Raw genomic sequence first — 243,390 nt, 5'->3', positions numbered from 1 at the left:
GTACTCAGTTATGTGTAGTTTATGCTCTTTGAATGAGAATGATACCCAAGCTTTGAATGATTTTTTATAAGGATTTTTTAAAATTCCCATCACATGCCCAAAAAAATTTTCTGTGGAAATTTACAATTTAGATACTAGGTTTAAAGAATTTGGGATTGTGTCAGCCTGTTCTTTGGCCTTCTGGGGTCAGAGGTTAAGTTGTAACTTGTGTTTGGAGAGCTCGCTGTGGAGGATCTAGACCTGTAAAAAACTGCATTACCATTGACATGGCATTTCTATTCCATTGAGACCTATTTCTAGAGACCAAATTTTAAATATTAAAATTCACAAATCTAAAGAAAATATAATTATTTCATTTATAGCATTTCCACATATACATCAAGCAGAAAATGCCTCATTCTAGGTACATACAGTTTGTCCTTCACTAATGCTTTTTCTATTTTATCAAATCCTTTTGGAAATTGATTTAGATTTACATTAAATTTTGATAAAGCAGTCCCAAACTGGAAATGATGGTAAAAATTTCCATAAAATAGAGCAATATGAATTTATAAAATTGTTCTTAACATTTTATAAATCTGGGTACACTCTATATATGAATTCATACTTGCATGTTTTATCTTTTCTCTTTTTTAGTATGCAATAAGGTAGTTTTAAAATGTTTTCATTTTAATCAAATAATTTAACTAACCCTTTTAAAAGGTAGTCATGAAGATTTAGCTGATCTATGGAAGTAAATCTCTTAGCAGCGTGCTTGATGCGTAGTAAACCTTCTACCAATCACAGCCATTATTACAGTTCAATTTATACAGCAGATGTGCTCTTTAAAAGGAATACATAACATTATTTTTTGTGAGTCAATTAATATTTTAAATAATATATTTGCATTTTGCTTAAATTGTATGACAAATTGTTTTCTTGAGCAGAATCAAATTCTGGTATTTTTCTATGCCAGGATGTATTAAGGAGTGACACACATACTTAAGAAAGGGACCAAGACAATGGGGTTAAGAAGATCAACAGCCCACAAAAGAGATCCTTGTCTTGCACGTCCTAGCATAAAATGAGAAGCAATTGACAAAGTCAAGTTCCCAGAAAGACTGGAATATTCGACCACAGGGAAAAGTGAAAGATATGAAGGAGCCTTTTTATCATCAGGGAAACCCCACAGCACACTTTTGTATTCAAAATGACACTAATAAATGTGATCATTATCTGGGAAGACAGGAATAATGGAAAAGATTAATAATTCAGTCACCCCGCTTTGCATCCATCTTGCTAATTGTCACTTGGGTTCCAGCTATAGCCATGCTTGCTGCCTTCTCCAGCTCTGCTTCTTTGTTGCTGTTCTCTGAGCCAACCCATGGTGGATGCCGGGTCATGGTGCTGATGGCATCTCGACCCTCTTGCCTCATTAGGGATATTCTAAAGAATGTGCATTATAAATTATAACTACATACATTCCTGGCAAATGTGTGCATCTAGCTCCTTCACAGCTAACCACATAGGCACCTTTCTGTATGAGCAAGACTTGTGTGCTAAACAATCAGTTGAGTTAATATGACCACTTCTTTTAAACAGCAAGTTAAAATGACTTAATATGACTATTTCTTTTAAAATGAAGTATCTGTTGTGCCCCTATTAAATTTCCTGTTTCAATCGATGGCATGTTCCTTAGTACTCCAGGCGATGAGGAAATGCGTTAACATTTGGTCAAAATATGACAGAAGTTCATGAACCGTGTTTGTTTTATGATTGTAATAAATCAAAGACCGGCAAGTAAGCATCAGAGTTTCATCAATGATGAATGCAAACACTTGAAGGAGGGGTTTCTGCCCTGTGCTGGCGCCTCTGAAGAGATGATGTTCTTCCCACGTCACTGTGGAAGAATTTGTTTGGATGTTTTGTTGGAATGCTCACAAACTGACTACCAGTCTTAGAACAATGCTGCTGCTTGTGTACAAAATGGTTGTAAACAGGCTACCCAAGGAAACACTGATTTATATTGACTGCAGTTCTCTCTATAAATATTTAATCTTTATTAGCAAGTATTAAGGAAAGCATGATTTTGAACCTTTGATGTGGAGTTTTCTGGAGCTTTTAAAATGATCCAGTGATAAAAGTCAATTCTCTTCAGTCTCATTTTGTTCAGACATTTAGTAACCTACTTCTTATGGACCAAAACCACACCGGCATGCACACATTTTTTTAAAAAAATCAACAATGGACATGAAAATGGTAAAGAAGATGTAGTCATTGCCCAAAAACAAATCTTAAATTGCAAGTCAAATGCATGATGCTCCAATCTATACCTGTGTATTAGTTATCTGCCTCCACTGCTCCCTAATAAATGTGTTTTCAAGAGGCTTTGGCTCCTGAGGACGAATCAGTATAGCAGCACCCCAGCTTTTATTGGATGCTTGTGTGATGTACTTTCCCAACAGTAAAGATGCATTTAAATGCTGGATAGTATCTTCTGCATATTTACATTTTAATTACTTATTCAGTAGTTATTTATTGAGTGCCTACTATGCGCCAAGCACTCTGCTAGATACTAGAGATACAATAGACTTTTCTCAAGGAAATTTAAACAGGGAGACACACTAATAACCAACCAATTCTAACTCAGAGAAGGCTGGGGCAAGCCACCTAGACTGATCCTGAGGGCATCAGAGAAAGGTGGTATACAGAAGGTGCTCAGAAATAATTCTTATTATCTCAGGACAAATGGATCTCCCTATTTAAAGTGTGGAGAGCCAAGGGAAGAACTTTCTGGGCACAACAGTCAGTGAGGGCAAAGGCTCGGAGGCCAGAAAGCCCACAGCCCGTCTCAATGTTATCAAATGGTTCGGTCTGGCACAGAACAAGACAATGAGACCTGAATTGAAGGAACAGAATCGCAGAGGAGGAGGCATGGATGAATCCAAGCTATAAGGATGTAGCCAAGGTAGAAAAGCAGGGCTGAGTGAGGGAGCAAGAACATGAAAGTTCTGGTGACATTGTTTGAGCCTTGCTTTCAGCCACAACGGCACCAGCCCTACAACTGGACTTCACAATTATACACATCAATATGCTTAAGGCATCTGCAGGAGAGAGAGTCCTAGCGAATACCAAAGTCAAGGGCCATGGCTGGGATGTTTAAATATACATACCTGGAGCTCCAAGGAGAAATCTTCCATGCACTGTTATCTGCGTGATTTTAAACATGGGATCATCATTCAAGTGACATGAGAAAAGGGTGAGAGAAAACCATGGGAATCACCAAAATTTGGTCAATTAGTCGCTCAGCAAATACTTATTGCACACTTACTCTGACAAACACTACGTTAGTAACAAAAATGGCAATAATAATTATTACAAGTCCCTTCCCTTTTAGAACTGATAATATATTGAAGGAAAAGAATAACCAAAAAAGTAAAGTGTATTATCATATTAAGTAATAGTAATATGTCCTAAAGAGAAAGAGAGGAAGAATGGGTAGGGTGGCTGACAGTATTTTTTAATTTTATTTTCTAATTAAAGTTTATGTTCAATATTATTTCATGTTAGTTGCAGGTCTACAGCATAGCGGTTAGACAACCTTATAATTTACAAAGTGATCTCCCAATAATTGAAGCGCCCACCTAGCCCCATGCGTAGTCATTATAATAGGATTCCCTACGCCATACTTTACATCCCCTTGACTATTTTGTAACTACCAATCTGTAAGTCTTAATCCCTTCGGCTTTTTTTCACCCAGCTCCCCAACCCCCCTCCCCTCTGGCAACTGTCAGTTTGTTCTCTGTATCTATAAGTCTGTTTCTGTTTTCTTTGTTTATTCTGTTCTTTAGATACCACATATCAGTGAAATCATACGGTATATGTCTTGCTCTGTCATATTTCACTTAGCATAGTACCCTCTAGGTTCATCTGTGTTGGCTAACAGGCATGCTTTGAGTAAAGGTTGGGAGAAAGGGAGAAAGCAAACCGTGCAGATCTCTGATAAAGGGCATTCTGGGTGGGGACCGGCGGGTGCTGGAGGCTGGGAGCGGGAGCACAGCAGAGGTGCTTGGTAACGCAGCAGGGGTCAGTGAGCCAGGCTGAATAAACCAGAGAGAGAGAGACCAGGGCACCAAAAGCCTCATGGACCACTGTGGAGACTGTGACTTTTAATCTGAATGAGATGAGAAATCCAAATAATGATGTTACATGATCTGACTTAGACTTGAAATGAACTGCTATGGCTGCTGTATTGAGAATAACACACCCACCCGGGCACAGGAATGCCCGGGGAGGCAGGTTCAGAAGCGAGTATAACAGTCCAGGCGAGAGCAGACGGTGGCTGGGCCACGGCAGTAGCGGTGATGATGGTTAAAAAGAAAAGTGTGTATTCTAGAGACAGCATGAAGAAAGAAAAAGCAGAAAATCTAATGTATTGAGTGTCATATGTAAGAGAAAGAAACAAGTTGAGGATAGAAAGAAGCAAGTTGAGGATGTCCTCAGGGTTTCCACCTGAGCTACTGGAAGGCTGAGAGAAACCCCCAGAGAAAACTGAATTGGAGTATCTAAAAAAAACAAACAAAAAACAAAAAACAAAAACCATGCCACAGAACACAGCTTTGAGGAAGAGGGCATGGTGAACACTTCTAAATGCTGCATGAAAACGAAGGCAATAAGATACAGGCAAAAATTGCCCATTTGATTTAACAGCAATAGAAAAAGTAGGTCTTTGATGATTTAATGAAAAAAAAAAGCCCTTTTTTATTGGTGTTTTGTGGGGGGGTTTTTGCCCAACTCAAAGATCCTGAACTTATTAGACTAAAAATAAGATAGATCAGTAGATTGAATAGAGAGAATAAATCTATTTGAAGTTCAACCAAATTCGACCAATCTACTCTATGGACACAGCGCACCAGAGGAGAGAGAGAGGAGTCAAAGGCACAGAACATGTTCTCCGGGCACTTAGGGACCGCAGGATCCACAAGTGAACATGGCTAAGGCATCCACAGCCCTGCCCTCTGGGCCCCATTCTCTAAGCATCATAAGAGGAGGGTTGAGCAGGAAGAGCATTACTATTATCGGTACCACTTACCTTTACTCAGGAAAGACTTCTGTTTCTTCTAGAAACAGTGAACTATTCACATCCAACCCTCACCTTATTATCTGTGAAGTGTGTTCAGCCTAAAAGCTCAGAAGACTTGTGTCCACACCAGACCACCTAAGTTCTTTGCCCAGGACGGACATGTGCCAACTCAATTCACAAATACTTATGGCTGGAAGAGAAGGTGTCCTCTGATAGAAAACTGGTATTTTGTAAGGATTTTCTTCCCAGCAAGGGGGAAACCGCCTTGCATTTTCAGTTGGGTAATATCCTTGTGTATCAACCTCAGATCCTTCATGATTTCCCTGCAGCAAATATGCACTTGACCTTATGGTCGTGCTGTCCTCACAAAGTGCAAGGGCAACGCTTCAATTAGCCATTGATGCCCTTACCACAAAGGAGAAGGTGCCAAGGCTCTGAGGAAAGAAAAAAAAACAAAACAAAACAAGGAGGTGACGAAAGGAAGAAAGAAAGAGACACCACATAAACTTGGATTTGATATAATGGAAAATAATACTGCTGGAGGAGATAGAAGATGTCGCATTTAAAGGCCCTTTATCACAGTGGTACATTAATCATAAGATCAAAATCTTATCTATTTGAAAATTCTCTATCATTTCTTTCAACAAAACAGCTCTAATTTTCTTTTCCACTCCGAGTTGTAAATTACTGGAATAAATTCAGCTGTTTGGATCACAATGATCACTTGAAGCCAAGGTCAAATATTTGGTCCTTGACTAGCCTTATAAGCTTTACACACAGAATACATCCCTAAAGCCATGAGCATTGTTCAACCCCATGCAATTATTGACCATAATTGGGGCTAGAAGAGAGTGTATTCTCATTTCTGCAAAATGGCTCTCTAAATTGAAAAATTTCTCAAGGCTCTTGTCCTAATAATATTGCATCATCCTCATTTGCAGATCTAACCTCAAGAATCTCTTGGAACCATTTCCTGTCTGAGATCTTTGCATTGGTGCCCCAGAGACACCAGGCCCACTGAATTCCCCTTCAGGTAGCCCAGTTCAGATGAAGGAAAGACGTGAACAAGATGAATAAACCATAGAGTGCGCCACTTCTACAAACTGTGTTAATTAAAGATTACAGAGAACCTGATTTTAGGATTTCAAAGGTTACAGGACAGAGTCAGTGTGCTCGACTGGAAAGAAAATGGACCCTTTGCAAAACAACCACCATTTTGTTTCATTTTGTTTCATGTTGTTTTGTTTCGTTTTGCTGTAAGAAAGAGATCTTTGGTAGGTAGAGGCTGCTTTTTGCTTTCCTTCCATTGGGCTTCCATTGAGATGTGCGATCTAACATTTAGGCAGCTCTCAAGAACAGGATGTATTACAGGATCTTTAAGGAGAGCACAGGGCCACGGCTGGCAATTCTCTGTGACACACTTTCCAGAAGGTTAAGATCTGGAAAGAGTAAGGAGCATTTCACATCCACATACATTGCTGGTCGCCTTCTTCACATAAGCCTGATCGGATCCAACCTTGCAAGCCCAGACAGGAGGCAGGATTGCAGATGGTATGAAGGGGAGGGATGTACAGCAGGCAGGATGAGTGACCAAGTCGAAAGTTGAAGGCCCAAAGAGTGAGGGACTATAAAGAGAGAACAGGAGGACAAGGCAGAAGCACAGAATCAAAAGGAAAATAAATTGAATTTCCCCCTGCCTCTCTGCTAGTTTTCAGCTTTGCAAAATACAGTAACAGCCTCCAGGGTGACACAGAGAGAAAAGGGAAAAGAGGCAAAGTTCACGCCTGGGAGAGTGAGCAGGCAGGAACAGGGGCAGAGAGAAAGTGTTCCTGTGCACACAAGGAAGGAAGGAAGGAAGTGAGGCAATGCAGCAAAGAATGCAGATAGCCCGAGCGATTCCACAGAGACTGGACTGTGCCAAAGGGCCTATGCACGGGGAGTGACTGGTGGGAAAGCTCCTGGAACGAGCCGCAGCCAGATGGCCTCCAATCAGAGGGGAAACAGAGACGCTGTTCTGGAAGGAGCAAGGCGCCTATGTAGGCCCGTGCCAAGGATGGGTGTACAGCCTTGATTGCATCTTAAGAGAGCACTCCAAAGGATATAAATGAAGATAAGACCTAGTCAGGGGAAGTTCAAGGACTGAAATTTACATCCTCTCTAACTGGCACAGATTTCTAAATTTTTTGTTCCTTCTCTTCCTGTTTGAACTTGAGAGGAAGAGAATGGAAATGAAAACCAAGGTCTCTCAATTCTATCCCCAACTCTTCAGTTAATTCATTGTGGGATTTTATCTTTCACAATCCATTTATTCATCCTCAGAATGAGCATGTTGGATCACCCACTCATGTTTTTAGCAGTAAAACATCCTTACTCACACCATCCCCCAATCCACAAAGAACCTTGCTTAGATTGCAGACTCTGGGGGGTCAAGGTCATGTCTGTCTTGATCACTATCACGTCACCACATTTGCACGTCATAGGGGATGCTCAATGGATGTGTGTTAAAAGAACTGGAGCAGACCACAGTTCATGAGACAAGTAAAAGCCAAGCTGTCCTGGCTGAAGCCATAGGTCACCTACTACATCTACTGCCCTCCTCACCCTGGGGTCCCTGTGGGAACTCCAGGACTGCAGGAAATCCAGTGGGAACATCATTGGACTAGAGGTAGAAGCTTCTCTACAAGTCATAATTCAGTGGTCTCTCTGCAGCACACAGTTGAGTAGGTGGAGTGGAAATTAATCTGGTTTGGCCCAGATTCACCTGACTGAAGGATCGCTCTCCCCATTTCACCCTCTACTTCAAAGTCTTGGTCTTTCAACCCACTTGCTAGTACATTTTTCCCTCCCTTTGCAGAAGATGAAAGCATTTTTCCAGACAGGCCTGCTGTGAGTGACTTCATGGAAATGAATATCTTGCATCCCTAATGTGCCTCTCACATGGGCAACTCCTTCTATTTATTTATTTTTAAGAATAGGGCTGGGAGGTTGACGTTTCCATTAGCCGCTGAGGGATATTTTTTTAAAATAAAAACTCTGCTCCTCGGTGAGACATGCCTCACATTCCGGTCTCCCCACTTCAGGCAGTTATGTGCTACTAAATATGCAGTGGAAATGACACATGTCTGGAAACCCAGAAGCAACACCGTCTCAAAACTGCTTGCTCGGTGGTATACAATGAAGGTGTTGTAAGTGGTTAATTGAGGAAGGCGGACTCCACGATTCTCAAAAGCAAACTCTGTGGCACCTTATGCATCTGGCATTTGTCGCTCTAATGTATTCAAAGGGGACTTATATTTGAGGGCTGTTCACACCTATAACAGGACGAAGGCACAGAATCATCAGATCTTCCACAGGAACCCAGAAATATAGTATCTTGAGTTCTGAAATAAGGCCAATAATTCTATCTACAAGGGAGGAAAATATAAACATACCTTATGCTTCATCTCAGACATTAACAAGCCTTGTGGGTGCACGACTGATTCTATATGGCCTGGCATGCTTCATTCTATTCTGAAGGACAGAGGAAATCAATTTAACCCCAAGTATTTTTCTCTCAGTTTATGTCAACAAAGATGTCCCTATAGGATATTCTGTTGACCTACGTGAAGCCTAGTTAATAGGATAGAGATTGTGAAATGGAAATTAAAAATGGAATCGGATTGCTAAGGATTATGCTAATTGAATACACACTGGATTAAATATAAATTAAGTATCAGAACAGGAAGACATTTGTCGTATTCGAAGAAAGTGTGGAAAGCCTTTGGGCACAGGTTCACCATGCAGTCTCAACACACCAAAAGTTTAATCCTAAGCAAAATATGAGGCTCATTGAATATGAGGGAAAAACTGGCAATTACTTGTTCACAAACTCAAAGAATTTGTTAGACAACAATTAGTTTGCATTATTTAGGTGGTCTATAAGTAAATGAATTAGAGATATGAGACAGTTCTCCTTGAAATATATGTTTTTATTTCATGAGGGGAAAGGTGTTCAGTTTTGATTGATCCTTGAAAGGTTTGGGGGTAAAAAGGTCTCTGGTATATGATAAATTTAAAAATCACATAATTCTGTTCCAAAAAAGAATTGAGGTAAATTTAGAGATTTATGTGGCCGTACTTAGGGCCACAAATGGAAGAAGAGCAAGGGGTAACCCAGAAACCTGGATACTTAAAAATAATACCTGATTGTGAGTCCGGAGCAACCTGCAGGGGGTACGGAAAGAAAGCAAGTGGGTTGATGCCCTGTGGAGAGTTCAGCGTCCTCTGCATATCTGGGCCAGAAACCACCTTATGTGTTGTTCTCTGGCTTCTCTTGTGTTCCTGCCTTTTCTCAGAGGCTGAAATCTATCCTTATATTATCCAAAATCTGGAAAGAGAGATCCCAGGAAAAAGAGGAGGTGATAAAAGCATAAATGTGAGCAAAACCACAGCTGGGCATGCGTGCACAAACACAAACACACACACACACTCCCCTCTCCATCCTAACAACTCCAGGCATTGCTAACAAAGAAACCACTGTGAAAATTTTTTTTTTTCAAATTTCAGATAACTTCTCAGAGTATGGAAAGAGTTAAGACTGTGTACCTTTGTACCTGGTTTCCTTTAGCCAAGTAAAGCAAATGCCACACAGCATACAGTTTTGTTCTGGATGATTCAAGCTATCATTTTGGTTCCAAATATAAAATGATCCAAGTGAAATCCAATTTTGCAATCACCAAACCCAGAAATATTTGAACATGCTTGGCAGGGTCAGATTGTGTTGGTCCTTCAATGCTATTGGAAAATAAAGTTGTAGGATTCTTTTGCATGGTAGTAGGATGTTCTTGTTTTTTGCCTGTGGTTTTGTGGGGCAAATACATGAAAATAATTTAGCTCATAAACTTAAGTTTTAATCATAGTAAACAATTTACAATAATTTATTCTTTGTGCCTCTTCTTCCCTTTGTGTGATAGAAAAAACAATGACTTGAAAATCAGGACTAGGTTCGATTTCTAGTCCTATCACCAGTTTTAGAACATGGACCCATTTCTTTGCTGAGCTTTTCATGCTGTTAACCCATAAAATAGCGATAATTGTGCATAGTTTTCATGATTACCTTGATGTTTAACAGAAACATTAAATGCAAATGCTTAGCATCCATTTATTAAGTCCCCATAATGTGCTGCTTCTGGGGCTACAGTGCAGAGCCAGACATAAAGCAAAGACTCTGCCCTCAGGGAGCAAATATTCAAGCAGAAGGAAGATAACAAACTACAAAGAAATTCCAAGTGAAACACTTACAGGTTAGTTCCATGGGCTCCCATTTGTAGATCTCAACAGAATTAGGATTTTGCAGTTATTTGTGTGATTATATGATTAATGTGAAGGTAGAGACCAACTATCATAGGCCAATAGCACACACAGGGTAAGCCAAGGTGCATAAGGACAGAATAAATGCGTGCGTGCATTGTGATACGGAAACAAACAGAAGGCTATGAATGAGAAAACAGTGACACAGGGCAGTGAATCTTTACATGGGGTGGCCTAGAAAGTTCTCTCTAGGATGCTTAACTGATGAGAAGAAACCAGTCATGTGGATGAAAGGAGCCAGGAGAGGAGAATTCTAGGCAGGAAGCATCCAGGGCAAAGGCCCTGAGACAGGAAAGAGCATGGAATGCACGAGGAATGGGCGGGCCCTGTGTGGCTGCTGCGGGGTGAGGGGCTCGATCACGCAGGGCCTGCGGACTACGCTCGGTTTGAGCTCTATCCTAAATATATTTAAGTTCCATTTCTCTCTTCCATGCCTCCCCTTGTTTTAGAGTTTTGTTTTCGTATCAGGATTAACACACATTTAAAAGTTAGGCAACAATGCTAACCAGCAGATGATGAACCGTGGCTTACGAGAAGCAGATATCCATGTTCAGAAGTGGAGGGGATGTGAGCTAATGCACCCAGGAAAGGTTAACCTATATTGGGGCTTATCTTTCACTTCAGGCTTACCCTTGAAATTTTTATGTTATCAGGCACTTGGCTCCCCACTTTACAGAGCACCCAGAGATCTGGCTGCCCTGGGGCAAGTGCTCTCCCTCATACTTTGTTGCCGACCCATTGGAGGATATTCAGGTAATTTTCTCAAGCCAGACTTTGCAATGCTCTAACACATGGCTTTTTCTCCAGTTTTACTGGTTGATTTCCAGCAAATCATTTAAGCTTCGCTGCTCGGCTTCTTGTGTCTTTGAATTCACCTTCCCTGCAGATATTGTCCTCAGCTTCTGCACTAACTCCATCGGCTGGTTATGTGCTGATCATTTCTGCCTGGTAAGCAACTCAATTTAAGCCACTGCTCAACACTTCCCTCCTTTGGGGCAGGAAACTGGAAAATCCTGCTGATTTTTCAGAAGTTCAGTGTTTGACATCTATTGCATCCTGTGACTCTTTGGCTGAGTTTGGATGTATTTCTTAGGTTTTAAGATATTCTCTGTTCTTTCCTCTTCTCCTTGTGTTGACCTTTGGAGATCTGTCTTAACACGTAACCTGGCATTCCGATCGCTACCCGGCCCAATGTGCAGGACCTAATTCCATGACTTCCGTATAGAAGGCTGCTGGTAAAGGCAATTAATGAGGACTTGGGGGCAGTGCCTGTTGTTGGCCCTTTGAGCTCTGCCTTGAGCTAGAAGCTTGGGTCTACCCTTCCCTATGCTGCCAGGGGGGACATTTGGTTCTGGTGGAGGAAGTGTGCCAAAACGTCCCTATATACTTTGTCTGGAATTTTCTTTGAAGTATGCAAAATAATATGTAACACTTTTTATAGATATGCTACTTCTTTAAAATGATACCCGAAATATGTATTAAATGACATTGAAAATACTTGTGTCATAATATATAATAAAAATGAAAAAGAATGTGGCATTGTATATGCAGCATGAGCCCAACCATGTAGAAGAATTACATAAAAAAAGAAAACAAACTGTTGATGATATTTCTATCTGGGCAAAAGATTATGGATTTTTTAAATTATTATTTTCTTTATAGTTTTATGCATTTAATAATTTTAAGACATATATTACTGACACAATCATAAAAATTACACTGTTTATAAAAGAAAAGAGCCCTGGTTGGTGTGCTTAGTGGATGAACCCTGGCCTGTGAGCCAAAAGGTTGCCAGTTCAATTCCCAGTCAGGGCACAGGCCTGGGTTGCAGGCCATGTCCCCAGGAGGGGATGAATGAGAGGCACCCACACATTGATGTTTCTCTCCCTCTCTTTCTCCTTCCCTTCCCTTCTGTCTAAAAATAAGTACATTTTTTTAAAAATTTTTTTTAAGAAATCACACAGAACACACAGAATGAGTGTTATCCTCCTAATTATCTGTGATCTTCAAACTGGGCATACTAGAATTAACTAGGGAAAAAAATAAATAAATGCAGGGGTTGGAAGAATATTTCCATATGTGATGGGTATGTTTTTGGCCTTGACTGTGATGATGGTTTCATGGGTATATCCTTACCTTCACACTCATCAAGTTGTATAAAATAAGTATGTACAGATTTTTGTATGTCAATCATACCTCAATAAAGTAAGAATTTTTTAAAGAATTAATGAGATAAATTGTTAACACTCCCAATTCCCAAGCTGAACTGTGTGTCAATTAAATCAGAAATGAAAACCCAGGCATCAATATTTTTAAGCTCCCAGGTGATTTCAGTACCCATCCAAGGGTAAACTGAACCAGTACATTAGCTGGGTAGGCTAGAGCAGCGATTTGCCTCCCTGGTTGCAATTAGATCTCCTAGGTAGCTTTAATAAGTGTGATCCCTAAACTCAGGTATCGATTTGAGCTGGTTGGTAGCAGGGCACTGGCTAGTACAGTTTAAATCTCCTGAAATGGTTCTGATGTACAGAGAAGATTGCACCCCGCTGTTGTAGGGAAACTGACATGCACTGAGTGTTCACTCTGACCAGGCCCCTGTGTTGAGTGTTGTGTGTGCCCTTAATTCTCAGAACAAGGACACAATTATTCTTAACCTTACAGAAGAGAAAACTGGGATTCAGGGACATGAAATAAATTGCTCAAGGCAACCCAGATTGTTTGAACTCAGGTTGTCTTATCTTATGGAGTCAGGCAAAGAAAGAATTCTCTCTAGTTCTGGGAGGATGCTTTCTACATACCTGAATGGAGAATCTGGTACACAGACTATTAAAATGCTGATGCAGTAGCTCTTCTTAAGTCTTCAGTTAGCAATTATCCCATTAATGTCGAACCCCGTCACTTGCAAACACATCTGTAATATTCTGGGCGTTTCTGTTTATTCATTCCATAACAACCTGAATAGCATTAGTTTAGCTTCATGTATGTTCCGGTACATATTATAATGCTTTAGAACGTAAACTTCTAACTTGTTAAAAGTTACCCTAGTGTCTCAATGCTTAATTTTATAACACTGTCCATCTTCTCTCCTGAAATCATGTCATGGTTCATACTTTTATTTTATTTTCTATCATTCTGGTAATAAATAGTTAAGTATATTTTGAGAATTCTTTAAAGAATTTTGAAAAACTCCTTACGTGTTTGAAGGCACTGTTGGATGTCACAAAACCGGTTTTAGGATAGCTGTTCCAGACAAATTTCAACATCGCTGGATTTGCTGAGATTTCCTCTCTGATGCCTTACTTAGAATGAGTTGTGTTTTGCTGAACCTGCTGAAAATAAACTTTACGTCTTCCGATAGTCAAGATCCTCAGTGACCTCAGGCAGAACTGCAGGTGCACGTCCCAGCAGAACTGGGCCCTTTTCACTTATAATCTCAGTCCCAGGTCTTTGAAGCAAAACTCATTTGCCCAGATTTGTATAGCATTACCTGAGCGTAACATTACCCAATAGAGCCAAACTGATGGGTTAAAGATACAAAATAAGCCATTTCAAGGCCAGGAATTCCGGATCAGCTTATAGAGAAGGATTTGTGAGACAGCAGAGAGGACAGAGAACAAATACTGTGTAGAAAGATCACTTGTAACTGCTTTGGCTCTTACACGGTGAAATTGGCATTATCTTACAAATAATTTTGCAAACAAAGGAAAAATAGCGTCCCAAAACTTGCAAGGTAACATAGACTTAATTTGAATAACTTTGTCAGTGAGTATATACAAGAAAGAGAAAAGACACGGTGTTGAAAAGAATGACCATCTTGGGTGCTTAGGTTCAGATAAAAGGGAAATTTTTTCTCCTCACAGCCTTTTAATTATTTCCCTTCTCTGTTAGCATTTTAATTTGGGTCCATCCTTAGGAAGAATTTTATGTTGTGATGTTGTGTCTTGTGATTGGGTTATCTGGTTAAGAATTATAATGAATAAAGTGAAAAAAATATTTGCATGTATATTTTTTAAAGGAAAAAAGAACTCGTCACATTCTTTTTATTAACTGTAGACCAGAAGAAAAAGTAAAAAGCAAATGCATAATAGTCCATGCAGCTAAACAAGCACATAAGAAAAAAAATACTACCAGAGAAATTGAGCCCTTTTGGACTAAATGAAAATAAAATGCCATCCCCATTCTTACACCAAGACGGTACCTATTTCTTGTAATCTTGCTAATCTGATTAGAGCTTTAATCAAGTTTCTCATTACTTTATCAGTAGTATTTTATTATTTATAAAATTCATATTAATATTTATGTAAGTAAATGTTTAATACTTATATTAATTTCAATATATTTATTTAATATTTAAAGTTATTATTTACAGATGAAAACATATTTGTATGTGTATTTTGCACATGTGGAAAAGGGACTTGTATTGATATCATTGGTTTCAGTTAATTAGTAAGTTAAAATCTTCTGACTTAGAGATGTTAGTTCCATGAAAATTTAAGGTAGCAGAATGTTTGTTATAAAGCCAACTGTTATAACCCAATTAGCCCTTAAAGATTTATCTAGGGATTTTTAGAAAGTTCTTATCTCTTTTAAGATAATATCTAACTTATGAAAATATTATACAGGTATTTATATAAAATGTGTACCCTAAATGGAATTCATATTATTTGTTATCAAGTGGCCCTCTTCTAATTTCCCCCAAACATTTTTACATCTTCAGGAAATTGCAAAATTTCTAATATGTTATTAATTCAGGATATTCATAAAGCATTGAAAAAAATGGGTGTTTTTTGTCCATTTCAATTTTCATAAGAGTTCAAAGCATCTAATCCAAAACTACCTTCACTATTTTAATTCTCAAGATGAAAAGAATTGAAATTTGATTCACAAAAGGAGAATCAACCTGTCTTTTTGTAACTTTATTCAGAATTTCACAATCCTTGCTAAACTATCAGGGAAGAGCCAAAAGCAATAAAACAGCAGAAACCCAGTAAGAATGTGCCAGAGTTCACAGAACAATTGCCCCAGGCTTAACTTCAATGACCTTTAATCTGTCTGGGGCATCAGTGATTTTTCCATAAAGCACCTCAAAACGTGACCATGGTCAGGCCTCACAAAGTTCTTTCAAAAGTCAGAGTCCTAACAGTGAAAGTCAGACAACTTTTGGGGCGGATTAGCTGGGTTAAATTTGTCCCATAAGAAATGTAACAGTTTTCTCCAGCATGATATACTTGAAACATGTAGGGGTCAGGCAATGAATTAGGATGTAATCTCTGACTCAGCGAAAGATTTTTCTGAGGCTTCTCTGATTTACGTTTATGAAGTGTTTTGCCCCAGAAGACTTTCTAGAACTCTAAAACTAGCATCTTAAAAGTGAAATGTCGTCTCAGAGTGGAAAGATCACTGATCAGAAAGTCAGGAGACTCAAATTTCCATTACTTACGGACCATATTATAGCTGCACAACTTCAGAAATGACGTTTGCAAATCATTTATTAAGGCCCCATACTATTCAGTAAGACTGGTGAATATAAATAGAGCCTGGTTGCTGATTTCAAGAAGCTCATCATTTAATGGAAATGGTAAAGTAACATAAATGCTGTGATATAATTCAACAAGTGATATTCAAGCACTTGGGGAGATTCTAAATAGAGGGAGAGAAAAGAATAATCAATTCTGTTTGGACAGGCAAAAACATCTGGAAAGGTTTCGGTCACAGCCTTGAAAGATAATTACCAAGTGATCTGGTATGAAAATGGACACTGCAGAAGAAGGAAGAACATTTCAGATAAAATGTAAACTGAGGCAAATTGTAAAAGGCTTTGAATAACTTGCTAAGGAATTTGGACACCTTGGGCCCTTTGGGACTAAATTTTCTCATCTTTAAACAAGGGAATGGAATTGGACCAGATGACTTCTGATTTCAGGACCAGGTCTAAAAGTCTAAAAAAGGTGACGTTGAAAGTTCAAGAAGAAATTCCTTATTTAAAATTTGGCCAGATTATATCAATTCCAGTAAAGATAATGACAAGTCAGTGACTATTACTTTAAATTCTGGAAAAATAACCTCCCTTGCTTTATCGTAACAGCAGTTGAGGTCTGTCCGGAAAAAGTCCAGCCATTCTTAATATAACAAAAAATGGCTTGCATGACATTGATGTAACCTGGCAGACAAGGAGAGTGCACTAGAATGTGGATGCATGAACAATGGTAACTTCACTTTACTTGTCAGTGGGGCAGTAGACACCATTGAGTCAACATTCAAATGACTGAGTAGAACAATGAATCTGTATCAAATTTTGCATTAAGCTTGAACATTCCTCCATGGAAACTGTTTGGATGATTCAGAAGGCCACAGCTGTGGGCAACTGGTGACTGGCAGCTTCATCTTGACAACACACCGTTCATGCATCAGGTCTCATACAGAGTTTTTGGCAAAACATCACAACACCTAGGTGACTCAGCCCCATTACTGCCCAGATTTAGCACCCTTTCACTTCTGGCTTTTTCCAAAAACTAAAATCACCTTTGAAAGAAAAGAGATTTCAGAGCATCAATGAGATTCAGGAAAACATGATGGGGCAGTTGATGGCGATTGGGAGACCTGTGTGATGTCCCAAGGTGCCTGCTTTGAAGGGGACTGAGGGGTCATGGTCCTGTGTACAACGTTTCTTTTATCTTGTCTCCATTTTTCATATTGCATGACTGTATACCTTCTGGATAGACCATATATATATATATATATAATATATATATAAAAATATACATGTCTTTATATATATGTACATATATATAAAGGTATTACATATGTATATATACATATATATGTATATATGTATGTTTAATGACTCATTACTGCTTTTTGTTATACATGTCAAAAGAATACTTACTAGAGCTTCAAGATGAATTAGTTAAAATTCTATGCTAGAATGATGATGCTACAAACTGACCTGAGTCCCTCAAAATCTATATATTGAAGTCTTCACCCCTAATATAACTACATTTAGCAAAAGGAAGTCACTAAAGTTAAGTGAAGTCACAAATGTGGCCCCTGATCCCATAGCATTAGTATATCTACAAGAAGAGACACCAGAGAGCTCACTCTCGTTCTCCCCTTATATACTCAAATAAAAGACCTTGGGGATATTCAGCAAAAATGCAGCCATCTACACACCAGGAAGAGTCCTTACCAGGAGTCAAATATGAAGGACCTTGATCTTGGTCTTCCAGCTTCCAGAGTAGTGAGAAATTTATGTTGTTTAGGTTTAAACCACCTAGTTTTAACAAGACTGGCAGCCCAAACTGACTAATACAAACATCAAATAAATGGTTATTTGTTGTGGGACAGATTTCTTTTTAAGTTTTGGTTCAGATATCAAAATCTATTTTAAAAGTGTGATTTTAATATTTAAAACACTTGAATTGTTTGTTCTTTAGGGTAATTATTGAGCTCTGGAAAAAAATAGTTTTAACTGATTATGCAGCAATGTGATGATTGTAAATACAACCCTCTCAACAATATTTTTAACTGAGATGTAACTGACATAAAACATTGTATGAGTTTCAGATGCACAACATAATGATGCAATATTTATATGTAAATGATGTCTCATTTCATTTGAAATGATAAAATTCACTGATCTACAATTTCTCCTTTTCTACATGTCTGAACTTTATCAGTGACCTAAATATTAGTGGCATTCAAAACAATGAATTGAGCTGATAAATTTGACACATAAATGAATTTCAAACCAAACAAGTCAATTTCAATTTTTTTTTAGTTCTAAGATGATATATTTATATGCATACCTATACTAAACACTCTGGTAATTATTTTAACATTCATTCACATGCTACTTTTCAGCAGCTATTGGACCCTGGTAAGAATGATAGGCCCATTCCCTGCTCACAGCCAAGCCCATAAGACAACGAAACTAGCAGTGATAGACAATAGCATTTTCGCGGCTATAACAGAAGTATGGGTTACTGCTGTGAAAGCATATAGCAAAGCATCTGACTAGTTAGCAGGGCCAGGAATGTCCTCCCAGGTTGGCATGGAATAGGTACCAGTAGCTATGTTATATAAAGGGATGGTAGGCAATAAGAATCAGCCATGCAAAGAGATAGGGAATCAGTTTTCAGGCAGAGTAAACATCATATCCGAAGGCCTGAAGTAAAAGAGCATGGCCAGTTACAGAAGTAAAAAGAAAGTGAATGTGGCTGGAGGGCAGAATCCCAAGGGACTGACAAGTGGAGAAGCTGTGTCCATGGACAAACTCATCAGCCTATTTCACGCTCCACCGTCACTGAGTGAATTGAGAACTGTGCCACTGATGTACGTAGGATAGACCTTTAGAGTCTAAAGGTCTAAAGGAGCTTTAGAAAAGTAATCCTTTGCAGTTTTAAATAAATGAGCGGTAAAAGGTCCTAAAACCTTTTAAAGGTACCATATGAGTTCAAACATTTTCTAACCCAGGAAAAATGCCACATGTGAGAAAAAAAAATTCTTTAGATAGTCTGAAACCCCTGACCAAAATGTCTACCTGTACTTCTCTGCCTGGGAGTTCCTCTTTCAAGAACTGGTCAGAGAAGACTTTGTCTTGGCTTAACTTCTGTAATCTGTCTCGGGTGCAGCCTCAAAGAGTTGTACCACTTCTAGTCACCATTCAGAGCAAAGCGGTCTACGTTTATAAGAACATGGCAGAGTAATATTATCTGGGGTATAAAATTTGTATATCTTTTAAAAAACACAAAAGGACTTCATTTTTATTGAACTCATTAGAGTAGCATTGGTTAATAAGATTACATAGGTTTCAAGTGTACATTTCTAGAATACATCATCTGTATATTGTATTATGTGTTCACCACCCAAAATCAAGTCAACCTCTCACCATTTATTCTCCCTTTACTCTCTTCTTCCTCCGCCACCAGTTTCCCTCTGTTTGTATCACCACGCCGTTGTCTGTGTTTCTGAGGGGTGTTTTTGCTTAATCCCCTTGACCTTTTTAAGCCCCGCAACCCCTCTCCCCTCGGACAACTGTCAGTCTGTTCTCTGTATCTACGAGTCTGTTTCTATTTTGTTGGCTTGTTTATTCAATTCCACATATAAGTGAGATTATATGACATTTTTCTTTGTCTGACAGGCTTATTTCACTTAGCAGAACACTCTCCAGGTCCCTTCATGCTATAGCAAAATGTAAGAGTTCCTTCTTTTTTAGGGCCAAGTAGTATCCCTCTGTGTAAATGTACCATAACTTTTTTATCCACCCATCTGCTGATGGATACATGGGCTGCTTCCAAATTTTCACTATTGTAAATAATACTGCAATGAACATAAGGGTGCATATACTCATTCAAGTTAGTGTTTTGGGTTTCTTCAGATTTATTCCCAGAATTGGAATCACCGGGTCATAAGGCAGTTCCATTTTTAATTTTTAGAGGTAACTCCATACTGTTTTCCAAGGTGGCTGCACCAGTCTGCATTCCTACCAACAGTGCACAGAGTTCCCCTTTCTCCACATCCTTAACAACACTTGTTTGTTGATTTATTGATGATAGCCATTCTGACAGGTGCGAGGTGATATCTCACTGTGGTTTTCTTTAGCATTTCTCTGATGATTAGTGATGTTGAGCATCTTTTCATATGTCTATTGGCCATCTGTATATCCTCTTTGGAGAAGTGCCTATTCAGGTCTTATGCCCATTGTTTAAATGGATTGTTTGGTGTTTTCTTTTTGTTGTTGTTTTGTTTTTGGTGTTGTATCAGTTCTTTATAAATTTAACCTCTTATTACATGTATCAGCAAATATGTTCTCCCATTCTGTGGGTTATCTTTTCATTTTGTTGATGGTTTTCTTTGCTATGCAAAAACCTTTTAGTTTTATGTAGTCCCAATTATTTATTCTTTCTTTTGCTTTCCTTGCGCAAGGAGATATGGCAGAAAAAATATTGCTCCAAGAAATGTCCAAGATTTGACTACCTATTTTTTCTTCTAAGATTTTTATGATTTCAAGTCTTACATTTAAGTCTTTCCTGCATTTTCAGTTTGTTCTTGTGTATGATGTAAGATGGTGGTCTACTTTCATTTTTTTGCACAGTATCTGCCCAACTTTCCCAATACCATTTATTGAATACACTGCCTTTATCAAATGGTATGTTCTTTCTTCCTTTGCAAATATTAATTGACCATATAGGCATGGGTTTATTTCTGGGCTCCCTGTGCTGTTCCATTGATCTTTATGTCTGGTTTTTATGCCAGTACCATGCTATTTTGATTACTATGGCCATGTAATATAGTTTGATATCAGGTAGCGTGAGTCAAGGACTTAATTTTTAATAAAATGGATTTATTACGGGACTTTGCTGTTATTTTGCTAAGATAGTTTTCTTAAGTAGAATTCTACACATTTCAGCTTTTGTTTATTGTCTCTACAGAATGAGGCATTTATTGGGATGATTTAGAAAACTCATATTACTGGTAGGTGTGCAATCAGTGTTGTAAATGTTCTGACCACAGATTAAATTAGTTAATCACAATTATCACATTGCCTAATGATTCTTTTTCTCCAAAAGACAATATGTCATATTAATGAGATAATCATGAATGGGTAAAGCAATTATTTTTACACCATAAAAGTAAATTTGCTTAGGAAGCTTGCCAGACAGAAAGATCCCCCTTTACTTCCTTTTCCATCTGATGATTTCCTAGGTGTGTGTTCATAAATATGAGCCTATATATCCATGGCTGATGAGTATCTCACAAGTGCACACATGTACACACAAACATATACACTGTTCAGCAGCCAACATGGATGAGAGAAACTTGCCCTTTAATTAAAAACTGATTTTAACTAATTGCCTTAGCCAACTGCCCCAAAAAGCTAAATTTTAAAAAGAAATCCATGTTTAGCAAGATAGAAACTTTATTTTAAATGAGGATCCATGCATATTTCTATGCAGTGTCTTGTTGAAAGTCTCTCAAAAGACTACATATATATCTTTCAAATTTAGTCCTTATTAAAACAATTATTTTGATGTTGTGCAATTGAAATAATGAAAGTCAAACTCTAGATGCGAAATATCCCAATGAACTCCCATCTCTACATATCTCTAAGTGAATCATGTTTTGAATTGAAGAATAAAGAGGGAATTTCCAGATATTTTTACTTAACAAAAAAATTTTCAGCTTTAACTCTGTCTGGTCAATGTGTTAGGTATCAAAATTATCTTTACTATTTCATATTAATCACTTAACTTTGGAAAAGAGAAAGACCAATGTGTTTATCCACATGGGAATGAACATTCTACTTTTTAAACAAGGATAAAAGAATTCATCTAATATTACAAAGCATTGTTTAATGTTTAGCCAATGGTAAATATTTATTTGACCTTGTTCTTCTCTGCCTGGTGTCTTACACCACACAAAACAATGTCTCTTAATAGAAATGTTAAAAATTGAAAATCATCATATCTGTTCCTTACTGTGAATGTCTATGATTATAAAATCCTGGAGACCTTACAAATCTTTTCATCTCAAGCACAAAAGTCTACAGATGAGGAAACTGAAGCGCAGGAGAGAAGATGAGCTGTCCAGCAGAGTGCTTCCCTGTGTAATTTGGGTCAGAAGCCAGAGCGTAGCAGCATTTGGAGGCAGACGGTCTGGCTCCAGGAGCCACCTTCAGCCGCAGGGCTCCCTTGTTTTTTCCTAGTTGTGTTTAGTGTTTTACAATTTTTCATCATAAAGTTGTCTCTACGCTGTTTTCTTTTATCTTTTTATAAGCATATGGAGCCATTCGACACATAATGAGAAACACATTCTATGTGTAAAATACAACAAAATTAATTACTAATAAAGATTTATTGATCTCTTAATGATCTGCAAAGCACTATATAGATGTTTTTGAGAGCTTGAGAACTGGCAGTAATGATACTACAGTTTTTATTTTATTCTTTATACTCCCTAGCATTTTAAAATTTTTCAACAAGCAACGACTGGTATATATGAATTAAACATGTATTGAATGAATGGACATATGTTATTATATGCATGAGAAAATTTAATTAACATAAGCAATGCCAAATCAAATCACTACAATATAAACTACTGAAACTGGTTTATTTTGGAATTTCTTTTGAGAAATACGTTAGAACATAGTCATCCAGATAATTATTGTTCTTCTAAGTCAGGGGTCAGCAAACGTTTTTTAATAGAGGATCAAAAGTAAATATTTTAGGTTTTCTAGGCTATTCAGTCTCTGTCACAACTACTCCACAAAAGCCACATGGACTGCTATTTTATACGAGCTGTATAAAAGCTAGAGAACATGAATTTCACCTAAAGACATAAGTAGGCAACCCATTTCTTTGTGATTGATTATATAGGAAAAATTAACATTACAAAAACATTTTAGTATCATCAGTGGTGAGGTATGTGGACTTGGGACTAAATCCCAACTCTACTTCCTAGTCTGTGACATCAGGTTCTCAAATTCTTTGTATGTCAGTTCTTCATCTATAAAATGGTTATAATGATAATACTGTCCTCATAAGTTAATTGTGGATATATAAATGAATTAATAGATATAAAGCACTTAAACCGTACATGGTATATAATAAATACCACACACATGTTTACTAAATAAATAGCCTCATTGTTTAAAAACTCTTGGGACTCTTTTAGAAAAACTTCCAAAGCAATTTTCAAATCATGGAAGATAACATCATTACATTATAGCCAACTGCGTTATTTATAAACAGTGTCCCTGAATTTACTTCTCTCAAAAAACTAACACAAAAGCAAACATTTATATCACAAGATAGTAACAAAAAATATTTAAGTGGTGACGCTGGTGTAAAGAAACCCAGGACATAATACTTGATAATAAACGACTCTGTTACTGGTTTATGTATTTACTATGTGATACTTTTCATCAGTATTTTAAAGTGCACTCTACTTAAAAAAAAAAATTTGCTGTAAAACAGTATGTTGGGTTAGGCTGACAGCAGCCTCGTGTGCCCCATGCGTCTCATGCATCTCTTGATTGCATCACTTTCTCTAGTGCATGATTTCATCTTATGCTGCTTTGTACAGTAATAAGCTATACAGACTTGTAGCATAGGAGCAATGGGCTATACCATGAGGCTATGTCTATAGTAGGTTTGTGTAAGTGAAATCTATTGATGTTTGCACAAAGATGAAATCACCTAATAATGCATTTCGAGAGCATATTCCATTGTTAAACAGCACGTGGCTGTAACTTAATTATTAAAATCTACAAACTTCCAAGTTTAGTATTTTAACATGGATGATTCTTATTTAAATATAACATGATGTTTTTATTTATAATTACACTTCACATTTTCATATAAGGAGCTTAAAATCTTGTAATATACACACATGAAAAGTTCAACTAAGCACAATAAATGATAAAGGACACACTTGTAATAAAGTAATGGGTGTTATGGAAGAAGGCTAAATGAATTCCAGGTGAAGCAATTATAACATCTGTCATCAGAGTATATTTGGGTTGGCCAAAAAGTCTGTTTAGTTTTTTCCATTAAAATAAAAGACACATTTTTCATTTTCACCAATAATTTTATTGATTCTGATATTTTGACTATGTTGGCTATCTACCGTGTGGTATAACATTGATTGTTCTCAGTTAATGTCTCCATTTTACCGCTGTCAAGTGGTCTATCTGATTATGGAGCGTCATCCAGTAAGAAATCTCCAGTACAAAAATCACAAACCACTTTTGACACATTCAATCAAGCACAGCATTCTCTCCATTCATTGCACATGTCTTTTTTTGAGTTTCAGTTGCGTTTCTCCTTTCTTGAAATAATAAAGCATAACATGCTGAAAATGTTGCATATTTTCTTCGAGATTAAAATGGCTACACAAAAATTTACCAATTTTAATAAGTTTTTTTAATGCATGCTGATATGACAGCTATCACAATACAATCTAACAAAATTGTTCCAAATGAAATTAAAGACAACTAAGCGCTTCCATTGTAAGGAAAAAACAAACGAACTTGTTGGCCAACTCAGTAACAAATCCAGCCTCTGACCACAGAGGGGAGTATATGATCAGGCTTGGATCACCATAATACCTTCAGAATTTTTAATACCAGTTAAATAAGACTCCTTATTTTGGTTTCTGGTTACAAACTAAAAAATGTAATTCTTAATATGCTTACAGCCATGTTGCCTACCTCAAGAAGAAGCTAGTCTCAGAAAGTAAAGTCAGCAAACCAAAGAAAAGTGAAGAGAAGGTTCTGATAGAGTTAGACTGAATTATCCTGAGGCCACATCCACCCCCAAACACAGGATCTAAAATGCTACTTATCTTCTTGTGTCTCCCCATATCTCTTGTTATTGGATACCTGTTCCTTTCCTCTTATCAGATTCGTATTGACTAATCGAATCATTTCTCTAGAGAACTAGTTCAGATTTCCCCTAGCTTACTCACCTCACCTAACCAGTCTACATCAAATCCACATGATTTTGCCTCTGTTTTCTTTTGTAATATTTACTTTATTATTTGTAAAACAAAAAAATAACAAACCCCTGTTTCATCTATCCCCTTCCCTGATTACTGCTCTCCGAAGGAATCGTTTTCAGGGTTTTTGTTTTGCTGCTTCTATTGATATTTGCTTCTATATTTCTAAAAAGAAGCATGCTTACCTGGTATTTCTTGATTTTTCCCTTTTAGTTCTTTAACTATAAAAGATTTAGCTCTCCTACACCATACACATATGCACACAACATAATATAATATTATCCCTTACATAAAACAACTTTTTTCCCTTAGTTACCACTTTTGAAAGAGACACGGTTTATTTTCTATATTCCTCTCACTTGTTCATTTCCAAACTCTCTGTCAAAGCTGTAGAAGTTCTTTCAACATATTGATATTATTGATCTGGTAATCTCTCAAATTTGTTTTGCCTATTTTTTTCTTGACGTTTCTCATGGCGATTCCTATTTTTCTGCTTTTCTCTGGATAACCTGCCATCTATCCCTCTTCCCTGAAGCTGTCACCCTGCCACCATCAGCCAGGGGACTCTCTTTGGCCACCCTGTGTTGGATCCCCTATTTCCTAGAGTTTATTACATTCCCCATTTTTGGTTTACTTCCTTGCAATGATGTAGGAGATTCCACAATGTTTCCCTAAGAAGACATTGAAATTAATTCCCATGTTCCAAAGTGCTTTAAATCTGCCCTGACATTTGATTGATGATTTATTTAGGTGTAGAGTTCTAGGTTGAAATAATCTTTTTCTTAAAATTTCTAAGCATACGTGATTGCCTTCCAGTTTGCAGTTTTGCTTTTGATAAGTTCGATGTTGCCTTCTTCCCAATCCTGTATCTAATCTGTTTTCATCTTCTAGATAAAAAACAGATTCTTCTATTTATCTCTAGTGTAATAAGAATTTACAATGATGCTCCTTAGTGTTATTCTATTTCTTCTTTAAAAATTGTTTTCTATGAACTTGTTTATTTATATCTTTAGTCTTTTATTTCTGACGATATTCTCTTAATTTTAAAAATAATTTCTTCCTCTTGGCTTTCTGTATTCTATCTTTCCCAATGTCCTGCTATTTAGATATCAGAACTCTTGGGCTTATTCTCTGTTTTTTTAAACTTTTGTCTTCCATTATCTATGTCTTTGTCATTTTTATCTTCTTCCTGATAATGTTTTGCTAACTTATTTTCCAAAACTTTTGAATTTTTAAATTTGTTCCCAAAATACATGAGACCATTCATGTTCTCTGCCTACTCCTATGGCATCCTGTTCTTAGTGTGGTGTTCTTTTTTATCACTCACTTCTCCATTGATTCTAATTATTTTTACTCATTTCCTACCATACACAGTGTTTCTCCCAGCGTAAGTCTCAAAGGAGCAGTGCGGATCCTGGACATCCCTACAGCTCGATAAGAATAGTCCTTTGTCAGATGCAACATGATGCACCCTAAACCTTCAGACGGACTCAGGTGCTAATGAAACCACCCCAGGGAATAGGAGTAATTCACCCACAATTTGGCATAGTTATAGAGCACAATTTAACTTTACAGGAAGTATATCACCATCAGATTTTAAGCTTCTCCAAGGCAAGGGACATACGTTTTACTTTTTTGTGAACCTTTGGTGGATGAATTAATTATGGAATTTATGGCTTGGGCCCGATTATAACTGAATTTGTGACAACTTTGAAACATGCGAACTTTATAAAGACAATAAAACAATGAGGCACCACAGCATATTAACATTTCAAGGAATCAGATAGTCAAAAACCTTGGTTTTATAGAAGAGGAAATTGAGAGCAGAAATTCACCTCTATTGGGCTTATGAGAGAAAAGCAACCAAAAAAAGTAGCAACAAAGAGTAAGCAAGACCATATGTAGGAGAAAAGTAAACGTGAAAAAAATTAAAGATAAAATCTAACCTAAAGAATGTCTGGATTGCTCTTCACCTTGCTCCTGCTCATCACTGTGGTCTCCCTTCTGAAGTCACCGCCCTGGAGACGTTCCCCAGAGAGGTCCCTGTCTGAGCCCCGAAGACCACATCCTACCCCCCTCTCACCCTGGACTCCAACTCTGCTTTCTTTTCTTTCATAACACTTGTGGCTCCCTGATTTTACATTTTATTCATTGCTTTCCATCTGCCCCCTCTAGAATATGAGTCCAAAGAGAACAGCAGACACTTTGTTATGTTTTATTCACTGCTCTATTCCTGCTACTAAGCCATAGTAGTCATTCAATCAAGGTTTATTAAATGAATGGAAAAGAAAGGAGAAATAAATGTGAACCATCGAGCCACAAATGAAACACATTATAAACTATGCACTTGTTAGAGACTTTCTATACCAATAATTCTTAATCTGGAGAGAATCACATTCTATTTGTGTTTTTACAGAAGCTAGAAATTGTTTTCTTAAGAAATAAATGCAGACATGCACAAATAAATTTGGTGTGCAATTTGGGGGTTCAGAAACTAGAGGCCCCAGGTTAAGAAATCCTGATTTATGTAGTTTTGGACTGACTTTTGGAGAAACAAATTTCTAAACTTAAGTCAGAAATAATCTCTGATTCTTACATTTTTCCCGGAGATGTGAGCCCTCTCTCTCCTTATTGCAAAACAGTGAAATAATGACAGCACATTTCTACCCTGCATCATTCCAGAAACCAAGTGTGATTTATAAATATCAATGCAAACATCAACACAATATGTAGAATACTAAACTGTCACCTGTTGCCTGATGTGGTGATTTCTAACAATGTACCCTCTAAAAGGAGAAAATGACAAAATGAAACTAGAAAATTGAAAAGGTAATACTTCATTTATTGAGCAGTTCTTTGCCCGGGACTCACAAAGTGCTTCACAGGCACCACCTCGTTCTTATAAATACCTAGTAAGTTGTCATGAGAGACAAGAGAAGTCATGCGCTATGCCTTATCCTGTCTGACTTAGAGGCCAATTACAGTGTTATTTGAGCAAGCTCATCCCTCTGCGTGACCATTTTAACTCTGAAAGTTGTTCTTATATGTATCTCATTGTCTTTTAACCTCACAGAAACTCTCTGATAAAATTCCTATTTGGCAAGCAAGATAATGGTTCAGTTAATTTAATATCAATCATTGCACACATATTTATGGAGCTCCTACTCTTAAAGAACTCTATCTCTGTCTTATTTTAAATATATGCACTGATGTATATGAAGTGCTTCTGGTTTGTTTTTTTTTTAAAAATTCCCGATCAGTCAATGTATTAGGTTTAATTGCTGGATTAACTCACTAATGTTATGTGGGGGGAGGGGAATGAGGAAACAAAGTATACATAAGTAAAATTATAGATGTTAATAACAATTTCCAATGCTGTGGAATTCTTTGATTTCCATAAGCAAATGATAAAGGCTATCTATTGTTACTCCACTGTTCCCCCAGCTGAGTAGGCTGATGCACACAAGTTGCTAGAGAAACTGGTAGCTACCTTCTGTGGTCTGGGCGTGAAGCCAGGGCCCACCCTCCTTGCACAGCTAAGCTGTATGAGCATGTGAAACAAATTTTACAAGCCTGAATTTCTCAGGGTCAGGAATCAGGGTTTATTCATTTTTGTGTCTTCACAAAAAGGTGGCATTGGTAAAGAATAAATGCTCACCAAATGTTGATTTTCTCAATCGGTATCCAAACTTGATATTCATACATTCTATAGTTGGTATAACAATTGGATATTTGAAGGACAGTTTCTCTAGTTTAGGACAGTAATTGCCATGTGTTTTTGCTTCCTAACAAAACCCACAAGCCCGTTCCCATGTGCCAGTCCTTACCTCCAGCATCTGAGTTCCGCTGAGATGGCAGCCACAAACTCAACAATTATTTCCAGTTACACTGAAGTCATTAATTTTTTTAGACCACGACATTGTTACCCTTGTTTCCTTTAACCGTATATTGCAAACATATATTATCTCACTTCAACTTCCAACAAGCCTCTGATTGGATGAGGATATTATCCTGGTTCCCATGAATTGGATTCTGAGGGACAGATAGGCCAAGTGACTTGTCTAAGGTCAAAAGCAAATTGGGGCAAAACTGTAACCAGTTAGGTTTCTTTGAATTGCAGCAAACCATCTGCAAAGGCAACATTATGGCAATCTCAAGGACAACTGCCAATTTAACTAAGATATTAAGTTTTAGCTGTACTATTAGTCTAGTAACACTGAAGGATATTACTCAACGTACGGTAAAGGGTCAGTAATATCCATTGTATGAAAGAATAAATGAGGGCAACCTAATTGGTTAAAATTGAATTGACAGTTAAAATTATGGAAAATAATTCTTTTCATGTAGTTTATAACAATAGCAGTGGAAAAAATGGGACTTACTGACACTAAGGAACTCTTGTTTAATTCAATAGTATAGTGACTACAATATTGAGTTTTTCTTTGTTGCTCCAATCTACTTTTCTCAAACATCAAAATTTTACCAAAATTTATGGGAAAGGTGCTTTGTACATACAATTATATATATATATATATATATATATGGTAACATATACATTTTCTTGGAAATTCAATTTTCTTTATTTTGTCTTACCCTTCTAAATTCTCTGATATACACACAGAAAAGCTGAACAATGTGGCAAGACATCAGAAACCGCCCCCTTATTTTTTTTCATCTATTTACAATCCATGATGCTAACATGATTATTAAATCAAATCAAGGCATCAAAAATAATTTAAAAATACAAATTTCCTAAAATATGTTATTACCCTGGATCATGACCTTTGAAAATATTGGAACAATTATTTTACATAACTGTGAGTGAATTCATCCTTAATTACAAATGAGGTAATTTATTACTCAAAAATAAGACAAATAAAGATTAATCTAATTTTAAAACAATCTTAATTGAATCAGAAGCATCTTTACTTGAACTCAAAACCGTATCTAATGAGTGTTATGGAAATAATATCCACAGACTGTACTTTTTATATAGACCTTCTTTTATGTGTTACATAATCAATTTTTTGTATAGCAAAAATATAAAGAAATTAAATATCTTTGTACTATCCTGGAATTCAGTTCTACAGTGAAGGTGTTATCAAGCAAGTATGTGGACAAATCTTCATTATATTTATATTTTTTTCTTCTAAGAAATGTTAGAGTTTCCCTCTGCTTTTGGCCAGAAACAATGGAATTTTTTTTACTATGTTTATATTTTATATTTTGTCCCCTTTGTCTGATTATTTAAGTAAATTATTTACTTCTATTCAGTGATTCATATACCTAAAGTTATATTAGAAAAGAAGACAAATTTGATACCAGTCTAAATGTTTTGATTTTGTCTTCTGGAGGTAATAATAATATCACGTAACAACTATACCTGTTTATATTTGGGTGGGACACTGCATAGTGTTTTCAACTTTTTATTAATCATCACAACAAACCTGCAAGCACTATTATTCTTATTTTATAGATAAAGAAAATGAAATAGAAGCCATGAGCATGTAGCTAGTCAGTGACAGAGCTAGTATCCAGGCTCCTGGCAAGTCCAGTTCTTTTTGACGACACAGCAGATCCCCACAACAGAACACATAGCTTAGCTGTGTGGGCCAGTACAACTGCTTAATTTTGACTGATTTGTCTCCATAACGTTTCAGTAGCTATAAACTTAACTACAAAGCACAAGCTAATCTCGTACATTGACAAAAATAGATTTCTCTTTTTGAGGGTAAGAAACTTCCCCTAGAATTGTTACTTTTTCAAGCCTAGAACATTAAAATAATTTAGCAAAGATCATTAATATGTATTGCTACACTATCAATTCTACCATTGAAATTCAACCTCCAGTCCGAATAATAAACCATATGATCTTCATTTTAGGAATAGGCATCTGTTAGAAAAATAAACTTCATTAAAGATCCTGCTTCTCTCGATTCTAGCAAATAACGAAATATGCTTCATCCATTTAGATGAATGGTCTCTGGGTCCTACTGAATGTAAAGTGAATACAAAAGTTGAATTTTAAGGGGGTGGAAGGGGTCAAATATATGGCGATGGAAAGTGGTTTGACTTTGGGTGGTGGGCACACAGTGCAATCTATAGATCTTGTATCAAAGAAGTATATACTTGAAACATATATGATCCTAACTGATAGCACCCCACTAAGTTTAATAAAATAAATAAATAAATGAAACACATGATGACAAGAAATGTTGAATTTTAGAAGGAAAATAATTCACTCAGTTGTACTATCAAAGATCCTGAATATCATACTTTTTTTCTTCTTCAGCTAAAATTCAAATTAAATTTTACCTTCATTAATGAAAATGTAAATTATTTCAAAATTTTCAGGACATCTGTTTATGCAAAACCTATTCTTTTGTCAAAAAATAAGGTTGTTTTGAAATTAATAGTCATAATTATACATCCTTTAGCGTAAGTCCAATAAATATTCATTGGTTAATTTTGCCATTAGGCTATGGCAGACTTGATGTAAATAAATGAACTGGTGCTAAGTTCAATAAAACAGCAGATCCAGACTTGGCCTGAACATTTTGTTCATCACTACTGTTTCCCACAAGGCAGAACATATGATACATGTTGTCCTATAGTTCTTGAGGCCAGTGTATGCAGAACGGGTTTCCACCAGTTTGACCAAGGAATGATTTACCATGAAAATGGGATGTTCACTTCAAATACACTTTGGTCCAGATTTCGACAGCCCTCCCTTAATTGCCAAAAACATCAGAAAGTTACATGGCTTCATAGCAAACATGAAGTCATCCAGAAAAGATTTTCTTGGGTGCTCACACTGTTTTCTCTGGGAATAACAGAACTCCGTAGAGAAAAACATTGGACCTGCATGTCCTTGGATTCTGTATCCTCTGTATATGATTTCCATTTTTTTAAAAAAGTCCTACATTTGAACTCCAATTAACTTTAGACAGATTCTACATCCATTTACCTAATTTTCTCCAATCGTGCTAGCTGTTATTTGTCATTCTGAACCATTTAGGATCTCACATTTAGTCTGGGCCCCCGTGCATTTTATGTGTTCTAAATCAAGCCATGCTTTCAATGGCAGAGAAAAGATATGAGGACAGTCGTGCGCAAATTGGAGAGCCATTTCCCACTATGATTTTACATTCCCCTTTTGAGCAATTTAAGTCTTACGAATTTTTTATTCTTCCTTTTATAATATAGGCAAAGAAAGGATATTTTGCAAGAATTCTTATGCATTTGATAATAAAACACACATCAAAGAAAAAATTAAATCTATATGAAGTAGTAATAAGGGCTATACAAAAAATAGTGTATAACCTTTTTAAAAAATTAAATTAAATTACTGAGTTATTTTACTTAAGTAGCTTCTCTAGAATCCTGATGCTATGGAAATTCCATAGAAGTGATTTAATCCATTGTTCTGCCTTCAGGAGTATAAAAAGATACCTCAGTTTTGTCAACTTCTGTACAAGAAGTTCCAGAATTACAGAATCACTCTTATACATCCATTTCAGTAGAGATTAAGTATAATTCAGAAAACATCACATTTAAATATATTGTTCTAAATATACTATCTTAATTCTCTAAAATACCAATTAACCTGGGTTAATTGATGGTTTAATCAAGTAACCCATAATTTACTTCTCAGAGAAAAGGCAAACCCAAGAAGATCAGCCTGAGTATGTGTTTACCCTTTCAAGCAGCTTGTAGGATATGCTGTGTGTACTCTGCTCACTCTCTGGTCCTCACATGCACTCCTTGAAACCAGAGGGTGGGGTCTAAAGTTCCGATACTTGGAAACAGAAGGAATCAAAGTCTTTAAAGAAAGATTGCATTGTGGTCATTATGCTGTATTTGCTATGGCAGGAAAATTGGATGCAGAGATAAATAGAACAAGTTAATGTTTCTCTCTCTCTCTCCCTCTCTCTCTTTCTCCCCCCCTTTCCTGTCTCTCTCTAAAATCAATTAAAAATCATTTTTAAAAATGCACAAGTATTGAGTTAAATACCTGATAATCGATATTTTAAAAATATGTATGTGCATAGTCTGCTAAGGCTCCATCCCAGCCACGTTTTTAGTATCAAATGAGTCTGTCAGCCAAAGGCAAAAATCAGTCTTGATTTTTAAGCCTGGGCAGTAAATGCAGATTTCACATTCCTATGTGTATATCAGTCAATGGGCATGATCCACACCATGAGAGATACCACACTGGCATTGGGAGAACAAAAAGAAAGCAGATAAATTCATCGCTCTTGTCCTTAGAAATCTTAGAGTTTAATGGAAGAAATAAGAGGTCCTATTTCCTAATCAGACCACAGAGGAGAAGTCAGGAAAATGCCCACGGCCAGGAGCCCCAAAATTCAGTAGAATTTCTTTCCCATAGGTCTCTTGAGCTTTAGTTTTGATGGGAAGAACTAGATGTGAATAGAACTGACCGTACCTAGGTTGATGTGATGACAGATTGAACCAGTCTGGGAACGACTAGGATTCCATTTATCCCGCAGGCTGGAGCCAAGCACAGGAATGTGTTTTTCTAGGACACAACGTCAGGCCTGAGAAGCCCTTCTAGCTAACTAGAAAGATCTGTACCAATACTACCATTTTTTTTCATTCAACGTAGTTTATATTAGTTTCAGGTGTACAGTACCGTTGTTAGACATCGTATAATTTACAAAGCGATCCCCTTGGTAAGCCTAGTACCCACGTGGCACCATACATAGTTACTACACTATTATTTACTCTATTCCCTATGTTGTACTTTATATCCCTGTGAAAAAGGTGAAGGGATTAAGAAGTACAAGCTGATAGTTATCAATATTATCATTTTTTATATATATGTCTTGACATGAAAAATTTGGGAAGCTCTGTGAGACCAGTAGAGAGTCACAACACCAGGAAGTAATACTTGTTTTGAGGAAAGTCTGGGGAGGGCGGGGCAGGGAGAAGGTGCTTACTTGTGTGTCTCCCCATTTAGACTGTAATGAGCCACTCCTAGGCAGGAAACTGATTCTTCATCTTCTCCACAGGGCTGTGTTGTCTCTCACATAGTAGCTATTTAAAACTGAACTGGATGAATCAATGTCTGGATCAATGATTCAGTGAATAAGTGTCTGGTTCCTCCCACTCACTCTTGAACTCAGTGCCACCCAGCTTCCCAGCCCCACCAGGCTTCCACCGATGCTACCCTTGCTGGTGTCTTCAGGGACTTCCCTGATTTCCATGTCGCTGGACGAACCGATTGCATTTTCAGTCTCATCTTACTTGATGTCAGCATTACGTCCATCTCCAGACTGTGCCTCCTATTTAGAAAGTCTTTCCTTTCAGCTTCTGTGCCATCACACATTTCTGGGTTTTCTTTCCTCTCTGGCTCTGATCGGTTCCCTCCTTCTCTCCTTGGCCCCTAAATCAGGCGTGCAATCAAAGGCCACCTCTCACATGATGGGGACTCATCTCACCAGCTCTAGGCCCCACCGAATTTATATTTCAGCCCTGACCTCTCTTCTGACCTCTACATTCTTGTAACCAATGGTTAAAAATCTCTGAGTTGTCTCTACTGAACTTGTGCGACACCAGGTTCAGCTCTGTGACCACCCATCCACTGCCTGCACAGTCTCCTCCACCTCCAGTGCCTCCAGCACCCCATCGATTCAGCTTCCTGCGACAGGAGCTGAGTGTCTGGCGTGGCAGCTGCCTCTCCCACACTCCCACCATCGGTCCCTCACCAAAGGTCTGCTGACGATTCTCCCTCCAGGATGTGAGCTAGGTCCAGCCGCTTTTCGCCATCTTCATCGCTAGCGCGGCAGCCTAAGCCGTGGTCATTTTTATTTCCGGAGCTGCTATCTCTCACCTGTGAAAACCACCTCCGGTCCTTTTCCCCCTCGTATGTTCTGCTCAGAACAACAGGCATAACGATCTTCAAAAACTGAAAATCAGATCATAGGACTCATCTACTTTAAAGACATGGATAGATTCTCAGCCCTTAACATAAACTACAAAGTGTTAAATAACCTGGTCACTACCAAATTCTGTGGCATCATCTTATGCCATCCTTTTCCATCACTCCCTAGACTCCAGCCACAGGGTCTGTTTTCAGAACTGAAATCAAACCAGTGTGCTCACCTAGCCCAGCAGTTCTCAGAACGTGGTCCCCAGAGCAGCAGCGGCAGCATCGCCTGGGAACTTAAAGAAAATACAAATTATCTAGCCCCGCCCTAGACCTACTGATGTACCGAATCCAAAAACTCCAGGAATAGGACCCAGTAGTTGATTCTGATGCACACTTGTTTGAGAACCACCGATCTAGCTAATCAGAGAAAGGAATCCCTAAAAGTCCCAGTTTTACCGAATCTGTTGCTTAGACATAGCTAATTTGTCAGGTTCTTTGGGTGGATTTAATGAAAAATATTAGAAGCCAGTGTTGCTTGTCCAGCTTAATGAGTTGGCTCCTGAGGGGGTAGGGAAAGCAGTAGGTGGCTTTGGAGTTATGAGTGGCAAGGTATGTACATAATTATGGGAACTTTTTTGTGAGCCTTTGGATGTTCTACTATACTCCATCTCAACTTGAGAGGTCAGCTGATGCTCAAAGAACTATCGCCTAAGAGTAAGCAAGCCTTCTGTGAATAAAAAGCTGGACCCTCTTACTGTCAAACATCACTTCTCAGATTCTTGAATCATTTGTGAAATATTCATATGTATGTCTTTTTCTCTCTCTCAAATTTCAAGTTCACTGAAAATGGGAGTTACACTTCATAATTTTTAATATCCTCCGCATCACCTTGCAATACCAAGTTTTGAGTATAGATTGGATGAGTGGTTGATAGAGCCATTTTTTTCTTTAATTCGGAATAAATATAAACCACTACATGCTTAAAATGTATTGCAAGAAGACAATGTTTTCTTCCCAGAGAATATTTAGTCCCACCCTTCATCTGTGAGGGCACCTAAAGTTCTTTTTCCATGCATTCTTAAATCTTTCTAGCATTTTCCAAAGAGTTCCAGCAGCTGGTTGTCTTCATGTGAAAGGCTGTTATTTACTGAGAATTGCTCCCTGACAACTCACTTCATTTATGTCTCTACCTTATGATCAGGCCTCAGAAACCACCCACTGGCCAGCCTCCCTTCATGAAGCTGAGCAACATTTTTTGGCCTCCTGACGTTTCTCTGTGTATGTACAAAATCATTGTCCCAGGACATGTTTAAGTGTTTGAGAAGGGTTATAGAAGTATTGTGCAATGTAGTATGACTGTTGGAAGCAAGAGAAAGATTTTTCTCTACATCACGTTATCCCTTCTTGCCATACGAGAAACCATTCAACAGTCTCCCCAAGGGACTGGCTCTGGCCTGAAAGCCAAAAGCTCATTAGCCTCACGCCTACTTCCTTTCGGGACTTCCAAGACTCTGAGCAGGCTGTAAAAGCGGAGATGCAGGGCTGAGCAGCTTCTGAGATTTCTTTTTTCTTGCTGGTTTTTCCCAGTTGTTTTATAAAAGAATTGCTGTAAATCACAGGATCCTAAAAAAAATTAAAAATTTCTCTGTCATGATCCTCACTTCCAGTGAGTGCCTTTGTTGTGTCTCTTTTCTACATGGTTCATTCACATCCCTGTGGAATTTCAAGAAACTCAAAACATTTTTTAACATTTAGCACTCATGCAAATCAATCACTTTGAATATCTCATGGTAAATAATCTTTATATAGCATCACCAAAGTACTGTCAAAAGACTACTTGATATCCTAATAGTTGCCTTGTATACATAGTGTATAAAACACACAAACATAACATCTTTGGGCTTCATCAAGGAAAATACCACTGTAATTGCATTTGGATTTGGTTGGATTAAATTGCAAATTTGAAAGTTTCATAAAGACTTCACAATGGCTTGATGTGTGGTAGGATTCTACTCTGAATATATATATATATATATTCCATTTTCATTTAAGAAGTTAAAAAGTACATGGTTTGAATTTGGTTTGGAGGGTAAGGGCTTATTCAGGTTAACACAAAAAGGAAAAAGAAAACTACTCTTTTGTTAAAAGTGAGAGCTTATTTTAAAGTCACTTTTAATGAAGTGCCCTGGAGACATTTGTACTCCATGTTCCCCAATAATGTGAGCTACTAAAAGTCTTTAGTTTACTGTCTATGGTACCTCTAGAGAGTCCCCTTGGTAGCATGTTTGAAATAGAGAAACAAAAACAAAAATTTTTAAAACATGGCTAGATCTCTCTCTGATGTAGGGCAGGAAAAAAATCCAGGCCAATCTGTGACTTTGTATTCCCTGTTCTCCAGTAACAGACTTGTCCCTCCCCTGCTCTGAGGCACCTCTCCTTAAGCCACAAAACTGGCTGCTCTGAGATACACTAGCTGTCTCACATAATTCATATGCCAGCTTGCTGGATTAATTTACACTAATACCACACTAGGCTGTCTTTCTGTATTTTCAAAGTCTCTAAAATATGTTTATAATCAGAAAAATATTTATTTTCAAAAGAAGTAATACCACCAGCTAGTGAAAGCCTTATTTTATGCTTCATAGGATTACTGTGGGGATTAAATAAGATACTATATATAAATATTGAATAATAATAGGGTATTCATTTTGCTGTGTTACCTATCTCTGTATATATGTCAATATAGTATGAAGACCATATGCCCTGTACATTCACATATTTTGTTGAGAAGTCTAAGTTTCTTAAGGGTAGAAATAAAGTTTTATTACATGTATATCATTTCTATTTGAACTTAAAATGTACAAGGGAGCTCAATAAGTATAAATTAGTAAGTGATGACCATCAATCCAAGCAGGATGCTTAACTGCAAGAGTGATGAAAGAGAATAATAAAGAACAGAGGCCAGCTTCCATCAGGTTTTCCACAAAAGAAAAAGCTATTTAACTGTAGCAGGGGAAATTTGTATTCTTTATAGTAAATTAATGTCTTCGAACATGAAGTAGTCTTTTAAAGGAGCTCTAAAAATCCTAGTTTCTTAGAAAATAAGATGAGTTTTAATTTAGGTAGAGTTTTACAGATATGTAAAAGAATAGCATTGAGTTCCTCATTTAAATAGATAAGTAAATGTATTCATGATTTGTTGCTGCATAACAAAGAGCCCCCACATTTAACAACATAAAATAACAACAAACATTTGTAATCTTTATGGGTCAGAAGTTCAGGAGCCGCTCAGTTTTGTGGTTCTAACTTAGCATCGTTCATGAAGCTGCTGTCAAGATTTCTGAAGGCAAGGAAGGCTAGGACTGGAGGACCTGTTTCAAACACAGCTCATCCACATGGCTGCTGTCATGTGAGGTGACTTGAGTGTCCTCATGACATAGGAGCTGTGCAAGCTGTCCAAAGAGAGCGCAAGGAGGAAGCTGCAATGCCTTTTAACGTAACGTCAGAACCCACACACCCTCACTTCTGCCGTACTCCATTAAGCAGGAGAGTCAGGCTCTACCTTTTAAAGAGAGGAGTGTAAAAGAATTTGTGGGCATATATTAAAGCCATTACGCTAAGTTCCACGGGCAATGCCACCTCAATGCAGTGAAGAAATAACATGTCCTAGACCTCACACGGTTCCTGTTTGGCTAAGTATTTTTCTGACAGACATTTCCAAGAGAAACGCAGACATTGCAGCACAAATGAAGAATTATTTAAAATTTAGAACTGTAAAAAGAAGCTAAATTTTATAACTAAGAAAACAGTGGCCTAAAGTGTTTAACCTTTTGAAGGCTATAGGACTAAATCTGAGGTCTCTAGAAACCTAGTTTACATCCTTTGGTGTTTAAATTACATGTTAGGCCATCAGAGCCATAGGAAATCCAAGGTAAAAATATAACTTCAAGTCAATAGTTTGTGTCCAACAAAGTACATTTTACAAGGCATACAAGTAGATAAACATAGTAAAGTACTTGCAACTTAAGTAGAACCAAGAGATTCCAGTACATACATATATATGTATATGTATATGTGTATGTATATGTATATATACTGTATATATACACATATATACATATGTATGTGTATATATACAGTATAACTATACAGTAACAATATATTGTAACTGTATAGTTATAGTTATAATGTATAGAATTGTTACAAAATAACAATTACTTATTTTATCAATTGACATAATGGTTGTCTTTCAAAGCCAAAATAGCATGGGTATTCAACAGCAGTGGCTACTAGTTAAAATAGCTGGTAGATAAATATCATCTTAAATATTTTGATTAATTATGTAATGAAAGCAATTTTGATTTTCTATTTGAAATTTTGCTCATTATAAAGGAAAATTACTATTACTCTTAAAGAAAAAACCCCAATGTAAATAATGCATTTGAATAAAAATATTTTTCCGGCCTACTTCAATAAATCTTTTAGTACTTACTCAATGTTTGCAGAGTGAAGAATATGTCAGGAAGTACCATTTGTAAATGATATTTTTACCCCAAATACTAAAAAAAAAAAAAAGAGTTGGAAGAATTTAAAGAAAATGTAGCACATTTACTGAATTCCTGTAAAAGACATTTAAAAATAGGACACCTTTTCCTGTGCCATGTGGATGTATTGTGAATCATTATCAGGAGAGCCTGCAAATAACAGCCAATTTTAAAGTGTTTCTTTCTTAATAAATAAGATAGATAGATAGATAGATAGACAGATGATAGATATTTCAGAAAATTCTCCAGTTTTGCTGAGAATTGGATGAATTGTTCTCCTGACTCAGGGTTCATATAGTGGTAACTTCTTATTTAAAAAAAAAAAAGGCAGTTGCTAATTGGAAAAAGAAGAGTCTCATTACAAAGAACACATTCTTTTTGTTACTATAACTGAACTGCTTAGATATCTCACTTTGGAATCACTTTCTAATCTCTAGTTCCTTTATTGACTATTTCTCTGTTTAACATATAGATTAATAAGCATGAATGGTTTAAAATATATTATTCTCTCCAAGTACTACATTTTCCATTTTAAGTAATTGGAATGATACCAATTTTATGGGCTCGGGATCCTGCTATATTTTAATCCTGAAAAGGGGAAAACACAAAATTGTTCTCATATTTTGTTTCAAGTCATGCTACCAAACATTTCCTTTTGTTAATTACAGAAAATAAATCCTTGGATGAAGTTTCACACAAAACCCAGGTTAAAGTTACCCCCAGAGGAGCCTAAATTCTCTCTTGACCACAGATTTTCGCTTTCCCTTTCCCTTCTCAGTCCTCTTTCCACTCTTCTTAAAGGTCCCGGTTCAAACTCCTTCCCCGTCTTCTATTCTCTTCCCCTGACTGGCCCCTCCAAGTGTCTTCAATTCGGGTCCCGCCACCACTGTGTCCCCCCACCACATCACACCCCCACAGATGTGAGCATTAGTTCTTTAGTGATAACTGGTCAGTGGGGCTGAACATGACCATTTCATCCCTGTCTTCTTCCCTAGAACTCTAATTCATCGCCTTCCCTTCCCATCTCTTATATTCTACTCCACCTTTAATTAATATTTGTTGAAAAAGTATTTTTAAAACATGTAGTTGATGATAAAGTCAATTTTCTCTCACTTCTCAAGGTATATGTAAATTTTAGTTAACCATGCTATCTCTATAGTCTTTATTTTTATTACTAATGTGCAAAAATATTTAACAAGTTTTATATAGAAAATTAATAATAAAGCAATTCAATCTGGACACTAATGGCTTCATACTTGCTAGTTAATTATCTTTTCCCCTATGTTTATAAACAAAAATGTGGCTAATTGCTAATATTATTACTTAATTTTCCTTACATTCAGTGATTGTAATGTTCTCACCATTAACCTATGTTCAAAATGTGTCAGTGCCATCAATTTTATCTCACGGAGGCTCAGAATTCACTAACCCACTTTGAAATGCAATTTTCTGGGACTAAGATATAAGTACTACATCAGTAATTCGCTGATGTATCTTCACTGGCTCTTTGGCTTGTTGCAATCTGTGCCCTAAATAACCCCCAAACAGAGAGAAGAGGCAGGAAGAGAAACAGAATTTCCATGCTCATTCATAGGAGAAAGAAAGAAATAGGAACAGAGGTGTACCACTCAGGGCTCCAATAAGAAATAGAAGGAAAACTTGAAAAAGGATTATGTGGGGAAGGAATACTTACAAAGAGTCTATGCAAAGGAGGTATGGGGTAGGAGAAACACAAGGACTAGTGCAGAAATGCGGGGACAGGGAAGAAGCGGGGCTTAGTTGCAGCTGGGCTGTGATCACTCCAAGGCCGCAAAGAGGAAGAAGCAGCTAAGAAAACAGCGAGGGGAAGAGGCTGCCAAATCAGCTGCATTGGGAAGAATAATGACCTTGGATGGAAGGACACAACCAAATCAAGGACACATCTCCAGATAAGATCTGGGGGACTAAACACTCCTTCCTCCTTTAAACAAGCCCTCTCTCCCCCGATTTCCAAAGTGGCAGTGGGTTTCCCCCACACCACCAAGCGATTCTCCAGACCCCTGCTTTCTGTCCTATAATTCAACCTAATTCTGACACTATCTACTTGGCGATATCATCAGATCCCGCAAGATATGAGGGTCAGTCCTACAAGACTGCCCTCTGCCACCCACTTCCGATGCCAATAGTCTGGGGTGTCACTGGTGCTTCCGACTGACAATCTATAAGTCACAGATTTCAGTGACCATCGCCCCGCTTTGGATTTGATTAATTTGCTCACAGAACTCAGAGACACGGTTTACTTACTAGATTACCAGTTTATTTTAAAAGGGTGTAATTCAGGATCAGCCAGGTAAAGAGACGCATAGGGCAAGGTTTGGGGAAAGGAAATGGAGCGCCCAAGCCTTTTCCAAGTAGCATTCGCACCCAGTCTCCATGTGTCTACTGACAATAAGCTCTCTGAACCCCTTCCTTCTAAGTTTTTTCAGAGGCTTCATCACATAAGCATGATTGATGAAATCATTAGCCCTTGGCAACCTGCTCCACCTCCAGCCCCTCCTCCTCCACAGAGTCGAGGTGGGGGTGAGGGGCAGGGTGGGGCTGCAAGTTCCAGTCCTCTAACCACGTGGTTGGTTCCACTGGTAACCAGCCCCCATCCTTACGTGGTTTTCAAAGGTCACTCATTAACATAACAAAAGGCACCTTTATCACTGTCATCACTTAGGAAATTCCAAGCATTTTAGGAGCTCTGTGCCAGGAAGGAGACCAAATCTATTTTTCTTACTATAAATCACAATCTCACACCCTTATATCCTCTACTGAAGCTCCCCATAGGCCCAACCAACTGGAAGCCAGGGGCATGGGATGCTATGGAAGGAACATAGTATACAAAGTGTTTCTATATAAAATATCATCCAAACTGGGACACTTCTGAGAGTTAAAAGAGTTGTTAAAATAAACTGTGATTACTGGAAAAAAAAAAAAAAAAAGCGCAACCCACAAATCACTCATACTCATAGATTTTTACATCGTGCGGTAAGTTATGAACCCCTGTAGTAGAAATGCCCCTCCTACTCTGTACTCTATGGCAAAACTGCTTCTCCTCTGCTTGCCTCACATACTTCACGTACACCTAACCCACATTGCCCTCATACCCTGCCAGCCTCCGTGTGTGCCGCAGGCTGCAGCCCCTGAACAAACCTGGCTGGCACCCCAAGGGACCAGTAGCGCGGCAGTGTCAGATGCTTTTTGTCACCAACAGAAACCAGAAAAGCCTAGCTGTCCCTAGCCACTTGTGTCTGAGTGTACGTTGTTAAACCAGGGAGCAACCTGCCTGCAGATCTTAAAAGGGAGGTGTTTTTCAGATCACATCTGGAAAGAGTTGGGGAAAGAGTCTGTTTACCACTCGCCGTCTTTCACACGTAACCATATATTAAAGTGAGAACTGTTCTCTGCACATGAATGTCACACACTGCTAGACAAGACTGTAGGAGCCAGAAAGACAACCCACCCTGACTTATAGTAATACAACTATTTATAATTTTATGTCATCAAAAAATGAACATTCCGAAACTAAGCAGATTCTTACCATATAATCTAGCAATTGCGCTCTTTGCTATTTACCCAAAGGAGTTGAAAACTTATGTCCACACAAAAACCTGCACACAGATGTTTGTAGAAGCCTATTCATAATTAATTGTCAAAACCTGGAAGCAACTAAGATGTCCTTCTGTAGGTGAATAGGCAAACTGGTAATTCAGACAACAGAATGTTACACAGTGCTAAGAAGAAATGAGCGATCAAGCTAAGAAAACACATGGAGGAATCTTAAGTGCATATTATAAGTAAAAAAAACAAAACAACAACAGCAATCTGAAAAGACTACATGCTGTTTGGTTCCAATTAGATGACATTCTGAAAAAGGCAAAACTATGGACAGTAAAAAGATCAGTGGTCCTCAAGGGTAAGAGGGAGAGAGGGATGAGCAGTCAGAGCCCAAAAGATTTTTAAAGCAAAAAAATCACTTCTGTACGATACTGTAATTGTGGGTACATGTCATTATGCATTTGTCCAAATCCATAGACTATACAACGCCCAGGGTGAGCCCAAATGTAAACTATGGGCTTTGTGTGATAATGATGTTTCAATGTAGGTTCAGGGGTTGTAATGAATTCGCTATTCTGGAGGTGGGGGGAGCTATTGGTAATGGGGAAGCGGAAGCATGTGTGAGGGCAGGGGTTATAAGGGAAGTCTGTACCTTCTGCTCCACTTTGTTGTGAACCTGTAACTGCCCTAAAAAATTACGGATAGAAATCTAAGTTTATACTTAAATATAACTGGTAGTGATTAACCTGGTCAAGTTAATATGAACGAAATGCTTTATTACTCAGCCTTCTAAGAGACTAAGTGAAAATACACGAAACAAATACATTCATAACGCAAGTGATTTTGTTTACGCCATTCTATGTTAAGACATTAACAAATATTTTGCCTCTATACTTTTATCCAAATCTATTAACCAACACTATAATACACATATATAATAATAGTCCATGTGCCTGGATAAAAGTATAAATATATTCATAAAAAAGAAAAATAATAATAAATTTAAAAATAATAAAAATATACAGTAAATAGAATAATTTCTGACTTACGTATGAAGTTCATTTTAGTCCAGAAACATTATATAGAATAAATCTCATTAGGTGTCCTGGTTCAATGTGACTGGTGTCCCCAGTCATCCTGTACCATTCAGAGATCACCCACAGGTCCCACAAGTGCTGAAGATAAATGTTGTACATCTTCTGGTTCAAGGTTCACTTCCATGTGTGCGCTCAGGCCCCGATGCCCCAGGAGGCACAGATCCGGGAGCATAGAACTTTTTTGTAAGGCCCCAAGATGAATAACGTCTGTTATCTATACCTACTGGGGCAAACAATAGACCCATGTAGTCACAGTTGGTGACAAGCTTCAAATTAAAGATGAAGGCTGAGAATGGTAGCCTCCAAACTGAGCTTTATGAGACTTAAGGGAAATAGCTGACATAAAAGAAGAAATATTTTTTTCAAAATAACACAAAATAATTACAAACAGTTTAGAATAAATAAAGGAGAAAGGAGCGTGAGGAACCAAGTTAATCTGACAGAATGAGAAAGAGACAGAGGCAGATAGCCTATGCTTCTTTGCATTATTTCTGTATAAATCTGTAGTCACTTTCTTTTGTCATATTGACAACTCTACCAATAGAATGTACACTTTGGGAGTTCTGGGACAAGGACTGTGACAATCCCCTTTCACGCAGTATTTCATTTAATCCTCAAATAGCCCTGAGATGTAGGTATTTTCTTCTAGCCCCTCTTTTGTTTTTTGTTGTTTTTTTACAGATGAGGAAACTAAGCTCAGAGAGTTCCAGAAACTTGCCGAAAGTCACAGAGCTAATTAGTGGCAACAAGAAATCTAGCACTTTTTCATGTCTACCATTTTCTATTTTAATCTTCAGTCTTGAAGTCACAATTAGATTGCTTATTTTTACAGCGTATCTTCTATTTTTTTCCTTAAGTGCCACCAGAGTACTTTGTTAAAGGCCACACATGTAGTAGTTACTTAACATGTGTCTGGTAACTGGTTAACTAGAACTAGGCACCAGAGGATGAGGAACTCAGAGAACAGCATGGAACTAACTAACATCTGAGCATTCCAGGAGGACGGAGGAGCAGCATGAAAACGTTGTAAGGAAAACAGTGGTCAAGTAATAAACTGTAACAGGGGCAGTTGCCTTTGGAATGTCCAACAGATACAGTGAGAAGGAGGATTTCCCACCAGCCAAAAATTATGACTCAGGGTAGAAAAATGAGGACGTGGACAAAATGAAAAAACACATTACAAGAGTCGCTAGGAAGAATAAAAGGACATAAAATTTAATACTGAAGGGCAGATGAATTGCTGGTTCACATTGCCCAATAAGAAAAATAAACAGTCATTTTAAGTCAGTTGCTCATGGCATAAGTCACCTATTTTGAATATCATTTTTACTTAAAATAAGTCTACATGTCTATGGTTCTCCCTAATTGTGAACCATCGTAAACCAGGCTTCTAAAAAAAGACCAAAGCTATCTTAAATAATCAGTCAGTATTTCTAAATGGCTGCCATAGGCAGATCACCCTACCAAATATAAAGGAGTACTTTTGAAGAACTCATAAATTGAAGTATCTACTGATAAAATATCTAAGAAGGAAGAAATAATCCATTTTTTCTAGTGAAACTTACAAACATATGCAGGTACTTTTGCAACTATTCTTTTTCCAGAATTACTAAGGTTGAAGATAAAATCAGATGTTTTAAAATACATAGCTTACATACTTATAAAAAAGAGCAACTTACAGGAAAAGGCACAGATAAAGTAGGATTATTAACATTTCAGAATGATGTAAAGCTATGTGAAGGGTAAAATGATTATACCAAAATGTAGGTTATTATGGTTACTCTAATTGAACATTTTACTTAGCACTAACTTTCATTATAACAAAGTTGGGAAGGGAAACATGATTGGTTAAATTTTAAAAGGAATTTATAACCTGAAAATTTATCCCAAGCACAATGAATTCTGTTATATTATCTTCAACAGTGGATTGATTGGGGATATAGAGGCATTACAATACAGAATTTTAATAACTGCTGAGAAAGCATTTTCCTATTTTTCTAGCTTTCTAAAAAAAATTAATTTGGAATAATACTAGGTTTTTTTCTTACACCATATTTCTTTTTTTTATTTCTTATTACAATTGTCTCAATCTTTCCCCCTTTGGCCTCCTCGACCCATCCCACCCCGCCCCCCTCTCCCACAGTCAATTCCCACTCTGTTGTCCATGTCCATGGGTCATTCATACATGTTCTTGTTTAGTCCCTTCTCCTTCTTTCCACAATTGTCCTCCTTCCCCATCCTCTCTTGTCACTTTTGGTCTGCTCCATGCTTCCATGCCTGCGGGGTTTTTTGTTCGTTAGTTTATTTTGTTGAATAGATTCCACTTATAGGTGAGATCATATAGTATTTGTCTTTCACCGACTGGCTTATTTCACTTAACATAATATTCTCCAGTATCTTACACCATATTTCCAAATAAAAATGCTTTCAACCAAAGTTTTGTGAGGGGTGAGACAGCCTTAAATTCAATATTTAGCTATCTGAAGTGCGCTTGGAATGAGATACTCTGTAGAATGCAATAAATTCCAGTGTTTGAAAAAAACACATTTTTTTAAAGGTCGGAAGCCCAAATTCCATTTTTCTCTAGTAGAAGACCGTCCCACTTCGGCTCACAGGTCGCTGCAGATGGGCCCGTGATCACCACCAAACATCCCTTAAGAGTCAGCTTGGTCTTTGTTTAATCACTTGCAAAACTATCTTGAGCTGAGACCCCAAATTTCTATTCCATTGAATATAGATCAAAGTATGTTTTAGTCTGCAAACCTGTAAAGACAGTTGTCACAGACAACAGTCTTGGAGAAAAAAAAAGTTCCTTAATATGGCTGATGACTTTAATCAAATAAGACATGTCACATTCCTTTTGGAAGTAAGAAGGATACACAATATGAACTACATTTCTCAGGTAATTAAGCATGTACTTACTTCCCTTTGGTTGCATGTATGTGTAATTTTAAGACAGTCCTCTGTAACTGAATTTCCATTATCTTCCATTGTATGATTGAGAAACTAAGTTAAACTGGAATCATGAACTAAGAGAACTAAAGTTGATGACCTTTGACTTTATCAGTCTTATGAATAAATGATCTAACAGACAATCTTCTAAGACCCAGACTCTAGACTAATCTCCATTTGACCAAGTAAAGCTGTATACCACTGGGCAAGACACTTAATCTCTCTGGGCCTCAACATCCCCTTAGGGAAAATGGCAGGTAGAATTAGATGAGTTTCTCAAAGTACGGTTGAATAGATGACTGGCATACATCATCTGATGTAGAGATAAACAACAATTTTGTTGTTACTTTAATGTGTATCATAAATAATATAACCACAAATTCAAACTGATAAATTTTTATCAGTTTTTTTATCAGTTTTTTTAAAATTTTTATTATTTGAAACAAGTGAAAAAAAAGAAATGCATTTATTTTTTTATCCTTTTTAAATTTTTCCAATGATTTTTTTTATTTACAGTTTACATTTAATATTATTTTGTATTAGCTTCAGGTGTACAGCATAGTGGTTAGACAATCATATACTTTAGTTCCCCCTAATATTTCTAGCACCTACCTAATATCATACATGGTTGTTATAATATTATTGACTATATTTCCTATGTTGTACTTTACATTCCTGTGACTGTTCTGTAACAACCAATCCATACTTCTTAATCACTTCACCTGTTTCACTCAGTGCCCTGACCCCCTCTGAAATGTACTTAACTTTAATATTTAAAATATTATTAAATAGTTTATAGGCAATTCATGTACATAGTGAAAAATGTATTTGAAGTAATATAGTTTGGGAAACAGGGCTCAATGATGCTAAACTCTCTCCACCAAGAACAACCTATATTTTCAGTGAAAGAATGATAACTCTCAAAGCTAGAGAAGTACTTTGTAAACCAAAATGGATGATATCAGATTGTCAGTCAGACACAGCTTTTCAAAGAATTTCTTTGTTCAAATGAAAGCAAGCAAAAATCATTGACTGGCTATTAATGTCAATGATTTCAAAAGAGTCTTTAAATAAAACAATAGCAACAAACCCGTTTTCTGACGCACCTTTTTTAATGTTGCCTTCCTGTCTTCCCCTCAAAAGATGAATCCCCGAACTCTCCTTGGTGCCCGTGGCACCCACAACGGGCTCTTGCACCCTCATCTGAGGCAGAAGCCATTCCATCACCGAGGAGGGTTCTCCTGAAATTTCTAAGGACATAATTACCCTTTTCTAAATTTCTCTATAAGATATTTTTGTGGGAACAAAAGTGAATGTTTTTAAGGGAGAAGAATACATTATTTTGTCGCTGACTCTTAACAATTTTTAAAGACAAATGGAGGAAATCTCTATGGAACAAAAGATAATATTCCATAAACTTCTGTATGAACATCTCTAATATTTTAAAAACATGCAAAACAAGCACTCCCTATAAAGAAAGAAAACACAAAATTAATGGTAGCATGTTGTTTTTGAATGCAGGACAGAAATGAATCCCTCCATGGAACTTCGCAGGCTATCAGAGCTGCCCATTGTGTGAAGGGGTTGGCTTTCAAAGGGCCTTCTTAATGGTAGTATGTGTGGTCCTCAATCCAAAAAACTAGTAGGAAAGAAATTTATATAAGTGAGGAACACAGCGTATTAGTAAAAATAACATATTAAAGAGGAAAAACATTCTCAATTTTCACCTAAAATGGTCAAGAAGAAATTGGAGCAATTAGAATATTTCAGTTGTCACTATATTTAAAAAGATTCAGATATGACATCTATTGCTTATGCTATTGTTTATGTCAGCAGCTTCTATGCAGTTAGTGTGAGTTGCTAAAAGGTGTTCAGCTGAGGTCCCCATCAGTGCAGAAAGCCATCTGAGCACAGACCGAAGGAATCAACATGTGTCTACAGCATTTCCGCAAGGCACGTCAAGATCAGCATTTCCCCAACCATTTTTTACGTCCAAAAATACAAACAGACTCACACAGGCTAAGCTCCCACACACAGCTTTTAAAGACCTCATTAAGAGAAAGCAAATTGCTTCCTCCCCTCTTACTAAAAAGCTTTCTCTTTAAAGGCTTTTTAAAAATTCAGTTGTAAAACACCTTAACAGATCAACTTAAATGAAAATCTTTACATGTGGAGAACTATTGACAGGTCAGTATAGCCATACAAAAGGTTGTACTTCTGTCATTTCACTACCATGAAGAAGAATAACAGAAGACTATGAATTATTTTTTTCTCTCATTTGGAAGTTATTAGTAGACTTCCCTTTGTTCCATTGAGAAATGAGAGAAGAAAATATGAAGTTACAGCAAACCCATATGGCCAGCAGGAAAATCCTATTTAATTGCTTTATTGCCAGAAATGTTAAATCACTTCCTGAGGATACAGTTCAAATGAAACATATGGCAGCTATTAACAAAAGCCCCTAATGAATTCAAAAATATGCTTTTTATGGGAGCTCTCTCATAAGCAGCAGTCATACATGCACATACCAGTATGCATTTGGTATTTTAATTCGACAAATGTTTGATGAACACTTACTCCACACCAGACTCTGCAGCCAGCTCGCATGAAATGTTCGTTTCCAAGCAACAGACATGACACTGATGGAACCTCAGGACATAGGCCCCAAAACCAGCCGCGCCTCTTCTCAGAAGTCAAAGGCAAAAAGCTTGTGACCAACACCTCCTTCCTGAAGGTTCAAGGCCCAGGAAAACCACTTCATTTCCACCTGGGTAGTCCTAATTCTCTACTATATTTCTACTCCTTTAATGTCACACCGCTGATGATGTTAAATCTTGTCAGTTAGCATCCACTGTATGGAACTCTTCATCTTTTCACACAGCTTCTTCAATTGGAGAGGAATTCCACAAAGAAATAAACTTTACTAAAGTTTATTGTATGTAGAACAATGTGAGACATGTAATAAGAATCAACAAATAGCTTTAATTAATTGAAAACAGTATTTTTTTTTAAATTTAATGTCTTCTGCCCCTGGAAAATTTCACAAATCTAATCAATTATTTACAAACCATATTTTAAAGAGACAGTTCTCCCTCAGATTCAAAGATAAATCAGCCGAGGGATATCCAGCTCTTATTACTATGTGGTTTTACTTTAAAAGACAAGCTATCAGACCCTGGTTACATTAACTTTGAGTTTCTTTGCTCCACGTCGTAAATATGGCCATTACAGTTATTTACTGGCAGTGAGCTTTGGTAGCTTAAAGAATCATGCAGGACATGGTAAGATTTAAAGTAACTGGCATTGGCTCCATGAAGTATTGGTGTTAGCTGCACAGAGCCTAAAATATTTTTGCCTCGGTGCACCTGATTAGCATTTTTATTAAATATTTACTTATACATGCTCCATTGCATACTTTGTCATCAAATAGAATAAAATATGGAAGGCTTGTCACTGGTCAACTTGTGATTTGGAGCCAGACATTCAATTTGCCTAAAATGCCTTAGCTGTAAGAAAGAGCTCACTTAGATTTTCTAAATCTCTAGTACAGTTATGTCTGCACAGATATTTTGTGATCTAAGTCAACATGTTATCATGGGACCTCTTCAAACCTTTCTCCTCTGTAGTATTTTGAAATTAGTGTTAGTGACCTCAGAGCTCAGCATGTCAATGGCTGCGTCCTATCTTCCAAAACTGATTGTGACCTCACAAAAGTTGCTCTAATTTCCAGGACTTTTTGGGATTGTTCTAAGGATTGAGTGAGGTTATTCAGGTAAAAGTGTGAAACTGTACCTTGTACACACTAAGAACCTGGTAGTAAGTGTCAGCTGTTCGTATACTGAGGCGTTGTCTCATTAAGCATCCTTTAATTACCTATCACCAACCTTTACAATCTTGTCAATGAAAAGGTTTCTGTTTTGTTTTGAGTTTATTTGCTTTTCACAAATGGGAAAAGTTAATCTAAAAGCTGTGATCTCTAGTCAGCCAGGGAAATCCTGGAGTTGGGCTTAAAATACAACATAGTATGGATTTAATTCCAGGGTTAAATCCTTTCCTATTGGACACTCAAAAACTAAACAAATATCACCAAAACTGTAGGGTAACTTACCTGTAAAAGGAGAAAAACAGCTTTCCTGGAGTATAGAATCAGAGTTCTTCTAGATTCTTCTTCTAGAAGGGCAGGAAAAAACCAGATGAGCACAAATAAACTAAAGAATACCTAAAGCCTCCTCAGCCCCCATGATGCCCTGCTCTCTTGGTGTGATGCTCCACACTGCCATTTAACCACCTGATTGTCTCTTCATGACTGTGTCTCTGTCAGGGTGCAGGGTTGATGGAAATACCCAGAGAACAGGACATGAACAACTAAATGTAGACTGAGGTTAAGTCAAAATATAATTCCCCTGTTGATCAAGCTTGCCAAAACACCCCCCTAATTTTTTAGATAGAAAGACTTTTCCCTTATTTGAAAAATTACATCCGTTTCCAAACCCTGTAAATTCCAAAGGTGAGGTTCTCCACAGTAGTAAATATCTCACAAAGATACAGTGTCTTCCTGTTTGATATTTCTGGAAATGAAGGTTGATGCTATTTCCTGAGGCTGATCTAGAACAGACGTGCGCGGAGCCTCTCTCCTCTCTCCCTCAACAAAATTAATTACCATTTGAGCCTACTTTTCTTACCACAACTGTAACGACTTTGTTCCTTGAAAAAGGGGAGAAATACCACACGTGGACGCTGGTGTGATCGGTGTGGCCGCGCTGCAGAAGGTGTCAAATCCCAGTGGATCAAATAGGTTTATGAACGGTTTCCAGTACAAGCTGCTGTTCTCATGCAAACTCTTTTTGTACATCAATAACTGAGGTGAATGGGAAACAGAAGTTCACCTTCCTAAAATTTTTTAGAGTCTTCACAAAGAGTAGAACTGGACATTTGTACTTTAAAGTCTTTTGTACACATCTCATTCTAAACTCTATTTTTTAAGTAATGATAGTGATGAATAATAGTTGCTGGGAATTGAGCTTCTAAACCTCTCATGTCAGAGTGATTTAGAACCATTGGCCCAAAGCCCATGGTAACCCACAATAAGAGTGACTACCTCTCCCTGAGGGCCTTGTATGCTTTCTGGAAGCTACTTTAGTTTGTCCTGTCGGCAGCCCTGTGAAGTAGGAGTGATTTCCCTGTTTATAAAGGAAGATTCTGAGCCCTAAGAGACAGGACAGAGATTTGAAATGCCAGAGATGAAGCAATTTACATTTTCTGCTGCCCAAAACAGAACAAAACAAAAGAACTCCAAAAATTCTACCCAAATCTAAAGGGTGTTTTTGTCTCATTTATTGCCAGTATCTTTTAAAGGTGATATGAGTGTGTCTTCACAGAAGAAGATAATTATATGATGATTTAGAATTATCATAGCTGGATCCAGTGACTTTGTGTCAGTTCCACAATTCTCATTTTTCTTTTCAGCTTTATTAAGGTATAATTGACAAATAAAATTGTAAGATAGTTAAATTGTACTTTGTGGTGATTTGATATATGTGTGTATATACATATACATATATGTATATACATGTATATATATACATGTATATACATATCTGTATATATATATACACACACTGTGAAAATATTCTTCGCATCTAATTAATTAACATACTCATTACCTCAGACATTTACCCTTTTTGGGATGAGAATATTTAAGTTTCACTCTCTTAGCAAATATCAATTATATATTATAATATTATGACCTATAGTCACCAGGTTTTACTTTATACCCTCAGACCTTATTCACCATATGGCTAGAAGTCTGTGCCCTTTTACCAGCCTCTCCCTATTTCTCACTCATTGCCCCCTCCCCCCACCGCGTCCCCAGTAACCACTTTTGTACTCTCTGATTCACTGAGCATAATGTCCTCAGGGTCCGTGTTATTGCAAGTGGCAGGATTTCTGTCTTCTTCATACCTAAATAATACTCCATTATATATGTCACATCCACCTCTGCACTCTCATGTTCGTTGCAACATTATTCACAATAGCCAAGATACGGATGTGAGATATATTTATCTCCCTTTTCTTTTTATTGCATTTGACTATATACCCAGAAGTAGAATTGCTGAATCATAGAGTAGTTTTGTGTTTTTATTAAATTTTAAAATTCTTAACTTTTAAAATGTTTTTATTGCTGACATATTACCGATGTCCCCTATTTTCCACCCCACTTTGCCCACCTCCAAACAACCCCCACCCTCCATACTGTTTTCCATAGTGACAGCACCAATTTACATTCACCCCAACAGTGCACAAGGGTTCCCTTTTCTCCACACCTTCACCAACATGTATTATTTCTTGTATTCCTGGTGATATCCACTTACCAGGCTTTCTGACAGGTATGAGGGGATCTCTCACGGTGGTTTTGATTGGTAGTTCCCTGATAATTAATGATGTTGAGCACCTTTTCATGTACCCATTGTCCATTTAAATGTCTTCTTTGGAAAAAAATTCTATTCAGATCCTTTGCCTTCTCATTTTCCTATTGCCAGGTTCTATTTAATTCTGCTTCATTTTATTCCTAATAATGTTATTCGGTATTTCTTTCTAATAATACCACAATTTTATGACCTTTTTTTTTTTCTTTTTCAGGCTATTCCAGGTATTTCAGAGAAGGAAAATGCTGGTAAGTGGATATTTGGTTGTGTTTTCCCACCTATTTTAAAGTTTCATCTTCAAGTAGACATTTTATTAAATATTAAAATGTTATAAATCTCATCAATCTTTGGACAAATATTGTTGAGTTACTGAAAAATAAATTGTATTGCTCAAAATGTAAGAAAAAAATGGGGTTTTCTAATATAGCATTTCATCCTGTTAGAATAAGATGTGTGCTTTTTGCAGCCTTACTACAAGTTGTAATGACAACCACATAGTTTTTCTTGAAGAAAAGAATAAGATGTTGTTGAGTATACTGAGAATGGTCTTGGGAATCGGCAGTTAATAATTATCATGATTTATTTTTTAACATTAAGTGGCTTATATAGTAGTCATAGAAAATGATGTACTTATTTAAAGCTGATGCTATACCATCAAAAATATAATTGTAAAGCAATATGAATAATTGTATAGGAAAAATTATAATATTTTTCTATGCTCTGTGCTATCATTATAACAATTTAATGGTATTATGGAAAAGTGGATTAGGACTGATGAGAAACATAGAATATGAAAAATAAGAGTTGATTTGGTGGGATTATGCTTTAAAAAAAAATCTGTTGATCTTCCTCAATATTATCTTATGTTTCCTGTGTAATAACAACAGTTTCTAAAAACACAGATTAAAGGTATGCTCCCAGTCTTGAAGCACATTTCTTAGTACTTAGTCATTTGAGATTTTTAAGAGCTCTAATGAAAGTATACAGTATCATCTAAAAGAGGATGTAATGACTTCAATTGACTTTATAGTGAAACATTGATGTTTGTCTGATATGATTTTTATACAGTGGATGTTTTCTTTCTAGAACAGTTATTTTTGCTGCTAGTAAGTTTTCACGCAGAAGTTTTTATGGTTTGTGTCCTTCCATGGCTTAAGTTTTCTCTCATGTTAGGCTGCTTCTGATTTCTTCACTCAAATATGTTGAAAGGTAACCCTTCAGAATAGAAGGAAAATATTGAATTGGTGTCATGTGTCAGTCAGTTCCAGAAGAAAACTGTTCAATTTAGCAATGCAGTGGCATTACATGGAATAATAGCAAATATTAAACAAATTAAAAGTACAGCTCCAAAACGCTAATATATATCTTAAATAGATTGTGTTAGCTATCTAGTTAGGACGTGAAATAAATGGTTAAGTGATCATTTGCATCACAAAGGAAAAGGAATTTAGCCAAAGCCTTGCTCTATCTTTGGTTGTGACATTCTCTGTAATTCCCACGATTAGCTGCAATTTAAACCAAATATATAACAGGGTAAAGTTGTCATCTTGTTCCAGAATATCAGTGACTTCTTTCATGCCCCAAGGAGGAAATTAGGATGTAAATTCTTGCCTGGTGGGGAAGGGGGAAAAGGGCTGGAAATGCCATTGCTTGGGGGGATGAGGAGCCAAAAAGTTATCTTCGCCTGTGCCAATAAATGATCTTAGATTGATTGGGGGAAGCACTTCATTTTATCATGCTTCTCAAGTATTTTAAAGACGTACTTATTACAACAGGGAACTAATTAAACAGAGAGTATAAATATAATCCAACTACCATTTTTTATCATACTCCTGAAGTTTTCCTCCTCAAGAACAACAATAAAAAATTAATGGTCATTTCTTTATTTAAGGTCCCTTCGGGTCATTTCTATACTGCTGGGCACAAATGCAAAGTGTTAATCAGTGCCATTCACAGAGTTTCCACAAGATGATTTGTGAAACACAGACCCACCAATTGATACACACTGTATGACCTACCCAGGTCCCAGGCTCCTGGGCACCTCATCTCAGCTGTGCGACCCAGGATGGAACGATATAGAACCTGGCTTCTATATCTTAAAACATTAGAATGGTTGGAGTTCTCTCCAAAAAGGATTTTTATTTAGATTTCTTAAGAATGTGCTGATTTGTTTAGGAGGAAATATAATTTTGTTTGATAATAGAAACACAAGAAAGAACTGATTTTTTTTTTAAAATCAGTGAATTTATGTCAAAATAAAGGGTTATTTTTTAATTTTTAATTAATAATGGTAACAGATTTGACAACTCTAGAAAGAATATGATTTATTCCAAAAAGTTTAAGGGACCACAGCAGTCTAAGCAATCTAATGCTTATATTCCTGAACTTGATTATGCCCTATTTAAAATATTTAAAACATTTGAGTGTTTTACATACACATGCAAATCTCTGTAGTCCTATTTTTATGAATCTCTATTTTTAAGCTCTGCTAGATAGACAAATGACAATGAAGGCAGAGGACCCACTCAATCTTCTGGAGGTTAATTGAGCTCTTAAATAGGATTAAGCTTCCTACGCACCCCTAAGGCCTGCCATTTTTTTTTCTCTCTTGCTAAATGAATGTAGCCTATTGTTCCTTATTAAGACAGCCTATTTTTAATCTGTGTGACCTCTCATCCAAGCCAACTGGAACCAACTCCACCAGGCTTTGTGAAGCTCTAAACAAAATCACTTTGGTTACATTCCACTAATAATTCTTGAACTGCAGTTGTATAGATTGTCCCTGTATGTCCTCTAAGTGGACATCTATTCCGACCTATGTTGTTATGTAAATGAAGCTTAGAGGAATCAGGTTTGCTGCTTGTCTCCACTTTGTGATGACCAAAAATTTTTTTAAAAACACCTCCTAGGGGAAACAATTTTGAAACAGCCTCACATTGGTTCCTTCATTCCGCAAATACTTATTGAACACCTACTAGGCATCATGTTCGATTCCATGGAGGAGGCCATTATGAAGAAGGCTTGGCCCTTGCCCTGAGGGAACTCACACTCTAATTAAGAATATTCTGTGAGGCCCGTATTCTCCTTTTCTTCTTCTCAAGGAGAATTCCTTGACCCAGCTTCCTCAGAAAGCTCCCCAGGAAAAGAATCAAATAAAAAAGTAGTGTTTTCAGGAAACTCTATCAGAATGTGCATTCTCAGGATCTGAAATAGGATACAATTAATTTGTTCTTTATTAAATCAAGAATTAATCGCACAAGTATCAATATGTTCAACATGTAATGTTTTCAGATAACTGCTGTCCTACCACCGGAGTCAGTATGCCCCTGAACAGTGGGCCCAACGTCACTGCTGCGTTCTCCAGCACATCTGATTGTTATCTGTGTGGCCTTGAGCAAGTTACTTAACCTCCTCATTTTCTCCTTTCTGGAGTATAAATAAAGAAACTGTCATGCTGTTGTTGTAAAGCAACAAGTCTTGGCACAAAGTAGGTCCTATGAATTTCAGGAGAGTTGTTGTGCTTATAACCATCATGGGTACAAGCCGAAGAGAAGCTTGCTGTGTCATGGGGGCCCATGATGCTCCACAGGCTCTTAAACGCTTCCTCAGGCCACAGTTAACAGCTAAGCAGCTGTCCCCGTGAAAGAAAGAGATCCCTTTCTCCACAGGCTTCTGAGTGAATTAATCAATCCAGATGGAGGTAGACACAGTAGAGACAGAATTGGTCATATTTACACTCTTTTTAGAGATCTCTGTCTCTATTAGACTACAAAGTGTCTTGTGAACAGATCATCTTTGATTTTCACCAAGATTAGTTCCTGAGAAATGTATACCCTGTGTCCTATTTTCCTAGAATTCCCTGAATCCCAGATCCTGAAGGTAAAAGGAATCCCTTGCCTCCTGCACACAACCCCGTCCACGCCACCTTCTCACCATCCCTTGTCCATTCCCCCGGCTCCACTTTCTACCAGACTTTCGCAAGAGCGCCCAGACAGGTTCCCCTGCCATACCCTGTCATTACATCAGTCCACTCTACTCTGTAACCAGAGTTATCTCTGAAATCATGAGCTGATAATATAAATTCCTGCCTTCTTACAGGGTAAGGTCAAACTTGCCTGCTTGACGTCTGTAACCCAGATGCAGTATCATGGATTGTACTGGATACGTCCATTTGGCCACTCAGACCCACCCCCTCCCACACCCTCTCTCCCCTAGCTCTGTGCCCTGGAGGCTGATGTCGGCAAAATCAAGGGGCTGCCCTCCTTTCTGTCTTTTCTGTCTTCCTCATTCCAGCACTGAGGAGCCCCAGCAGGAGACTGAAGATGCGGGCCAACGGGGCCTCCTGAGGCGTCACTGCGGGCTTCTCTTAGGTGGCCCTTTCCACACGGGTTTCTGGGTTCTGACAGCCACTCTCTCTTCTTGCCCTTGTTGTTCCCCATGCCTTTATAAATTGGTCTATGACTCAACTTCCTTCGATATACCCAGTGTGGCATCTGCTCTCCGTGAGAATTCTCACTGGCATGCCTACAAATATTTTCTCTGCTTTATACCTCTTTGTGTATGTTTGTTAGTTTCTCTGTTATTGTCCAGCCACCACATGCAGCCACAGAACCTCTCTTAACTCTATATTTTTCTACTTCTGCCCTGCTCACACAACTGCCTTTTTAAAAATATAGATGATAGGTAGATGTAGAGGGAGAAGGAAAGGGGAAGACGGCTTACTAGGATGTTTCTCTTCATCCTAAATGAATTTAGTTTCATGTCATTCAGTCACATGGGGGACAAAAATATCTATCCTTATGATTTAGATGTGTCCTGTATTGCACAAAAGTATGTAACTTAGAAAATTAGCATTGCATTTTAGTCACTGAAATGTGACTCTGGGCATATTTCAAAAGTAATAATATGGAGTAATATGAAATCCCTCATTCTAAAATTAAACCACATGGAAAATAGACCATTATCATTAACCAAAAATGACCAGTATTTTTGTCCTCTTCATCTTGAAAATTCTACTTGTTTTATTAGCTCCAACAATACCACCACCTTAATAAATTAGTTACCAGACAGTTTAATCATTGATTATTCTGCATTCCTAGAAAACTTTATGTTTTCTATTTTAGTCCTATTATCTTGCTTCACTGTGTGTCCTCTTCTCTGGGCCACGAGCTTTTCTGTCAGGATTATGGCCTTTGTGTGCCCTGAAATTAAAACAGCTATTAGCTAATAGTAGGTGTTCTGAAAATGCATGGTAACGAATATATTGTAATCGCAGAGATGCTTTGGCTTCAATCTTAATGATTTAGAGTTAATAGGTTCTAAAACTTGAACTCCCCCCACATTCTCCATTATTCCTGCTACTTCCACACCTGCCAACTGTCTCAACCAGATAATTAATTAATTGTGTTCTTTGGAGTTCTATCCTATACAAACATGTAAAGAGTACCACTGAGAAAGATGCCTTTAGTAACTGACTGGTTGCATTGCTTGGTCATTTTTTTTTAAAGAATGTTTGTTCTCCTGCCTCAAGGTTACTTGGTTGGCAAAAAAATGTTAAAAATCCAGACAGTGAATGTTTATAGCCTGAAACACTTGTAAAGGATAGCTTTCAGAAGTGGATAACAAATTCGTAGACTCTCCAAACTTTGTGTTGTGTTGTGGTCTGGTAAAGCACAATGTAAAAATCAAACACTTCTTTGTGACAAAGGTGTAAGGTGAAAAAACAGAGTTTTCATAATTCCATTCCAAATGCCTTGTAAATATACCAAATCACAAAGCCCAGACATGGTACCTTTTGTTATTCATTTCTTTGGTCACTGAAAAGGGAAATGCAGATGACAAAAAGAAAACCTAAAATGCAAAGATATTCCCCTTCTTCTAGTCTGATTATCATTGTTTCAGTTCAGAAGATTACATGTGCAACCTATTCCACTCTAAGCCATGTTCCAGTATCAGCAGATCCAAAAGGATTTGATGAAAAAACAAAAATAGGACTGCTGTGTTTTGGAGGTCTCCTTCGAAAGACTGTTGTTTTTTCTAATACCTCCATTTTAGTACAAATTAGATCAGCTTTGGTACTGTCTCAGCCACTAGACTGTAAGCACCTGAAAGACAGGGTTTTGTTTCATTCAACTCCGGACACCCAATGCCCAACATTATTGTAGTGGCTTTATGTTTGGTAAATAAATGAATCAATGAGATCTCTTAAAAATCAGAAAATGCTTCGCTCTGTACACATGGTACCACCAAAGCCCATGTAGAATTTTACCACTCTATTCTAGGTGAAGCGCTTTCTGTAACTGCCAAGACCCCCAGCTGTTTTACAGCATTCGGCAGGATCTGAAAATTGTCTTTATCTGCCCAGGCTGGGCTTTGGCCCGCATTCCAAATTCTTTATTCCCTTTCACTCTCAGAAAATGGATTTCATTATTTTTATACTAATGGCTTATAAATACCCACTTGCTTCACTTTTCTTAGTATATGGTCTCCGCTTGCCTGCTTTTTTATAAGGAAGGAATTTAGGGTATGCCTGCACACAACCTCTCATTTTTTCTGAAACCTAATGTAAACTAATCCATGAAAAGTTGGCTGTGGTTGACTGGGCTGTTGAGAGGAAACATATTAGCTTTCAGGTATCAAGGAATTTATGAAAAATATAAGTAAGCTATTCTTAAACGGCAAAAATCTTGAATTCGTAGGATATTTTTCAATATGGATAATTTTCTAAATATTTTTCTTACTGTTCTTATTGGTATTTTGTTTATTACCAAGTATGTAAACTAAGTCTACTATATCACCAGAACCAATCAAACATATTTCCTTTTCTTCCCAATTAAATTTCAAGCAACATGGATACATGGTAATTTCACTCTTAACAAGTTTCAATTTGAATGTTAACTCCTACACTAGGAGAGATTCGCCAGGCTCTCCATAGCCGATGGTGGCTGTATGGTTTTATGGCATTTAACGATTCCTACGATATATTTCTGTTCATGAATCATCTTCCACATCAGGCTCTGAGTTCCTTAAAGGCATAAAGCTCTCACTTCATCTTCATCATCCACACCCAGTGTAGTATCTTGCCCAGGGCAGATGCTGAAGAAATAGTTTTGAATCAACCCATTTATTTGACATGAAATAGCTCGTGCAGGCTCCTAGTTAATCTGCAGTCTTACACTGACTGTAACTTCTCACAAGATTTGACAAACTACAAATTTCTTCCTCCAAAAAGTCACAGGCACATTTTGTTCCCCCACCTTATCCTTTGAAAGAATCTCTGTCAGGAGTATGAAGAGGTGACTATGAACTACCAGTACCGGCTAAGGAGGCAGTTTTGCATTTCAGTATTTTAATTGATGCTGACCTTTTATTGATAGAAAAATTAATTTGTTATTTTCGATTTTCCCTGAAGAAAGAGAATTTGTGAAAAGGCCCTGTCTATCAATTGTATTTACAAGGCAATAAAAGAATATAGATTTAGTTTGAAAATCATATCTGATCATTTTTTAGATGCATTAAAATATTTATCTTTATAGAGTTCCCAGTGCAGCCTGCAGTTTGGTTACTTTTATTAATAACATGAATATAAATTTACCAACAAGATCCTAGTACACTGATTGTAATTTCTTAGAAGAGGTGCATTTATTTTGGACAGGTACATACAACAAGGTATTACTTTGACTTGTCTACGTATGAGATGACCTAATCAGACCCTCCATTGGTTTGAAGGATTTTCATTTGTTTCCCTAAAGACAAGAGTCTGAGACCAGTATCTCTTCCAGATTGATCCATAAATATTTTTATTGCAGAATTAAGGTATGATTTTGAGATAGAGTGTATCAAAATGGAAAATCCAAAACAGTTATAAACAACCATGAGAAATTAACGAATGCCCAGGAAAAGGCTGGTGCCGCTCTTGTTGTACAAACTAGTCTGGCTATTGCAGAAAAGCGCATCCTGGATTTAAGAAGCCATTCTGTCCTGACTACTGTAATCAGGTAGGAAAGATCTCATAGAGTTTCACAAGTGATGTTCAAGCAAACTCAAAAAGCCCTCGCTTGCCCACCATAATGGGGTTTTGGTTTTTTAAATTTTCTTGCCATTGCATTTTCCCAGAAAACACACTCCACTAATTCCAAAATACTAATATTATAAACTTCTTATTAATATAAATGTTAAATCAATTCTCTGGATTTAAGGAAATAGATAAAGGGAGATAACACTACAGTTTACCACTTCTTGAATTTACCTTTCTTTTTAAGTCTGTGGTCTTCTTAGATATTTTTAGGCAAATGTTTTCCCTGCTGTGCTCTGATTTCCTGGAAGGCAGACATTCTCTCTCCACCCATGTAATGCCAGCTCCTTAGGGAGTTTTTTTGACGTAATGTTTGTCAAATGAATGTTTGAACGAATAATAGCATGCATTTATTCTGCACCTGCACTTTTCCAAGTGCTTGGTAGATATGAACTCATCTGTCCCTCCAGCAACCCTATAAGGTAGGAGTTACCGTTTTCTACATTCTAGAGATGAGGAACCTGAGAGAGAAGTTTCCTAAAATACCCAGAGTCACCCTGAGGCCAAGGCAAGGTTCTACATAAGCAGCTCAGTCTAGAATGCATGTTTTAACCAGCTATGCTGTGTGCAGTGGTTAAATGCCAAGACTCCTCAGGCGGACGAACCTTTCTGTAACTGATCTCACCCTGCCTTTCCAACCTCACCTCCCATCCTCCTCTAACATGTACTTTCCTCTGCAGTCACGGTGGCAACCTCACTCCTCTCCTGAAGTTGCTTCTGCGTAACTTGACCTTTGTTCCTTCGATTTCCCTTCCAGAAATTACCTCCGTCATCCCCCGAGGTCTCATTTGGGTCTCACCTTCACTGTGAAGCCTTCTAGGACCTTCTGCTCATATGAGTTTCATACTTTTTGGAATGATACATCTACAACACATAGACTGTACTGGTCATTTTCACACTTGATTGTATGTGGATTGTCATCGTCCCTTGAGCGTTTCGTTCGTCTCAGCCTTGAGTCCCGCTAGTCTTTTAAGCATCTTTTTAAAAGTCGCTTAGCACAGTGCTGTGCACCTAAAAAGGTTTACTTAATTAGTTCTTTATTTTTTTAAAGAAGTTTTATATTTACAGAAAAACTGAGTGGAAAGTACAGGTCAAACTCTATGACATTTGTTTATAGGCAAAATTATGGGCATCATAGGAAGATCAGGGGTTGCCCGGAGTTGGGGGAAGGGAATCATGAATCAATGGAGCACAGAGGATTCTTTGGTCAGAGAAACTCCTGTGTGATACTGTAATAATACAGCATGTAGCCCTTTCAGGTTGGTTTTTTTCACTTAGAAATATGTATTTAAGGTTCTTCCATGTCTTTTAATGACTCAATAGCTCCTTTCTTTTCAGCAATGAATAATATTCAAATGTATGGAAATACCACAATTAAGGGAACTGATTTCACATATTTTAATGTAAAAACTTTGAAAAAATTAATCATAATATATACCTTTATCTTTTCTTTTTTAGCCATTGGTTTTGATTACTTCATTTCTCCCCTTTGGAATTTCTTCAAGCTTCCAAAAGAAAAATACTACTACCAACTATATTATCAATAGCTATTTTTAATTGTGTACCTACCATGCAGTCTCTGAGAAGAGAGCTAGGTGCTTCCTCTACATTATCTTTAATATTCACTAAGCTACTCAGAATGTGAATCTCTCTTGCTCCAAAACTGATGCTTCTTCTACCTCTTCATGCCTAACACCACCATTTCTCCCACCTCCAAGTGTCCTAATAAAAATATGATCGAAAATATAAAACTCTACATAGACATGGACAACAGAGTGGTGATTGCAGGGGTCAGAGGGAGAGGAGTATAAGGGGGCTAAATGGTAATGGAAAAATAATATAAAAACATTAAAAAATATATAAAACTGGAATAATGCATATAATATACATTCTACATTTTTCTGTCCATATGCCTTTGTTCCTGAACTTTGCTGTCCCCAAATACTCTGGTTATTTTTTTCCTCCAAATCACACTCTTTCTTCAAGGATTCACCTGAATGCCACTTTTTGTATAAAACCTGCTGAAATTGCTCTACTTCCCCTTGAATCAGATAGGTTTCATTGTTCAACTTATCTTCTTCCCTGAAAGAAGCAGGGAAGTGTCCTGTGACCCCTTATCCTGAAGTATGGTCAGAGCCAATTAGACTGACTTGACTCAAGGCTAGAGAATATACTGGCTGACCAGTTCTCTCTCTCTCTCTCTCTCTCTCTCTCTCTCTCTCTCTCTCTCTCTCTCTCTCTCTCCCCCCCTCCCCACCCCGCTCATTTAAATTATGAGTCAGACAGATTTAGTCAACCCGCAGCAGGTACATCAACTGAAGGTTCACATAGACTGAGGTGAAGGAATAGTAGAAACCACTCTGCAAAGAGGAGCGGGATGTGAAGTAGTTGGGTCAAGACAGAGGCGTTAGAGATGATGCCAAGTGGAGTCAGAGAGGTGGAGGAAGTGCGTGCTCCCATCCCAGGTGACTCCCTAGGGTGTCAGCTCCAGCTCCTAGGAGGCCTCCATCCTGCACATGCAGAATACCTCTGCACCTCACAGCTCAGGCTTTTAGTGGGCCCTAATATGGGTGAGTTCCTTGCACTCAGATGATTAGGCTATTTCTCTGAATTCCTATGCAATGTACAATTAGAATCAACAACTGTTTATTCCTTGATTTTACCCGATGTCCTTAGTCATTCTCTGTTTCTGTCCTGTGCCTCAAAATTTATCATAAGCAATCACAATGATGAAACATGACATACCTTCGTCTCCTATTTGGTTTGTTTGACTCCATAAGACCTGGCAAGAACTAAGTATATAGTGAGTGTTCAATGAAATTATCAGTTTTTACAGTTATACTGCCTTTTTAGGCTACAGAAGTGCATTGCTATTTCATAATCACCTCAGCCCATAGAACACTGTCCCACCATTTTCAGCCACGCTCATCCACATGACTACTGTTATCTCTAGTATTTATGAGATCCATGGCTTTTCTTTTTCTCCCTGACCAAATAAATTATCTCCTTTGTAAAATCACTTAAATTTGTCCTGAACCTGCCATTCTACTTATTCCACTAAATACAATTAGTAAGATATTAAATAATAATAGCTAACATCATAAAATCAAATGGGAAGAATATAAACAAACAAGCCGAGGTGAGACAGCAGATGCATTTAAAAAAAAAACAAAAACCATCTTAAAGAGAAAAAAATTAGAATTCTAGTAGAGTTACCTGTATTCTATGACTTAGTATTTTTCAGTTTTAAAAACATCACATATGAAGGGCGTGGGGGCATTTTCATGATGTTTTTCCTCTAAGATCTCTAATGGATGCATTCCGGCTGCAAGGATGAAGACAGTAGGTTTCATCTACGAAAAACAAAGGCCAACTGAGCCAAATGGGGATGCAGGCTTTTTGTATTTCAAGACTTCAATATAGCAGGAAACCAGATGATTTATTATATCACAAAAACATTGATCATTTTTGTAATATTTTTGAGCACCACATTCGGGGGCCTTTAGGAAAAAAACAAGTCCCATAGGTCTACCGTGTGGCCCTGGCTCAGAGATGGGATTCATTATTCTGCAGCTCATCTGGAGCCATTTCCCAGATGGTCCCTGACACCAGGACATAAACAGAGAAGTGACCCCCTCCTCCTCACATGCAGGGAGCACCTTGGCCTTTCTGTGACGGGGACACGGGGACTGTGACAAAGAGACGTGAGAAATGTCTTTCCAAATGGAGACATTCCAGCACACATACAAACATCTTCAGGCGTTCCAAGGGCACTCCCATCTAGAACGTAAGCCAGCTTTTAAAGAATAACTTCAAATCACAGATATCAAGATCTTTTCCTAAAGGAAACAAAATATAACATTTCAGCAAAGTAAGTTGAGTTAGATTACAGATAAAAGTTAGAAGGAAACCATAGTTGCATTTTGTTTTTTCCTGGTAGAACCCAAGTGAGCCAAGTTAACAGCACTGATGCGTAGAAAGAATTCCACATCTGGAAAATCTTTGCTCCATCTGTGGTAGGTTTTCAGCCTCTTGCTCTTTCCCTACCATTTCCCATGACTTCAGCTTACCTCCCTTTTGTTTTCTTTAGTGAAAATTTTTAACCCTTAGGCGTTTCGGGTTTTGGTTGTTTTATTTTGTTTTGCTTCTACAAGGAAGAAGAGTGAGGGACTACTTCACAATGTTTTTGAGATTCTCTAGCTTTACTTATATTTCTTTAAGTGTCTACATAAATGATATAAACAATAAAAATCTAAATATCTGATCAATTCTATAGAATTATATTTTTAAAATAGAGGTAAAACCTAATAATTTTAATTTTTATTATAATAGTTTCATATTGGTCTTAATCTTCCAATATGAAAGTTTGTTTCAAATAATGGAACTTAACATCATATAACACATAGAAATAAAGTTATGTATGTGTATCAGAGTACTCATTGGTATCATTATTAATATAATTAAGAATAATATTTACTATATAGTTTCACATATTTGTCATTAGCCAACCCAATCATTATCCAGTCAACTAAAAACAACAGCATTTTAAAGCAGGGAAAATAATTACACATGCAGATATAAAGGGAGAGAAAAAGAATAGAAATTAGACAATGAGAACTTGAATGTCCCACCACTCACACTCAATAAGAAGATGTTTATTTGGACCAGGTTCTTGTTGCATATACAAATTTCTCTACAGTCCTATACCTCGTTTCTTCATATCCCAGGACTAAACTTCATGCTAGAAGAGCCCAGCAAGTATTTTCAATCATGCCTAGAACAAGAACCCGGATCTCTGTGAGGTGGCGGTATTTGGGGGCCCGGGAGTAAGCATTGCCCAGTGGTGACTTTGGAGAGTTGGACGGCAGAAGGGTGGAATGCCTTAGGGAAAAGGTATTTTTAATTAGCAATTCTGTAAGTCTAAAAACAGCCCAAGTGACAGTGAAAAATTACTATCATGTATTTCTGCAAACAGACATAAATGTTAGTCATTCTGTAGTAAGGCTACATACAGTCTTTAGCTACCCCTCAGTGGAAAGTATCATCCATCCTCCAAGTTAATCTAAGTCCAGCCACATGTCAGCTTGTCCAGTTCTCTTCTTTTACCTCTTTTTCTCCCACTTCTTCTTTCCTCCACTAGAAAGTTGAGGGTCAGTGATAAAAAGGAAAGGAACTGGGAACACATGATACTGATATGTGCTCCTTTTTCTGCCTCTCCTGTGTAGTTGTCTCAGAATTTGCTTGTTCTAGGCCTCAAGAAAGCTTCTCGCCTGCTGAGCAAGACACGTGTAAGAGCTAAGTGACTCTAAGATACAGGAGACGCTAGACACGTAGCTGAGAGAGGTCATTGGAGCTGAGTGGTCCAGTAAGGATCTGGGGGAAAAGAAAGACTTGAGAAGCCGGAAAGGAAGATCTGAGACAATTCTAGGCAACAGAAATGATGTCGGCAAAGCTCAGACAGTGGGGAAGCCCAAGGCCCAGCGATGCAGCCATACAACGCGGCCGGTGGGAGCGCAGGGTTTGTGTTTGCAGGGAGAGAAGAGTGGAAACATGGGGCGGGTCCAGACTCCAACAGGCCTTGGAGAGTGATTATAATTTTTACTAAGAATAGTAAATCTTATTAAGTTAATCAACAGTTATTATCCCAGCTGCAAAGATCTAGACATCTTTGGTTTTAACTTTTTATTTAGTAGTAAACGAAACAGAGACAGAAACAGGTTTATATTTTAAAAATGCACTACAATACGGGAAACCCATCAGGTCACTATTATCACTACTGATAAGCGTTTTTAATATGTATACATCATAGGAGATTTAGTGACAAGGTTAGAAAAAATAAAAAGATTTTCAGTTATGCTTTTGCTTTTGGTGAGACATTTTTAAAAACTTAATTCTGCTTTATTATAATTCAATGATTGGCCATAATAATAAATACCAAGTGACACCACTAAGATAGAAAAGAGATAACATGAATTTAGAGAACTAAAGACAGACAAGAGCTGCCTCTAAACATTTCCAATTTTCTGGAAATTGGATCTCCTAAGAAATGCTAACCATTTCTTAAAAGCTAGCTACATAAAAAAGGTTACCTTAGAATCAACATATTTCATGATTATGACCAAATTTATAGTTATATTTCCTGCAATTATCCGTCCTTTTATTTGTTTGTAATGTTTCAGTTTTCAATGTTCTTGTGTCAGCAATGATTCTCAGTCTTGTGCGAGATGTGAGCCACTCATTCTGCATGCAATCTCAAAGACAAAAATAGTCCCATTTTCTTTAAAGGTTTTTTTTTTTCCAATTTCCAACTAGAGATATTAACAATACTATGGTGATCTATCACACAACTAATTCATATTAAGAAATATAAGAAGGCCAACAATTATTTAATTCAGAGGCTGATTAAAAACTTCACACAACAGTGTTTTACCTTTCTCTCCATTTAAATACAAGAAAACTAAAATACCAGTCACTGAAATACTAGAGTGATCATCTCTTCTGCATATTTTATAAAACTATTTAGAGAAGGGTTCCCTAAACTATTTATGGTGTCCAATTTTTCAGTCTTTCTTGGACACATATCATTTTGAAATATAATGAAAACAGATTACTAGAAAAATAAAACTGGGGGGGGGGGGACACACAAAACACGTAAAAATGGAAGCCAAAGTGTTTTATCATTAAATTCAAGAGACATAAAATCACCCTATCAAACTATATTCTCTAAGAATAGTCTAAATGCTTCCTCTTTATTTCTGTGCTCAGCTCTGACCATCCAGCTAGATCCTGGCCAGCCATTGACCACACGTGGAATTGTCTCAAAGACCAAGGAACACAAGTGAAATAGTGAGTGTGAGGGGACACTCAAGCCAGAGCCCCCAAGTCCCCAATTCAAGAGTAGAGAAGCAGTGTGAGCGCCAGCTTTCTTTGACGCCATGTTTCTTAAATCCATGATTAAGGCTGTTCCCACATTTTTTAAAAATAGATTTTGTCCAGAAGCACTTGCTAAAAATCTTCACTGTCCTTCACCCTCTACCTTTTTTGCCTCAAGCAGGAATATGCTGACCTGCCCTACAAATGTCCTCTTTTGTGTGAAGTTTGCAGACTGTCACCCCCGCTCCCCGCTCTCCCCTTCAAGTTTAATTTATGCAAATGAATTCTGAGGTTCCAGCTCTCATAATTTATTTTTTGTCAAGGCTTTTATTTTTAACTTTCTTCTCCTGACTTGTCTTTACCTTTTTATATGCTACTCAGAAGAGTAAGTGGTTGGGGTTTTGTTTTCCTGCTTGTTTAAAATATTTGAGAAGAGATTTTTGGCTTACATTTTATCAGGAAGAGGCTGTGAAAATTGTATGTTCTTCCGGTGCTCATGTTAGTAAAATGCTTAGTTGCTTAAATAAGCATTTCAAAGTTTCCATTAGGTGTGTTGAAAACAAATAATATATCCTCTCAAATAGCATATCATAATATATGAATACAATCTAATTATAACCTCTCGTTGTTGAGTTAAATCATTTTTAGTGTTTTAGTTAATAACATGCCAATACTAATAACATTACATGAATGGATACTAATTATTCTACATAGAATGAGTCTATCGCAGTACCATCCAAATATATTTTATTATTGATAATATCTGAAGTGCCCTCTTATAAAATTCTCTCATATAATTTGACCCAATAGCACAGCACTGGGCATGTCATTTCAGCACACACATACTCTAAACCAACGGTCATTCTCTAAGCAGCAATTTCCTCCCCACCTTTCTGTGAAGATGTACATCTGATTTTCAAAGATTCAGAGTTCTGATGATTTGCTTTTCTCAGAGAATTTTCAGTGATACTAAAATTTGAACACTGAGCTTTATTTATAGATTTTATCACTTCCATATCTTCTGTGAAATGCTTATCCATAAAAATCCATTTATCTTTTTTCAATTAGGTTTTAATGTATGTGTGTAAGGTATAGGGAAAAGATTAAATTTCACTTTTTTTTCCGTATGGTTATCTAGCATCATTTGTTGAAAAAGATCATCTTACCCAATTGACTTACCTTGGCATCTTATTAGAAATCCACTGAGCAGGTACTATGGACTTATTTCTGGAATCTTTATTTTGTTCCATTGGTCTATGTGTCTAGCCTTAAATCAGTATCACCCTGTCTCAATTTCTGTGCATGTATAGAAAGTCTTGAAATCAGACTTAGTATAAATCGTCCAACGTTGCTTTTCTTTTTCAAAATCTTTTTGGTTAATTTAGGTTTTTTGTATTTCTATATAAATTTTTAAAACAACTTATCGGTTTTCAAAAAAAAAAAAGTCCTGATTGAATTTCAACTGATTTAATGTCACATCTATAGATTAGTTTAGAAAGAATTGACATCCTGACAATATTAAGTCTTCAGCCCCATAAGCAGGGTATATCTATTTATTTAGGTTTTTAATTTCCCTTGGCAATGTTTTATGGCACTCAATGTACAAGTTTTGTACACATATTGTTAACTCTAAGTATTTCATATTTTTTGATCATGTTGTAATTGGTACTTCCTTATTCTAATTATTAATTATTCATTGCAGTATATAGAAATACAATTGGTTTTTGTACATTGACTTTGAAACCCGTGACCATGTTAAACTCCCTTTTCATTTCCATTTAACCTGACTAGAGGTTAATCAATTTTATTGACTTTCCCATATAACCAGTTTCATGATTTCTGTTCTTATCTTTATTATTTCCTTCCTTCTGCTGGCAGATCCAGAGTAGTCATTATTCTGGGATAAATTTAGCCCTGATACTGAGGCATGACTCCCCTGGGGATTCCACCCAACGCCGATGTTGCGTGAAGTCTCTTCACACTGGCTGGTGGGAACAGGAACTAACCCCAGCCCTGTGGGAGCTCCAGGAAGGGATCTGCCTGCTGACCTCCAAACTTCTTTCCCCAGCTGGGGAGGCTTACTTCTCACACCTGTGCAGATCAGTATTCAGTCCAAAGCTTGGGATCCCCTCAGCAGACCCACAGAGCTCACTTTCTGTACCGTTCCCTCTTCTTTGGCACCTCGCCTGCAAATTCTAGCTGCCTTAGTCTCCATTATCTCTGATCTCTGTCACCTAAAGACTTCCAGGTTATGTTTGGTTTTCCTCTCTCTACTCTGAAGCCCATAACCTACCCCAAAGCAGTAAGATTTTTATATACCTTTTTTTTAGAGATCACAGTTCTGCATTATTTATTGTGCAAGTCCTACAATACCTTGTTCTGTATGTGTGTATCAAGAGGATCCCTTCATGGACAAAAGCTAAGTCAACCTGTAAAATAGCTTTTTACAAAAACATTTAAGCCTATGAGTACTGGTAATCTTTTGATTGCCATGTGATATTTATTAAAAATATGGTTGAGCCCTGGCTGGAGTGGCTCAGTGGATTTAGTGCCAGCCTGTGAATGAACCGAAGGGTCGACTGTTCAATTCCCACCCAGGGCACATGCCTGGGTTGCAGGCCAGTCCCTGGTTGGGGACGTGTGGATGGCAACCACACATTGATATTTCTCCCTTTCTTTCTCCCTCCCTTCCCCTCTCTAAAAATAAATAAATAAAATCTTTAAAATATATATGGGTGAAAGGGTATAATCAATAGGTTATATTAACATAGAAAAATAGTTGGGCTCCCATTTGGACTGACTTTTAAACTATCCCTGAATGTATATGCTTCAGTATACCACTCAACCATTATCCAAAATTGCTTTTGATTTTATTATTAGTGTAGCATGATATTTGAGATTATTGATAATTGTTATAATCCAAAGGATAATCACAGCTGGCATTCTTTATGGAGATTTATGGCAGTAAGTTTACATGAAGGTAAAAATCAAATATTTGAATTTTTTGTTTGTTTCTCAGAAGGAAGCCTTTACAATTCAGAATCAGCCAGTGGTGGGTTTTGAGAAGGGTAATCGCAATATCAGGATATATAAATTAGCTATATGAATTGAAATAAACACAATTTAAAAGCAATTCAAATAGTCATGCTCTAAATCTGAGCAGAGAAATTACATTACTCTAATTCTACATCATAATGCTGGACTCCTTTATTTAATAATATGTTGGAATTTTACCCTGTGAAGAATAAAGGATATGAAAATAAGAAGATAAAAAGAGGACAGAAAGAGAAAAGAAAATGAAGAATAAGAGGAAAGAAATTATTATTCCTCCTAAAGTTATAACTGGATCTAAAATTTATTTTACCATCAGGGATCCTATTCTTTGTTAAGGCAATATAAGGCATAGATGTAATATTTCTTTAGCATTGGTATTGACAAGTTAGCCTAGTTGATTTTCCTATAGCAATTAAAAATATTTTAACCTTCCCTCATGACATAAAAAAAATCTGAAGTCATTACCTAGAAAGTTTTGGAGGCACTATTTCTTCTTTCCATTCTCTAGTATCTTTTATTTCCTGTCTTTCTGCCAGAAATTCCAGTATAGAAAACTAGAGTTAACTAAGAAAATGGAAAAGAAATAATTGAGAAAGGAGTAACCAAAACAAATGAACAGTTACAAAAATATGTTAAAAGCAACTTGAAAATAGCTTGAGAAAAGCATAAAAAAACCCAATTGTATTTGTTAACAGATAAACTTCTGTTGAGATGTGTCCTTTAGAAGCAGATGAAGACTACCCAGGAGGGTTATTTACCCTTTCTGTTCACTCCTGTAGGAGAGGTGAGGCCCAGGCCCAGGGGATTCTGATACCCAGCACGGCCACCTACCACTCGGGACCAGAATCATCACCAATCCAGTCGCCTCCCTCTTTAGCAAGCTGCTCTAACAGAGTACTATAAACTGGGTGGCTTGTAAACAACAGAAATTTATTTCTCACATTCCAGAGACTGGGAAACCCAAGGTCAAGTCACTGGCAGCAGATTCAGTGTCTGGTGAAGCCCCGCTTCCTGGTGCAAACATGGCTGTCTTCTTCCTGTGTCCGCACTTGGCAGAAAGGGCAGATTAGCTCCCTGGGGTCTCTTTAATAAAGGGATTAATCCCATTCATAAGAGCTCCACCCTCATGCCCTAATCACCTCCCAAAGGCCCCGCCTTCTAATACCATCACATTGGGGATTAGGTTTCCACCAACAAATTTGGGAGGAACACATTCAGCCTGTAGGAGCTTGCTTTCTCACAGGTGATTTTTCTCATCCTTGATGGAGAATTTTGTTTCAGAAAACATAGATAGTAGTGAGATTCAGCAGTGGAAAAGGGAATAAGGTATTGCTGCATCAGTCAGGAGGAAAAGGCAGTCCTTCCTTCTCTCGTTTCTAATATTTACTTCTTATTCTGTTATACCTTCTCCTGTAATGCATTTATTCAACAGGACAAGGGAGATGGGAGTTAACGGGGAAAGAAGGGGAAAGGTCAAGTCAAGGACTATGTATATAGTGACCCATGGGCAAAGACAACAAGGGAGGGAGGATTGAAAATGGAAAGTGGGGGGTAGGTAGGGCAGGGGAGAGTAATGGGGGAAAATGGGGACAACTGTAAACTGTAATATGGGGACAAATTGAACAACAATAAAAAAATTAGAAAAAATATATTCCTCCATATTGATCTTATTCTGAAAGTGTGATTTCTGTATATATTCGTAGTTGTAGAGAAAGTCTCTGAACTTCTTTGATCACTAACTCCTGTCAGTAAAACTCCCTGAGCTTAAAACGTCAACAAATACATTTCTAATTACTTATAACATATCCATAGATCATTGTACTTGTGGGCTTTGTTCACTAGACAAAAGTATAAATATTTAAAGAACTATATGGAAAGATATAGATATAGCTTCTAAGGATTTCTTTTTGCTTTCTAAAGGAAATCTTGTCTGCACCCAGGTCAGAGATGAAAGGTTTAAAGAAAATCATCATCATCGTGGCTTAGTGGTGTATCAGGCACCAATAGATACCTCACAAATAGTATAAACAACCTTGACCTAAGCCTTTTGGTTAAGAACATTTAACAGAGTTTATCATAAAGGAGATTCTCAACCAAATTCAATGTAAGCTTTAGGGTCCAAATATAGAAACAGATAAAAAAGTAAAATTACTACTTGTACCAGAGCAACACGCTAAAGATGGTCATATTAAATAAACATTTCAAAATCAAAACAATCATCTGCAACACATTAGTAACACCTACAGGCCAGGTGTTATTAATTGGAGTACACAGAAGACACACACCCCTCAGAGCTACAGAGGCTTCATACTATGAATTCTCTTTGTCATGGCCTTTTGGATGCTGACACAATGGAGAATTCTGTTTTTGTGGACTTCCCGCCTTGTAGGCGGACTTATGCCAGTGCCGAACTGTCATCCACTGAGCCCAATGTCCTGTTGCAGAGCTGGATTGCTCGTAGGGCTTAGCCAAATAGAGTTTTAATAATTTCCTTTCCATGCTCAAGAACCAGATCCAAGCATGGCAGTGACTCAATAAGCTCTCCATTTCCCATCATTGTTCACATTATTTTGATAGAAACTCTCAGTCCTTTGGGTAGTCCTAAATGTTCTAATTACTCCAAAGAAGGCTTCCGTGAGTTGACTCAGCAAGTGAAAGTGGCCCGAAGACCACTGTTAGGCTCCACAGGCGTGGGAAAGAAGGTGTCCCTAACATTAGATCAAAGCAAATGGGGTGTAGCAACACTATGACATTAAAATTTTTGTTTTCAGTAAGAAGACAAGATCTATAAGTTATGCAAAACTAGATAAAATTTATAATGTACTGCCAAATGTTTTTCTTAGATGGAAAATATTAGGGACATACTAAAGCCAGAATCTCTAGCTGACTAGACAAGAATCTCTGCTCTCCAGGGATCTGGAAGAGTTTGCTAAGCTCTCCCAGGTCAGAGAGCAGCCCTACCAATGGCTAAAACTAGCTCTTTATCACAAAAAATAAGGAAGTGAGAAGCTGTCAAAGCATTATGTGGCTATTCTCATTTTGTCTCATAATTCCCAGTGGAATCTTGAGAGAAACCAGCAAACTTCTCATATTCCCACTTCCCCCATTTGCCAAGCTGAGGCAACACTAATTATCACATACTGCCCTCGCCTCTTACTGTTTGAAAAGACTTGGATTATGTAAAGTTTGTAGAAATACAACTTAAGGAATTATTCTACAAACAGTGGGTTCTAAAAAGCAATTTTTCTGTGTAGACTGTTTCTAATGGCCAGCAAATACAGAAACCAAGCAAAGAAAAAAAGGATCCTTTAAAATCGGCTGTGTATTAAAGTGGTTTTTACACCATCCTCATGATAAATGCCTGAGATTTACCCATAAGGAGTTGAAATATCCTCACAATGAGATTTGGACTTAATGAGTTTTCAAAAATGAGAGGCCAAATTGCCAGCCCCATTTAAGACTCTGACAGAATCAACAAGGAGAGCCCTTTTTCCTAGATAACATTTATCTGTGCTCCTGCTTTCCCATAGTCTGCCAGCAAAAGTTACATTTATGTTGGTACATTTCCTTTAAAGAAAACATAAAACCTGCTACATAAGTTAGGCCTATGGATCAGCCTAGCAATGAAACCTATTTTAGAATAAGTATGTGTTTCCAATACCTGTTGAAATGAGTTACAAAGAACAAGGAGTGTTATCCTGGAAAAGAAGGAGGGTCATTCTGGAACACTTCGGAGACCAGACCTTGGTGCCTTATCATTAAAATGTACGTGTTTTCTACACCTTGGGGTTTCTTGGCTCATTGCTCTTTGATTTCCATCACTGGGACCACTCAAAACCCATAGGTGACCTGGGCTTCTTCCACATCCTTGGTCCAACTGATGATTTTATTTGACTAAGATTAAGGAGTTTTGGTCCATAGCTTAGTATGAACTGAGCCTAAATAACACTAATAATGGATCATTATCATCAATATTAATGTGTGACCAAAGAAACTGATTGAAGACTTAATGTGCTCAGGATTCAGACAGCTCTGGGTGTGAACCCTGGATCTGCCATTTACCATGTAACCTTTCTCAAGTTTTAACTCTCTAAATTTCAGCTTCCTAATTGCTGAAGAAGAGATTTAACACCTACACTTGTGTGTGTGTGTGTGTGTGTGTGTGTGTGTGTAAACAGTGCTAATAGAGTTTGAGGTATGTCATAGGGACTCAGTAAATGTTATTTTCCCTTTATTGTTCCCCCTTCCTTTCCGTGTTTAGATATAGCAAAGCTTCATGCCATTATAGTCAGACCTTCTTCATGACTCTTACAGTCAGCTATTGATATTCATGCTAGGAGTGATTGTATGTCCGTGACTTTGCCATGGATCTAGATTAGAAATGTAGGTGAGGTTAGTGACTAGAAACAGAAATCCAGGCTATGTTTTTTTTTTCCTTCCTATGTGTGCCCGTCAACACTTTGTACATGTTTCTATCATGGAACTTATTACATTATTTTGAAATTCTTTGTGGTCAATGTGGTTTCTCCTCCTCAAAGACAGAGTTGATGACTTCTTTATCCTCAGCTTCCCCGTGCCTAGCACTGTGTGTGGTTCAGTACCTGTGCTATGGGTACTTTCCATTGTTCCTCTGCAAAGGGGCCCACATCCACCTGTTCCGTTCCCCCGGACCAGGAAATAAGTCAACCTGCTTCCAGGTGCTCAGATTTCTTTAAAGGAGAAGAACACATGTACACATGTTGTTTAAAACCCAGTGTTAGATGATCGCTTTTTTTTTTTAATGGAAGATTTTCCCTTGGGATTGTCTCTCACAGGCACTGAGGTCTACATACCTCAGCAGCTAGTGCTCTCTGCTTCCTGGCCCATGCCCAGCCCAGCAGTAAGGCAAAGGGGTGAAGTATCTACTAGGAATGTCAGTCTCCGTTAGAAATACTCATGAACTTTAACAATTTGGAAATAACACAATTTAGGACTCATGGTTTCCTAATAAGCAGTAGTACCAGTATGACTTGTAACTTGTGAGCACCTTCTTACTCTTTTAATTATCGTTCTTTGTGTCATTAAGTTGTCAAAGTTGATGGGAAAGAGGATGCATGCTGTAGAAATCTGGAAACTCCGGAGATCAATGTGAGTCGAAAATAGTTTCTCATATATAATTAATTATGAAAATGATTAGAATTTCTTTGGCACCTGGCAACTTACCAAGTGCTTTTACAGCATTATTTAATTTCACAAAGGTTATGAACTGGCCCTCAGATATTTCATGCCAAAACTTGAAAGTTACAAGATGCGATTTAAGGGACAGTGGAAAAGGAGGTTAAAAATGCATTAAAAGACAGATAATCAGCCAAACTCATTGGCAGAGAAAGAGATTTATTTGGCATTTTAGAAACTCGACATGTCTTGCAAAAGAAGCAGTTGGCCCATATTTTGATTTCACAGGGTTGGCACTTCATTGTTTGGGGGAGAATTTTGATGTGCAATTATAATGATGACGTTTGCTTACTTGGAACTGAAAGATTCACAAAACCAAGAGACATCTGAACCTTATTTAGAGGCAAAACCAAGAATTATTTGATTAAACCACTGAATGTAAGTAGAAGCATAGTCAGAGGAGAAATATGAGGAGCTGATTAATAAATAGTTCGTTTCAAACTCGGGTACCCATTTCCTAGAGAGAATCCAGACTGGTCAGCAGGATGCTCAGGACAGCCTTTGCTTCCTCCCCACACCCACAACTAAAGGCTGAACTTTCTGTCTCTTAAACATCCTACTCTAAAACCATGAGTTAATAAAACACAAATGAGGTGATCAAGTGCGACGGTGAATGCGAATTAACCCTGAAAATTGAAGAGCACCCTACCTGCCACCCCTCCTCAATCTCCCTCACTTTTTTGTCTCCCGCTCTGCCTTTCATTCAAAGTGCAAGGTTACGGTGGGTTGCCAGGAGAGAAGAAATGTTATTTAATAGACGAACAGCCAAGCAGGGACCTAGTCAAGTGATTGGATTACACAGGAAGCTAGAATCATCTCGATAGCCACGAAGGCAGCTTGAGAGCTGCGCGAGTGTGTCGTTGGCTCATTTGTAAGCCTTTCCAGATGTGGCAGGCGCGCAAGCTTGCGCTTGGCGGCTGTCCAGGAGGCCGCCTGCAGTCGGCGCACTCCGGGCCGCAGTGCGAGCCGCAATGCCGGGCTCCTGACGGCACAGGGCTCGCTGGCGGCTCGGCCCGGATCCTGTCCCAGTCTGTGTCCCCAGGCCCGGCGCGCACGCAGCCCCGCCGCCTGGCAGAGCCGCAGCCGGCAGCCGCGGCAGGACGTCTGTAACAGGAGGAGCCGAGCAGAATGGTCGCGGCGCCAAGGCTGCTCTGAAGTCCTTTGCGAGGATGGGGGACTCCGAGGCCCACGTGATGGCGCGGCCCCAGCGAGCCCCTCTTCGGAGGTCCTTTAGTGACCACATCCGAGACTCCACGGCCAGAGCCCTGGACGTTATTTGGAAAAACACCAGAGACAGAAGGCTGGCAGGTGAGGAGAGAAGAGGACGAGGGGGGATGGGAGCTATTAAAGGGAAAACAATTAAATGCACAGACACAGTTATTAACTCGGATAATTTATGATCTCATCAGCTGGGTAAAGTTCATCACTGTCATGGCATTGATTTCAATCTCCCTTCCTCTGATATTTAAAACGCTTCTGGAGTGTTTTGGTTTGGGGGTTCCCCCTCCCCCTCTGATGCCTCTGTCTGATTATTTTTAGATAAGGTTTTATGAGAGTATTTTTCTTTTTTTGGTTTTTTTTTTTTTAACCTTGAAAAGAAAAGCAAGGTCGTTTTGCATATCAGGAAATCAGTGGTGATGACTAGCCACAGGCCGAAGCTCAAAGCAATGTGCGGCTGGGGAGGGGCAGCTGCGGAGGTGGCCTGTCCCAGGTGACCTGGCATGTGTGCAGCAGAGGGGCCTGGAAGGGCTGTGTCAGTAGAGTAATCTGCGCTGCCCAGTCAAAGCGCTGGTATTTCCTCTGGCAGCCTGGAGCTGAGCTGAGTTCCAAGAGGGTGTCAGGTATGCGAGAGGCAGGCATTGGAAATATAATAAAACATAACCACAGTGGGGCAGTTTAAAGGTTCTGGGGCTCATGTGACAGCAACCAAATGGCAGGCTGTGTTTGAAGGGGCTCACTAAGGAAACGGGAGCTTCTGCCTGGTTCTGGTATTTAGGAATATTCCTAAATTGGTACCAAATAGCATCTCAGGCAAACACACAAAAAACTCTTAATCCCAAAAAGGTCTCCCAGTAGCGCTGAATGGCTCTTTCTTGTTTGCTTTCTAAATCTGTAAGCCGATGTCCTCTACATGGATGGGTCAAAGATTATGTTTTCCTAGCCCTTTTGGTTAATCCAGTTGTTTTCTATATACTGAAGTTCTGCATTGTTAAAAATATTGGAAGTGGCCTTCAAGTGTCAATCCAGATTTCTGTGCTGTGTGTTCTTGATAAAAGGTCATTTGACTTTCACACAATTGTCCTGACATGACTTGAAATGGGGAAATGTAAGGTCTGTGATTGTGATAAAGCAGATTACAAAGATAACATACTTGTTATCTACCACGGTAGGCCGTAAATTTTTCCTAAATGCTCATAAAAGTCTTTTGGCTAAGTTAAACAATATTGCCCAGGACTGGGAGAGACTATGGCAAGCAGTATTGTTTTACCATAGGTAAGGGAGATAGAGCAAAATATTTTCAATTGAACCATATGGGTAGGACTTTACAGTAAAATGCGATACCTTAAAGAAAGACAATTTTCCAATAAGGTGGGTTTTTTTAAGGCGTGCTATCCACTGCTAACAATTTGTGACCGGCTAGAGGAAGTTTAAGAAGTAAGGTATGGGAGTATAAAATCCACAACTATCATTGTTTGACCCTTAAAAAAATAAGGTGATTGCTTTATTGTTGTCTTGCTTGACAAATTCACTGTCACAAATGGAAAGATTCCACTAATAATGTCTCGTGAAAATAACCCAAAAGTGTCAAGGAGGGCACCCCCTACCTCCCCCCTTTCTCTCTGGCTGTCATCACACGGTTGTCTCTCTCTATGTATTTTATATATATGTGTGTGTATGTGCTTTTTTCAGTTTCGTCCATAGGTTTATCTGACCAAAGTGCTTGGCCCTGGGACAAAGTCTTAACTTTCCCTGTTAGGATCTTTGTCAGTCAATCTCTCTCTCATACACGCGCGCGCGCACACACACACACACACACACACACACTCTACATAACTTAAGAGCTCCTAGTTCTGCCTCAAATGTTGTCGTGTCCAAAACCCCTCATTTACCCCTCCTCACCTTAAACTTCCTTATGTAAAAAATAGGAATTTTGTCTGTGATGTTTCAGGACTCACAGCCTTATATAAACAAGACACAGAATTGCTCCTAGAAAAAGCCTTCATGTCGTAGGAGTGACAGAACACTGTTTTAATTGCACGCGCCCTTCTATGTAGTGTAATTGCCTTTCCCCGCCCAACCACACGACCCACAGGGGTTTCTCTTACTCTTGTTCTCTCTGCAGCCATCAGTGCTGACCCCACAGGGACACGGTCTTCTTTCCTGAGAGTGGAGGGTGGCACTGAGTTTTCCGGGAACTGGAACTCTGAAGTTAACAGTGGGTGACAGATGGGGTTGGCAGCCCTTCTCTGTCTTAGCTTCCTCTGTGTCCTCCCCTCTCATCAACGGCTGCCGCCTCCCCTTGAGTAGAAGGACATCTTGGTGTCAGGGTGCATTCATTCCTCAAAACCTCTTGCCCCCTAATCCTTTCCTATAGGGTCATGTAGGGGGTTTGTAGCCTTTTTCTGTTCATCGATCTCTTTAGCATTCTGGTGGAGCCTATGGATCACTTCTCAGGATAATATTTGTAATGGAGAAATAAAATACATAAAAATTATAAAGGAAACCAATAATAATGAAATATAGTTATCAAGGTATCCAAAACACAGAGTTGTGATTTAGTGATATAACATGAGTGAGTTATATAATAGGGCACCGTGTTTAAAATATAAGGAAGCTAGTAAAAATTATTTTTTAAAGACCCCAGCATGCAGATTCTTATTGCTTAGCTAGAGTAGGAGCGCTAAACTGTATCTGAGTCTTTGGCTTATCTCCTCATCACCAACCATTGTAGACAGGGAATCCTGGGGACCAATATCCACACCCAGGTCATCAACGTGCAAAACTTCAACTCTCTACTCTCTGGTTTGGTAGCTGACTGGGGCCAGCGATATCCCATGAACGTCCCTGATCCAGGTCTGGCTTGATGACTATCATAACTGTGCAGTAGGCATGTGTGTAATATTTTGTGATTTCTGCAACAACTTTCAGTGAATGGAAAAGTCTGGTTCGTTTGGGTAACAGAGTCACAGGGACAGCTAATACCATGGCATGGGGGGAGGGAGAAGCTGCTTGTCAACATTCATCCCTGGAAGAAATGCGATTTCAGTTAGAATTTAGTAAATGGAGAAATGAAACTTTTCCTCATCCAAGTTCATGGACACCCTGAATTCTGTCCACAGGCCCTAGATTAAGAGTCTCTGCTTCCTACTCCCTGTGACTTCCTAACGCTTGTAATCAAAAAATCTGAGACTGAGCTACTGGGCTGTCATATGTAAGATGGCTAGAATTCCTTGGTGTATGTTTGACAAAGCTCCACCAATGACTTTGGACTGACGCCCCAGCAAGACTGCCTCCAAGGAAAAATAAAAGAAACTAAAATTCAGACTAGAAAGAGATAGACAGACTGAAAGTAAGGCAAACCCAGACTATACGTGTACAGTAACTCATCAATGCGGAAAGTAGAATGAATAAATAAACCAAAAAAGAAAATAAACCTTAGTCTTTATTTAACATCTAATAAGGTAAGGAAAATTTATACAGTGTAAAACATCCTGATTTTTAAAAAAACTATTCAATCAATTCTTTTTATTACGGGAACATGATATATAAGGGAAAAATGGAAATGCCTCAGCCTGTTCTGAGATATGTGGCATGACTTCTGTAGCTAAACATTTAAGAGAAGGAAGAAAAACTGAATTGCCTGTAAAGAAGGCAGAAAAATTTAGACAAATCTCAATCTCAATATACCTACAATAAATTCTTCAATTATCTGCATCAGGTAGGATCCCCCTGGGATATTTTGTTCAGCAGCGTCTGTCTTTTGTGAAGTAAATTTTCACATTTCAGCTGACCAGGTCTCCAATTCACTAGCAAAAGGAAAATTTGACATGCTGTGTGATATGTTGGCTTTCGGTTCCGTGGGGCATCAAGAATTCTGGCCCACTTCCCATGGCAGGCAACCACAAACACCGACTCCTGTGAACTGTTTCCTGCTCATTGGTTCACAGGGCAAAGCAAGTAAGGGCATATGTAATGCCTTTTAATCAAGAGTGATGCAGGCCTCAAAATATGCAGGCTCCTCCAGTAAACAAAGACTTCCCTAGACATGTGCAACACTATATAACCTTTTAAAAGGTCTGAGAGACAACCACTAATGATGCTTCTTGAGACACTCACATCTCTGGAGGTAGACATGAGCATGTATCTATTGAATTAGATACCACTATTTCCAATAAAAGAGGAGCGTGTTGATGTTGAGGCCAACTTGGATGAGGAAACAGTGGCTAAGAAAGCTGGCTCTGACATCAGACGGCCCGGGTTTGAATCCTGGCTCTTGCACTGCATACCCCTGGGCAAGTCAGTCTATTCCTCCCTAATATAAAGAGGATGGTAATGGTACACTGTCATGAAATTGTCCTAACGATTAAGTGAGCAACAATGTGGAGTATATGGGAGAGTCAGTGACCTATAATAAGCATTTCATCAGTTTGGATTTTAGAGCCCCTCTTCCCTTTTCCTTATGCCCTGCTTCCCTGGAAGCTTCACCCGGTTAGCGTGACACTACTAAAATTTTTTGGCAAAACTAGTTCAACCAGTCCAAAAAATAGAAAATAAAGGTTAAAATTGTAATGGTACATAGAATTTATTTCAGTGTATCTGGAGAAAAACAAAGAAGCTTCTAATGGAGGTGATCTTTATGCAGACCTTGAACTCCAGAATGAAATGACTTGGAGAATAACTGGTTTTGCACATTAATGAAGGAGTCAGTCCCTGTGTATGAGTTTGTCAGGCTAGATCTACAATATCTGAAAGTCTTCCCAAGCGAGTTGGAACCTGCTTTGAAAATTGCTCTATAGATGGAGCCAAACATGGAAAAGAGCAGCAGCACCAGCAAGCCGGGTTTCAAGCACGTGGCCCAGCTCTGGTATGGGAAAAATATGTCAGATGTCAAGGTTGCACTTGAAAGGGATATTTTTCATGGCTCTCTTTCTGGAGCAAGACTTCTATAACTTTCTTCATTTGAAATATTCTGTATAAGCAGTTTGCATATTTTGCCAAAGGTTATTATACGCAAATAATGAGATGTGTCCAAAATCAAAGGTGTGGTAGGAGGGGTATGTTAATTAGTCACAGGTCTGCTAAAGGATCTGAAGCCAAAACTGGATTTAAAAGAACATTCCTGGAAGTTCTCTATTCTAGAGGAATTATTAAGGCATAGATTCAAGGTAAACTTGTCTTGGTCTGTGTTTTCCAATTTCTCATTCTAGTCCCTTTTAATAATAATTTGTCATTCTTTTCTTTTCCCCATTGAGGTATAATTGACATATAAAATTATATTAGTTTCAGGTATTCAACATAATGATGTGATACTTGTATATATTGCAAAATGATCACCACAATAAATGTAGTTAACATCTGTCACCACACATGGTTACAAAATTATTTTTCTTGTAATGAGAACTTTTAAGATTTACTCTCTTAGCAACTTTCAAACACACAAGACAACATTATTAACCATAGTCACCGTACTGTACACTATATCCCCATGACTTTTTATTTTATAACTGGAAGTTTGTAGCTCCTTTCACCCCCATTTGACACAACCCCCACCACCAATCTGTTCTCTGTAACGATGAGCTTGGTTATGTTTGGTTTTGCTTTGTTTTTTAGATTCCACATATAAGAGAGATCACAATGATACTTGTTTTTCTTGGTCTGACTTATTTCACTTAGCATAATGACATGGAGATCCATCCATGTTGCTGCAAATGAGATTTCATTGTTTATTTATGGCTGAATAATATTCCATGGTATATATATACCTCGTTTTCTCTATCCATTCATTGTCTATGGACATTTAGGTTGTTTCCATATATTGGCTATTGTAAAGAATGCTGTAGTGAACATGGGGGTACATATATCTTTTGAATCTGTGGTTTTGTTTTCTTTGGATAAATGCCCAGAAGTGGAATTGCTGGATCATCTAGTAGTTCTAGTGTTAATTTTGTGAGGAACCTGCATACTATTCACAGTGGCTGTACCAATTTACATTCCTACCAACAGTGCACCTGGGTTCCCTTTTCTCCACATCCTCACCAACACTCATTATTGCTGTCTTTTTGATAATAGTCACTCTAACAGATGTAAGGTGATATCTGATTGTAGTTTTGATGATTTGCATTTACCTGATAATTAGTGATGGTGAACATCTTTTCATGTACCTGTTGGCCATCTGTATGTCTTCTATAATCTGTCATTCTTGGAGAAAGAGGATGTACCAGCTGGAGGGCATGTGCTCACGTTGTCTAAGTGTGTGTGATGATGAGCTTGCACTGACCCTTCTGTGCACTTCCCCCATTGCTTGTGAATAAATGCTGATATTTTAAAGCATTTGCTTGGAACTATTGCTAAAGACATAACAAAAGTTAACCGAAGAACAAACTTACCTATGCCCTAATAACCAAATGCATGGCTGTAGTGCTACTGTTGGTCTTCTCAGGCTCAGCCAAAGCCTAGGCATGTAACGTAAACTACAAAAAATGTTTTGTAACATGAACTAAATCTGACACCTAACCATAGGTGGCTATTGTCATCTGGATATATTCTTATGACAAATAATGTAATAAAAACAATTAAGTTGTTATTTGAGGGCCTACTAATAGCCACAAACTATGCTGAGAGCTCTAAAAACATTTTCTGTTAATCATCAAAATAATACTTAGAGGTATATCCTACTATTTTTATTCTTCTTTAAGATAGGGTCTTTTCTGTACCCTACCTTAATACCTTAATACCTTAAAAAACTATTAGTGAGTGTCCATGAACAAAACTCAGAAACATCCACATCTGTCGATCATCATTAGTTAATCTCAGAAGTATGTTTGGAAAATGTCTTGTATGCAAAGCACTGTGCTAGGCATTGAATGACAGATAAGACGGACACATTTCTTGCCCACCAGCCATAAATATGACACCTGAATTCTACCTTTAAACTCAAGAGGGGGCCAGCATGGGTTAAGTGAACTCTGTTTTATTAAGGATGAGTGACACAGTCTCCTGGACGCTGAGGGGTGTGTGGAACTCATCACTGGTTTGTCCTTTAAACCAGTGATCCTCAGGGGGATGGGAGAAGACTCACTGATAAGGGGCAGTATCAGAAAGTGTAGATGTAGCTTTTAAAGTATATTCAATCAGTACATTGTCTTCATAGTGCAAATCGTATCTTACAAAATGCTGAAGAGAGAGAATGAAAGCATGGGAGGGTGGGGGGGATGGGACATGAATGTAAAGGTCGAGAAACACCAGTTTAAACTACAGTGCAGATCCCGGGAGGCCAAGTCCCATCATGTGCAGTGTAACCTGTGAGCATGAATAAAGAAATCCGAGTGTCAGAATGCCCCCAGAACCGAGGGAGGTCCTCCCTGCAAAGAAAAGTTCAGCAAATTTGTGCATCTTCCCTAAGGAGCTGGCCCTTCTCTTCCTGGGACAAACACTCATTACTTTCCAAGTGCCATGAAGTCACACCTTTAATCCCCTTTTTAAGATGAAATGCTGACCTTTTACAGTTGAAGCGTATGAAGGTCTAAAATATGTTACTATCTAAAATAAGATGTGTTTGACTGATTCAAAAATTAGAATGAATGAAAATTGGAAGTTGTACTTTATCTCAATTTATAAACAAGACTGTTCTCAGACTTTAGCACACATGAGCTGTAGAACTGAAGTAGATTGTCCCAAGTCTATTTTGTTTCCACAGCATATTTTTGTGGAACCAAACTGGAAGTCAGTTATTTTATGTTCCAAGTCATTGATTTGATTCTTGGCTTCATCTACTCCACTGTTGATTCCCTGTACATTTTTCTTGATTTCACTTAGTATAACTTTCATTTCTGCCTGGGTCTTCTTCATGCTGGTCAATTACCCAATGAGTTCCTCGAGCATCCTAATAACCTATGTTTTGAATTCTGTATCTGAGAGATTGCTTATCTCCATTGTGTTTAGCTCTTTTTCTGGAGTTTTGTTCTGTTCTTTTTGGGAGCCATATTTCTTTGTCTCTTCATTTGGCAGCCTCCCTGTGTCTCTTTCTGTGCATTGGGTAAAACTGCTTTGACTCCCGCTCCTAGTAGTGTCCCCAATGTAGAAAAGGGCGCCGGTAAGTTGGATGGGACGGAGGCTTAGGTAACTGCCAGGGCAGGGCAACCTGTGTGAATCAGGTTGATGGAGTCTCTGATATGGTGTCTCCTCTCTGTGGCTTTGTGTGGGGGAGGGCTCAGAAGAGACCACGTCCACTGACTGACCTCTGGGGTTTTCTCCAGGAGGAGGCTGTCCCCCAGCACTCACCCTGGTGCGAGACGCTACAATTTCTCCCTATATACCACTAATGCCCCTCTAGCTGCTGTCCCGGTTCTAGAGCCCAGAGGGAGTGAGTCTGTGTAAGTCCCAAGTCTGTTTCAGACCCTTTAAGAGGAGATGTCTGAGAATCCCACAGTTTCTTCCTCCACCCAAAACCCCATTGGTTTTTACAGACAGAAGTTATGGGGGCTTATCTTCCTGACACAGGACTCCTGGGCTGGGTGGTCTAGTGTGAGGCTGGGATCCCTTGCTCCTGAGGTATCCCTCTCAATTATTATCTATCACACGTAGCTGTGGGCCCAGCCCATCCGTGTTTCCATGTCTCCTACTCATTTAGATGAATGTGACTTCTTTAATCCCTTGGTTGTTGGACTTACAGACAGCTCAATTTTCTGATAATTCTGGGTGATAATTATCTTGTATTTTAGTTACAATTTTTGCTATGGTTGTGCGAGGAGACAAGCCGTGTTTACCTATGCCTCCATCTTGACCAGAGGTCCTAAAGGATATTTTGAATGTTCACATATAGCTAGTTAACTATGACTTCTTACTGTTACCATGTAGAAAGGCTGAAGGATAAAAGACAGCAAGAAAGCTTTTGAGGTCAAACACTTTATCTTCAAATAAGGGACTTAGAACAGAGAAAGTATAGGACCTGGCTCACACTGTACAGCCAAGAAGGCAGACAAAACATCCACTGAAACAAAGTGTTTTGATACTAGGTGGGCATAGTCTTTTATTAAATACAAATTTGCTAATATTGACTGTACATTGACTATGTTAAAGACATGATGCTAGGTGGTAAAAGACAGAGATAAATTAAAAACTCTCTCTGGACTTCAGTAGTCTAGAGTCCATTTGGAAGGAAAAAGTAACTTACAGAGAAAATAAGACTTTAAGATGTGATTTGACAGGTACTGTAAGGTACTTCATGAGCCAATCAATATTTGTCCCCTCCTCCCTCACTTCTTCCTTCTTTTTTCCTTCCCCTCCTCCCTCCTTCTCTGCCCCACCCCCTACTCTCTGCAGCATGAATGTACCACTGGTCCAAGTGTATTGTAACAAAAAGACATCCACACTATTTCATCATCACTATCTTTTCTGTACTTTATCAGAGTCATGCTCATTTGTCCCCTAATACACCTTATTTATAAGTGAAAGTTTCCTTGATACAACTAACTTTCGAAGTTGTAATTTTCCCTTTTTCACTATTGATCATGGAAATGAAAACATTTGAGTCATAGCGAAGAGCCTCTATGCCACTATGAGAATGTGACAGTAATGGGGGGTATGTATATGTGTGCGCGCACGCGTGTGTGTGTTTATAGTTAAGTATAGGTACTATTTTGGACTAAAATTTTTTCACAGTACCATTAATATGTTCAGCCAGGTAATTCATTGGACATTCCCCAGCATTAGAAGTTCTCACACTAAGAACTAGACTGACTTAGCTGGTTGTTCCTTCCACTGAATAAAAATAAAAAATATATAGTACTCCTCTGTGATTTTAGTTCAGTATGCCCAGGGAACTAGTAAGGTCTGTGCTTTTTGAGACAGTCATCGACCCACACCTTGCATTCAATATAACTCAAATGCATTCCAGATGGAAAGTTCCATAAGAGCCCAAGAGTGGCCCAAGAAGTGTTGAGTGAGACGAAGTCCATTTCTAAGATTTGGCAAGATACTGACCCTGACCCAATATTAGACCGTAACAGTATCTTATTGTTGAATTCAGTGTTGTGACCGAGGGGTGTCATTTTGATCTTTTATAGTAGTAATCTCCAATCAGTAAAAATTATTTAATCGAAGAACTGAAACACTCTTAATAAAAACAAATTAATGAGTTCTAGACAATGAAAACCACCAAGACATGGCAAAAAAACATGGCGTATTATTGCTTGGTGAAATCTTGCTTGGTGATCTCTGAACCTCTGACACCACACATCACTTCCTCTCCTTCCTTTCTCTTTCTCTTTAGGGGATTTATTATTAGCATGCACATACCAATCAATTTCACAGACACACACACATGCCTCAGGAAGCAAGGACCCTCGCTTCATAAAAATGGAGGATTCCTGATTTACCGGATGCTGATGTAAAAGTCACCATGTAGCATCTGGTTGTTGAAAACTTGCGGTGGAGGTGGGGATACAGTACATTTAATGATGTCTAGACTTTGTTTTATCTTGCAGATTTTTTGTCACATATTTAGCTTTTTGCAGACAACTCTCAAATCCTGACTCAGCTCTTCAGTGTGGTTCAGTTTATCATGATCCATCATCTCTAAGCTGGTTTTGAATAGCAGGATGTTGTAGGTCCAGATTGAAGTGTGACCTCTGAATGTTTTCCACTCACGGTTGATTACTATATCCTAGAGGTCTAGACAGTGTTATTGGTTTCTCACCAACATAAACATCTGGCAAAAAAAAAAAAGAAAGAAAAAGAAATAAAGAAAAAAAAACTAAACTAGATGAGTAAGAACATTTCTAATCTACCTTGATAATATGCTATATTTAAAATAAAACTTTTTAAAATGAAGCCCTCTCAGGTTGAAAGGAAGCCATCGAATATATTGTTTTTTTCAGCTCTGATAAGACGGTCTTTGGACTATAACTTTTCACTGATGAAAACAAGTTTGAACATGTCATTGCAGGCTGCAATAGAAACATCTCTCCCTTGTACTAGTACAAGAAGCTAGAATTTCATTTCGTGAATTCCAGCCAAATGAAATTAGCACACACGTGTTGACTCATGTGTAGCTCCTGGATGGACAAATGAAATGACAAACCAATGGGGGCGAGGAAGAGAGGAGATGGGACAGACCCCCAGCACTGTGAGGACAAGTATAATCAGGCCTTCTCACGTTTTATTTCTCACAGGTTGATTTTCTTATCCTAAGAGTTACTAATTACATTAGAGCTATAAGGGAGCTTATTTAAGAACCATAACCCAGCAGCGTAGAGTACTGTGCCTCTGAGTCACAGGGAGAAACTGGGGCCTTTTCTGTATGCTGGGGCCACAGGCCACATCCAGCCCAACCCCTACAAAACATGTGCCACCAATGCCAGGTTGGAGAATATAGAAGGATGACAAGACAACCCAAAGCGTGTGCCGAATTCATGTCTTTTGTATGCAGATGGCGCATATAGCAATACGGTGAGAATAACACTGGACATTTTACACATAAATGTACATAAGTTTATGAAATGTACATTTAGTAATTAATTTCAATTTGTGTATAAAAATTTGTACATAAAATTAAGCTTCTTTTTCTTTTTCTTTTTTTTCTGTTTTTTGCTAAGGTAAAAAGGGAAGATAAAGATTCCCATCAGTCCTTCAGTAATCATTTGTATAAATCGATGACTTAGAATCCACGGCTGTGCTTCCAGCCAAAGCTCATTGGCACAGCACAATCATTGCACAACTGGAGATAAACATGAAGAGTAAACTCCAGAAAAATTATTTCAAAGCAGTGCCTAAAAATCTATTCTAAACGCCTTTTGCACCATTTAAGAAATAATAACAGTCTGTGACCTGCCCCTCAGTGCATACCCCAAGGATTAGCCGGTACATCAGAGCCAAGTGTTAATAGGCTGGGAAAAGAAAAAAAATAAACATTGAACTTTTAAAGAAAAGAAAGAAAAGGCATTAACAGGGGCTGAGGGTGAACCATGCCTGCTGACGCTGCCCTCTGGGGAACAAGGACAAGGGTGTCAAAACTGCGCACCCACCTTCCCGGCCACGCCACACGCATTCCAAGCTCCCATTCTTCTGAGGCCACTTTGTAGAAAATGTTTTTATTTCGGTGACCCTGACCATCGCTCCCACTTTGCTGCATGAAGTATTCCCCGAGCCAACCTCCGTGGCCTCTCTTCCTCATTAACCCCCGTGCCGCCCCACGCATGCCCTGTCTCTCCAACTTCCTCTGCGACTGTGCTTTTCTTCACCCATTTTGCACCTAAAGTTAGCACCTGATTTTAATGAGCTCATAATGCATAATTTGTCCTGTGCGTGCATGCTTTCTCTTCCTTGTTCCAGAATTTTCTCCCTACTCGGACCTAAAATATTTTAACTGGTTAATAAAACACCATTACTTGAGTTATCCACGTGTCTTTACATAAAAGTGCAGGTTTCTGAATCACTATAACTTAGGTAATGTCTCTGCTTTTAAATGGAGTCCAGGAAAATGACATCTGACAACTTTTATTAAGGTAGAAAAAAAAGCTGACCCGTACCTCCTACCAATTGAGTTCTAAGGGTCAAAAGCCAACTGCTTTTAATAACTTTCGAGGAGCAGGTAATCCTCGCTCACTTTGAAGCCTGAAGCACGTACTAATTGCTTTTGTAAAATGAAGGTGATGTTGCTGTAGCTAATGGGCCATTTAGTCGGACCTGGGACATTCGATCCCAGTGTCTCGTGTGGCCAAAGTCCATGTTTTCATAATATACTCATTGGTTTTGGTTGGACACAGTTCGGGTAACATTTTAAATTGGTGTCTTTGCTTCCCAAAAATCTTTTCTCCAAAAATATTTTTAGAGATGTTATCAATTAACAGCAAGATTTTAGATTTCATTAATATTTTAGACATGCAAGAAGCCTATGTTTCAACCACTAACTTAAGTAATAAAGCATTAAAATTACTGTTTTAAAATTTAAAATTATAGCGTGCCCCTCCTGGATCATATCCCCTCCCTCCTTCTCCTCCCCAACTCACTTGAGATTCTTCGATCCTGAACTTGGCATTTAATCATTTCCCATTTTGTACTCTTACTACATATTTAAGTAAGCTACAGCAATAATAATTATTGTTTTACATATTTAAAAGCTTTAAGTGGTACCACACTGCAAATATCCTTCTGCAACTCACTTTGCTCAGAATTATATTTTTGAGATTTATTCATGTTGAAACATAAATATCACTTATTCTTACTGCTATTATATAAATATGCCATAATTTATTATTCATTCTCCTGTTGAGAGGCATTTAGGTTGTTTCCAACTATGTGTTATTACTACAAGCACTTGCTGTTAGAAATGCTATTGGCTCTACCTCCGTGCACATATGTGTGGCAATTTCTGTATGGTAGAATAGTTCCTCTAAAGATAGAATCTCATAGTCTAAGATATGTACATCTTCTACAGCTAAATTGTTCAACATGTATTATACACAAGTCAATGGTATGAAAAAATGCCCATTAGTAAAGAGAAATTTTCAAATGCTATAAAAGTCATAGGATATTTACTTTAAAAAACATAGAAATATAAATGACATAGATATTAACAAAGTCAAATTTATATATGTATATAGATTTGTATAAATATATACATATATATTTATATAAATGTAAATATATAAATTTGTATAGTATATCCCATATACAAATTTATCATGAAGAGTTTTTAAATTAGTAATAGCATTAACCAAAGACTAAATGAGTAAGGTTTGGATTAAAAGTTATGTATAACACTTCTCTCATTTTAGCATGTTTTATTAATATAGGTTAACCTAAATAAAATTAAGATCTAGTTAAAGGTGATAATAAACATCAAGTTGATTTATGCCTAACTTTGGCCTATGTTCAGCTCTGAAAGCAGCTGGGGTAGGTGGTGAGAATAGAAAATGGAAAGATAGTATCTGAAAATTACAGGAAGTGAAAAGAATGTGACTCAGAGATAACACCCGCGCAACAACCTATGTTAAGAGATGCGTATAAGAACATCTAATAGAGCACCTCTTCCCCACCGAAAAATACAAAACCCTTGAAAGCTTCCAAGAAGGCCAAAGATTCCCTGAAACCAAGTGTGAAAGCATGGGGCAGGACCAACTATTTGAGTATCACTGAAAAGCAGCTCTCCCTTAAACAGTGAGTAATTATCTTCAAGCAAGGGAAATATTAATGTGAAAAATAAACATAAATTGTATTTTTAATTTACTGTATTATATGAGGAAGTAGTAACACTTCATGTTTAAAATGTTTCTTGTAAGCAAAATATCACATTTTCAAATGATATGCATGTTTATAAAAAGCAGCATCCTTACTCCGCCTTTTCTCAGAGATGCGCTAGCTAAGGACGGTTATTCAGTTTTGAAGTTCAGACCGAGTGTGGACATCCTGGCCTCTGGGCTTGTATTCATCCATCTCCCTAGCAATCTTGCTTCCTAGCCTGTTGGTAAGCTGGGAGCCATGCACTGCTTTGTGTTGCGAAGAGCACAGATGTCATGTTAAGAATGTGGGCATAGCCTTGGCTGTTGGTTGGAGTGTTGTCCCATGCACCAAAAGTTTGCAGGTTCAATTCCTGCTCAGGGCACTTACCTAGGTTGCATGTTTGATCCCCGGTCAGAGTGTGTACCAGAGGCAACTGATTGATCTCTCTCTCTCCCCACTCTCCCTCTCTCATCAATAAACATATCCTCAGGATTTTAAAAAATGGAGGCATAATCATCTCCTTATAATTGCCTGGAAATATTGGTGAATTTATAATTTCCTTAGTTAAATGATCTCTTTTCATGTCACTAAGTTGACCACAAGTCATTTCTTTATAACATAAAGTCTAGAAGGACATAAGCCATACTTTGTGAAACATGTGGTGATTTTCTTCAAAATCACTGGATTATCTATTTCTTCTTGATTTTAATGCTTTTTATCATTTCTCATGGAATACGTGCCCCTCGAGCCATCCTTTAAATGTTTCCTCTTTTCTTTGAAATATGATCCCCTATCACTTTTTTGAAGTCTCCTAATTTCAGTTAGAATGTCTCTCCCATAACCATCATTACTGTTCTTAATGTACTCATTCCATCACAATCTCCGTCAAAATTATGGGATGAAGCATGCATGACAGAATTGACATTTAGAACTAACATTTTCTCCCACAACAACAGTAGCACCCATCTCTTAAAAGAGGGGTCGTAGAAGGAATTCTAGCAAGGGCTTTTTAAGCCTTTTTTTTTGTAAGACTGAGAAAGGACATGAGATTGAAGTCTTTCTTCAATTTCCTCATATCCCCTTCTTGCCGGACACTCAGTGCTAGCCTTTCCTTAGAGCTTTCCTTGCATTATTTACTGCTTACATAACCCTATGAAGTAGATCCTGTTATTCTTGTTTTACAAATGAAAGATGTCCAGAGAGGTTTATTAACGTGCCAACGATCACCAAATATATCCAAAATTGAGTTCCAGCACTTGCCCACCAAACTTGGCTTTTTCATCTCAGGTCACGGCAGTCGTCTTTAACTCCTCTCTCCTTTCATACTTTTCATTCCTTCCATCAGCCGATTATATCAGCTCTACCTGCAAAAATCATCTTGAGTCCAACCACTTGGCACCGCCCTCACTGCTACCGCCCTGGGCCAAGCCGCCACCACCTTGTCACCCTGAACCTGGGTTCCCACAGCGGGCCTCCCTACTTCCACCCGTGTCCCCCACCCCCTGTAATTTTTTCCAAATTTGGCAACCAGAGTGATATTTTTAAATATAACTCATGTCCTGTCACTCCTCAGCTCAAAATGCTTCAATAAATAAAATCCCTTCTATGGCCAAGAAGTCCTTAGCTGACCTGGGGCCTGCCCACCCCCCCGCTTCCCCTTCTTGTGCTCTTCCCCCAGGTTACTCTTTGCCGTGCACTCTGGCCTCTCTGCTGTTCCGGGGAAATGACTGTTCCCTCATCCTGAAAAACTCCTTTTTGCCTGATATATATATTTCCTATATATATATTTGTTTATTGTCTCTGTATCCCTCTAGTATCTAAGTTCACCTTTGAAGCCAAAACCAAAATGTATGTGCGCTTATCCTTAGTGCAGACACACATATATGAGTACTGTATTTTATATTATACGAGTACATTTTGTATAAGACCAACTAAAAGAAAAAAATAAGTAACAGGAAGTTGAGGCAAATGTCTACCTCACATTCTCTCTGAGTCAAACTTTCAGAAGCTATTTGAGTTAGTACCCCCTCTTTTGTCCATCACATGCATTGTTTTTCATAAATTATTTCTATTTTGATAATTTTAAAAGCTCTAACTACCAGATATATAAATGATATGATAGTTATCCCAGTATCAGTTGTCTTTTTTAATCTGTCTACCTATCATCCATCCTATCCTCACCTTTAAACTCTAATCCTATATCTCCAGCTGTTTACTTCACATGCCCAGGAAATATTGGAGGTGTTGCCACATCAGATTAAAATCAAAAAGTCCAAAGTTAACTTCTCTGTCTGTCTGGCTCTTCCTCTCTAGTTCCATATACACCACAACAAGACAGGCTGTCATTATTCTCACCTAGATTAACTCACGGTCTTCTAAGAGTGTCCCTAGGACTCTAGCACCTGCCACTTCAATCCATCGTGTATGCCATTGCCATCTTCATTTTGTCACTGGTTTTGCTCAAAAACCTTTAATTTCTCATGCAATTTCTGGACACATAAAATCAAAACACCTCTGCCTGTTGGTGAAGATCCTGTTACCTAGTGATACCCTCTGTAGTCACGCTGTCTTCTCACCTTCCATGAAAGCAGTGTGTTTGTTTCCTCTCTAGTTTGCTCCTGTTCTTCAACAAACGTAGCCTCATTCCTTAACCCAAATCATTGCCCTTGATCCAAAAGCAATTCTCTTGTTTTTGTAACACTTAGAACAATGTCAGCCTTCATGATGTCCATTTTATCTAGTCTTATAGCACCTACTGATTTTTAAAATGTCTGTAATTAATTATACACTTCTTGCTACATATTTCATCTCTCTATTACTATTTCATATGTTAGTCTCCACCAATTAGATAGGAATCTACTTGAAAAAACATCTCTTGTATATAGCGCTGGTATGCACCCACATTGCATGCCAGTACTTTTTTTTTCAGGCAGCATACTGTCTCTTTCTCTCTCTCTCTGTCTCTGTCTCTGTCTCTGTCTCTCTCTCTCTCTCTCTCTCTCGTGCGCACGCACACGCGCGCACACACACACACACACACACACAACATTCCCATCGCTTACTCAGAATACACGAGTTTACATGTCAGTTCAAGTAGGGCAGATGAGAAAGAAATAAAGGAAATATAATGCATTTGAAGAAGTGAAATTTTCTAACATTGTAGTATCTATATTTTTTTAAGATTTTATTTATTTATTTTCAGAGAGAGGAGAAAGGAGGGGGAAAAGGAGAGAAACATCAGTTGGTTGCCTGTCTGTGCCCAAATGGGGACCCAGCCCACAACCCAGGCTTGTGCCCTGATGGGGGACTGAACCGGCAACCTTTTGGTTCGCAGGATGGTGCTCAATCCACTGAGCCACACCCAGCAGGGCTCTATATTTTTTTAAAGAATAAAAATAAAACACTTATTCCCCACAACCACAGTCATAGGCAGATTTATAATGAAGTTAATGAAACTTCAGGGTCCCCTACTTGCCCAAACCCCTCTAAGCTCCTAAGGAAACCTTATCACTGTGTTCACATGTTTTTGTAAAATTTGTAAAATTAAGATATTCTAACTGTGTTTGATTCACATCTTTATGGTCCATTATGATTCACAGCACGAAATTTGTGGATATAAATTCTCGTGTTGGATGGAATTGGAGTGGCCAAGACCTTTTGTATTTATAATTTTTCATGCCAGGTACTACTGGAGTGATTGAGTGGCCATTTTGTAATTAAATTTTAATCTTTTTGTTTTCTCATTGTTTCTTTGGCTGCAAAATGGAGTTGAGTATTCTAAAACCCAGCTCTAAACTGTCTCCTGCCCTTGTGAGAAACGGAAGGACCCTGGACAAATAGGAAATTAAATATCAGAAGAGATAGAAATGAATTTTCATTGAGGATCTAATACACTTCCAGTTTACATGTCATCGATCTCTTTGAGCGCTGTAACCATCATTTAAGGCAGAGATCATTTTCCCCACTGACAAATGAAAAAACTCAGCCTGAAGATGTTAAGTCACTTGGCAAAAGTTACAAAATTTGTAAGACTTTAAATTTGGATGCGACCTCAATTCTCCTGAATCAAAGTCCAAGATTTTCCTACAACCTTAAAGGACTGAAGCAAAAATCAGGAGGTAGATTATAAATTAAGGGGGACAAATACAGGTAACCATTTTCAGAAACTAAGAAAAATCCCTTCCCATCTACATACTTTCCTATAGCATATTTTTGTAAACATAAAGTATTGTTATTTCTTCCTGGTACGTCTCTGTATTCTCTTGACCTGTTACTTCAAGGCATTCAGAGTAATGTTTTCTTTGTGAAGTCAAGGATTTATACTTTGTTCCTAAAGAAAAATGTGAAGGAGGAGGAGTTGAAAGATCTGAAGAGTTTGGAGGCTATTTATCTTTAGGTACTGGAATGCTGTGTTTCCATCACCCTTGCACTTGGGATTTGCTGGGTGATTCAAGTTGAGATACTAGCCACTCTCAAGAGGTATAAGTGAATTGAAACTTGCTGTCTTTAAGTAATTGCTTAATTGTAGCTCCCTGGCATTTAATAGCCTTAGACAAATCTGTTGCTATGCTTGTGTATATTTTATTTCAAGTTAACTTTTGATTACTTCCCTCCTGTATTTTCTTAGACACTTTGGTAGCTAGGAAACAGCCCTGTTATTGCTTTGGTGAAATGCGTACAGAGCTTGCTACTCACTGAACACATTATAAGAGAGAGAGATTGCTATTAAGTTCCCATGCATTCAAGGAAGGACAGCTGGTTAGGATTAGGAGAACATTCTGCCTTCAGCATGCAGCTTTCCCACAGCTTCTAGTCTTTTTTTTTTTCTTTCTGTAGCTGACATAAACAAAGTCGGCGTCATATCCTGTACACAGTTAACATTTTTGATATAATCAGGATTGTCCACTAAATAATTTTTTAATGCCGCATACAGCAAACATTTATTATTATGAAATCCATATTTTAACTAAAGCATGCATTCCTGTGATGACTAAAATATATAATGTAGATTATATCACACAAGATCATTCTCGCCATAGCTTTGGTGCTATTCACTGGCTCGACAGGCATGTGAGAATTTTTGCTTTTCCTTTTTTTTTTTCCAAGCGAAGTTCATGTGGCCCTGGGAACTGATGACAAGATTAGGTAGAAAATTCTCCCTAGAGAACTTGCTTTGGTGACAGAAATCATGACCCCCATGGACAACCATTTTGTGGCACCCCAATTGCAGTGCTTCAGTTTAAGGTGGAATGTGGTCCCTGATCCTATCTCCCAATACAAACAAAGCAGCCCAGACTGCAAATAACAGAGTCAGAGACTGCAGAATGTATATAAAGAATATTCTTCATGTGTACACTAAACAGTATATCACTGGGAGTCACTGTTTATTCCAAGTCACCTCTGGCCATCTCTAGGAGCCTACCCTTGCCTCTTAAAGAGTTAAACTATTTTTAAAATCTGTGACCAGAAAATCCATTGTTCTTGCAATAATGTAGGCTAAATAAGACTTGTTTGAGTTCTTAGGAATTTCAAAAGCTTGAGTTACATAATAATAACTACATGTGATCACTTATAATAAACCTCCTTTAGGTCTATTTATTTTCATCCATTCCGTCAAAAACTATGAGTGGAGAGGCCTGATTTGTACTCCCTACTCGAGGACTAAGCCAGCTCTGTGAAGCTTTGAGCAAGTCCATAACCCATGTAATCATGTTCTTCATCTGTGGAGATGAGTTCCAGTTGTGCTATCTCTAAATGTCCTTCAAACCCAAATATGCTATGCACCTAAATATCTGTTCATGCTGTGCTGTGTTGTAGTGAAAAGGTCTAGGACACGGACTCTACTCTCAAGACATGCACGCTAAACAACAAAAAGATATTTATCCATTTAATAAATATTATTCGAGTGTTCCTATAGGCTAGGTACTGGGACATGCACTGCAAAGATGACTAAGTGGCATCAATGCTCAGTGCTGTGGGCAAGACAAGGAAGCTGAGCCTGGAGTTGTCTGAAAAGTGGTCATGGGTTAATAAATTATGGGTTAAAAAATCCAGCAAAAGGAAGCAAGCTGCAAGGAGAGTGGGGAATATTGTGAATCTTGGCGAAGGGTGCAGAGAAGTGAAAACAATGGCCAGGCCAGTTCAGGAAACAAGGAGAAAACTCTCTTGGCTAAAGTGGAGGCTGTGGTTTCAACCCCCAAGACTGGTCATTTACTCTGTTCCCTTTCATTCATTCATATATTCAAAAACTGTTTGCTGAGTACTTCCCAAGTCACTGTGTGCTGGGATACAACCCTGGACAAGACTCATCTCTGCCTCTGGAGTGTAATTAATAATGTCACTTACTGAGCCATTATATAGCACTACTGCTGTATGCTTTTAATACACTTATCATTCATTTTGACAAAAATACATTTGTATAGTAGACAAAATGTATAGTAGGCAGAACTGACAGTAATATTTTATCCTCATCCCAGTGGATGTAACTCTTCCAAGATCTTACTGGAAGTGAGGGAGTCAGGGTTTGGAGAGATCATCTGTCTCCAGGGTCTGTGCCCTTAACCAGCACTATTCTGCCTTCTAAGTGTTTGTTAAGTGAGCTCTAAATATTTTGTTTAACGCTAAGTGATTTTTAGGCATATCACAGCCCCATCATATGAAATAGCAAGAAGTATACATATTATGTTCAGGACTTTCATCTACAAGCAAATCAGAAATCTGTATCTGTCTTCCTACTCTTAGATATCTTTTTTTTTTTTAACTGTAATTTAGTCTTTCTTCAGCCAACAGTATTTGACATTTGGGGGTTCAGGTAGGTTAGGATATAGCTACTGAAATTTAGTTTCCTTTTGTTTTAATCTTCATCCCCAAAATAAGCCCATATAGCATAGCCTTATTAACTAGTCAACCGTGAGAGCCATACAAGACATTAATCACACATTCATTCAATATTGTGATCACAACTGGAAAGACATGTAAAATATGGTTTTCTTTTCCAGCTGAATTCTAGTAAGTCTTCTCTTGTTCTCCACTTGCCTACAAAATACGGAGGGATAAACATTAAGCATAGAAATCTGGATGCTCCTCCCAGTAGGCCTGCCCTTGAGTGGGTAAGAAGAATGTCCTGACATATGTCTATTAGGGCTCAGGACGAGTTGCTTCTCATTCTTACATTCACAATTTCCCTTCTTCTTATTCTTTTCAAGTGTTTTTTTATTTTCTATTTATTCTTTAGTGGGGGATGGAGGGAATGGGATTTCCAAATAAGTGACCATGACATTCCAAGGATATGAATACACCTAGAAAGCTGGTGCATTGTGTAATCCCAGCGCTGGTCTCCTAAATATTTGGTAGACTACTTATCTTCCTAAGCTGTTATGTTTTCAAGGATTTTTGCAAAAAGGATTTTGCAAATTAAAGGAACGACCACATTCACCCAAACTTTAGATGGTTACTACAGTTAACATCTGGGCCGCGTCCTGACGGCAGGGCTGCAGTGATGAAGTCCAGATGTTATGACTTAGCCATGTTTTTGTTACTCCTAAGCATTCACTGCCTTTGTTGTTGTTGTGTTTTCAGACTCTAACTTCATAATAGATGATGGTGTTAGAGAAGGGGGAGATGAACTTAGCGTGTGGCATGGACTCGGAGTTGCTGATCCTCCTCTTTCCAAGGCCACGTTGAGGCCATCACAGGGTGCACAGGCCATGGGAAGGACATTTCAGTTCAGTTGCTATTTTCATTTAAAACAGGCTGTGTGATTTACTCAGTCTCTTGGAGTTTAATATCACATAGGAAGGAAACTGGAAAAGTAATAAAATCAATAATAAATATTACAAAATTTTTGCGCTTGTGTTTTTAATGTGATTTCAGTTTTGCACATATTGCACATATAAAAGCACCCCACGGACACAAAACTATCTATTGTTCTGGAAGAGGAAGACCCCACTCACACAAGGAGCAGGTTCATGTCACAATGAGCTTCCGGGGACCATCTGGAAAAGGTGTTAGTACTCCGACATCCATGCCAAAGAGTTAGGAAAATCCTCGATAGCCATTTCTTCCTTCAAACCCCATTTGAAATCTATAGCCATTAATTTTTCTAAAATGTCTCTGTGGTTTTTCATATTTATAATGGGTTTCACCTCTTCTGTCAATGAATTCCATATGCCACATACTTTATTAACATGGTGTTAATAGCTCAGGTTTCTTTAACCTGAAACTATTCTTACAAATTTCTAGGAGTCACCTCAAGTTCTGTTCTGTTCCTGCAAGTTTTGGGAAATAGGTCAGTAATATGATGGTTTCCCACTTCTCTCACTCCTTCAGATGGCTTCATGTGAACTTTTTGTGGTGCCATTATAACATATTTTAAGCTGTGCATGGCAGTGTCACAGTGAACACACGTGGTCTCTGCAGGGCGGGATTACCTTTCTGGTTTCAGCTCTTGATCAAGCTTACTATTTTTTGTAAATACATCCTGATTCTCAATGGAAGTGGGGCCACAGGTCAAGATACCCTTCTCACCCCCTTTCTTCTGCTATTACTGGTTGGTCAGAAACCCTAACAGGATGATGGTAATAGGACAGTTCTTTGAAGTGTCACATGAGACATTTGCTCAGTTTTCTACATGATGAACCTTCAAACATTAGAAAGCAAGCAAGAAAGATATCCTCTTACCTCCACCTTATATCTCCTTACTTATTTCAGCATGTTCTTACTGGGAAGGGTTTCCAGATCCTTAACAGTCTCTTCTAGATGTGTTATAGTTGGTTAACAGCCTCTTTAGTAATAAATAAGATACTCAGCATCTGCCTGAGCAAGGTAGGATGTAGTAAGACTCCTTTTTTTCTTATTCTGGGCCATGTGACATGTAATGTAATGTACAATTGCAACCTATTTATTTTTTGTCTATTTATCCCCTACACCACATTGATGGTTCATATTAAACTTACAATCACTTATAAACAACAGATCTTTTTGATATGAACTAGAATCCTCAGGCCTTTTCTCTTGTGCAGCAAAGGTTTATTGGGTTGTTTTTTAAGACAAAACATAGGGTTGGCATATATCCCAGTTAAATCTTATCTTCATTTTACATCCACCTTCCTCACCCACCATTCCAACCTATTGAGATAATTCTGAATCTTTATCTCTCCATATAATATTAGTTCTTTATTTCAGCTTTGTGACACCCATAGATTTGGAACTTTTAATCATGGATTTTTTATTTAATTTGATCAACATGTTACTTAGGACAAGATCAATGACAAAACAGAGATCTCACTCCAGGTCCATATTCATTCAATTATCAATCCTCTTAAAAGTCAGTTGCTCAGCCAAAATATGACTCTATCCAACTGTTCCAGCACCCATTCAGTATAAAAGAACATTACAGAAACTTTGTAAAATGCTTTCCTGAGAGCAGAAGGCATGCCATTTCCCTGATCTACTAGTCTATTAACTTTATAAAATGGAATTGTGTATTAAGAATTGCTTTTTTTATTTATTCTTGCATGTTTCAATACTTTTAACCCAACTATGTTGTAGCTGATAATTATTATGTGCCTTTATTTGTAGAGTGCTCTACACATTAAAAAAAACTTCAGCATAAGTCACTCTCATGGAATCCTTTCAAACAGATTGAGGAAACATATGTGATTATCTCCATTTTATAGATGAAGACGCTTAAGCTCAGAGCAATGGCTAAAATCCAGATCCTCTTATTTTAGGCACAACTTTCTTTCCATGACACCACAGCTGACAGGAATCAATTGCATTTTATTTACATGGTTAGGAGCTCAATGAATGTTTTAAAAGGATGAATAAATGTGGGCAAGACCAACATTTAAAGACTATAGTACCAGTTACATCAATAAGAACTAAACCTATAAATAAATAAATAAATAAATAAATAAATAGGGGATTTTTTAGAGGCTATAGATGTGATATTAACAATGTTTGGCACTGTGTTTCTCAAATCCTGGCTTACAGACTCATGCCAATCCAGGATGAAATCTCTGATGACCTGCAGCAAAATGAGAAAATAAGAGCAATTGTTATGGACTGAATCATACCCCGCCTCCTAGTTCGTATGTTGAAGCCCTAACATCCGGTGTGACCGAGATAGGGTATAGAAGGAGATAGGTAAGGTTAAATAGTCTTAAGGTTCAAGTCCTAATCCAGTGGGACTGGTGCTGTTATAAGAAGAACAAGAGACACCAGAAGAGTGCATGCCTAGAGGAAAAGCCAGGAAAGGACACAGCTATAAGGTGGCTATATGCAATCCAGAAAGGGTCCTTAACAGACACCAACCCTACCAACACCTTGATCTTAGACTTCCAGCTTCCAGAATTGTGAGAAAGTGAATTTCTGTTGTTTAACCACTGTGGTGTTCTGTTATGGCAGCCTGAGCACACTAACATAGCAATGGCACTGACATTTTTATAGTATTAAATGTATTCAGTTTAAAGCCCTATCCTTTAATTCTGCCCTTCTTACTCTCCTATTGGTATTAAAATATCCTCACATTTAAGAAATTATGGTAATAATGGAAGTTAACTTGGGGTGGAGTGGATTGTGCGTTTACTTAAGATAATAAAAATTAGCAACCCAATCGTATGCCCTTATAGTTTGGAATTTTACAGGTCTACAACCTCCATAAGGGTGGAAATCATTGGAGGATAATGTGAGTGAATTAATGGTGTTCTGTTGGCCAGCTGACTTCCACCAAGAGAACTCTGTGAACTACAAAGAACTATCTAAGATCTTTGCAGAAGCTTAGTGAAGCAGATGGGAACAATATTGCTCTGGCAAGGAACAACAATATGTTGAGTCAAAAATGATCAAATTATATTAAAGCAATAATATGAATGAAACAGAGTCGTGTGGTAGAACTTTGTATGAGAACATTTATTCAACATTCATTGATCCTCTCCCGTGTGCCAGGAATTGTCTCAGGCAACGATGATGCAGTGAACACAGCACATTCTTTGCATGGAAGGATCTCATTGGCTAATACTCAAGTAGAGTGAAGGGAGTGTGTGGTAGAAGTGGGCACAATGTCCCTAAACAATTCCAGGGAGAGGCCCGAGGCCAGCTTGGAGGGCCCCAGCAGGCAAAGACATTTCAGGGGGAAAGGATGACATGTAGAAAGGCAAGAATTGGCCAAGCGTGTAACAGAAGTGATGACATCAGTGAAGGCTTGTCATTGGGAGACATTTTCTGGGAAAAGAAAAAAGGATGATAAACGGAGATCATTTTGTAAAGGGAGAATAGGTTCAGGGTTATGTTTTGGTTTTCTGTTCACTATTTTGTTGTTTTGGTTTGGGTTGTTTGTTTTTTAATCGGGATGAGAGGGACTTTAAGCTGAGAGGGAAGTTGCCAGTCAAAGAGGAGGGAGTGGGGGAAGGAGGAAGAGGGGGGGAAATGGAAAGGAAAGGAAATAAATAGAAGTTGAAATTCTGGGAAAGGGATAAGAAAATTGTTGAAGCGATAATTCAGAAGACAGAGTGTAAGGCACAAGTAAAGTGGAGTCTTGGCTAGGGGGGCGGACACTCCCACCCTGAGACTGGGGTAGAAATTGTTGTAGCAATAAATAACTTGGCAAGGAGTGTCTCGGGAGCTGAGATAGATCACAGCCGATAATCTCCACTTTCTTAATGCAGTTCAGAGAGCGTAGTCTTCTAAATGGACAGAGCTTGAGATGTGTGGGGAAGGTTTAGAGGAATCGCCGAGGAACAGAGAGAGAGAAGTCCAAGAATGTGTAAAAGAGCCCCACCAAGGGTAGGGAGCCTGAATTGTAACGGCTACTGTCTCCAAAGCTGTGGGATTTTCTCCGACGGTAATTCGCCGTTGCAGGGAAGAAAAAGGAAGGGTGAATTGCAGCCTGGGTTCAGTGTGGAGGTTTTCCTGGTTGAAGACAATGAGAAGCCAGGATTCTATGGAGGGTGCGTGCCAGGGATGAATGAGGGCCTCAACCACTGCCAGCTGTGGAGCAGGGCATGGGACGAGAGGCCGAGGTCAGAAGGAGGTATCCGAGTTGAGTGCTTCTGAATGAAGCACTGTAGGGAATAAAATGAACCAGACTGTGGCCCACAGACGGTCTTGGAATTGAAGGTTACAGTGTATATGGGCTGTGCTGGCGAGGCTGTCAGAGTGGGAGTGAAGGGGAAGTATTTGAGCCACTAGAGTCTTCAGTGAAGAAGGAGGAGCAATATGAGATTAGATTTGTACAGATGGACGGCCTCAACTTCCAAAGAGATGGGAGAATAAGGATTGGGAAACAGCAGCTCAAAGAGTGAATGTCTCTCCCTGCAGCTTAGGTAACAGGGTATGGAAGCTAGAGAAGAGGTGGGCTAAGGGGTGAGCCAGGCCTCCAGTGGGACCAGGAGTGCAGAGACTGCTGCACCGAATTGTTCAGAGAGTATGTGAACAATTAAGTGAGGACGCCAGAGGACAAGCGACTGGGAGGAGGGCGAAGAAAAGTGCCAGGCAACACATTGTAAGAGGTGCTTCAGTTACCTACTGAGCCTCTGCTCTGTGCAAATATGACCAATAACCAAGACAACCCAGGTCCCTGCTTTCGTGCAGCTTCAGTGTCAAGTGGTTCACCTTTCACTTCATAACTAACTAAAGATCATAGCGAGCAGAGGCACGGTCTCGAGTGACTGCAAAACTGGAGCTAAACGTTTACATGTTATTTACTAGATTTGCCATAAACACTATTCCACTAAAATGAGTTGCAAACCACAAAATGATTTTAGCTTTAAGTAGTTCCAGGTAGTAATGTGGGGCTACTTACAATATTAATAAAATATTGCATGGTTTGGTTTGAAAAATTGTTAGCCTTAAGTCCATGATAATTAGTCTTGAAGGTAAAGCACATCTATTTTTTGCACTTGTTTGAGCATTCTAATAATATCTTCAATTTCAGGCATTTGCATGGCATTGGGGCTGCGAATGAGAAGCGGTATTATGTGGCTATTAAGAACATAGGTCTTGGACACAGGCTGATGGGGTTTGAATCTCATTATTCCACTTACCATGTGGGTAACTATAGACAAGTTACTTAACCTCTTTTTGCCTTAGTGTCCTCATCTGTAAAATGAGTGTGATAACACATCTGCCACAGAAGGTGGTTGTGGGGATGAAATGGGTCGCTATACGCAATGCACTTAGAGAGCTTCCTGGCACATTCTAAGTGCTACGTTACTATAATTGCATATAGCATGTCATTCTTTGAAAGGTATTGTATCGTCTGTAGTCGATCCTGCTGGACAACATATTGGCAGTACTAGCTTTGCGATTATGATCCTGACCTACTAACAACTGTGCCAAATTGCACAAGCAGATAGCAATGTCTGGCAGTGCCTGAAGTTTTGACTGCTAATGGAACAACTGGAACTGACTTTTCCTTGGCACCCAACCAAATAATGAATCCCTGCTATCATTTCAGCAATATTTTTGCCTCTTGTCTTCCTATTGTCAGCGTTCATGCATTAAGTACTCATACGAAGCAGCCGACCTCCTTCTGGGCAATAGGTAAACCTCCTTGCAACGTGGTTAAGGACACGGGACAGCTGGATGGTATGCTTGTTAAAAGAGGAGCCCGTGTCTGCCTGTATTTAAGAGAGACACTCAGTCTGGGTTTAGAGTTGTGCAATCAAGGGTCACTTCTAGGTGGGGCTCTCTACTGACAACATAACAGGTATGAACAGTATTTATGAGCTACATGATGGGGTGCATCGGCCTTATGTACGGCTCTATTTACTCAACAAATATTATAAATATGTCTCAGGCACAGTGCTGAACCTCGGACATACTATCTCCAGATATTTAAGTAGGACCTCAGAAAAATGTGATAAAGAAATGAGTGAGACAGTGGAATGCAAGTGAGTGTTCAGTGATGGAATGTGGTCGTGTAAAAAATCATTTGATGTGCTATACTTAGGTAGTATCTTTATTACACACACTGTCGGAGACTGGATGGATGTGACTGCCGTCTGTGTACTCTTCAGTCAACAAGATTTCTGATCGCTCTCTATTTTCAAATGTTTTCTGAGTATCAAATTCTTCTATCTCAAGTGAGACACACAACAGAAAGTTGCCATATGACTGAATTTGTCCAATAAAAGGAAGAACACTGTAGACATTGAAACATTAATAACTTCACTCTACACTAGAGGTGTTCCTATTACTGTCTTAATTCCTAATTTTCTCTGGGTCATATTATTTCTTTCTAAAAAGTTACCTATAATCCTACAGAGAAAGAAAGTCTACGAAATTTAAAAGACATGCTTTCAGACTTTTGGAAACAGAGTTACTTTTTTCTCCAAAGGAAAACTATTCCAGAAATAAAAACATATCTTTAACCTCAATTCCTTCCTTTAATTTGCCATCTTTGTAAATGGCCTCTAAAAATCTCATTTCTAGGCAAAAGTGTTACCGGGCTCCTTAAGCCACCTGACTGCCTTTCCCACTGAGTGTGCTTTGTCAGGACCAACACCCCTGGTCCAAGTTTTAAACAGGTCCACAGCCCGTTTCCAGTGTCATTTAAAGAATTTTAGGATGTTTTACATCCATCTCATTAACTTCTGATGCTGAGGGTTGGGCAGTATCTTAACTTTGATTTACTTGAATTAAAAAAAAAAATCTTTGAGACCATGATTTGGACACAAGTAGCTCATTGAGGATGTGATGCCAGGAAACACAGTGCAAGAAGGACGGGGAGCGGTCAGTAAGTGAGGAGAGCCAGCAACGGCCTAATGAGCAGGTCAGCGCTGTGAGTATGTGTTCTGGTCGCCATTGCTGCCAGACTACCACCAAGCTCAGTGATATAAATCAGCTGTGTATGATGCTCACGGAGTGTGTGCTCAGGAGGGAAGTGGCACAGGGGATCTGGGGGCCTCATCTGGCAAGTTTCAAAGGCTGGGTGACTCTGCAGCTGGGCCCTGGAGTTACCTAGAGGCCTCTTCATTCATGTCATTCATGTCGTCAGCTGGCACCTCAGTTGAGGTTCAGCAGGGCCTCTGCACATGGCCTCTTCCTATGGCCTGGGCTTCTTCCCAGCACAGTGACCTCTAAGCAGTCAGACGTCTTCCTGGGTCTCCCAAAATGAACGTCCTGGGGAGCAAAGAGAAGCAGCGTCACCTCTCCTGCCCTAACGTTAGAAGTCACACAGCCGCCTTCTGTTGGTTACAAGCAAGTGATGATCCTGCCCTAATTCAGGCGGAGAGAAAAAGACAGCTCAGCTCTCAAGGGAGGGACATCAAAAGAATCTCCATCATTCTTTAAAAAAGCAAACAAAACGTGTGTCTCGGTGTAGAGCAATGTCTTCCTTCTTGACTGGAATCATCAAAGGTGTGGGAGGGGTTATGAATGAACAGATAATCACAAGGCACCATAACATACAGGTGATAAGAAACAGGTATGTACAGGTGGAAGAGGGTCCCAGAGGAGAGGCACATAGCTTGGTCATAAAGTCAGAGAAGGCGGATTAGAATCCATCAGACAAAGAAAGGTAGGGAGGAGATTTCAAGTAGAAGGAATAAAGGCATCGCTTGGCCTCCTGCAGTTTGATAAAGTGGACCGGAGAGTGGCAGATGAAAGTGGAAACGGAAGATCATGAGGAGTCTTGAATGTTATACTAACAGGCAAGGACCTTATTTTTAGGCAATGGAGAGTCTTTAAGAGCCATCGTAAGCATACAGAGGAAAGATGAGAGCCGGAATGAAGCAAGTATGGCTGAGCTAAAAGGTAGCAAATGGACTTGAGGAAAATTTTACAAGTAAAATAATTAATACCCAGGGATTAATTGGGAATAGGGAGTGTGGGGGAAAACAAAGAAGTCTAGGTTTACGACCAGTTCTTACCCCGGATACTTGGAAGGTTGGTGGTTTCGTGGAGAGGAGGAATTCTGGAAGAGAAACAGTTTAGGGTGGAAATGGTATGAGGTGTCTGTGGCCATCCAGGTGTCTGTGGCCAGTGGACAGTTTCGTGTCAGAATCTGAATGTGGGAGAGAAGGTAGGGCAGGCGATACCAATTTGGGAGTCATCAGCAAACAGAAAAACAATGTGAAAGTCCAAGAAAAATACATGGAGAAAAGAGCAGCTTTTTTTGGCCCCAAGAATGTGGCTGTTGCAGATAACTTGAAGTAATTTATGCCTTATCATCTCAATTTTCTTGATGATGATGAAGACAAAGTTATCTGTTGAGAGAAAGTAGAACCCAAGTACTGAGAATAATTTTTAAGACACTGAACAAAGAGAAACACCATTCTGATACAGATCCTAGCTCAGGGGAGGGAAAAGTTTCCTCTGTTAGTACCCTGCAAGTCTTTGTGGTTGTTCCTGATGTTAGCATGCCTTCTACTTGTACAGTGAAATTCGAACCTTGAGTCCCGTTCACTAAATAGGCAAAGGCATTGCTGGAAACCTTTTAGGGTCGTACTCTTTATTGCCTCCAGCACCTTCACAGTAGATTTCAGTTTCTTGTGATGCACAGACATATTGAATCATCACTAAGCAGGGAAATCATTAGCCCTCTTCAAATTTAAGCCTTGACAAATAGAAACACCTACAGTGAAATGGAAGGGGATTCACCTTCTTTTCTCTCAGTGTTTAGCATTCATTATTCCAAAATGTCTCAGCTATCTGTACTTGTATGTCAGTAAGGGTTTCCAACTGATGATAAATACCAGGCTTCATCTGTAAACCTTTATTACTATACTTGAGCCTGAACCACAAGGAATTCAGAGTGTTGCTGCCCTAGGAAGGATGCCTTTGCAAGAGGAATTGGCAGAAGCAGAGAATGTGTTCAAAGACCACGAAGACAAGATGAACCAGCCTTTCTTTCCTATGAGCACATGCTTGCTTTACTCAATAGATATTAACAGTATAATTACTGTCATGTTGGGCTCCACAGTTGTTGGGGTTTTTTTTAAATATGTAAAAGACTCCTCATTAAAGGGGTCGAAAACCACTGATCTAGGTAAAATCCTAATCCATGGATAATCCCCCATCTTCCTACAATGACTTCAATTGCCTTCCCCAAAACAGCCCCCATCAGAGCCCCCGAGGGTGAACCAAATGGGCAGATCTGAGCTTTATCCCTCTTAATGAAGCATGGTAAATGACCAAAAGGCAGGCTGCTAAAAGAGAAATGAAAGGAACCCAGGGTCTGGATACTCCAAACTGGCTAATTGGCCCCTGAAAGATAGTGAAGGGTGTGCTAATACCTCTTACTTCCTACCAGCACAGCAGGGTTTTCATGGAAGAATAGCTCACCAACTGGAGGGTCAGGGCAAAAGGGAGATCCTCAGCCAGCACCCTTTGTCCCTGAAAGAGCCGAAAGCTTCTCTTTACAGGGAGTGTTACATTGCCATTTGCGGGCCGGGGGTGGGGGGAAGCTTGCCTGAAGTTTTCTCTGCTACATGCATAAAGACTCTTACCCAAATTAATTTTTGAGATACCTTCCTTTTACGGTCAAACCGGATTTAGAATATACAAACATACAACAGGGTATAATGAATCTGCAAACCAGAAACCTAGGAAAAAGAAACCAGAGGGGGAAAACCATGTGCCCCAATCAGGTGGCAAATTCTAGCACCGGGAAACTTCTGCCTCCTGCTTGTCCCCACTGAAGTTGTTTACGGTGGATATTTGCATATTAATTCCTTCCTAAGTCGCCTTTTCTTAACTCTTAATTGAAAGCATTTCTCACCTCTTTAGATAATTTTTACGCAGCTGCATTTGTTTCAGGTGACAAGTTCAAAGTGTGCATCCAGGGTGAACACAGACCCACAGTTAGACCACCCATAGGCCCCGTATGGGAGCGCAGTCTCTCTCAGCCAGACCCTGAGTCCACGCGAGAAGAACTTCAACGTAGAAAAGCTTCCTGCTTTTCTGCACGTCTCCCCAGCCGCCTCCCTCTCTCTCTCATAGATTTATTGGCCTTTTTGCCCAACCCTGTCTTTGGCCTTTCTTGCCCTCTCTTTGTCAGCCTTCTCCATCAGCTTAGAAGAGCCAAAACTAGCCAAAACTATTCATAACTGAATACTTTGCATGCTGAACCACACCCACCTGCTGACAGGGTGACCGCGAGAAACAGCATAACCTATGCTGGTGCCCTGCGTCTCCAGAAAAGTTTCAGAGTTTACACTTCTAGGGGTTTTGCTCATTTGAAGGTATTTTCAAATTAAATGCTATTCAAAATTTCAAATTTGAAGTTGGTCATGAATAACTTGGTTACTCCAAGGTGCTAAAAAATATATATATATATAGTGACAGGTGATTCTTGTTATCTTTTTCCTCCACCAAAATTAAAAACATCTGAAGGAAGACTAGATAAACTAGCCCATGTGATCATCACATGACTCAAACGTAGGTCATTTTTGTGTTCCTTTGAACTACCAGCCCTTTCTGTGCCCTTGAATCCGGTTAAGCCCTTTCCTTCTTCTGAAGCGTCTGTGGCTTAGAGAACGCTATTATGGGAAAAGCAAGTCCTGTCTGGTGAGCTGTAGGGAGACATGCCCGGGTCTCCGGAGACGTCTTCTTGAAGTGAAACTTCCAAACTAGGCTGAAGTTTATTCCTTCGGAAGTTTCCATAAAGAGCTAAGAAGAGAAGTCCCCTAATCTTGTTCCCATGGGTCTACCGTTCATTTGAAGATTAAGATTATTTATGTTTTGAGTGCCCCGCGGCCACTCGGCTGGCTCTCCAGCGGGCAGAGAGCTGGAGGGATGCACTCGTGTTCATCACTGGCACCAGAACAAGCATCGCAGCAATGCGAGCTCCTTGGCTCACCTCCCGAACTCTGCTTTCTCTCTGACTGACTTCAAGCCACTTTGTAAATTGTCCTGTTGTTTGAGGAGTACATTTCTCTCTGGGTTAGAGTTCTGCCACAGTCAATATTTTAACACTCTTCTCCTGGCATGCTTCCCATTTCTGCTACTTCCCCCTCGATGGTTTCCCCTTTGAAGTTGGAGAGCATCGCACAGGACTGAGATTACATATCAGGATCCTTCCCCTCCTGAGGTCTGTGCCCGTGTGCGTGTGTGCATGTGTGTGTGTGTGTGTGTGTGTGTGTCTGAGCTGGTTGTTTCACTGGGTACGTGGAGTGTGGTGTAATGTTGGCCGGGATCCTGGATTCAGTCCCTGAACAGTACACACTGAGGAAGGCTACTCTGCAGCCACAGATCCAACCCATTGCCCTGAGGAATCATTTGGCAATTATGTGCTTATGATCAGTTAGAGAGGACAGAATGACAGACTCTACCTGCCTCCCCCTGTATAACCCAACCTCAACACCCTGCTCCAGTCAGCTTGGACCCTTCACTGTTCCACACACATGTAGCAGCCCTATCTTTGGGCTTTTGTCTATCCCAGTCCTGGAATATTCACCCCAGTCTTCTCCAGTGATATAACATTATGCAATAGAACACGAAATGCTTAATCTAGGAAGCCTTCCCAGCTGTTTGCATATACAGTTTCATGTTCATAGTAAACACTAGATATAACATTTTGCTCAGAGCTTTGTGCAGACGAGAGATAAGAAACCTATTACCCTAGCTGGGCACACTCAAAAGCCTCTCGCCAGATCGCCTTTGTATATAAAACAGGAAAGAGAAAAGCCAAGTGGTGGTGTATCAGAACCAACCCTCCAAACCACACCATACTGCTTGATTTTGTTTCCACTTCCCAACCAGACTGTGCTCTGAAGGCAGGGGCCTGTGTTCACTTCACTTGCACGCTCCCACACCACCCAGCAGGGTGCAGTGCGCACAGTAGGGTCAGCAAATGCTCCCTCTGCTTCAGGTTGTTAAGTACACACCCTCCTGGAACTGCACCTCAAAGAGCATGTACGTCACGGGCAAGGAATGACTTTTATAAGATTCCAGGAAATTAGTTGGACTGCAGTTGCCAGCTGTTGTAACCCAGGCTGCAGGTAGTCAGGATCTGCCCTGCTCAAGGGCGCCTGGCCCGGAGGAGGCCTGGGCGCTGAAGTCGGCCATCCTCGGAGCTCCAGACCCTGGACGGGAGCTGCGCCGCCTGAGAGAGGGAGGCCTTTTCCTAATTTGTTAAGAGGTACTGATAACTCACTAAGCCACATGCCTATGGGGCATTGTCTTCTGGGAGGGCGCCTTTTTCTAATTAAATTTCCTTTAAAAAGATAAAATTCATCTGTCTACAATATAAATACGTATGATAACATTTGCATATTTATATACATGCACAAGAACACAAGGTACTTGAGCTGGGGTCAAAAAGTGAGATTAAATGCACACCTAAAGGTTTATGAGCATAGAGCTACCTGATATTTATTAACTTCACCCAAAGAATATTAGAATAATGCTTTTACTCATTCATTCATTTATTCTTTCAATATATGTATTAGGTTTGTACTATTTTAAAATAATCAGTTATAACCCAGAAAGAGAGGTGTGACTTTGTATACTCTACTCTGAGGATCCTACAAATATTTCTCCAGTGTGGTCAGAAAGGCCAAAGACATGGGAGTGTGAGCAACAGGAAGAGTCATCCTCTCCTTGCACAATAGACGTGCGCACACCCCTGGACTATCGCACCTGGTATTGTCCCCTGCGCTGCTGGCCCTTAGGAGAATAAGCAAAACAACTGAAGGCCTTTAAGGACTTATGTATGAGAATAATTTTTATAAAATCATAAAAGACTAGTGTTGGAAGGGTCCTTGGCACCATCTGAGCCAGCAGCCTCTTCATGTCACAGAGAGAAATTGAGACCTGAAAGGTTTAATAATCTGTATCTCATGTCTGATTTTAGAAAGCTCAACTTATTTTTAGGAACAAACGTATCTCCTCTTTCCAACTGATTCCTAAAAGCCAAGAAGATCTAGCTATCGCTTGGTTTCCCAGCACCTAACAGATCATCCGGTCAGGGTAGTAAATCCTTTTAGATAAAGGTGACCTTGTAGTGTTGATCTCAAGTTGTATTTATTTCAATAAACTCTTAATAAAATGTGGTAATTATTGCCCTGCACAATATTTATTTGAAATATGTCTAATGTATCCCTTTGGATCCATCTCCAAAGCCAATGCAGTAAGATTTACCTGTGTCCAAGTTGTTATTGGAATATTGTCAGAGTTTAATAATTTATTTTTAAAGAATCCAAGAATCTATGGTGTCATACACTCAAATCAACTACGATTTTTCTTTTGTTCATTATAGACATTTTTGTAGGTCATTTCCTATAGCTATAGGTGAAGCAACTGTATGACTAGGTTGATAGATTAATTGGTAGGCTAGGGATTTTAAATTTTAATTCTGTTTTTAATATCAGTTTATGAAGAGGAGCAAACAGAAGCTTTTAATCACATCTTCCATTAGTAAGTTACACTAATGCCACTCACTGATGTCAGAAAATCAACGCAAACTAAGATTATTAAAAATAATTAAACTAAAAAATATAATCCTTTAAATTTACAGAAAATCAAGAATCTGTTGAAAAGTAGAATGAGACTTTAAAGGATTATCTTCAAAGAAAGATTTACATACCTTGATCCTGCAACAGTTTACGCTGCCAAAGCACCACAGTGTATTCTGCCTTCGGCACTCTTTTAGTCCTTAAGTAAATTAACAATATCTTGAATTTACATGGTTTTAAATGTTTTGTGTTCACAAGATGTATTTTAGATTTACCATAAATAAATTATTCAGAATTTCAAAACTGGATCCCATTTTAACTTCAGAAAATGGATAACATCTTAATTACAGCTTTTTAAAAATTTCACTTTGCCTTTTACTGTTTCTTCCTGCTTCCTACTCTTAGTGTTTTGTGTAATAGGTACCAAAGGCTCTAGTCTTCAAACAATCCTTCTGAAACTGTCAGCTATTTATAGTCCCTTCCTCTCAGTTTAGCTTTAACGGATACTTTTAAAGCTGTTAGAAATTAAAGGTCTCTAAAGCTGAATGTATATGTGGCAATTTGTCCAAATTAACTTATTATGGTGGCCGGGTGGGTAGTGATGAGCCATCTGGTTCCATTTTTTAGGAATATCCTTCAGGAGAGTGATTTCCATGAGAAGACTTAATTATCTTTCATCTTAAAAAAAAGAAAAAAGAGCTCTAGGTATCCTATGGATTAATTATTGCTAAATGTTAATTTAAGGAGGGATCTCTCCTTCAACAACTCATCTATTTCTAGATACAGGAAAATTGACACAAATTAGCTCCAAAATAGCTATTTTTATACACAGATTTAGAATATGAAACTGAAGAAATTTATCATTCTGCAGAGATGAAAAACGATAAAAACTAGAGATATTAGATATACAAATTTCCTTTTGGCCTTAAGACTTGAGAATACAATACATTCTCTCCATATCTTCCTTATGTATCTCAAATGAAAAGAAGTGCCACTTTAGACCAAGCCTTTTGCTGTTAACTCATTTTGTAAATTGAACTAAGACCACTGTTTTCCTTGGCCCATGATAGGGCACTTCATAGTCAAAAAGATGTTAGATACTTTATTTCCATCTGTAAAACTTAAAGTATACCTATTCCTTTTACTGCCTCCTTTTCAGACTTTCACTTCTAAAAGAATGTACTTACAAAAATGGAAGCACACTTAAACTTACTTTAATTATTAAATGACTAGATAAGACCCTACAACAATAAAAAATACCCAGAAGATAACAGCTATTATACAAAAGTTCACAGTTAATAAAATGCATTTTACACCTTTATTCAGCTTAGTTATATGCTCTAAACAAGTAGATTTTTCTTTAGGGAAACATCTGGCTGACATCATGCAGCAAACATTAAAAGAACACAAAATACTCCATTTTTTAAAGGGCTCTTTTATTGCAGTAAATTTGCCAAATCTTACCTTTTAAAATATAAAGACCAGGGCAGTTGGCACTTTGAGTGCAGCATGGACAATAACTATGTATTATTTCCATAGTACACGTGACTCAGGCACTTCCGGGCAGCCACCCTCAGCAGCAGGAGCCTGAGGGCGATGTCTCTACACCACAGCGGGGCAAGGAGCAGGGCACCCCACTCACTTTGCTCTCGCAGTGGCCCATCCCAGGTAGTCTTGCCTCAGTGTCTCATGAGCTCCTGGCCTCCACCCAGAGCCTTACAATTTATTTGCCCTCCATCTTATGGATTCAGACCAACTTTCAGAAGCTCCAACATGTGTAAAGCCATCTTGCTATAGGGCAAAGAGCATGGGCTTTGGAGTAAGAGGTGGGTTCAAATTTTGTCTCAGTAGTTAATAAGTGAATGGCCTGGGCAAAATATTTAACTTTTCTGAATCTCAGTTTTGTTTTTCACCTCGAAATAAGGCACAGTATTATCTGAGTTATAGACTGATAATAACATTTGAATGAGACAACTTAGGTAAACTGACTACAGTGGCAGGAACACAACCAGCACTCTGGAAATGAGCTCTTCCTTCTCTCTCCTTTTCTGGAAGAAGGAGAATAAGAACAAGGCCTAACAAACAAAGGTCAAGGTACAAGACCCAGAATTCAGTCTTGACTATTCATACCATTACTAAGGGTTTCAAAATATTTTCTGGTTTCTCTTCTTTTAAAATTACATTATTTACAAATGCATCGTTTTGGTTTTTGTTTTTAAAATCGAATTTCTCTTTTCCTCACTAGGATCCCATGCTAAAACGACCCAACAAAATTCAACTTTTCAGCATTTGTGTGCCTTTTATGATTTAGTGTGGCTTCAAAATTTAATCCTTACACTCTCCAGTGTTCATTTGACAAATGTAACTTATATGCACCATTGTTTTATTTTAAGTGGAACTTATGACAGATGTTTAGAAAAGGAACGAGCAAAGGTATTCTACCACTTAACAGATGGTCTCCTGGCTACACTCCTTTGCTCTAAGATGGTAGTGCTAAGAAAGAGCTCACTTCATTTTTAATATTGTCTTCATATTCCCATATATACAGAATTTTTCTTCATGAGTGTGTTGTCTTAAATTAAGTAAATGGCCAAAATATAAGTTCTCATTAAGGCTAATTTGGTGATGCTAATTAGAATTAGACTAGGATGCTTATGTAAACAAGAAATAAGCTTGAGTTACCCAGCTACTTACTGTATGTTGTATTGGAACCTGCATTTAGCTTCTACTAATGGGTCAGGGACCAGTATCTAGATTAGAGTTAATTGCATGTTCTTATCAGTTTTTTTTTTTAATACAAATAAGTTGTATGAAAAATAACTTCAGCATTATCCAAGGTTGGAAACTGACTTGAATATACCCCATTGTTTTTAAAATGAGAAGGACAGACAAAAGCAAAAAAGAAAACATTTGCTTGTTGTAGCTTGTGAGTGGTTGAGACTTCCAGGGTATTCGGTGTTATTATGTTAGCCTGAGAGACAATAAACCAATAGAATTCATCTCCCTGCAACCAGATCCTCAGTACAAGACTCTCACTCTAAGGATTTATGGCATATGAAGGTTGTATTTATTTAATACCAAACAGCTGAATGAAAATGAACAATTCAGGTGTATCCAAATATCCAAACATTGCATTGACAAAATATCCAGTTGACAGATTAAATTATTCCACTTTCATTCGTGTGTTTAAATATTTTATTGAAACTGAAGCAATGTGATAGAAGATGAGGTACATATTAATTGCGAGACTGTAGGAATTTGAAATTTCTATGGAGTACATTTTTATCCTGTGCAAATTGCCTTTTATGAATATAGTCCACGTTTTGAATAAAGTATTTTGAATAAAATAACACTTAGGCTTTATAAGATATTATTCCTTGAGAAAAAATTTAACTGTTAGGAAAAAAGAAAACATGCTAAAAATGTGCTGAAATTTTTCTCAGATAAAAACATGAGTGTCTGAAATGAGGATAACAATGACTAAGGACTGTAAATAAATATAAACCAGAGTTGTAAAAATATCTACTTAACAGTGGTCAAAAGTGTGAATAAATACTATATTTTTAATACTTCATTTTGCTTAGTATGTCAGTGTTCTCTTCCAAAAATAGTGTTGCTACTTCAGGGAAAACAAGCAGAACCAACAAATAGAAAATTTGTATTTCATATACATTAAAAATAAATTTCCCCCTAACACAGGAGACAACATATGAAAATAAACAGCTATTTCTAAGGACGCCATTTAATACAATATGACATTTTTGCAGTTGCCAAGGCAACATTAATGTCACTTAAAATAAATGTGGGTAACGGCGGGGAGGCACCTTCAGCCACAGCCCTCTTCACACTCTCAGACTTCGGTTGAATCATCAGGTGGGAATGGCCAAGTATTCGGGGTGACTCCATTCTGACTCTGCATGTGTGATGATGGACTATGGAGGAAGAGAATCCTAAACTGTCCCCACACATCCTCCCCACGCCCGCTCCAGCATTCCTTGGCCCAGGACTATTTCCCCACTCTCTCATGATTTTTATCTGCCACTGACCCCATCCTGCAGCAGAAACCAATGGCCAAGGGAAATGGGCCACCTCTTTGTTTAGGAGAACAGCTGCCACCCCACTGACCAAAGAACTAGGAAGCCAAGAAGGGTCCTTATGACGACAGTCTTAGAGCGGAAAAAAGGTAAACACAGGGGACGAAGTTGGGCGTGTCAGATGTGCAGGGATCCTTGGGTTTTTGGTGTTTTCTGGGGACACCAGCAGCTCGCTACAGCAGCCTAGAAAAAAAACCCCACAAAGATCCCCTTTGTAAAGAAAATTGAACCAAGCATATCTACGTAGGAAAAATTACGATTTAAAGTTGATATTTTGTAGAAAGCTTTCAAGGTGAAGATCAAAAAATGCCATTTGCAAACAATTAAAGGACAAGGCATTTTAAACTATTTCAGCCTAGTGATTTGCTCAGTAATGTAGGTTGAGTCACCTTGGACGAGTTATATCTCAGTCTCCTCATCTGTTAATAAGAGAGCTGGACAAGATACTGCTGTCCTATTGCTCTGCTGCAGCCATCTTTGACTTTTTGTACGAGATTATGAAGAGTCATGATTTGATGAAAGAGAAAGAAATTTTCAACTCTTTGCTTATCTGTGTTTTCTGTAAGTAACACATATTCCTTTTGTAAATTAGAAAGTAGTACCTGATCCGCATCCTTTTAAAAAAAACATATAGAAACAGAAACCCTAGAGATCATCTCATTAAACCAAGAGAGTTACAGAATAGTTAGTATTAGAAGTTTAAGTAATTTGCCAAAAATATATAGCAGTCAATGGTGACTCTAGGATCCTGATCAAATTCCTTGGACTCCAAGGCTAGTGGTCTTCGGTAATACATGCGTGTTTGTGATACAGTGGCCCACCATTCCCTTCTCCACGCAGCACAGGCAAAGTGGCAAATGCCTAAAACCCTTTGGCGTGGTATTTCTTTAAAAAGTAAACCTAAAAATGCTGTCTCTCTGTGGAGCGAGGCCACCGTTACATGGCTTCACATAGGCAGCCTATTTTCCCTCAGCTTCCCAAGCGTCAAAACCTAAAGGAGGAGCGACATTAGCTCTCCTAGACGCATTGCAACCTAATCTGGCTTTATGAATTACCAGTGTCATGAGACACTCAGACAGTGATTTCTAACATTTGTTTGTTTTTTTATAACTAGAAAAGCAAATTATTAGATGAGTCTGATGAGAACTTCCAAGGTATTCTCGGCTCTGAGCCGTCCTCCTGTTTCACACCAGCAGAGACCAAATACAGCGTTTTTTAAGATATCCTGTAATCACTGTTCACTGGCTGAGAGTGCAAGAAATGGTTTATTGGCCAGTATTAGTCAAACATCAAAGTCCTTTCTTAGAAAGCAGTGCCGTTTCCCGCCTGTTTGGTGTGCATGGGATCAGTGAACCTAATAAAGCAGGGAAGGCTCATTAGGAAGAGCAACAGAGTTCCCGGTGTCGTTTATGAGTGAGCAGCCACCACAGAGGAGATCAAAGCCTCCGGCCGTGGTGTGTGTGTACATCTGTTTTCTTTTTATCCAACATGTTATTTGGTTAGTTGTTTGACAACATCAAAGCTTTTGGCCATTAGGTTCTTTGATCCACTTGGGGCCAAATTCATTTTGCTAATCCATCTGGCCTAAGATGTCAATGTTCCCCATAACTGAAGGTCACCAATTTGAGTGAAACGAACACTTTCAGAATTTATCATTAGATTTTTAAGGGCCAGGTTCTCTTCATTAATCTGGTGATAGAGAGATTCTAAGCGTTTTTGTGAAGTTATCCACTTTCACTGAGGAAATCTCATGTAAAATTCAGAATCCAAGAAAAAGAATTAACTTTCACTCCTTCTCTCTCTCCCTGTCTCTCTCCCCACCCCACAAAGCTTTGTTGAGACATAATTCACATATTATTTAATTCACCCATTTAAAGTATGTAATTCAGTAATGTTTAATATGTTCACAGAGTTGCACAATTTTAGAATATTTCATCACCCCCAAAAGAAACTCCGAACCTATTAGCGATCATTTCCCATGTGTCCCCCCGCCACCCCGTGCCACTCCTAGTCAACCACTAGTCACTAATCTACTTTCTGTTTCTATGAATTTGCCTATTCTGAACATTTTATATAAATAGAATTATACAATATGTGGTCCTTTATGACTGACTCCTTTCACTTAGTGTAATGTTTTCAAATGTCATGTCCTAACATGTGGTAGTGCTTTATTTGTTTTATTGCCAAATAATATTCCATTGCCTATATCTTCTACATTTTATTTACTTATCAAATGGTGGACATTTGGGTTGTTTCCACCTGTGGCTGCTATGAATAATGCTGCTATGAACATTCATATACAAGTTGTAGTGTGTCCATATATTGTCATTTCTCTTGGGTGTGTATATACGCCTGGCAGTGGAATTGCTGAGTCATAGGGTAACTCTGTGTTTAATCTTTTGAGGGACTGCCAGGCCATTTTCCAAAGCAGTTGCACCATTTTACATTATCACCAGCATAAGAGTTCCAATGCTTCCACATCCTCGCCAGCACTCGTTACTGCCTGCCCTTTTCATTTGCAGTTCCCATCCTATATGCATGGCTAATGATGGTGAGCATCCTTTTATGCTTATTGGCCATGTGTATGTCCTCCCTGAAGAAATGTCTATCCAGGTCTTTTGTCCATTTTTTAATTGGGTTATTTCTTTTTATTATTAAGTTACAAGTCCTTCCTGAGTTCTTGATACAAATCCTTTATCAAATACATAATTTGCAGATTTTTTGCACTTTTTAATTTAATGTAAATCTTCTCAGATAATTGTGTATTTACTGTTTATATGAAGAGAAAACTCAGTTAAAAGAAATAGTGAGTCACAATAGAAGAAATAAAACATTTAGAATCCTCTCTTGCCAAATACGTAAACTAAAAGAAAAAAACTAATAACAACATTAGACCAAGAACTTAGTAAGTCAAGTTACTAATAATCATTCTTCATGCTAAAATACAGATTTAGAGTTTATAAAGTCTCTACCCTGTATACATGATCTCTTATAATCTTCCAAAGAGCTCTGTGAAATACTACAATGATCACAAGTACTAATGAAAAATTGGGAGGAAAGAGAACAAGCTGGAGACATTTCGTGCGGCGCTTTGTCACACTTACCACTAAGTTCAGCCCAAACAGCAGCTACATAAATGCCAAAATATTCGAAACAATGTTCATTCAATGAAATACAAAAGCCATAAAACCAGTTGTGTAAAACAATTTCTTTTTTATAATTTATACATTTGTATGTGAGGCCTAAAAGTGAGATGAGAAGCAACACAATTGCCTGTGTCATGATAAATTAGCCTTAGTTAGGATTACGTGGTGTGGAATATTCAAAAAACGCCATTTAACTTCTATCCTGTCCTACAACACATACGTGTGTCCCCCTGAGCATGTGCATCGATGTTGGGGAACTCAGTACCACCAAAGAAGCTGTATCTGCAGTTTTTTCCAAACAGTGATATATATATACTCAAGAGACTAGAACACACTGCTCTGCCATTACTTTTATTATGTGATACTGGGCAAATCTCAAACGTCTCCAAGCCTCAACTCCATCATCTAAGAAATCCTCTAAGATTTCTATTCCCAGCTTTTCAGGCCTATAGATTTCTGCCAGATTATCTTTGAGATGATATGGATTTGGGCTTAAATAAAGGGGAAGAAGTGCATCAGAGAAGATGTGGCCTCCTGGTTTCTAAATAGGAGAGAAGGAGCAATAGTAATATGGTGGTCCAGGTCTTGTTGACTAATTACCATATGAGACTATATGTATTGTAGAACTAGGATGAGTTCTTCTTACTGATGTGATCACTGAAGTAGGCAGGGAATTCAGATGAAGCTCGGTAGCCAGTCCCATCCCTATCCCTCATTACTCTGCACAGAGTACTGATGAACTGTTTCTCATTGGTGTCCAGTTTTTTGCTACAGTTGTTCGTGGAGATTACCATCTCCCCATATTAGTACATGAGTACACAAAACTTGGATTTGAACCACTTGAAGAAAGCTCAGAATCAGTTAAGTCAATACCCAGTACAATCTACTGAAATAGAATAGAATCTTCCCTCCAATTGAAGTTCAAGCATTTTCCAAGATTACCAAAGCTACAAAGAGTCGGGGGAATTCAAAGTTATATGTGTGACAAAATCTGAGTAACCTCCATCTCCATGTAGAGAAAAGTGTTTTCTCAAACAAAACAGGTCGCATGGTTTGACAATAGAGAATATTATATAGACAGATCATCCTGGAAAACCTAGGATCTATGGTTGCCATGTACTTGTGACTTCCAAGAGATGCCATTAGCATCTCCCCCAGAGGACAGACTGGTGGCCTGGAAAGAAAAGTCCACATTTCCAGAATTTAAGCTTGACCATGCAATCTAACCATGGGGTCAGCTGTAAGAAAGAGCAACTGCTCTCTAAGTCCATTTTAGCCAGCCTATCGGCATTTATTAGTATTAAAGTGAATGCTAGGGCAGATCACTATAAATTATAAAGTGCTTTATAAGTGTCTATACTATTCACTGTCATGTAAGTAGCACTGATTTCTCTGTCTCTACTAGACTATGAAAAAAGCATATGTGAAAATACCTCGATTTCCCTAGAGAAAACTCAAATACAAACCAAAAACAATGTTAACCAAGAGGGTTACTTGATGAGGTTAATCAATTTTTGAAAAAAAATAATTATCCAACTCTGGGGATAAAAAAAAAGAACGTCCGTTTTTTGTTGTTTTTGCCAAAAATGGACTCTTGGGCATTGGACACCTCCCCTTCAGGTGCTGCTCATTGAATTTAGATTCTTAGCTTCCTCCTGAGCAGAGGTGAGGTCAGAAATTCCTTTGTCAGGAGGAAGAGAGTGAATGAGATGTTTGTCCTCTCCGGTGGGAGGTGCCAGCCTGGCTGTTCACATTCCTTCCTGAACTCTTGACTTGCCCTGTTTGGGAAGTCTTCAAGTGCACACGTGAGGACGACTTGGGCCGGAGTGCCTGAGGACGAAACCTTGGAGAGGCCCTGGGCTCCTTCAGCAATCAGGGGGACCTTGCTCCCAGCCAAGAGCCACTTTGGTGCAGAGATATGATCTTCTAAAAGGCAGAACTTCCACCTTTACCTAAGAACACCAGCTTTCTATTTAAAGTCACACGGTGGTCTAGAAGAAACAGACATTTCCGCCCTGTGCACCAGACTTCAGTTAGCTGAGGCTAAGTGGCTGGGCTCTCCAGGGATTCTTCAAAGCGACCTTTCATTTCCTGAGATAGATAGGAAAACTTATTGAAAACCTGGCAAAGGAAAAAATGATGGGGTCCCCACTTCAGGAGCCCGTCTTCCTCAATTACCTAGAAAATTCTTAAGGAAGTTTCCAATGTTCAGTTTTTTGGTTTTGTATTTGGTGATTAGTTTACTTAATGTGTAATACTAGTGTGGGATGGGTTACTTGACCTTTGGCCCTGGGAGGAGCACCTACCCCTGAGATAGTGGAGAAGGGAGAAAATCTGTAAGCATTTGGCTCCTGTAGATACTGCCATATCTCACCCTTGCTGAGCATGCTGTTCTGTGATAATATTGGGGAGCAAGGAAATATTGTTTAGGAGGAAGTAGCTCCTTAAGGAAGGAAGTGGGCGGTACAAGAAAAACAAATCAGAACCTTCTCAGAATAGAATTCTCCTTTGACGACCACTTAAAGCTCCCCACCCCATGTCCAAGTCCCGCCGGACATGAATACACATGTCAAAACCGGTCTAAGCCTGCCGTGCCCATAAACAATCACAAATACTCCTGAAATTAACGTCACTGGTGTTTGTAGCTCTCAGATACCACTTAGGCTCTCAAGCCCTTAATATACGGATGAGTCTACACCATTTGTTCTCACTTTGCAAAGAATTTCACATTCTTCCCAACAGCAGCCAAGAGGCAAAAAGAAATAATGAGATTTAGTGGTCATTATTTCATGGATAAGCTCTTCTGACTAACAGGAGCAAAAATCTGTTCATAGACTATGAGATCCTCAAGAAAATAGATTCCATATGTATATGTCTCAAAAACCAGTGGGTAGTCACTTTTCACAGAAGACGCAGTACATTTATAAAAACTTTCTGGTTGCTTTATAGAGCAAACAAACTTAATTTATTTTATCCCCCTTGAAGAATTTCTGCTGTCTCAGATCTAAGTAACTTCTTTCTTTTGTGTTTAAAATTAATTTCTTCTTCTTATTATTATTTGTTTAAACAATATTTTTTTCTCACAGTTCTGGAAGCTAGGAAGTCCAATATCAAGGTGCTGGCAGATTCAGTGTCTGCTAGAAGCCTGTTTCTCCTCTTTTCTTTCTGAGCTGTCATCGGAATCACCTTCAACACCAATGTTCTTTTGGTGGGCTTTTTCTAGCACACATCTCAAAACTTGCCAGGCTCTACTGGTCGCTTCATTCCTCTGCTCACAGACCTCCATAAGTTTCTCCATTGCTTTTGAAATATAGTTCAAACACTTGTGCATGACACTCAGCATCTCGATGGCCTTACCTGACCACTCCTTTTCTAAGCTTTCTCTTATTTCTGGTGCTCTGTATTCCATTCACCCTGGCATGCACCTGTATCATAAGCCTGCGTCATTTTTTCCTAGTTTTTCCATGGTTGTGGGGCACAGAGATCGGTGAATTGCTCACTAGTTCTTAAAGACTTCTGCTTAGAAATGGTCTGTTAGTCAAAGCAAGCCATGAGGACACATCTATCTTGAAGGAGGTAGTGAAGGACACACGACATAGGGCCAGTGAAACGAGACTTAGAGCCCTGAGGACCACCGTATTCTAAAGTCATGAGATATTAAATGGAAACAGTGGATGTGAAATACTAACTTCTTATAATCAAAAGATCCCAAGTGTTTTATCAAAAAAAAAAAAAAAAAGAAGAAGCTGTTTTGTGTCCAATATTTTATATGCCGTAAGAGCCGATAGTCATTCCAAAAATTATATAAGCTGATCATGGTGATTCAGGGTAAAATAAGTGCAAAAAGAAACAGCTCCTTAAACATACTCTCAGTACATTTTCTTTTTTATTAGAGTAGGTTTCAGACATTCTTCACATTTTTAGGAAATCTTTTGATTTGTTTCTGTTTTACTGTGTAATTTAAAACTCTCCACCTTTCACTGAAATGTATTAACCACTGAAAAATTAAAAGCAATATAAAGTAGGAACAGTTGAAGCCAGTTTTAAAGACTTTAAGTCTAAAATAAATTTTTCAAATTACAATGCTCTACTTTCATATATATGTATTCCTAGCAGACTAATAAAGCGGAGTACTCGTTGTTTATTAGAAATTGACATTCCAATGGTGTTAGCCAACCAAGTAATTCTTTTTAAAGTTTCCTGCGCAAAAATGGGTACAAAGAAATGTTTCTATACCAATTAATGTTGATAGTTTGGTTTGGAACATAAGTTCAAGTTAGTTTTATGTGCACTTTTTAATATTTGATGAAAATCATTGGTGGTCAATTTTCTTCTAAATTTTTAATTCTTGTTACATTGCAGAAAAATGGCAAGGGAATGATCAAAACAGACATCACACACGTGCACGCGCATGCACGCACACACACCCACATGTTTTTACAGAGGTAAACAGATTATTGTGTTAAATGAGCATTTACCGTTTTTCAAAGAAAGTACCGCTGGCTTATGTGCAGAGATGCTGCACAAAGTATGTGGCAGCAATTGAGGGCCTGGGAGACAGAGCCAGGCCTGGTCTGACGGGCCAGAAGAAGGAATTTTATTGAGTTCCTACTAGGTGTGCTGCTCTGTAATATGTGATTTATATACAGTATTTCATATTATCCTTTGACAAACCTATAATGTTACCCTTCCCATTTTGCAAATGAAGAAATTGAGGCACGAATATTTAAGAAGATGGCAGAGGTCACACAATTAGTCATTGACAGAACTAGGATCTCGGCCATGTTCCTTTGATTCCAAATCCTAAGCGCCTCTCGCTATAACAGAGAAAGAAGGTTCACAGAATGTTCTAGAACTTAAAACAGAATGGCGAGGAAGGATGGCGTCACAGGAAAATACGCAGAAGCTAGAGGGAAATGAGTGAGAAGGAAGAATTCTGGAATGACCAGGCAGTGCTCAGATTTCAGAAACAGTTTATAAATCCTAGCAAGTAGAATTTGGGAACTTCTGATGACAGAGCAATCTGGTTGCTAGGACTAAAGGGCACATTAAAAAATAATATGTTACTTGCCTTTTAAAGATGTGCTTAACCTACATAAAACTTCATCAGTGTACTCAACAAAATACCAATATGGACTGTAATTTTTCTCTCTCAAAATACTTAATATAGTAGCTCAAGATCCAATGTAGGATAACTTAAACTAACTACCTTTTTAGCTTCACTTTTTCTACCATGGTCTAAAAGAATTGAAAATGTAGGACTTTCTCTATCCCTTGCCTTATTTATGGTTGAAAATATGTATTTTAATATAATAAAAATATATGTTTTAATAAAACATAAGAGATTTAATAAAAATGTTTTTGAGGATGACCCTAAATTTCTGGATTTACTCTGTCTGTGATAGATTCTCTTGCACAGTACCACAAATGCCAAAAATTTCCAAATAAATATTAATTGATGATAATAAAAAATCCTTAGATTTCACAGTTTCAGTCCTCTTTGCTGTCTCTTAGCAGACAGCCAAATTTAACATTCGCTGGGCAGTGCTTTCCTTGACATCAAGAAAGGGAAGACCTTTGGAAGTAATTTCTCCAGTGAGCAAAATGGGTCCCCAAGTGAGGATTCCCAATCTAGATGTCTCTGCTTGGGTGTGCTGCCAGCAGCCAGCACCACCCCACCTTCTCCCCTCCCCCCCCCCCCCCCCCCCCCCGTGCAGTGGTCTCTAACATCCCCCATGAAGATACTGAGGTGGCGACCCAACAGCTTTTGTTCAGTTTGTAGGGAAAACTGGTGAAAGGTGACGACCTTAGTTTAGGGCAGAGAAAACCCAATGAGTTTAAAGTGGCTAGGAAATGAAGACTGAAAGGATAGTCCCCTCACAGGAGTACCTCCCAGTGCCCCTTGGCCCAAGTCTGCGCCTTAAGTTTAAAATGCAATCACCTAACACCTTCTCATGTAGGGTTGCCTTTCGTCACTCATCCCCCGGCCTGTCTTGCTGACATTCTCGGCTGTGACCATGGGCCTGCTGGGCCAGTCATACCTCTCGAGTCTATCGATCTCCAAGTGAACAGTTAACAATCCCTATTTCAAAAGCTGGATATTTCAGGGTGCACTTTACTGCACTAGTAAATCAAAGACAAATTTAGCTGCTAATGCAATGATGCATGGATTCACGTTGGATATAGAAAAAATAAATATTCTCTGTGTGTCCCCGCCTCTCTCCTCCACAGGAACACAGTATTTGTAAAACAAGTGTTATAAACATTGATGAACTGTGAGTGATCCCAAGGAACATACGCCTTTTTTCTCAAGGGCAGTAAGACAATAATATCTGATTACAAAATCGAAAGAATATACTATCCTATTTTATGTGTCCACTTATCGATAGTTATACTTAACAATTTGGGAAGCACTTCTTGCTTGGATCAAAGTTGTACAATATAAAGAGACTTTCCTTAGCATTTCCACGTGAACCCCACTTGTCCCACAAGCTGTTCTGCTCAGACTTCCATCTTTATCTGGACCAGCTTTATCCTTCTGTCTTCTTGGTGCTCAGAAGCCCACCTTGTTCAAAATAACCCTCATTGATGCCTGCCTCCTAAAACCACTGCATTTTTTGTGTGTGCGAAAAAAATACACAAAACATAAAATTCACCATTTTAAAATGTACAATTCAGGAACATTTAATATAGTCACAGTGTTGTGCAACTATCATTATTACCTAGTTTCAAAGCATTTTATTTTTTTCAAAACATTTTAATCGCCCCAAAAGGAGACTCCAGGCCCAATAAGCAGCCACTCCCCATTTCACTAGCTCCCCAGCAGCTACAAACCACGGAATGTCCTGTCTCTGTGGATTTGCCTATTCTGGCTATTTCATATAAATGGATTCTGCAGTATGCAGCCCTTTGTGTCTGGCTTCTTCATTTAGGATAATAATTTCAAGTTTCACCCATGCGGGAGCATATATCAGTATTTCATTCCTTGTTATGGATGAATAATATTCCACTGTATGTTTATACTACATTTTATTTACCCATCTTTCTACTGGTGAACATTTGGATTATTTATACTTTTTAGCTATTATGAAAATATATTTATTGTGACACATATTTAACTCTTTAGCTGTTGTTCAGCTGCTATGAACGTTCTTATACAAGTTTCTGCCTGAACACTCATTTCAATTCTAGGAGTAGAATTGCTGGGTCATATGTATTACCCAAAAATACAATGAGTAATTGTATTTTTGACTTAATAAGGAACTGCCAAACTGTTTTTCACAGAGGCTGCACGATTTTACATTTCTGTCAGCAATGTATGAGGGTTCCAATTTTTCCACATTTTAGCCAACAGTTGTTACTTTCGGTTTTTTAAATTATAGATACCCTAGTGGGTGTAAAGGGGCATCTCATTGTGGTTCTGAGTTATACCTCCCTGACGGCCAGTGACCTGGAGCATCTTTTCACATACTCGTTGCCATGTGTTTGTCTTTGGAGAAATGTCTATTGATTTGCAAATATTTTGTTCCATTCTGTGGGTTGTCTTTCTACTCTCTCAATAATGCACAGAGCTTTAATTTTGATTGAGTCCAATTTATCTAGACTCTCTTTTTTATTTACTGATTTTTAGAGAGAGAGAGAGAGAACATTGATTTCCTATTCCACTTACTTATGCATTCATTGGTTGATTGTTATAGGTGCGCTAATGGGGGATTGAATCCAGGACCTTGGCATATTGGAATGACACTCTAACTAACTGGGCTACCCAGTCAGCACCTCCGATTTTTTTTCTTTTCTTTTCTTTTCTTTTCTTTTCTTTTCTTTCTTTTTTTTTCCCAAGCAAAAGTTTATCTGGAAAGTCACAGAGGTAGAAGTGAGCCATGGAAGGAGTGAGCCAGCTGGGCTGCGTCGGCTCAGGAAAAAAGCTACAGAAGCAAAAGAAGGACCATTGGAGCTCAAGGAAAGAAAGCAAGGAAATATGCTCTGGGGGAAGGGAAGAAGGGAAGGTTCTTGAATGCTCCAGAGAGACAACACTGGGGGGTAAAGGGGGTGGGGAAAGGCACAAGTGTGCTTGAGAGAAAGAACTGGACTGGGTGCTCCATCCTAAGGGCTTTTAAAGGTGGAGATGTTAGGGGAGGTCCCAGAGGAGGACTCGATAGAATATTCATCAGCTTCCTAAGTGTAGCCTTTCAGGTTTGTGGTCTCCACTGATTGGTCAGTGCCAGGACAGGGGTCATTAGTAACTGCAGCTCATCTTGATAGCCATGGTATCACTTCTGGTTTTGCTGCTTTTCTGGGCCTGGAGCTGAAACACAACTGAAGCCTGGATGTTATCTCTAGACCTTAATGCTTAAGGGAGTGGTCATGCCAAGTCTTGTATGGGGTTATTCTCCAGCCTCCTTTATTCCTCCTTAGAGGGAACCTACTGCAGGGCTGGTGACATGCCAGGGAAGAAAAGATCAAGGGAGAAGATCACATGACCAGTGTGATATGCTAGGGGCAGAGAGGTCACCTGAGGAAAAGTTCTCACCCTACAATTAGCCGTTGCTAGGCACCCAGAGCTTCCACCCTAGTGACCTTCATACCTGGCTCATCATTCCTACTGTGCTCATGTCTAACTGCCTAACATAGTCCCCCTTCAATGATTGTTGGCTCTGAATTTTTGAAGGGAAAGAGGTGTGGGGTCTCTTCTGCAGCTGTTTCTTGTGAATGGGGGCAAAGTTTTCCTTCAGAGCCAAGGGATCCTTGCTCTTTGTCAGAGGGGCAATGAGGCCAGGGCCTGGAAGGAGGTTGCGATGGTTCCTAGAATTGGTAAAGGGCGATATTCGCAGTGTAAGGGTGGGGCTTGTTACCCAGCCCTTGTTTCATTGGTATTATGTCTAAGAAGCCATTGCCAAATCCAAGATCATGGACATTTACACCTATGTCTTCAAAGGTTTTTATAGTTTAGCTCTTAAATGTAGGTCTGTGATCCCCTTTAGTTCATTTTTACATAAAGCATGAGATAAGGGTCTAATTTTGTTCTTTTGCATGTGGACACCCTGTTGTCCAGGCATTATTTGTTGAAGAGATTGTTCCTTCATTCAATATTGAAAGCTTCCAACTGAAAGCATTTTACTTAATAATTATACATTGCTCTTTTTAAAAGTTGTTCATACATGTATGTTTCCTTTCTACAAGTAGACAGAACCCCATTCAAGGAAGGAGATTTACTTTTTTTGTGCTTCTTATGTTTTATGTAAGAGCTAAAATGGTTTCCAAAATGAGAAAAAGGAACCAAAGCAAACGCAAGCTTTTGACCCAGGAAAATCAGTATAACTTATTTAAAAGATAATTTGTAGTGTTTTTAAATACAAAAGTAATAAGAATATGTCTGCCCTCAAGATGCCCACAGCCTAATGGGGGAAACTAGCATATCTGGTAGCCACAGACACACATGGTTACTGAGCATTTGAAATGCAGCTAATTCTAATTGAGATTTGTTGTAGGAGCAAAATGCACACTGGATTTTGCAGGCTGAATACAGAAAGAAAAATGCCAAACATCTCATTAATAATTTATTATATTGATTACATTTTGAAATGGTAATGTTTTAGTGTATTGGGTTAAATATACTATAAAGTTAATTTCACTTGTTCTTTCTTACTTTTTTGGTGGATTGCATTATGTTTCCATTGAAAAATACATGTATGAAGAGAAACAGCTACACAACTAGTAAGTGATAGAGGTGATTTTAGACCCATTTCTTAAAATCCTATAATCTAGGCTCTTCATTACTATGTTGTACAATTCAAAATCAACCATGAATGTTCTGATATCATTGGGGGCCTCAGCTTGAAACTGGAATGTGGGACAAGGATCCATACACATACTGAGTGCAGAACATCTCCAGGGAATGCAAACGAAATCTGAGCATTCTGTCTACACTTCGTATCTCTTGGGGAGACACAGCTGACCCACATCCCTGCCTGCTAAGCCAGTGGTTCTCAACCCAAGAGACATTCGACAATGTCGGGGGACATTTTTGGTTGCCACAACTGAGGGACCTACTAGCATTTAATGGATAGAGGCCAGGGATGCTGAGAAATATCCTACGATGCACAGGACAGCCCCTCCAAAGCCAAGAATTATTTGACATTAGATGTCAACAGTTCTGAAGTGGAGAAACCCTGGGCTACACTTTTGCTAAGGGAAATATTGCAGAGGAAGAAGAGGCAGCTGTGCGCTGAGCTCTCAGAGAGACTCCAGGGAGAAGAGGCGGGTCCAGCTGGGTATAGGGGTGGGCCAAGAGAATATTACCAGTTGAGAGGATGGTGGCCCGTGGTTGAAACTGGAAATGGACTCCAGCCATCTGGAGCGAAGAGCATGTCATGAAAAAGAGACGCAGTGATTAGAGGAGTCATTTGGAGTTGAGAAAAACTGAACCCTGACCCTGGTTCTGCCCTTTGGCAGCTGGGCAGCATTGAGCAAATCACTTGACCTTCTGAAACCCCATGTAACCCTCTGTCAAGGGAGATAATTATAATCAAATGAGATCCTCTGCGTGCAAACAATTTACAACTGCATATACCACATAGTGTTAACTTTATCATTGCGATTATTACCACATGAAGCTGGTTCCAAAGTGTGAGAGCCTTGAAAGCCTGGCAAGGAGAGGAGCTTGCGTCCAATGGGACCTCCTGGAGCAGGAAAACCACAGAGGGGGATGATGCTGTGGAAGGTGCACCTGGACGCTGCGTGCTGAATGATGGGAACAGGGAGGGAATGCAGCGCGGCAAGTCATCTAGGACAGCTCTCCAGGGAGCAGCTGCATATAGGAGAGGGGCTGGAGCAGATGCAGCTGAGGGAGACTGGGCCCCACCATTGTCCACGGGCAGCTGCCGCCTGTGTGGTTCCACATCGGGGATCTGGTGGCAGTAACTGACTCGGGCAGCTCATGTGTGGAAGTAGACAGAAAAATAGGCAGATTGTGCTCTTGTTGATGTGTAAGGAGATAGAATACAAGTGAAAATGACATGCGGTTTCTAAAGCTCTTTAATATTTCATAATCAACCCAGAATTCTAAGAAAATCTGGATTCTGAAATTTTCTTGAATTTCATCCCACCTTCAGCAGCATTACAGTGGTAATATTTTTTGAACCACATATATAATGAAAAGTTTCTTTCTTTTTCTTTTTGGCTCTCTGTGGTTTCATTACATTAAACATTTAGTACTTAAATTCAAATTGTCCCAGCCTGGGACCAAGGCAGAAATTTTCCCATATTAATTATTCTTTAATTAAAATCCTTTATATTAAAAGCCATCTGGGAAATGGCCTGGCAGTTTCCCTGTGTTGTGACAATGCAGAGAATGCAGGCTCCATTTGGCTGTAAGCTTCCAAAGGGCAGGGATTCGGGGCTGTTTTGTTCATTGCTGTAACCCTTGTGCTTAGAACAGTGCCTGGCACATGGTAGCACCCCATTCAGTATTTGTCACATGAACACTGGAACGAAGGAATAAACAAGAAACGTGTTGTCTGTACACTCTTTTGGATGGCGGTGTGGCTGATCGAGTGCTGTGTGCATCTGTGGTGCTGGGCATGGCAGTATCTGCCCTCCAATCAGGACCTGAGGCTGTTATCAAAGTTGTCTCACTGAGACCCATCTATTGTCACTCATTGCCACAAGCACTCGAATCAAGGGTTTTCTCCTCTCCTGTTTCCCACCTCTGGAACGCAGCAGAGGTAAATCAGTAAAGTTGGAAGTGGATGTAGATAAGAGCACAGAGGGATCAAATTTTCCCCCCTCGGAAGTGGCAATTGGTTTGTCTCCCTACACCTTTCCCCAAGAGTGGCCTTTCCATGTTCCGGGGGAAGAAAACATTGCTGGGCGGGTGTGCGCCTGGCTGGGCCGCCGCACTCCTATCTCCTCTGCTGCTACAGAAATAAGGGCTCTTCACTAGGCCTTGACAGTGTTCCGGTTCCCCCAGGAGACAGGAGAAGGCTGAAACGCCGGCAGCCACACGTGCCTTCGCGGTCCCCCGCAGTGCAGCCCGCAAGGCCCATCAGCCAGAGCCAATAGAGAGCGGGCTCTAGAGCTCGAGCGCGTGCTGAAAGCGTGAAGAACAGGTTTCCCGAGGAACTATTCAAAACAAAAACAAAAAAAAAACAAACAACACACTAAATTGATCATTTAAAGATGCTCTCCATAGTTAGAAGGATCTTTACTCGCATATTTTCCATCTTCTTTTGCCATTTTACCTGCGTCTTAGCTATTCATGTTTCCCCACTTTCTACATCAGCTAGCAAGTTGCTCAGTATGTTACTTAAAATTTTCATTTGGAGGGGAAGGAAGCCCAAAGATATTTTCTTCAGAATATGACTTCTTACTAAAAAATCAAGTAAACAAGTACTTACTCTGACATGCACTGAATTACTAAATTTTAATTAAACATTGGTTGGAGATTTTATCGTGTGGTAGGAGACTTACTGCAGACCTAGGCAGCTAAGGCTCCTAGAAGATGAAACTCCATTATTGAAGGAGTCAAAGAAGGGGGAGCAATCTGCCTTGGGGTTTCTCTTCACTGGAAATGGGAGCCCCTCAAGTTTCAGATTCGATTCATAGGAGAAGCCACCTTAATTAGTAGGTTCAGAAAGATACCATGGCCTTTAAAATAGTATGTCTTTGGGTTTAAACCTAATAATGTTCCAATATCTTTGCAAATGGTAACTTACTTGTGTTCTGAAAATGTGAAAATGGTAAATTCAGAGACATTCTCTTTCAACCTTTTTTCTTTTTATTAATGAGGTATCATTGGCATATAGCATTACATTAATTTCAGAGGTGCAACTTAATGATTCAATATTTGTATATATTGTGAAATGATCACCATAAGAAGGCTAATGAACATCAGCATCACCATACACCATTTTCTTGTGCTGGGAACTTTTAAGATCTACTTCCCTGGAACGTTTGTATCCTCGACACTGTAACACTAACTGTAACCCCTGTGCTGTCCATTACAGCCCAGAGAAGTCTGAGCCTTTGGTCCCTTTGCAGCCGCTCACCCCAACCCTGTGGCGACCACCAGTCTGTTCTCTGTCTCTATGAGCTTGGGTTTTTATTGTTTTTAAATTTCACATATCAGTGACGTCATATATCTTTTTCTGACGTATTTCACTTAGCGTGTTGCTTTCAAGGTCCATCCATGTCCTCACAAGGGCAAGATTTTATTCTTTTTTCACCTTTATATTGAAATATAGAAGTATATGTCATTATATATCTGCATATTTCAAGGATATAAAGTATATCATAGATTGGAACAGTATCCTTGAAGGTGTGGGGTTCACAACTGTGAACATGTATTGTAGTAGGTAGAGGTGAAACATATATGTGCATATGTGTAGTCACTTCGCTTGACTGAGCTACACAGAACCAATAATAATTCCAGTGTTTATAAGTTCATTACTGGGGCATTTATTTTTATCCTCATTCAAGGACATGCTTATTAATTTTAGAGAGAGGGGATGAGAGGGAGACAGAGAGGAAGAGAAACATTGATGTGAGAGAGAAACATCGATCCGTTGTCTCTCGTGTGTGCCCCGACCAAGGTCCAAACTCCCAACCTAGGCATGTGTCCAGGTCGAGAATCAAACCCACAACATTTCAGTTTACAGCGTGGCACTCCAACCAACTGAGCCACGTTGGTCAGGGCCAAGAGAATTTTTAAATGAAAGCATCACGCCACACTGGCCAAGGCTAGGGCATTTTTAATGTTGATGTCATCAGACAGAATTTTTATTAACAGTCTTTTACCTTGTCTCTGAGTGAGACTAAAGAGGGGCAATAAATTAATAAAATGAATATAAATAAATGTGACTTGCCATTGTGACATGACAAATAAATCATAGTGGTTAAACTCACATTACATTAAACAAACTTAAAAATTCAAAAGAAAGTATAAGTCATTTTTTAATCTCTACCATCGCAAATAGGAACCTATACAAATAAAAATTAAAACTGTGCCCTTGAGGAAGGCAAACTTTGAGTAGGTCAAATGAAAATAAGCAAAGTCCAGAACTAGAAACAAACACTGGGTCAAATGGAAAACATTTCTGGACGTCTGCCTTTCAGACCTGCCTGCCTGCCTCCCAAGCTGTTATAGGGTGATATTGAAAATACTTCACATATCATAGAGATAACATGAGGATGAAAGGCACGTTTGAAGTTCTTGAAACTATTCCGAGAAAGCTACTTGAGAAAACACAAGCGCTGTCAATAATACCATGCAGTCCATTATTAAAAACAGGCCATCGTTTTCATCCATTTCCTCTTTGTCGTATTTTTGACATTGAAATATCACATTATAATGAACATTTTCTATATCAGCCTTCTTTCACAAAATGAATGCCAAAAGCAATACCAAAACCAAATCCTCATAAACCAAGACAAGCAGAAAAATATGTTCTTAGGAAGTGAACAAACAGGTTAATTCACTCACGTCAAGCATTGTGCTAGGCACTAGAGACGTAGCAATAAATAATACAGACCTAATCCCTACCCTTATGCCATAAGGCTTATGGGACTTCTGCTTCAACAGAAGAAACAGCCATTCCTGGGCGTTCCAAAGAGTGCTTTTTGAATTCTGCACTGACAGAGACCTCACTTAGTCTAGGGGAGGGTCATGGGTACAGACAGGCACAGAGGCAACCCTGGAAGCTTGGAAAGCCAGCTTGGTTGGCCATTTTATATGACCAAAGTTAAAAGAATGCCCGTTTTTTTGTTGCTTAGTGGAGATGGAAGTCTTTTTAATGTTCATCTGAAGTCTCCACAGAGTATTTACATATGTATATACATAGTTTGTTTAAACTGGAAACACTAGTTATTTCTTGTCTATCAAGTATGGTGCCAACTGTTTGTAGGAATGACTTCTCTATGGTGTGTTGAAGTCCTTTAGGATTTATTGAACCTCACTGTTGATCTGCTGCAGTTTGGTAACATACAATGTGTGAGTTCTGTTCAATTTTCACTTTAGAATGCTGGCATAAACAATACATAGGATTATTTTACCTGTCAGAACGTCATTCAGATTTAGAAAAAGTCCCCCACTCTTTGGTTTGGGGTTTCCTTTGTGTTCTCTTTCTTTCTTTTCTTTTTAATGCCAGCCTACTTTTTATTTTTATTTTACAGCTGTAACTGTTTCAATTTTAAGGAAATAGGAAAAAAGAAATTGGCATCCCCCCTACCAAATTATGTTATGGTGTTATTATGTTATTTGTCTAATAGAGGAAACATGACTAGTATTTGTTGGTAATTAATATAGTAACTTCCAATGAGTTTTACAAACAGGTCAATGTCTTAAAAGTTCCCTGGAGATGATATTGCTCTCCTTCTCTTTCCTTTTACCTTCCTCACTATTATTTGTTTGGTAGGTATAAGTCTGGAAGAATGAGATAACTGAAACTGTTCATTTTAAATTTCAATTCTATTACTACAGAAGACATGACCTAAAACAATAAAGTATTTAACACTTGACTTAAAAATGTCAGACCAGTGGAGAATTTAAAAGCAGCAAGAATAGCAAATGCTTTCTGCAGTTTTCATTTTTAAGAGAATGAAGGCCTAAAACAATTTTTTCAAGAGATGTTGAAATACATTTTTAACTGAGTTACAAAAAGATGGAAACCTTGAAGTGGTTCTACTGAACTACCAGGTACCAGATACCAAATGAGGACGGTAGTCTCTGCCTTGCAATACCAGAGATCAATTTCCTTCTTTCCAAAAGCCAGAGAAAGAGCATTTCCAAAACTGACTTAACATAGTAAGTGAATTTGCAAAAATGTGTTCGAAACATGGATGTCTTATCAAAGATCAAATCCTATTGTGTCTATTGATTTTAGGTCCCAGTTTTACAATTTATCACCAGGCTTAGTTTATTTTGATTTATTTCTTTTTAGTAAGCTTTACCTCCAATAAATATTGTAATGCTTGTTCATATATTTTAACTTTGGTCTTCTCGTTTAATACATATTTTGGTATTACTGAAACAGTATTAAAAATAGCCAAAACATAGAAAAAACATTTTTAAAAAAAAATCCAGAATTGGAAAAAGAAAACATTTGCTTAAAACCAAAGAACAAGAGAGAACTGTAAGAAGATGCTGCGTTTTGTTAACTATTCTGAAGAGAAAATAAAGGCAAAAAATTAGCAAGTAATCAGTCAGTGAATGATAGGTGGGCAGCAAGTTTGCAGCTCCTTCCTACCCTTAGGTTGCTCTAGTGTTTAACTACAGAAACTTGATAGAAATTAAAAAATACTTACCCTCTACCTTCCACCTCCTCCAAACACTTAAATTTATCAACCATAATCTTTGCATTTGAAAGCCCACAATTGATTTTAGTTTATTGCTTAGACTTGCCATTCCCATATTTAACATTGAAAGGAATTTTTTGTTTCCCTCTTTTCTCCTGCAGTATTTCTATGAGCAATACCATAGTCTATAATCTCAAATAACCTTTAGTTTTGTCACAGAGACTGATGGGCAGAAGTCATCTAGTTTATGAGTGAGTTTAGGCAAAATACCCAACATCTTGTATCTCATGATGACTTTATTTTTCTCTACTTAAAGTTATATATTTAGTAACTGTCCTAAAGAACTATGATTTTTGTGGAGAAAATTCTATACAATTGTGGAAATTAAGACTGCATAGATTCTCAAAAATCTTGAAATAATCTTTATAAATATACCTACATATATATCTAGAAAGAATATGCGTACATCAATATACATTAAATATATCTGCTAAACTGTAGAAACTTCCTAAATTGACAGTTCCCTCATCGCTATCAAAAATTTTTTTCAAAAGACTTTGATTTTTCTAGAATTCACAGGCTTTAGGAAAAATAGTTAGAAAAATCAAAGCCATCAGTGACCCTTAACATTCTTTTTATTTTCATATTCCTTAACATTCTTCATATTCTTTAAAATCAACTAAAATAAAATAAGATATGGCATATAATTAATCAGACACTTTATAAATGACATTTTTACAACTTAAGCTGCATATAATGAATATGGAGCAGGCAATTTTCCTTTCCTGATAGAATGTTTTTATGATCTTGCTCCCACCACCCTCTCTTCCAGGTTTCAAAGACAAGCTTGTAAAACAATCTTGCTTTTTTGCATTAGAAAGGGTGTGTGTGTGGTGTGTGGTCCTATATTCAAATCTCCATTGCCTTTTTAATTTTATAACTCATTTCCTAAATCTCTATTCCAAAGTCATGACTCATGATTGATCTGAAACCCTGGGCATTGCAGAAGGGAAACAGAAGTTTCAGGGACGCAGGATAGGAGCAATTTGAAGTTAAGGAATGATTAATGCAAATCTGGGCAGTTGTTAATCCCAAAACACTGCACCAGAGACAGTAAAACAATCGCACTAGCCTTTAAAACTGAAGATGTAAATCTCCAAGTTTTTGGTAAGATTTAATACTCTTCTACTGAAAAAAAAAAAATATGATCGATAAGTACCAAAAATCCTGTTTAACTTCACAAAGTACTTTTGAAAACTGACCAAAATAGAGACCAGGAGCCTGATAACAATACTCTTTACCTATGTTTCTAAGTTGTAAGTGATAAGATGACTAGGTTAAATGAAATTCACTTCAGTGCCCACAGTTTGAGATTTAATTTCTTGAATTCTGTAAGCAAATGTGTATATAACCCTGTGAAAATCTAACTTCGTTTTAAACATTTTAGTACTTCAGAAAAAACAATAAAAAAACAGCTCTAAAGATAATCAACAACCGTGGCCTTGCTAACTGAGAAGTCCTTCTCCTGCCAGCCCATGATTTATCACTGACAGGGGTAAAAGTGAGGGGAATTTTGAATAAAAATGCTGTGGTGAATTTTAAAAACACCAGATGTTTTGTACTTGGGACCAAAAAAGCACCTCAACTGATAATTCAGCTTCTCAGAAGCCATAACTTACAGTGGTCTTCAAACATTTTTAATTGAGTACACGTACAGTAAAATATTTTACAGTACACAATATATATCTAAATATTTATGTATCTCTAACACAGGGCTTCTCAGCTTTTGTACTGTTGACATCTGGGCCGGATGCTTCTTCGTCATAGGGACTGTCCTCTGCATTGTAGGGTGTTTAGTAGTATCGCTGGCCGTGGCCAAGTAGAGGTCAGCAGTGTTTTCCCCAGTTATGACAGCCAAAATCATCTCTAGACACTAGCGGGGATAGGGGGCAATGAGGCCCTCCAGTTGTGAACCACTATAAATCATTTACTGGTAATACTGTACTAATATGTAAAGCAAACACAAAAAATATCAATTTTAATATTGAGTTTATTTCACTTTTTAGTAGTACCAAAAAAAAAATTATGCTTTCTTTTAAATGTTATCATCAATAATTTTAGGGAAACTGTGAATATACTTCAAATTGTTTTTTTAAATTTTGGTGTTACAAGAGGTTGCACCCTAATTCAAACTTCAGTTTATTTCAGTACTTCATTTCAAAGACCATCAGAGTAGGAAAAAAAATGAAATGCTAAACGGACAAAAGGCAACTTTTTTACTAAATCAAGATACAAAATTTTACATTCAGTCCAACAATTATCCAAAGGATTTTGCTGAAATTTTGCTAATAAATACATCTGCTTTGACATCTTGAAAACAAATTTCCTTTTTTTATTTTTACTATGTATGTTTGAAATTACTGCTACTTTTCAAAATTTAGAAAATAATTATAGCTGGTTAGAAAATTGTATTCAGATTTTTTTAATGTTTCTTACAGGAATTTTATAAGTATTACACACACATTTTCACTAATAAATTTACATAATGCGCACACATTTCCAAAATAGTTTCCTAATGCTTTGTATATAACACAAGTTGCATGTTTTATAAAGCAGTTACTTCCTCACTCTTTGTTTAAATATCAGCTTTATTTGGGAAAAACAAATCATATAGGCTTTTTAAAAATGTCTGCTCAGCTAACATAATAGTGAAAGCAACTTGTCATCACAGAAATGTCAGCAAATTTGAAATAATTGGTTTTTTTAAAGAAAAGTTAGTAACTCATCTTCAGGTTCAAGTTCTTTGCTATGAGATAACCTGGTAAACCTCTACATAGTAAACGGTTTTGTTGTCACCCCCTACCTCATTTCAAATACTGTGAAAAAAATTCACTGTTATTATTTCTTTAATTATTTTTTAAAGAGTTTATTTATTTATTTTTAGAGAGGGAAAGAGTGGGAAAGAAACACCAATGTGTGGTTGCATTTCGTGCGCCCCCTGCTGGGGACCCAGTCTGCAACCCGGGCTTGTGCCCTACACTGGGAATTGAACCAGGGCCCTTTGGTTTGCAGGCTGGCGCTCAATCCACTGAGCCACACCACCTAGGGCTCTTTCTTTAATTAAAATATTAAAATATCGTTGTCATCCTGTAGCATTTTGTGTACTTTGCTTTAACTACTTTGCAAAAATAGCTTATCTATTAATTTTGCTATGTTGTCTCTGTAAACTAAGCCTAGAATTCTTCCTGTGGTTAACTTAATAGTTTTTCTAAAAAATACCATTTTTATTAAACGAGTCATTTATTATTGAGAATATCACCTCATTGGTTTTGCTTTCTTTTAATGGCTCATAATAAAAGGGGAAGGTAATTATTCATATTCCATCATTGAAACAAAATTTAGCAAATACCGCACACTGAAGCCTATTAGAAACATCTGTACTTTCATTTCGCTATACATGCCAAATCCCTTACACTACATGGTTTGTTATAAAACATGTTTTTTCAAGTTTAAAACATTGTGTATTGTGCACTTTCTATCAGCGTTTACTCTCCAAGTTTCTATCAGTGTTTGCTATCAAAGGACTGTATTCTAGCTTGACATAGTGTTTTCAAGCATTCATTTAGCCATTTTTATCATGGCAAGAAGAACAAGTGTTTCCTTAGTGAGTCTTTAGGTCATGGGCTATTAGTAAAATCTTTTAAGTATGGCTTCTAAACACGAACCATTAAACATTAAATTGAGTATTGCATGATATAACATCATGGAAACATGCAGGAAAGTATGTTTTGGATGCATAGGTTTAAAATTTCTTGCTAGTCATGCTGACTTTATTCTGTCCTTATCTGATGTCTCTCAAGGCACAGTTTTCCCCTGAGTCAGTTAAGGTTCACTTTGAAAAATAATGAATGTATATCAATGTTTTGTTAATCCTCCCGATAACTTAATAGCAGAGGGGGATGAAGGCAGACATTCTGCCAAATCCAGTTCAATTGTCAACACATCAAGAGTTTATATGAAGAGTAGAAGAAATATCAGTAGAGGAAATATCAACTTTTTCTTGCTCTTCACCTTGTATTGACTTCTTACCATTATTTTCCGTCCATTTTCTCTCAAAGGACTTAATATATCTTTCAGATCTCTTAAGCTTACTTATGTTCACCCATAGGCCAATTGAAACATGTATGTATGTATGTATGTATGTATGTGCTGAAAGCAAATGAATAGTTTTGACCCCGCCAGCCCATGCAAGCCATGAGCTTCATAATCTTCGCTCAGTAGACTTTTGAGTATGGCAAGTAGCACATGACCTGTGGAACAAAGGTGGGTGTCCACATCAGTCTACATACTAAATATTAACAGAGCCTAATTTTATTCTCCTTTAAGCAAAAGATAAATAAAAATATAAATAGAAGTGAATCATATTTTCTCCCCAGACTCAAAAAGATTATCTTGCGTACTCACTGAGGTGCAAGACTCCACCTCTGGGGCCCCTGGCTAAGAGTAAATACTAGCTATTCTTAGAGGTTCAAATGATGTACATGAGACTGCATTGCAGGCTGAAGTGAACTCTATTTTCCTAGAGAAAATTAAAACTTGCAGTGCCTTTTTTTCCCTAGTGTGACCACCCAATAATGCCATCTGGTCTATAACAGTTTCATGTGAACATGTGATTACAAAATGCTCCAGTGCAGGACTGGCCAGATTCAGGCAGTATGATCAAGAAGGTGCTAAGAACCAAGCCAATTAGTGTCATAGTTACAGTTATGGTGCAAAATATAAGACAGGTGTTTATAACTGCCAACCGATTGAAAAGCATTCTCCCCACTTAGTCATATGTGAAGGCAATGAAGGAATTTGACCACAAGCATTTTCATAAATTTTTAAAAACAGTTCCCTGGCTGAGCTAATAAATGAATGGAATGGTTCAGAATTTCCAGCCAGAGGGTGACAAGTAATTGGTGAAATCTGCAAAATATCTAGTGACCATTTAAAAAGATGTTATGTTTTCAGATCATTAAAGTGCAGCATTTCATTTGCAGTGATTTATTTCATTTGTAAAGTATCCTACTCATAATGAAATGAAATAGCCATGAATTTAGCTTAATAAAATATTTTATTGGTTTTTAAAAACCATGTGAGTATATACAGGGTGGGGCAAAAGTAAGTTCACAGTTGTGAGTATGCTATACAGAGTTTATTCTTGTATTATTATTATTTATTAATTATTATATGGTGGCTACCAGATGGAAAGGGGATTGGGGGAGATAGAAGAGGGTAAAGGGAAGATAAATGGTAATGGAAGGAGACTTGACTTAAGATGGTGAACACGCAATGCAATATATAAGCTGATGTATTATAGAATTGTACACCTGAAACCTATATAATTTTATTAACCAATGTCACCCCAATAAATTCAATAAAAAATTTTTAAAAGTTAAAAATAAAAATAGATTTTAAAAAACTATGATATTATTTTCCATATTAACTGTAAACCTACTTTTGCCCCACCCTATATATTTATATATGTATACATATACATACATAGAAGAATTGAAATTACTCTGAAACTGTCTACACCTACTGTAATTTATGTATTTCTAGGTGGAAAGGTTTTTTTTTTAATCTAGAATTTAAGCTTTACCCTTATTAGTACTTATCAACAGAATACTAAAGCTAGCTTTAAAGTCTAAGGGAAATAGTGTATTCAACCTTACTCTCTGCCTGGGGCTCTCATTACCTGACCTTCCCATAACTGAAAGTAGCTGAGCTTTGTAGAGCTTTGTAAAGCTTTGAGCTTTTTCTCCTGTCAAAGCTTGCTGCCAACCACAGGTCCTCTTACCCTCCAGACCCTTTATTTTAGCTACCCCAGCAGAGTTTATTAGTCCCTGGGTCCTTTTGCCCTAATCTTTGGAGTGCAGTAGACCAAATGAAGACTTCAGGAATATCTCTGGCCTGACACCAATATTTTCCTTAACAGGAGTCTTTTCTCCCTAAACATTCTTAAGACTGTCTTCAAAGCCACTCCCTGTAAAACACGATAGGCATGCTATAGTGATTCTGTTGACCCAAAACACATCAAAGACCCAAGATGTTACTAATGCTTATGAGTATGTGCAAGACTTGTAATGGTGTCTCCCTCCAGGGAACTAGCAGAGGCAGGGAAATGAGTCAGCACAAACCATCAACACGTCCTCCCGTGAAGAGAGTGGATTTAAAATTAACACAAAACTGCAGATCTATTTTCTTATCATGTTATTTCCCATCTGTTTTGTTTTCCAAAAGCTTTATTTCTTATAAGCACAAGAGCCCTATCGCAAGGCTATTTTAAAAGGAATTTCCTCTTCTGTCCATAACTCTGAAGAACACTTGCCTTAAAAAGTAGAAGCTTGTTGTTTACAACTAAGTTCAGAAAGAGGGGAAAGATATTCTTAGAGTAAAAATGTCAAGAACAGAGGATGGGACGTGAGTCCACTCTGTATCAGCCACTTTTGTTCAGATACAGTCAGCTCACTGTTTAGACAGGAAGTACACAACCTCCACATTGGTTCCACTTCTTCCTTTTCATAGAAAATCCAATCTTCATGTCACTTTTTGGAATTGTCCAATGTTAGAAATACTCATCCCCAGCATAATTCCAAAAATTACAGAAGGAATCTGGACACTTCTTGTCACTTCTGATTTCCCTTCCCTGTTTCTAATTTGCTAGTGAAATTCCATATTCACTATCTTAGTTGAGAAGAACCCAAGTATCATCTGGGGAAAAAGTCATCCAAATAAAAATGTAAAAAGAATTAAGCATGGTGATTATTGCCATTCGATGATGAGTTCCCTTTAGCATTCTACAACCTAAAATGGAAAACATAGAAACTAGTCATTGAACAGTATGGAAGTGAACACAACCTGTATATGTGTCAGCACTACTCTAGGTTTAAGGGAGGGTAACGAGAGGTCAAGTGTGTGAGGTGTATTTTCAGAAGAGGCATGAGAGTGAATCTCACTTTCCTACTATTTATTTTTCATGAAAGACCAAAACTAAAATCTCAAGCTCTCCTTGAAAAAAAAAGTGTCAGGTATTAAAAGGAAGAGGCTTCAATTTTGATAAAAATAAAACCATGGTGTGGGAAGTGAAACGAATATTGAATGAATGAATAAGTAAACATGTAAATGAATGAATGAATGAATCTGTAAATAAGGAGGGAAAAATGAAGGAGCCCAGAGAGAAGGGAAGGAGATGGGAAGGTTAGGATATACAAGAGTAGGCAACAGTTAGTTTACAGTTGTGAGTACGTGAAACAGAGTTAATAGAGCTCTTCTAAGAATCATAACCTGCGTGTCTTTTTCCATATAAACAACTGCAAATCTACTTTTGCCCACCTCATGTGTAGGGATAAAACAAAGAAAGTAATTTAAGAAAATTGGTATTACAGACCAAGGTCATTTGTCCTAAGTGTCCAGGAATAAATATTTTATATACAGCATTTGAGATGTATTTTAGGGAAATTATCAGAGATGAGGAATTCTGTATTGTAAAAGTATGTATAAGAATATATTCCAGGGATTTCAGAGACCAAAAATCTCAGTGGCATAAATCGTTTTTTCTTAATTACTCAACTACAATAGTATTCAAATAATTATAATACTGACTGAATTTTGTAATTAGAAATTAGAAGTGTTTTGTCTCAGACTTATTCTCAGCTACATCATAGGGTTTCATAACAAACATTATTTTCTTAAATTTACTTTTGTAATAAAGGAAGTTTTTTTTGAAGATTTTATTTATTTATTTTAGAGAGATGGGAAGATAGAGAGAAAGAGAGGGAGAGAAACCTTGATGTGAGAGAGAAATTGAACCAGCGACCTTTGGCTTTTGGGGACGATGCTCAATCCATTGAGTCACACTGGCCAAGGCAATAAAGGAAGTTCTTGATTGATTATTATCACAGGGCATAAGATATTTATAAGGTATTTGTTTTTTGTCTGTGCTTTTATTTTGTTTTTATTTGGGTTTTCTACTCAGGGTCTTGACAATATAAACTGTAGTGAATATTTTTGTTTCATTTTGTATTGTTCTGCATGTGAAAAGTCTTTAACACAGCAGCTTGATATAACAAATTTTACACTTTTTTTTTTAATCTCCAAGTTGTTTCAAAAGAGAGTAGCTGTTTTGAAGAGTCTGAAATGCAACTCTGAATGAGTCCTGTAACCTTGCATGCAGTCCCAAACAAATCAGAAACAAGCTGTTGGCTTGTTCTTGTTTTTCTTTTTCTTTTTTTCCCCCTCAGTTTGCTTTATTATTTGAAGGTAGGGAGGGGGAAAAGATCTAAAAATAAAACCCTACTTGTTCCATAATGGCTACCGACGTGAAACCCAATGTGTCCCGTCATCTGGATCAACGCCTCTCTTTTGTGCTGTGTAGTACAGTTGCTATGAGTGGAGAAACAGAAGCAAACCTTGGTTCCACAGATGCATCGTATCAAAATTAAAACCAGTCTTGAAGACAGTGTTCATACCCGAAGTTCCACTGAGGAGAAAAAACATTAGTATTCACATTTACTTTCATTAAAAATATGAGTTCCAAAGCCAGACCCACCTGGAGATAAATCTGTTTTGCCACTCTTTAGCTGGGTGACTTCAAGCATGTTGTCTAATCATTCAGCCCCTCAATGTCCTTTTCTATAAACTAAAGATAATAGTATGTTCAAACTCAGGCTCTAGAACTTACCAGCTCTGTGTCATCATCCAAAACTACATGGGAATAACACCCTCCCCTCACTGTCTGGTGGGGAAGACATATATAAAAGTAATTTAATATAAAATAAGAACTACTTTTAACATAAGGTAAGAATAAGTGTAATATAAAATAAGAACTATTTAATGAGTACATACAACATGCAATGAAAACAGAGAACAGGCAGTAGTAATGAGTCTGGGCTAGTGGAGCAGGAAGAAAAGCTCCCCAACGGAAGTGATGCTTTGTTGGTGTTCTCAGGAATGAGGATAAATTTGCTAGTCCATGTGTTATGTGGCATAGAAAAGGCATGTTTGGAGAACATTGGCTAGAGATGAGTCTATATGTGAAAGTCCATTATAAGCTGTAAATCCCTGTTATTAGAAAATGTTGGCTGCACTTTGTGACCTAAGTACCATGCCAAGGAGATAGTTGTAAATTTATCTTGTCTTTGGTACTTTGGGAGAGCCAACATCTAAAACCAGTACCACATCGGTACCCATTCAAGACAAATGACACAGCTGTGGAAGTGAGGATTACCGGTGCTAATTTGGAGAGTGACCATTTTTTTGCATTGACCCTTTGCCCACACTATTTTAAAAATTAATTATTACTTCAGATCATATTCCCAATAGTGAGTTTCTAAGACTGACCTTAGCTTCCAGGAGATTTCTTCAACCTTTTATTTTTTTTTCATTCTTTTTTTTCCTTCAGTCTTTCTCTAGTCCCATTCTTCTCTCCCTGGCCTGAGATTAGCATTCTCATGAACTGATATGCCTTTTTCCCATCCACATGTGTGCATGTGTTTGTGTGTGTGTGTCAATGCAGAATGTATAGGATTGGTGGTTGTGTGTTTTAATTTACGTAAAGGGTATATCTTTCATGGAACTGAATTTATGAATTTATTACTCAAGAACTATTCTTCATTCTTGCATTATTTGTTTTCTATTCTTCTGGGCTTAAAACATCCTTTATATTTTAAGTGGAGATAATAATAAATGGCAATTCAAATATCCTTACCTGGCAAGATGCAAAAGCTGCAGTCCGCATCTCTCTGATGACCCCCTCGCTTGTTTATTTGTAATGATCCTTGCCTTCAAGGAGAAGGAGAATAATGAGATAGTAAAAGCAGTGTTTCTGCTATATGACCATCGAGCATCCACTGGGATAGCTCCAGGGAAGGGCACGGTGTTTGGTACACTGCATCATCTCCAAGGAGCCGTGGGAGAAAACAATTCCCTGAGTTGGCCTGAAATCCATGTCCAAGTGGCCTTATGCAATACTTCGAGCTCACACAAGCAAAAACAAGTGTAATTCTTTTTCATAGATGTCCTTCAATCACAAAGAGAAACTACTCAATTGTTATGAACCTTCTTTCCTAAAAATTAAATAGCTTCATTTCCATCAAGTGTTTTTCATGGGACATGGTTGTAGTAACAACAAGCTGCATTCACATTTGCTCCAGCTTGATTGTTCACCATTGACAAGAGCTATTTATTTTTATATATGAAGGCTCAAAAATGCCATTGTAGCTGCTTCTACATGTAAGAACATGTTTGATGAGATGACTAGTCCGCTTTTGATCTTGCAACAGAATGACTGTCATCTCCAATTACTGACAAAATATGTTAGTCAACTTCCATGGGTTTCCCAGGGTATCCATGCAACTCCAAAACCACATGGCAAATTGGTCATGTGTGGGATTAGAACCCAAAGACTTTGAGGTTCCAGCTATTTTTTCCTATATGATACAATTACAGGATCAGTTTTGGCCAAATAAATGAGAAATAGCTATGTCAAAGGGTAAAACTATGCTGTGTTTTTCTTACTGTATGTCTCATTTTTTAAAAGAGAGGTTGATTTTCCTAGATTTACTTCCTTATCCATAACAAAACAGGATAATTCAAGATCACAATGCTCCTTCAAGTTTACTCTTAAGGGGATAAAATTAGCTGGGGTTTTATAATCCTCAAAACAGAGTCCTTGTGCTTTTGCCAGCACTGCCGGCCTCTGCCTTCCAGATCAGGTGTGTTGACTCAGACTCAAAATAGCATTTGCAAACATTTTTGGAACTTATTCAATTCCAGGGTACAGAGCTCACCAGGGCCTGCTTTTACTCCATGACTGTCTGATGCCATTAGGAAAAGAATTCTTTTATAAAAATGCAAGGTTTTATTTTTGTAGAACCTCCCAAGGAGACCAGTAGAGAGGTGTGCAGGGGGGCAGAGATAGTTCATTGCTGCCCACTCAGCTCCCAAGGAAGACTCTGAAGCTGATGCGCATCAGCCTGTGCAGCAATGGGACGAGGGCCTTGGAAGCTGTTCTGACTGCAGACGTGGACCTCTGACTTTTCTGAGGATGGGGATAGATGTCCCATCCTTGTCCAAGGATGGGGATGGATATCCTACCCTGGAGACCTTGGTTCACTGGGAAAATATGGCATTTCACAGGTATTTTGAACCCAGATATGTTTTCTTACTAGGAGAATAAGTGTGCATTTCTTTGTGGGTAGATAATGTGGATTTTTTGTGAGCTGAGAAGTTTGCTCTCATTCTGAGATGAAATGTTGGCCACTCTCTGTCATCAGCTCTCTAGTGAATTACTGTGTTTTGCCATGTATAATGCATACCCATGTTATTAGGCGCATTATACATGGGGTTATTATGCTCATGGTGTGTAGTCATTATGCCCATGTATAATGTGCATCCTTATTTTTCCCTCAAAAATTGGGGCAGAAAAGCACATTTTACATGGCAAAATACGGTGCTTTATTATATTTCGTGCACACTTAAGCCTGCACAAAAAATGCTGATAAGAAGCATAGTTGTACAAAACTGTATCAAGCGTGCGTGTGGACCTTTTAGGGACCGCAGATATTCCCTTTATAAAAGACCAAAATAGATGCTCATTTCCTTCGATGACTTATTTAAAATGAATTGTTGGTTGAAATCCAATGAGCGCTGGCAAATGTCCACCTCCAGGGAAGCACTGTGGTAATCACAACTTGTTGGCATGCTTTTCAGCAATTCCAGAAGGGATACTGAGAACTAAGCACTGAACGAGGTTGAATCATCCTCTCACCCTTGAATGTACTCACTTCCTTCAGCTCTGGCCAAAGCTTTTTGAAAGGTACTCTTGTGAACTTCCGTTGCTGGTGTAAGCAGTGGAAAAACAGAAGGCAACAACCAGGATTGGGTTGCTACAGCAGAAACAAAGATAAATTCCTCTGGCCCACTGGTTAGGAGGAAGCAGTGGGAAGGAGAGGGGGATTTCAGCCATAAATGTTGTTATATTGTTTCTGTCTTTTTAGTCCAGATATAACACTATTAGTTGGAAAGGTGGATTCCATTATCTGTTAACTTTGGAACTAACGTTGTTTTAAAGGCTTTTTTTTTCCCTTTACCATCCACAGCCCTAAATGGGCTTCTGTCTCCTAATTCAAAAGAGATCATTCAAGAAATTTTTCTACCATTCCAGTTTGATGTTATTGTCTTTGATGGTCTATTGAAAGGTAAAAGTTGCACTACGTGATAATGTAAAAGCAGTCACAGGGAAACTCATATTCAATTGCCAAATGAATAGTGATCGGCAAGCTTTAGTGTGTTCTGGGTTGAGTAGGTCTTTTCGCTTGAAGACTTGAAGACGGAGAGAAGGCTCCCGTTGGGCTGGATCAGTGCAGAAAGAGAGGAGGTGGGTGTTGTTGAGCAAGGGTATGAGGCAGGAAAGAACCAAGTCCATAAGCAGAGGGAGTTGTAGCAAGGAGCTAATTGCATTCATTTGCTTGGGCTGCCATAACAAAATACCGCAGACTGGGTGGCTTGAAGGAGAGAAATTCATTTTCTTATGGTTCTGAAGGCTGCCGTCCAAGATCAAAGAGATCTCAGGGTGAGTTTCTCCTGACGTCTCTCTCCTTGGCTGGTAGCCACCCGACTACTGCTCTGCCCTCGCATGGTCTTACCTCTGTGCACTTGTGTCCCTGGTGTCTCTTCCATTCTTGTAAGGACACCAGTCACACTGGCTCAGGGCCCACCCTAAGGACCTCATTTTAACTCAATCATCTCTTTAAAGACCTTATCTCCAAATACCGTTACAATACATTCTGAGGCACTAGAGGTTGAGACTTCACCCTCTAAATTTTCCGGGGTCACAGTTCAGCCCATAACACTAATGAAACTTGCTCTTTAGAGACCATGATTTAGCCGGGCCCCTGTGAGTGCCGGCGGCTGCAGAGTTCAGGGTGGGGAGGAGAGGCCAGGTTGGAATCAGAGAACATTTCTGCATAAGTGTACTTGGTAAATTGCCAAGAGAGATATCAAAAGGAAAAGACCTGCATCTTCTAATCTCCAATAATTCCCTGTAATGACTTTTTTTTTATTCTAAATCATTTTTCACTTTCACTCTTAATTTTGTATTAGTCACGTTATCTTTTTCTTAAAGAGGGCATCATCCAACATTGAGTAACATTAGGTTTCATAAAACCTAGATCTACCCTTTGAAGTATAAAATGCACAGCAGATTTCAAAGACTTACTGTGAGCTAGAGAATGTGAAATATCTTATTAATGATCTTTATATTGAATACTATTGAAATGATGATACATTGGACACATTGAGTTAAGTAAGTTGCATTCTTGAAAGTGTTTTTACCTCTTCTTTTCATGTTTTTTAAAGTGGCTACTAGGACATTAAAAATTGTGAAGGGGGCCACATCATATTTCTGTCAGACAGCCCCCCATCCCAAAAGTCTCCAAACACCCCGTGCCATGCTGAAGGCTTGGCTGCCCTGGCAAAGCCGAGGGCTGCAGGAGAACCAAGGCTGAGAGTCCCTTCTTTTGCCTCTGTGCCAATTGCTTTCCTAATTTGGGTCTGAACGCTTTTTTATTTAATTAAAGTGACATTTAGTGGTTAGGACCTGAATAGTATCACTGGAGTTTTTTTAATTAAATAGGTTTTTTTTCCTTTTTGGCTGAAATTTTAATCATGTCGGTGCTAAGAGAGGAATATTTAGAGATAAAAGAATGACTTATAAACAAACAAAATGAATCTATATATAACCTTAACAGAAAGAGGCTATTGTAGCCTCTGTTGCTGAATGTCTCTTACGTGAAATCTTTCCAAGGGGAGAACAGAAATGCTTACAGTTCTTTTATCGTGGAAAACTGTTATGCTATTGAAGTGACTTTAGTGAGCTTAAATCAAATGTACATTAGAAATCTTTAAATAATTGTTTGAAAAGAGTCTTGTTTGGGAGGAGCGGTTTCTTTTTTAATATTTCATAAAGATATAGATTTCATAGAAAAAATAAAATGGACACCTTGTACTCACGCTCCCACTTCAGAAATTGTCTCCGGTAACTAAGAAAGTCCCTTCCACCTCCCAGAGGTAACTACTTGTCTAAATCGCATGCTTATCATGACTCTCTTTCTAGTTAGGATTGACTACTAAAGGAGTGGCTTAAAAAGCTGGTGTAGTCATTTAAAACTGCATCTGCATGGATGGATGGAACACACTGATAGATCTCAGAGGGGAGGGCAGTGGGAAGGGGACTGGAAGAGATTAGCCAACGAACGTATATGCAATGTATGCCTGGCCCATGGACACAGGCAACAATGTGGTGAAGGCGGCGGGGCGGGGCTGGAGGGAAGGGAGAAAAGGGGGGGCAGTGGGAGACATCTGTAACAGTGTCAACAATAAAAAATAATATTTTTACATAATTACCACAGGAGAACAGGTAAATTGAAACTACTCTATATTTCACTAGAGACCACTGAAATGAAATTGGTATTTAGAATATAAACTTTCATGGAAATTGTGACTCTTAACCGGGCAGACTCTTGATTAAGCATGATTTAGAAGGTTCACAGTTTTATGTGTCTCTCGAACACACTTCTAACTGAACAGTCCCATGGATGGATGGGTTGGGCCAGGAGGATAGGGGGAGCCAGGGTGGGGGAATGTGCTGAGGACTTCTCGAGTCTCTACTGCTTGTGGGGTCATAGTCTGAGAGAGAGCTGTAGCGTGTTCTTTCATATTAGGAGTCACTCAACCTCAATTTTATCACAGCTCAGCTTTGGCTGTTCTTTCAGTTTGGGTTCGCTTTTTTTATGCTAAATTCCAGCTCCTTTTAAATAACCTTCAGTACAAGGAGTACTTCGCTCTATTTTCCTTTCCCTTGCATTACTAGTCAAAAATATTGTTCTGATTCTAATAATAGCTATTTTTTCTACTATTTCTTGTGTATGAAAAATAAAAATTTTATAAAGATTTTATTTATTTATTTTTAGAGAAAAGGGAGTGAGAAAGAGAGGGAGAGAAACATCAATGGGTGGTTGGATCTCGTGCCCCCCCCCGCTGGGAACCCGACCTGCAACCCAGGAATGTGTGCTACGCTGGGAATCGAACCAGCGACCCTTGGCCTCGCAGGCCGGTGCTCAACCCACTGAGCCACACCAGCTAGGGTGAAAAATAAAAAATTTTGTAGAAAAAAAAAAAAACTGCCTCTGTTGCATGGACCTGCTTAAAATAATTATTCCGGATTCTGTGTAGCCACCTAAGCTCCCAAAGCAACTACTCTGTCTTTAGGAGTGCTGTTCCAATCAGGAGAAGGAGGAAGAAAGCAGGGGGGCAAGATAAAAAAGTATTATTAACTTGTATGGTTGTACTTTTTATATAACACAGTGTTGCTATGGAGAGAAACACAACTATTCAGGCTGGAGCTGGAGAGGAAAGGGGCCAAGGAAACACTAATAAGCCACCCCCTGGAAGTGGCATCAAAAGCCTGGTCCGGAATAAATATTCCACAAATGTTAGTGGCTCTCCTGAAGGGGTAACAATATTGAATGCCTCTAGTGTTCCCAGGTGATTAGGATCCCTTTTCTCACTCCGAGTCTCTTGATAGCAAAGGTCCAGAACCTGTCTGGTTCCAATGCGTTTTCCAGATTCTGTCTACATTTTTATGTAATGTCAAATTTAATATCTGTGTTGTTGGCTGGTTTTCTCCGTCTCTCTTCTATATCATCTATATAGTTCTCTACCATCTCCCCTTCCATCTTGAAATGCAATACGCAAAGAATCAGAGTGTGTTTTTCTTCAACTGTTCATTGCAACAAATATTAATGACCACCAGCTCTTTGCCAGATACCATATTAAACTCGGAAGACAGAAAGATAAATAGGACGTGATCCTTGCCCCAAAGGAACTTATATTCTAGTGAGAAAAGCAGAGAGGTTAAAGAAACCCTTTCATTCAGCAAATATTTATTGAGCACCTATTACGTGCCAAAAAATTGTAGGCTCCGGGGGCATATCAATGACTAAAACAAACAAAATTTCTGCTGTCATAGAGCTTACAGTCTACTGGTGAGAGGCAAACAATAGAAAAGATAAGTGAGTGCATTTTATATATATTATCTATACATTACTCTGTTGGAAGGTAGTAAGTGCTATGGGGAAAAAAATAAACAGAGAAGGGGAACAAACAGCGCAGAGGTGGTGAGGGGAAGGGGAATGCGCGTGACATTTGAAATAAGGTGGTCAGATAAGGAATCTCGAGCAGGTGACATTCAAGTAAAGGCATGAAGGGTATGGTGGCAGCCATGTGGCTCTCTGGGGGAAGGGCTTTCTAAACAGAGAAAACAGTAATCGCCAAGGCCTTGAAGCGAGCACAAGCCTCAGGTCCTTTTGTCCCTGAGGATTTTAAGAACCATCAAGGAGGGCAATATGGGGAGAGGAGTGAGTCAGGGAAGGATAGTGGAATAAAAGGTCAGAGAGGTGACCGAAAGGAGAACCTGCGAGGATATTGGAAGGACTTCAGTTTTTAGATGAAAACCCATTTTTGTTTCAGATGCAAAGCCAGTGGAGTGATGTTAGTTGACTTAAGATTTAACATTAGGATCACTCTGACTGCTACACTGATACCTGACTTAAAAAGGACAAGAGTGAAGCAGGGAAACTAAGAAGCTATTGGAATAATCCAGGCAAGAGATAGTATGGCTTAGATGAGGTTAATAGCAGTGGAGTTGGGGAGAAGGGCTCGGCTGTGGAAATAGCCTCAAGGTTGAACCAACAACATCTACTGATGGAGAGAGTATTAGAGCATCAGAGAAAGAGAGGCATCAAGGGTGATTAGAAGGTATTTTTAAAAATGGAGCTGTCAGGGACCAAAAGGAGTGAGAGTAAGGGAGAAGGAGGTTTTGCGGGGGGGAGATCAAGAGTTCATTATTGGTTCAGTAATTACATTTTAAATGCCTATTAGACATCCAAGTGGATGTGCAGTTGATTGGAATTCAGGGGAGAAGTTATGCTGACAAAAATATGCATCCTCAACAGCAAAACAAAGGAGGTATCATTAAATAAGCAGAAATTCTGAATGAGAAAACAAACATTGATTCTCATCTCTATTTTATATCTGACAGCAAAACTTTAGGTTTACCCATATGGGGCAACACTCCATTTTCAGTGTTTAAAGGCAGCAGGTGTTCTATTTTCAGCAAGTTCATTTCACGTGATGTCGTGGTTTTAAGAGGATTCTTAGTGAGAAATTGATCAATGCAGGACAATATAAGACTGCTAAGAACTGAGATGAGTTGTACGATAAATAGAAATGGTGTTGCAGGTATTTATACGATTGAGTTCATTTAATGACCAGTTCTGTCACGTTCACTTTAGGAACCCTCACATTCAACTGGATACTTCTCAGTGAAAGTTATTGCCAAAATTGTGTTCTTTCTACTCACGGTTGATTGGACAATGGCCCCCAAAAGTGCTTAGTTTTGGGTTCCTAATTATCATGGTTAACCTCTGCTGATGAACTTAGCCTTGTGACATTTCTGTAGGAAAAAGATTATTTTCAACATTTTGAATTGAGACTCCCTGAGTTGAAGTAACAAGCCTAAGATTACACGCTGGTGGAAATTACTGAGACCCTCTACTATAGAACACTTGTCAAGGCTACAAAAAGAAAAGCCTCAGAAATCACAGATAACTTCTATTTGAATTCTGAAAGCTGCATAAAACTTTTTCAGTCTAGTCATGTTGGAAGACAGTTTAGAAGGCACAGCTGGAAAAATAGCAAAGCATTTATTTAGTTAATCTTTAATAGTGAAGAAGAATTGTCATATTTAGTTTATGTTCCCACTGTAGAATTAAGAGAAGTGTATTAAATTAAGCAAAATATGTATTTTCCCTTAGGTGTTACAGTTTGAACCCTTGCATCTAAAAATAATTTATCATTAAAGAATTCTGTAAGGAGCGGTTGTGCAAAAGAAAAGGGTGGGGGACATAAGAATTTAGTGATCTTTTGAAAACAGTCAAAATGCTTCTTTTGCTTCTTTCAATCCAAAGTAATTAAGTAGACTTTCTTTTCAACATGCAATGTTTTAGAATAAAGCTGGATGGATGGGTGATGGATGGATAGATGAACGGACAGGTGAATGAAAGGATGGAAGGATAAATGGATAATTAATAGGTATTTAATATATATTTCTTAATGTGACTTAAACAATGAGTGAAAAACTTCAGAAAGGTGCTCATTTTACATTCATGCTGCTACAACTTTTTTCAAGCCCATTCCTTACCTTTAATTCATAACTCTTCTCTCATCTGATCTGAAGCACTTTAAAACTCTAAACTCTTGCCATATAAAAGCACAATCTTTCATGCAGAATGAGAAATTGGCGGGGGGCGGGGGGGGGGGGCCAGATGAGAAGCATTTTCTTTGAGGAAGAAAATGAATTTGTGTTCCGAGCCCTGTGTCTGTGATGTGTCAGTCTCCTGCCTCCCCTACTTCAATGGCTTCTGATATTCATAAATAAGTCATAAAGTTACAACATGATTGTGTCAATAAAATGCACCATCGTGTGGTGCTTAAAGCAAATGTTGACTTTGGCAGGCGTCCTCTGTCCAAATTAGCTGAAGGGGCATTGGTCTGTGTGTTTCTTACCTGAGCAACAGGAGCGTGGCCCTGCAAGTAAAGCCAACTCCCCTCCAGGGCTCTCCTCCAGCACAGAGCCAGCAATACCTTAGTTCTTTCCAGGATATGTATTTTCCAAAGTTTTATTAAGAATCTTATAAAAATGTGGTGCAACATATCTGAAGATCGCACGTAGGTTTGATTTTTAGCACTGTCTGGCTTTAAAAGGCTACAAACCCAGAGGACTCAAGATAATCTGACGTTTCATATCAGGTGTGTTTCAATATACACCGCTGTGCTCTGTGGCACAGGAAAGGGGGCTAAGAGCCAGTGGATAAGACAAATACATAAACAACTAAGCAACATTTCCTAAGTTATGGAGTCAGTGCTATAGCAGAGGTACAAACAAAGCGGCGTGGAAGCGTAGAGCAACTGGCAATGAGTTTGACTGGACTAAACACAATAGGTCAGCTTCAGGAAAGAGACATCCGTTAGTGGGAGCCTTGAGATATGAATTCAGGAAGTAAAGGAATGCCTGCAAACACAACCTCATTTGGTTAAGAACCTGGATTACTCATAATCTATATAAATTCACCACAAACTCGAGATTTACATCCAAGGCTGCCACTGACACTCAGTAATCCACGGCAAATCTACTGTCACAAAGCCAATGACATGTATGTGGTTTAAAGAGAATCAAACCAAATAAGCATACCAAGCATGCATGCTGAACAATTTTAACCTTTTAATAAAGAATAGCCTACGTACAAAAAAGTGCATGTCTGAGTGTACAGCGTGGTAAATTTAAACTAAACACACCTACTTAACAAGAACCCACATCAAGCAAAAGAGCATCACCAGCTTTGCAGAAGGACCCTATGCATACTTCCAATCACCACCACAGCCCGCCCGCAAGGTTTCTGATTTCTAACAGTAAGATTCATTCTGCTTTCACATTAATAATGTCGCACAGTATGCGCTATTTGTGTCTGGCTTCCCTCGCTCAGAATTATGCCTGTGAGATTCATCCAGTACATTGCTGTGCACAGTTGTGGAGCATTCCTCCTCACTGATCCGTAGCAGACTATTGTATTGATATGTGGACTGCAATTTATCCTTTCTACTGTGGACATGCACCTGGATGGTGGTTAGATCCGGACTATGATGATATATCACAACTGGGGTGATAGTTACATGAGTCTATACGTACATGTGATAAAGGGTCACAGAATTCTCCACAAAGACGTCAAAAGAAATGAGGGTGTGCAAAACTGAATCTGACTAAAACCTACAGTCTAGTTCATTGAATTATGCCCATCAGTTTCCTGGTTTTAATAATGCATGTTGGAAAAAGCTGAGTGATAGGTGTAACTATTTTTTTGCAACTTCTTGTGAGTCTATAATTATTTCAAAAATATTTTTAAATATGTGTTTAAAACATAAGAGGGAAGAGAAAGTGTGGACAGGTGGCTAAAAGTTGAGGATAAGCACTGACACATCTGTCTGCAATGTTTAAGGTGGAAAAAGCAGACTTTATTTGTGGCTTAACATTTAGGAGAGATATAGAGCAATTAAATAAATACACTTCCAAAAATGCATTCTAACTTTCAAGTTATTCAAAATCTCTAGCCTCATATATACTTTAAATTCAGTAAACTAGTTTTATTCTTTTTTAACTTTTATATATTGATTTGAGAGAGAGAGAGAGAGAAAGAAACATCGATTTGTTGCTCCAGTTATTTATACCTTCATTGGTTGATTATTGTACGTGCCCTGACCAGGGATCAAACCCACAACCTTGGTGTATCGGACAATGATGCTCTAACCAACTGAGCTACCTGGCCGGGACTAGTTTTATTCTTAATTCAGTTGCTGGACAAGGAGACAAAACAAAGAAAGACAGAGAAATGCTATTTGGTTTATTTAGAAGCACCAAAAATGAAGTGATCAGATTGAGCTGATGAAGGAGAATATGGGTAGAGCTTAAATCCCATCCCAGGTGATCTCTGAGAAGCAGGGTGGGTCCAGAAAGGGTTGTCCATCCACCAGGTTGCAAGAAGCCAAACCTCTAATGGGGAACTTTAAAAACAGAGTTCAAATGTTTGTTTGCTTCAAAACATTCCAGACAATTCCAGAAAGCCTCTTTCAAAATTATGTTGATTTTTTAAATGTATATGTTTATTCAAAGTTTAAGACACTTCAAATTATCAAAACTGTGCTGGGAAGAAATGCTGTATCAATCACCATGAAACATACAGAGAAAACATGTTGTATAGACTAGCGACTTAGAGAAGCAGCAACATCAATTTGAGAAAGTTGGAGGAGGAGCAGAAATTAAGGAGAAACAAGGAAGTCAGGATGAAAATCACCCAAAGGCTATTCAATCAAATTGTGCAGTCTCTGGAAGATTCTGGAAGCTGATTGCTGTGTACTTTTTGATATGGGTTTGATCAGTTAAGCTAATGAGAAATAGAACATCCATATTCTGATATTTGAACAACCATGCAAATCTATATTAGAAGTTTGCTCACAGTGCAGTACATATTCCTTTTTTTGTTTTTAAAATGATTTTATTAAAATGTTCATTATGATAAAATGATATTAAAATGCACAGAAATCACAAAACATTACAAACTTTACATCTTTTGCCACAACCTACGACGAGCACTATGAGTATTTCGGTTCTACTTTAGTGAAGCTATTCATACATTTTAACTTTTTTAACATCTTAAAATTAAGACAAACATGACAAAATGGTACAAGAAGTCTCAACGACAGAGCATGGTCTGCCCCTCTATTGTGAATTGATGTTTTCTGAAATTCAAGATGCGTGTTCCATGAAAAGGGAAGGCTTTGGGGACAATGGTTTACTATATGAACTTGTTTCGTTTTCAAAAAAAAAAAAAAAGATAGCTTTCCCCTTCTATCGACATAATTAAAATATGAGGGACATTTAACGAAAAATCCCCTGAGTGTTTTGGTCCCAGGCTTCGCTCTATTTTAATTGACATGCATTACGAAAGGATATCACACGGAAACTTCGTTAGTGGCTGACGCTGGGGAGGCGTAGGGCCTGATTTTCCCCCTCGTGGGTCCCCTACCACACCACCCACTTCCCCGCGGTGCTGCCCATGTGCACAGTGACAGACGGGGCCCTGACGGCTGCAGGCACAGCGCCCCACTTTCACCACCGCCGCCAAGTCAGCACTAGACTTACGTGAACAGCGTCGTGTCCGCGGGTGACCCTGGGCTCCCATGGCCGCTTAGCCGTTTGGGGAACGTAGGCAGCATCGTACATCTCCTCCGCTGCCTTGAAAAGCGTAGGTTTTCTCCCTCCTGTCCACAGAAGCTCATTTTAGACCATGAAGGCAATGTACGAAAGATGGTTTATAAAAACGTGAATGGACAATTATTTTATAGTTTTATATACAAGGAGATAAGGCAAAAGCACTTCCTTTTCCATGCTTCCGTACTCGATGAGTACTTGCCACCTCCGATAGTAGGAGCTGGTCATGGAGTCAGAGCAGAGCAGAGGTAATTCGAGAGGAAGCGAGCGACCCCACTCCGGGGGCAGTCGCACAGGCGAGCAGGGACAGGAACAGCGGCACCCGCGTTTAGTCCCTGCGGGTGAGGAACGGTTCCCCCAGCACAAATTCATTTCTCACTGCCCTCACACAGCTTGTCGGGAGCAGTTTCCGAGCACGTCGTCAGCATGATCAAGAAAGTTAGTGAGATGTTGTCCTTGCTCCATTGGGACAATTCGGAAGTGCAGATATAAATGCAGTCCATATTCCTGATGAGCTGACATCTGGCGGCTTTGTCACCGTTTTGTCACCTGCTAATTGTGCGAGTTGGGGAAGTCTCTAAGATAAACTGAGTCTAAATTGCATCATCTGTAAAAGGGAATTATCCTAATGGCTAACACTTATTGAAAGATTGCTGTGTTCCATACCCAGATCTGAATTCTTTATGTATGGCCTCATTTCATCCCACTATAAAAATAACACTTACTAAAATACTACTACTTTATCTCACAGGAATGCTTAACTATGAGGAATAAATGGAATTATCCAGTAGTATGTGTCTAGAACATTTTAGGTAGTAAGTAACTGTTAATGTTCTTACTTTGGCTTCTCCTGTTCAATTATTTTCCTAGCAGAGATGAGATTACGGACCTGCTGGCCACACCCTACTACGAGTCCCTATTAGTGAGGTTAAAAGTGTACTACCGAAATATTTGCGTAAGCACCTTACAAGGCTAGGAACCTAAGTCTTAAAATAAATAATTACCTCTTTAATTCCCCAGACTCTATAAATTAGTTATAAAAATAGCAACCCCAAATGATGTCTATAAAAAATACATTTTTCTCTAAGGAATGGCGCCATATAGATGAAGCATAATTATTGTTCTTGTTGGGTTGATGTTATCATGATTAATTTTTTTATGGAAGTGATCTCGTGCAGACTTACTGATCTTAGACTTCATTCTGAGCCTGCAAGCCAACCCTGAGCTCTGCTCTACCATGGAGGTAGGCCTGTTCCCAAGGTCAGGCATTCTTGAAGTTGCAGTCATAGGCTTCATTTGGAATTCTCTTTGAGCCCAGAATTCCCCTTCCTTGCTCCCCTTCCCAGTAAGTCCTCACCTGGAGACTCACATAACCTAGAAACACTGACTTGCCCCAAGAAATTTAAGCTCAGAGTAATCATTAGCCATACCCTTTGCAAGGCCTTAAGTAGGTGTTTAATGTTAGACCTGACATAGAAGCCCACTACTATTCAAAAGGAAGTAGAGCGCCTGTAGAAGTTCAGTGAACTCTATCAGTCCCCACTGGCTTCATATCCATTAGAAATTTTGAAAAATCTTATGAACTTGAGTCAATCCAGCCTAAAATAGCATACTAGTCTTAAAAGTTGCACTTGGTCCTTCATAAAACCCTTTGGCACTTTATCAGGAGGAGGTGATCATTTCATAGCAGCTTTCTGTTTCTTTCTTGCCCATATCCCCCCCCATTATAAGTAGAAGGGAGGGGTGCTCTCTTGTTTCTCCTATACCATTGAAGGATTTCTAAATCTTTCATATGCTCAGCAATTTACTTTTTCCCACTGATTCTGCAGCTTCTGAGATAGCTACCCATAGCTTGTTCTAATGACCAGTAAATAAAAGTAAAATCCATATACTCAGTAAGCATGAAATGAGTTGTCCTTCATAAGTGATAGAATTTCAGAGTTGTAGGAGCCCTCAGCTCCATTGTCTTCTGTGGGTCTTGATCTTTCTGAACAGTGTACGAATGGCTGGATTCTTAAGCGAAGAGCCCCAGGTGGAAAGCCCATGATTGAGACCACCTCTTTCATTTTCTCACCAGACGTCCTAAACGACTCCACTCCTCTGGCATTAGATGTCTCCAAAATAGCATTGGCTCGTGTTTTCTGTAACGTATAGAAACGTATTTTCAGAGCGGTCTTCTGGAATCAATAATGCACGCTCACTTGCATCTTACTAACTCAATTCATAAGACTTCTATTAACGGTTAATTACTGCAAAAGGCAGCTTAATGAATTTTCTTCTCTGAGACCATGACCTCACTTTAAATGGGGCATTCTGCGGTGTTTGCCTCATCCTACAAGAACTGTTGGCTCTTCAAATATTGAGAAGCATAGAAATGCATTTCATAACTTTAGCTATGAAGAACTTTAGTGTGCCTCAACAGCTTTCTCTGGCATACCATGTCCTAATAATAATAAGCAAAAATTTGTAATTTTATGCTAAATAAGCTTGAAATCGGCTTTATTTCAAAAGTCACAGAATTTAGAGCTTAAGGGACCTAAATCATGAATGTCGCAAAATGTTCTTCCATGTTCTTAATGCCTTGGAAATTTGATGAAAGGCAGTAACACCAACAGTTTTTTTAATTTTTAGACCACTCCTTTAATTTTTCAGAGAAGTCAACTGAGGTTCCACAGGTTAGGGCTTGGCCAACAAAGTCAAAGAGCAAGTTCCCGGACACAAAGTAGACCGAAGCCCTGACCGGTGGTGTATTTTATTAGTAAAAAGAGCTGGGCTGTACTGAGTTTCTACTAAAAACCAGGCAATATTCCAAGGTACTTTCCACACATTAGCTCTAAATTTAAAAACAATGCAACCCTATAAAGTACGGATTATTTCCCTATTTTACACATTCAAGGGAATAAGTAATATGGCCAACTCCTCATAGCTATTTTAACAACAGCGCCAAGATTTGAATCCTTGTATATTCCAAACATCAAAGCAAAAAAAAAAAAAAAAAAATTACATTCCACTGCTTTTTTCTAGTACTTATCTATTAAAATATAAACATTATGAAAAGACTGCCTCATTGGACATAGCTGATATATCAGTAAGAAACAAATAAATCAAAACTTTAAAATGAGTAATATTGCGAGGGCCCTAACCTTGAGCTATCCAGTAGTAAAGCCCCCAAATTTCCAAGTACTGCATGTCACATTTCCTGCTGCCCTCTAACATGGTGACGGGGAAGACATGTGCCTCAGTACTCTATCTGGACTAATAATAAACTTCACAGAAAACTCGAAATCTCATTTCCTATACCCATGACCTTTTCTACAATGCAAAGAAGAGCATGTGTTCCCCCTAACATTATGATAATAAATTAGACTCCTCTATCTAACGGTCATAACCACAGGGTCACCATTTAAAAAAAGACAGAGCTCTAATCACCGAGTCCATTTCCTGACTGCTGAGGGGGATTTTGGGGCCTTCTTAGGGAAGCAGATAGATACAATAATGAGAAGGTCACTGATGTGGCTCTATGACCGAAATAATGCCCATCAATAATTGGTTTGGTGCGGGCTTCACTTCGAATTTTAAAAGCAAATGTAAAACAGCCAGTTGTTTATCTCTCCTTCCAAGAGGAAGATCAAAAGGAGGCTCAAAAGGAGGCTTATCAGGGGCTGGAGACAGTTTATTTCTATCTCAGAACAAAAGACAAAAGATACTATGTCTTTTCCTTTCCTTTGAGGTTCCTGTATCTGTTCCTTTCCACTCCCTTTCCTGATTGGCAATAATATCCTGACCATTAATCTATGTATTTTAAGCATAAAAATCCATTTCTGGGACTTGTCTCATATATTTTCATGACAAGAACAGTGGAAATAGAATCAAGTTGCTATAAAGGGCAAAGAGATTTAAAATACCCTGTTAGCTTTTCCTTTCGGACACCTGATGTTTCAGCGAACCGAAGTGTATCCAGACAAGATCTAGATACAGCAGACCCGGAGCCCTAAGAAGAAAAATATCATCTAGGAAATAAGACTGGCTTGTCCAACCACAGAAATTTTGGAAAGCTGTCTAATACTCAAATTAATGAATTTCTTTGTAGAGACGCAATTCTAAGCTAAAGACAACTTTGCTGCTTTGCTCATTCAAAAAGAAGCCTTAAAGACACTTTGTATTTTTACCTAAGGAGTGGCCTCCTAGGGAAGATAAGGAAATGAGAGACCGAGAGTGAGCACGGAGTGGCATCATTATTAGAGATACTGTCATTGTGGCATAGACAGGCCTCACCTGAGGCCAGTTCTAGCCTGGTCCTCCTTTTCGATAGCTTAATTTCCTTTAGAGCACAAAAATGTGGATTTGTTATTTGCTTTTTAAGAAAACAAAGTAACAGTCTACATGGACCAAGGAAAAGGTACTCAGTATACATTGTCAGTCATAGGCAAGTGAATTGTGTGAGTGGTCTAAAAATAAGTTCAGTCTGTGCTTCTATTTCAAAGCATGGTTTTTTGAAATGATGAATGTAAGGTTGACTGCCCACTCGGAGGCTTTATGGCTGAAATAACCCATGCGGGTGATAGAATTTGCAGGACTGCATGGATCACAAAAATACTAGTTTGTGGGGACAGTTTGTCGCTGACCCAGTGGCGGTTGTTATGGGAAGTTCACTTCTGTAGCTGCCACGGTGACTTGTCACACATTAAGGCTCATGTGCAGAGCTGTCCTGTCCTCAGGAGCTGGCCTCTGATTTCAGGCATCATCAATCAAGCAGCAAACAACAGCGTCAAGACCTAGGACATAAATTGCCCAGCCTTCCCCACTGAGAAGCCATTTATCTCTAATCCATAATCCTGAGGGAAATGAGTGGAAGAACCTCAGGTAAATCTGAGGAGAGCTGTGGTCCAGGTCACACACATAGTGCATGTAATTCTGTGTAATCAGAGTCGCTTACTAAAGAACCCCCAAATCCCTAATATAAAGATTGAATTCCCTTGCAACCTTTCAGGAAAAGTCACGACCAATTAGATTTAAGAACCTGGGAAATGTTAGGACAAAGGGAGGCTTAGCCAAGTTTACTTCGGTTAGCTTTTGTGTCTTTTACCCCCTTCCTCCCTTTGCAACCATTTTTCTGAATTATCTTCTTGCTGAATGTTTACCCTAAAATGTACACAGATTCCTGCCAGTAGGAAAAGCCTTTTGTTCATTGCCTCTAGTTGTGTAGGTCATCTCATTTGGAACATTTTTAGTGTTCATTCAGAATTCCATCCATTTTTCGAGGTTTCGTTCTTTGGGTTTTTGTTTTTCCAAAAGGAGATAAGTAGACTGAATTTCTCTCACTGTGTCTTCATCTTCTTCATCTGGAAGCGGGGTCCTGGCCCAGGGAGCCTGCCTGCTTTCCTGCCAGCCCTGACAAATAAGGAATTCTCTCAGGGCCCACAAGACAACAAATTCCCAGGGGGCTGCGTACTCACCTGTCAGCCCCACCCGGTCTCCAGCCCCTGCAGAGCTTCCTCCCCGCTACCTGCACTCGGCACAACAGGGGGAGTCTTTGAAGGATTTTAAATAGACAAGTACGTAATCAGAGTTGTGTTTAAGAAAAATTAGTCAGCAGCCTATGTAACTTGGCTTATTTAATCAGTTTACATGAGACGGCTTAGATAGCAGAGAAATCAGATACAAGGAGACCAGTGAATGAATGGTCCATAGTCCTGGTGACTAGGAATGTTGGCTTTGAGGAGTGTGGTAGCAAGAACAATGGAAAACGCACTGAAGAGATGGAATGTATCGGGTTAAATAGCTCATCAGTTATAGGGAAAGAGAATAACTTGAAGATGCCAGGGTAACTTGGATGATATCATGCCATTAAGGAAAGACTGAAAGGAAAGATGATGAGTTTAGTTGGGACTGTTGTTTGGCCAAACACTTTAAGATGCAGAGATACAACCTCTTCCCAACCTCCCAAGCTGGCCTCCCACCTCTGAGGAAACTGGCCCTGACTCAGCGGCATGATTAGTGGTATTGTATCAGGCTACACCACTAGGGGGCGTAATACCAGCAACCTGGACTACATGCTTTTTCCTGGCTTTGCCGTCTGAGTGACTCAGATGAGCCAATACAACCATGTGTGCTTAAGGCAATGGACCCAAGGAGGCCATTCACCCTAATTCTAGTCTAGGCCCCCAAGACTGAGTGGAAAGGGGATCGCTGCCACTCGTGTGTGGTCAGCCCATTTCACCAGAGCAGGGGACAACACGAAGGTGCGGAGGCTAATGTTTTCACTGGAATTTCCACTGCTTTGGCTATACTCTTCAGGAAAATGGAGCCATTGTAGCAGCTCTTTAAGTTGTCGGGATCCTAGCCAAATCTTTCTTTCTAAAAGGGCCAGGACAAACAGGATCCCTGGCCATGTGGCACCTTTACAAGCAACAGTGCTGTCGGAGGTGCCAACAGAACATTCAAGTAGAGACCACTAGCTAGCTGCTGAGGGTCAGGGCTCAGGACTGGAGCCTTCTGTGACAAGGTTGGAGTATCTCTGGAAATAGAGAAATATTGCTCCTCAGTCCACATGCCCTTCCCCTACCCACTGCCTCTCCAGTGCATCCTGCCTAAACCACAAATCCCGTGCCTACTTATTCCCTTTCTGAATTAGGCCACTTATCTTTCTTTCATCTACTTTTTAAAAATTAACATTCAGAATCCCTTAAGACCACAGTATAGAGTAGGGTTGCTACTAAAATATAGGGTTGCTAATAAAAATACAGAACACCCAGTGAAATTTGGATTTCAGATAAACAATGGGATAGGGGTTTTTTTTAAGTATAAATATGTCCCAAATATCACATGGGACATACTTATATTAAAAAATTACTTGCCATTAATTTGAAATTCCAATGTCCCTGGGCACCCTGCATTTTATCTGGCAACCCAGGTACAAAGAGAAAACAACTGAGAACCTATTACAGAGCCAGATCTGTCTCCATTCTGTGACTCACCTGTTCCTGCGTCACCTGTACTGATCTCCGGGGCTATGGCATGCACATGCATTTGCAACAAAATACAGCAAAACCAACCCAAGATGGAAAACCCAGGCTCACAAGCTCGGCTGATTCCGGTTTAATTTCATCATCATCATAGCTCCTTTCTCACTGGTACAGTTGGGCAGGCTATTCCACTGAATTGCCCAAGCTGACAACTTGAGTCCTGGTCAACACATCGACAGTTTCTGTGTAGAACATCTGCAAAAGTCCCAAAGGAGAAGTCCCTGGATTAAAATATAATTATGAAAAGAGTTTTTTTTTCCCCTGATGTATAAATATGAATCTGCCTTGGTTATGCCTTGCTAGCTCCAGAAGAGAAAAGTTGCCAAATCAAATGATACACTGTGCTCCCCAATTAATATTTTTACATAGATATGATCTGGTTAGTCACTGGAAGTCTTCAGAGGGAACAGCAGGAGTTGAAATGCCACAAAAAGATGCTAGGACATCAAAGGAGGAGACCAGGCCATATACCCCAACAGCTGGCCCAGCTCTTTGACTGGATGGATATCATCATACCACATTGGGCCATGAAAAGCGTCTTGCTAGCCCCTTCCTCCCAGACTGCCTACTACGGAATTTTAGCCACCTTTATCTAGAAGCAGTAAGCACTTTTTCTCCGAATTCCCACTCTTTCACCCACCGCAATGCATTACTACCCATGGTTTCTCCCACCCACTCCACACACGCAAGGGGCAGGGCCACCCTAGTTGGCATTTAGTTCATCTGGATGAATTAGTCTCTCAAATGAGATTAGAGGGCCACCTGCCCCCTCCACCTTAGTGTCTGTCAACTCTAGAATAGGAGCTTGCCACCTATTTTCAAAGTCACTTCCTGGTTCTGGGGTCTTTGTGGGAGGTCCCGGAGGCGGTGCTGAGCGCTAAGGAAATGATGTTCCTTTCTCACAGCTTTAATCAGCTAATCATGCAATTCAGCAACCAAACAATCTCATACTAACTGGCTGCAGGTAAAAGTGCTATGTAAGTATGAATAATATTTGTATTATATTGCAACTTTAACTTATATTTTTAAAGAGCGTAATATGATAAGAGGATGGATTCTGGCTGACTACTAGCCAGGTAGCATATATTTAAGGTTGAGGCTAAAATCGTGGGCTATGTGGTTTCCTTCAGCTGCCTTCGGGAGTATGCCTGTAATAATGAGATCTGGTTATTACTTAGGGAGGCTCAAAGTCTTAATTAGGGAGCATACATGGTATCGACCTCATACACGAGTGCAGACAATGACTTTTGGAAAGATCCTCTGCCAATTTGATAAGCATCTAAGAATTCGCAAACCCAGTTTGTTTAAAACTGTAGCCTACCACCATTTAGTTCCCAAGACAATAACTGCTTTTACTTTGATAATCTTCAATCTCCAAAATTGTTTTAGTTTCTCTGCCAGGCCATACGTTTGTTTATCTTTTCATAGACTCCTTCTTATGATGTTCCTTTGAGGTAGCAAAGCAGTCCCAGTAACAGTAACTGTAGTGTCTGGTTTTATCACATGTCTCTATAGGCAGGCCCTTGTTAGCCATGGTTCCTAACCTTTCAGGTGTAAATTCTTTATTAAAGGAAAAAACTTTTGTAAATCCCCACAGAATTGTATCTGTACTTTTATTCCCTACTAATTGAAATATGGTACGGAAAAAAAAGCTGCTGTAAATTTAGCACACTTGGAGATGAATCTGTATATTATTCATCACAAAAACATCTATTTTAACAACAATGTACATATCTGAGTGAAATCGTTTGTTCCCTCTGTCTACAAATGCAACAAATAACGACTTATGGACCTTTTCTAAGAGGTGCAGGGTTCCTAACAGGGGTTCACATTTCGCAGGTGAAGAAGCGCTGTATTGTTTGTAGACTCTCTATCTCAGAAGGGACGCCAGCCAGGGAGCGTTCTCTCTGAGGCATGCGGTCCATTTCCCTAAGTAACGAGGGCATGTCAACCAGTCAGTCTCACGCCAGCAGCTCGAGGCCGGGAAGTGTGGATTAAGTTAGGATCAGAATTAAGGGCAGGATTTTTCTTTGAAAAGCACCCACAGATTAGGCTAAAAGGTCACCATCAAGCTTTCACTCCATGGAAAACTGCTCTTAGAATCTTTAAGTTTCTTGTTGTGGTCACTGTTAAGCCAGAGTTGTTAACAAATGTATTCATCAAGGCTTCAGTTCTGCTTCATGTACACATAGGTGGTATCTTCGGTGAGGAGGGAAACTAGGTTAGATTAAGTTAGACATAGACTGGTCTTTTATAGGCCCATCTTCCCCGTGGCCAACCCCCCAAATCCATCCTGATCACTACCACCTCTTCAACAAAGCACTTCCCTCAGACATGAAAGGACAATGACAGTTATTGCCTGTTCCTCTGCCTTCCCTGATGAAAGTCCTCTCTTCTAACAGAGAGTTAGCAAACAATAAGCTTTCTGTGGTTTCAAAGCATAATCCTTCTGCAGGTCTCACAGATGCCAAGTAAGGCAGAGAGGGAGAGAGGAAGGGGGAGAAAATGGGGAAACATTCCCCGGGCGCTCCCCCTGCGTGGTGAGGTGCAATGGAGATGAGACGGCCTAGCCACCAAATCCAGGAGGACAGCACCCCTGAAAACCACGTGCAGGTGATGAGAAACATGTCAAGGTTTTACATCAAGCTGGGACAGGTACAAGAATACTTCCTCTCTGAGTCAAACAACACTCAGTGCGCTCATCAGAGTCACTCTTGATGATTCAAAGGTTCATGGCTTGAAGCTGGCGCTACAACGCTGGGACCGCCCCCTTCCCCTTTTCTGGTTAGCTTTCCTCTCCCCCCACCCCCCCACCCCCGTCTCCTCCTTTCCTTCGCGTTGCCATTTGCCCTTCAGACTCACACACCAGTTGGAGGAACATTCTAAGGACCATGCATCAGCTAACCCACCGAGGGCTCCAGGGTGGAGACAGACCTACCCTGGATGACGCCTGGAGAGACGGTGGACATGTGTGGGACCTGTCCTGTAGGACGGGTGCCAGCTCACCCAGGAACGCTATGAGACGATGGGGAATGGGGGGTTGGGGAGGGGAAAGCCCCTGTCTGGGTTTATAATTGAGGTGATGCATGTATAAGTTGCATAATAAATAAACAAAAGAAAAGATGTTGAATGAGATGGTGCCTCCAGCAAGGGAGAGGGTTCCCAGGCTTCATGTCAGGGCACAGAGCAAGGAGAGCCAATGGAGTCGCTACTCCACCCGTACAGAGACCTCAAGGCCAAAACATTCCGTTGCCTCCCAATTTCTCGATAGATGACAGTGCCCCGGAGTCATTCTGAGTGACCCAGTCCGGGGTGGCTAACATCGCTGCCTGTCAAGGGGAACAGAATGGTGTACCCAGCTCTCCTCGCCCTGGTTGAATTTCACTGGGAAACTGTGAGCCCGGAGCTTGGGGAGCGGACGCATGAGAATTTTCTGCCTCAATCTCAGTTTCTTGGGCTCCTGCCACGGTACTGGTATTTGACTTAGAAGCCTAAGAGGGAAATCAGTCCCATGTGGGTAGATAACAAAACACTCTCCACCTGAGAATCATGAAGTGGAATTTGAATTCGAAGCCAAAAACCCTATCTTTGCCTGCTTCGCTAATTATATAAATTTCCTTGCTAGATTCTGCAGCTGTTTACATGAACGCAGCTCTGGTTCCCAGACCTGGCACCTCTTGCCCCAGTGGCTCAGGCACTCATGCCTGGTCTGGGACTCAGCCTCTTGAGGGCTTACTAGTCCTACTTCTGTGGGCTCTGCCAGGTGAGCCTGGATTTATTTACTCTTTGATACTATGAAGCTAAACACTGCCCTATGGTGCAGAGATGTAGGAGAAAAATGAGAGAGATAGGGAGAGCATGGGTATGTGTGTTGCTCTTGAACAGTAACTAGCAACAAACACTAAGTGCAGAAAACCTGCAGATAGAGCATTGGAAGAGAAGCAAGGATATAGCTAAAAATCCTTATGCATGCCTTCCTTTAGAATGTTCTGTCACCGTGGGAAGGACCTCAAGCGTCCCAGAGATTCCCCTTAAAATACGATTTGACCCAGAAGAGAACAATCAGATATTATGAGATGCATTTCCCCCCCTCCTTTTTTTTGTCCCAGAAAACCCGCATCCTTGTCAGACAACTTTTACCTTCGCTTTCATTGAGAATAAAGGTTAAGGGTCTATGTTGTACACCTGAAACTAATATAGTATTGTGTGTCAACTGTAATTTTAAGATAGATTAATTTTTAATTTAAAAAAGTTAGAGGGAAAGTACAGTTGAATAACCTTGGTTTTTCCTGAAATACTCAAATTATTTTAGCGCAAGTGCTTCTAAATTAAAATGCAACCTGGTTACTCCATGAAGAGCAAGTTCTCCATAAAATCTTGCTTCTTTTGTTTATTACATTCCTATTACTAGAAAGCTGAACAAGTTTGACTAAATGTGGCTCCCATAAGTAAGCACTATACTTAATAAAAGTGAGACTCACAATTAACCTTTCTTGATGATATGAGGTGATTGGGCTGGGAACCTAGAGCCCTACTATGGTTAAAAATATGAAAGACTCTTTATATGACGCACAGATGAACCAATAAAAATGTGACCTCTTGGCGTCTATTAAAAAAGATATCTTGGGTTTCTTTCAGTGAAATATTTGAAGGCTTTAAAATTTAAACAAAACCCAGCTGGTTTATGCACACAAGTTCCAAATCCTGAAATATTCCCATGGTATCTAGTTTCAAGGAATTCTACTACTGTAAACTAGCAAGTAAACTAAACTGGTAGGAGGTGTTTTCTCTTTTAGAATTTTATTTTTGTTATCAATTATTACTTGTGATAAATAAAAATTGAGAGGAAAACTGTAAATTGATCTGGTGGGAAAGAAAAAATGAATATAATTGCGATCCAAATGTAATAAAAATTATACAAGCTAAGTTCCCACTCAGGGTGTGAAAAGTCTACCAGAGAATCTCTAAGGATTTACACTTAGGTGTAATTTAAATACTGTACAGTCACCATGTTACACACTTAACTTCTAGAGCTCAGAACAGCATTGTGGAAGAATTCCTCCCTTAAATTGCTGCCCGCCCCCTCCCACTCACCCCCCACAATGTATTTTTTATTTTTGTGAGGAGACAGCCTGCCTGGCCATTCTTTATTCAATTAAGCCTGGTTAGCCTATGATTTGGTAGGCAATAAATAGCTACGTAGCTATAACCAGTGCTTTGTTATTTTTCAAATGCTAAATAACCTTTAATCACTGACCCCCACCCCCTTTTTTCTGCTCTACTTATTCCTATTGTTCCCCCTGGAGCTAAGTACCAGCAGGCTCTCCCTTGCAAAAACACAGGTTCTTCTCTGTCGTGAATTTTCTTCTCCTCCCTCACTCCTCCAGGCTCAATTTCACTTTCCACTCTTGCACTTTCTCTAACCTCGCCTCCTCAAATTGCATGTAAGTTTTTTTTTTCCTTTACCACCAAAAATTCTTAATATCTCTGTGTTCTTAAGGTCTCAGTTGTTCCCAACTAACTTGATCATTTCCACCTAAAAAGGGAAAGGACAGTAGCATTGGGTCACTGGATTTGATTTTTGAATTATGGTGCAGAGAAGTACCCAGCCCACTTCTGATTTAGGTAATTGAGTTTGTGAGGTCAGTGCAACTTGACATGCATGACAGGTTCCAAAGAGCTCCAGGTAAACCAGTCTGAAGGTTCTGTGTGAACACCATTCACACAATTGTTTACGCTTCCTGTCTAGGAATCAGATTCCAGTCACTGCAGTTAATCCTGCTGTTTTAGTCTAACCTTCGTACCTGAAAAAATAAAATTATTTCCTCACAAAAGCAATAGAAGGCTGCTATTCTTTCTATCCCTGAGGTATTCTCTGAAAACATACCTTGACTGCAGTCAACGGGGCAGGGGTGCCAGGTTGCTCCTGGGTAGATCTCGGGCTGGGTGTTGTGTGCTGGCTGCATCCCACCTAGGGATGCTCCCAGCAAGCCTTTCGCCAATAATCCCTGACTTTAGAGTTGCAAACAGTCTCTTTAGCCAGATCACATGCAGGAACATTGGGACTTTTTATGACTTTTCATTCTAGACTTTATGAATGTAGAAGTTCACCCTTTCCTTTTCCTAACCAACAGCTAGGATCTAGCCCTGGAAGGAAAGGATGGGAAGTATGTGATCACACAGCCCACCAATGACTCCAGAGTCAGAATCTCTGAGAGCAAATAGTTGAGGGGTTTCTCTAGGCTTTGGTGGGAAGGAAGAGTTTTCCTCTGGGCCTCTCACAGGGCAGAACAATGGAAGGCAAAGTTGGAGCGAATATATAAAAAGCATGTGATGCATCCAGCACACTCTAACCTTGTAACCTTGTAATCATCTGACACAGCAGGAAGAAATTCAGAACGAAACAAACTTGTTCCCAGTATCTTTTGTGGGACTGTAACTTGGATCCTTTGCGATGGCTTTTGGCCATGATATTGATGGTAGGAAATTGCTCCAGGATGCAGCTTGGGGTTAAGGTTAGAGCAATTGGTTGACAGTAAGCTTAGTAATATGTTAATTGAAAAAAACTTTCCAGTAAAAAAGAATAGAACCATATTTTAGAGATTATTAATCTTGAATACTGTAGTCACGTCTATGCAAGTTGCCAGGCTGATTCCCCTTACCAATTAAGCAAACAACAGGAAATTGAATGGCCACATTTTCTCCAGTTTTAAAAGTCAGAAAAAGAAGGACGCCAGACAAACTAAATCTACAGAGCGCATTACTTTTAAACACAGCTAAAAAATCAGGAGTCAGAATGAAAAATTAAACAAGTTTAGTCTCTATTTTATCTATTTTCACATACTGCAATTTTATAAAACAAAAACTAATTGAGGGGTTTCTCGGTCCATTTTTATAGGCTTTGAGCTTACAGTTAATATATTCTGATAAAGTTACTACTGACCCTTGGCTCTCGGTTCTTTTATTCTTCATTTGAACTGTTAAGTGACAGCTTTATTGCATTTTTATCGATAAGTATTATTTACAAGGAGACCTCAAATTTCAGGGTAATTCTAAATTAGCAAGATTTTCAACAAAGTCATGATGAGGGCTTTCAAATTATAAACTGTTACAATAAACAATATAATTTAAAATATACGGGGACCAAAAATGTTGATGTTGACCATTTAGTCTCTTTTTATTGGTTTTTTGGAGGAGGTGGTTTTGTCGTGTGCTTACCACGCAAAACCTACGTGCACCAGGCTATTCACTGAAGCAGGGTTGTAACAATGAGAACTGAGCACATTATAGGTGTCCATCAGCAGAGACTAGTTAAATAATTAGAATAAATCTATGTAACAATTCTATGCAGACTTTAAAAGAAATTGGGTACATCTATATACATTGACATGAAGACCTATACATATTATATTTCTTTAAAAAACAAGTGTGTGAATGTAAATATTTGTGAGCGAAGAATGTGTTTTATACATATCCATATGTATAGAGAGAGAATATTTATAACATGCTAGTCGTTGAATAGAAAATTATTTCAATAATCATACTAGCTACCACAACAAATGAGGGAGTTTCACTTTTGAGTTCATTCAGTTGTATAGTGTTTTCTCTTTCAATGTGAGCATGTATTATATGTGTAAGCTTTTTGTAATTTGCAAAAAAAACAACTGTGATTGCTATAATCAGATTCCCTTCTCTACATATCAAAGTATTAGTTGTGCTTATTTTATGACAGAAAGTAGAGTGGGGTTTTTTTCTTCCTTGATCACCTGTATAATCTATTTTTCTACTTTAAATATGCGTAACTGTGTAATAAACAATGAATTTTACATTTATTAAAGCAGAGAACAGAATGTTCCCAGGAGAGGGAAAATGTTCAGAGGCAACACATTGGAACGGATTATGCCTAAAAGTGTGTAGTGGTCAAAATAGTTACCAAGCTTCATTACGTCATAAGCTTAAAACGAGTATCTCTCACCAGCTCATTCCCCAAGGTCAAAATGGCAGCAGCTTTCTGGATAATTGATGAAGTCCCAGGCGGCTGCTTATGACCATTTAGTAAACATATTGAAAACACAATATTCATTTCATATTAGAGCTTATACTCAGATTCCTAAAACTTGATACTTGACTGGGAATAATTCAACTTATTTGTAACAGTTGCTCCAATATTCCATGGACATTAAAACCATGACTTCATTTACTGAGAATAAACTGTAATCTGACTATACAAAGATGCTATAATTAAAATTTATTTGAGATATTGTTGAAACTAATCAAATATATTGAGTTATTTATTTTGGATATATATGGAGAGAGAGAGGGAGGGAGAGAGAGAGAGAGAGAGAGAGAGAAACTCAGAATTATTGTGTCCTATCCAAAAACTTGCAAATGAATCCAAATGAATTGTTTGTACCTGTCAAGAAAAGCACTCATGTCGACCACTGTGAGCAATGACAAATGAGTACTCTCTTCTCTGCCATTTCAGAATGCTTCTTATGGACCAGGATATGGAATCTTAAAAAAATCTAGCCTAATCACCACTTTTGGGAGGTGATGAACTTCTCAAAAGGATCAGCCTTTCCCCATACAGCATACTGTATGATTCTAAATTAGATTCTAGCTGTCTCTTACTCAAAGCAACTCAGACACTATATTTAGTAACCTAGAGGGAAAGTTCATACTGTTCAATTAGCAAGAAACTATAAAAAGTGAACAACATATAATACCGCATAGATATAGACACAGGACAGCCCCATTTTCCTGGGGTAGAGTAAACCCTCAGAGAGCTCTTCTTTCAGGAACAGGGTTCGGTGCCACTAGCTTATTCATTCACACACACAGCAGCAGCAGCCCTACCATTTTTTTCTGTTTTCTTTTAAAATAAATCATTTTAACAGGCAAGACATGAAAATAGTATAACATTTAAAGTTGTCTTCTCCCAACCCCTGTCAATCACCCAGATTTTCTTTAGGTAGTTTTTGTTTTGTTTTATACTTTTTAATCTTTGATACATTTGAAAAATACTTTGGTGTAAAGGATGGGCTAGGGTTCAACTTTGTTTCCGGGTGGCTGGCTACGTAGCTGGCTCATTGTTGGGCATTGAATCGTCATCCATGTTTCCCTCCCCCGATATGCAGTGTTACATTTCAAAAGCCGAATTCTTCCCTTTGGGTCCATTTCTACACCCACTATTCCATTCCATTGATTTGAAGCTACAGATAATGCTTCAGCTCCAGCAGAGGTGTCCAACCCAGGGCCTGTAGGCGGCATGCAGCCCAGGATGGCTGGGAATGTGGCCCAACACAGTCGTAACTTTACATAAAACATTACAAGATTTTTTTTTTTTTTTTGTGATTACATGTCACAATGTATTTAATGTATGGCCCAAGACGATTCTTCTTCCAGTGTGGCCCAGAGATGCCAAAAATTTGGACACCCTGCTCCAGAGCCTAAGTCCTTGGGTTTGAATCTCAGTTCTGCTGTTTCCTGGCTCTGCGACCTTAGGCAAGTTGCTTAATTTCTGTCTAAATTCCTCATTTATAAAATGGCAGTATAAATACTGATGAGATTATTGTAGGGATTAAACTATCTAAGCGATGCAAACACTCAGCAAGTACATGACCTAGATGTCACTCAATATGTATCAGTGACCATTATTCCTAAAATGCTGTTGTTTTTATTGGAATTTCGTTTCATTGATGACTAAAGGGAGAACTGATGTGTGACTACTGTCTTCCCAAGTAAATGTTGTGTGTTTTTTTAATGTATTGAAGTCTTCTTTTATGTCCACTTTCTTCAGACATTTGCCCCACAGATGTTTATCCCTGTTTTACAAGGATTCCCTTGCCCCTCTGCACAACTCCTCTTCCCCAGGTATTTCATCATCAGGTGCTTCTGATTCCATTGCCTGTCCTGCCTTGTTACTGCCTCCCAACCGCCCTGCTCCACCTTTAGGTAGCTCTTCTCCAAGACACGTACCTAAAGACCTTGACTACAACCCGTCCCTAATGGAGGTTGTTGTATTTCTTTAAAACAACTGAGATTCAATATTACGAATAGAGGCTCATGCATGTTTAGGGCTGGTATTTTCTCTAGTGAAAAAGTTCCCTGTTGAAATATTTTCCTGGAGGTGAAGTCTGAGTTTAGAAAGCATGTTGAGAAATCAGACCCTTCAATAAGATTTTATGCTTGAACCCTTTATCTGAGCTTTTGTTTCATGCACATTAAACTGTTGCTGAAAAGCACAGGTCCTTGAAAGTTCAGGAGGAAAGTGTTTATAAAGATCTAAGACTGAACTAAAGACAAAGCTATAGCCAGAGGCCTGGTTTCCTGAGAAGGAAGGAGTCCCCCGCTAATCTGTCATGCTTCTGTCGGACAGGATATTAAAGCCATCCAGCCTGCTCTCTTTTGCAGCCAGCCCTGCATCTCACAATCCTGTGTCTGTACCAGCGAGCCATACGCCCAGGGGTCCACGCCATGGCTCCGCCAAAGCTCCTTGTAAAGTGCAATATAGTGAGTAATTAGGGTATTGGCGACGAAGGAAAAAGAGAGACAATGAAATCCTTATTATTAGGTACCGTCCTCCCCATCACTGCTAATGTAATTAGAAGAAAGCAAGCAAGCTGTAAAGGAATAATGGAGCCTGCTGGGCAGACCATTACAGTTCTTACTCTCTGTCAGCGCTCCTTGGCGAAGGCTCTGTGGTAACATTAAAGGTGAGAAGGATTTTAAAAGAAATCACTCATGAAGCTTTTTTTTAATTAAAGAGAAATGGTTATTACAAATGGGTGCACAGAATAAAAGTAGTCATCCCAGCCTGTAGTCCAGTCTTTCCTCCCCTTCTCTTCAGCTTCCTAACATGGCAGGGGGAATACCTTCACACTCACATCCATCCATCCATACATGCATCCCAGACCACAAAAGACATTAAGGTGGTGCTGGTTTTATGGGCAACACTACACCCTTCAGAGACAAATGGGTGATTTAATACTGGCCCAGACCCAACAGATCTTGGGAAATGCCTATTATATCCTTTAGAAGAGTTCTATAAACAAGCGTTGTGCTCACCAGCAGAACGAAGTCTCAGTTTCAGGCTTTGAGAGTAATTCACTTAGGTCAGTCTCCCCAAACCAAGTGCAAACAAGAGGCCTGTGACCCCGGCAACCGTTAATGGAGCCTCTTGTCTCACAGTCAACTTTCATTCCAGCCCCAGGCAGCTGAGACTGCAGATTGTTTAAATCTTACCCCTTCCCTTGTACAGATGTCCTTCCAACTGGTGGTAAGCCTGGCCAACTATATAGGATCTCTTTGCCTTTCTGAAGGTGGAGAAAAAGGTAACCAACTGTAAAAGATAGTTTGAGAAATGTTCACGCCATCCATGTTTGTCTCGGAAGAGTGGAGGTGCAGGCAGGCCTGTGTGGAGCCAGGAAGAAGGACCCAGGTTGCATTGAGTGGAAAGAGATGAGAAGTAGACGGCGAGGAAGAAATACTGATTTGATGGCCTGGCAGTGAGCAGGGCTTTGCCTCAATAAAGGGCGAGGGGGCAAGAGAAGTTAAGTTGTATAGTTTGTCTCCAGGAAAGACAGAGGCTGTTTCAGAAAACGTTCTGGGAGTAGGAAATGAGGCGATTATTAACGCTCAGAATATAATGAGGCAGCTTAGTCGCACTGTGTTGGAATTTCAGGGAAATTAAAGGAGAAGAATAGGGTTCATACATGAGCAAGAAGCTTGGAAAAAGAATTTGATTCTTGGGTGGGATCTGAACTAGGCAGGGCAAATGGAGAGGCCTTGCAAGCATGCTTGAGTTAGGCTTTGGCGGGGTACTAGGCATGAGACTGTGTGCCTTCTGTAATTTGTTTCTGTTGAGAAATTTTCAATCCATATCAGAAAAATATTGACCCCATTACTCACCGCCTGGGTATTTGCTGCCCAGGAAAGTCCCGGAAGAGTGAGAAGTGAAAGCACCAAACATACAAGCTTAAGGGTAGGTCTTTAAGAAAATCCTCTGAAGTCCTCAGACGCCACCCATGAAGAAATACCCCGTTTGTGTATTGCAGACATGCACACAATCACACACATGTACATGGGGTTTAGTTGTTGAGAATCGTTTCTCTCTGTAGGCCCTGCTTAGCATTTAGTGGCCTAGAAGCCAAAATTGGATATTCTGTATCCCTGACATCCTGCCCTCCTCAGTCACAGAAGACCCTGGCAAACACTATTCAAACCCCAGCCTTGAGCAGCCCACCTGCCCCATCACACATGGCGTTTTCAGGCGAGGCTCCTGCCGCTCTGTAACTGTGGGATGTCCAGATTAACTACTGTCCGCATGAGCGTAAGATCTGAAAGTCAGCATGAAAGGACTTCCTTTTCTGATTTTAAGATCTGAGATTGGTGATAGACGGAATGAAAGCTACTGGAAGAGAATAATTTGGGTCACACAGCTGTCGGTACAGAGAAGCATTAAATTTATTTTGAAAAGAGGAAAAACAATTGTACGCATACTAATTTAGGAAAGCTGGCCAGTCCCACATTTTCCCCTATTCAGTTCTGTACTGGAGATTTATTTAGGCCAGAGTTTTGGGTTCAATCTCCCCCTCTCCCAGGAGACTGAGGATATTGTTTAGAAGCTCAGTTCTTAGGAAAAGTCCAAATGATACAACTGATATGTTCAGTTTTTATTAGCTCCTCATAGGAGAAAAAAAAATTTTCTTTTGACTGCACTATAATTCCTGGACACAGACAGGCAAACCCACTCTATCAGGCAAATGAAGAAAAAAGTATATAAACTGTGAGCTGATTGAGTCATGTTCAACACTGTTTGAAGAATGCTGATAAAAGCTCTTGTCTACATTTTGCCTAAAATTGCATTGATCATACAAGAGAGATCTACAATTTATACCACATTGAGCACTGTTCATTCATTCCTTCTAAATTCAAGGCAGATTTCAAAGTGTCATTTAGGAGCAGGGGTATCTCAGGACCAAGTCAAGTTAAATTAACCAGAAATGTCCTGTGGCTTCTGGTTAAAGCTCCTGGTTTGCTCTTCCCTCTGATTCTCTGTGCTGGAGAACATTCAGGGGTGTCCAACCTTTTGGCGTCTCTGCGCCACACTGGAGGAAGAAGAGTTGTCTTGGGCCACACATTAAATACATTGCAACACATAGTCACAAAAAAAATCTCATCATGTTTTAAGTAAATTTTTTATTTTGTGTTGGGCTGCATTCACAGCCATCCTGGACTGCGTGTGGCCCGCGGGCCACAAATTGGACACCTTTCTATAATCCTATGTTGGACTTCATTCTCCTAAATTTAAACATTCTAATAATGTCAGCAATAGCAATATGAAACATTATTTTTAAAAAAACATAGAATTGACATAAACATCAATGGCTTGTGTCTCAGATGCCAAGTGACGGGAATAAACTTTAACGTTGAAAAGTTGATGTTCCTTTACAGAGTTAAATTGCTATCACTACTATTATCATTATTATAATTATTAATGTTATTTAGCTTTGATAATGCAAAGAAAGACAAAAGGAGGAAGTAAAGCATGTATTAGGGATTTGAATAATGTAAGTTTAGATATTGAAAAGTTAATGATTATTATTTTCAGTATCACTAATTCACAAATTCTGGAACTTGTCAGTAAGAACACTGCAACATAGAACTACTCATACAATAACTAGAAAAGAAAGAGCCCTTTAAAGATGCAGGTGAAATAGCAATGTAATGCAATTATAACTACAAATACAGTAGTATATTTAAGAGCCTAAACAGATCAAACCCACACATCCCAAAAATAGATTTTGAGTTAAGGTTTCAGTTACGATGGCTTACTAAATTCATAAATATGTATCAAGTTCTTTATAAATATAATCTATTTTAATCTTCACAACTACCCATCCGTAACATGGGGTATCACTGTCCCCATGTTATGAATGACAAAAGTAAAATTTGAAGATTAAGTAACTTTTCCAAGGTAATGCAGAAAGTAAGCTGCAGTTTCAGGATTCAAATCTGGATCTAACTCTGAAGTTGATTTTCTTACATAATATAATACATTTTCTTCAATGTTATTTCTTTGACAAAATGTTAAAGTTAAAATGTTTAATACCAACAAGAAAATATATGGGAATATGAGTTATAAAGCTTAATAATACAATAGGTGTTATCCCAAAATTCAGCTAAATAACTAGAAATATTCCCTTCCTTAGTAGAGCTACCCACGCACTTTTCCCTGACACCTAGTCTCCCTGTCTTTCCCCGGACATTATCACAACCCTGCATGTTGAATATACCATTACTTTCACGTTTTACGATTATTTTACTATAGAAGCACTTTACTTTCAATGTTGATATTTTAATCAAAATTGTTTCAAAGATTTATCCATGTTGTTGCACAAAGCTATAGCACACTGATTTTCATTGCTGTGTAATATTCCACTGTGTAAATATGCCATTTTTAGAGATCTAGTCTCCAATCCATGGATATTTGGATTATTTTCTATTTTTCTATTATAATGTTACCATAAATGTTTTTGAGTTGTCTAGATCCCCATATGCAAAGGTTTCTCTAGGGAATGTACTTCAGAGCAGAATTGCTGGATGACAGCACAATGTTCATTTTTAAAATGAATCTAAAATTATTTGCCTAGAAGGTTGTTCCAATATATACTTCTCTCAGCAATATATACAGGTTATCAGTCCACATCCTTAGCAGTACTTGGCATTGCTAGATTACTTTTAAACTGTAAATCCAGTATATTTAAAATCATATAAATAAATAAAATCAAAAAAGAAAAAAGAAAAATATATGGAATACAGAAAAAGTAAAATAAAGAGGCATCTAATAAAGTGTATGGGATACTACTGTCTTTCAGAACTTTCAGTACAGTGCCTAATATGAAGCACTTTTATTGAGATATAGTTGAATATACCATTATATTAATTTCAGGTGTACAACATAATAATTCAATATTTGTACATATTACAAAATGATCACCACAATGAGTAAAGCATTCTTTCTAAGAATAGACCCACTTCTTACACTTGACCATAAGAAAGGTAAAATAGTATTTTTTTAAAAGGTAGGTAATTATGGTCTTGATTTGCATTTTTGATTACTAATTAGTTTAAGCATATTGCCGTGTTTATTTACCATGTGTTTTCCATGCCTGCTCATATCTAATTTTATTTCTGCTTTTTTGCTTATTAATTCCTTTGTTTTGCTTTCTTTGTGTTTACTCTTTTGTTCTGTTTCTACGCTAAGTGCTTAATTCATTTCTAGCTTCTTCTTTACTAATATAAACAATAAGCTTATATATTTCATCAAATACTGGCTTCTACTATATCTCACAAGTTTAAATATGCAATATTTTCACTGTCATTCAGTATTTTAAGTTTTCCAATATGATTTCCTCTTGAGCCATGAGATGTGTACTTTTTAAAACTGTAAGTTAAAATACTTAAAACTTATATTTTTATTATTGATTTCTAATTTAACTGTATTTTGGTCAAAGAATATGTCTGTTCTAGTTATCTATTTCTGTATAACAAACCACCCCAAGGCAGGGGCATAAAACAGTAGCAGTTATTTCCCTTGTAGACCTGGGAGATGGCTGGACTGACGGGCAGTTCTTTCTCAAGGGCTCTTGGGCCGCTGCAATCAGATGGCAGCTGGAATCTTAGGGTCCCTTAAAGGGTCCCCCATTCATGTGTCTGGTGCCTGGGACGGGAAAACCCAAATAGCTGGAGCTCCCCGCCACCCCCACCGCTTTACATTTGGTGTCTCCACATCAGGGCCTCAGGGTAGCCAAACTTTTTATATGGAAGACTCCAGAGTGAATGGTTGTCCCACAAAAAATTTACTGACGCTACATGACCTTTTCTAACCCACTTTGGAAGAAGAGCAGAGTCACTTGCGCCGCATTCTAATCATTGAAGGCCACGGGGCTCTAAAAGGGAAGACAGATGCACACACACACATACACACACACACACACACACATTTGGGTGGTGGAGAAAGGAAGGTGAAAAAAGAAAAAGATCAGAAGAAAATACAACAAAACACCTTGCTCAGTTATTGAGTGCTTTGGAAAATAAAAGTTATATTTAAGGAGCACTGCAAATGTAAAGTATTATTAGACACCAGACAGACTACATAATGACTCAGATGTAAAAGGCTGTAGTGCAAGAAAGCAAGACGGTCCTCCACATATTGTCCTCTTTTTCATTGGTTTGGTAGTCGTTTCAAAAGTGTTTGTGTCGCTGAGAGGAAAGGCTTGGATCCAAAGTGGTCTCTCAGTGCTGCTCTGACTATTCTTCCTCTTTTTTTTTTTTTAAGATTTTATTTATTTATTTATTTAGAAAGAGAGAGGAAAGGAAGGAGAAAGAAAAGGAAACACCAATGTGTGGTTGCCTCTCGCGCATCCGCTACTGAGGACCTGGCCTGCAACCCGGGCATGTGCCCTGACTGGGAATCTAACGAGCTGCCCTTTTTGGTTCACAGGCCAGCACTCAGTCCACAGAGCCACACCAGCCAGGCCGGGCTATTCTTTTTTAATAATCACAGTAGGTTTCGTTGACGGGACAATAAAATCAGAAGAGAGATTAAGTGTATGAAAAGTGGGAAAGTACTCTTAGTGAAAAGTGTGAAAGAAATCTCACAAACAGGGAAAGAAACATTCCATTTCAAAAATTTTGTGGGAGAATTCAAATGGAAATATGATTGGGAAATTACAGCAGCAGCACAGGAAAAAAAGGGAGAGAAGAGTTTATTTTTAAGGAAGCCATTTTTTGTGAAGATCCTCAAAATTCTACCAAACCGAACAGCATGGTCTGAATTCCACGGGCGAGTATAGAGACCACACCGCCCGCCCGGGAGGCCTCCGTGATGGTAAAGGAGAAGAGGGGGAAGAGGCCTAATTTGTGGATTTCTGAGACGTGGCATTCTGGTACAGGTTTAGGGAACATGAGAAGCTGGCGTTCAAGGGGAAGGAGTTCTACCACAGCAGGTACAACCCAGGGATTCGCAGCAGTATGCTCAGTGGACCACAGTTTTCTGTTTGGAGTTGGGGTGAGGCACGGAGCCTACTAAATGGATGCCTTTTCCTCATCACCACCTTTTTTGTGTTTAGCATTTTTGAAGGCTGGATGTGTTTAGAGCCCTTTTCGAACAAGTGAACGTGAATATTAAGTCAGCGTTACCCTGTATGTTAGAACAAACGGAAGCCTAAAGGTAGCTGAAGGGACTTCACCCAGTCTCTGGTCCAGTCCCTTTATTTGACATTTGAGGAAAGGTGAGACCTGAAATAGTGCTCTGTGCCCACATGGTTGGCCTTAAAGCCCTGGTCAGGACCACTCGGATTCAAGTTATTATTTTTTATTACTTGTCATTTACAGCTGACATTCAATATTACTTTATATTAGTTGCAGGTGTACGGTATAGTGGTTAACCATTTATATAATTTACAAAGTGATTCCCTCAATAAGTACAATACCCACCCGGTACCATATGTAGTCATTACAATATTATTGACTGCATTCCCCATGCCATACCTTACATCCCCGTGACTATTTTGTAACTGATGATTCGTACTTCTTAATCCCTTCACCTTTTCTCCCAGTCCTTCAGGCCCCCTCCCATCTGGCAACTATCAGTCTGTTCTTTATAGCTATGAGCCTGTTTCTGTTTTGTTTTGTTTGTTCTTTTGCTTTTTTTTTTTAAGATTCCACATATAAGTGAAATCATATGGTATTTTTTTTCTTTGACTTATTTTACTTAGCATAATACCCTCTAGGTCCATCCAGATTGTTGCAGGTGGTCATGTTTCGTTCTTTTCATGGCTGAGTAATATTCCATTGTATATATGTACCACATCTTATCATCTATTGGTGGGTACTTGGGCTGCTCCCATATCTTGGCTATTGTAAATAATGCTGTAGTGAACATAGAGGTACATATCTTTTTGAAGTAGCATTCTGGATTTCTTCAGATAAATAACCAGAAGTGAAATTTCTGGGTCATAAGGTAGTTTTTTTTAAATCTTTTGAGGAACCTCCATACTGTTTTCTACAGTGGTTACCCCAATTAGCAATTCCACCGACCGTGTGTGAGTGATTGAAGTTTCTCCGCATCCTTGCCAACACTTGTTACTTGCTGATTTATTGACGATAGCCACTCTGACAAGTGTGAAGTAATATTTCATTATGGTTTTAATTTGCATTTCTCTGACAATTAGAGACATTGAGCTTCTTTTCATGTCTATAGGCCATCTCTGTGTCCTCCTTGGAGAAGTGTCTGTTTATTCAGGTCCTCTGTCCAGTTTTTAATTGGATTGTTTGGGTTTTATTGGGGGTGTTTTGGTATTAAGTTGTATTAGTTCTTTAAAAATTTTGGATATTAACCCCTTATCAGATGTATCACTGGTGAGTATCTTCTCCCAGTTGGTAGGTTGCATATTTGTTTTGTTGATGATTTTCTTTGCTGCGCGAAAACTTTTTAGTTTAATGTAGTTCCATTCTACCAAAAAAAAAAAAAAAAAGTTTTTTTTGTTGTGTTTCCCTTGCCAAGGAGATATATCAGAAAGAATATTACCAAGAACAATGTCAGAGTGTTTACTATCTATGTTTTCTTCTAGGAGTTTTATGGTCAGCTTCAGATTCTTGTTTCCTCAGCTATTAGTGTGAAATCAAGCAAGCTATGCAACCTCTCTGGGTTGAATTCATTATCTGCAATAACAATTTTTACCTCCAAATTTTATTTTATTTTTTAAAGATTTTATTTATTTTAGACAGAGAGGAAGGGAGAGAGGAGTGGGAGAGAAACATCAATGTGTGGTCGCCTCTTAAGCACCCCCTACTTGGGACCTGGCCCACAACCCAGGCATGTGCCCAGGCTGGGAATTGAACCGGCAACCCTTTGTTTTGCAGGCCAGCACTCAATCCACTGAGCCAGAACACCTCCAAATTTTATTGTATCTTCAACTTAAAATCCTTAATTAAATGATCTAGCATCCTTGTTTCATCATGTAAACCATATCCATTTTTATTTATAAATAATACATACTTATAGATAGTAATATATAATTTATGTAATATATAATATGTTGTACACAAGGGGGAACCCCTCAAAAATGGAATTATCTTCTGCAGAGCAGGCCTCCTGTAGTACACGCTTCCCCTGCTAGGTGAGCATTCTAGGAACCCATCTGTATCAGTTTACCTGCTGGTGTTGTTGTGAGAGGCTGCATTTGGCCTCAGTGAATTTTTTTAAGAAGGCTCTTTCAGCGTGTTGCCCATTTCATGATGGGTGATTTACGAGCATACCTGCCCACACTGTGCTGAGTATTCAGCAGTTTTTGACTGAAAACAACATGACTCCCATTCCCCCCCCCCCCCCCATTCACCTGATCTCACCTGGAGCGACTTTTATTGTTGTTATTTCCCTGGATGAAAAAAGTCCTCAAAGGGAAACATTTTGTCGATGTGGAAGAGGTGAAACAAAACGCGGCAGAAGCACTAAAATGCATCAAAATCGATGAGTTCAAAAGCTGTTTTGAGTATTGCATCAAACGGAGAGTACTTTGAAGGTGACTGAAGTTGAAACATGTAAGAATTAGTACATCATTTTTTATAAATAAGTTCTGTTTTTTCGCGGTCCCCCCTCGTATCATATATAGTATAGATATAATTTTAATAATAAACCAAGGAGCAAGAGAAATTACTATGTGAGCAACTCAAGGCCACTGATACTGCCTGACCAAGTCAGGAACATGCTTTATATCAGATCTCTTTCCTCTACACATGCATGGACTAAGTACCCTTACTGATTTATTGTTCTAATTCAAACCCAGAAAACTCAGGTAGAAATTCAATGGGGTTTTCTAAATGTTTACCATTTATATGTTTGTTTTGTCAGCCCATCAAAAAGCAGACAACAGTCAGTACAGAAACAGTTGTTTGTTCAATAATAGAAAATTCATATAGGATATTCTTCAAACATCAGTTTTGTACAATTCATGACTCTTATTACCAGGTATGCTTTTAAAAATGTGTCATTTCTTCCCTTGAAATTCTCTTCAAATACAGCTTAATTCCACTGAATTCGTAAGAGATAATGGGCTGAGTTAGTTATGCATGAAAAGCCAAGCTTGACGATGCACCGCAGCTCCATCCTCCTGTTGACTATTAAAGTGAGTTAATGATCTGGAGCTGTGGAGGGGGTTCCAGAAATAACACAATAACGGCCAACGTGCTGCAGTTAGCAGCTCAGAAGAAGAACTGTTTATTATTTTTCAGGCAATTGCCCAAACCCATGCTGTAGTATTTTTTTTTTTTGAACGAACTAATCTATTATGAAGAAACAGCAACAAATCACAACTGAAATGAACCCAAACATCTACTTAGTAAAAACAGTCTTATGAATGATATCACTCAGATTTTCAAAGCTATAGTAGAGAATGTTCTTTGAGCAGGTACTTTAGAGTGCTAGATACTAATTTAAATGTCAGAGTTTAGAAGGAACCGCATAAATGGCTCTTGTAAACAGGCTGGTAGAAAGTGATAGCTTTTCGCGACAAGGTAAAAGTCTAAAAATGGGTATTTTGGCATTGTACTTAGTTGCAGAAAACCTCTTAGGTGGTCCAGGTTTTATTTATTAGTAGATATATATGCACACATGCACACATACATTGTATTTATGGAAAATCTAAAAGTTTCTCAAAAACTCAATGCCCCAAGATCTCCAATTTATACCCTGACCCGGCTAGCCTTTGCCACAGGCTCTATGGAGGCCTCATTCTATGCAAGACATTTATTTGTAGTGCTGGGGGAGAGAGAAAATCAAATAAGACAGCTAAAGTATTTCTTCGAGTAAATAATAAAACCTATTATTAAAAATAAAGCAAAAATCCCACTTGTTAAGTGACCTTGTTTTGCAAATTGATTTTGTGTCTTTGCTTTTCTGCCTTCAAAACATGTAGGGAAAACTACTTCAGTAAACTCCTAGTTAATAATTGAAAAAAAAAAAAAACAAATAAGACCTTTGAATTTTGTGTGGATCTTGTTGATTTTTTTGATATCATAAGTCAACAAGCTTAAAAGGCAGAAGACAAACTTGTAAAGGTATTTTTATAATAAATGACAAGTGGTTAATATCCCTAATGTATAAATACTATTTAAAAATCAGTAAGAAAAGACAAAAATGTTTCATCAAAAAAAGGGCTAGATGATTAAATAAGGAGCTTTAAAAAAATACAACTGGTTTATAAAAATGAATATATTCAACCGTAATAACAAAAAGACCAGACATAAAAAGGACAAATACTGGATGATTCTACACATACAGGGTACTTGGAATAGTCCAGTTCCTAGAGACAGGAAGTGAACGGTGGTCGCAAGTGGCTGGCCAGGGAGGGAAACGGGGACTGTTGTTAAACAGGCAGAGCTGCAGCCGGGGAGGAGGAAAAAGCTCTGGAGACAGTGGCAACAACCGCACAACAGTGTGAATGGACTTAGTGCCGCTGACCGTACCCTTCAAAATGGTTAAAATCATAAATTTTACGTATATTTTACTACAATAAAAAAATTTCAGTAGACTCAAGTAGTAATAAGATATTTTTGTTTGTCAAATTAGCAGCAGAAATGGAAATTATAATGCTGGCGATCCTTCACACGGAGAGAAGTGGGTGCGTTCAAACACTGGTGGAAATGAAAAATAGGTGCAACTCTCTGGATGGGAGTTTAGAAATAGACATCGAATGTCCTCGTATCCTTTGACCTCTTAATTCAAAGTAAATGAAAATGCCCAGGGAAATTATCATTCTTGCATAATAAAATTTATTATTTAAAAAAAAAAAGCTAAAGAAAAGGTATATCCATGAAACAACTATAAAAATCACATTCTTCAGGAATATAAAATGAAGTAAAACATTATAAAACAGTATGTATTATGACCTCAATTTCGTAGAATAAAGTATCTATACTTAAATAACTGACTGGAAGGATAGACATGAAAATAAATCTGCAATTGTCTCCAGTAGTGAAATTATGAAGAGGTTTAACTGTTTTAATACTTTTTTGTAGTTTCTTAACTTTTTAACCAGAAATGTTTTAGAATTATAAAATTTAAACAATTTGAAAACAAAATATTAATTTTAGTACTTATCAAATAATATTGTCCATACTCAGCCATCCATGAATAATTTTCTACAAGCTCAAAAAATAACTCTTAAATCAAGGGCAGTGTCAGAATGAACAAAGAATCAAAGCATGCCGTTAAAATTGGCTAATTCAGTGGGAAAGTAGCCCAGGTTCTTTCACAGTGTAAAAAAATAATCCCAACTTTTATTTGTCACTTGGCTTGATTTTCGTGTCGTCAGGGGCCACAGGGAAGAGTCGAAGCGATCCCTGGTGAAGGTCAGGAGGCAGGCGGGGGCGGCGGGGCGGCCAGGGCACTGACCAGGAGCCAGCCATCGGGGCTTCGCATCTCTGACATTTGGAGCAGAGAGGCCTTGAGCTAATTATCAACTACCCGAACGGTTACATGAAATAGCCTTCAAAAGCAGATTCTGCAGTCCTATTGAGTTATCTCAGGAAAGTGTGCCCATTGATCTCTCAAACCATACTCGAGAACTCAGTGTGTTCCAAGTCCCCGCTAAACTATTACAGACCTGGATCTGTTCCGACTTCCCACCTAAGAGCTTTCTCCTCCAAGCACTCTCTTCATGTTCATTGTTTTAAGTCACTGAAGTTATTTTTTTATGGAGATATAATTGACATACAGCATATCAGGTTCTGATGTAAAATGTAATGACTCAATATGTGTATGTGTTCAAAAATGATCACATTAAGTCTAGTTAACATCCATCATCATACACAACTTAGCAACTTTCCGACATCCAATACAGTATTATCATTAACTATAGTCACCATACTGTGTGTTACATCCCCAAGACTTATTTATTCATGTTCATTTTTCTTTCATCAGCACACTGCTTTTTCTAAGGGTTAAAAAACATTTTTAAATGATTAAAGCACTATGCCAGACTGGCTTATATCTGGGGCTTAAGTGATTATCCAAAAAGTAGATTTATATCACATTTATGCAGGACAAGGGACTCCCTGCTCTTAACTAAGAATGTCACTGGTAAGCCAAGTAAACTCTCCCCATATTCTAAACTTAAATTTTTCAAAAAATGTTGTCCAAAAAGAGAGCTACTTTTGGTAAAATTTAAAAGGGGTGAAATGATTTCACTGCCTAAGTGAAGTCCTTGTTCTCCTCCTTTCCCCTCCTACACCCCAAGCATTTGGGTTTTAAATGTTTCTGAAAAGGACAGATACCTGGATATTTAGAGCATGAAGAACCCAGACTTGGGTCACTGAAGCTTAAGCATCAATGAATGTTTTAAGGACAACCATTAAATGGTGAATTTAAGTATTTCTCCTAAATTAATACTGTTTAAAAATTATTTTCAAAACTTTCTATTGGCCATATCTCCTTTGAATATTACAAATAAAATTATTTTATGCAATTGAACAATAAACAATTTTATTTTATACACTAATTTCACAGTGTTGCTTTGAATACAAATTATGACACTTTCCCAATGTAGGAATCTTTTAGTTCCTGAGGGAGAGAAATAAATTTCCAAAGAGATTGCTTGGCTCCTATCACTAGAGCAGAGGTTTACATCAGTTGTCCCAGGGCTAAGTGAAGCCCAAAGTTGCAATTACTTGGAATGGGTTTAGATTGTGTTAAATTGGTTGCCAGCATCTAAAAATTGGTAGATTTAATAATATAAAAATATAGAAAGCTGGGGGCTCTTGAAAAATCTTTAAACCCTGAGCAGTGAGGGTGGTTGGTGTGTTAACATTTGCCAACAGTCAGCGGGGCGGGGGTCCTCCGTGGTGCTGTCCGCGTGGGGTGTCCTGGCAGCCTCAGTTCGCGCCTGCCTGCCTTGGCCTGCTTTCCTAACCAGTATTACCTGCCTAAGTGCCCATTGACACTTTTTTGTCTTTTTTTTTTTTTTTTTTAACACAGTGTAGTGGAAAAAATGCAAGAAGGTGTCCTTAGTCCCTCAGCCTTCTGTCATGCAGATCAGGAGTTACCTATGTAATTGTTCTTACCTTGGTAATATGACATTTGAGTGTGAAAACATCCAGGTAGAGAAGGAATGCCCATTCCTATAAACAGCTCCCATGGAGCTCAGGCCCAGGCAGAGAAGAGCATGAAAACAAGCATAGGACCTCATGTCAAACCATTTTCTTTTCTTTTTTCTAATCTGTCATAAAGAACAAATAACTGATGCTCTGGCTGGATATTTCAGTTGGTTAGACTGTCGTTCCCATATGCCAAGATTGTGGGTTCAATCCCTGGTCAGGGTACATACAAGAATCAGCCAATGAGCCCTGACTTGTGTGGCTTAGTGGATAGAGCACTGGCCTGGGAACTGAGAGGTCGAAGTTTCGATTCCCAGTCCAAGCACATGCCTGGGTTGCAGGTCAGGTCCCCAGTTGGGGGTATGTATGAGAGGCAACCATGTATCTCTTACACATTGCTGTTTCTTTCCCTCCTTTTCTCCCTCCCTTCCCCTCTCTCTAAAAAAGTAAATAAGTAAATAAATAAAAGAACCAACCAATGACTGCATAAGTAAGTAAAACAACAAATTGATATTCCCTGCCCCCGTCTCTCTCTCCTTCTTCTTCTCTCTCTGAAATCAATAAATAAAATTTTTTAAAAACTCCAGAATGATGTAATGAATTAGAGGAGATCCAGAGAAGACAACATCAATAATCAAGGAAAAAGGAATGACGCTTGAGCAAGAAGAGATAAAAATATTAGTATGCTTTATTCTGGAAAGATGAATACTTAGTTGGGGGTGGGTATGCTGGGATTGCACAGGGTCAGAGACACCTAATTAAACTAAAATACAACTTCTCCTAGCTAATAATAAACATTAAGAATTTATTCTCAGCCCTAACTGGTGTGTGGCTCAGCGGACTGAGCACAGGCCTGTGAAGCAAAGGGCCACTGGTTGATTCCCAGTGTAGGGAATAAGCCTGGGTTGCAGGCCAGGTCCCCAGCAGGGGGCGCACGAAATGCAACCACACACTGATGTGTCGCTCTCCCTCTTCCCCTCTCTAAAAATAAATAAATAAAATCTTTAAAAAAACAAAAAACAAAAACTTATTCTCAGAATTGATATGCCTCTGAGGGGATACTTAGAATATCTATATTTTTGAGGTTTGGATGTTTAATAAATAAGGGCAATGTGTATGTTTAGGAAGTGTATTCCTTATTTCCAAGTCTGATATACACACTGCAGCCTGAATGATCTTTTCAAAACGCAAATTTAGATAGGTACGTAGCAGGGGAGCTACCGCGATCAGGAAGGCGGTTTTCCCAGGGTGAGGCTTATCCATTGACCTCCAGATGGGCTGACTCCTGCGGTTTCCCCAAATGTGGGAAACTCGACTTCATAATTTGTGGTAGTGGGGGAATTCACTCTCTCTCCTGGACCCCCCCCCCAAAAAATGCAAATTTGATCATGGGTTGCCTTCTACTATTAAAGTGTTTTCTCAGTGTTCATCGCTATTAAGGACTTTTTTTTAGAAATAATTAATACAGTCAGGCAGGGAATTTAAAGTTCTTGCCCTTACTTTTCTAGCATCTCCTGGACCCACACTCCCCACTGCCAGCAATTGTGGGCACTTTGATAGCTCCTCCAGCATCCAAACTTCAGTGGGCACCTCCCTCCTCTTTTCTTGGGCCAGATCAAGTCCCCACTTCCTGGCTCTCAGAGCACCTCTCTGTCATGTGCCCCTTAGTGCCCTCCCACCAGACCGTTAAACTCTGAGTAGGAAGAGGTGGGCCTGCCCTTGCTTTACGTTTGTGTCTCCCTCTGTTCTGTGATTGAACATAGGGGATCACCACTTGGGATGTTCTATTTAAGAACAAGACGTGTTAGGTAGTTTCACTTACCCGAAGCAAGTAAAAGAGGCAGGATTCAAATCCAAAGCTCTGTCTCCAGAAAGGGAAGCTTAGCTATTGCTTATATACACTATTTGGTTAATTACATGTTAACCTCTTTCCACTTGGCTACACTTATCTGGGTGGGTTCCTGCCAAGGTCATCCTGTTTACTGCTGTGTCTGCAAAAAACTGCGCTACATTTTAACTTTTATCAAGAATACCATTTAGCAAGAACAGCCCAGACCTGAGACCCTTGTCCTAGGGAACAGTAGGTAGGTGAAAGCCCTGGAAATATTTGTTGAGCAGAGAAGCCCCCATGCCTTCCTGAAATGCCACTCTTCAGAGCCGCGTTCTGGCTTGGGCAAGTTAGGGAGCCAGTGGTGGAAGGAGCATTTTTATTTTGTCTTTGAGAAATGGATAAAAACAAATTTTGTGTATCTAAATTGAGACATGACTATGAAATCAATACATTTTAAACTGAGAGACTAAAGCCCCCCCATTTGCATTTAACCCTATTTAAAAACAGACTCTGCCCTCAGCTCCTCTGTCCTCTGCCCTGCTGTAGAGAATGCCATCTAAGATAATGCAGAGACGGGGCCCGGCACAAATAATGCCCCTTTTTATTACAAAATCATAATCATGTAATTCTGTAACCTAACAATATCACAATATAACAATTTTAGGTGAAATGTTCAGATTAAAGCTATAAATTTTTATACCCGTATCATTACCCTACCAACCACACAAGCAGGCGCTACTTCTGCTGGACTGTGTATTTCATTTACTTGTTTATTGTGCATCTTTCCCACCTGGAAGTAAACTCCAGGAGGGATGGGATGTTTCTCTTTTTCTTTTCTTTTTTCTCACTGCTTTATCTCCACAGCCTGGAACAGTATTGGGCACATAGTAAATGCTCTTGCTACATTTGTTCAATTAATGGGTTTAGGTTGCTAGTAGTTTTCTTTACCCAGAGGTAATAGGTAAAAATTATCAATTACCCCCAATGTAAGTTTTCATAGAACTCTGATTTGGATTTTTTTCAGATCTTTCAGAGATTGTATTCAATGACGAGCTTTAAACAAATTAGGCTTCCTAGTATTATCAGGGGCCCTCAAATTATAGTGCATCAGAATCACTTGAACACTTGTAAAAAACGAGGTTATCACCATCAAAGATTCTACCTCTGCGATCAGGGTAAGGTCCTGCCAGTTCCAGGAGCTGCATTAGGTTGTAGCCCATGGGCCAGGATTTGGGAAACACCGGCTATCACTGCACACAGCAGACTCAACATGCGTGGAGTAAAAACTCATCCTTTCTGTCCTAGCCGATGTGGCTCGACTCCAGTCAGGGTGCGTACAAGAGGAAAAAGATTCTCTCTCACGTCGACGTTTCCCTTTTTCTTCCTCCCTTCCCTACTCTAGGATCATTTAAAGAAGAAAAAAACAAAAAGTAAGCTCATCCTTTTCTACAGCAATGGTAATTACTTACATTACACCTACGGGCTTTAGCAATGAATAATGAATGTCCAAAGGGCAGGTACTTTCCCCATTTTACATATCAGAAAAGGATGGTTTATCCCTACTTCCCCGCTTCCCCTCTGTTCGCGCGAATAAATGCGGTTCCTACCAGAATGAAAGGGAGACTTACAGAGATTTAAACAGAGTGTGCAAAGCTATAAAAAACACACACATAGGAAAAGCGCGTGCTGCCCCCTGAGACCACCCGCACAACTAGACGCCTCGCGTACAGCCTTTGCCTTGCCCCAGACCCTGCTAGTTCGAGACCTCTCCGCGTTCCCCGCCGCAGAAGTGCACACAGCCGGAGGGGGCACATTCCCGCTCCAGCGGGGGCGCGGGGCGGGCCTAGGACGGGCGGGGCCAGAGGACCGCCTGAGGCTGAGGCTGGCGAGTCCAGCCGCGGGGAGGAGGCGAGGACGGGGCAAGTGGGAGAGGCCGGGAGAGTGGGGTGGAGCTTGAGGGCGGCCGGAGGCCGCGGCCGGGTACCCAGGAGGTGGAGAGGGGGCCGCGCTGCCCCGCCCAGTCCCTCCCCTCGGGGTGGGCCCTGCGGGAGGGCGCGGTGGGGAGGGCGCGCCAGAGGCAGTGCGCTCTAACTGCCTGGGCGAGGGCGCTTCGCTCCGGTCTCGGCTATGGCCTATCTTCACCGCAGGAGCAACTGATCCTGGGCTTCTCGCCCCGCTCCCTGAGCGCTCCCCCTTTTCGATCTCTGAAAAACCCCACGTTCTTTCTGGGGCTGTGGCGAGTGGCACTGAGAGGCGAGCAAGGATGCGCTGAGGATCTCTGGGGCGTGCGTCTTGGGTCCCGCCGCGAGAGCCCAGGTGCCTCCGCCTGCCTCGATTTCCCCGCTGTGTGCCTGCCGCCCCCTGCCGCACTTGATGTGCAGAAAGAAGCCGGACACCATGATCCTAACACGTAAGCTAGACTTGTGCCTTGCTGTTAGGCCAGCTGCGGGAACCAGCTGCGGAAGGGACCCGTCGCGGAGGAAATGTCACCCCACCTTGTCAAGCCGGTGCCTGGCGTTCTGTGCTTTTGATACGCCTTCTGAGGAGGCTTGGGACCGAGTCGCCCGAGTTTCTTGGAATGGAGGAGGTGGAGTGTCGGGGAAAGAAGGGAGTTGGGTGGGGGGAGGTCTTAATCTCGGGTAATGACCCCTGGCTGCGCATCGCTCGGGACTGAAGGGCTGTTGCGTCCAGTGGGCTTCGGAAAGCGCTGCGGGCTGGCAGGCGATCGCGACTAATGAAATGAAGCCCACATTATTTTCCTGCTGTGGCTTGGGACGTAGGGCCGGGCTGGGGGTGCATGGCCGAGCGAGGGGTGCAGAGCCAGGTGGCTTCCATCCCCGCTGGAAATCCCAGGCGACGATGGCTTCTGGCCGCGAGGGCCGTAGCGTAACCGCCTTTCTAGTATCTGCCTCTCGGGGACCTTTCATGGCTCGGTGCTTGCTGTCCTTCACCATGCAAGTCCAATATCAGCGTTGACCTCTTGTGAGTTTATTTAGGAACGTTTGATCGTGGTGGTATTTGGAAATATTTTTAAGAAAAAAACTGAAAGCAAGTTAATCAAAAACTTTACATTTCAAACTGTTTTGTTAAACTATTTCAGTGCTGGACTGTAACTCAGAAAAGTCTCCGTTTGGTGGCTACTGCCCTTGGAAAGTGTTGAAGCTCTTTGGCAAGCCCTTGGTTTGTTTGCATGTGAGCGGGGCTTGCTAGAAAGACTGCAGTGTACCTTCACGTGGTGGGTCGTTGAATCGGTTTCCTAAAATGTCCCATCCAGATGCCCAAGCCCTTGGCTCCCGAGGGGGCGCCCGCGCAGAGCAAATCCTAGGGCCAGCGATAGGAAGGAAGGACGCCTCCCAGCCCGACTTTTTTCGGAGCGAGGCGACAGCCTTTTGGACCCCTGCCACGGTCTATGACCTTGTCCCCACCTCCAACGCCACGGGCTGAGCCTTTGATCCTACCGAAGGACTTGCACCCTTGGCCACAGCGATCGGGTCCTACCACGTGTAATTTACCGTGCGTCTTTGCACGCCACATTCCCTCTTACAAGGGGAGTTAGAGAGGACCCCTGGCGAGGCTGGCGGGCGGCACGGGAATCTTGGGTCTGCAGCCTGGTACCTGAGTGAGTCTGGGAAGTGGCAGGGCCTCTCTGTACCTCCTTCATCAGCAACAGGGGGGTAATAGCTGTATTCACCACCGGGGGAGGTTGTGAGGCTCAAACGAGCTAATAGGAGTGCTTAGCACAGTGTCCGGTCCCGGTGTCCCACACATACCCAATTTAGGCTGGTTACTGTAGAAGGCAGCCCCTGCACGTGGTCATTCTGCTCAGTGGAGAAGAAAACCTTGCCCGTCCATGCTAGTCGTGAGCCTTTATGCACCCAACGCGGTGAGCAAATGGGTTCATTCTGGGGATCCCTAGGCTGGTTCAGCCTGTGTCGGGGCGGAGGAATGCAGCCTAGGCACAGCCACGCTCTACAGAAGGATTCATGAGGGTAGCATCTCTGAAGCATTGGGATAGGGAAAAAAATCACAGCTCTGGAGACAGAAGAATACTGAGTCTCAAATTACGGGTTTTGTTTTTTTTTTCTTTCAAACTCTGCTGAAAGGATGAGGGAAAAATAATAGCCCAGCAGAACTCCGAATGTAAATCTATCAGCAGCTCCAAGAGGTTGACTAATTCAGCATCCATCTGGTCCTCCGCAGAGATAATTTGCAGACCGTAAGTGTGGAATTAGTGGAGGCACCCAGTGCCACCTTGGCTTGCAGACTGCAGCAGATGGTCTGAGGGCGGCCCTGTAAGTCAACAGCCCCCCTAATAGAAGAACTAAAATCCTGGAGAATGAGTGTCAAATAGTTAGCAGATGTACGTTCAGGAGTTATTTCAAGACATTTTCTGAGAAAATGCTGGCGATTGCTCATATTAACTTTTATTGTGGCATGCCAGATTTATGGCATGGCCCAAGCCTGGGTACATATTTTTATCATTAGCACTACTGTTCAGAGTTTAAAATGAAGCACAACAGACTGACTTTCTCTCCCAGCTGCTTTTAAAAGTTTGCTTTTGACAAAAACAGATTTCATTTTAATTCAAGCTGAGTGACACCTTATACCACATTGACTAGAAGCTCAAGAACCCCGACTGACTTGGTTTCCCAACTCGGCAGAATCAGAATAAGTAGTTCCCAACTTAAATCTTTCCCTAGAATGCATGGGAGAAATGGTCTTGCTGACTTGCAGGTGTCTTAACTTCCCAGTTGTCGACCTTAGGAGGAACATCACTTACTCCTTAAGGAGTAAAAAGGTTGAACAGATGAGTAGTTATCTATGGCTAATTGTAGGCAGTGTTCCAAGCTTTAATACGCTGGGCCAGTCCAAGGATTTTCCTGTATTTGGAGCAAAGATGAGAGGCCGGTAGCACTTGAACCTAAAGCCTTCCTTTGTTTATTTCTTGTAATTTTTCTATACTGCATTTCAAAGAGCAGAGGCCAAGTAAGGTTCTTAAAAAGTGATGTTTGGTTGCTTCTGGAAAAGATACCACATTCACAGAAGTACATATTATGATTAAGCAACTTGTGACTGTGAAAAGAGTGAAAAAAGTATGTAGTACGCAAACTGGTATTTGTAGGGGCTCTTAGGGGATGTGGCAGACCCCAGGGAGACACCGCCGGTCAGAGGCTCGGTAAAAGGATTCCAAGAGATGGTTTCAAATACAAAAATAAGTCCTTGGGTTTCCCTCGGTGTCCCCATGGAGATTTTAAGCCATGATGCAATGTTCAAATGAGAGTGGTATTTTTATGACTTAGGCGAGTAAATATGCAATTTGAAAATACCCAGGGAAGGGTGACTTGGTCCAGAAGGCTGGGGCATGCAGAGTACAGTGGGTGAAGTGAATTGCACTTTTTTGAAGAGGGCCTTGTGCTGGACAGGATGGCCCGGTATTGTAAACACGAGGTTCTCATACTTAACTCTCCTTCCTAGCAACAGGAAGACGGAAATGAGGCCACGCAGAGAGGGGGGAAAGAAAAAAGACCCTGACTGGCTCCAGACAATACTTGACCCACCCTAGCATTCACCCTGTACAGCCAGAAGACTTGCAAAAGTAAAAATAACTTCAGATGTTTCCCCTTCCTCCCTGGCGGTTGCCAAATCACCAAAGACTTGAATTCTTGGTGCTTTAGAACAGGGATTTTTCAACCAGTGTGCTGCAAGAAGTTTTAAAACACGCAATACCTATTTAGTCAGGGGCACTGACTTCTTTTCCCTTAGACTGTCAAATAAAAAACTGACAACAGCAGCCGTCCTTGTGAATGAATCGAAATTAATACCTTTTTTTTTTTTTTTTTTGGTCAGATTGGCAAAAGAATAGATTTTTGGTGTGCTGCAGTATTTTAGAAATTGCGTTTTTGTGTGCCATGAGATGAAAAAGGTTGAAAACCACTGCTCTACCACTTTATAGATGGTGTAATTGGCATCAGGGTGCACACCATGCCAAGCCTGTTTGTGAAATTAGAAACCAGACCTGGGAAGAAAGGAGATTTTCATTTTTAATGTTTGCATAACCCAATGATTAGAATGATATGAGTTGAGATCCAGTGGAGGAGAGAAAATTTGATCTCTAAATTTAGTCATTCCTCTGCATTTCTCTGAGTGCTCATTTTAGCAGGATTTACCCCTAAGATACTTAGGTTGAAGCAATGGGGCTACAATGCAAAGGAATTACCTGTATGTAGGAATCAAGACCTAGATCCCTCGCCACGAGGTGAACTAATGCCCAACCAGCAAGTGCAAATAACCACATATTCTGCCCTAGAAAGCAAAGGAGTCCCAAGTTCCTCTTTTCAGTGGCTGTGAAATTGGGGGGAAATGCTTTTCTGGACCAGATTTTTACAACTGCTCTTACAGCAGGCTCTGTGGCCGCTGTGTGTGGAGGATTTCAGAGCTGGAGGCGATTCCTCTCTGAGGAGAGGGCGCTGGAGGGTTAAAACACGTTCCTCAGAATGGGTTGCTGGTGTGAGTGCCCTCTCTGGTGTTTTTTTTCAACCTCTAATTAACCAGAAACCTAATTAACGTAAAAGGAGTAAGATTCCCAGCGGAGAAGGGCTCTTCCTGCCCGTCTGCCCTTTCCCTTGAGGACCCTGTGTTATTGTTAGGGATTATCATGATCAGCGATAAGGCATGGGGAGTCCTGCTGGGGGCTCTTTGTCGATCTGTGGTGTCCTGCCTTTTTTTCGTCAGCGACCCCCCTCCTTGCCATTGAAGTCAGTGGTGGACGAGAAGAAAGCCTTGCATGCACACTTGGCCCGTGCACAAGAAAAGTCAGCCTTCTCTGTTACGGCTACTCCTTTTTTTTAAGGTTTATAAAAAATTTGCATACTTTTGACAAGATACTATTAATACTATAGAAGTAAAACATCATGTTTGCAATTATGGCCACATACATTTTTTTACCGCATCACCACAAAGGGGATACAGGGATTTCCATTTTACAGATAAGGAATCCGGGACTTGAGGGGTTAACTACCTTGCCCAACATCACTGGCTGTACAGGGCAGAACCGGGATTTCGACGAGCTCTCTGTGGCTGTCAGATCCAACTTAGGGGGATGTGTTTGTCAGGAGTCGATTCCATTTAAGAAACACTATTTGTCACTTGGCATACCCTTGCAGCAACTCTGCAGTTTCCAAGGGGACTTGAGCTCCTGGGTAGGGAGCTATGGTGTTAGGGTTCAGAACTGAAAAAGTAGTAGGTTTTGCCGCCCATCTCTGGGGGCCTAGTGAATGGAGACTTGCGCCTCTTTCTCTCACATGGAGACAGGGGGTCTGGAATACCATATGCTAGCCTGTTCCTGCCTGTACTGAGTAATGCTTTCTTCAGTGAAAGGATTTTAAAATAATATGTTTAAAGGAGAATTTTCTCGCAGATGCCACTGCAAACATTTGAATGGCATTGTGACTATGCCCGCCTATTACGAACTAATGGTCTTGGGCACCGAAACATAAAATGTTAGAACTTGGCATTTGTGTCTCTAAATCACTCATCCTTGCTTTTTATTCTGCTACTAGGCTGAATTGCAGTGGGGAAAGTTTGCTCCTTTTCAATTCACACAGACCTGTGCCTGGTGGCCGCCTTTTCAGGTCTTACCCCCTCCCACCCCCAGGAGGAAAATCAAAAGCCAACGGAAGGCTGAGGTCAGTGAAGCAGAGTCCTCAGATGCCTTTGACACGTCCCATCCACATTTTGTTCTCTTCCCTGCCCCACCTCTGAGTGTCCTGCAGAGAGGACTGGACGCTGCTTCCTGACTTGTCAGAAAGGCGCCTTCCTTCTTGCCGGAGTCTCCAGAGGATGTCTGAGGGACAAAAGTTTTCCACACCCTGCGGTTGTAGCATTTCCCAGGCTGCAGCACTTGGGAAACCAGAGAGGAAGGGACCGCGGAGGTGAGAAGGCCGGTAGCCCATGCACTGGGTGGCACTACAGCCATGTTGTCAGATCCAACTTTTGTCGCTTTCAGGTGATAAAGTAGATAGAAGATGCCAAAATTCTGAAATCAGAGTCGCCTCCTGAGTCTGGAGAGACCATAAGGGACAGGCTCCACACAATTTTCTTTTTCAAACTTGATAGCATGAAAAAGAGATCTTGCCTCGTCCTTCTGTGTTTGTAAAACATTTTTATGGGAAATTCCTGAACTTTGCAAAGCAGCCTGGAAAAACATTGCTTCTCCCCTACTGAGATGTGGGGAAGTTCAGTGACTAGTCCAAGGTCACATGTGAACTGCAGACCCCTTCCTGCCTGGATGTGTGAACAAAGTGGGTATGGCAACAAAGTGAGGATCTTAATGTGTTTGTAGGAAAAACGTGTCAGTTATAAAACCAAAAATACTTTTAAACAAGAGAGAGGTACCTGAATCAAAATTTTACCATAGATAGTATATGTTGGTGGGGCCTGGGGGGTTAGAAGCAATTTTGATGAAAATGCTTTGGTTTACTGAAAAGACATTAATACCTCTTAAAATACTTTCTGGGCACAAAACTTAAAAGAGTCAAACTGAATAGTGTTACCTGTCCGAGGTTGGACATAAGAACAGCTAGAGATGGCTTCTATTGGCCAGGATCTGCCGTGTGTTTATTTTCACTGGTCTTTGATAAGGCAGCTTGATTTTTTTAATTAGACTCTTGATTTTCTTTTTCCTCTTTGTCAGAATTAACTAAAATATGGATGAACGGTTTTTGTAGAATTCCTCACCTTTCCCTTTATTTCTAAGTTGAGGGTTTTCTTGTAGCAGTACAGCTTTCATATTTCCTGTGCTCCAGCCCCATAGAATGTAGCGCAGGGACCTCAGGAGAATGAGTTTTGCTGCCATTTTAAAAGAAAGAGTTGATGTGCCTGCCAGTCTTTAATAATGGAGATGGTAGGAGTTACTTTGGGTTTGTAAACCAGGCATTTTGCCTTAAATAGTAATTTAAAAGGAAGTGGATTATACAATCTTAACACACATATGCTTCACTTTGCCAAAAATAAAAAAAAAAAAATAAAAACATAAAGCTCAAAAAAATGAAGACCCTTAAAATATTTTATTTAAAGTGTTTTCTTTCTTGAAACTGTCTTCTTAATCTATGCAGTTACTGTCTTTAAAGGGCTTAGTATTTTAAGGGCTATTTCAAATCACTTTTCTGGGCAATGCATGGTTTGAAGCGCGTAAGTATTTGATATAGAATGATAAAAATGTGTGTGTGCGCGTGTGTGTAAACCAAAGGTTTTTTTGTTTTTTGTTTTTTAATTCCACTCAAGATTGAAATGAAATAGAAAGGTGTGATGATGTGGCATCCATTTTTTTAATAGTTTATTTTCATTTCAGTTGGACTTCTTTTGTGCTGGGCAGTTTAGTGCCAGTTTTGATTTGTTGGGAGATATTTTATGTTCCTGAAAGTAATTGAATCAGGTCAAGTCTGGAATGCCTGATAAAACCATGTCATATGTGGGTTCAAATAATACTGAGCTGTTTACCTTTGCAAGGGAAGAGCACAGATTTTTTGATGTGGGGTACTTGTACTTTTTTGGTTTTAACGTTAAAAGTGGTGTTTTGCAAACGCTTGAACTAAAGGAGCCCCAAAGGGGATCTCAACTGATTTAATTTTGCATCACTGGAGTGCTGAGTCACGTGCCTAAGCCCAGGTATGGGCTTGCAGGGCAGGCCTCCCAAGGTTTCCTTCTTTCAAGGTGAAACTGTTTATTAAATTGTCATCACGTCATTGGGAAAAATGGGTACGTTCCCCCTTCATATTATTTCGAGGAATGTTCTTTACTAGAAAGCAACATATCTGCCTCCAAACCTTAAGCAGGAAAAAGGGGAAAAAAAACTTGAAAACTCTGCCCAAATTTCCAGTTCTTATTCGTACTAAAAAGTGCCCCTTGATTTAGAAGTGAGGGCGACCTTTGTGGGTGCCGTTGAAGTTCGCAGAAAGTGCTCTGACCTTCGAGTGAGAGCGAGGCAGCTCTAGAACCTTCAGCAACTCACCTAAACCCTGAACCGCTTCCTCATTTGTAAAGAGAAAAGATGCAAAGCTCCAAGATGCCTTTCAGCACCCAATTCACTGATGCCCTAGAAGCCAGGATGCTGCTTTAACTGAAACACAAACAAAAAAGATCAATAAGCAAAGTAAACCTCTTCTGTGGTTGAAATGATTTTTTTCCTTTATGGATTAATTTTAGTGTAAGGGCTACAGACACATAAGCAAGAACATGTAAGCGGAGGTGTCCAACCTTTTGGCATCTCTGGGCCACGCAGGAAGAAAGAGTTGTCGTGGGCCACACATTAAATACATTGTGACATGTAATCACAAAAAAAATCTCATAATGTTTTAAGTAAATTTACCATTTTGCGTTGGACCACATTCATAACCATCCTGGGATGCATGCGGCCTGTCGGCCGCGGGTTGGACACTCTTGAAGGATTTGAGTTCTTTATAATGTGAAGATAGGCTTCATGGGACAAGTCAAGAAATAAATCCTTTTTTTTTAAAACAAAACATGTTTTAGCAACAAACCAAAGTCGGGACTTAAAGCAGTTAGGATTGATCCTGCTTTTTTGAGGGAAGAATGTCTCTGTGAAATTGATAATAAATCTGGAAAACCGACAGTAGAAATGGAACCTCTTCCTAAGGTTGTCAGTGAGAAGGGGAACTGGGCATAAAGGAAATTGCAGAGACTTAATGAAACCTATGGACTTTGCACCAGCCTACGGCAATCCCAGGTTTTGCAGATGAGAAAACAGGTCCAGAGCAATTACTGTCTTAAATATACTCCACTAAACGATGGATTCTTTCCTGGACCAGTTTTCCTGACCCGTTCCAGGTAATACTCTGGCCCTTTTCTCTGATGGATTGATTATTAGAAAGAGTTTGGGAAGCTCAGATGCAAAGCCATTTTACATCCGAGGAAATCAGGCTGGCTGCTCTTCAGTTACCAGGCAGAGGAGATGCTTTTATCTGCTCCCTGCGGTAACGCGCTTCCCACTTCATGCCTGCTCTTCCTGTGTTACGTATTGCAGTGAATCCAGCCGCTGACCGTTCCTGCACAAGCACCTGTGCTTCCCCATCTCCCACCCTGCTTGGTCTGTCCCTTTACTCCGAGTATCTTCTCCCTCCAACCAATCTTACACACATCGTAACCTCCTTAAAAAAAAGACAGAGCAAAAACACCTGCTCAAGGAGCCCCAACCACCTCTGAATTCTTACATGTCTTTCCTATGTTGCATCACAGTCTCTGTACTGCACAGAAGTCCCTAGTTTCCGTCCTCCCTCCCTCCCTCCCTTTCTTCCTTCCAATGTGTCTTTATTTCCCTTTTTCCTTTCTCTCTTCCTCCCTCCCTCCCTCCCTTCCTCCCTTCCTTCTTTCCTTCCTACCTACAGAAAATCTATGCACGAAAGTAATGTATTTCAAATAGCTTGCTTTGGTAGGTCACAATTAATATTTTCAAAATACAATAGAAAAACCCTAAGGCTGTGTATATTTCACCTGTGTTATTTGGTGAAACTTGTTTCAATTTTACATATGCTTGTACATACACCTCTTTATTTTTACATGAATGCATGCATATATTTATACATATCCCCTGCATACATACATGTACCAGGTTACAGTGTAAAGTATATTTCTTAGGGTGTATTTATTTATGTCATATTTACTTATTGAGCAACTACTTCATGCCCCACACTGTTGCGGGTGCATGGGATATATATCAGAATAAAGTAGACAGATTTGACCTTTTGGAGCTTACGGAGGGGAAAGACAGAAAGTAAACATAATAAATGTTTTAGAAGAAGGAAAAGTAAGGCAGGAGAAGGGGATGGGAGTGGACGAGAAGAGGCCAGTATGGCTGGACCACTGAGCCCCAGAGAGAGAGACAGGCAGAGAGACAGAGAGAAAAACAGAGTGCAGTGAGGAGCCAGGGCCTATGGGCCATTGCTAGGACTTCTTTGGCTTTCACTTATAAAGCAGTCACCCATTGGTGCTGCCTGTGCAAGGTCGCTTGGGACCTAGCAAACACAGGGACCTTAGAATAGCCCTCAGGAAACCAGTTCACTCTAAGTAGAGGATCATCAGATACCATGTACCCAACTGTGAATTACCTTTCCATTTGGCTTCCTGCTTGGCGTAGGAACCTGTGCTTTGTCCCTGCGCACAGCTGGTAGCATACTTAGTAGGTGTTCAATGAATAAACATTGAGTGAAGGGGAAAGGGAAGGAACGTTGGCTTCACTTAAACGCGTGTCTCTACTGGAACGTACTTAACAGTGGATTTGAGTCAACTGCTGTTAGGCCTGTTGGCCTTAGAAACTGAATTAGTATCGACAGGTGTTTCAGAAGCTTCCTAACTGGCCACTTTCACAATATATGCACAGCAGAGGTTTCAAATTTTGTAAGACATGGGAGGGTAGGAATTTTGCTAGTTGCCGGTCAAAATCTTTGCTGTGATTAGATAACATTAGGGTTTAATAAATATTAATTAATAGATACTGCTACCTGACTTGGCCCAAGTAGAATTCATTTTACATAGGTAACTCCCAATAACAAGCCTTTAGCAGTTGCGTGTGTTTCACATGTCTTTTTATTCGTTGCAAAGAGAAAAGGATTCAAGTCAGAGCTCTTAGTCTGAATTAGTCCTCCAAGTCCTTAGGCTTTTATTTAAGAAATAAATTTGGGCAGCAGCTGCCCTGAGCCCTGATTTTTGGAGCATATTGTTGACGAAGGCAGAGAGCTTGAAAATACCCACTGTGAAGTTCACAGGCAGAAGGTGCAAGTAATCGCTTCCTGCTTCCACCCAATTACTGTTGCTCAACCTGCTAAGGACAGCGAGTTTAACAGAATGATGACAGGGTTGGGGAATTTCTGCCTCACTGACGGTTGAGGGGCAAGGGGAAGCAAGGGTCGCCCCATCGTGCCAGGAAATGTGCAAATAAGGCCTAATGGTTCCCAGTCAGACACAAAAGGGCCCTGGACCGTGTTCATCCAATGCAGCTAACCACTAACACTGATTCCAATAAAAATTTCCGGTTTCCTCCTCAACACATGTGTCTGTTGTTTGCCTAGAGAAAACCCAGGTATAAAAATGACAGTGTCTCGCCATTGTGTTTTTCATTTCTGACGGCATTTTGGCCTGGCTGCGGATGTTTTTTAAAAATCGTCCTTACAATGTTCCCGCCACCGCTCGCATGCGCTGAAGGAAGACCCACACCCCCATTGCCGGGGAGAGGTCTCCAAAAGCCAGGCATTGAGGGGGGTTCGTGTGACCGAAGCAATGAAACATGTACATGGTTTTCTTGAACATTTTGAATGCTGTTGTTTGTTTGTTTTTTAACAATCGATGGTATCCTGTTCATTTCTGTGAGTCTTAATTCTCTATTCCATTGTGGCATTTGAATGTAATGAAAGCTTATATTTAAAGGAAAAGTGGTTATTTCTCTGCTTATTTTGTCATCATATATCCTGGGGATAATACTGGTGATCCATCTTTTAGAGTCAGTATGAGGAATAAATGAATTAATATTCATTAAGTGCTTAGACGGTGACTCGTACATGGTAAGCATTCAGTAAAAGCTAGCCATTGACAGAGTGGGGGGGAGGCATCTGGGAAGACTGCCTAGAGGAGGCGGCATTTGGCCTAGGCCTTGAAGGATGAGTGAAATCTGACATTGAGCAGATGGGAAAGCATTTCAGGCCAGAGGAGTCAGATGTGTGGGAAGATGAGCATGAAGTTTACTTTGGCTAGAATAGAGAGGGAGTGCAGGGAGCTGAAAAATTAGGTTAGACGCTACATGAGGAGCCCCGAATGCCACGCGGAGGTGTTTAGACTTGATTTCCTAAGCTGTGGAGTTCCAGGGAATTTTGTGAGGGAGAGACAAGACCGAAACTGTAAATTAGGAAATTTGATGAGCTGGGGTTGGATAGATTCTCTGAGGGAAGAGAGAACTGGAAACCTGGAATTTTAATTCAGAAACAAAAGTAAAAGCAATAGGCTGGGTCAGGAAGGTGAAGAAAGGGTCTTCCCTAGCTGACATGGATGTAAACATTGGGTCATTTCTTATTAAATGAAGTGAAAAATTTATCTTTAAAAAACCTGTACTTATATTGGATTGTTGCCATTTTCTCTTGGTAGTAATTAGGAAAGGGTGGGAGGGAAGTCATTAACTATTCCATTTATTTTTAAAAATCCATGACAACTTCCAGTTTTTACAATTTTCTGATTCGAATTTCTACAGAAACAGCAGGTTAAGTTCTCACTTATTATACAGCCTAAATTTTCATGAATGGACATTTTGCCAATGTAAAATAGATATAGGCTTAATTATTTCCCATGGTTTCACATCTAAAAGATAGGTTCTTGTCTATTTCAGGGAAAGGAAAAGGAAAGATAAAATTACAGGATCTCTGCAGTTCTTGAAAGCATTGCTTTTAAGCCATTGTCAGCCTTTTAATTCAATTTTCTCCTGGAGAAGCAAATCTTCACCTGTTCACATTGGGTTTTTTTCCTAACCATTGGCTCTAGATAAAGAGTGACAATTTGGACGGAGTTTTTTAGATCCGTTTTGGGGCATGTCATTTTCTTAAGGGTGGAAAACAAGTAAGACTGTCAAGACAGCAGTAGGCATTTACAAGTTCCTGAAGTCACCCAGGTCCCTAAGTGAGTGATCATATGTGACAACACTTCGTAATTTATATGGAAAACATTATATGAGTAAATGTCAAGATTTTTAAGAAAAATAACCCCTTATATCTTTCGTGCCTCTTGGCATAGAGCCATTTTAATAAGAAAATTGGCCATACTCTAAAAAAGTGGCAATGTTGTCTGGTGAGCTGTGTCTAACTAATTAAGGCTTCCGTGTGTGTGCTGTGACCTGGCGTCATGTCTGAGCTAGTGGTTACTTACCAGTTGTTCTAAGTAAAATATTAAGAAAGTAAGAACAATTATTCTTTACCACTCTATTATTGTTCAATGTCTAACAATCTGTTCAACAGAAGTAACCTCTAAATAGTCAGAAAAGTGAGTTATTTAAATTATTTTTAAAAAACAAACACTTAGCTCTTTTTCCCTTTCCATACCTATTTTTCAGCAGGGGCCATAGAGAGAGAGAGAAAAAGTAGTTTCCTCATTCTTTAAAATAAAATATTGAGCTTTTATATATCTTTCCAGCAATAGTTTTCTAGAAAATGTTTATTTCATGATTTTATTTAGTGCTTTCTTAGCTTTTTTCTGAGGCAAGGTATGGATATAAATACATGAAAATATGTTAAGCGCAGATAATTCACAGTGGACAATTCTATTTATTCTTTTATTCAGTGCAAACATTGAGCTTCTTACACGTTTATGTCGCTTGGTCCTTCATCCCTACTTCAGTCCTGAGACTGGTGTTTAATGAGGCTGCTTTCATTATAACATTCATGGCAGTCAACTTCGCCATGTCATTGGTTTCCACTCTGCTGCTATAATTGTTTGTGGTCTGGGTATTAACTAACACATCGGAAGACAGCAGGTTGTTTTCCTCTTTGGCCTGCTCGATAAGGATGTTCCTACCTGCTTTACTGAATTTGAGTGTTCATAATTACTTTTCTCTGAAGGCCAAGGAACTCTTGAAATAATAGGCAAACAGAGCTTTGAAACCATAAAGTTACTAAACAGAATTAAGATAGGCACGTGCGCCAACGTGGGCTGCCATCTGGCTCCGAGGAGAGATGCTCAGTGAAGGTTTGAATCTGGAATGAATGAAGCAATGTTGAGACATTTATAAATGGTGACTAGCTGTAGATACCTAAGAAGTCTAATGGCCTGAAGAAGGTGGAAGAGAAACTGAAAGAATGTTCTCTGTGCAGACAGAAAAACTCATGAATGTGCCCTCACCTCCTCTGTGAGTCAGTTTTAACGGACTGTGACTGGTGCTGGAGTGAGTTTGAATATAATGCGTCTGTTGCTCTTGGCCTTTCTGTTTATCAACACCATCTACCAGATGCTAATCACAGGGGAACAGAAGCTTTATTGGGCAGTTCGGCCTCCCAGGCTTCTGGGACGGACTGCCTGGATGGGGCAAGTTCGACAGTGTGGAGGACAGTGTAAAGGCCTGGGGCTTTACTATGCCTCCGGTGAGGTCGCTGAAGGCCTGTTCCTTGGATCAGGCTAGTTCTCTTCCAGGGCGCCATTTGTATGTGGTGGCCTTCTGTTGATATGGAAAGTAAACCAAGGTAGGCCAGCTGGGCTCGTGAAAATTCATTATGTAATCCCTCAGCTTTCTTATCATGCGCTGCTTCATGACCATTTCCAACCAGAACATAGAAGCAGCACAGAGTGACTTAGTACTGGAACCCCTAATTTTTTTTTAGAGGAAAGATGGTAATTATATACATTTTTAAAAGTCTGAAAAGTTGCACAGAATTTTATACTATTTGAATTAAAGTTTTGGGGTGATTTTTTTTTTTTGGCTTATTTGTTACCAATAGACATCCACGTTCTGCTGTATACCAAAATTAGAATTGATTAAGGAAGAGGAAGCATGCTGAGGTACATGTGACTGACAATTTTGTCCTGTGCTCTATTGCAGAAATTGAAGCCAAAGAAGCTTGTGATTGGCTACGGGCAACAGGCTTCCCCCAGTACGCACAGCTTTATGAAGGTGAGCCGGAAACACTATTTTTTTGAATTCGCATAATCGTCTCCTTAGTTTATAATTATTATGGATCATTGGTTTATTTTCAGACACTTTATTATTTACTTACTTCATGCATTACCACAGCAGTGTAGCAAGCACCTAAGACCCGCACCACTCTAAACAAAAGCTAGGATCTTAATAATGACGCAGGTTGTTTTCCTGCAGGCTCTCCCACTTAGTCCCTCTGCCACCTCCGCACCCATTCGCCATCGTCCTCAAACCTGTTTATCATTTCTTGCTTTCCTTTTATGTGGTTGTATTGCGTTTTCCTAAAACATATTTCTGTGAACTTGTTTTTCCTTTGCCAAAAGCGTATCACGCTCTGGGTAACCTTGGAGGATTTAATATTTTCACTTCTTATATTGAGCTTTTTTCCACTCTGTCCGCCTCCGGTCCTGGGTGTCCCTGTACTGCGTTGACCGCTGTTGTAATGCTCCGCTGCAGGGCCATCCCACGGTTCATTCACATAGACGCTCTGGTGAGCGTTTGGTTTTTCTGTTTTGTTTTTATAAACTGTGCTGTTTTGAACATTCTTGTGTATTCTTGTACTCTTGGCAGTACGTGTGCAGTAACTTATCTTGCATGTATACCTACAAGTAGGATTGCTGGGTAATAAAGAATATGTATACTCAATTTTATAATGCAGGTTTTTAAAAAAATGTACCGGTTTTCTCTCTTACTATGTATTCTCAACACTTGCTATTATCGGACCTTAATGTTTGCCAATCAAATGGATATGAAATTATATCTTACAGAGTCTGACTTCCACTTCCCTAATGATTAATGATATAATGCGTATTTGTTCATATCACTGGCCATGTCTGTTTGCTCGTCTGTAAAACCTGTTGTCAGTTTTTCCTGAGTTGATTGTGCATTTCTTAATGATTTGTAAGAATTCTTTATTCTGAATGCTAAGCCTTTGTTGCTCATGTACTGCAGTTTGTAATGAGGCTTTTCACTTCTTTAGATTGCCATTTGATGAATGTCATTTCTTCTATGGCATTCGATTTTGTAATTAAGAAAAATGGACCTTTTAAAAAAGTAATTAGGATCTAGGCTGAAGTTTTACTACTTCATTTTCTCGTCAGTGCCCGGGGGACCGCTCAGGTGCTAAGGGCAAAGGATGAGGAGCACCTCGCGTCTCCACCCTCCCTGAGCCTTGGCCTGCCCTGCATGGGTAGAGCGCGCCCTGCACAGCGGAATAAATCCGCTGTTCGTTTAAATCAGAGTTGTATTATACTCTATATCAAATCATTTTAAAGTAATTACAGTTGCAAACTAATGAATTCCAATTTAGGAGTAATTTTCAAGCAAAGGTTGGGTAAATAGTGATCCTAAATTGAGAGTAAATTAAATGACTTTCAGGGCTTCTTCCAAATTGAGCATCCTTTGATTCCTTAATACTACTGAGACGGCCAAACGGGGTGACTCATTCATTTATCCCTCATCCAGCCACCCATTCAAGTGATAGAGCATCTAGTATTAATTCTGCACCAACAACGTGAATGCTACATATTTTATAAAAACAAGACATTAAACCTCAAAGGAAAACTTAAGGCATTGTCAAAATCTCAAAAAGCAAACGTAATTTTGGTTGATTTACATTTAGAAATACATCGTTTTGATCAATTAAGAAGGAAGGAGGTGCTATGAGACAGCCCACCATGTCACATAATACCTAAAAGATCGAGCTGAAATGATGTCACTTAAGTTTTTTCCACCAGGGATGTTCACTTTTCTCACAATAAATAGTGATTTTAGCCTTGACCAGTGTGGCTCAGTTGGTTGGGTGTCGTTCTGAAAAGTGAAGGGGGTCGCCGGTTCCATTCCTGGTCAGGGCACCTGCCTGGGTTCTAGGTTCGGTCCCCTGTCGGGGCTTGTATGAGAGGCAGCCAACCCACCGATGTTTCTCAGTCACATGGATGTTCGTCTCCCTCTCTTTCTCCTTTCCTCTGTCTCTAAAAATAAATAAATAAAATCTTTTTTTTTAATGGTGATTAAAAAACTTGTCTTTAGTTCTCTCCTTCTAGCATAATAGAACAAGCCAACTGCTTCCTGTAACAATGGCAGTGGACCCTCTGTTGGAGCTAGGGGTCACTACTGACCTTCTTTAATACATGGGCAAAACCGCATGAGCCCAGGCTAAGAATGGATACAGTACATAAGCTTGGAAGTGCTAGGCGTCATCAGGGTGTTGCCTCGAAGAGGGATATGGAGCTGGGTTGAAGGCCAGGGGGCTCCCCTGGAGCAAACCAGGCAGGGTCCACAGATATTTTTCTTTCCCTAGCTCACTCAGCTACATGAATTCATTACCAAATTTACCATACCTTGTCTTCTTTATTGTAGTCCAAATTGAATGTATGATTTTCCCATGAACAGGCATTCAGAATTATCTTATTCTAACACTATGTAAAATATTGTACTGCTCCTCTATGTCAGAATATCTCCAACTACTTTTCTTTCTTTCTTTTTCTAAGATATTTGGTTAACCTGCGTGTTTACTGGGATGGAGGTGCTTATCTCTACCTGTTACCATGGCGGGTATATCTCAGCCCTCCAGCAGGACTTGTGGGCAGGGGGTGGCTGTCTCCCGGATTTCCAATTCGCAGCTCCACTGGAGATGAGGGAGATAATTGCATTTGCAGTGGCAGTCACCGGGCTGTCCTTTGTTCCTTTTGTTCTCCTATTTAGAAATTAAATTTCCTTCAATTATGTCCATTTTTGGTGTTGATTTGCTGCCAAACAACACTTTCTTGTGATGTGGGTTTGCTGAGACCCAGTTCCAGCCTCTGTCTTAAGGTCTTGGCAAATCCACAGACTGCATTTCACAGGTTACATTTCGGGGTCCCTTCGTGTTTCCAGGTCTTTTTGAAGCATAAGCCTACTTTTGAGGCACATTGTTCAGGGCTATCATTTTTCCCCTTCTTCCTGCCCCTCTGTGTTGGGTGCATAGTACATACACTCCACATACCAGCCCACACATTCCTTGTCTTCCTGTTCAGCTTTATTTTGGTCCTTGGCAGTTTCTACTTCCTGCCTTTAAACCCAAGCTGGAAGTTTAAGTCCTAACTTGAAGAAGTCTTAGAATTTCTATACATCAATAAACCATCATCTTTTAAGAAAGAGTTTAGGCAAATAAGAGAAAATTATTGATTTAATTATCTCACTCTCTTGCTTTTAGCCCCTATCGACCCTAGAATATTTTTTAAAACAGAATTTTAATATTAATTTGAATCACGAAAATAATCTGAAATATAGCCCTGGGTAAACTAAGTTAAGAACTACTAAAATAACATAGTTGCTGTCTAATATACACTTAACAAGCATCTGAGCTTTTTAATTTACATTCACAGATCTGATGTTATACTCTGAAAGTATTCAAAATCTATTCTTTAATGTCAGCGTGGTTATTTAATGCTTAAGAGTTTTGGGCGTCTGTTAAAGTGAAATGCAATGGCACAACCTTTAAACAGCTTTCCAGTCTGCTTTGCTTGTGTTTACTAAGAGTTTACATTCGTTGTAAGCCTCCTCTCCTATTGCTATGTTCGTGTAATTAATCATTTGCTAAGACACTTGGTCTGTAATGTAATAACAGGATATAACCCCACAATACTAAATTTCATATATTTCTTTGTAAATCCTTGGGCTATAGGTACTTCATTGGTTTTCCTATGTTATCATTCAGGGAACAGTATGAGTAATCTAAGTCCAGCCTTCAGAAAAAAAGAATCAACTACAACACTCATTATATTACTTTTTAACATCATTAAAAAAACAAGGTATTCTTAACAGTTATCTCTAGAAAATAAATTACTCATGAAACATTCTGTAATATACAGGGAGGCTCATTATTTCCCCTCATAGCTGGACCTCCGAAGAAGAATAACAACATGCTTTTATCTCATGGCAATTCGAGAGCTGTGGTAAATTTCTAGCGGTGCTTGCTTGTCTTGTCTTCCCTCTACTCCCCTTAGATTTTTCGAGGAAGACTTTTTAACAAGGAATTTAAAAAACTGAATTCCTCCATTGAGTTAGGTCTTTCTCCCTTTTCTGCTCTTCAGTTCTGACAAAACTCCGTATTCTAAGAGTGCTGAATTCTTCTACAGAGTAAGGGATTTGGGATTCTCTTGTTCTACAGCAGCTTTGTAGCTGGCCTTCTGTTTTAGGGGGAGTTACATAAACTCCTAAAAAGCCATATAGAAGTGCTAGTATGTATTTAAAAATAGCTTATGGTGAATTCTCTTTGGCTTTTGATGTTATGCAAATGGTTAGATTTGGTTTACCACCACTTGCCATTGCTCTCAACATCTTGCCTTGACCCAGTTTTCCATGACCTCTTCCCTGGTCGAATGTGAGCAAAAACACACATTTAAAAAAAAACCAAAAACCCAACCACAGTAAAAGGAATCATCCTTCTGGTATTCATTCTAGCTTAAATTATAATTTATAGCATGAATCTATTGCCTGCTGATTTGTTTAAAGGTGGAAGAGTGTTTGGAACCACTTAACTTTGGCCAGAAGAGAGACTTAGAGACTTTAGTCTCCAAACCACTTCAGATTCTAAGCTCCTTTAGGACACTAATACAGAAGTATCTTTAACTGCTGTATTCCCCCATAGCACTTGATAGGGAATGAAGTGTTTGTTCAGCACACAGTAGGTATTCAAAAATAGTTTGGAATATTCTTCCCCCCACCAACCCCTGGTGAACGTAGGGTGCTCGATAAATGTATTTGCTTTTATGTTTCTGTGTATTTGTCTTTTCAGATCTCCTGTTCCCTATTGATATTTCCTTGGTCAAGAGAGAGCATGACTTTTTGGACAGAGATGCCATTGAAGCTTTGTGCAGGTAAATGGAAATGTTTTGAGCATTTTATTTTATTATATTTAAAAAAGGAAAACACTGGGCTTATCACCGCAATGGTTTTTGTTTGCTTTCTTCCTATGTTAAGCCTTTCATTAGCAAATGAGTATAGTGATTTACTTCATCATAAATCATGGGCCTTTTAATTAAAATAAGTAAAATTCTATTATTTACTGTTGATATTAAAATAACACTGCCCTAGGTAGGAGGTGCTCAGATAATACCATTGCGTACTTGATACTGTAATTACTCAGGCATCTAACTTCCGATGGTTCTGAAACCTGGAACCGGATTTTTAAAAATGCAGTGTAATTGACTGACTGCACCACGCCAGCCAGGTACCCTAAGAGTCAGAGCTGCTGTTATATTAAATGGAAATAACACATTCAGAGGAATAAGTTGGGGGAGGGGGTTATGACATACTGAAGTCAGGAGGATCATTGCTTGAATTCCAGGAAACCTCCTCTGAACCTGTTCTGCTTTTCCAGATACAAAATAGTAGCAACAGTATTAAATTAGGCTGTACCGTAAACCAGCCCAGCCGCCAGCGTACAGTGGCCAGGCAGTAAATGAGCATTGACGTGAACTGTGCATAAAACTGTCAGACATCCTTGCTCATTGAGCTGGTGGATCTCTGGGCTGGGCTTTATCGGAGCAAAAGTAATAAAATACGTAGCAGACAATGACGGGATCCTGATAATCCTTCCAAACTTCATGGCATTTCGTTCATTTTAAGTAATTCACCCTTTGTCATTTTTCTTAAAACCATAAAACCCATAGACCATAAAGCTGGACTCTGGAAAAAATTTATTCATAGACAAAATTCACATGCTGATTTGACTGTAAAGTTAAAATGAATTTCCTTTTAATTTCAGTATTTAACTTGGAAAAACACAACTAAGCTAGAAGAACATACCCAGCATTTATTTCTACTTTGTTGGCAAAGAAAGCAGTAGCATCTCTGTGAAAGTACTATTTCTTTCGCCTTAGGTAGTACAATGGTTTCTGAGATAGCTAACTTATGCAGTGGGTTTAGGAAAAGATACGTAGCATGTTTAGAATGGATGATGGAATAGACTACTTCTCTTGGTTTAAGAAAGAAAAAAACGCCCTATGAGCCACAGAAACACTGTCGCTTTTCAGACCCAAGTCAACGAGTGCTCAGAAACATCGGGCATTTGTGCACATTTTCTAAAAGGAGCCCAGTTCCAAGGCCCACGCCGTAGTGTGTAATATCAGAACTATGTCCTCTGGAATGAAAAACTCGTGCAGTTGAGGAAGGAAGGAGGCAGCATCTGGGATATGAACTGCAGACATTTTTCAAATGTTTCAATGCTTAGCTGTGCGGCAGAATTAATTTATTTTCGATTCATCATTGGTGATAACACAGAGAAATGAGGCCAGTCCTGCGACGTATCCTAGGAAATATTTACCCATTGCGTCACATTATCCATTTCATACGTTTCAAGCCACTTAGTGATTGGGCCCCTGACCAGTAGCAACAGCTTAGGAATTCCTAGGTCATAGGAAATACCACTGCAGCATTGCAGCCCAAAGGGTCATGATTAGATTCTCAAATACTTTTTTTAAAGAAACTTTAATTTGAAGTTTCGTTTCCCAGCTCTGAGGGGTGGGGCATGCTCTCTACTTTTTGATTTCCACCGGTGCTCCTCACCGTGGAGAACCTTACCTGGCTTTAAATGGCAAAAGCTGTGTTCCTAGGTACTTTGTGAAAAGCCTAAAAACAGCTACCACTTGATCTGTGCTTGGATTCAGCAGCATATCCTGACCGGGCTCCGGTTTTCTCTCGGCACAGAATAACATCTCAGGCGACATGCGGCAAGGGAATGCCATGGCCCCTATCAAAGGGCTATAAACCTCACGCCCAGAATGGAGCATGTGGGGAAGGGCTGGAGATTGGGTTTTCTTTAAAAAAGGAAAATATCTATATATACCTATATATTTACTTACTTATATTTATACCTTCAGAATTCACAATAACAGTCATCAACTTGTTTGTCATGGAAAACCCAACGGCTCTTGTTCACATGTTCACATAAATAGACTTTTCATGGAAAATGACTCTTACTGAGAGGCCTACGCAGATACTCCAGGGAAAAACGGTGGGAGCCACGCACAGGGCAGTTCGAGCACCTTTGAAATGCGCTCCAGGTTCTGAGCCGTCCGGCGCGGCGTTGGAGACGCTGGTTGTTCTGCTGATGGGGTTGTGTTCCTCCCAGTTGCTGCCAGCCTCTCCCCTGTCGTTCTCAGCCCTCGGAATTCAGGGGCCAAGCCATGAATCTGGAGTGTGGTTTGAAATTTTACCTTGTTGCACTATTTTGAGTAGTTGATTTTAAATACAGATACTAATATCATTACAGAAACTCTCAAAGAAACCTAAAGTTTTGCTTTAATAAAATATTTAATATTTTACTTTGAATAAAGCATTTTAAAATTTACTTTAAATAAGATCATTCTTACACAATTTTCCTTTCCTGCCACCACCTTCCCAACACACACGCACACACACCCCCCCACAACCCAGGTGTTACAAGTGCTCCCATGTGCACACTAGTGCTCTGTTTAAAGGTTATAAACATTTGTACACTTAACAACATTTGTAGATCTTATAGCTCCTTTGGTCAAAAATCAGGTAGGAGCTGATTTCTTAACATAATCTAGTTAGGGCAGAAAACTTGAGACTTACAGTTTTCTTGAGAATGATGAGGATTCTCTCTTAAATATAAAGTTTGGTCATGACCAAAAATTATAATTATGGAACTACTCTGTTTTTTGGATTTGGAGTGCTAACCGACATTCTTGCACTCATACTGGTAAGGGATTTATGTATCGGTTTCCTTGGAGAGATTGGCTTTTGTCCCAGTCTTGTTAGCTTTGCTGTCTGATCCAATCCCGATGATAAAGCCAAGATTATAAGAGTCACATTCAGCATTAATACCGGGAGAGTGAGTCGCCTGTCTTGAAACACATGCAGACAGTATGCAAATTGTGACCTGCTATTAGAATACCTGTTGTGAAAAGTTCTTTGTCTCTCTATAGCTTCTGAAAAGTACTCCATATTGTTGTTTTCCTTTGGAGTTAAAACTGACTCCTCCTGTAAATACTCCAAAGAATTGCATAAATAAGGTGACAATCATACAGTGATAAGTAGATACTCATACTATAATATTCAGTCTGCACTTTGTTCTGAAACAGCCCTTGAAATGCATAAGCTGTGCAAAGCAGCCTGCCATCTAGTAGATTTTAACTTTGTTCCTATTTCTGGTCTGTTAAGAGGGAAGCAAGTAGTTTTTTAAAGTAATTGCACTCGTTCCAAAACGTTGTCTTTAAGAGTGGGAAGAACTTTTATTTGTCAGGTCTTGGAAAATTGTCTCTTTTTCTTTTCTCACTCTTCTCTTGTACTTTTCTCCCTGTTTTCTTTTGGAGCAGGAGGCCCAGAAGCCCGCCTGTTATGCCTTTATCAGGGTGCTTGAAGCTCCCTGCACTAAAGCTCTTGAACCTTTGATGGCCCACCCCTCAATTCCCTCCCCCTTCAGAGCAGGGTACAAGTTGCCCAGCAGATAAGACTGACACATTCCGGCAGAGCTGAGCCCTGTGAGGGCCCGGGGGTGGGAACGACCTGCTCCTGGGCCGATGGTGTGATATCAGTGTTCTGCAACTCATTTGAGGACTCGTACTTAGGATATTAGCTGCTCCCATTTATTATCATGGTTAACATTTATTTTAGAAAGGAATGAAGAAGATACTGTTTTTGAGTGCCAGAGCCACCATATTTCAGTCATGTGGCCTTGGACAAGCCGTGTGGCCTCTAGGCCCCCGTTTCGTCATCTATAAAAAGCAGCTCAGTGGTACTATCTGTACCTTAGGGTTGTTGTGAGGACCGAGGCGAAACAATACAGATGAGGGACAGGCATAGTGCCTGACCCAGAACGAGCCCCCGTCTGGTGCCGCTGGAGCCATTATCTCTAAGAGGTACGGTCCCACCAGTGGGCATGCTTGGAGGTCCTAGGGGACGGATGAGTCCCACACAAACCCCAGGGAAGAATTTCTGGGCTTCAGAATTGAAAGGCTATTAGTTTGGCACTGCCAACAGAAAAAGATAATGTTGACCTTTATAAAATTGGCCTCCTGGGTCTTTTTTGTTTGACTCAAACCTAGAGTTTGTGAAGTAAGCCCCTCTGGCACCCCCAAAGGCCTCCATGCCCAGTAAACTGGGTTATAAACACCACTCAACCATTAAAGCCCAAATGAAGGCAAGTGGTATATGGTTACAGGTGTGATTAATGAAACCCAGACCTAGGACTAGCTGTAACTAGTGCGATTCTTTAAATCTTGAAAACGTCTGAGAACTAAAACACTGGGTCTAAGTCCTTTAAGTCAGGATGCCTCCTGGAGAGGGACCTTATATCCACTCACTTGAAAGTCTGTAGACTTTTTCTTAGTTACTTGTTTTCTTTCCCTTCCTATGAACAGAGAGAATTTTCCTGATCATAGGTGCTCTGGCTTATCTTTGTTTATTCTTTAAACAGGCTACCACATAATCTGTGAAATCAAAGGCAGACTTATCAGCAGGCAAAAATACTTTCTATCCTCCTGCGTGTCAGAATTGTTAAACAAGTTGCAAGAGCAGGACTAGAAACGGAAAGCCTTGAAGAGGTCTCATGGTTTGAATTCATGTGAATTAAATGCTCTTATTCTATGAAAACAGAAGAATTGCAATTGTAGGAAAAACTGGAAGACTGATGATGGAAAACTGCAGATTCGTTCTTTTTTTTTTAAGAGATTGTATTTATTCATTTTTAGAGGGAAAGGGAGGGAGAAAGAGAGGGAGAAAGGTTCATTTGAGGGAGACAAGTGATTACCATCTGGAAGATGTTAGAATTGGGGCCTGATGGGCGATCCTTCCCACTTTTGTATATCAGCTGTTCTTCCATATGTAAAGGCTTTCTTTCTGTAGCTATTTCATTACCTGTTTATCAGTGAGGGGTTTTTTCTTTTAAGTGTTTCATTTTCATTGGAACTAAGTTATATACCTAAGTTTAAACTAACATTCAGAGTAACAATATGACTCCTGTTCCAAAGAAGAATCTGATCCAAGTGCTTGTTTTTGAACTCTGTAAGATTTTGATCTTTGAAGCTTCAGTATACAAGTTTTTTAGTAATCAATTGCACTATTGCTATCACTGTTACAAACATTATTCTGTATTAAAACAGGAAGTTGTGAAAAGAATAAGATCTTAAAGAGGACTCTTACTTCTTTGGTATAAGAACTCACTAAATTTTTTAACAGGTTGTCTGAGATTGTTATTTGTTGGAGATAAGTAAAATTGTTTTATTTTTATATGTGAATTTTGACTTGAGATAGAACACAGTGTTTATTTTACCAACAACCTGCCTGGCTCCTTGTTGCTGTTACTGTTTCTATGAAAGCAGACATTGCTGGCATTTATTTCTTGGCACCATGTGGCACTACCTCAGGGCTTAAGGGGTGTTTGTTCTGTGCACAAGAGGCACTAGATAGTATTGGGTTGGCCAAAAAGTCCAGGTGGTTTTTTCCTTAAAATAAAAGACACGTTTTTCATTTTCACCAATAACTTTATTGATTTGGATATGTTGAGTATGTTGGCTGTCACATTAATTGTTCTCAATTAATGTCTCAATTTTATCACTATCAACTTCGACTCGTCTACCTGACCATGGAGCATCATCCAGCAAGAAATCTCCAGCATGAAACTTCACAAACCACTTCTGACACCTTTGGTCCGTCGTAGCACCTTCTCCATATGCTGCACAAATCTTTTTGTTTATTTGTTTTTCCTGCATTTCAGTTGCATTTTCACCTTTCTTGAAACAATAATGTACCAGAAACATTGAGTATTTTCTTCTACCCTCAATATGAAAATGGCTGCACAAAAATTCACCAATTTTGATAACTTTTTTAAAAAATGCATGCTGATATGGCAGCTATCACAATACAGCCTAACAAAATTGTTACAAATAAATTTAAAGACAACTAAGAGCTACTAGAGCCATTTTATGGAAAAAAAAACATTTTGTCCAACCCAATACCATATACAGCAGTGTGCTATTTTACTATGCAATGGTAAAATAAAATTAAAATGAAAAAAGTTAAGAAATAGAGGTATTTTTAAGCTCCTTACTTTTTAAAGAAGTTCCTAATACTCTTCTAAATTATAGATATTAATGAATTTAAAGAAACTCATTAAACATGTTTGGAAAAAAATATTTACCCACCCATCAGCACTGTCCTGTTTTTGCTAATGTTATTTCTTTGCTACATAGGCGTCTAAATACTTTAAACAAATGTGCGGTGATGAAACTGGAAATCAGTCCTCATCGGAAGAGAGTGAGTATATAAAACGTATACTAGGATGGGAGGAAGGGGACTGACCAGGAACTCAATGATGTGTTTTGTAATAGGGTTTTATTTTCAAACTTTTACTTCCTTGTTCTCCAAAAATAGACATTTTTAATGTTATAAATCAGTCGAGTTTACCAAAGACGGTGTAGCCTTGTGTAGTTGAAACCAATAGCTGCAGCCAGCTAATAAATTGTTTTTCCTACTGTATTTTTTAATTGGATATAATTGACATATAACACTATATCAGTTTCAGGTGCACAATTTAGTGATTGGATGTTTGTATATATTGCAAAATGATCCTCACAATATGAGGGGGGACCACCCCCCAAAAATGGAATTATCTTCTGGAGGGTGGGCCCCTTGTAGAACAGGCTTCCCCCACTAAGTGAGTATTCTAGGAACCCATCTGTATCAGTGCGCCAGCTGCTGTTGTTGTGAGAGGCTGCGTTCAGCCTCAGTGAATTTTTTTTAAAACTCTTTGAACGCGTTTGCCCATTTCCTGATGGGTGATTTATGAGCACACCTGCCCACCATGCTGTGTTCAGTTTTTGAATAAAAATGGCATGGCCCCCATGCCCCACCCTCCCTATTCACCCCATCTTGCCCTTAGATGGGGCTTTTTTTGTTTCCCCTGATGACAAAAGTCCTCTAAGGGAAACATTTTGCTGATGTGGAAGGTATGAAATAAAAAACAGCAGAAGTACTAAAAGACTTCAAAATAGATGAGCTTAAAAACTGGTTTCAGTATTGCATCAAATGGAGAGTACTTTGAAAGTGACTGAAGTTGAAACATGTAAGAATAAAGACACAATTTTTTTTTAAATACATTCTGGGTTTTTTAGCTTCCCCCTTGTAAGTCTAGTTAAATATCCGTCATCACACACAGTTGGAAATTTTGTTTCTTTTGATGAGAACTTCGAGATCTACCCTTTCAGCAACTTTCAAATGTCTAACACAAGATTATTAACTATAGTCACCATGCTGTACACTGCATCCCCAGAGCTTACTACCCTGTTCGCCCATTTCGCCCAACCTCCCCCACCTCTGGCAACCACCCGTCTCTTCTCTATATCTGAGTTTTCCTGTTGGCTTTGATGTAAACAAATCACCTATTTTGCCCCCTTAACTCAATGCCTACTCCATGGTAAAGAGATGGGGCCTAAGGTTCTGTAGTAGGCTTTGCAACGGCTCCCTGCAGGAATTGTAGCTAGCTCCCATATGTGACAATAAGTATGTTTCAAAGCTGCAGAGATTTGCATGAAGGGAGGGAAGGAATTGGGAGAGAAGGCGGGCAGGAAATCCCACACATGCTAGTCACGTGGTGACATGTGACTGAATCAGAAGGTATTTTCTTCTGTGTGTGAAATGTGAGGATGTTTCATGAGATCTTAGGAGAAGAGGTGGGCGTAGTACTGGGAGTGAGTGTCACAAATTAGAGTAAACAGGAATAAGTTCGGTCAAAGGACATACTTCTGACTGTTCAGAGCACAGGTTTTAATTATCCTAGAGTCCCTGACCTGCAACAAGTTGCCTTCTTGGGGGAGTTAAACCTTTTAAACAAATGAACTGGAACCTCAATACCCACTGAGCTGTGGAGACGAGGCTACAAGTCAGGGTTTAATGCTCTTGACTCATTGTCCTGTGAAACGTGGGCCATGTGGTATTTCCCACACCGGTGGGAAAGACATACATCATACTGAATCATGCATGCCTTCTGGCATTCCATCCAAAAGGCTCAGATGCAATAGCTTGTGTTACAGCAAAACCCCGAGTCCTGCCGGTAAATCCTGCAGATTCAGCAAGATGTTGCCTAGAGTTTGTGAATGCTGCACGTTGTCAGGACTGGGTACTTGTGAAGCCTTGTTGGATTGCCTGGAGGGGTCTGAGGCTGAAGCTTCACAGGACACTTGTGGCTTTAGCGCTACACCTCATGTCTGGCGGGGGAAGGAACGGAAAAGAGCAGGTAAGAGAGGGAAAGGTATTGGACTGAAGAGATGCGACGGCCGGCCTTGCTTGGCGTCTCTGTCAGGCTGTTGGGAGAGCTTGTGAACACTTAGGGTTGCTGGAGACTGCAGCTACCACTCTCCTTAGTGTTTGAAAACGACCTTTTTAATAGCCAAAGGGAATATAAACACACCCTATCAACAGACGGCAAAATTGGAGGCTGAGTAGAGGGAGTCCTACCCGCTCCTGCCTCCAGTTCAGAATATTTTGCATGCTTGGAATTTTCACAGATCTCTACGGTTTCCTCTGGGAGCAAATAAAGACCAGCCTATATAGATCCCAGAGTTTCCATAAAATAACTCCTGTTTAGCTCGAAACACTTAGTCAGGCTTTTTCCTGTTACGCTCTTCACATACATAGTTGTTATTTATTTTTTTTTATGATTAAAATAAAGATACGGGGCCGGGGGGTGGGGAGGCTCGACCCTGATGGTATCTTATAAGCTGCCTGCCCCCTGGACCCCGCGGCCTCAGCACATGGCATGCTCCCTGCTGTTTGCCTGTCCCGGGAAGACATGGCTCTCTTCTGTCTTTTCAGAGTGAGGATTCGGATGAGGATGAGCCTTGTGCAATAAGCGGCAAGTGGACTTTCCAGAGGGACAGCAAGAGGTGGTCCCGGCTAGAGGAGTTCGACGTCTTTTCTCCAAAGCAGGACCCAGTCCCTGGGTCCCCAGAGGACCCCCACCTGAAGAACGCCCCGAGCCATGAAAGCATGCTGACGGACCTCAGCGAGCCCCCGGAGGTGGCTTCTGTCCGCAGCCTCAGCAGCACCAGCAGCCTCCCCACCCACGTGCCCCACGGCGGGGACGCCGCGACACCCCGGACTAACTCCGTCATTAGCGTCTGCTCCTCCTCCGTCAACTTCGTAGGCAATGACGACTCTTTCTGCAGCCTGCCCTCTCCCAAGGAACTGTCCAGCTTCAGCTTCAGCATGAAAGGCCACGAGAAAAGTGCCAAGTCCAAGACGCGCAGTCTGCTGAAACGCATGGAGAGCTTAAAGCTCAGGGGCTCCCACCACGGCAAGCACAAGGCGCCCTCCAAGCTGGGGCTGATCATCAGCGGGCCCATTCTGCAGGAGGGCATGGATGAGGAGAAGCTGAAGCAGCTGAACTGCGTGGAGATCTCCGCCCTCAACGGCAACCACATCAACGTCCCCCTGGTACGAAAGAGGAGCGTTTCCAACTCCACGCAGACCAGCAGCAGCAGCAGCCAGTCTGAGACCAGCAGCGCCGTCAGCACGCCCAGCCCCGTCACCAGAACCCGGAGCCTCAGCGCCTGCAACAAGCGGGTGGGCATGTACTTGGAGGGCTTCGACCCCTTCAGTCAGTCGACATTCAACAACGTTGTGGAGCAGAACTTCAGAAACCGCGGGAGCTACCCAGAGGACACAGTGTTCTACATCCCGGAGGATCACAAGCCTGGCACTTTCCCCAAGGCCCTCTCCAATGGGAATTTCTCTCCCTCAGGGAACAACAGCTCTGTGAACTGGAGGACTGGAAGCTTCCACGGCCCCGGCCACATCAGCTTGAGGAGGGAAAACAGCGGCGACAGCCCCAAGGAGCTTAAGAGACGCAATTCCTCCAGTTCCATGAGCAGCCGCCTGAGTATCTATGACAACGTGCCGGGCTCCATCCTCTACTCCAGCTCAGGTGACCTGGCGGACCTGGAGAACGAGGACATCTTCCCCGAGCTGGACGACATCCTCTACCACGTGAATGGGATGCAGAGGATAGTCAACCAGTGGTCGGAGAAGTTCTCAGATGAGGGAGACTCGGACTCAGCCCTGGACTCGGTCTCCCCTTGCCCGTCCTCTCCCAAACAGATACACCTGGATGTGGACAACGACCGAGCCACCCCCAGCGACCTGGACAGCACAGGCAACTCGCTGAATGAACCTGAAGAGCCCTCTGACATCCCCGAGAGGAGGGACTCTGGGGTGGGGGCCTCCCTCACAAGGTCCAACAGGTAAGAGCTTTTGTCCCCTCTCCTGGTTGGGGCAGGGTACTCGGCAAAGGACTGCTTCTGAGTGTTGCGTAGGGGAAATGGGGTCATTTAAGTCTGGCATTCGTAGCCACGGAAATGCCTAAGAAAGAGGCAGACCAGGAAATCCTAACATCCCCAAAGAATGGATATTGTTTAATGGGAATATGAAGTAAGTTCTGTGGGTGGCTGTACAACAGCATAAATGTACTTAATGCCCCTGAACTGTACTCTTAAAACATGGTTAAGATAGTAAACGTTATGTTACTTTCAACATGAGTCCTCTTGGTTCCTGAGATAAGATGCCAGTGAGCAGCCCACTGCTGACCTCGCGGCTGCCTGCGAAAAGCCGTGAACTCCCTGACTTTGCCCCGCTCTTGTCTTGCAGGCACAGGTTGCGGTGGCACAGCTTCCAGAGCTCTCATCGGCCGAGCTTGAACTCTGTATCACTGCAGATTAACTGCCAGTCGGTGGCCCAGATGAACCTGCTGCAGAAGTACTCACTCCTGAAGTTGACTGCCCTGCTGGAGAAATACACACCTTCCAATAAGCATGGTTTCAGCTGGTAAGAGTTTGAACCGCTCCGTGAACAGCAACTGGAGGTGTTTTCGGTCAGCTCCTGAGGCTGTCCCTACACTGAGTGTATGACAGTCCTATCTTTTTAATATCTTTAGCGTGCCATCCTAATGCAGCCATTCTTTGCCTTGTTGAGGCCAGGATTGGTTGATGAGTTTTCAGCTCTCCGAGTGACAAATTGTCAGTTGATGGGACGAGAAGGCATCACTCTTCATCAGCTTGTTCAGGTGCCTCCTTCCCAGAGATAGGAATACTCCAGTATAGGTAAATATACGTACAGTATCAGGTCATATGAGGTCTGTCCAGAAGGCATCCAGCCATGTCATAGGGAAAATAGAGACATTTACTGAAGAAAATACAAGAAACACTGTACACAGGGCAATGACGCCTCAGTTCCCTTCAAAGTTGGACCTCACACAGTTCACCCAATCGCCATCAGCTGCCCCACCATATTTTCCTGAATCTCATCAACGGTCTGAAATCTCTTCCCCTTCAAAGGTGATTTTAGTTTTGGCAAAAGCCAGAAGTTGCAGGGCACTGAATCTGAGCTGTAGTGGGGCTGAGTTACCCAGGTGATTTGATGTTTCACCAACAAACTGCATGAGACCTGATGGATGACGGGGCGGGAAGGGAGGGGGGTTGTCGCAATGAAACTGCCAATCACCAGCTGCCCGTAGCTGAAGGCTTCTGAGGCATCTGAATAGTTTCCTCGGAGGAATGTTCAAGCTTAAGACAAAATTTGATGCAGATTCGTTGCTTGACTCAGTCATTGAATGCAATGACCACACAGTACAGATGTTCACTCAGTGGGTCTGCTGCCCCCACTGACCAGTACAGTGAGGTCGTCATTGTTCATGCAGGCGCATTCCAGTGCACTCTCCTTGGCTGCCAGGTTATATCGATGCCACGCAAACCGTTCCCATTATATTAACAGTGGCTGGACTTTTTCCGGATAGACCCCATATTTTGGAAAGAAGGGAAAATGTGAAGGTCATAAGATGTTATCAGACAAACTTTAAAATGCTTCGTGTACAATACATGGCTTTAAAAATTCTAGTGTATGTTTTTAGAAAGCATTTTGATGTGACTCTTTACAGCATCACTCAAAAGTCTGTGCTAAAAAGGGTTTAGGTTATGTTTTTTCCAACAAAAACTCTTAACATGGTGATTAATCTGAGAAATTCACTAGTCTAAGATATAGAATAAAATACACATGAAGATAAAATTTATCTGATGTACTGTCCATAATTATTTAGAAAAATACAGCCCTTGATGTATATAACTGTTGAGCTGGGTGGGTCATGGGTATGACCTAATATGTGCCTATCTTAATTTTTTTACTATCAGTGCAAAACAGAAATGTCTCTAGATTGACATCCCAGCGCATTCCACAGTGTCAGCTGGGTATCCTTAAGTCTTGTCACTAATCTGAGTGTTTATTCTCCAACTGCACAACTACTGTTTTGCTAAAAATGGAGGAGCAAGTATTTCAGTAGCAGAACTCTGTAGCAAACCAGAGTGGCTGGAGAGCCAGCAGAACAGCGTAACTGGGCTCCCCTCTCCCCAGGACTCGTAGTGAGTTTAACTTCAGCATCAAAGCACCTCCTGTTCAAAGGCTGTTATTATGTGAGCCTTGCTAAATACAGAAGTTGTTTGTTCTGAATGACAGAAATAAGTATTGACCGGTTTATCCCCACATGCTTCAGATTCTCGGTGGAGATCGTAATGTGTTCTTTGCACATTCCGCTGCTGGGCTTTGCTCCTCCGACAAAGCGAGTATTATGCACACTTATAGCCATGACACCGTATACTTAACTGTATGGAAATACAAATTTGGCCCTGCGTTTTAGTTTTACCTTTCCTGGAGCTATAAACAGTACCACGTCGTGGCTGTTGGGCAGTCCTCAGAAGTCATGGCGGTCTGTCTCCTGCTATGTTCCTCTTGTGCGGAGAGTCATATTTCCCTGCTGGCTATTTAAAACTGCATATTTTACATTCTTATTTCGGAGTTGTCCACCCCCCTTGCCACCAAACCCTCAAGAATCTGAAAGTCCATAATGCTTTTTGAGTTCTGGTCAGTTTTTCCAGTGAGTCAAAACCAAATGTAAAAGCCTCACATTGTGGGACCCACGGAATAGGGAGAAATTCGACACAAAATTCTTTTCCTGTTGGTCCTGGCCCTTTCTTACCTCATTCACAGAGGTCGTTTGTAGACCGTGACAGCGTTAAATGAGTGACAGTAGTTTCCTGCTGTTGCATATACTGCTGGGGCTGGACCTGGTTTCAATACCCCAGGGAGCAGGAGCCCAGCTACAAAACCCTCCTTGTTCTATTCTGTCGTCTTTAGACACCTGAAGATGTTATATTCTCCAGGCTCATCAGCTGGAGGATTTATTGGACTTCAGGTCATAAGCTTGGTCGCACTGTGGAGCTCTGGAGTTGGTTGTTCTATGTTTGACCAGCATCATGTATTTGCTGTTTGTCATCCAGCCTTACCTGATCCCTTTTACCCCAAACACTTTGGTCCTCATCAAGAACTTAGAAACGATCCTTGTCCATTTTCATGACAAAGGGGAGCTCGTTTTCAAACTCTGTTGTGAAGCATCTCGTTAGGATCTCGCCTGTTGTTTTCTGCTTCTATTCCTTCCTATGCTGCCATTTTGAAGGAAGCCCGTCAGTTCCCTTAAGAATATAGACCCAGTTCTCAGGGTTAACAGTATCAGAATCACCAACTGAGGAAATGTGACTGGTCTCACAGCCCCAGCTCTGAGGAGATCTATAACACTGTCCAGTGGGGCTGTCTGGGGTGGTGGAAATGTTCTAAATTTGCACAGTCGAATATGGTAGCTATTGGCCACAAATGTCTAGTGAGTGCTTGAAAGGTGACTAATACAACTCAGGAACTGATTTTCCAGTTTTAATTTAAATTTAAATAGCTGCCTTCATAGCACAGGTCCCATGGGATTTACCTTCGGAGATGGACAAGGGCAGACAGAGAAGTAAACATGTCATCTTCCCCGCCATGTTCTTTAAATAGGGCTGTGCCCAAGTTCATGAAGAGGATCAAGGTTCCAGACTACAAGGACCGGAATGTGTTCGGGGTCCCTCTGACCATCAACGTGCAGCGCACAGGTCAGCCCCTGCCCCAGAGCATTCAGCAAGCCATGCGCTACCTCCGCAACCATTGCCTGGACCAGGTGAGAGCCGCTGCCGGCAGGTCCCGCTCAATCGCGGGAGCTCAGATGTGTGCTTCCTTTTCTAGTTCTGCGGTGACGATGTTGTTTTCACCTTGACACTTAATGTTTTTCTTCCAACAGGTTGGTCTCTTCAGAAAATCAGGTGTTAAATCCCGGATTCAGGCGCTACGCCAGATGAACGAAAGTGCCATAGATTGTGTCAACTACGAGGGACAGTCTGCCTATGACGTGGCAGACATGTTGAAGCAGTATTTTCGAGATCTGCCTGAGCCCCTAATGACCAACAAACTCTCGGAAACCTTCCTACAGATCTACCAATGTAAGTGTTCTTTGATCTGGACGCTGTTGGAGGTGGGAAGATGGGACCAGCTGGTGGCCGCTTGGAAACATATGTCATCAGTTTATTCCCGGCCTCCTCATTTGTGGAATAAGTTTCTGTAGATTTATGGAATAGCACGAAAATAAATTTCCCTTGTCACCATTCTCTGATTACTGAAGCAGTGGTCCATCTTTACATTCTGATCCTAGAGATTCTCCTTTCCCTGCTTTCTAGAACAGGGCTCTCTAAGAAGCCTAAAAGGGCAGGCACAGAAATCTCTCTGCCTCATCTATGGAAATTTCAGTCACGTCACATCTCTCCAGCAGGACCTGTTATGTTTAAAATTTCACAGGTGTCTCAGTGTTTTGTCTTGATGTAAAATGAATAAATAATCTTTCTCTGTTATTCATCTCAGCTTCTGCCAGAAATACTTGGGAAAACAATACCCATGCCCTTCTTACTTTTAAGTAAAGCTTAAAGCAAACAGTTATCTAAATTAATGATCAAGATCAGGATTATAGCTTTTACAGCCATGTGTTTTTCTTGGCTGAGTGTAGGATTACAGCAGTGTAATTTGAAAGCAGCTTCTCTCCGCGCTCAAATTGTCTTGAGCTGGCGCGTTGGACTTTATTTTATGAGAAATGGAGCTGGTCTGGATTATTTCATTATTTGTTTCATCCTTTCAGATTTTATGAAAACACAGGTCACATTTTCCCCACCAAGGTATTTGTTATGTATTGTAACCATGGAGCTGTTTAATCAGTTTGTCCTATGGAGCTGCATTTGAGTGACTTGATTTTTCCACCACATGCCTTTTTAAAAGAAAGATTTGCCTGGAAAGGGAGACCTGAGGTTTGGGTTCAGCATTTTCTACATGTGTATTAGTTTATGGGTCGAGTTCTCAAGCATGTCTTTTTATAAGAGCCTCTCAGTAGGCTTTCGAAAACTTAGAGAAATCACTAGTCCACTACGTCTGTCGTTTCAGTTGACTGAATAATTGAGCAGCTCCCCTTTCCCTTTCCGAGAACGAGCAGATCAGTTAAAATTATGAGAGTCCCCGGAGATACTCAACGTTCTGTAAGAAATGCTAAGAAATCTCAGTTTTTACCCTCTTATGCATATCGTAGACAAGATTTTTCCTTGAAACTGAACAAACGCATAAGTGTATAATATTTTCAGTAATGGAGAACGGTAAATTAAGGATTTCTAAAAAGTCCTTAGAAAAGAAAAGGTGTTCTGAACACTAAACAAACAGGCCTCATCTGGAGTTGAACTCTGAGGTGGATTGAGGAGTATATTGGCATTGTGGGTGTTTAAAATATTTTAACTCCTCTACTGGCAGGAAATACTTGAGGGTAGTGACGCTGGCGCAACCCTAATTTCTTCCATATTAACCTCGAGTACACTTTCTGCAAGTGCTTGTTCAGGACTGGGCTGAGGTCTTTGATGCTGCTGTGTTTGCTTTGGGACATTTCCTTGCAATGCACATGGAAAATCACTGTGCTGACGGGGAAAATGCTGGTGTTGTGCAGATGTGCCCAAGGACCAGCGCCTCCAGGCGATCAAGGCCGCCATTATGCTCCTGCCCGACGAGAACCGGGAGGTGCTACAGACGCTCCTTTATTTCTTGAGTGATGTCACAGCAGCTGTGAAGGAGAACCAGATGACTCCAACCAACCTGGCCGTGTGCTTAGCGCCTTCCCTCTTCCACCTCAACACCTTGAAGAGAGAGAATTCTTCGCCCAGGTACGAGGCACAGATGCGCGCGCATGCGTCCTTGGGCAGCCTGAGGCTGCCTCCCTCTCCTTGTGGGCTGTCCCCATGGTCTCGTGCGATTCATACCTAAATTAGGCAACGAGCGGTTGGGCCTTCTTCCTTCACAGCCCATGTACCTCTCCTGCCCTCCTCACTCCTTTGTTAGCCCCGGGGTATGACTTCTTGAGCAGTGTAGTCACAGAGGAGAGATATTAGGGTCCATGCTTCACCATGGAGGCTGCTCACCCCCATGTTCCCAGGGTCCTCTGTAACCTTGTCATCATGCCCACTGCCAGCAAAGTCACACAGATTCACTGAACAGCTGGATGGGGGCTGAGAGCTTCGCTGCCTTGGCTCCTGCGTGGCCAGGAAAGCCAAGCTCCTTGAAAGGAAGTCACCGCGTCTAGAAAGAACAAAGGAGACGGTTGAGCCTCAAAGTTAGCACCTGGTCTGAGCAGATGGCTTGCAGAGTTTCTCCTTAGATGTCTGTGAGGTGGGAGGGGCTGTAGAAGAAGTCGGAGAATCTGGGGAAAAAACAAAGGCGGGTGTTTGACCGGTGCTTCTGCTGTCGCTGGCACGGGACTGCACCCTTGACATTCATTAAATTCTCATTTGATCCTCACAACAGTCGTAGCAGGTGAAGATAACGGTGGTATCTGTTTCACATAAGAGGAGAGTGGGACTGCGGGGAAGGTCAGTTAAGTAAGTTGATGGCCGGTGTCCGAATGGCAGAGCCGGTTGGAGCTTCTGACTGACGTGAATATTTCACATAAAGGCCTTATAGTGCAATGTGTGACAAGAGAGTCACTAACTGGATGGCCCCACCTGCCAGATCCATGCAGCTGATCCTGTTCCTTCAGCTCCAGAGGAATTGGACGAATATTTCTTAGCTAGGAGCTTGGGACCTAGTTGTGCTAGGTGAAGTAGCTTTGCTTCTGAAAGGAACGCGGTGCTTAAATATCAACTAGTCCTGACTGCTGATGAGACATTCCAGTTTCAATGGGATGGAGAACAGGGATGAGCAGAGGAGAGAGCTCAGATAAGATGAAGGCCCTTTAGGAAACAATGAATTTCCCCCTCACCTTTGCAAGGGGTCCTGTTTATTTAAACTGGGAAGAATAGTGACACTGTTTACCCCAGTGCCTCCCACCACAAGCTGCCCTATTTAAATAAGAATCTGTTTAAAGTGATCGTTTTAAATAGCCTAGATTTCATTGAAAATAGTCTCTTTCATAGTTTTTGTGTGTTGTTGATAAAACTGAAAAATTCTAATGACTGAAGTAAAGCTCTCTTTTCTTTTTTAAAGTTTTATGGGAGACAATTTATAATATTAGTTTTAATTTTTTTAAGTATTATTAATTTTTAGAGAGAAGGGAAGGGAAGGAGAAAGAGAGGGAGAGAAACATTGATGTGCAAGGGAGACATCGATCAATTAATTGCCTCTCGCACACCCCCAGCTGGGAACCTGGCCCACAACCCCAGCATGTGCCCGGACTGGGCATCGAACCAGTGATCTTTTGGTTCACAGGCCGGCACTCAAATCCACTGAGCCACACCAGCCAGGGCTAAAGCTCTCTTGAACCTTTGATAACAGATGAGCTCCAGTGAAATGGTTTATTTCTCTCCTTTAGATTTCCACAACAAACACACTGATTTTTAAATATATAAATATTTGAAGCTTCCCCCTCCTATTTCTTCTGCCTAGGGTAATGCAAAGAAAACAAAGTTTGGGCAAACCAGATCAGAAAGATTTGAATGAAAACCTGGCTGCCACTCAAGGCCTGGCCCATATGATTGCTGAGTGCAAGAAGCTTTTCCAGGTAAGGAGTTGGGAAATTTTGCTGTTTGTTAAGGATAATATGAATAGGAACAAAATCTTAAGTGCAATACTTGTTCTTATCTTACCAAAAGATAATTTCCCCAGCTGGAGGTTGTATACACAACCCAAGAATGTCATTATATATAAGCTCATTGCAGTTAGTACGTGTAATAAAATTGCCTACTTCCACATCCACTAAAAGCAACAAATGATATGAAATAAATTCTGTATCTGAGAAATGTGCCTTCATCAATGTAAGCCCTATTTTAGTCACTTATTCTGCTACTGTGATTTTCAAAGATACCTTACACAATCGTAAGCTGTTTAGATGCCTTTTTTAGGAAGATTGTTTGCATCCTTGTCCTACCCGGTGAGGTGGGCGGGGACTTCCTCCATCTGCTGGAAACAGGACCGGACTGCCTCCACCGCTGTGAGGATCCAGTCCATTGTTTCTGCCCTGGCACTTCCGTTGATGGGCAACGGGAACGCACACAGGTGGACCAATCTCTCCTTTGGGTCTCTCGTGCCCCTCACAGGTTCCTGAGGAAATGAGTCGATGTCGCAATTCCTACACCGAACAAGAGCTGAAACCCCTCACTCTGGAAGCATTAGGACGCCTTTGTAATGACGAGTCAGCTGACTACCAGCACTTCCTCCAGGACTGCATGGACAATCTATTTAAGGAGGTCAAAGAGAAGTTTAAAGGTTGGGTCAGCTACTCTACATCTGAGCAGGCTGAGCTGTCCTATAAGAAGGTATGTCATCTCCCTGTCATCGGCCAGTTGAGTTCCAGGGATCAGGACTGGGGTTCATCAGAGTTGAGACCCCATTACCAGTATAGCTGTCCATGGGGGTCTGGCACCCATTTCCTTTCTTGTAGAGCTAGGCAGGCTGGCATTCGGATACCCCAGGGAAAAGTGGAAACCGGCTCCATGGGAACCCTCATCTAACACTTGTCAGGGGAATCAGCCAGTCCGTGCAGTGCCACTGACTGGCATAGGATCACACAAGAGCCCTGGAATGTGTTACCAGTGGTATTGGGCTTTGGGGTCTTAATATAGCCTGCTTTGACTTTGCTATAATTTGGTCAGAATCCCCTTGCGCATTCCACTCTACTGTTGGGCCTTTAACGAGCAGGCAGCACTTGGGGGAGAAATGCACTTGTTGGGACTGAAAGCCCTATGAGGGCAGGCGCATGCTGTATGGCTTAGCAGGACACGCCCGTGGCAGGTATTTGTTCATACTGTCTCTCCCACCCTAAAAAGAAATAAACCCTGAGTGCCCCCTGGGGGGCGGTGCAGGCTTAGGGGTGCAAATCACGGACCCTCCTTCATGGTGTTGACCCTAATATGGGTCCCAGGAAGGCAGATGGAACACTTGTGACCTGAAGTGACACCAGTGGTTCCCTTCACTCTGGCCTACCCTTGAATATTCTCAGTGATGGCAGCCTGTTAAAGCCATAGATGGTTATTGGCTTCTAAACAGAGCACCATGTACCCAGCTAGCAACCTGCCTTCAAAGCCTAGGTATGTGAATTGTCTTAGCACCGAAAATTGTGTACTCTTATCAGGTGAGCGAAGGACCCCCTCTAAGACTTTGGAGGTCAACCATCGAAGTCCCTGCTATGCCGGAGGACATCTTAAAGCGCCTACTTAAAGAGCAGCACCTCTGGGATGTGGATCTATTGGATGCCAAAGTGATTGAAATCCTGGACAGTCAAACTGAAATATACCAGTATGTCCAAAACAGTATGGCTCCCCATCCTGCTCGTGACTACGTTGTTTTGAGGTAAGATCTTCCTCATTGATTATTGCAGCAAGGATGAGCCTGTAGATCACTGAATATTGTCTAATGGTAAAATTACTTAAAATAGAATGTATGTCTCCATAAAAGTGTTGAACCCTTGCAAGTAAGGAAAATGTTTCTACTTTTATTCCAATAGTGGGTTCATCCCTGAAATGGTGTAGACTGTTTTGGAATTAAACTCCGAAAGAGAGGCGCGTTCCATTGACTCTGCTCATTGGTGACAGATGCTTGCCCCTTTTAAGACTGATGTTCTTGTTAGAAATAGTGAAGGATGCATAAGCCAGGAAATAACATTTGGGTTCCAAGTGAGCTGTGGTTAAAGCTGATTTATATCTAATTCCTAACTCTCTGGAAACATTATTGAAAGAGGAATTCCAAAAATCTTTGAGGAATTGACACATCGTTAGTCCAGAACTTTTCCAACAGAGTCACACTCATTTAGATGCTCCTGCTCTGATGCAGTTGTGAAATGTAAAAGCAGTTTTCGGTCACACTTCAGATTGGTTCTCTTTGAAAGCACCGACCGTGCGGGCACGTGCCCCCGCTGGAGACGGGGCTCCGTAAGGAATTATCACTCAGAGTCCTTGCATAGTAGTCCAGCGGATGCCGTCTGCACAAGGCCGGGCCGCCGCCGACCCTGTCCCTCCGCCGTCTCTTAAGAATAAGGCCGCATTTTCAACCTGGCTTCCAGGAAATGTTATGTTTTCCTTCTGGTTCTGTCTCTGTAGGACGTGGAGGACTAATTTACCCAAGGGGGCCTGCGCCCTCTTACTCACCTCTGTGGATCACGACCGGGCTCCTGTGGTGGGGGTGCGGGCCAACGTGCTCCTGTCCAGGTATCTGATCGAACCCTGCGGGTCGGGGAAGTCCAAACTCACCTACATGTGCAGAGCTGACCTAAGGTACGTTCTCATCCTGACTTTGTGACGTGGTGAGGGTCATGAAGAAGACTGAGACTTTTTGTGTGATGCAAAGAATGGTTTAAATGAATACATGTGGTGTCTTGTGGCAAGATACCCTGTGAAGAGTGCTGCTGAGCACGTAACACCTTCGTGTTTCCTGGCCTTGGATACCGCTTCCCAATGTTGATCCTTTAGAAAATACGGCCCTGCAGTAATGTGCACATTGTGGTTCTGCCATGAATGTAAAGCCACAGGAAATGAGAGTCTGAACTAGCAAGCAGATGTTTCTCATTTTATAGTCAAAGGTGTCTGAATAATGTGATATGCCCCTGTAGTAATTAAGCAGCCCTGTATTCTTTGCTATAGATGAGTGTGTTATTCGTTTCAGAAAATTAGTGAAATTCAGCATTACTGACCAAAAAAAAAAAAAAAGTGACCCTCTGAAAGCTCTCTCCAGAGTGGCTCTCGGGTTAAATAAATTCTCATTTAAAATCTCTACACCTCAGGACTTCTGCAAGTATCCGTGTGCTCTGTGTCTGTTCTGTATGCCAGAGCTTTCCCTGAACAGTTTTACTCAATATCTGGATTCAATATGTCACTTCCTGACAAACTTCCAGTTCCCAGGGTGCAGCAGAGGTGCCGGGGGTTCCCTTGGAACACTAAGGGTGATCTTTACTCACATGTGCTGCTCGGGAAATGGACGTACGTTTGAAACGCCCTTCAGCTAGTTTCTGGGCCTTCCAACTTGAAGAATTCATCCGCTCTTCCTTTCTGTCCTAGGGGCCACATGCCAGAGTGGTACACGAAATCCTTTGGACATTTGTGTGCGGCGGAAGTTGTAAAGATCCGAGACTCTTTCTGTAACCAGAACGCTGACACCAAAGACACCAAATCCAGGTGATTACGGAGGCAGAGCAACTGTGTCCACCGTCTGGGTGTTTGTTTCTAGAACCCTTGCCAGTCCTTGGGGAAAAAAGGTTCTGCGTCTAATCCTGAAACAAAAGTACACATTGACTGTAGCGATTTGATGCATTTTTAAAGCTGCTTCCTGTTTATTGAAGGTCTGTGTTATAGATCTTGACTGGAATATATAAGACTGTGCAAAAAAAATGTATTCTTATGCGAATTGCTTCTGAGAAGCAAAACTATAAATACATTGCAGAAGATAATGAAGATACTTTGTTCTCTTGTGATATTGGTGTATGTGTACCTTTGTCATTTTATTTGCAACGTGTTGAGGGACTGGTGTATCCACTGGAATAGTTGGTACTCTTTGACATGTTTTCTCACTGAGATGAGCAAAGAAAGGTTTGCACAGAGAAGTGTGTGTATGTTTGTTTGTTGCTGGTTGAATGGCAGAGATGTATAAGGTGGGATGCAGTGTCTGGCACACTGAGACGCTTCCAAGAAAGATATTGGTGCATCGGATTCAGTTTAACTTGGAATATCTGACTACCCATGGATCCACCCAGAAAGAGAACCCCATTATTTTGGGGAGTTGGACAGCCTACCCTTCTCCATTTTTTTTCTGAGTTATTAAACAGAATCTTCTTTCAAACTCTTTACCTGAAAAATAATTGTAGTAAATTTACTCTGATAACCCATTTCAAACACAGTTTATCTCTAGATCTGATTGCAAATAGTGACGTTGTTTTTCACCAGAGTAGATTAGTTAAGGAATGAAAACAACTCCTTACTAGTTCTAAAGCAGTTTTGCTTTGGTTTTTCTAAAAAGTTGAAATGTCAAAACTAAACCCTCTACCCTTTACTCTTGAGTCAAGCATCAAAACGTTTTTACTTGTCACGAATCTTTACATTTTTATATTTATAACAGAAATTCTTTAAGACACACTATGCATGGGAACATAGGAAATATGTATGTGTCAAGGAAATCCCTGTTAATTTAACGCAACCACAAAGGTTGTTTGTAAATTGTTATTAACAGCATTTCTGAAAGCTGAACAGTTTTATTAATTGGAGTGACCTTAAAAACAAATAGGTTTTCAGGTTTTGACCTTGTTTTTGCTTTGTTTTCCCTTTATTTTCTTTTCCTTTATAATGATGCTGTTGGAATATATTTTAGTGGTATTGGCAAATAGTTATCATAGTAAAAAAAAACACCAAACAAAAGGCAAGTACAGCACAGTTTTTTGGAAGGGTGGTCTTTATTCAGGTTTTACTGTAATGGTAAAGACTGACTTAAGAGGCAGTATTAGTGAATTTATTTAGTATGGATCAAAGTGAATAATGTATGAGTGAGAGTTGTAAGAAGGATTTTTATTTTGTTATAAAAGAATTTAGTTACCATTGTCAGTGTTATTTCAAAGGTTCTTTGAAGAATTGGCGGGAACAGAGTGTTACAAGTTGAGTATTTTGGATATCAGTGTTCCTCATGAAGATATACTTGTATATTCAATTTTAATGGCTTTCAGATTTGTAAGATTATATGTTGTATATACCATTCTATTAAGACACATGTCCACATGTCCACTGTGCTTTCAAACATAGATTAAGCATGATAAAGATTATTATTTAAAATATACTTGTATTTATACCTCAGATAATCTTTTGGGTTTTGTACCTCAAGGCTTTTTTTTTCCTAATGTAAATACACTTTTCATGAATACAGTCTAAGAGAAAAAAATAAATAAAAGAAGAGGTTTATAATGTGCTCTGTATCTGTACAGAATATAATCGATAAGTGCACTATTAAATGTTTAAGGGAAAAGTCTGGCCTGCTCTCCTTTGTACTGACTGCATCTCTCGCCCGCCCTGAAAACCATGGACTGCAAGGCATGTCATTCTAGCATCAACCCAAGTGAAAACATAGAATCGCTGAAGGAAAAATCAGACTGCAAAGCATTCCAAGGCCAAACTGCAGCTGAGCCACTCGCTAACAAACAGGAAACCCTGGCGAAGGTTCGGGAAGCACGGAGATACTCTCCGAAGGCCGCTAGGAAATGATGCTGAGAAAGTTACAAGAACAAGCGCCAGCTACAGAAAGATGCTCACAAGCAAAGCCAAGGTCACCGATTCATTCCACAAAAGGTCTTTTTCCCACTGTTTGGCTTTCCTGTCGAAAGGATTTCTACCATATTTGACAAGAGGAGGTTTCAAAGGATGTGAACATTTGCAAGAACTCTGCTTGCGTGACCTAGGGTGATACTGCCACAACTTACTAATTGTGACCAATGGCCTAGACTGTAAGCTCTTTGAGGGCAGGGCTCTTTTCCTGCACATCTTTATACTCCCCTGCAACAGCTTTCAGTGTTTTGTACTTGTAGGCACCTAATAAATTTATTATTTGCTAAATGGGATTGATTGAATTAGCTTCTGTTATTTGAAAAGGAAGGAAATCAAGGATGCGCCTGTATTAAGCCCTCCCTTTGGCTCATCACTGCCCATGTTGAGACTGGAAATTGTTAAACCATATGGAACTTTAAACTAGCAAAGATGCACAGATACTGTGTATATATGGACGCTATGGATGCTGGTTCTAAATTTCAGTTCTTTACGATGGAAGTGTAACCAATTGCATTTCTCAGATAAAATGTGATGTTGATCTTAGAAGAGGTTTGGTTTTTGACAGATATTCACTGTGAGCATAGAGAAGGGGAAAAAGCCACCTTCATTATAATTTTTAAAAAGACACAACCAGACTGAAGGCTTTTTTTCATTTGCTTCTCTCTCCAGACCTAGTTTCTGCAGGGCTGAATGAAATCAAAGTATCTTGGGCCTGAAATCCTAATATTTCAGTTTGAACACTTCTGAAGTCACGAGTTACTAATGGGCTTCATGAAGTTACCAGGATGGAGGTGATGCTCTCGGGCAGCAGGTAGACTTACGTGGTTTGGGTGGCCCCATCAACTTATTCAAAGCATTTAGTCAACACCTAACTGTTTACCTGATGCTGCTCCGTGGTGAAGACACAGCTGTGAGGCAGACTGACGTTGCCCTGCCTTCCCAGGATTAAAATCTGCCCTCACGGATACCAAAATGGAAGTAATAACACCACATAAGAAACATTAGAACAGGTTTCTATGCACCGAGGAGGGGTACCTAAGATCTTAACAAAACTCAATGCAATTGCTAAAGCATCCTGTTTACCAACTTGTAGATAGAATTACTTGAAAAATTCCAACAAAATTAAATGGCACTTAGAAGAGGTATTTTATCATTCAAGGTTGATAGAGACAGATGAGATTTTTGAAAAGGAAAAATTGGAGATAATTCAAAGTGGTGCTTTCCAACATCACCGGTTAGGGGGGTAAGTGTGTGCAGGGAAGATAGGTAATAGAGGTGTGGGGTTTTATAACTACCTTCATGGGTCTCTATCACTTCTGTCCATTTCTACACATGTGTATTTAAGTTTCACAGTACCCCACAAAGCGTAGGTAGTCTCCATTCTAAGGTGAGCAGATGGCTTGGTGGGGTAGTGTCAGTTAAGATATCCGGAGCTGGAAGGAAGCTGAGGGTCAAGCCCAGGTCTACTGCCTCGGACTGTCTTCCATTTGCTGATCTTTTCCTAATTGGGAGGCAAATTTCTCATAGGATGAGCCAACCCACATGGCCTGAGCATCAGAATCAAGAATTTTAGGGCCCTCTAAAGGACCCATGGACAAAACCAAAGTGGGGAAGGATTGAGGGTGGGAGGAGGGGGTGGGTGGGGCTGGGGGGCAGACAAATATATTTGAATGATTTTTAAAAATTGAAAAAACAAAACTTTAGGGCCCTGGCTGGTGTGGCCCAGTGGGTTGAGTGCTGGCCTGCTACACTGAAAAGTCACCGGTTTAAGTCCTGGTCAGGGTAGATGCCTGGCTTGTGGGGGGCTGGGAGGGCCTCCTTGATGAAGGGCATGCAAGAGGCCGCCAAATGATACTCTTCTCGCACATTGATGTTTCCCTCTCTCCCTTCTCCCTAAAAATCAATAAAATCTTTAAAAAAAGAAATGTTAGGAAAATGAAGATCCATAGCAAAATAACCCCATTAGGCAAAGTCTCAAATTATTCCGTCACCCTATTGCTGAGACGCTTAAGGAGAAATTAAATCAAGATAAATATGAGGCCACAGTTTTGTTTCAGGATAATGATTGAAAAAATTTACAGAATGTACTGTTTGCAAATGGACTCTATGATTGGAAACGTGCAAAGAATCCACTTAGGCCTCCCTGTGAAACATAAGACGTGATTCTCCCCATTTGCAGCACAGAACAATTAGACGTGGTGTGATTGCAACCCACCCAACCTGTCAACCACATTGCTCCACGGGCGCAAGGGGAACAGTTAAAGCCGCGATACGTGCCAGTGCTGAGAAATGTGTCCTTAGGTGACGCAGAGGCGCAAACACCTCTGAGAGCACGTAGGCGAACTGGATGCTACAGCCTGCTACTGCAATCACACTGTCACATAGCGGGCACTGCAGCAGGTCTGTTTACACCCACGTCACCACAAACACTGAGGAATTGGAATGTGCACCCCAACCCACCGTTAGCTTTTCTTTTTGTGATGCAAGAGCCTGACTACCTGGAACAGACACATTTCCAACCTCAGGACTAGATAGAATCAGGCTGCCTCTCCCCTCAGGCTCCTTTGTTTCTGAGATCTTGTTTGATAACTGACCATTTGGCTCCTTTTTTTCTCTTCACCGTGCTTTGCATTCTTGCTCTTCTGTTTTAAATTCACCAATAATGAGCGAGTCCACCCTGAAACACTAGGCCCTACCATGTCCGCTCCAAAAGACACAGGACCCCAGGCTGCCTCCGTCCACCCCCACCCCACTGTGTGCCCTTTGCGGTGCCCTGTATGCTCCAGGGCCTGTAAGTAATAAATGTTTCTTTTTCCTTCAAAGTTTCCTGATTCTTTCTGGAGAGCACTTTGCAATGGCAGTAAGAAGGCCCAGGGTCCGTGGGCTGTCACATTGGTTTAGAAAGGGGAGCTGTCTGTGGGAAGCTCAGGGCCCAGGCGAGCGCCCCAGGCTGTAATCACAGTGCTACTCCCGTTGTGCTACAGCCGTATGACAACTGTGAGGCCACTAGGCTGTGGGTGCTTTTCAGCTCCATGATAATCTTAAGAGGACCACCATAAGGGCGTGTGTGCAGTTAGTCATGGACTGAACTGTTGTTGAATAGAAAGGCTGTCTGCGTCCACCAGCTTCAGTTTTGTGGTGGTCGCCAGGGAGAACGGGGCGGCAGGGTGGATGGGGGCCTAATACCTGATGAAGGAAGATGGTTTGACCTCAGGTGGTGGCACACAGCGCGACAGACAGATGTAGCACGTGTGAAACCTCTACGATCTCACTAACCAACACCACTCCGATCAATTTAATTTTAAAAAATTAAATACATAATAAAAAGGCTGGCCCCCTCTACAATGTTGAATTTCCTTCCTGGGCTGGGTGGTTTTAAGACAGGATGAGGCTCAGCTACTGCCCACTCATTCTGCACTCGCAACTGGGCCCCGAGTTGGTGAAGGAGCCGGGGAGGCCTGGGGCGGAAGGGGGCCCCCCGCAGCCCAGCCCGCTTGCCCCGGTGCACAGGTGTACACTCCCACGCTCCCCTGCCTTCTCTTCCTCCTTCCTCCCAGTCTCACTCCCCCCTCTCTCCTTTTCTTCTCTCTCTTATTATTTCTGGATTTCTCTCTCGGCCCCTTTCTATCTCTGCCCTCCCCTTTTCTCCCTCCCTGGCTCCCATCCTCCTTTCCTCCTCCGGAAGTCTACTCCTCTCCCAGAGGTGCCTCCCTACACACACACAGTCTTTTATAGGGTATTTTTACAGTAACTTTTTTGTGTTTAGATAAATTTAGATGCACAGATACCATTGTGTTACAATTGCCTGCAGTATTCAGTAGAGCCACAAGCTGTACAGGCTTGTAGCCTGAGAGCAAGGGGCTATGCCCTACCGCCGTGAGTACTGGGCTGGACCATCTAGGGCTGTGCAAGCGCACTCACTCTGCGATGTCTTTATGGGGCGCATGGTTGTGCGGTACTTACAGACTCTTTAACGTCCAGCCCGGTACCGGAAGCCCGCCCTGTGACTTCTTTCTATACCTCATTACGCCTTTCCCACCACACAAGAACATCGTGAAGTGCGACTGAGACATCTGTGAAGGTGTTTTGTAAAGCAAAGCCTGTTGAAAGGCGAAGGAGCCTTCATGAAAGCAAAAAGGAATTGAGCCCAAACGCTTTCCCTCACCTGCCAGTTGAAGCATACATTAATGATTATAAAGCAGAAATCCTAAACAATGAGATAATGGCATGCGTGTCATCTTGGTGTTCCATCAGGATGAAATTTGCCTAAGGAATTTAAATTCCATTTGCCTAAGGAATGCAAATTACAAAAGACCTCAAAGAGCCTGTGGCACAGGAAGCTCAGGTGGGTCTGCGCAGTTGCAATGAATTTGGGTCCACTCTCCAGGGGATGATCGGTTCTTGCAGGCGGGGAGTTTGCTAAATCAAGTTGGCAGCTGTAGCCCAAAGTAATTACCCTCACTGTGTGCACACAGTTCCCATTAGAGAAGCCGGTTGCCTGTCTGGGCCCGAGGCTGTGTTGACTCCTACGGTGTAAACACCTCTGCAGAGATTTTCCATCTCACTGGACTTTTTTTTTGAAAAATGAGTTGGGGCTATAAATGGTGCTCCTCACAGGGGATTGTCATTCCTTTCCTTCCCCATCTTATTAAGACACAAAGCATTGTGAAGCATTGTGGAAAACAAAAGCTTTACGTTCCTTATGACTCTGACAATGGCTCTCATCAACCACGATGAGTGGCTTGAGTGACTTGTTCCCATAAAAATAGTCTGATTCCCAAGGAAACTGTTTCAGAAAGGTTTGTAGATACTTTTTAAAATACAAAGGTGGTTGGCTCCAGGCTGAGTGCACTTGTTGGTCTACCATTTAGTAATGTACCAGGTACTGGGATGTATGGTTTACATACGATGAATATCACATTTAAATTTCCTGTGCCCTGGCTGGGTAACTCAGTTGGTTAGAGCATCGTCCCAGCTGCAGGTTCAAGGCTGCAGATTCAAGCCATGGTCAGAGCACATACAAGAAGTAACCGATGAGTGCATAAGTGGAAAAACAAACCGATGTTTCTCTCTTAAGTTAAAAAATAAATAAATATATTTCATAGTAATCCTTCGAAGGAAACTTACTAGGTAAGGAGGCCTAAAGAAATAAAGTAGCTACATAATACTTGCAAAGAGACTCAAGAAAGTCGACAGCAGCAGTATACAAGAGCAGCAGCGTTCGAAGTGCTCACTGGCCAATGTTGCTGTTGAGCACTTACAGTATGGCTGATGTGAGTGACTGAGAAACTGAATGTTTAATTTGATTTCATTTTCATTAGTTTAGATTTAAATAGCTCCATGTAGCTAGTGGCTACTGTATTTGCACAAGTTTTATCTCAGAGATCGAAGAATATTGCCAAGCAATCCAAATATTCTCTCTCTCTCTTCCACCTCTAATGTCTTTTTTAAAAAGAGGAAGGAAGGAAAGAAGGAAGGACAGAAAGAAGGAAGGAAGGAAAGAAAAGGAGAAAGAAAGAGAATGGTAAATATTTGCCAAATTCTGGCCTCCTTTCTAGTCGGATAATCGACTCCACATCCCTCCAGGCACAGGACTACCACTGCGTCTCCCGCAGCCTATGGCGAGCTCTGGCGTTTCCCAGGCTTGAGTTGGATAAGCTCTTTTCTTTGCTGCTGGAGTATTTGTTTGTCTCCAAACCAGAGATAAAGCTGTAGCTAATATGAAAGAATGCTGCACGATTCAGAGTGCTCTCTTCAGCTCGCTGCAAGCAAAGGAAACTTCACAGAAGCCGCTGTTCCGACAACCAGAGTTATCCCTTCATGGTCTGTGCCTGTCCCCTCAATGTCCTTGATCTGAGGTGCAGGCTTCCGTTCATGTTGGAGAGGCTGGCCACTCAGCAGCAGCTATCAGAGCCCTTCAATGGCAGGTTTTTAAATTGAAGTATAATTGACATATAATATCATATTCTTTTCAGGTGTACAACAGTCATGCAACATTTGATTACACTGTGAAATAACCACAATAAATGTAGTTACCATCTAGACTTTGTCACCCTTCAAAATTTGCACAGTATTACTGCCTACCTTCTCTACACTGTACATTATACCCCCGTTGACTTATATTTATT

The 243,390-nt window shown here is 39.8% G+C and overlaps 1 protein-coding gene and 1 non-coding gene across 5 annotated transcripts; both read left to right on the top strand.

Moving 5' to 3' along the window:
• Positions 1-53,621: 53,621 nt before the first annotated feature.
• On the top strand, positions 53,622-237,548 carry DLC1 (DLC1 Rho GTPase activating protein). 4 transcript variants are annotated; one of them, XM_054566098.1, is made up of 14 exons: positions 53,622-53,650; positions 208,509-208,580; positions 213,382-213,463; positions 219,803-219,866; positions 222,423-223,849; positions 224,253-224,429; positions 227,478-227,637; positions 227,758-227,956; positions 229,489-229,702; positions 231,417-231,531; positions 232,067-232,285; positions 233,101-233,318; positions 234,065-234,238; positions 235,019-237,548. In XM_054566098.1, exons 4-14 carry the CDS (start codon positions 219,834-219,836, stop codon positions 235,137-235,139), a joined length of 3,057 nt encoding a protein of 1,018 aa, XP_054422073.1. In that variant the 5' UTR covers positions 53,622-53,650; positions 208,509-208,580; positions 213,382-213,463; positions 219,803-219,833; the 3' UTR covers positions 235,140-237,548. The 4 variants fall into 4 exon arrangements, with proteins under 4 accessions (XP_054422073.1, XP_054422071.1, XP_054422072.1 ...); XM_054566096.1 differs by lacking the exon at positions 53,622-53,650 and adding an exon at positions 77,654-77,925; XM_054566097.1 differs by lacking the exon at positions 53,622-53,650 and adding an exon at positions 194,009-194,336.
• Positions 191,293-191,462, top strand: LOC129064914 (U1 spliceosomal RNA). Its single transcript, XR_008528528.1, has one exon. It is a non-coding gene; the product is annotated as a U1 spliceosomal RNA (small nuclear RNA).
• Positions 237,549-243,390: the final 5,842 nt, after the last annotated feature.

This window comes from Pteronotus mesoamericanus, unplaced genomic scaffold (genome assembly GCF_021234165.1).
Source record: "Pteronotus mesoamericanus isolate MK-2021 breed Mesoamerican mustached bat unplaced genomic scaffold, CSHL_Meso_final contig_169, whole genome shotgun sequence".
NCBI lineage: Eukaryota > Metazoa > Chordata > Mammalia > Chiroptera > Mormoopidae > Pteronotus > Pteronotus mesoamericanus.
The sequence above is the reverse complement of the archived record's forward strand: the minus strand, read 5'-3'. Positions and strand labels throughout refer to the sequence as shown.

Bases quoted from the DNA above. Each gene is read 5' to 3' on its own strand.
- DLC1 (XM_054566096.1), top strand. From the start codon at position 77,787: ATGGGGGACTCCGAGGCCCACGTGATGGCGCGGCCCCAGCGAGCCCCT. The intron at 213,464-219,802 runs GTAAATGGAAAT...TTTGCTACATAG, and splicing joins GCCATTGAAGCTTTGTGCAG to GCGTCTAAATACTTTAAACA. The intron at 224,430-227,477 runs GTAAGAGTTTGA...TTCTTTAAATAG, and splicing joins AATAAGCATGGTTTCAGCTG to GGCTGTGCCCAAGTTCATGA.